This window comes from Anastrepha obliqua, chromosome 3 (assembly GCF_027943255.1).
Source record: "Anastrepha obliqua isolate idAnaObli1 chromosome 3, idAnaObli1_1.0, whole genome shotgun sequence".
Taxonomy (NCBI): domain Eukaryota; kingdom Metazoa; phylum Arthropoda; class Insecta; order Diptera; family Tephritidae; genus Anastrepha; species Anastrepha obliqua.
Genome location: NC_072894.1, coordinates 90063892 through 90335429, shown reverse-complemented (window position 1 = coordinate 90335429; position 271538 = coordinate 90063892). Strand labels below are relative to the sequence as shown.

The following is a 271538-nucleotide window of genomic DNA, read 5'->3' as shown; positions in this document are numbered from 1 at the left end:
CAGGACTCGCACCGTCTCACAAAAATCTAGTGAACCCAGAATGGCTAAAAAACAACGTTCCGAACTTCATAACGTCCACACAATGGTTCTCAAAATCACCAGACGCGAATCCGATGGATTATTCTCTTTAGGCCATTTTGGAGAGCAAAGTCCGAACTAAAAGATTCCCCGGTTTCGAGGCGCTGAAAAAAGCCATTGCCCGCGAGTGTGCCAAAATACCTGCAAGTCACATTCGGGCAACTTGCGATTCGTTTCTGGACCATCTAAAAGCCATAGTCAAGACAAAAGGGGGCCATATCGAGGAAAAGTAAATTGATTCTTAATATTGTATTATTTTCACAATCAAAAATTCATGAACAGTCTGCTCGCCACTGTACATAAAAAGACTTTACGAAATGGAATGATTACCTTCACCGTTATGCTACTACGAGTATTAATTAGGCATGATGCATTAGGTGAATCCCCCGGTCCCATGTTTTTTTACATCAAGAAAGGGATTGAATACTGCTTTCAACTTTATTGGCCCACGACCGATTTCTGAAACTTAAAACGATATTTTTTAAGAATCGATTCTACTGAATTGGTCTAAGATATATACATATGTACTAGTTTGTTGTTGTATAGCAGAAAGCAAATTGAAATATTTTTACAAAAAAACATTATGATCGTACACTTCGCGAGCAATTAGAGAACGTTAGATGTTCTCGACAATATTCCCAGTTATATATAGACAAAATACTAAGCTATTATCGTCGATGATATTACCCGAATCAAGTCATGTCGAGCAAACTACTTCATTTTGCGGAACTTTCATTTCACACCAGCTAAAATGATAATAACGATTCCAGACCGATATCTGTGTTCATTGTTTTTCATTTCATTTTGATTGTTTGCAATACAACAGATGTAGTAATGATCGCCAGTGAAAGATTTCAAAAATTATTCTTCGGAAGAATATTGAATGCATTCTTATCTCTTCCATATGATGCCAGATTTTGAGCGCCATTCATGAAAAAAACACCCTCTTTTAAGCTAGCGACGTCATTAGTTGCATTAAAAATCAAAACCTTAAAGTTTTACTCCCCGATTTTCAGCTAATCTGGAATCAATGAAATTGAATTTTACTATATGCATAACAGGATTAGAGGTTTTTTCATTATTTCCGTCCACTAGAAAAGAAAAACATTTACAACAGAGAAAAAGACAACTCAATGATTGTTGATGACATAACTGATTTCAAAAGAAATACTTTTTAGCTATCATTGATTCGATTATTCCAGAAATTTCTAATCGATTTCGTGCAGTGCCACATGTTAATGATACCTTTTCTTTTTTGTGTCAATTCAAAACAATGGATGAAGGTGAGACTCTGAAGTCTGTAGCAAATTTCATCAAAAACTACGAAAAGAAGAAATAATTTAATATATGTGAAGTAAAAAGCAAACTTTATTTCGAAGTGGATCTACGACAATTTGTTCTACTGAATGCATTTTTTTTTTTTTAATTTAGAGACAATTTTTCCGAACTTTTGCATCATTTTGTGAATATTTTGCGCAATACTTGTTACTGTAGCAAGTGCTCAACGTTCCTCCAGTGTACTTGCTAAAGTACAAAAAATTCATCGCACGTGCGTATTTAAGGGCTAGAGCTACGCTTTGTATCGAAGTGCCTCTAGTAAAGTGACTTTTGATTACTGTATAAAACACGTTGACACGTTAACCTATCTGCGCTCGGAGTCGGCTCAAAACTGTAGGTCCCTCCATATGTGAAGCAACACCAAGACGCACGCCAGAAAAATGGGGTAAGCGCCAATTATAGGGTGAAGTCCAAAATAAACACGACTGGCGTGTGTGTTGGACTGAGTTAGCGCGTTGGAAGGTACATCCTTAGCTGACTTCCAGTGAAAGCTTGGTGACATTCGGTTCAGTGGAAGTGAAGTTATTGCGTCTAAAGTATCAGTATGTTTGCGTCATCGGTAAAAAAATCAGTTTCCAACAAAGAGCTAATATCAAAATTGTCTATCTCGTGCCAGAGTTCATGACTGGTTTACACGTTTCCGAGATGGTTGTGAGGACATAAATGACAAAGACCATACGGCCCTCCCAAAATCAGTAGTCACCGAAAACTCCATCGAAATTGTTCGTAAATTTATCAAAAATGAACTGAAATCATAGTTGAAATTCATGGAAACGGAGTTGATTATCTCCAAAACATCGATTTAGCGTATTTTAACTGATCATTTGCAGAGGTATCTGCACGTTTCATGCTTCATTCCGCACGAAAGACCTCATTAAAGAGGCGAGAAAAGACGATAACTTCCTTTACAACATTGTAACTGTAAGCGTCAAAGTGCCGAATGGAAGCTCGAAGATGAGCCACCACCCAAAAATCGCGTTTGGAGAAGTCAAAAATCAATCATTTGTTTTTATGATTCCAAGGGAATTGTACACAAGGAATTCGTGCAACGGGCCAAACCGTCAATGCAATTTTCTAGCTTGGCGTTTTGACGCGTTTGTTGCATCGCATTCGTCGAATTCGCCCTAAATACCGCGAAGGAGGAAGCCGGCGTTTATTGCATGATAATGCACCATCACATTGATCCACTCTTGGGACTGATTTTTTGACTAGAAATCGCATTTTAACCATCATTCACTCACCGTATTCGCCTGATATGGCTCCCTGTGACTTCTACCTATTCGAAAAATTGCATTTGGCCATGGAAGGAAAACGTTTTGCGCCCGTAGAGGTCATCAAAAAGGCTTGTACCGACATCCTGAAGGACATTCCGGTCAATGACCTGAAACACTCTTTCAAAAAGCTTTTAGATCACGCAAAACAGTGTATTGAGGCCAGAGGGAACTATTTTGCATAAATAAACTCGAAGTTATCAGAACAAAGCTCCTGTCATATCTATGTTAGCTCAGTCTTGTTTATTTCGGACTTCACCTTGTATATATAGTATATACAGGGTTGGCCATATTAAACTGACCCATTGAGTAACCCTATAACTTTTTACTGTAATTTGAAATCTAAGGTTTACGTCAACAAGCCAAAGACACTAGGCGCACTTAAGGCCAATATCCGACGGGAAATAGCCGCCATATCGGCCGAGACGCTGGCCAAAACTATGGAAAACGCCGAAAAACGGCCACATTACGCTATACGAGCTAAGGGCGACCACTTGCGCGATATCATATTCAAAAAGTGATGTAAACGAATCTCCTTGAACTAAATTAAATGTTTTTCACAATGAAACACAAAAAAATGTTTCTTTTTCCATATTTTTTTAATAATCACATGGGTCAGTTTAAGATGGCCAACCCTGTACATATCCAAATACGTGCTAAGGGCGACCACTTGCGCGATATCATATTCAAAAAGTGATGTAAACGAATCTCCTTGAACTAAATTAAATGTTTTTCACAATAAAACACAAAAAAATGTTTCTTTTTCCATATTTTTTTAATAATCACATGGGTCAGTTTAAGATGGCCAACCCTGTATATGTACCCTATCTGCGAATTATGTTTGAATTTAGCAGTCAAAGGGAGATAGTTTAGATACAAATATGTACAATATAAAATATAGTTTACTGTTATAAATCTTATAAATAAAAGTTCTAAATTTTGTAAAAAAATGTAGTAAATTTGAAAGAAAATGTCCGTTAAAATGTTTAACTTTTTATTCAGAATTTTCAGGAATTTTTTAGGTAAGCAGCTTTGTAGCCTATTACAGAGCAATAAATGTGTGCTACAAAACTGCATAGCCAGAAAAGATTTTGATTAAATTGTAATTTTGAGTAAATTGTAATTTTTTGAAATTTGTTAAATTTTTCTGAATTTTGTATAAAGTTTGGAACTCTGATTTATAAGGTTTTCGCTATACAATGAATTATATTATTATAAAAAATTAACGAAAACAACTTAGCATGAAAAATATTGCGAATATTATAAAAAGGTAAAGTGACTTAAATATGAGACCACAAGTGTACACATCAAATGTATGTATCAATAAATTTGATTATAAAACACACTCGTGCAACAACGCACCTCACAAAAATTGAATGCAACGCTTACTTCATTAGACACACCTACATATCGAGGGCTTATGTATAAGTTTCATATATTTAATACCCTCCATCAAAGTTTTCACAATAATGAGTTTCTGATACTAACACTCGCCTCTGACTCACATGGACATGATGTGCATATGTGTTTCGCTTGTAAGTACAAGATGGATATAATTATCAGAGCTTTATTTTTGGGAAAACTGTGGATGGAGGGTATTGAATTCAAAAATCGAAATATACGATTATATGTACGTGCTGAAGGTGAACAAATAAACTTCAATTAACATCAAAGTACATATATTTATGTATTAATATAACTAATTTACCAATAAGATCGAATTTGTGTGAAATACTCATCCAGTTCATTGTTTGAAGCACCTATTATATGTTAACTCGTTAATTTTGTGAATGTTATATTTAAATCAAACTTGTATATATACAACTGAGCTTACATTTACTTCCGGATGTAAATTATGATTTTAAGAGCAATGAACTTGTCAAGATTAAACAGGTATATTAATTTGGTGTCTGACCGAAACTGAACGGCCGGAATCGAATTTATGAATTTTGTTTTTTAGTTTTGGCCGAAATTGAGATTTCACAACCACTAAAAAAGTAGAGCCTGATAAAAAAATGAAATATATTATTTCAAACGTTTAGTGACAAGCGAGTTGTTGGAGCGAAAGATTTGGGTAAAGTTCGCCAGGGTGTTCCTCTAGTTTTGGGACATATATTTGACTTTCAACTACATTGGCAACCGTTGGCACCCGCTTTTGGAGAATTGTGGAAACTGCGATAAGTTTTTGTGAGCACATATAATCGACTTCAAATTGCAATATCATCGCCGAATGTTAAAATTGTAATCTATCTTAAAACTTACAGTGCATATAATGCAGCTTTAGGTGATTGGTTTGAGAACCGCCGGCATTTATTTTGCAATGTCTATAAAAGAAGTACTTTTGCCTCCATATGTACTCCCGATTTAGTTGTGGTTTTTCAATAATAGATTTTTTGAAGTGAAACTTCTTTTGTCTCGAAGGATGAAACGCTGTGAGGAGTAAAACCATAGCGTTTCATCGATATGTGACGCTACGCCAGCGCCATCTGTTAAAAGCGTGGCGTGGATGAAACGCTGTGAGGAGTAAAACTACGCTAAACTACGTAAAACTCACGCTATGCCAGCGCCATCTGTTAAAAGACTGGCGTGGCGTGTCGTCTTATCGAATGTAATTTGTAAATATGACATTTGATTGATGGCCGCCGTAGCCGAGTGGGTTGGTGCGTGATCACCATTCGGAATTCACAGAGAGGTCGTTGGTTCGAATCTCGGTGAAAGCAAAATTAATGAAAACATTTTTCTAATAGCGGTCGCCCCTCGGCAGGCAATGGCAAACCTCCGAGTGTATTTCTGCCATGAAAAAATCTGCTCATAAACATATCATAAAACAAAATGAAATAAATGTATAAAAAAAAAAAAAAAAAAAATTTTCTTGTGATTCGAACCAAGGATTTCGGATCGGAAGCCCACATTGCTAGCCCGCTGGGCTATCGCGCTGTGCTGTCGCCGCAAAATAATGTATCATAAATCTGTTTACCATACCAAAGACCATACACTTTGCGAACGCATTTCGGTGGAAACAGTTGACAGTTATCCCAAACACAATATTATTAGTAACGCGAGACGCGTCATAGAGTGTGTGTGTAGTTTTGAGCAAATCTTACAAACATATTTTGTTTTGTTGATTGATTTCTGTTAAATATGGCATCAAATCAACAAAAACGGAAACCGAAAACAGGTGCTGAACGGCAACGTGAGTATTTGGAGCGTAAAAAATTAAGAGCTACTGTTGAACACCGTGACAGTGAATCCTCCGGTTGTACGATAAGTGATAATTTGTAGTACCAACAACAAGATGCGGAACTACCATTGATGCAGTATTTCATCGATACCTTGATAGATTAGAATGTAGATCATTTTTTACGTATTTCAGTTACCATAAAGCCCTTGTTTCATTTTTGGAAAACGAATCCAATAATGATATTGACAATGCCGAGAACCAAATGTAATTGAGTACAATAAATTCATTTCTTTTTATATTAAAATAAATAAATAATTCTGTTTAATAAAATTCCATTCCATGCTTTCCATGACTTCTGCATGCATTATATTGAAATAATAGTTAAATTATTGATTTGTTGATAAAAGAAGTTTCACTTCAATCGTGCGGGTTCCGTGAACTACCACACACTTTCTTTTTTTTTGTTACTGATCATCCCGGTACTACCGTTAGGTATTTCGTCGAGAGCCGGCTCAAAGCCCGTTACTGTTCTGATGCATTAGTCAGTATTTCCACATACTTATTACCACTCACTATTAAAATCATTTTCAGAGGGAGCCACCCCTGTCAGATTTGTACGCCTCCATCCATCATGCCCCTATCCTTACCATAGAAAAGTTCGTTTCTAAGTCTGGTATCGTCAGTTTACTTGTAGTTTACAAAATTTCCACCCTGATTATTACTACGGCAGCGAACCTTCGACTTTTCTCATCTCGATATTCGTGAGCTGCTTCTTTAACATGTTGTGCAGTGATCACTATTTTGGTATGAGGGTTGGACCGCTTGCTTTACCTTTATTATAAACTATTTATACTACGCACTATTTTATGGGCAGGACCCCATGTGTTATTGTTGATATCGGCGCAAAGTTCTTAAAACATTCTGTCCTTGCCAGTTTAAGCAATTTTCGCTTTTCCTTGAACTTTACCTTTACCTTAAGCTCCACGGCGTTGGCTGCAGTGTTCAGACAATTTTTGTTGGTAATTTTGCATGCAATTTTTCTGCTCCAGTTTCACAGAGCGTAACGAAAATATGCTAAGCACTCTTTGTTCGCGTTAATTTGATTCTGATTTTTTCTCCGAACGACTTGACAAACCCTAATTGTAATCATCTCATTTTCTATAAATTTTTGGTACATTTGCAAGTATAAAAATTTCGTATGTCGGCAACGGTGTCAATGCCTGTTGACTGCAGAAAAAAATTAATGGCACTAATTTCTATCGTTTCTTCGAGGATTTATTGGTTGTTACCAATAACGTCGTATTTTTTTTCTTTTCTTCGGTTTTGATAATAAATAAACTATAAGCTGTCATTCATCACAAAAGTGAAATGGTGCAATTCAACAGGCTTTGCTATTGAATTGAGACAAATTAAATCGTAAGAAATCAATCAGATTTCGTTTCTGATTAAAAATCAGCACGATAATCGGGCAAGCAAATCGTATGTGTGACCCCGATGTAATATTGTAGTACCGAAATTAGGCAGTGTAAATATGTTTCAATTCTGATGCAGTTTTCGTGTGATATCAATGCGATTTTTGTGAATTATTTCTTAAACGAATCCGAAGTCGATTTCAAAGCTGCATTCGACAGTACGAAAAGGAGTTACCTATACAAAAAAGGTCTCAGACAGAGTGACTCTCTTTCGTTTGACTTCTTTAACCTGATGCTGGGAAAGATCGTTCGAGTTGCAGAACTCAATCGCTGATATTGACATCACGGGCTTTATCAACCGGGCTGTTGTTTTTAGCTTTTCCAAACATAAAGAAGCCAAGCGAATGGGTCTGGTGGTGAACGAGGGCAAAAAGAAGAACCTCCTGTCTTCAAACAAACAGTCGGCGCACTCCTGTATTGCCACTCACGTCTCTGTTGACAATTATGATTGCGAGATGGTAGAGATTTCGTTTATCTAGAAACCAGCATTATATATATACATATACATATATAATTGGCGCGTACACCCTTTTTGGGTGTTTGGCCGAGCTCCTCCTCCCATTTGTGGTGTGCGTCTTGATGTTGTTCCACAAATGGAGGGACCTACAGTTTCAAGCCGATTCCGAACGGCAGATAGTTTTATGAGGAGCTTTTTCATGGCAGAAATACACTCGGAGGTTTGCCATTGCCTGCCGAGGGGCGACCGCTATTAGAAAAATGTTTTTCTTAAATTTGGTGTTTCACAGAAATTCGAATCTACGTTCTCTCTGTGAATTCCGAATGGTAGTCACGCACTAACCCAATCGGCTACGGCGGCCGCCAGGAACCAGCATTAACATCGATAATGTCAACCTTGAAATCCAACGCAGAATCTTTCTTGCCAACAAGTGCTACTTTGAAGTAAGTAGGGAATTGAGTAGTAAACTCCTCTCTCGATGAACAAAACTAATACTCCATAAGACTCTCATCATGCCCTCCCTATCGGACGCAGAAACTTGAACAATGAGATCTTATGAAGTGAACTTGCGAGTGTTTGAGAGACAGTTTCTGCGGAAGATTTGTGGCCCTTTGCATGTTAGCAACGGCGAGTATCGCAGGCGATGGAACGATGAGCTGTATGAGCTTTACGACGACGTAGATATAACACAGCGAATACGGATCCAGCGGCTTCGTTGGGTGGATCATGTCCTCCGAATGGATACAAACGCTGGTGGTAGCAGAGGAAGAGGAAGGACTCCTTTACGTTGGAAAGATCAGGTGGAGAAGGACTTGGCTTCGCTTGATGTTACAAAATGGCGCCGGTTATCACGAGAAAGAAACGACTGGTGCGCTTGGTAGACTCGGCCAAAATCACGTAAGCGGTTATCGCGCCAATCAAAAAAAATAAGAGTCCGAAGTCAGCTTATATAAACTTAATGAAAAATAATCCGAAGATTATCAACCATCAGTTACGGGTTAAGTTAACTAAGCGATTTTGGTCGCTGGACAACAATCAAAGAACAAGAAAAGACAACGAAGTGCAGTTCCCGACCTGCTCCGCTAACAACACTTGGTTATATAATTTCAACATACATAAACCAATTGATTCTAATTAGACGAGTTTTGATTGAATTTGCATTTTCTTTTTTCGGAGCTCACCTTTTTTTGCAAATGTGAGTAATTTTGCTTTATATTACATGTAACAGACGATACGTTTTTTCGTTATTTTTTAGTTATTGAAGTGAAGCACCGTAAGCAGTTTTTAGACCAGGTATATAGTCAACTCGGCGGCCGCTGTAGCGGAATGGGTTGATGCGTGACTACCACTCGGATTTCAGAGAGAACGTAATTTCGAATCTCGGTGAAACACCAAAAATTAAGAAAAAGTTTCTTCTAATAGCGGTCGGCCTTCGGTAGGCAATGGCAAACCTCCGAATGTATTTCTGCCATGAAAAATCTCCTCATAAAAAATATCTGCCGTTATGAGTCGTCTGAAATTGTAGGTCCCTCCTTCCATCAAGACGCACGCCACAAACACACAAAAAGGGTGTAAACGCCAATTATATATATGATATATGTACATATATCACGTCTAGCTAAAATTCGAGTGATAAATAACCTATGGAGTATAATTTTTGTAAAATGCTATTTTGGATTGCAATTAGGAGCTTGCAACTAATTGTACTTATAAAATTGCAGACTGAGTCTTGTGATTTGATTTGAGATTTAAATGAATGTAGATACTTATAGCGTCACTAATGAACTAATAATTTATTAAATCAGTCTAGGCAAACTTCCTTAATCGAAAAACTTATAATTTATTGGACGCGCTGATAAAAAAAGAAATATTTGGTATTCCACCATTACCAAATAGGGGTTATTATCATTAAATGGCTTATGGCCGACAAGTCTTGAGGGCGAAATATGTTATTTCCGGCTCGACAGGTTTTGTATATAACAGGTCCAGGTCAAGATTAGAAGACTCCACTTTAGTGCTTTATTGTGGTTTTTTCAAATATGACTTTAGTTATAACCGATTACTTACCTTTGTTTAATGGAGTGGAAATAATATGAGTAAGTTTCGAGGATTTGGTTTTGTTTATTTTTATTTAGCGTGCTTTTTTATATCAACACTACTTTCAAAAGTAGCTTGTATTTACATTCTTATTTGCGATATGTTTAAAACAATTAAAAAAAATTACGAGGATTACTGTAAGATTTGTCTGTGATTAATAAAATCAGTTTATCTTAAATTTTAAATGGTTTAATTTCATGGTAGGTTTAAGTGTTTCCAGTTATTGCATTTTTACTCATATTGAAATAGAAATGTCTCAAAATTAAACCCGGGATCCCGGAATTACTTTAAATATTGGTTAAGTTTCCGTCCTTTCTTAGCCAAAATTAAGAATTATTTAAACAATTAACAAGAACATGTGGCCTCGCGTTGTCATGCAGAGAAATCAGTTTGTCATGTCCCATTGTACCGTCCCATTCCTGCCGCTTTTCTTTGAGAGCTCGATTCAAACGCATTAGCTACAGTCGGAACGATCGCCAGTGATATTTTCAGATGGTTTAAGGAGTTCATAATAGATGACACCCTTCTGATCCCACCAGATGCACAACATAACTTTGAAGCATGACTATTTGTTTTCGCTGTCGATGGACTTGGCAGGGATTCACCTGGCACACTCCAACATTTTCGACGCTTAGGGTTATTATAATAGATCCAGTTTTCATCGTCAGTGACGATGCGATGCAGAAAACCTTTTCTTTTCTGCTGTTCAAGGAGCACCTCACACGTCACCAAACGTCTCTCGATATCCCTCTCCTTCAATTGATGTGGGTCCCAAGTACCTGCTTTCTAGACCATTCCCATCGCGTGCAAACGTTTATCGATGGTTGATCTGTCAACATCCAATTTTTTACACAAGGTAATAATGACGCATGACTTCCCGCAAATGCGGTTTTTTTTGGCACGAACATAGACGGTTTTGACGTCAGATAAAAAAGGATATTTACGCTTCCAACGAATGTCAACTACTGCGATCGAGACCTCACATATACACCTTCAAATCACCAGTATATTACTAGAGCGCACACAAGTACCTATATTACTATCAGCAGCGACACCTCTTTACCTCTAATAATAAATAAATAACTAATATTTTTATATTAAAGAATATATTTTCTAATTAAAGAATAAACAAAAAAATTGAATGATACCAAAAACTATTTTGCAAGTAAAAACTAATTACTAAAACCATAATAATGCCAGCCAAACTTCTTCAATTTTATATTTGATATTTGATTTTAACCCATTATAGCTCTATATGCTGATCACTAAAACAAAAACATATGCATATCCACACATTTAAAAATTAGTTTTTTAATATTTTTTTATTTTGTGTACATAACATATTTTTCTTTTATATTTATTTAATATTCTCTAAGCGGCTTAAATATTTTTTGAACGAGTCATAATGAAAAAATTACTGATAAGGGCAATGTTTGCATACTAAAAAACAATTTGTTGCTAACTGGCACACTTTATATCATTACACCATCACTAAAATCGTTTCGTATAAACTTTAGATGTGGTACGAATGAAGTCACAGTATTGTGAACATTTTTTGTAGCTGCTTAATATTTTGGCCTTAAAAATACAACCAAAATATAATTCAAAATTACCGCCTTTGGCCTTGATGTACTACATTCTCTGTGTTCAAATTAAAAATAAGACAAAAAAAAATGTTATGATGAAAACAAATGAAATCCCAATCACAATGGAGCAAATAAAAACATTTAGTTTCATGAAAATTCAAAACAACAAAAACTATAATACAATTTGAATTCGTCACGTGTTTTCAAAAAAATGTTTCCACAGTGAGAGTTTCAGCCTCTGTAAATATAGTACATATAAAGATGTGCTGCTCACCACTCTTATGACATCGTACTTCTTAAAGACATTCCCTCTCACTTGATTGAGACCAAATATTTTCCTTTTGGTTTTGTGTCGCATTTCTTCTCGCAGTAGTCAAAAAAAATTGATTGGTGATTAAATGATTCTGGACAAATCATGTTCATATAAACTAGCTAAACGGAAGATTTAACCTAACAAGTGAAGACGTTGTGCTGAACCATGAAGAAAACCAAAAGAAGATTAACGTAAAAAAATATATAAGTATGAATTGTTTACGTTTTAATTGTCAAATAAGTGATGAGTGATTTGACTTTGCAATAACACAAGAGCGGTGAGTTCATAGTGTAATTACTCTAGACGTTCTAGGTGGACGAATTCTAATTACGCAAGAGCTTAAAGATGTTTACTCTAGTAGTGAAATTAGCCAAATAAATAAGACCACGTAATTTCTTCATATGTTTTTCGTCTCAGCTTCATTGAGCTCGATAAATACTCCCAACAAAAATAGTCCCTACCTCCTGTAGCTCGATCCTAACACTAAACTTGATCTCCTGTTCTCCCTTAAGGGGTAACACCACTGTAGAAATTTCAAAAAATTGATTTTTTTTTATAAGCTTAAAAAATTCTTTGAACCTTTTAAAATACAGAACAAAAAGTTTTATACGTTACCGAAGTCTATTTCATAAATATTTTAAGCTTTTAACCAAGCGTTAGTGACTGCTACCTAACGACTTCTCCAAATTTCTAAACTTTAAACGCGTTTTTCTCAAAACACGTTTTCTGAAATTGGCACGCAGCATAACTCAAACAATTTTAAATATTTTTAATCAGATTTTTCACTACGTCTGTATAATAACCTTCTTAAGAGAAGAGCGTAGGGGATTTTCGATAGATTAATTTAAACGATTGTTATAATTATTTAAGTGCCGTTTTTTTAGTCCAAAATAGAGTTTTTTACTTCAAATGCTTGCTAATTCCACAAAAATAAATATTTTTTAAATCCCCTACGTGTTTCTCTAGCTATTCTTATCTAGATTAAGAAAAAAAATATTTCTTTGTTCCAGATTAAAATTTGCACCCTCTGTGCTGCGTGCCGTGGAGCTCCTTCAAGAGAAACCACATTACAAAAATGTCTCCAATGCCGCCATTTTGTAAAATTTTTCGATCAAACTTTGTAGTTTTGTATTTTAGTATATAAGTAATAACTTCCCAAATCAGAGTGATTGTTTCCCCTTTCCTTCTATACAAAAAAATTCTTTAAAAATCGTGTTTATTTTACGCGTGTACAGTGGTGTTACCCCTTAACTAAACAATACTTATAAACCTGAGTGGCACTTTTTATTTCTTATACGCTAAAGCCCCTCTTCGTCCATTCGACGGCGCATATTTTAACTTTATGTACAGTCTCTTCCGATGTAAAATAAATTTCGATTTTAACGAATGGTAATACAAAACAGAAATATAGTTGGAATGAATTTTTTTTATTATAATCTGATAGATAATTTCACATTTATTTTTTGAATATGATACATATGTCCCCCCGTTCGGCTAAGAGTTAAGTGGACCATTCGATTAACCCAATTTTTGGCTACTTTTTCAATAAATCTGGCCGTATGGCGTCAATGGTTGCTTGAATATATCGATTATTAAGCGATTATGGTTGCGCCGTCGATATTTAATGTAAAACATACTGCCGAAAATAAAGACAAAACAAGCAAACTATCAAAACATTGTAAACATGTATCGATGTTATATCAAGTCTTGGCTAACAGAGCTTTGAGAAAACTTGGAACAGAAGTAATACAGTCGAACTTCGATAACTCGAACTATGACATGCCACAAAAAAAAAATCGAGCTATCAAGATTTCGAGTTATCAAATATAATATACATACATATGTACATACATACATAAAATCATTGGTTTTTGAATATGACCGCAAAATCTTGAACGAATTTGTAACTACCTCGTTTGAAACTGGTTGCAGCATATCATCTTGCAAATCATCTTCTATATCACTTTCACTATCATGCTCAAATTCAGATTTAGATCCCAATAGCTCCACAATATCTTCACCTGTGGGAAACTCTGAAGTAACAATATCGTCATCCACCTGCATAAAATCATGCATGTTTGATAAACTTTAATCTCTGTTGGATGTCTTTAGGATGGGCTGAGCAGTTGTCAATAAAAATTAGAATATTTCTTCCGGCTTTTCCAAATTGCTTGTCTAAGTTAAGAAGCCATTCTTCAAAAAAGGCTCCCATCATCCACGCCTTTGAATTTGCGCTTTCCTCTATGGCATTTCTGGTGTTATCTGGAAGACATTTAAAGAATAAACCCGTCTCGTCTGCATTGAATACGTCCCGTGCTTGATAACCTTCTAATAAATGAGGTAAAACATCACGTTGCCATCTCATATAGTCTTCTTCGCTTACATCATTACTCTCACCACACGCCTTTTTATGACATATACCAGATCTTAACTTTAGGTGCCAGCTTGCACATTTATTTTATGAATGTACATACCTTCGTTTCCAATTATCGAGCCAACCAGTGCTTGCCTTGAAATTCGGTTGTTCTAATTTTTGACTAAATTCCAATGCTTTTTCTTTAAGTAATCCTCCGGATATAGGCAAATTCCGTGTTCTTGCCGATTTAAACCATTCTACAACTGCTTTGTCCACATATACGTATGTTGGCTTTTTTAGTCTCTTTGAACTCCCACTTGCCCACCACTTTCGATTGCAGTAATAACCGTTTGTTTATTTTTTAAAATAGTTGACACTGTATTTGCCGGAATAGCATACTTTACAGCTACATCTTTTTTTCGCGCACCCATTTCTACTTCCTTTATTAGTTTAAATTTTTCATCAATAGATAAAGTTTTTAAACAACGTTTTTGATGACATGTCAACAGAGTTTATTTTGGCGTAACAACTACTAATAAAATACCTGTGGACTTAAACAGTGCAGCAACCCAACTGCTGACATCTGTTTGCTATAAAATAAGCAACACGTAATAAGGGGATTCCTTCGGAAATTCGACTTATCAAAGCTGGCGCCAAATATTCTGTTCGAGTTAACAAGATATTCGAGTAATAGAAGTCCGAGTTATCAAGTAAAAATTACACACAATATCGAAGTTCGACTTATTGAGGTTCGACTGTATTTCATATATTTGTTACGTAGTTTTGTATGCAACATTGGAATTACATACTTCGTGTACGAAATTATTTATACTTCGTGTGCGAAGCTATTTACGAAATTTCTTTAACTAAATTCATTTTCTTTTTCTATCCATCCCCTCGAATTTCAGATTTTTTTTTCAGTAAATGAGAACGCAACGCTTTAAATTTCTTTGATTCGGATGTAATGCAGCAATCATTTATTTTTAATGTTTTCATAATATTTTTTAATAAAAAGTGTAACGTATTTTTCATTCCACGTCATGTAATTATTTAATTTTATTTAATGATGGGCCAAACGTAATTTGGTTATTGCTAAGTTTACGAAAATAATGAGAATTAAAAAAATTATAACTATTATATTGTATATATGATAATTATGATAATAGTAATTAATGATAATACTTAACTATATTCATACATACAACGATAAGCTTAAGCAACGTTTTCGTTTGATCTTTTTTTACATTTTGTTATCATGCGATTTCTTTTCTACTCGCCGACTTTAGTTTATTTTATATATTCGTGCTATCATTTAATATAATAATCTTTATACATATGTATTTTAATGCAAGAGGTTTTTTTGTTTTTTGCATTTTGCATTTTGCTTTAGTGGTTTCGTAGTTTATTATTTTGCTTTCTAATTTATGTATATACAACAATATTCACAAAATTATATCAAAGTGTAAATTGAACTTTCTAGCGGCTTGGAAAATATTTCAATAACCGATCTCTTAGATATTGTAACTGCAAATAAAATTCCAAAGAAATTATTATTTTTAAATTTTTAACTGAAAAGTGATGCTATATAATCATTATATTTCACACATTAGTTTATGTATCATGTCATATACTAAGCATGTATTTCAGTTGTTTTCAACTACGATGTGTTTAATTTTACGATTTCCCTATTTGGGAGTATAGAGTGAGTTGAAATACTTGCATTTATGTAAATAATTTTTAATACCTACGTAAATATGTATTGTATATGTATATTTAAGTAATACGAATACGTATGTACATAAATTGATGTGGACGTTTATGTATGTGTGATAGACTTCCATCAAACCCAAATAAAAACTGGTTCTTTCGTTTTTTCCATGTATCCACAGCATAGATAGTTTAGGCAATATAATCGATATATAATCGAAATTCTTGTCTGCCCGTCAATTAATGTATACAAAAAAACCAGCAGAATAAAAAAAATCGAAATGCATTCACCATTAAGTATTATAAGCAATCAACTAAACTCTGATATTTCTACCTATCTAACTAATAATTACTTAACTTTATTAAAATGCTAAGAAGTTTTTTTTTATTCAAAGTAAGCTCACTCTAAGCCGATACTGATATTGCCTTTATAAACGTAAAATATTGTAGCATTTTTGTTAATTATTATTTTTTAAAACTTTCTAAGTTTTTAGTAAAACGTCTTTATAATCTGTGATATTTAGTAATAAATTCTGGCACACCGTAGTATGTAGTGGTCTATGTAGTAGCACTTATTCGGTGCCCGCCGCAATTGACGCTGCACAAGAACAAGTTGGTGGAAAACAAGTTGCAATCAATTAATTTCATTTCATCATATCGATTTATTATTGAACATGTCATAATCAATCAATGATTTTTTTTTAATATGTTTTTTTTTTAACTAAATTAATCCGGACAAAATGTGACAATGATGAGTTATGTATACATACAATTGAGTGTGATTATACTCTTATACAATATTTATGTTTTATTACAATAATTTTCCACCTCTATTTGCATTGTATGTTATTGCATATTGCATATTGCATAATAAGCATATTCTTATTTGAATTTAATCACATTTGTGTAGTGAATGAAAACATTTTTGAGGAAAACAGAAGTCTAGGGCCACAAATATTCAGTTCTATTCCTTTAAAACAATTATCTTGTAAATAAAAAACAAGTTCAAATTATGTATTATTTACTTTTTCATATATTGGTTTGAATTTGAAGTTTTTAAAGTGTGTTGCTTTAATTGAATAAACTTTTTAAAAATAATCTTAAAGCATAAGTAATCCAAAGTGCTTTAAAAGGCTCGCATCGTGCTATAAAATTGCTCTCTTTGTATATGCATAAGTATTCACAACTAAATTATTAATATCTTAATGAAATATGTTAAATAATTATTAATATATCTTACTTTCTTTATTTAACAATGAATAATTGAAATAATAGTTTTGTTAAAAAGGGTGAAAACATTCAATGGCTATAAGGTGCCCAAGTCATTTAAGATAAGTTGAATTGCCTAAACGGTGTACTTTCTGTAATATTGCTAGCATACATTCTTTCGCTTTATTTACATATGTATGTGAATGTATTTTTTACCACTGCCGGCTAATTACATAGATCGATTTACATATTCAATTAGTTCCTAAAACACTTTCACTTCCGCCCGATTTATTAATCTTTCTTAGATAAACTTTAATATGAAAGTGTTGAATCCAACTTTTGTATGTATGTACAGATAAGAATTGGAAGGCAGGAAAAATAAGAATGACTTTGAAAGCGCATTTTACGCGCAAGCACAGCAGTGCTACAAATTTTGCGTACGTTAATATTACTTGCGACATAGGACTACGCAATATATTTATATATGTAGGAATGAAATTATCTATGCATAATTGTTTTTAATTATGTTTTTAATAATGACGTAGTTGGTCTCGCCTCGGCCGAACATTCAAATAAATATTCTCTAAGATTTTTTTAATTACAGTTCCTTTTTTAGTTGTTATTTTTTTGCGTTTTCAATTTGTTATATTTTTATACGTATGTAGCAGCTAAATGTACGTAAAGTGTTTAAAACATCTGCTGCGAGTCAACTTATGTGCGGAGTGTATGTGCCAGTCTGCCAAACGAACCATCACTTTTAAAACTGTAAAGGAATACATATTTGCATTTAATAAGAAATATATCTCTAGAGTTTAGTTTAAGGCACATCTAATTTTACATTCAATGAAGATTAGAACTTGGAAAGTAAAATAATAAGATACAGACAATAAACAAATGAAGTAAGATCATTGGTCGCATGAAATGGCGTATGCTTGACATGCAGTTAGCACTTACATTTTCACTTACACTCATTTTTTTGTTATTTTTATGTAGACAAGTGGAGTAAAGAGATACTTTCATGGAGGAAACAAATAAGTAAATAAAGAAATATTTTAATATCTCAATGAAACATAAAGAGATAAATAAAAAATATCGTTATTGAGATAAGGCAAGGAGAGAATAAAATTGAAAACTCTTCTGTGAGTAATTTATTTTCATCTTTTGCACATAGTTTTAGAAAATCAATAGGTACTTTAATTTTTCGAATTAAAGGTATTACTAGGATTTAAATTTATTTAACAAAATTGCTTACAGCTTTTTTATAGCATTGTATTCCAAATTTTATGTGCGACAATAAAAACAAGTGTATTTTCATTAAACCCGGTCATTTAAAAAATTAGAACGAATACAGAAAAAACGTAGGCTTGGAGGTTACGTATGGAACACAAGGTCTGATGTTTTGGGTGGAATTTGTGACATTTTGGCATAGTTTCACCCCAGGGAAAGATGGTTTAACTACGCTGCAGCAAGAAAACCACCCTGGATTTACTAGAAACAGACTAATAACCCTCAGAAGAATGTCGCTGTTTCGTTAAAAAAAAAATGTATGAAGATATACAAGAAAATACCTGGTTCGCCAAAGCTAATAAAACGAGCTGAGGTTCGATAAATTATCGATTGAATAACCGATATGAACTTGGCAGAGACAAATTATGTGTAAAGAGCAAAAACTGTGCGATTAAATACATCCACATAATGGTCATGGTTATGCTTTCCTATTCAAAAAATAAATGGCATTAAAGGTTCTTTGTAACGAATAACGAATTAAATCTATTCAAAATCTTCGCATTCGTTCGAATACTTTGCAAAACTTGGTAAATTAAATGCTTCGAAGATGTACAATCACGCTGGCTATCTATTTTTAGGCAAGCACTTTTCAAAAAGAAACAATTATTTTTCATAACATTTTTTTATTTGTTGAAGATAAGTTTTAAACTTATGCATGGAGCATTATAACTTGCTTCACATAACGGTTGTTTTGTCAAAATGTTCATTCCTCCTAATCAATTACGATAAATCATGCATCATACACATGATAGCTCGAGAAAAATTTTAGATGTCTAAGGAAAACTTGGTACAAATATTAATTGATACAGAAGATAATAGCTGACATATTTCAGTAACTCCACAACTTAACGGAAGAAACCAAAGTAGGTCACAAATCATCCCTTACTCAGAAAATGTGTAATGGAGAGCGACATTGGGACTTAAGAGATTTACGATCCAATACGTTTATGTTCGAAATAACTCATACTATTTTTCGGGTAAAAATGGATGAAGTGTCAAACTATAAGATGCAAAATTTAATATAGGGAAAATATCGATACAATTTCTGAAAATGTAAGTATAGTTTCTTACTTAATATAAACATATTGACATTTTCTCTTTAATCAGCCGACATACGGCGTACGTTTACATGGTAAAAATGCAATCGGAGATTTGCCATTGCCTGCCATTAGCTCATCTATGGGATGGATTTAAATTAAAAATATCACTAATTATATAAAACCACGTATTTATTCTATGTTTTCACTTCATGCACTTATTAAAAAAGAAATACTATTGTAGTATGATCCTTGAAAATTATTGGATTTGGTAACAAATTGCAATACAACCTAACCTATATGGAAACTTTTAGCCCTGTTGCTATAAAAATACAAAGGGACTGCCAAAATGGAATATATGGAAATCATAATGTGCGAAAGGTATAAATTTGTATACAACCTCATAGAAGAGGGCTACCAAAATACCTTAAAAAAGAAGAATTACACAAAAAAACAAAATCGCACTTTTTGTCTGATGAATGCCTTTTGATACTTGATGTTTACTAATTTGACAACGCTGATTCTAAATATACCCTCATTTTTTTGTGACAGCTCTTGTTTACGAGTTATAGCTATCACAAAAAAATCACTATATTTCAGTGTTAATTGACGAATATTTAAACAAATATTAAGTTTTCTTAATATTATTTGTTATGGCATCGTCAAGACGAGTTTCTATAAATGACCGGAATAGTTTTTTTTTATTTGCGGAGAGTATATGTTTCAAGAAAACCGTTTGAATGTGATATCGTTCGTAAATGAGGCGTACAAAAATTACTTCGGTCAACCAATGGAAATGAAAAATAAGCCTTGGATTCCACAAAAGGTATGCAAAACGTTCGTTGAGTTTCTACGTTTGTGGACGAATAAGAAAAGGAATAAATTTAGATACGAAACTGCTATGATCTGGATTGAACCTGTGAACCACTACGACGACTGTAATTTTTGTATGGTAAAAATAACTGGCATTAACCGAAAAAATCGAGGCAAATGGGAATATCCTTCCATACGATCGGCACATAGACGTGTTTTGAGCCCTACGATGCCATCTGAACCTCAACCTGGTGCTTCACAGAAAGAACCTTTACATTTTGAGGCAAAAACAGACAATAGCGATAGTGACTTTGATTGTGACCTGAGAACACCAAAACCATTTAATCAAGATGATTTAAACGACCTCATTAGAGATCTGGGACTGTCAAAGACTGGTTCAGAAATTTTGGCGTCTAGATTAAAAGAAAGAAACTTAGTCACAAAAGAAACTAAAATTTCTTACTATCGCAGAAGAGAACAAACTTTCCTTGAATATTTTGTTGAAGAAGATGACTTTGTATTTTGTAAAAATGTACCTGGTTTATTGGCTACAATGGGATTACAAAATTACGTTTCTGGCGTTTATTTATAGATTCTTCAAAACGGAGTTTAAAATGTGTTCTCTTACACAATGGGAACAAATTGGGCTCATTGCCTATTGCACATTCTACTAAAGTGAAAGAAGAATATACAACTATTGCTCTGGTTTTAGACAAAATTAAATATGCGGAACACAATTGGGTCATATGTGTCGATTTAAAAATGTTAAACTTTCTTTTAGCCCAACAAGGTGGTTACACAAAGTTTCCCTGTTTTCTTTGCTTATGGGATAGTAGAGCTAAAAATCAACATTGGATTAAAAAAGATTGGCCTGCTCGGGAAGCGTTAGTACCAGGACAACAGAACGTGATAAACCCACCTTTAGTATCAAGGGATCGTATAACTTTACCTCCGTTACATATAAAACTGGGGCTTATAAAACAATTTGTTAAAGCTCTTGACAAAAATGGAAATTGTTTTCTTTTTCTGTCTAAAAAGTTTCCAAAATTGAGTGCAGAAAAGATAAAAGCGGGTATTTTTGACGGGCCACAGATAAGGTCGTTAATAAAAGACTCAAATTTATTAGACACTATGACAGTGATTGAGAAAATGGCATGGAATGAGTTTGTTTGGCTTGTTCAAAATTTCTTAGGAAATAAGAAAAGTTCTGACTATTCTCAGCACGTCGAACAACTAATATGAGCATTAAGTTACACTTTCTTCACAACCATCTGGACTATTTTCCAGCCAATCTTGGGGATCTCAGCGAAGAACAGGGCGAGCGATTCCACCAGGACCTTCGTACGATGGAGGAACGCTATCAAGGTTACTGGAACACACACATGATGGCCGACTATTGTTGGAGCATTAACAACAGTTCTATGCCTTCAACTTCAGCAAGGAAATCATATAAAAGATAATTTTTTTAAACTTAAGAAGGCAATAAAATAAAATAATCTTTAAATCTAGTGTTTTATTACAAAAAGTCAAATGTGTCATATAGAGTCACATAGAGCTGATACAGGAATTTCAGTTACAGATTTGAAATTGTCATTAAAAATTGGACTAAAAACATGTATCATAACCCAATCATCAGAAATGCTGTTGTGCAGTGTTATAGAAGTAAATAGGTGTAGTAGGCAACGTCTTTTTTTTATTTTCACTGACCCCATTTCAATAACCCCATAGATTCGGTACTTGAACTCACCAGTGAAATTATTCTCAATGTGCTTACGGCAATGAATACATTGAAATACTACTACTACTCATATTAAAAAATGGCTTCTTAATGGACAGCTTTTTACATTTCAAAACGAGAGTAAAATTTTGAAATCTTCCATTACATGTAGGTGTTTTCATCATAGAAAAAAGTTAAAAAGTAAAAAAAAATTTCAATTGACTGAACGGGATGAGCTATGTATGTATTAGTACAGAGCATCACAACTAGTGATGAAATAAAAGTTATAATAGACTTTTTGGCGAAAAAAAATTTTCATGAAATTCACATAAATGGTATGGTTTGATTATATGGAGATTCGGCTAGACACTGAACATTGAAAAAATTCCTAAATGTTATTCTTCAATATTTAATAATCGTATATTATTTCCCTTTCCGTGTACCATGAGTGTTTACCACAACACATTTTTTAACAAAAGTAAATATACCTAGTAATGAAAGTAAATTTAGTTCCGATATATATGAATTAATTGTTTAAGTTCTTCACGAGATACATTGTGGGAAGCTACTGCTTCGAGATATTAAGTAACTAATTAAAACGCATGAAATAGCGCTCTTAGCATATATTTTTTGTTTTGTTATTATCGTATTGTTATTACCAATTGTTTTATGGTGATTATGTTCATCATCGTTGCGTATAATGTTGCGATTGAGAATATATTGGCCCGTAATCAGTGCTTTTACGAATAGAACCTGCAGATTTGGTGGAAGCAGATGTAGATGTGAAGGAGTCCGTGTTATGAACTCTACTTTTATAACAATCCTTATAATTTTTATGATTAACACTCTTATTATCATCATAGTCGTCGTCATCATCATTCGACTCTCCGAAGAGTTGATTCATATTATTCGATAACAGTTGCATCTGTAAAATTATTTTCAAACGGATTCAAGCCAATGCCATAAGTTTTGATAAAACACGCTTTTAAAGCGTTCATTAAAGCCCATTACCACACAGATTAGTTTGTTTCATCGTGTAGTTAAGATTATACGAATATTTATAGATATTTTAGCTCTGTGTATGACCGTGCTAATGCTCAGATGAAAAAACAGAAAAACCATGCGAAAAAAGTTCGTGTTAGTGAATTATTGAACTATGGAAATTAGTTTCGCCTTTAATTATTAACCTTATTAGGTGTTAGTTTTTGATTGCGCTTAAATTCCTGAGCCCATTTGTCTATATATTTACATATGTGGTGTGAGGTATTAGTTGTTTTCATGTTAAATTAGAAATATGTAAGTTTGGTCTTTTTAATAATCGTGAATGTCCGTAAATAAATTGTGAATGATTTGTGTAGAATTTCGTTTTATGAACGAAATGTGAACTACTCTCAACACCGTTTTACAACTTTTAGTATAAATGCTTACCTTGTTGGGGTTTTGGCTCTTTGATGTTGCAGTTGTTGTGGGTGGCAGATGTGATAACAGCGGCCCACCCGCTCCACCTTGTAATGTTATTGTCGAATGAGTTAACCCACCTCCATTCGACTTCACAAGTTCACTGCCAGTCCGTTTTTTTTCCTTGTCTCGCTCCCGATCTTTGTCACGGTCACGATCCTTTTTTTTTCCACTACCACTACTACTATGAGAGGCCGATGTATTATTAGGCGTCACGAAAGACGAATAAAATCCCGTTGCTGCTTGCGCCAGCGCATGCGCTTGTTGCGAAGACGAATGAGCGGAAGATTCTGTGGCATAATTTTCCAATTTATCTTTGCTAATTTTGATCTTTAATGCTGGTGCGGGATGCGTACCACTGCCGACATCTACACCATTATTAGCGCTTCCAGAACTACTATTCACATCATTTATTATACGATCTTTCGGTATTTTTATTTTTAAGGATTCTGCAGAACCTTCAATTTTATCTTTAGATATTTTAATCTTTACATGCTCCGAACCATATGGTTCACCACGATCGCGTTCCTTATGCTTATCTTTTTCTTTTTTATGCTTCTTTCGCTCTTCACGATCTTTCGACTTATCTTTCTCTTTGTGTTTATGCTTCTCCTTTTTCTTCTTCTTCTCAGCTTTATTACTGCTTGACTCATTCGTTTCCGCAGACAACGGGTCAGTACCACTACTTAAACTTGTCGATTTTAATGAAGTATCAGAAGTCGGAACAGCCATTGTCGAAGTAGCTGTCACAGATGGCTCAAAAAGTTCAGCTGGTGGTTGCAGACTTGGTGCTCCCAACTGTTCTGTTTTCAGGAGAGCGTTGGAAGTGCAAAGACTTTCCTTCAACAAATTTCTTACCAGATCTGGATTGGTTTCTATTCCATTCACCACATGTAGTTTATTAGCATCAGTTGTCTTTAACTCGTTATATGACGACAATGTAGAAGGAGTATCAAGTTTTCGAATCTTATGCTGCTCCTCTTCTTGTTTGTAGGAACCTTCATTGGGACGTTTGATACCACTATTTAAACCTGTGTATACAATTTTTTTTTTAATTTAATACGCATTAAAATGTGGAAAAAATCGAGTATAAAACAAAAAGAAATGATTTCCATTCTTATGCTACAGATATTTATAAAAACGATAAGGTTGCGAAAGAAATTTTTACAGACTAAAGTTGAGTTCCTGCCGGCGGCTGGATTCGAGTGGGTTGGTGCGTGACTACCATTCGGAAATACACTGTTGCGAATTTCCGTAGACGAAACATCAATTGATAGGAAAAGGTTTTTCTAATAGTGGTTGCCAGATATGTCAGATATGATTACTCGCTGGTTACCCATTGCGTCAATTGGTGTCAATTCCGCATCGATTCAACTATGGATTGACGACTTCATGAGGTCTACTCACAGAGGTCGTTGGTTTGAGTTGAACTCGTACAGAGTAGCCAAGTCTCTGTAGCTGTCCTGCATTTGCCAGAATCAGACTTAGGATATGGGGTTGCGATACACTGAGTATGGACAAAGTTCATTCTCTTCCTCTTCCAGGTCTCTTAAAATTCATCAATGAATCCAAGAGATTTGTGGAAGAGTGACCTCAAACTTATCTATCCGTTTTTGCCATCCACCTTCTATCTTTCCTATCTCTATTCTTTCTACTGATTTCTATCCGGGTGTAGTTCAATGGTCTACTGGCTGAGTGCTTGGACTTGTCCAACCCCCCACAAATCAAATCTAATCTAATCTACCCATTGCTTGATGGGTAATAAATAATAACCATAACAGTCGATAGTGGGCAACCGCCGCGTTAACACGTCCCGTTTAACGCGTTCTTTTGCGATTGACTATTTATTTACAGCTACCGCTTCTCTTACAGTTGCAGTTAGTTAAAAGTTCAAACACCTCACAAATAAACTAAGCAAAACAGAACAAAAAAAAAAAAAAACAAAACAAAAAATAAATAATAACCACAAAGACACAAATACAAATAACCAACACATTGCAATAGTGTACATTTGACGCAATGAACGGGGCTGACCCCCCGAAAGCAACAGGTTTCGGTTACTCAATCCTGACCTGCAACGCCCGAAGAAAATACCAAAATTTAACGACTTTGTGCCCCTTCCTGTGGCAAAACAAAACGACGATCACATTCCTCGATTCCTAGTCGCAAGCGCTATCGGGCCACTTGTTGACGATAAAATTCGTCCACTATCATCATATCATCATACCCGCAAGGGCATCTCCCATAAGGAGGTGACGGGTACGACGACCCCGCGGACCCTAGTCAAGATGTCCCCCGTTTCAGCGACTCTGTAAGAGTTAGCTAGAAAGTTAGGAGACAAAATCCAGCACATGTCTGTTCCCATATTGGGCGGTGTGCTGGTCAGTGTCTGTTCACCATGTTAGGTGCGACTGTATAAAAAGCATGACCGGTATGCAACGGGGCGCACTGGGAGTCCCTGGATAGGTCGTTATGGCTTTCCACCTGCGACCTCAAAGGGGTGATGTGAGTTCGCTCTGCCGATGTGTTAGCCTCGTTGTATATCAGTAACCAGCCGCCTTGGACCCTGGTCAGGAAGTGTTCATTGGGCGAAAGAGTAGTAGCTTTCGTTGCTCCGGGCGAGCGCCGGTCCGTCCGTGTTTTCCGGGATCGGTAAAGCGTAGGTCAGGCCTCAGGGAACTGGGGTAGGAGCATTGCCTCCGAGGGTACACCCGCTCTTGACTATTTCGGCCCGCCCCCCTGCACACGATGCGCTGGTTAAATAAAAAAGAATGGAAAAAATTATGGAAAAGAAACAAAAAGAAGAAAAACAGCAGAAGGCCATCACTGATGGAGATATAGAGCAGAGCCCTTTCGTAAGGAAACCTCGATTGCTCCGCTCGCCACCACAAAAAGGGAATTCGCCCCTTACGAGTGGAACATTGCCGACTATAGGGAAATCAAAGACGGTCAATGAAGGAGCTGAAATGACGCCTCAGGATGTAAGAGTAACGTCAAAAGAGGTTAAAAATACTGCAAATGCGCCCAATGCGCCGTCGCATACCCCTGTAACTGCAAAGGATGCAAACACAGAACGGGAAACCACTGCATCTCCGCGACAAGAGTTTATTCTCAAAATGCGAGCTGAAGAAGAGGAAGCCGTAGAGAAATGTTTGAGAGTGCTTAGGAAGATGAAAGCAGTTATATTGAAGAGTAGAAATACTTCCACGGAAATAAAGACCGGAGTCTCAGAGCTTGACGAACTATTTGACGTCATGAAAAACTGCAGAAGAGGTTGGATTCGAGCTGAGAAAGCCGGTAAAAGTCGTCTCTTGCCGGAAACATCCACTAAAGAAGTCGGAGGTGACACCCCCGCAACTGCCCGAAAAACAGGTGTTGCTCAGGAGAGCACTCCTTTAACCGCAAAACGGAATGCACCAAGCCCTGCCGCACCCGACTCTTCGAAGAAACTAAGAGTTCGAGAGCCTGAGAAATGGCAAGTGGTAAGCCGGCAAAAATCTAGGCCCAATACCGTACCAAAAGGAAGTGATGAAGCGCAAAACGATGGCGCAAGGAAGACTAAAGCCAAACAAAAGAAGACTGAACGAATATCAGAACCAAAATCGGAGGCTGTGTTGGTAAAGCCGGTAGAGGGCCACAGTTATGCTGAAATCCTCAAAAACATACGCAAAAATACCATGCCAGACGAAAACACAACGGTGAAAGGCATAAGAAGAACCAAAACTGGCGCTCTTCTACTTGAATTCGAAAAGGGGAAAACAGTTAACGCTGATTTTTTGAAACAACTAGAGGACCAACTTCAACTGTAGAGATCAGAGACTTGGATGCCGTCACGGAGAAGAAGGAAGTTGATGACGCTGTGAGAAAAATGCTAGCTGACACTAATGAAAATATCGATGTTAGGATCACAAAACCTAATCAACGACAACAAGTACGGGCTTATGTTACTCTCGCTATTGAAAGCGCAGAAAAGCTGCTTAAGCAAACTAATATCAAAATCGGATGGGTTAGTGCAAGGATGAGAGCTAGCACATCTCTGAAGCGCTGCTACCGGTGCTTTGGTGTCGGACACCTTCAATCAAACTGTAAAGGACCAGACAGAAGCGGAAAAGGTATATGCATCCGATGTGGAGAAGCTGGGCATAAAATGAAAGAGTGCACCAAAGAACCCAAATGCTGCCTATGCACTGATGCCAATCGCAGCGAGACAAAGCATATGCCAGGCTCGGGCAAATGCCCGATGACAAAAGAACATGCCAAGACAAGATAAAATATGATTATACTTCAAGCAAATATGCACAGAAGTAAAAACGCAGACCTGCTAATGGAGCAGATGGTCTTAGAAAAAGGAGTTCAAGCAGTATTGATAAGCGAACAATACGCTCAATCCGAGAAAGCTTGGATCGAAGACGAGTCGGGAACTGCCGCTATCTGGCTGCCTAGGGGCACCAATTTCGTAATAACCGCGAAAGGATCAGGCGATGGTTTCGTCTACGTTCAAAACAGCCAATTCACAATGATAAGCTGTTATCTCACACCGAACGACAATATAGTTGAATTCACCCGGAAACTGGAAAGTATTGAAGACAAAGCCCTTAGTTTAGAGGGACGGCTAATAATAGCGGGAGACTTCAACTCAAAAGCAACCGAATGGGGCTCGGCGACAACGAACTCAAGAGGTAGACGAGTGCTGGACATGGCAGCCAGACTAGGTTTAGTGGTACTCAACACAGGAACGACTACGTACCGAAAGCCAGGTTGTGAAGGCACAACACCCGACATAACCCTAGCATCGGAAAGCATAGTCACCTTTACTAAAGACTGGAGAGTCCTGGAAGATTACAATGGGAGTGACCATCAATACATCACGTTTTGCATTGAAATGGAAAACCAAAGAGTACGTGAAAATCGAAATAGAAGTACACGCAAATGGAACATTAACAAACTAAACCCAGCAACGCTCCTTGCAACTATTGACGAAAATAAAACGACGATCTGTACGAATAGTACAGCAAAAACACTAGTCAAGACAACAATGCAATGCATTAAGATAGGTTGCAACGCATCTATGCCTAAAATAGATAAGAACAAAAAAAGAAATGCTGTATACTGGTGGACACATGAGATCGCAGAACTTAGAAATATGTGCATCCATAAGCGTAGAAAGTATACTAGAGCCAGAAGATTGGGCCCGGCGATAACAGAATCCGAAGAATATAAAAAGAGCAGAAAAGAATTGAGGAAAGCTATAAACCAAAGCAAAAAAGACAAATGGGAAGAGCTACGAAACGATCTTAACAATAACCCATGGGGGTTGGGCTACAAAATCGTTATGAAAAAGCTAGGGGCCAAATCCCCTGCTGCTGATATGGAAACCGAAACGGTAAGCAAAATAGTCGACACACTCTTCCCAACACACTGTGCCGAGAGGGAGGAACTCGAGTACGAAACAACGGAACCTGTCCCATTCACAGAAAAAGAACTTATGGATGCCGCAAAAGCAATGAAATGCAATAAAGCGCCAGGACCTGATGGCATAGTTGCAGAAATATTGAAACTATTGGCAATCGAACGACCTTTTTTGCTGCTAAACATGTACAACGCATGCCTAAAAGAAGGAATTTTTCCAGAATTATGGAAAAAACAAAAACTAGTACTAATCAGTAAGGGAAAGGGAGACCCAACATTAGCGTCTGCTTATAGACCGTTATGTATGCTGGATAGCGCAGGAAAACTCTTTGAGTAGAGTTCAGAGAACAGCGGCGGCCTCTCCGACAGGCAGCATGGTTTCAGAAGTGGCAGATCTACCTTAGGAGCCATCCAAGATGTAATAACTAGCGTAGAACATGCCCAGGCAGGTAATCGATACTCTAAACGTTTAGTATTACTAGCCACACTGGATATCAGAAATGCTTTCAACAGTTTAAGTTGGGACGACGTAATTAAAGCCTTAAAGGTAAAATTCAAGACCCCGAGTAATCTATTGAAGATTATTCGCAGCTATCTAAGCAATCGCGTGCTCTTATACGAAACGCGAGAAGGGTGTAAGACCAAACAAATAACAGCAGGTGCGGCCCAAGGATCAATACTCGGACCTGAACTTTGGAATATAAGCTACGATGAAATCCTTCGAATAGAGATGCCCGAGGATGTGCATTTGGTGGGATACGCAGATGACATTGCGGCTGTAATAATCGCCCGGAACACTGACGAAGCCAAAAGAAAGTTAAATCAGGTAATGATCCGAGTTCAGACATGGCTAGAAGACCATGGATTAAAGCTGGCCACAGAGAAAACAGAGCTAATCCTTCTAACGAACAGACGTATCCCATTAGAAGTAGACATACAGGTACTCGATGCCACTTTATCGACAAAAAGAGTGGTCAAGTACTTAGGAGTGCAATTAGACACAAGGCTAACCTACTGGGCGCATATAAACCATGCTGCCACAAGAGCTGCCAAAGTAAGTGGCATGTTAAGTAAGCTCATGGCAAACCTTGGAGGTCCAACAAGCGAAAACTTTTAATGGACACGACGAACTCGATTCTCTTATACGGATGCGAAATATGGGCAGATTCGCTAAGGGTGCAATGCCGGCGGAAAACTCTGCAATCTGTGCAACGCACCTGCGCTCTCAGAGTGGCTTCGTCATATAGAACAGTATCTGAAGCAGCGGTGTTAGTTATCAGCGGAACCATCCCTATAGATATTCTAGCACAAGAGCGCAAACGGAGATGGGAGGCAAAAAACGCAGGAACCCCAGTACTACGCCTCTCCGATATTAGAGTCCAAACACTTACACTTTGGCAAGCAAGATGGAACTCTGAACGGTATGGTAGATGGACAGCGAGACTAATACCCGATCTAAAAAAGTGGGTAGAAAGAAAGCACGGTGAGGTTAACTATTACCTCACACAGTTTTTGTCCGGACATGGGTCCTTTCGCAAGTATTTGTGGCGAATGGGTAAAGTGAGCCAACCAAACTGCATATATGGAGATACTGAGTATGATGATGCGGAGCACACCTTCTTTGAATGCGAGAGGTGGAACGTAGAGAGAACAGGTCTACAACGAGCTATTGGTGTATTTACACCTGAAGAAATTATCGACAAAATGATGATAGACGAAGAAAAATGGAATGCCGTCACAAATTTTGTAGAGGATATTATCCGAAAAAAGAAGCGAGAAATGGAAAGTCATGCTGAAGAGCATTGAGCATAGGTTTCTCAAAACAGGCGACCCTGGACGCAGGGTGAGTAAGTAAGTGTCCTTCTTAGGACGCCGTCTTGGCCCTCTACCTCGAAGCAATGCGGAGGCAGTCCCGGGGTGGAGGGAAAACTCCAAGAGAAGAGGGGGGATATTTTTAGTGGATTCACCACACACGTAGTAGCGACGGTTACTATATGGTGCGAAGGCATTTTTAACCCAACCTCACCGCCAAAAAAAAAAAAAAAAAAAAAAAAAAAAAAAAAAAAAAAAAAAAAAAAAAAAAAAAAAAAATATCATCATATAATGTCTTCCAAATAGAAAGAGGCTTAAGAAACATTTCCGCCGAAAACATCGTAGTTACGGAATTAAGATCAGGTGACCTGCTTCTCAAAGTCGAAAATACCAAATCAGCCGAAAAGTTCCTTGAAGGAACCCACATAGGCATCATACCTGTAAAGATTACATCCCACAAAGGTTTAAACACAACGCAAGGCAGAATTTTTTCGAGAAATCTCACCAACCTCTCTGAAAAAGAATTAACTGAAGAATTGATTGACCAAAAAGTGATCGAAGTTAAAAAAATCATGCGTAAAGATGGGGACAAACTTATTTCTACGGGTGCTGCAATTGTGACGTTCGATCTTATCCGGAGACCTGAATTCATTAAATTAGGTTGGGAAAGGGTCCGTGTGCTAGAACACATCCCTAATCCGATGTGATGCAAAACCTGCCAAAGGCTAGGGCACACAAAAAACAGATGTCGCAACATTGAGGTATGTAGCCAGTGCGCCACTCCACCGCCACATTATCCATGCCCAAGAATATGCTGCGTGAATTGTCAAGCAAAGATATATATTTGTCTAACGATCTTTGCTGTCTCACTTTTTTGAAACGCAAGTTCGTTAATAAGATAAAAATAGAGCGGCGATGCACTATTAGAGAAGCATGGAAAATTTATGATAGCAACCCTAACGCATACCAAATTCAAGGAATCGCTATTCTTGTTAAGCGTAACCTACCCCACCACTCACTATCCATAGAACTACAAACTTCTTCCAAATTCATAATAACTTGCGCTTATTCTCCTCCTAGTCAATCAATAACGGCCGCTGATTTTCCAACCTTTTTCCCTCCCCTCCTCAACCCTTTAACCATGCAGGCGATTTTAATGCTTGGAGGCCCTTCTGGGGTTCTACCTCCTCTAATCAGAGAGGGCGCGCTATAGAAGACGCAATCCTTATTTCTGACTGTATTGTACTCAATGACGGCTCTCCCACCCACTTCTCAACTAACTCAACCTTTACCCATATTGACCTTACCCTGTCATCTCCCTCCTTCTCCAACAACTCATCAATTCGAACTTGCTTGCGAGTCCTATTCCAACTCCTTCCCACTGTCTTTCAATATCAACCTAGAAACCTCCAACCTCCATAAAGCGATTCGATACCCCTGACCTCAACAAAACCTGTAAAACCAGCCCCATTATGGTGGAACAAAGAAATTGCCTCCCTTAGGCAAGCCAAGCAACACGCTGGGCACTATTTTAAACGCAATCGATCCACTTCAAACCTCATTCAATACAGAAAATTGAACGCACAATTTCGTCGTGTAATTAAGGATGAAAAGCTGCACTGTTTTCAAAAGTTCACCAGCAGCATTTCTGCGTCATCCGACCCTAAGAGAATATGGGCAGACATAAAAAAACTCACTGGCGTACCTTGCAATTCCCAAATCAACTCCCTTAATTCCTCTCATGGCAATCTTCTATATCTTTGGGATATAATAGGTCTATGAATAAGTTCGTGCGGTTTTTTTTCGAAATTTGAATTTCGGATCATTGCCATGGCTTTTAAACGTTTGGAAATGGTTGATTGATCAACTCCCAAAGTTTTTGCAACCTCTTCTTGCGTTTGAGCCGGATCTTGATGCAATTCCTCCAATTCGGTATCCATGAACTTTGGCGGCGCACCCTCGCGTTCTTCGTCTTCCAAGCCAAAATCACCACTTTTAAAGCGTGCAAACCACTTCTGGCACGTTCGCTCAGCTAGAGCATGCTCACCATAAACTTCCCCCAAGATACGATGACTTTCGGCTGCTTTTTTCTTCATATTAAAATAATGAAGAAGAATTCCCCGCAAAAACACATTATTTGGCACGAAATTCGACATTTTCAAGTGTGGTAAAAATATTGTTGTTTACGCTTCAAATAAAAAACTTATACTGATGTTTGTGCCTTACGACAGTAGCTCTCCAATGAATGTTTGGAAATGTGGATCGATGGAATAATAATCAAGTTACGCCATCTGTTGTAAAACCGCACGAACTTATCCATAGACCTATTAGCTCAAGAATTTGCCAGCCACTTTTCTAATGCCTCTTCAGACCACACTCTTCCTCCCGAATTTATTATCTCTAAACACTCGCTAATTCCCCAAAATCGTACCACTCCTTCTAATCTCTCCTACTCTGCCAGACTCCTAGAAGTCGACATATCTCTCCTTGTTGCCCTGTCCGCAACAAAAGGCCAGACTCCCAGCATCGACAAAATATCCTATCCCATGATTAAGCATCTCCCTCTTTCCCTCCTTCACCGTTTAATCAAGCATTACAATAATATCCTCACCACAGGTCACTACCCACACGTATGGAAAACAAGCGCAGTAATTCCTCTCCTAAAACCCGGAAAATCATCTTGCGACGTCAACAGTTATCGCCCAATTTCACTCTTTTCCTGCCTAGGCAAATTAATGGAGAAGATAATCGCTACCAGACTAACCTGGTATGCACACTCAAACAAACTCATCCACCCAAATCAAGTCGGCTTCAAAAAGGGACAAGGCACAACATATGCCCTATTACATCTTGACCATTTTATTTCAAACACGCTTTCCAGCAAAAACCACATCTCCTTTCTTTCACTCGGCTTTCAAAAAGCATTTGATCAGATTGGAATTCAGGTTGTACTCAGACAACTCCACAAATGGAAGATCGGTCCCAAATTATACAATTTCATAAAATCATTTCTCTCGAACAGAAAATTACGTGACCTTATATCCAACACCCGCTCTCCCATTTTTCCGCTCGATAATGGCACTCCACAGGGATCCCCTTTATCGGTCATTTTGTTCATTATAGACTTTCACGAAATGAGTACCATTTTGAACAAGTTTCCAACAATCCAATACCAAATATACGCAGACGATGTATTTCTATTCTGCAAATCCAAGGATCAGGCGGAAGTAATGCGAACCTTTTCCAAAATCCTACACCTTTTATCCACCTGGTCTCTATCCTCAGGCCCTTCAATTTGTCCTAGTAAAACCAAAATGCTTCATTTATGTAAAAAACGGGAGTGTCCTCCTTCTTCCCTTACCCTCAATGGCGTAAATATTGTAAATACAGATAATCTTAAGTTTCTTGGTATTATATTCGATCCCAAATATTCCTTCCAACAGCACTGTAAATATGTGAGGGAAAAACTACAAGTTAAGTTAAATATTATTAAATACTTATCAAGCAAACGGTCGCTAATTAGCTCAACTCTTCTGATTAACGTGGTAAAAGCCCTTATCCTATCAACCATTAATTACTGTCTAGCTGTTTATGGACTACACGCCAAACAAAATCTAAAACGATTAATATTTTTTAGTCTTACCAGTAAGCTCACCAATGATGCCGGAGTCCATTTTCTTTGGCATGCTTGTCTTTATCGATTGCTGTTGTTGTTGAATCGGTTGGTGGAACTGGGATTGAGCTGCATTAGGTCGAACACCCATCATCACTGAACCAGTTACATCCATAGCCGGATGTACAACTCGATTCCGCTCCTTTTTAAGAGTCGTTGCATTCAGGTCCATGCGATCAGACGTGCTTTTCTCTCGATCTGCCTCCTTATTTGGTGGAAATTTGTAATTAAAAGCATCTCCTCCAGAAACTGCTGGCACATTACTATTAACATAAGTATTTCCAGTCATTAATTGTTGCGATTGCTGTTGTTGTTGCATTTTCCCACCCCAGTCGGGACTAAACATAGAAGTTTTTGATTGATTCACATTCGTTGTTTGTTGTAACATAGCATGGACTGATGAAAGCTGAGTAGAATTAATGTCTTCGTTGTGTAAAGCCTCTGGCTGACGAATGTTCAAATAACCGGCAGTAGGATGAGTTTGTGTATGTGTAGGCGGTTGTTGAGACTCATGCGTTGCAGCGCCATATGATGACTCAGGTGGAATAGACAGCTGCTTACCATGTTGCTGAAGGTGGATGTTTGCGGGTTTTGATAACTCGTGTTTGCTGTTACTACTACTGTTGTTGGTACTCTGACGAGTGTGCTGTGACTGATAACTACCTAATAGTGACCCACTTCCAGAACCATTATTAATCCCATAACCACGTTGACCATGTATTAAGTTGCGTGGCAAATCTTGGCCCATATCCAATTTATTTTGAGGTTGTGAAACGTTACTTCCATACTGTGCCATTGAAGAACTAGGTGGGAAAAGTTTATTACTATTATTGCTGACGCTTTTGCCTGGCTCGGACATTTTTCCCGCAGTTTGCTCTTTCGGAGTCACTCGATTCGAGTCTTGCTTTTGTGAGACTTTGTGTCCAGAAATGGGTTGTGATGGTACGGTGTGTGGGTACGAACTCATAACGTTACTCTTTTCGCGAGATTTGTGATAGTTCACATCTAGTTGGTGATTTTGTGAAGTTTGCCGCGTTTGACCAGGTATGCTACTCAAAGATCGCCCGCTAGGTGTCGAAAGACTTGATCGTGACGGATTGCTTGAAATCAAAGATTGTTGATGCCCCTGAGACGATTGCGAATGATCACGTGGCCGGCTAACAACTCCACTGAACGGCTGCTGTTTGTGATTATTTTTATGATCTAAAAATAATTGATAAATTGAGTTTTGTTATATGCTAGTTGGATTTCATATTAATTCATATATATAAAAACAATATAAAAACAATTAAAATTATTTAATGTGTCGAAATAAATTTTAAGTAGGATTACAAAATTCATATTAAACGAAAAATTCTAAACAATATATTTGTGTTCCGTGGATTAGGACTAGCAAACTGAAGAGAGCTAGGGCAAACCAATAGGACATCCCCATTTCGTTTATAATAAATCGGGACCTCGGTTGAAATAAATTTGGCCAGCGACCGATTGAGCAAGAGCACGAGACTTCTTGCGTTGCGGTGCCAGTAAAAAAGCAATGTATATTAGTATTTGTTTCGAAAAAATGTGGAATATCTTAAGTTACCAGGCGAATTCAAAAATTAAGACAAAAGTTTTGTTCAAAAGGTGTTTGGGAAGGGAAATTGTGTGAATTGTTTTCTGTTTTATATTGTAACTGGTAAATAAGTAAAATAATAAAGAATCTGGAGTATTCCTATAGCACTTTACTTTAGTTTAAACGAAACGTTTCAAAAACGATGGTTTTTAATAATTTTTTCCCTGAGTATAAAATTGAGTTTGCTCGAGAGCACACATCGTGGACTCAAAATCAGTGACGTTATATTTTGGTGAGCGATGAAACGAAAATAAATACAGTTGGCTCAGATAGTAGGAAGTACATGCGGCGGCCAAAACGCACAGCATTCGACCCCAAATTCGTGGCGTTTCCACGACAGTCGGTTCTACGTTATCGAAACGACCCGGATTTATATCCGGCCAAGGACTGTAACTCCAGCAGCATTCCCCGTATGTAAATATGGGAATGTTTATGCTGCTACAACAACAACAACACCCCAAATTCGTCTCACCAATCATAAAGCACGCGGGAGGCTCAATAATGCTGTGGGGCTGCTTTTCGTGAAACAGTGTTAGGTCAATTCATCGTATTGAACATAATATAGATGTGGTCAAGTTCATTCATGTAGTGCTACTTCAAAATGTAATGCTACCTTATGCGGATGAGAATATGCCGGTAATTTGGAAATTCCGAAAAGACAATAATCCGAAGCACACTTTTCGTGTGGAAACCAAGTTTTTCGAAAACAATTTGATCACTTTTCTGGATTAGGCATCTTCGACTGCTGACTTAAATCCAATAGCAAACAGCACAAAAAAGGTACAGTTTTGAGTTAAAAATTATATATTTCCATACTAGGAATCAAATTAAAATAATGTAAATTCTATTCCTGATTTAATTGGGTTTATCAGTGTGGGCTTTTGCAAACGTATGATAAGGTTTAATGTCTATTTTTGCCAAGAGTAGTTTTTCCTTCTAATACGACGAAAGGTGTGAACTTCGATGAATTCTTTTCCTACAGGCTTCCTGGAAACCACCAGATCAAGTTCTTGATTTATTTGCCTTTGCTAACTTAAAAGGATCTGCCTTGCTCTTGAACACTAGTCCAGTCAATCAACGCTAAGATCTGATTTTCTTGGCCTTGTGTTTCTTGCAATTTTTTTTTTGCTTAGGTAAAACGTGCCCTAAATGAAGAGCGTTTTAAACCATTTATTCTAGAACAAAGCATTATTTCTGCTTACCGCCATGGACTTTACCTTTTCCCTCGTACGTTTTCTAATATATGACCTCTATTTTCGGTTATGCAGTGTTGTACCGTTTACCATTCTTACCAAACACCAATCGTTTTAGAATTATTTAGAATAAAAAAGCCAGAAACAAGCCAAAAAAAAAAGCTACATTTCTGCGTCAATGCTGTTTGCTTCAAAAATTTTATAATATTTTCTTCATAAACAAAGGAGCGGATATCAGTTTGTTAGTTATAACATTCTCATTCTCTCACGGACAAGAGTGTACGGGTTATAGGTGAAGAATTACGGTGAAATTAACAACATAGTTTTGAGAATTCATTTTTATTCCAGAAATTTAACTTTTATAAAATGTTATAAAAAAGCAACGGAATTAAAAAGCAAAATCTATTAATTTACTGGTTTTTAAATGCAATGCAATACTAATTGCATGTCCGCCCGTTATGACATCTGCACAATAATAATATGTTACAATTAATGAATATAAGAAAATAACTGTATATTATTTATATATGTTTATATAATTGGCGTGTACACCCTTTTTGGGTGTTTGGGCGAGCTCCTCTTCCTATTTGTGGCATGCGTCTTGATGCTGGCAGATATTTTTTTATTTTTATGCCGAGGGGCGACCGCTATTAGAAAAAAGGTTTCTTCATTTTGGTGTTTCACCGAGATTTGAACCTATGTTCTCTCTGAACTCCGACTGGTAGTCACGCACCAACCCATTCGGCTACGGCGGCCGCCACTGTATATTAAGGCAAATTAAATACGTTCCCACGACAGTCGGTTCGACGTAACCGCAACGAGCATTACCCGTATATGTATAGGGAATGGCAACAACAACAAACAGATAGTAGAGCAAACACAAGAACAATATATCTTGTTTTTGCTTTTGGCCCCTTGAATGGCAAAATCTATAAACAAAGATTGACAGTTTAACTTAAATATGTGTTCGGAAAACGATATACCACTGTAATTGGAATTGGATAGCGTGTTGATGAATGAGAGAACATTTTTTTCCCAGGAGGTAAAGATAATATAAAAATAATACCTGAAACATTTAACCTTTTAGGCAAATAAAATATCCTGAGCCATGCTACCATGTTAGTTTTGAACTGCTTTGTTGGGAAACTAATGTCCACCACCAACGGACCACCTTACTAGACATGTGGAATCTCAAAAGGCATCTCCCTAAAATCACTGTTGATATAAATAATACAACAACCATTGGAACGGAAGGAATTATGACAGTCTATTTGTTAAGAGAAATTCACTACCTTCACCAGATCTCCTCCCAGAGAATGCCGTAACCAGAGACAGATTGTCATCTAATTCTCACGAAGAGCGTCGGTTGCATTTTGATACCCGCGTTATTTTGATTCATTTACATTCCGCAGATTGTAGCAGATTAAATCCTAATTTGATACTAACATACGCGACAAGTCCCATGCTTTTGAAGGAGCCCGACATGAAGATAACCGAATCTTTACAATCAACTTTAAAATAATTCATCTTAAACCCCGTGCCTTTTGGGCTTATCATTAGATCGGCGACAACTAATGGAAAAATATATCGAGTCATGCCTTGCTAATAATAATATTAAATGAACGAAAATAGAAGTCCCGTATATGAGACGTTTTACAGTATTTGTATTTTTATACTCGTAACAGCGAAATCTAAAAAAAAAAATTGTGTAATCAATTTATGCATCTGCAATTGACTTACACTTATTACCCGAAAACATATTGTATTAATATCATTAAGCTGTTTTCTGCCCTACTTACTATTCTTACAGTGCTTTCTTTTCTCTGAAAAATTTCGTCTCCTTATATGGCAACGTTACAAAAATATTACAATCTACCCGCGAAAATGTGACGTATTGTATACGAGTAAAGAACAACAAAAATTCAACCCTTCCACAGATATACATATATTTACATATTTAATGCAATAAATTTTGTGAGAATTAAAGTTTCGCAAAACTTCCATATTTTGACAAGCTGATGTACACAAATAAATTAAATTCAGCTGAACAACACCGACTCCCACTCTTCGTATAGAGTAGAAAATGTTACACATTTGCGTGATCGCAGTATAACAGTTTGAACACGAAAATTTGGCAGCCCTGGCTCAGAGCAGAATAAATGAAATTATTAGGAGAAAAGAAAATGGGATAAAAAAAATGTTTTCTAAATTTCTTGGGTTTTAAACTAAATTAACAATAAAGTTTTTCTTGTCGTACTCAATTTATACATTATTAATTGAAGCGCCTTACCGATAACATCGGATGATGGAAAATTGATTTTCGAATGATGTGAGGAAGAATTATGGTGTGAGCGATGTTGACTGGAATGCAACTCGCTTTTTCGCGGCAACTGAGTCTGTGGAGGAGGAGGCGGCAGTAATGCGGACGACTGCGACTGAGTCTGTTCTACCCCAACCGAAGTTAGAGAGTAAGGATTACTGTTACCACCACTGCTTCCGCTACTACCAGGTGTGTCATGGGCATACATTTTCATCATATCACCCATTTTCCACTCCTCGGGTGGAAGTTTCTTTTCCTTATTGATTACTCGGTTACTAGCATTTTGGGCAAGGGCTTTTATCGAATTCAATTTGGACTTGAGGCGGGATGGACTCTTCTCGTAAATGGCGATGAACTCATCAGTTAATTGTTTTAGTAAATCCATGGTCACAGTTTTATCCACATAGTGAAACCAGTGTTTTCCTTCCGTTGATTGAGGAATCTGTATTTGATTGTAAATACTTTTAATATTTTGGAGTGCGGTGAAAAACATGATCCTACTCTTACCTCCCAACGTGACCACTTGCAAGCCAAGTAGATGCAGAAACAAGCAACTACAGTCGGTTTATATTGCAGGCACATAGATGTCAGATGAAGGCTATAGAAATAGTTTTTTTACATTTTATTTAAAATAAACTAAAATATTGGTTTAAAAAATCTGGTATAAATTTTTAGGTTAAAAATACTAGTAGCAACCATTAATTTTTGATTTTTATAACACATTATTTTTAGAACCGACCTGTTAGAAGCCAGAAAATAAGAAGTTTGTGCTAAATCCTTGCATGCTGAAATAAATGAAATTAATACGAATGCATCAAACGCAAATAAACACGAGGTTTTACCTTTAACCAAATGGCATGTCTTTACGACATGCGTATGCGGATGATCTATTGCGACGTCAAATCCAAGTGTTTGTAATAAAACGTTCTCATTAAACACAAGTTCTTGTGCTTGCTCTATATAATAAGCGTCCGTGGTGGAAGACGTTGGCTGGCTAAGGCACTTATTAGCAGCCTTAATAACATGTTCAAGCTTTCGAGGCTGCTCTTCAACCTTAGCAGCTAGGAACAAGCTCGCTGCCGCAATATTGTTGCGATGGAAATGCGTGAATGAATGGAACGCATAGAAGCGGTGCATATACACAATGGCAGTGTTGATGCAAAGTTGTGAGCTGCAAACGCACAACACAACATACACCAATAATATTTATAAATTTTCGAGAAACAACAGAACTTTTATAATTTTGATATCTTATTAGAGGCTCGCAATATTGTACTCACACTTGTAACCGTTGACCCATTTCTTGAATTAGATATGCAGTCATTTGTCGATACGAGAGCTCCGTGTCTGCATCTATTCCCTGTCGACGACTTGGTGAACTAGTTAGCTGTTCGGCACTAAAATACCAATGCGAGTCCTTATCCTTCTCTCCAGAGCAGGATCCGGATGATGCACCTCCACCACTCATTTTGACGAATTACTATTGGAAGACTTAAATGTAATTGCAAGTCCAATACCTCATCGCCGATAATAAAAAAGTCCCTACCACTAAACTTACCAGATGGAATGCTGCTGCTACTTATGTGAAAACGAAGTCGTGCGTGTATATCAAATATTTCAACACTTCTGGAAGCAGAGTTTACCAGAGCAGAACATCGATATTCCTAATCCTGCATTTCAAAACTGGAGCACACGCTAAGGAGTCCTTGCTTAAACACAATCTCTAGCGATTGGAAAGGGAGTGTAAGTGTGAAGAGAATAATTATGAACAAAGTCGTCACAACTTCCCCGAACAAAATTTAATATAGATCCATTTGAATATGCATTTCTCTCACTATGCTTGTGAATAAACTTTTCAATTGAGGCACTAAAACCTTTTACACGAGAAATATAACGCAATTTCAAAGGAAAAACACTTCACTTCACACTTTTAGCACAATTTCTGAAAAACAGGTACGAAAATTTTTTCACGAAATACGAAAAGAAATTTTTTCACGAAACACAGGGATGCTGAGACATTGTGGTTAAAGATGTTGCCATACTGATTAGTTGCTATAACAAATAGTTATTTCGCCGTTCGAGAGTTCGAAAAAGGTGAAAATACCCATTTCTATGTAAAAAATTAAGAATTGATTATTTTTGAAATGGCTTTGGGGGTGGAATAAGTGGTTTTGTAGCCGAATAATATAATATTTATTAAAATAATTAACAAACATTTGCATATGGCGTCTTCAAAAATAAACACATGTGTTCAGGGTTTCAGTGTATAAAAATACGACGAAAGTTGCCATCATCTAATACAATCGATTTTTTTTTCTTAACAGTGGTTGCCAGTGTTCGCACTGTACTACTTTTGAGCAAGGATGATAGATTTCAAGTTTTGCTCGATAGGTATGGTGAAAACTTGAAGGCGGAACTTTGGATTCCACGTCACTTTGGATGTGTTTAAAAAAATTTAACTTGCGGTACTAAAATACGATAAAAATCAACACAGCCAATGCTCATACCATTGGTTTGTCTACGAATACTGTGAATAAAAATGTGCGGAGTTAGCTAATTTTAAATTAAATTTAGCTATATTTGAAAATCAATTAAAATATTAATTTTAATTAAACGAAACATCATTTCTACCACATATACTATCATAAGCTTAAAATCTACCATATCTTACAATATTCAATATTTTCAAATAAGTAGTACCTGAAATGAGTATATTTATTGGTTTTTGAATGTTTCTAATTAAATACATGTAAAGCATGTACTACAAAAGATACGCATCGTTATTATTTTGTGTTATATAAAAATCACAATTCCTGAAATCGGAATGTTCACCAAGCTACTTAGTGAATAAATTATTCTTCTTTTGTTTGTTTATTCGCTGCACTGACGTCATCGGCTGTCTAAATCGCGAAAACTAAATTAGGGGGTTTCGGGAGGCAGCAACTACTATATTCTGTGCACTATGATGCATATGGATGTTATTTACACATTTTAACAACAAAGAAATGTGCGTTTAGCTTTCTAATGCATAAGTAATAAATTTAACATTATTGCACTTTTAATAAGCTAATAAAGCTGCAATAAGCTTAAAAGTTTACCATTTTACTACCTATATGTAAATCTACCACAATTTTTAAAGCTTAGGTTAGGTTAGGTTGAAGCGGTTGTCCACCGTGGGACAAACTCAGGTTCATAGCCCGTTGTGATGCCGCGTGGGAAACTAGCCCTTATCCCTCCTAAAACCAATGTGTACTTTTCAAAAATTTTGTAAGAGCCAAAATCTTCCAATTCATTAATGGATTGTCTACCCGAAATGGCGAGTCTACGCTTGGATAGAGCAGGACAGTAACACAGAAGGTGCGGGATCGTCTCTTCCTCTTCCTCGTCTAGACAACTTCTGCAGAAGTGATGTGTTTGCACACCCATTCTCTGGGCGTCCCTATCTATTAGGCAGTGCCCCGTAATAACTGAAATCAGTGTATTAAGGCTGTGTTTATCTCTTTTTGGTAGAAGTTCCGTGCGCTTAGCATTGAGAGTCGGTCACAGCTGTCGGGCGATTTTGCAAGTGGCTTCATTCCGCCATCTTTCATTCGAGGATACGTAGTTTGCATGTTTGCAAGTGTATCGTTGTCTATGTACTCATCAGTCAATTTGGTACCGATTTTTGCTAGTTCATCGGCTGTGCAGTTCCCCTCGATGTCACAATGGCCAGGAACCCATGTTATCATTAGGTGAAATGACTCAGCCATCTCGTTAAGAGATGCGCGGCATTTCATGGCTACCTTGGAGGTTGTCGACTGTTTTGTGAGGGATTTTATCGCCGGGTTTACTTCTTGTGTTAGAGTCTGTTGAGATCTCTTTGTTGAAGATCACACAGTGCTGGAAGGTGTTTGCCCGAGATTGCCATAACAGTATCATCGGCATTTGAAATTATCCTACCTCCCATTTTTTCGAGTTTCTGAAAAAAGATTAACGACGGTCAGGTTTCACAGAAGTGGAGAGATTACCTCACCCTGTGGTGTACCCCTGATCGGAAATTTCTTAATGGATGTTTCACTCAAATCTCTCGATTAGCTTTCGTTCAATGAAAGAGACAAGCGCTTTCTTTACTCCCGTTTCCGTAAGCGATTAGGTAATTGCTTCCGGAAAGGTTACCTCACCTAATTTCACATGAGAAGCGTCTGTTCCTGCCAGTTATTTTGGGCCAGGCAGATTTTTGAGAAATTTGAGCGCGAATATATTCATGCGCCACGGTTTTATGCATTTCGAACACATTCCCATAAATAAATTTGTAATCTGCTTCGGAAAAAATACTTTTTATAGCAGAAATACAGCAAGCCCGTTTTCGGGGATGGGAAAGTTTGCACATGCTTCCTATCGAATGTTCCTATGTTTGGAAAATATAAAAATTCAAATATTTTTAATATTTACAGAATGAAAACGCTTTAGCTAGTTGTAAAATGTAATTAGTTTGCAGTCTATAATTGCTAAAAGTTTTCGTTAGTATGTACATATGTAGCAAAGGCAATCAAAACTTTAATTTTGCTTGAATCAAGACATATTAAGCAGGCTCATTAAAATATAATATAAATTAAACATTGCAGCGAGTACAACCACCGCGTGTATTTTGTTGTTGCATGAGATCTACAAAATGTCAAACAATTGCGCGTTTTTACATAACGTTTGGAGACCCATCACGATATGTCATATTAAAGTTTATAGTCGCGCTCGATAGCTCATAATATGAAAATTACCTGGACAGAAGTAAAACTTTCAAGGCAGACAAAGAAAGAGGAAGAGACCCGAGAGAGAATGAGAGAGAGAATATAAATCTAAATGAATTAACAACATTTATAGAGACTAAAAATAGACAAAGTTTATAAAAAACGGAGAAGGGTCGACCGGTGTAGGTAAACGTCGGACACAAACCATGGCAACAACGCGCACTAATACGAGCGTTAATCACCCGCACAAACGCAGCGATTCCAGGACCGCAGCAACGGCACAAATTACCGCAAGGCAATACCAATAAATCCGACGCCGAAATAGATAGAACTTTGTAGTACGCACAAGCACTAGCCAGGAAACGGAAATAAGCTCCAAAAAGTAGGTACAAAAAAAGCGCCAAAAAAATTTCGACAAAAAACGCCCCAACAGTAGGCACCAAGGAAATATAACGCCAAAAAGAGGGCACTAAAAATATATTTCATACAAGTTTGCGCCAACAAACAAGCGCCAAAAAGTAGGCAGTGTTATTTCTCACTAGAAATTAGCAAGCACAAGGAAAAACTCTCTCCTTTTCCTCTATGTTATATCTTTTTTCACTCTCGCGGGACGAAAATGCCCAAAACGTTGCATGGCCTTGAAATTTTACTCGCCATTCTCGCTCGTCCATCGACGCCTAAGAAACTTCACTTCATTATAATAAAAATAAATTTTGTTTGTAAAACCGGCCCACTGATTTTTAAGGCAACTTTTAAGTTGGACATACACCAAAGGGATTACCGTTATAACTATTAAACAATAGGTGGCGCCCTAAAATCAGCATTATCGTAAAACGTAATAGCGTAACATTCTTATTAGACAAATTTGACAGTCTTATTTTTAACAAATAGGTCAAGCCATTTAAAATGACACCTCATTTTTGAAATTCAAACGAACGATGGAGCCTTTCGTTTCTACCAAATTATCGATTAGAATGACGTCCAATCGATTTGATCCAAATTGACGATTGGTCGAGAAAAAATATTTCTGAAAGCACTAATCGACAAAGTGTGGAACAGTAAGAGATATGTAATGGCAATCGTTGCGAAATTGAAGATGCTTCATTCGAAAACCAAAATGTGTACGCAGAAATTTTAATAAGTAACAATTTTTTCAATTTTAAGAACCCACTTCTGTAATTAATTTTTGTACATATTTTCAATTCACATTTAAAATTTAATTGAACACCGTTTTTCGTGGTTTATTTATCTGCTTGTCTGACGGCAAATAATTTCGTTTTAAAATTGGTTGTCACGTCTCATGGGAAAATGCTTGTGATGGATTTGGTGGCACAGTAAAAAGGATCGTTAGACGAGGAAGCCTACGAAGACTCGTAAAGCATTTTCAATTTACTGATATACTATACCGAGCATGCCATACTTACTAGGCGTGTTTGCATTAAGGCGTTATATACAGTTAGAAAGCCGAAAAAAGCGAAATTTCCAGAATTTTTTCAGAGAAAATTTTTAAATTTATTGACCTAAAAATTTCTAAACATATTATGTTATCTTTTAACTCTTCTAAAAAAAGATGTTTTGCGGTGACCACTATAACTCTGAACTGGATCCTCGGAAATTAAAAAATCAAACAGATTTCGTTAAAGTAATGTTAAATTTAGTAATTACTCGAGGGAATGAGCAAAATACATTTTTTTGACAAACTGGCCGTTTCTCAAAAAAAAAAAATGTTTTTTGCCCAAAAGAAAAAATCTTCGATTAATTACTCAAAAATACATTTAAGATTCTCCTGTTAAAATCAGAGACTAATCGGTTTACCCGTTTTCGAGTAATGTTGGTCACCCACTTTGAAAAGACTATTTAGAGAAAAACGCGTTTAAAGTTTTAAAAGTTCTTTACAAGCATTCTGAAACGCCTTTCAAATTTACGTGTAACTTCGAAAATATTCACCGGAACTACATATATTAAATTATCTGTGTGTACATATTCTTAAATATACATATGTATGTACATTAAGAAAAAAATAAAATAAAAATAAAATCTATTTTTTGAAAATTCTAACTGTATATAACTCTTAAACTACGTCGTAGCAGCAATATCAAGCAGCTCTGATCTCGTTGGTGCTCTCTACTTGAACAGATAACTAGCGAAGCCAACGGCCCAAAAGGTGGTAGCAACTGTTTTGCTTCGCTCCTCGCTTTGTTCTATTATTGTTTGTAGCTAAGAGCAATATTTGAAATGTAATCTGCAGTCGGAGGAGTAGCAAAGAGCTAGTAGACGGCCAGAGCATTCCCATTGATATTTTTCATGTGTACTAACGCTATCTCTACTGCTCTCGCTGCTTTTTCTCTGCTATTGCTCCCATAGCTGCTATTTGGGCACCGTTCATTGTGGTTTTATGCGTTCTTGCGACGGGACATAGAATATAAAACCGACAAATTACGTAGTGGTTGTTGTAGGTTTAGTTGAATACAACTTCAAATTATTTTGTTAGAAAAAATTCCATACATGAGGGACTAAATCTGTTGATATTTTGGTTATTTTTTAACGATTCATTTATTTACAAATGTACATATAGCCCAGAAAGTCTGCGTTCAGTTTACAAATATTTTTGGATTTTTCACTTAATTTTTTACATAACGGTAAGTAGTTGTAGCAATATGTAAATATAGCAACCTAAAGTCTGCGTCCACTCTTAAAACACATAGAAAAATCTTTATAAATAATACATAAGTATACAAAACAACGAAAATTAAAATTTTGTTCTATATCCACGATGTTTAAGTCTACTTAACACTGAGTTTCCTATTTGCCTTGCTTCCTCAGTTGTAATATTCGCACAGCCTCCTCACTTGTACATGCTGCCCAATTCATTTTCTATGAATTGAGATTCGCCGACTGTGAGGTGTTTTGAAGTGTTGTAGTAGAGTCAAAGCTTAATGATCTCGGCTGTGCGTTATGGGAACCAAAACGTTCTTGATAAGCCAAGATTATCGGCACACTTTTAAAACGTTGAAATACTCCTATTTATACTAAGTTCCCACTGACCCATACCACTTGCCGCTATGCAATCCCACACCATAACTCCATCATCACCGTGCTTGACTGTACCAACGAGATTTTCTTTCTCAAGAGCAATTCCTGATTTGCGCCAAACAATTTGACGACCTCTAATTCCAAAAATACAAAATTTACTGTAGTCTGAAAAATGATTTGTTTCCAAAACTCTGGAGGCTTATTTGTATAATTATTAGCGTATTCAATGCACTTTCGTTTATTCACAACGGAAGTGAACGACTTTCTTGGAGTGACATTACCTTCACGTAAAACTGTTCTAGCAGTTTCCGCACAAATACACCTAACTCTCTTTTTACACGGCTCACTAATAAACTTTTTTTACCGAAATTTTCTTACACGAATCTCAAAACAAAAACTATTTTTCTAAATAAAAAATAATTCCTAAAAGTATGCCTTGTTAAGTAAAAATAAGAGCAATAAGTACATTTTTGAACTAACCAAGTCCACCTGTTCATTAAAACTTCAATTTAATCTTTAGGTCAAGTGTGGGTGTATAACAAGTATTGTATGCGGTGGCTTAAAGTTTATTATCTAATTTTGTTTTTGAATATTATTTTGTTGAACAAAAAATAATTTTCAGTGATGAAAATCTTTGTCTGACCTTTACGCGCTCCATTGCTTGGTTTTATACTTCAGCTGTCTAGTTCACATGAGTCAAATATGACTGACGTACGACGCCACTTGCGAAAATTATAAATTATCCGATAGTGTGATTAATTTTGCGTCACCATGTATAATACAAACAACTCCAGAAAGCAAAAAAAAAAAACAAAACAGTCGATAATAACAGACTTTGTTACTACGCAAAAACCAACAGAAGTCGTTAATAATTTTAATAAAATCCGACATATCTGCTTAGATGCTGAGATGTTAAATTCCAGGTTTGCTTGTTATTGCTTTGCCAATATTTCGGATACTCTTTCCAGAATTTTATAATTATTTTCTTTTACGATACACTAATTTCTTTGGTTTCCATGTTTTCAAATTATTATTTAGAAATTTGAATATTTTTTTGTTTAATTTTGAGTATAGCTTTTCTGTAGAAGCCAACATGAACCGAGTCATGTAGACAAAAACGCCAACATTAGTATCTCGGGAAATTTAAAATTAATTTTAATATTTGTAGAATTTCTTAAGGACACTAACACTAATAAAAATATGTTTTTACAACTTTTGATTATTCTTCTGGGGCCGAAAAAATTATTTTCCTTTTTTTTTAAATAAGTTCAGCCATTTAAAATAAAAATATTATCTATAGATTTCGAAATAAAAATTCTTGGTAACACGATAATTTAAAAGTTTGATTAGCAATAACTTGCAAAAAGAATTAAAATTTTGCAAAATTTTAAAGCACTTTTAAAACACATCTCAAATATAACTAAATTATTAAGTCAAATTTGGCCGACAGACGGTGTGTGGTAAAAATTGATGGGTCTTCTTCATCTTCATCGTTGGTGCAAGAGATCGCGTCTATCCTTAAATATTAAAAAAATGTTTTCATTTAACATTTTCGAGGCGTCAGTTCATTTTTAGCAAATCCTACACCATTTCAAATGATGTATTACAAAGTGTGACAAAGTTTAAGGATCTTGCAGTATTATTCGATACAAAATTTTCCTTCAGTGGCCACATTAATTTTATTCTTTTAAAATCGTAATCGGTTCTAGGCTTCATCCATCGCAATACAACTGACTTTTCTGACCCGTATACCTATACACTGCTGTTTACGTTTCTTGTTCGTTCTCACCTAGAGTACGCTGTTATCATTTGGAGACCTCACGACCAACTCACGATTAAGGGGACAGATCGGCCATATTTTCCCTGATTTTCATTAAAATTATTTAAAATGAAGAAGTCAATATATTTTTTTCAAAATTGGCATACAGCTTATTTATACATTAAAATAATATAATATAAAAACTTTTTGTTTTCTTTTAATCATTGGCTCAATTCTTCCACGAAGGTCCTATTATTTTTGGTACGAAAAAATTATTTTGTCGAAAAAGTTTCGAAAACTTGTAAATTCATAAGTAATATCATAAAAAAATATGTGCGCAAAATTACAGGGAGATCGGTCAATAACTTTTCGAGTTATTGTGTACGCCAATTCGAAAAATATAGTTTTGAGAAAAACGTGTCTAAAGTTTGAATATATACGTAACTATACCTTTCCCAGCGCTCGAACGCAAAGAATAGAGTCGTCACGATTGACGATCTATAATATAAGAAATACTTAAATTTATGTTCTAAGAATTTTTTGACATATTCTTAAAGGATTATATTAACATTTTATGAAACAAAAATTTTCTTTTTCGAAATTGTACAGGTATCTGTCCGCGTTCAAAAAATTTTCCTTAAGCAAGCATTACGTTCCTTCCGATTTGAGTCGCCTGTTCCATCCTATACGAGTAATTCGCGGCTAAAGCTAATCGAAATTTTTACCCTTTTTGTGGGGAAAACTTTAAGACTAAATTTGCGAGTAATGCACCCATTGCTCACGCACTTCGAGACTTTAATTCAGACTGCTTGATTTTGCATTATACAGATCTAATTTTGTAAAAAATTTAAATTTAGTTACTTAATATTGTATTTATATTGATTGCTAATATTATAGTTGCGAAATTTGGCTTGCTTTTCTTTACATTTGTGTATAGTCAGTAAGGTAATTGGTAATGTAGATTATTAAAATAAATAAATAAATAATTTACCAAGTAGAAATTAAATGTTAAAAAAGTACAATCATCTGATTTCGTGTTGGATAATTCTTTCACTGTCATTTTGCCCTCTAAATATTTTGTTGCTGGCCAATTTTTTTGTGTTAACGTATGCTTGTTTGTGACGATTTCTAACTATTTAACAATGCAAAACGAAGAAAATTTATATTAAGACTATTTGTTTGTTTGCCTGTTTGAATAGGTTAATCTTTGGAACAGGTGAACCGAATATGACACTGATGGGTAAAGAAAATTTCCGTGCATCTTGCTAACTCCAATCATGTTCTGAAAATGGTGCCGCTGTCGAAATAATTCTAAACATCTACTTATCTGGACTATCATACAAGTTGTAGAATCGTAGTGCCTGTATATTGAACATATTATAAAAAATGATTGGGTATTACAAAAACTTGATTGGGTATTACAAAAACCTGATATGATACTTTTATATTAGACCACCATGTAAAAAATCCTTGTAAAAAGCGTAGACCTGGAATCAAGAGCATTATTCTGTATCATTTGTGGTGTAATTTCAGGTTGCACATTAGACACTGAGCGAGGTTTTGTAATGAAATAAAAACTCAATCACTTTTTATAAAATATTTTATTTTTGTTTTATTTTTAAGATGAAACATACAAAAAATTTGCTAAAACGTTGCACATTCATTATTGGAATATTACAATCTCTTATTTATATATATATTATATATATATATATATTTCCTAATATCTATAATAAGAAATGTCGGTTTGATTGCGTTTTACTATAAAATGTATAATGTTATAGTCATTCTATGTGAATTCTCGTGTTTTCACATACATACATACGTATAGTATCAATTTGAAATTTCATTAATTTAACTTATGTAATTGAAATGCACGAGTGTTTTGCCTACAATATATAACATAATTTTATCTATTGCATTCGTGTCATATCTGTTCAATACTTCTTAAGTGAATACATTATTTATTTTTTGTCGTTTTCTATCAGTTTACATAAAATTATATTGTAATTAAATAACTTGTAGTTGTAAAAAAATCTACAGAAAATTTATAGAGTTAATAATCAGTAAAAACTAATTCGGATAAATAGTAAAAAATTTTGAAAATTAATACGAAATGTTTTGAGTTTGCAAGTTTTATAATTTTTTTATAAAGGATTCCAGAGCATTAAACAATTTGCGTTTTCATTAATTTGGACATAATAACTCGAAAAATACCTCCATAGTTTTTTGGGATATCGGAATACTACAAGCCAAATTACAGGCATCTATTTTAGGGTTACATGCTTGAACTGGCCGATGTTTTTCACTAATTGCTTGCAAGTATACGAGTAAGTGGTAATAATGAAATGTTGAATGCTAAATGACGTTGGGTAATGTTACCTGTTTTTAGTAGTATTGCACTTTTATTCAAGTAGGTCTTGATATGGTTTGTCATTGCAGTAAAATGGATGACTAATTTTTATATGTTTATTACATATATTTTCACATTCGGTTAAAATTTTTGATTCCAGCTTATGGAAATATTTTTTGTTTGATTCGATGAATTGAAATCTACATAGAGCGGTTCTAGCTTACGAGTTCTAACGATAACGACGGGTATTGCGCTGCAGGAAAAACATTTCATTCATTATATTCGAAATGCTTTCCTTTTTTCTCGCTCAGTATTCCGATTATATATCATGGGAGTGATCCGAGTAATTTTTATGGGTGTTGGCAGCACTGATATAAAACTTCTGTTTTGGTGTTTGTTGAGTGTTTGGCCGAGCTCCTTCTTTTATTCGCGGTGTGTGTCCTCATATTTTTCCACAAAATGACAGTAATAATAAATATAATTATATGTGGATATGATATGCGGCCGCCGTAGCCGAATGGCTGGTGCGTGACTATCATTCGGAAATGCTGAGGTTCGAATCTCCGCGCATGAAACATCAATCAGTTTTTTCTAGTAGCGGTCGCCTCTCGGTAGGCAATGGCAAACTCTCTAGAGCATTTCCGCTATGAACATCAAGATGCGCACCACAAATTCGAGGAGGAGCTCCACCAAACACTAAATAAAGAGTGTAAACGCCAATTATATATATATGTACATGTATTCTACACACCTAATCAATACAAATGTTAGCAATTTACCGTAATAGTTTATGTCTAATGGCGTAGCAGTAAAACGTTCTGCGAAAAATCTCATTCAACATAATTTTATCTCTCAAATAAAGTTTTTTGTTTTTAATTTACATCATATTTACTTGCCACTTTACTTGGTTAACAAATTACAAAAGGCTGTGCTGCCAAACTAATGACGAAAAACAAAACGAACAGAACGGATCATAAATTTAGCCAGACCTCTATCAGGATCACCTGTCATTTACCATTGGAACACAGCTAGGCAATCGCCAAGTCGATTCAAAGTATTTTTGCTACTTTTGTGGAGGTAATGTGGTACATTCGAGAAAACTGGAAAAATAATTACAAATACGTTCCAAGTGCCTATTTGCAATATTTTGGTTTTAAACGTGGGTGTCTGTAGTTGTTGTAGCATTATAAACATTCTCTATAAATGTTTAGGGAATGCTGTTGGAATGACAGTCCTTGGTCGGCAGAACCACCTGTCGTGGAAACGCGGTCGGATATATGTAAGTCCGCGGGAGCTGAAATTTATTAATACATATTATGGACACTAAATTTGGCCTTCGTGATCGATTAGCAATGGAAAAAATTTCATCGTGGAAGGAAAACGCTTGATTTCGCAAAGTGCAGCGAAACATTGACAGTTAAAAATTATTTTAGCAACAGCAACGTTGGTTGCCTAGGTCCGAAACAATACACATTTGAATTATTATTAATTTCGTTATTATTATTACAAATATTAGTACTATTCTACTATTATCGTTAATGTTATTGTTATTATTACTACTTTTAGTGTTATTGTTATAGTTCTATTGCAACCATTGCATAAAATCAAATGGTACTTTGTGATATTTCTCTAACTAGGCCAGGTATGCATGCATATATCATTTTAATACAGGACTTACACGTTGTTTTATAATCAGCTAACTAATACTAATACTAATGTTACTTTTTATATGAATCATATATACCTACTGTTTTTATAATAAAATGATTAATCAGAAATAAATTCGCTAGCAGAGGACAGTTTACCGGAATAACTCTTGTAACGTAAAGAAGGGCAGATGATCGTGAAGCAGCTCAACTCGAATTGATTTATAAGGAATTATAAGGATCCGTGGATACATAGACGTAATATTGTAAAAGTGGTAGTGAAGTGGAAGTGAATTAACCTAAAAAGCATTTTGTATCCCAATTGGTGGCATGCTCTTGATGTTGCTCTACAATTGGAAGGATTTACACTTTCATACCGCATGTCAAATGGTTTTAAGAAAACTTTTTCCATGACAGAAAACCATGTAACAGATTCAACATTTTGAAATAAACGCGGCCGCTATGATATAATTTATTTCATGCCCTAAGCGGCATGAACGATCCCGGGACCCATTGAATGGTATTCACACACAAACACCCTTGACTCTGGCAACAATAATTATACTTGTTTTATAAGCTCGATTTTATACGAGTCCAAACTTTGCACTTTTTTACTAGAATTTACCTGATTTTAAGGGGTTAGGGGTAGTCAGACGACCGAAAAAATGATGATTTTCAATCTTTTTTTTGCAAGTCAATTGCTATATTTAACAAAAATAAAAGTATAGCATTAATACATCATGTTTCGACTTGATAATTGTAAAAGTTATTGCTGTTTGCGTGGAGCCCGTTCCTCCGGAAGTCCCTTCCGGTGATCATCACAAGCCCTTGAAGATTCATCTAAAATCAAGCGAACAAGAGAAACTAATATAGTTTTATGAATAGATAATCTTGTGCCTCGTCGAAGCTTTTTTTTTTAAATTAACAATATGGCGGCCTCAGGAAATATTTTTCAGATTTTCGTGAAAAAAACCGACAGTTAATTGTTTAAAAAAATCGAAATTAAAAAAAAAAAATCCTTCGATCAGGCACGAATTTTTTATGTTTTTTAAAAGCAGTACACATTTTATTGAAATCTATCAAGCGGTTTTTCAGTTACAGTGATCACCGAGCGCCCTTTGTTAATTGTTGAATAACTCGAAAAGTATTTGTCGGATTCACTTGAAATTTTCACACAACATTTTTAAGATATTATACTTTGAGTAAATACAAAAAAAAAATCCAAATTTTTTTTAATTCTGACTACCCCTAACCCCTTAATACAAAGCGTTTCCGTACTTGAGAGTAAATTATCAGCTTTGGTTCAAAAAATTGTTGCTGGTAAAATCTAGTAAATTTGTCAAACTAACAGCTCCAGTGTGTTGTTAACAATTGTAAACAACCGATTACATTTTCTGATCGCATATGGAAATATATTGAATTATTTGAAAACAATAGCTAGTAGTGAGGGAGTATCTGAATTTGCTGAATTTTGCTTTTTTAAAATGTGCGTTTTATTTTAAAAAATATGGAAACTTTCATGGTAGAGCTGATGGATACGTCAATAGAATCGAATGAACCAAATGACTTAAGCGAATGGGATGCGGATGAAAAATTACCGCAGAAATATATCGCAAACAAAACGAGATTTTAAGCGAATGTAAATGTTTAGCAAACATGCCGGAAATTTGATGGAATGGAAGTCGCCGGCCCAAAATATTCGGAAATTATTTCAAACAAACAAGGCAATTAAGAAAAGTCGTAGAAACAATTAATTTGCATTTGTTTGCCCATTTTATGATATTTACAAATTAAAAATTTATAGTCCTTTACAAGCAGAAGTTGACGTTTATTAGCAGTTACCAGTTTTCACTAGAAAGCAATTCCGTACTTTTTAGTGTAACTGTCACTCGCTGAGCAACCTTTTTTCTTTTGATAGTTTCACTAGTTTTAGTTCGAGAATAAGGGAACACAACTATATTTCGAAACATTAGGAGATCTGCAAACATCGAGAACTGCAAACGTTAACGGCCAGATTGCTCTTATTCCGGCCAAAAAGAAATATAGCGCTATTTTATTAACATAAAAAGTAATAGTAAAATAGAAATTAAAATTTCTATAATATATATGTGAATATACATATATATGAATATTTAGGATCTTTGCTATGCTTTTGAAATATTTAGATGTAATAGTTTCGTTGTTTTTAAATGAATGTACGTAAAATTATCTACTTTTACATTTAAAAATGCTTACACATATTGTATATATGTATATATATACAGGCATGATCAGGCATATGTACAGGCATGATCACTATTCCATACATTATACAATTTAATTTTAAGGTAAGTTCCACTCTATAAGTAATGTTGAACGAGATTTCACTAAACTTTTGTTGTACATTTAATTGTGAAACGTATGTAAGTACTCGTATGCTGCTCCTATGTACTGTGAATAACTTATTTTAGATCCCATGCATGCGCTTGTGTGTTTGTGTACAAATACAATGGTTTCCAGTAATATAATATACATATGGATGCAATTCGTACTGAATGCTATTATGCAATGCGCTTTTTTATCTTTTTCATCCGACTCTAATTGAAATAAAACCTTTGCAACTATGAAACCTCAAAACTGAGGCCTCCTCACCTATTTGCTATTAGATATATGGGACTTTAATTCACTATATTCATTTAATATCTGTATGTACATACAATATATATTTACTTTTTTTATTCTTCTCTCTTCTTATAAAATACTTAGCTAAAACTGTCTTCATGTATGTATATATATTTTTTATTTTTTGCATTAATTCTAAATATTTTTGTTTATTGAAAAACTTGTACATATGTATTGATCGTAGCGTAAATCGGGAGGTATTTTTTTATTTATTTCCTTGACGACAAACTTCATTTTACTTACCGCTCTGACTTCTGGGTTTACTCTTTAAGTGAATAATTAATAACCTAATTAATGTGGGCTTATTCGAGGCATGAAATGAAAGTGGGTTGCACGCTTGCAACCCGGTTGCAAATGCAAAGCAGATAGCGTTCTGATGTTCGGCTTTTATTTTGTATGGATAGGTGAAGGTGAATAAGCAAATAAAAATAATGTAGCTTGCTATAAATATTTTCCTTGATAACTTCATTATTGACGGTAATTTACAATTAAAAATATAAAATTAAATTAAATTAAAAATGGAAATAAAATTTGTATGACGTCGAATTAAAAGAATTTGCACGCAACAACCCGAATTTTCGATTGTTAGAACGCTGTACTGTTGCCGCAGTTTCCAGAATGTCACGTCATGCAACACTGCGGTTGTGATTGCAACTCGGACAAGCCCTGTCTTATGTGTGAACAATTAGATAACTTTTCTTTATTTATTCGCTGCTGTATTAAATGCATTACGAAATCTGTCCTCAAAGTTCTTTCGTTTAAGTGATTTTTGTAAATATTTTTAACTACATTCATACTTTTGTTTTACTAACTTTGCTTCAATGTACATATGCATGTATATATGTATGTCTGCATATTCACTGTTGTATAGGTGTCTTTATATACTCGTACTCATGTGTGCATCTGCAACGTATGAACATATTTATATAAAATACTTTTTCTTTTAAAACGCGCTGTTCTTCAAATGTATTTACATAAATAAAACGCAAATAAATTGAAATAATAATTTTATTTTTAAATAAGAAAAAAGTTGTCACAATAAAAAAACTATATATGTATTCAACTTATTCGTATGCTCACATATTTACTAAAATAAAAAATTTAATTTGAAAAGGAAGTAAAGTAAGAAAAGTCCAGGACTCGTTTTCTCAAAGCCAATAAAATTTAAATAGTTTCAAATACGAATTCAGGTATATGGGCATGTATATATACATATAGGTTTTTGATTTTCTTTTACATTTTACAACTTAAACAATACTTAAACGATACTAACATTATTAAGTTTTTTTTTTAATTTCTTTACTTTAATAAAAAAAAATATAAATTGCACATTTAGGCAGTGGCCACAGGACTCAGTCCTGCACTAGTTTGGAAGTTGTTTTTTATGTTGCTTTAAAATATTACAATTACTGCTATTTTTGCATGCGGCAGTGACATTTGACGGTATTTTTGCGGCAAAAACAAAATACTCGAGTACATTTTGACACGAAACAATGAAATCTTTTGAAGATTTTGAATAACGGGAATAAAAAATATTTCTCGCTATCTTGTGTACAATTTAGATGCTCAAAAACAACAACAACAATTAGTCGGGGCAAGTAGGACATTATCGAAAGTTTATTGAATGTTTCAGTATAGTCAAACGAATAATTATCCAGGTTGATAAATAAATGAGTTATGTTATCAGTTTTATACTTGCAATCACTCCACATACAACTTTTATTTACTACTCAAGCACTCTTTCTTCTTTACATATACAGCCAAGCTAATGCAAATTTCGTTCAGTTCCAATTATTGCCTTAATGTTTTTGTATCTAATTTAAAAAATCCAATATCACGGGTTATCACATTTATCTTTGAATAATTCATATCTTATTTATTTTCATCTTTTTGAATAATCTTTTTTGCCATTCACATTCTGCCCCAGAAAGGGCAAATATGTATGTAGTGGACGAAGTGGAGTCGTAATTTTGCCCTAATAGTTTTCTTGCAATTTGTTTACATTGTCATCTTATATTTGCACATATGTATGATATAATTTTATTTGTACTACTGTCGCTGTTAAAATAAGCTTTTGGGGAAGCGAAAAGAAATGCTCACGGTTTATGTGACAGAAATGATGTAAATCGTATGTACAATACCCATATATGGGTATATATGTATATATGTACATATGTATAATATTTATGTGGTTTTGTAAATGCAAATCCTAGCGTGAGGAGAAGATGTCAATGTTAAGAGTCCACTTCCAGACATAGGCTGCTCTGTTCGTTCCGCCACCAGCCGGCAGATAGCCTCTTAGCCGGATTGAATTGGAAGGTGGTAAGCGGGTTGGGTTTGCCTCAAAAATATAATACATTTTCGAATTTCGGGTTAAAACATGTGTGTATGTATGTTGGCGCGTTGTAACCTACAAATACATTTTTGTATCAATTTGTTTATCTAAATACAAGCATTTTAAATCGATGCTATTTGTGTTTAGCTATGTGTTACACATAGAAAATTATTTCCTAAAGCAATCATAACGAGGTAAAAAAACCTAGTCCATCACATACTTATGTATATTTTTTGACCTAACAACAAGTATGAATAATTCATACGCTTGAGCCTGTTTGGAGCGTAACATGGTTTTCTTAACTGTTAACAGTGAGATTTGTTGTTGTTGTTTTTGCTTTCTAGTTAAAATTTAGAAACATAAAAAGGAAGAAGAAAACAAAGAAAATGTATCTAGGTATATATAGTATTCGGGGACAGTAAAACTAGAGTTAATATATTTCAACATTCATGACTTATGTTACAAAATATTAATCTATATTTATGTGTATCTATACTCTTTAGAGTTTACTATAAAATAAGCAACAAAAACAAATTAATAGTATTCATATGCCTTAGCCAGACATACATATACACATAATTTATGTAAAAGGTTCATACTTGTAAACGCCCCTCTATCATTCATTTTTAATTTTACTAATAATTAATAACAATTTGAAAATATTACAACACTGTGTTTTCAACATATTTCTTATTAAACATAAATATAACTACTGGTTTTTTATTAGATATATTGTATGTTATTGTGTATCTAAAATATACAATTTCTTTTTAGCGAGCCTTACACACAATTATTTCTCTATAACTAATATTAACATAAAAAAGATCTAATAAATACAAATTCTTTACAGTATGCATCCTTCTTTGTATAAAACTGCTGTAATCCGCGAATATTTATATTCCCCGAAATTTGGCTGAGATTTCGAGCGATTTGTATTGCTTTGTACATTCCACAAAATCCACTTAAGTTGTAGGTGATGCGTTAATTCTGAAAATCGGAAAACATTGGTTAACTACGACAGTAATTATAAACAAGGTGGCGCAAAATTAGTCACGCTATCGGAAGATTTATAATTTTTCCAAATGGCGTCGTGCATCAACTATTTTTGACACTTGTGACGCAGTATTCAAACAGACAAACAATTGAGCGCGTAAAGATCAGATAAAGATTTTCATCACTGAAAATTATTTTTTATTCAGTAAAAATTATTCAAAAACAAAATTGATGATTAATTTTGCGCCACTTTGTACTAACTCGACTTGAAAACTCACCTCAATGGAATGTACAGCCCAAAAATCTATGTCGTTTATGCATGTTTTTAGTTGTGCCAACACTGGCCCCAGTATGCTCCCATCACACACATTTACACTCCATTGCAATCGATCTCTACAATATCCTTTGGCACATCCACAAATTGGTAGACCAGCCGTTGCCCATCCACTTTAGCCAGTATGCCACGCTGGTAGTAATATCGAAGGGCTCGTCCCATTGTCTCGTAATTCATATCCGGTTTGTTCTTATGCATTCCCCATAGCCGTGACACTGCCTTCGAGTCGACCAGCTTGAATACACCCTTCTCACGATTTGTCCACTTAATGAAGCGCGGACAGTATTCTCGATCCTGCAGCAACTTCAGAAGGAATTCCCATAGGTATGTTGTAGAACCTTCTCGACTACGTCGCTTAACACCCATTTCTATTTTTGGCTTTCGCGGTTTTTTCACTTTTCGCTGTGGGAAACCGCCAAGCTCCAGCATATAGGAGAGATCATAGTTGACATTGGACGTTGTTGGTTGGATTACACTTGGTTGATGCAGCACACCACCGGCAGCGGTCGCCTGGCTGTTGGCCAGCGAGGAATGCTGATGGTGGTGCAAGTGTTGTTGGTGTGCGTGCAGGGAATGATGTGGAGTGAGGCCGGGATTAGCGCGTGGCGGAGAAGGTGTGGTGAAGTAAGGTGTCGTTGAGTACGCTGTCGCATTAGTGCCATTCAACGTCCCGACTGCACCGCCATTCGCACCACTGCTGCTACTCACAGACGCACCATTGGATGGGTTTGTACCGGTCGCAAGTGGCAAGTAATAACCATCGGTCACTAAAATAGAATTAAGAAAGTTTTACATGTATTATAAATAAATTTAATCGATATGCATTAGAAAAATAAGTACGAAGAACTTTTCACGAGTTCAATTTGAGTTGCATGCAGTTAGTAAATTTGTCGAAGATCTAGTTTTATATGGTTTATGTTTATGTTAATATTTTCAATACTACATTTATTTATGAAATAGTTTGGGCAAGGCACACCATTTCTTGATTATTTAAGAAGCCTAGCTCACATGTTCTTGATTCTCAACAGGTCTATGAAATTATTTATTGAAATAGGCTGTTTTTAAAAACCACAGCAAGATATGGTTTTTACATAGAATGAAATTATTAAATAAAGCTTTCTGTATAAAATAGTTTAAATTTTGAAAATCAATCTTTCCGATCCTCAATTAAAATGATGTGCTCACTCGCATGTTTAATTGCGCTGAGCTTGAAATAGATTTTTCGTATGAAATGGATAATTTCAAATAGGTTGTAACCCAATATCAGAAAAATTACATAAAGAGCGAAGAAATCGTGTTTAGTTCATCATATCCTCTTTTGAAGTCGATTAAAGAATAAAACGATATAACACATGCCGTACCCGAATGGGTTGGTGCGTGACTACCATTCTGATTTCAGAGAGAACGTAGGTTCGAATCTCGGTGAAAGACCAAAATTAAGAAACAAGTTTTTTCTAATAGCGGTCCTCAGCAGGTAATGCCAAATCTCCGAGCTTATTTCTGCCATGAAAAAGTTTCTCATAAAAAAATGTCTGCAGTTCGGAGTCGGCTTAAAACTGTAGGTCTCGCGATTTGAGGAACAACATCAAGACGCCAGCCACAAATAAGAATAGCTCGGCCAAACATCCAAAAATGAAGTAAGCGCCAATTATATATATATATAATATCTATTCATTGGTTCGTGAGTTATTGTGCTAAGAGTGACGCTACTTTTGTTATTTTCAGAACAATTGAAAAAAGGAAATTTCGTGCTACTTCTTGATGGGTAAAAATACCGTTCAAGCGAAGCAATGGCTTGAAAAGTGTTATGGGGACTCCGCTCCATCAGAAACTGCAATAAAACAAGGGTTTGCTGACTTCAAACGTGGTCGTAGAGACACCGATGATGCTCAACGCAGTGAACGCCCAAATGAGGCGGTAACACCAGAAAACATCAAAAAAATCCACAAAATCGTTTGGAATGATCGAAAATTGAATTTGCGTGAGTTAGCTGATATCGCAAAGATAGCAAAAGAACGTGTTGGCTGAATATTGCACGAGCATTTGACTTTGAGAAGCCTTTGATCAAAGTGGGTGCCCTGGTTGCTCACTTCGAATTGCTCCCACATCCACCGCGTTCGCCAGATTTGGCGACTACTGGCTGTTCGGCGGCCTAAAAAAATGGTGGCCGATAAGAAATTTTGCTCGAATGATGATGAAGAGTAATCGGAATCGGGACATACCATTGAGTCACTTTAAGCCCCTCATCCAAAAAAATATTTTTGATATATTGAACGACGGAAATCGAATAATTAATAAAGTGAGTTGAACAGTTAGTCTAACTTTTTCTCATTAGCTCAGAGTTTCCTGCAAGGTACTTACATATTTACACATATGCAGATGTAAGCATAAAAATAATTGCATGCATGTACATACATATAATCGTATACATGTGAATGTGTGCGCCCATAATATTTTTAGTTACTTGGCTTACATCCGGCGTCAAAAATAAAGAGGAATGTTACGAAATGCCTTGGATATAAATAAAAGTGTTTGTGGGGTAGTGTGTGAATTGCTTGTGTAGTTATTTTATTATTTATAAAATTGATCCGTCATGCGTATGTATATATGCATTTATGCATGTTTCGACAAGTTTATTATTTCTACATATACCATATAAAAGGTGAGTTGAAAGGAAGGTACGCAAAGAGGAAATAATGAAAAACTTAAGTTTTATTTCTTATCGGGCAATTCACGATTTGTTGTATTTCTAAGAAAATAATACAATAAATACAATGGTTGACTAACGCATTCAGAAAAAATTTGTCTTGATGCGCACCAGGAGCTTATGCTTGCTTTGATTGGTATTATCCTTTTTCTGGACTGGAATTAGACCTATTCACGGACTTACTAGATGCTAATATCTTAACCAGTTAAGTTAACAATTTCCAATGTGAAAAATAAATTCAAAACTGCTAAACTTATGTTATAAATAATATATTTTCACTATTTTCAATTTGGGGTGAAACTGTTAAGAATTTTATTCAATAATTATACATCGTTTTACTGTAATCGCTCTGGCTTACAATGGATTTCTGGTACTGTAAATTTTTTGTTGTACTTGAAATGCACTTTTTTTTTATATCACCATTACATACAATATTTACAATATCTTAAATTAAGAAGGTTTCGAGAGCTCCGAATGTATTTTAGTAACTTTGTGGGTTTAATAATAGGTATTTGTCAGAGTTATAACAAACATATATACACAAAAATACATATGCTTGTTTATATTTTTATTGCACTGGAAATCTTTACATAAAATTTTTGGAAAAGGTACCACATGCTGGATTATGATTTCATTCAAAAGCGTCCCCAATCTTTATAATATAATTGCGCTTGGGGATTTTTATATGAGTATGGTTTAAAAATTAACCAAATTATACACCAAACATGTTGCAGTCCGCGTAAAATTATTCATGCGTTAACCCGAAAAATAATTCTTCATTATTTTTATATGACTATAGTTATGAGGAAGTGTTTGTCCTTCATGTAGGCGGTCGCTCACGCACAGCAAAATACTGACGTCTTGATTTATTAAAGATTTAAATTTGCAAATACCGTCGAGAAGTGTCCGCAGACGCCTGCTAAAGCTTCATTACGAAGTTGCTGTCCAGCATAAAAACGTATGATATCTGGAAAAACAAATTAAAGCGTTTAACATTTGCTCAATCGCATCTCGATTGGTTAGCGAATGCTTTTCAGCAAGTGGAGTTAGGCCATTATATAAATATTTTAAAGACTGTAATGTTGCTGTAGGCGTAGTGGAAAATGGCGTTGCATTGGATCTACAAACAGGATCAATGACTCAAAGCACACGGCTGAATCTGTTAAGTCATGGTTTAGCGCCAAAAGTGTCAATGAAACGTATTGGCCGCCTCGGTCTCCGCATTTGAATCCGATTGAGGACTTCTAGAAGTTGAATGGACCGATAGACAGGAGTAGCGTAAGCGTAAATATGTGCGCAATGATTAATTTGATTAGAAATCTTACATTGCTTTTTAAAAGAGTATTTTTTTCAAACTGTTCAATAATAATATTAATGAATAATGTTTCATAACATCAGGGATAGTTCGGCAGATATGCACATATCTTTAGAAATAACGCTTTAAAATACTGTAACATGGGGCAACACTTTTCTTTTTAACAACAGTTATTCTCTAACATATCTAATAACTAAAATTGTTTGTTGCCTATTTGTCTCAAAGTGGGTGGAAGTCAATCTAACAGCAACAAAAAATCTAACATATAAAAGGACAACACAACATAATGTAACAGTTATCTTGTGCTTTTTGCAGGCCAAATTGTTTTTTTTCTTAATTGTAATCCACAAACGATGATTAGAAAGCAATTCAGGAATAAATTATTACTGCAACAATAAATAATACATTTATTGCATTAGGGTAAGTTGGCGAGAAAATTGGCAAATACATTTCATGCTAACCACGTGAAAGTGCAAAAGCTTAGAAAAATATATAGCCGAAAATATTCCTGCAATCAAAGGACAGAAACGATGCTGTTTCTCTTGCAGCAGTGCTTATTGTGTTAAATATCAATGTAAGTCGGCGTGTGTATGTATATGGTGATGCAGAAGAAAACAGCAATGTTTACCAAAGATAGATATGTGCGATTAAAGTATAACTTTTTTGTATCGCACGGAAATTGGACTGTTGCGGATGGGAATATATGATATGGCCGAGAACCGAAATACAGCTATGTCATGAATCAGGGTGGGGATTAACGACGAACAAAATCTTTCCTTCCTGTAAGAAAACCTGCCAGACGTAGTGGAAGATGTACATAGGTATTGCTGCCGAAAAGAAGTTTTTAATTAATCCATGGATCCAAAGCCATGAATACTGGAATAAAATTAGGTAATTTGCAATGGGTTTCACAATGCCTACTCAATGAAGGAAATGAGCTGTGAATGTATTTCTCCACAAGTTGAGAGGCCTACAGTTTTATTCCGTCTCCGAACGGAAGGTGGTTTTTATGAGGAGCTTTTTCATGGTGTTTTCATTTGATGTTTTTGCCCGGGGCCTCGAACCGGGGTACTACCGAATGGGAGGCCTGCACCAACCCAGTCCACTATGGCTGCCGCGCATATATCTATTATACATATAAATTATATAAAAAATCTATTATTGTACTAGTTGAAAAATCCGTCTTTCGAGGCAAACAAACCATTTTGAGAAAAAAGTTCCATTAAAAATTATCAAATACATACATACAATAATTCTTATGAAGATATCATATGAAACTCTTAGTAGTGGTGGGAAAATACTTATAGTGAAGTGCACATTATATCGGGTAAGGTCAACGAATTCAAGGTTCTTCTTCAGGATATTATAAATCAATACATCCCATCGCTAAATCTCTACGCTTGTAATTTAAAAATACTAATATTTAATACCTTTATTTCAGGGTTTTCAAAATGCGGGTCAAGGGAAATCAGCTGCATAGCCGCAGTGACACCAAAAATAAGGAAGGGTTTGAAAGCAACCCTCTCGTGATATTTGCGCTTGCGCGCCATCTTTTTGTTAGCAATGCAATCTAACATTCATAATGGTGTCATAGTACGAATTTGCTTATTTGTGCGCTCATAATCGTTTATTTTTAATATTTGCTTTTAATAAGATATACCCTTCAATATTGTGATTGTTAAATAGCGCTAATCTCTTCCTTTGAAACAATACATTATATGTTGATTTGATTTCGTTGACAGCAAAAAACGAGATATTAACAAAAAACAAAAAATACCTTTGGGAAATGTAATAATAAGTAAGATTTAGAAGTATTATTTCAGTAATATAACACATAATAAACAGATGACAGAAAAATGCAAACCTAACAGATCTACATCAAAACTTTTAAGAAATCTGGTAATATATTCGAAATAATTTTATTTTCGACGCAATTTTCAACGCGATGAATGCGTTGAGCCAAAATTTTAATCACCTAAATACACTTGTATGAATGTACATGTTTCCGTTAGTTGGTTTCCTTGGCGGATATTCGCACAATTGGTTTTGTCTCGTTAATCGAAGAGAAATAGAACAAATTCAAAATGTGTTTATCACGTCTTATAAAAGGAAGCTAAATGTACACCGCCGACCACTTCGAGCATCACATATAAAATGCAAAGACACCGTACAACGATCTCCACATCACTCATTTCACGACTTGCTGTGTTTATGCGTTTCACAATGTAAAGGTATCAATCAAATATACAAATGCATACATATGTATGTATATGTGAACGTATGGATGCGATTGTCCATGTGCTTCAACTCAGCAAGAAATCCCTCAACTAGTGAAACGCATTTGAGGTTTGCAACTATTGAAATTTAGGCTGTATGTAAGTAAACAAGTATTTACATACATATGCATATTACAGAGTTAGTACCGTAATTTTTGTATATTTAACCTAAAATGTTTGTATGTGATAAGGGTATCTAGTTTATAACCATCAAATAAAGACTGGAACGAAAAGAAAGGTGAACCAGTTATAGTTCCATGTTCATTAAACGGGAACCAGTCACAACTGACGGATTTTCGCAAACAGAGAACAAATAAAATTTGCTCGAACACTTCATTATCACACTCGTATTCATCCAGTAATAACTATGAGAATTTCCATAAACAAATGAATGCTAGTAAATATGCATATCAAGAGATGCATTGCTGTTTAGGGGGCTAGTCTGGAGCATATCGCCCCCTTGTTGAATGCCATTTACTCACACCTCTCCGCTCTCATTTTGGTTTGGCGCTCACTCGTTTTGCTGTAGTTGTGACCTTCAGAATTTGTGCAAAGGCAATGTGTCGATGACCACGGATTCATTCATACATACAAAAATATAAACAACAAACGACTGCGAGAAAAGGCATACACAGTTCGCACACATATGGATCTGGCGCAAACGAATTGGTCTACAGATGTATAAGTATATATATGCATGTATTTATACATACATTTAGTGTCGTGTAGTTATACGAAACGATGGCGAACGGAGGTGAGGTGACTGTCAGTGGGACTGCATGTCGACGTCAGTTCAGTTAGCTTTGTGTGGCATCACAGCTGACGATGGCAGCAGCAAGTGAGACAAACATTACGTATACGTACATATGTATATACATAGTATGTCATGCAAGTATGAATGTATGCATATGAATATGCACATAGCTATGCTTGTGTATGCAACGAAGCGAAGAGTGAGAGTTTTTCCGATTACGGGAGAGTATGCAGGCATTTATTTAGCAAAATAGGAAGGGTAAGTTTGAATTCGTGGATGTTTGCTTTTGTTTTTGGTTTTGGTATTTCTTTCGAAATGCACTGCGTTCGTCGTTTGAGAGCCACACGCTTACTTATACTCGCAGTCATTGTATGTCGCAAATATTCGTGAGCCCATAAGTTTAATTCGCAAGCATCGAACATTTTGTAAATACATAGTATATGCAAGTACATTCATACACACATATTTGTACGTATGATTGGTATTATTGTACCATTCCGTTAAACAAAATGTGCGAATTTTTACCTCATATTTGCTAGATCCTTCAAACATTTGTGTGGGTTTTTACCACACAACTCTTAGAATATACCTCATTCAAAAAAATAATAATAATTTTTCCGTTAAGCTAACTTCAATCAAATCAATTTTAAACTTTGCCAGCTTTGTCACTTGGACCTCGATTTTATCTGGTCCATCCTCTGGCATTTCTAAGTAGTTTAATTAATTTAATTTCTAATAAGTTTAATTAATTTTAATAGCATAAAAAAAAAAAACAAAGTTTCATAAAACTTTTACCGTGGACTTCTTTTATGTATATATTGGTTTTGTGCTGTCTGTTTACCATACATCGACACAATGTTGCCATTGGTCAGCATACATGCGAGGTGTGCAAAAGACCTTTCGACTATTAAATATCATGGTGTAAATGATCGAATCTGTTATCAAATAAATAAAAATTATTTAGTTTTGTTAATACACTGTGCTCGATCGTAATTTTAATTTTCCATTATTCTAAGAAAATTTTAAATATTTCTTATTTATACTTCATTTGTATTCACTTATATTTAACACGGGTAGAGCTTATAAGCTTAAGCGGTTACTTTTTAATTTGGGTTGAAAACTGAATAGAGTTAAGGTGGAAGCTACTTAGCTATTTTATTTGGCTCCATTTTGTAGGAAACTCCCTTTTGCTATTTGATTATGTTTTTTTGCTTTGAACAGCTGTTTCGCTACTTAACTCAACTCATAAATCGCTTATATAAGTACACGAATTTCAACACGAGTTAAGATTTTTACCGATGAAGAAAATATGTGTCCATTCAACCCGAAGAGGCTTGTTAACTCGGTCTAAAAAAGTGTTTAGACACATGGGTTGAATTCAGCTGAGTTCAATACACATAAGTGATTAGAAATGAAGCATAGTATAGAATATAAGCATAGTATTTGTTTGCGTTTTAGTGATTTCAAAATATGTATACTGGCAATTCTGCCTAGAGATAGAGCAGTAAGCTGACATGAATGTATGAAAACAATCAAAGTCTACCGCAACAGAAACATTATGTGATGGTAGCTTTACATTTCCATGACACTTCCTCACATTTGATCACGTCAGCTGATACGTATATGAATGTCCCATAAATGAATTTAGAAAATTTAAAATTTTTTCCTATTATAATTGAAAATATTGTAGTTTTAGAATCTTGTCATTTATATTAAAGTAAACAACTTATATGTAGTTTCTTTGAATTTCGTTCACATACATATTCCATGCTATTTGGTAATTAATAAAGTATAGGCATATTTGTGCAAAGGCCTGTATGCAAATTGATCAATGAGCATACGATACTCAAGTAAATTAACGGTAAAAATAAATACAACAAGAAAGGCTGTGATACAGTTACGGGTATGCGTTTCGCCGAAGTTGCATTTCTGCGCGCTGTGGGTACAGGTTGCGACAGCGTTCGTCGATAACGGCACTATGGGGACGAGAATGGAAGGCTTTACGTAAAGAAGAGAGTATTTGCAATGAATGATTATTTTGGTAATGTACAACTGATAGCAGTACTATTGTTATGAAAATTATTTACACCGAAAAAGAGCGATAAATAAGCTTATATTTGCTAGAGAAAGGAGAATTTGCTCCTTACATTAGAAATTGTATTTTATCTCCAAGGTCTGTTTTTTCGCTTAAACGTTATCTACGGAATTGAATTATAAATGTTTGCCAATAAAAAAATACATATTTATATAGAATAAAAAAGTGTATTGAAAGAATTGACCAGATTTCTCACAATCGCACCACTTTTATGTCGACTCTACTACACAAAAAATTAAATAAGTCCCATTGTTTAAATTGTTTAGCGTGATTTTCTCAATGTCTGGTTAATATTGTTTTAAAAGAATGTGGCTTGAAATTGCGATTTCACTTTCAAATACATTTCAGCCCTATTAATCAAGATCAATACCAATAATATTTAAATTTCAATATTAATATGTAAGTAGTAATTGCTGACCTAGATTATATTAATTTTATAGTAGGATTAAACTATTTTTTCTTATTAATTAAATCGTCACAAGGTGCGCGAATTTCTATTTTAGCCACTATCGCCTGAATCTCTAGGTACATTTTTGAGCTTCCAAAGGGAAATGGAAATGTCTAAATTTTTGCCGATTCATTTTTACACACGTACATGTTTAACTGGACTAAATTATAAATTGTATTACAAATGTAAGTACCAAAAAAGTACAACCACTCACTTCCAACACTTCGACTCCATATATTTCGTAACGACGCTGTGTTTTGATAGAGGTTGGGATGTAGAAATGTTCCGGATGGTATATGAGACGCATGCGGGTGACAATGTGCAGGTATACCAAGCCTCGCTTTTATCTCATCGCTACATGGCTGTCCTCCAGAGCTAGAACTGTCCACGTCAGACACGCCGCTATCAGCTGGACTGGGGGGAAATGAACCTTTAAGGAAAACAAATTTGAAAGATTATTTTATTAGAAACGTGTACGAGTGTACAATTAATTATATATCTATACATATACACATATATGCTAAATTAATTTTAAAGGCTATTCGTTCCTCCTTAATACCATATGTTAAATTAATTACAAAAGGGTATAAAGGGGTAAAAGCGGCTCTTTGCTCCCCTTAAAACCATTTGAAATAATACTAATGATTTAATTTAAAAAATGTTTATTCCCATGATAATCTGTACAGCTCATTTTATGAGAGAAACTACATTGATTGAGATAAAAATATTGTACTTATTAGAGTATCAAAAGCAGTGCACCGAGTTCACTGAGTGTGTACGAGCGCCTACAAAAACTAATTTAGCGAACGTGTTAAATTTTTTGTTATTGGAATTATCTCATCTCGGTCTAGTAAGTCCCAGTTAGAGATTTCAATTGACAAATTTCTTCTCAATCTTAACTTACAGTAATGGTTGAAGTCGGGGTGAAACTAACTCTTAACCAAAGTCATATAAGAATCATTATCAGGTATTATTCGGGTTCAAGCTTTTAAAGATGATGGAAATCATAATTAGAGAAATTAAAGAAGATAATTGAACTTAAGTTAGACCAAACGTAACATGAGTAACAAATTTCATTGAGATATCTTCAGTATTGTAATACAATAGTTGAATCGCGTCATGTTTTTATTTTGAATACTTTGGCAAACAACGGATCATAAAAAAGGTTTTTAATACCTAGTACTCTGGATATATATAAACAATTTCTGTAAACTATACTCTCTCTAAGGAGTGGAAACTATCTATTTAAATAAAAGAACACATTTTTAGTTTAAAACGATTTTATAATTAGTAAAAATTATAAAATAATTTCTCTTAAGCCTAGAAAGAGTTTTAATTCCATAGAAGTTGTTTGGAAGGTTCGTGACTGAATTTTTAATTACTTTAAAAGTACTCGCAAGACAAAATATTTTATAAAAGTTCTAATTCAAAATAATTATTTTATACTTTTACTCTGGTGTGTGTTAAATTTTTCAATCGATTTCAATCATTTTAGTGAGTTTTCAAATTTGGAGTCTATAGCAAATAATGAAATGAAATAGAGAATTGTCATACTGACATCTGATTAATATGTATAGCAATCTGATTGCAGAGTTATTTCTATTTATGCTAGTACTTAATGTATTTCCCAAACATGAAAATACCTCAACCTCAGTGGCACTTATGGGCTAAGCTAAATATTTCAACTACATGGCTCGTCAGAAAGGTAGTTTAAAATCGATTTTAAAATTTGTATCTAATGGAGAAGAACGAATTCTAATGGAGTATTTAGGCGGCCGCCGTAGCCGAATGGGTTGGTGCGTGATTACCATTCGGAATTCACAGAGAGGTCGTTGGTTCGAATCTCGGTGAAAGCAAAATTAATAAAAAACATTTTTCTAATAGCGGTCGCCCCTCGGCAGGCAATGGCAAACCTCCGAGTGTATTTCTGCCATGAAAAAGCTCCTCATAAAAATATCTGCCGTTCGGAGTCGGCTTGAAACTGTAGGTCCCTCCATTTGTGGAACAACATCAAGACGCACACCACAAATAGGAGGAGGAGCTCGGCCAAACACCTAACAGAAGTGTACGCGCCAATTATTTATTTATTTTTTTATTTTTACTTACGAACTCATTGGTGCTTTTATTAGTCAGCATAGGGAAAAACGGTAATTATCCTGATGTTCCAAGTGAAGAAATTTATTGATAAATAAATATTTCATTATTCGTTTTGACACATTTGTATTTAGAAACAAATACAATTTCAAAAAAAAAATCAGCTGCAACACGTTTGTTTAATACGAGGGTTGTTATTTTTATTTTTAGTGTTCTATGACACCATCGGACGTTTCCATTGGAAAGTTTGATATATTTTACTATAAAATCACTTAGAACGCTTTGATGCGTGAGCCATGTTAGGATTGTTTACAGTGGTTTTAAAAATGTGCAGTGCCAAAAAAAAAAATATTGAGCGTGATCATTTCCGAACGATTATTTTTCACAACTTTCGACGTGAATTTACAAGACAAACATCTTGCTGGGCGCGAAATAATTGAGAAAGATCCTTGGGAATTAGTATGCGGATCATCAATAAGATTTGCATGATCACTCTTTGGTAAAAAAGGTGAACTGTGTCTAACGCAATTAAAAAAAACGCCCTAGAAACGTGACTGGACAAAGGCTTCGAAAATTGGTTCGACCATTGCAAAAGTGTATTGATTGTTTGGCCAATGTTTTGAAAAACGATTTTTAAACCATCAATGTTCATTTTTCTATTGTAAATAGTAACTCTCGTATAAAAGAAAGGTGGATAAAAAGAAGATGCAAATACTGAGTTCAAATATGTATACTGGGGAACTTTATCTATGCATTGAATGTATTGGAAAATATGTAAAAAGTGTTTGAATTCTATGAATGCTCTAAGGTTTAAGTTTTTTGAATAATGTACGCACACACACATAACAATTAGATTTTGTGTTGTTGGCCTACCTGTTGTAGGTGCTCCATAGGTCCTGTGATGTGAATTATGTATTGAGCCGCCACTCAGCAGATTGTGTAGTAATGGTCGATGTGGTATGGCCAGTGGTTGGAGTTGATTATTCGCACCTGACCCTGAGAGTGGGCCGCTATGCTGTGGCAGGCCGTTTACGTGCTGCTGCTGCTGTTGCGCTTGCTGCTGTTGGTGTTGTGGTGAAAGTACAACGTTTTGTTCGGATTTTATGTGTATAACACTTGAAGATCCCGTATAAGTGGTACCCTGTTGTTGGTGGTGCTGTGATGGTTGCTGTTGTTGGTGTGGCTGCTGTTGCTGATGGTGATGATGCTGATGGTTTGTTAACAGTGGGCTTGGACTTGGTGATTGCTTTATGACTGGAATTTCAGTATCTAAATTAAAAGAAATATGAAAATAATTCAAGAAGAATAAGATATGTATTTTTGATATTTTCTGTAAGTTTTCTTATAAAATTACAACTTCATATGTATATGCAAGAATAAATTGAATGCAAAAATGCATAAATTTAAATTTTGGTATCGACTGCATTGACACTCACACAAAGAGCAGGCGATTAGAAATTAATTAATTCAGAAATAGATTTGCTATCTAACCGGTTTGATCGTGCATTTACTAAATAGCAATGGGTGGTGCTCACCTGGGCTGCGCCAACTATTATCGCGGGAGTTTCCCGAGTTGAGAAAAGGTTGAAGTTACGAGGAAATGCAAATTACTATGAGTAAATTGCGGGAAAATGCGACAACAAGAAACCCAGAATTCCATTGAAATTAGTTGCAATTAATATTAATCATTAAATTGAGATAGCTAAAGTGGTTTTAGTTTGGACGTCTCATATTCAGAAAAACTTTTTTTTTTTTTTTTTTTTTTTGTCGGGACAACTAGCAAGTGCAGCACTCAGACATTAATTGAGTCCATTGTACTACACTTGGATTCCCTTTTAATTTTCTTTAAATCTACCCGATCTCCGAAGAAATCTGAGTAGATCTTGTGGTGCCAAGGAGCCAAGATGGTCGCTTCTTAACACATCAGTGCCAAAGACCTCAAACCTGATTCGGGCGAAGGCGGGGCAGACACACAGGAAGTGATCCGCCGTCTCATCCTCCTCTTCACAAGCTGGGCAGAGTACACTGTCTGAGATGCCCAACCTTTCCATGTGCTTTGCCCACAGAAAGTGGCCCGTCATTAGTCCAACCAGCCGTCTGCACTCCCCTCTGCCTAATGACAGAAGGGTTTGCGACAGTCGATCGGACATGACAGGTAACATCAGTTTTGCCCATCTGCAGCCTCTCTCAGCCTGCCAAGCTCGCTTGTGGGTAGTAGTTACCCATTTGCTAACCGTGGCCGTGATGGCCGCAGAGGGGAGTGGCAAAGCGGGCTCTGGGCCAAAGAAATTGGCCTCAGAGCCCATCTTAGCTAAGGAGTCAGAGGTCTCGTTACCCGCGATACCCACGTGTCCCGGGACCCATGTTAGCATCAGGCTGTTATGTCTGCCGACATAGTTCAGCCTGGATTTACAGGACTTCACTACCCCTGATGTGGTTTGAGGGCTGTCTAAGGCCATAAGCGCAGCTTGGCTGTCGCTGCAGACACATATAGATCTGCCTCTCCATCGTTTTTCCACAACAAAGTTCATCGCTTCTTGAACTGCATACACCTCCGCTTGAAACACAGATGCATGCATTCCAAGAGCAAAGTGCAGTTTTGTCCCGCTGGATTCCACGTAGACCCCAGAGCCGGAGCCATGCTCGGTCCTGGAGCCATCCGTAAAAATGCGAAAACAGTGTTTGCCGGGCTCATTTTCTGAGTCTCCCCACAACTGAGCCTCTGGTAGCACTACACTGTATCTCTTTTCAAGTACGACTCTTGATGGCATTGAGTCAAGGGGCATGGAGAGAATCGTTGGATCGATGTCCATACCTTCTCTGTGTTCCAATGCCGGACAAGGGCCGTACCAGTTCCCACTGTGTTTCAGTCTGCAGATGGCCTTCAGGGCCTCTCCTCGGATGAAAGCATCAAGTGGTGGTAAACCAATCAGAGCATCTAGTGCCGGGCCTGAAGTAGTCGGAAAAGCTCCGGTGCAACAGATGGCCACAGTGCGTTGTAGTCTCGATAAGGTCCTCCTGACTTCCACTAGGGATAGTCTACTCATCCAGACCACTGATGCATAGGTGATAATGGGTCTTATCATAGCTGTGTAGATCCATAGGACCTTGCTAGGAGAGAGACCCCACGTTTTCCCAAAGACACCTTTGCACTGCCAGAAAGCTGTCAGCGCTTTGGATGCCTTTGTCTCAACGTGTGATTTCCATAGGAGCTTACTATCGAGGATTACTCCTAGATATTTAATTTCCTTGGATAGCTGGATTGTGACTCCTTTTAGCTTTGGCAGAACGATTCCGTCAAGCTTCCTCCTTCTGGTAAAGAGGACAATACCAGTCTTGGCGGGATTTGCCGACAGCCCGTTCGCACAGCACCAAGTGTCAATCCGATCCAGAGTTTTCTGCACTTTCCTGCAGATGTTCATAAGCGAAGAGCCTGTTACCAAACAAGCAACGTCGTCCGCATATGCTTGTGCGTAGACTCCCGAATCGTTTAAGGTGGTGAGTAGAGGATCGATTACCATGCACCAGAGCAACGGAGACAGCACACCGCCTTGGGGGCAGCCTCTGTTAACCCCAGATGACACCAGCAGATCTTCCTCTGCTCGCACCGAAACGATTCTTTGGGCCAGCATCGAACGAATCCAATTTACTAGCACCCGGTCTACGCCGTGCCTACTAGCAGAGTTACACATACTATCAAAAGTGGCATTATCAAACGCCCCCTCTATGTCTAAAAAGATACCCATAGCGTAGTCCCTCCTGTCGATGGCCAGCTCTATCCTTGCAACAAGGTTTTGCAGTGCCGACTCGCAGGATTTTCCACTCTGATAGGCATGCTGAAATAGAGACAGAGGGTGAGCCTTCAGCGACTTCTGACGTATGCGCAGTTCCACTAGTCGTTCGAGACTTTTCAGCATGAAAGAGGTCATGCTGATTGGTCTAAAGCTTTTGGGGCTGGTGTAGTCGTCTTTTCCAACCTTTGGGATGAAAGCGACCCTCACCATCCTCCAAGAGCGTGGTATGTAAGCCAGTGCCAGGCATGCCGAGAAGATTTTCTTCAGGGCTGCTGTCACGAACTCTGCACCCTCCTTCAGCATGGCAGGAAATATGCCATCTGGTCCGGGCGACTTGTAGTCGCCAAAAGATTTGATGGCAAATCGAATGGCGGCCACATTCACCACAGATCTGGCAACGAACCAGTCATGCCGAGAAGGTGTAGCAGCTCTGACAACTGCCTCTATCAATAAGGGCTGTTGCCGGCTGATGCTTATCTGATTACCAGGAAAGTGAGACTCCATCAGCAAGCTGAGTGTCTCACTTTTCCGCTCCGTGAAGGAGCCATCAGATTTCCTAAGTGACCCCAGCTTTGCCGTTGGGTCCCTTTTCAGGATCCTAACCAACTTCGCCGTGTCACTCAGAGATTCAATACCGCTGCAGAATTCCCTATATGAGGCTTTTTTCGATTCCCGAATAAGCCTCTTGTAGTTCTTCTGAACATCACGGTATCGCTCCCAGTCCTCTGCAAGGTTAGTCTTGAGGGCCCGGTTTAGGAGTTTTCTCGACTCACGCCTCAACATCTGGAGCTCTTGGTTCCACCAAGGAACGGGAGTCCGGCTCGGGAGAGGTCGAGTTGGACAGGCTGACTCAAAACAGTCGGTTAGGGCAGCGTTGAGTTTCTCAACAGCCGCCTCAATGGCCTGTTCTTTTCGAAGTCTTGGTGGCGCAACGTCAAGGTCCCGCAACGCCTCCCTAAACTTCTGCCAGTCTGTTTTTCTTGGGTTTCTAGAGGGCAATGGCATTTGTGCCTCCTCGCCACACTGAAACTCAATGTACCTGTGGTCCGAGCACGAATCTTCGGCAAGGACTCTCCAGTTCTTGATTGACCACCCAAGTTTTGAGTTTGATAGGGTTAGATCAATCACCTCCTGTCTTCTAGACGTTACAAACGTTGGCTGTGAGCCCTTGTTTTGTATGTCTAGGCAGGAGGACGCGATAAATTCGAATAGTCGAGAGCCCCGTCCATTGCACTTGCTGCTGCCCCAGATTGTATGCTGGGCATTAGCATCGCAACATAGGATGAGGCCCAGACTGCGCCGCTCACAGAACCTCACGAGACTAGTGGCCTTCCCGGGTGGTGGCCCTTCCAGAGCATCGTAAGGAAAGTAAGCAGATGCAATCACAAACTTCGACCATCCGCGTCTACCTCTATAACACACCTCAGCCGCTACCAGGTCTTGGCAACAGAATTGCTCAAGACCCGTCACAGTGAGATGGGATGATACTATAAGACCGGTCCTAGGTCTGCTAGAACTCCTGTCATATAGTAACGTGGCCCCTTTCAGCGCACTTAAGCCACAGAGACGGCCCCTAAAGACCCAGGGCTCTTGCACTGCTGTTATGTGGGGTAATGTGTGCAGCTGGGAAAGCCTTCTACTTAGTAGTGCAGTAGCGGCTTTGGAATGCTGCAAGTTAATTTGCGTCACCGTCAAGGGACGATAGCTACAGGAATCGTCCGAGTCAATCATTTGGGAAAGACATGAAAGCTGGCCGTCCCAAGGAAGAGACTCAGACGGTTCCCGTACCGTGAGCCCATGACATCAACACTGGCCTCGTCCACTCGCACCACAAGAGTAGCACCTTCCTTCCCGTCCCGGTTTTTACTCTTGGTGTACGAGACGACTCGCCAAAGCCTCGTGTTGATGCCCGGATTCTGGGCACGTAGACAGGATAGGACATCCGCCGTAGACAGGTCTGGATCCGGAATCCAGCAGATGGCCTTCCTGAGGGGTACACTCTCCTCGCTGTAGACTGCGAAGCGAGTGGTCCCCATGGGGGGCACGTTATTGACCGCGGTCCTGATCCACTCGAAGTTGGCCAGAGACGCGCACGTCACCTTTATGGTGCCGTCCTTTGTCTCATAGCCCTTCGCGTTGGCTTCCGGACCGGAGGCAATAACCCGACGCATCAGCTGGCTTTTGCAGTATTTGATTTCTGCATCCGTCAGCTGATGGTCGGGCCCCAGTTTTCCAACCACAGCCACAGGTCGTGGGCCAGCAGCCTTCTCGCTATAGGATGGCTTGGCCGCACCCTTGGATGTGCTTGGGCGAAGGTCCAGCTCCCGATCCTCCACTGACGAAGATTTCGCCGGGCAGACAGCTGTGCTGGACTTTTTGTCGAGGCGCCGATAGAGACGTGGCTCAGCAGAACCTTTTCCCGCCACATTGACTGGCGCCAAGACCGCGCTCGTACCTTGGGGGGTCGTGGCTCGGTCATTGGCGGCAACCGCAGGGCAGGGAGGTGTGCTGCTTTCAGCCGCCGTCTTTCTCCGCTTGCCTCGAGAGCGAGACAACTTGGGAGTGCCTGTGCCCACCGAAGACTCGGTAGCTTCCGTGGGTGTCACTTCCGCTGACCGAGGTCGTTTGGAAGACACAGACACAGAAGGGCCGGCAGAGCCACATGAGGATTTCTCCCGCATGAGCTCTGCAGAAAAACTTAGTTCACAAATTGTTGGTAGTACGATTTGATACTTGTTAAATTTTAAGGCAATTACCTTTTTCATGTACAACTTACTTTGAAGCACATCAGTTAAAATGAACTCAATTAACTTGTCTATGGTCAAGAAACTTCATGTGCCTTGGCACCTAATAGTGCAATAGAATACCTAAAAGCTACGCTCAGACAAGCCAAGTGGTGGGTCGAAACCAACAGCAATGTACGAGTATCTCCACTGTTGGTAGCGAGTCCACAATGACATTGACCCGGTTTGTTACCAGCCAACCAGCTCAACAACTAGCCAAGCAACTGTCAACTGAGTTTAAATTAGTAATAATAAAAATTTTTATTTTTCCCAAGTTGGCATACATACACATACACAAATTCATGCAAACATGTCAAACTGCACTGAGACCACTTTTTAAATTAAATGTAAATATTCAAGTGACGAAGAAAGGAAAAGCGCACAATGAAATGAAAATGAAATTGAAATTGCAATAATAACAAATAGTGAAAATACTAATGCAAAAGTGACTGCAGAGTACAGTACGAGCACAATTTATCACGGCTGGGGAACGAGTTACGCTTATGTATTTGTTGCTAACGTTTTTGCTTTCCCCAGTACTTGCAAAAAAAACAAATATCAGCATCAATAACTGCAGTAAATTATTATCTCCGCAAAAGCCGCAGCAGCGCACTGAAGTGCAGCGAAAATTAAAAGTAAAAGTGTATTTTCACTAATTTCTATCACTAGACACAGTGATTTAGCAATAATGCCAACAACAGTGAAACAAACTTCCCCCTTTCTTGCCCCACCTTGTCTGCCATCTAAATTCGCTTTCGTATGCAATTGCAATTCATAGCTGCAAACACTAACACACACTCACACACATACCCACAGACACACTCGAAGACCGCTGCATCAAGTGCGGCGTTTTGAATGAGAAGCATTGCACAGTGGGCTAGTGATGGATATTATTATTATTATGATTGGCTGTTAGTGCACTGCGACCTGAAAAGATCTATCGTGCAGTCATGTAGCCTACGCAAACAGCTTTAGGCTCTTAATAAATCCTAACACTGCTGTAGGCTTAATTTCTACCAGGAGCTTTGGATCTATAGCCCCATTTCCCAGGTAATTTAGTCTGCGTCGTGCCACGACTGGGCAGTCGCATAGAACATGTCCTGTCGTCTCTTGTGCCTCTTTGTCTACAACTATACAAGAATCGTTTCATATTGCACCTATCTTTTTCATGTGCTAATTTAGTTTACAATGCCCTCTTAGCAGTTCAGTGTAAAGTTTTATGTCCTTCCTTCTTAGGTTAAGGATTGCTTCTGCCTTTATCCGTTCTGGATTCGTCTGCCGCATGCCCGATAGGGCTCTTCAGTAATAGATTTGGCCTCGTTGTTCCTGCTCACGTAGAAAGGTACTTTTGCAGCTGTATAAGTATATGGATAAATAATTTAAAGTGGCAGATTCACCACAAAAACTGTAAAAGTCGTAGAGGTTCTGAAACGCAAGCGAATACATGTTTGTTTTCCACACGTAATTTAAAAAAAATTCTGAGATAAATTTCCTGTGAAGTCAAGGTGAAGGTATGTGATGTGGGAAGCAAAATTTTAAAGGACTTAATAGTTCTTAATATATTATATCATACTTATGCATACATAACTCCAAACACATATATTTACATCTGAGAACTCTGTTAATAAACATCGCAAAGTTAGTAGTAGTTATATACTTATTTCATATCACATATTTTTTATCTGAGGTATTGAGGCATGTTTTTGCAATGTGGTTTAATTTCTTGGGAATGGCTTGTTAGGGATGCGTTCGTGGAGGCGACACAAATTCATTCTGATTCGATCCACTGTGCAGCAATGCTGCCAATCGAGTTCGCGAATGCATGAAAGTGCAAGCGAACACCCGAGGAAGGAAATGGTTACAGCGAATGTGCAGCTCGGAACGGTTGACTCGTAGGCAGCTTGCAAGTCAACAGTAACATTCTTGCGAGGCAGTAGTGGCGAATATAAATGAATATAATATATATGTAGCTGGCGAGCGTCGCACGAGGATGTTGTGCAGCTGACGAGCCTCTGTCGCTCGTTGCAGCCGCTGCGTTGCATGGCGCTCGCACAAATTTGTAATTCTGCTGCAGTACATACGCATACACTCTCAGAAACTTGGCGCAGCAACGAGTATGTCATACAAAAGTGTGTATGTATGTTTGCCTATGCTTTTATATGCATCAATGATAGGAAAATATACCCCTATATACATACATTCAAACATACGAGTATACTTGTATGTAAAATGTTTATAGTAGGTGCATGCGGTGAACGACGAACGTGTGGCCACGAGAGAGGAAGAGAAATCAGGTCAAGGCTTGTCGGCATATGTAGTAGTCGTCGTTCACAATTTATGCTTTGTTGGTTGCATTATTGCATGTTGTTATTTTGCTTTTGGAAATTGCTACGCTGCTGCCTCTGTGCGTTTATACTATGCTTTTGTTGTTATTATAATTGCTGCTCGCATTGTTGTTCCCTCGTGTTAGCTAGTGTTTTCGACTTAGCTGAGATGGGTTGCTTCATAGGTGTTGTGCCGTTTAGGTGTGCGTATTTGTATATATGTAAGTGCCTACAAATACCTATAGTTTCCACTCCAACTTTACAAACAAAACCCGATAAAGAGCAGGCTGTATATGCTGTGTGTGAGTGTTTGTTGTCTACTAACTTGCGCTATAAGTTGTGCACTATTGCTTTTTAAGTTTTACTGGTTGAAGGCGGACCAGAGGGCAATGCAAATGCGATGCTTACTTATATATATATATAATTGGCGCGTACACCCTTTTTGGGTGTTTGGCCGAGCTCCTCCTCCTATTTGTGGTGTGCGTCTTGATGTTGTTCCCCAAATGGAGGGACCTACTGTTTCAAGCCGACTCCGAACGGCAGATATTTTCATGAGGAGCTTTTTCATGGCAGAAATACACTCGGAGGTTTGCCATTGCCTGCCGAGGCGCGACCGCTATTAGAAAAATGTTTTTCTTAATTTTGGTGTTTCACCGAGATTCGAACCAACGTTCTCTCTGTGAATTCCGAATGGTATCACGCACCAACCCAATTGGCTACGGCGGCCGCGATGTTTACTTACGCATTATACCTATATATATATATATATATTTATTGTTACTATTTACATACGTGCACAGATGTGGATTTAGTAAACTAAAAATTTCTTTTTATTGCTTAGCAGCAATAACGGAAAGCATAATCGGCTGCTATTGAAGTGAGTTACTAGCAAAGACGACGGCCGAGAGCGTTACAAAATTTTGGCGACTTACTGTTGGCATCTTTTCTAAAGTAAAATATGTATGTACATAAGATATCAACGAAATGGAAAGTTCTGTTTTTGCATAAAGTACAGAAAACAAATTCCTACTTTCTGCAAATAACGTACAAAAATTTTAGTAGAGGTGGACACTTTTAGACAACTGAATACAGAAATCGTTTATTGTGATAGCTTTAATAAAAAACTCAATATTGGAAGGGAAGAAAGGATAGATTGCTGAAAAGAAAGTGCTGCATGCTAACTAAGAAAATCCGTAGCTGGTTGATATTCCAACTTGAGAGCTGTTGAGTTTTAATAAAAAAGTAGGTGCCAAAATGTCAAAATCTCTAATCTAGTGAAAAGACGTAGTATATAAGTCGATGCTGGGATACTTCTCCTAAATCATCCTCCATCCAGCTACTGTTTAAGAGGCTTAATGTTGAGTTTCACCGCATGTATTATCATTGAAGGGTGTCCAGTAAGACGCTTCTTACTAACAATTCACCCACGATCAGAACGCCAAGCACGTATTTTCGCTGAACTCTAAGAGCTCATATAAGTTTGGAGTTGATAGCAATAAATCAAAAGAAGCTGCTTCCTATTAATTGTTTTCCCATCACCGTATGCTGGATATTAAAGAAAGCTTTTATTTTATGTATTTAAATTCTTTCTATAGAATTGTTTGGAAATATGAAGTGCACTCAAAAAAATACGGAAAATAATGGCATAAGGAAAGATAGAAAGCTAACCTATAGACATAAATAGAGTCTTCAAAGAAAAGTGATCTTATTTTAGTGTAAAATATATTTCAAATCTATACAAGTGAAATATACAAAACGATGTTTAACCTATTACAGAGGTCTACAAAATTCACTTGTTTTATATGGGACAAGTTTCCCAAGTATTTTTGTGCGGTCATCAAACTTAATACTCTGAGATGTTTGGAGTCGCTAATTACCCTTTGGGGATGAGTGTTCACATATAGCCTCCCAAGCCGATTTATCGTTCCGGACGCATGTCGGTATATATCCGCCCAAATAAGTTCGTAGCTACAAGGCTATCACGAGCCTGTCTGTCGTTCTGAGAGATAAGATACGCATAGATATAGCAAAAGCATCACGTTTTCATTCAAAGACATTAGGGGCTATTAGCGATGAATTCTTATTTTCCTTATAATGTAAACTTTCGTTGTGAGATGACGGTAAAGTCAGAACGAATTTCAGTTCTTCGATTCAGTCTCTCAGTGTCACTGCCAGAGGAAACAGCAGGCTTTTTATATATTTTATATTTTATCCTACGCATGATAGTGACAGTTCGGACGAATATTACTTTGAATCTGATAAAACGGAAGATGATGACATTAGTTCGTGGGAGTGAAATCCGTGCAATAAGGAATCCACTCAGGCATTTCAACATTAGCAGTCATAGCAGTTTGTTTATAATTATTTTTTGATTTTATGATTTTATTTTTCTTCTGTAAAATAAAGCCTTAGTTTTTATAACATTCAACGTATTTATTTTCTTTACTGCGCACTCCAATACCTCTCGTCCTCAGGGATGCTCGCCCATCGAGCGGCTCCGTCCCCAAAGGGTTAATATTCATGCTGTAATTTGAGTATAGATGAAAGTCTCTTGCACCTCAAGTTTTTGAGAAAAAATTGGTAAAAACACAGTAATTCATGTATTTTACCCCCAGAATCGTGTTTAGGATATGCAATTTTGTAGCCCACTCCAATTTGGTATTTTATTTTGCCATTTAAAGTGACTAAAACTTCACGTTTATTTTTGAAACTTTTCTTGTTGACTGTATTATGCATTTTCTTCTTAATAAAAAATGTTTGCAAATCAGCTCGATTAGCAAGCAATCTAATACACCAAAATTTAATGGGCTATGCAACTGTATGCATGAAATTTTTTCAAAGATTGTGATTAAAAGTTTGAAATTTTGTTGAATTTTTTGTTTTTTATATTCTAAAAGTTTGAAACTTTAAGTCATATGACTTTTGTTGTAGTATAAACTATATTCTTATAAGAGAAAAATTAATTTGTACAATTGATTTCTTCAAAAATGTTCCATGACAACCCAATTTTATTGGGGTACACTCTATGCTTTGCAAATCCCTTGTAAGGTGCATCGATTGTAGGAATTGCATAAATGCAACAGCATGAAGAATCAGTGTTTGTTTTTATTCTTTTCTTGTGACTTTGCAAATTTTCGAGACACATTTTGGCATATTTAAAGTTCTTTTCTACTGGTCAGTGATTAAATTCATCTTGACTTTTATTTACCCTGCATTACAAGGTTGGTCTGCTGGATGGTGTCTTTTTACAGACCAAGCAGGTTCTTAACCGTATGAGGTCCAAGCAGCACGAACGCGCTCTTCCCTGAGAATAATAAAATGTTACAAAGTGTAATTATGTGAATAGAAATAGTCCCTACCCGGTATCAAAGTGGGCTTTGTCCATTCACTTACTTGTTTTGTGAATAAGGAAATTTGTCGTTTGAGGAATGTGACAGGTGACTCATCAACTACTGTTGCACACTGAACTGAATTGCTGTATTTTTAGTTTAGTTTGCGGGACAGAGGCATCATTGGATTATACTTTTACTTTTTCGCAACTGCATTGATACGCAATGCAAAAGCAGTCGTTGAAGTGTTAAATGGAATCACATGAATCCGGAACTTTATTGTGAACAAATTATAGCGATCTTCTAGGTCATGTGAATGCTTGGAATACTCGCCGCGTAATCAGCATGATAAGGCCGGTTATGCATGCAAATGGTAATAAGGCAGAAATACCCTATGAACAGGAAGTACCAGGAATGTTTAAATAAAACAAAACAGAGTTAAATTCCTGGCAAATTTATTTTATCTCCTTCAAAATATGACCCGTCTGAAGCAACAAACATGTGCCAACATTTAAGACAGTCCTCCATGCACCACTGGTAGGCCGACGAAGGGGTGGCCTTCAGCTCCTTCGCCGCATTCTCTTTTATCTCCTTTATCGAATGAAATCTCCTTCCACGAAGTGGTAACTTCAACTTGGGAAACAAACAGAAATCGCACGGGGCCATATCAGGGGAATACAGTGCTTGCACGATAGTATTGACTTGGTGTTTGGTCAAATAATCCAGCACAATTTGGGCTCGGTGCGATGGCACGTACATCGTCTCTCAATCGCTTCAAAACGGATAAATAATTTTCTTTATTGACTGTCTGGCCCAATGGAAGGTACTCATGGTGCACTACGCTTTGGCAATCGAAGAAAACAACATGACATTCCCGGTACTTTTTTATCATAGGGTATATATTTTCCTTATTTTCTTCGGTTTTATTTGAAAAAGGTCTATACCTACTGTTCTTTGCGGGGCCATACTTTTTATCAAATTTCTTATCGATTCTGATCAAAACATAAACGGTTAAGGACAATAACAACCTGTTGATACAACTTTTGCAGAGTCATTTTCGTAAGTGTTGTGCAGATATTGATAATTCAACAAAGTTAGTTAACAAATTGGAAAGTCATCCGACAATTTGTTTGAACACTTCAATTATCTAAGGTGATTTGCGGGAAGTTAACTTTATTCCTATTTTTTCCGTTTTGATTTTTGATAATTTTTTTCCCCTGATGGTGTTGTGCATTATCTTCCATAGAAAGGAAGTTATAAAATTGCATACCAAAAATTCTTCTATTTCTAAAAATTTAATTAGATTGAAATTTTGATGAATCTTTGTGGATTTTTTAAATTCTTGTACATGAAATTTGCATTTCTACGATTTTTGTTATAAAGGGGGAATTTTTAGCTATCACCTTTTTAAAAAGTTCTTTAAACAGCTGACGCACGTTTCGTGTTTTGTTTCACTGTCAAACATTTTCAGTTTGGTCTATAATTTAACCATGAATCGTCTTACAAACAAACAACGGTTGCAAATCATTGAATTTTATTATAAAAATGCGTGTTCTGTTAGAAAGTTTAAAGTCGAAAAATTGTGTTCAGCGACGAAGCTCATTTTTGGATCAATGGGTACGTAAATAATCAGAATTGTCGATTTTGGAGTGAAGATCAGCCAGAAGAATTGCAAGAGCTACCAATATATCCAGAAAAGGTCGCAGTTTGGTTTATGGGCTGGAGGTATCATTGGACCGTACTTCTTCAATGATGCTGCGAATCGTAACGTAACTGTGAATGGTGAGCGCTACCCTGAAATGATATCCAACTTTTTTTGCCCAAAATGCAAGAGCTTGACTTGCATGTCATGTGGTTTCAGCAAGACGGTGCCACATGCCACACAGCACGCGTTACAATGGACTTGTTGAGAGGCAAGTTCGGTGAATATTTTCGGGATCTGCCAATTGGCTACCCAGATCGTGCGATATAACGTCTTTAAATTATTTTGTGTGGGGCTATGCTAAAGCTCATGTCTATTTAGACAAGCCTGCTTCAATTAACGCATTGAAAGACAACATTAAAGCATTTATTTGTGAGATACCGGCCGAAACATTGGAAAGAGTATGTCAAAACTGGACTAAGCGGATGGACCATTTGAAGCGCAGTCGCTGTCAACATTTGCATGAAATAATCTTCAAACATTAAATTATATGGACTGTACTATCGATTTAAGTAAAAATTTCATGCATTTTTCTGAATTTTACGTGTGTTTTTTTGGAAAAACTTTCCTATAGCTCTTAAAAAATCACCCTTTATTTTATAAAAAGTAATGAATATTAAATACAAAGAAAAATGAACGAAACAAGTCAAGATGTTGAGGTGCTATTGTTTTGACAAACGCTTTATTTTTTATTATATTATAATTTTTTAAACACGCATTAAAAAAATTAAAACCAATGAAAAAAGCTTAGAATTGGATGAGGAAATAAGTATATTTGTATTTTTATTATTTTTATATTACGTCTTAATATTTTATTTTGTGAGCTCAAGCCCACTATAGGTATGTATTTGTATATTACATATGTGAAAAATTGTCTTGTCCTGTATTTTTAATTCAATTTATGATCATTCCTAAAAACACTCGTCATATATATTCACTATATAAATCCACCAATTTCACAATTTGTGTACGTCTATCTCTAATGAGAATTAGAAAAATGAGAATTAGAAAGTCCATACTGACTTTAATGATTTCGGTGGATGACACAAAATTTTAAAATCGGTCTTGCTTTCGCCGCTATTATATATATTGTCGCAAAAGCAATAACAACAACAACATTTCCAGAGGGTTTGTGTATACCATATTTTTGTGCGGCTCCGTTTGGTATTTGATATATTTTGAGAAACAATAATAAATATTTTCGAATTCGATTGAAAGTTGTCAAATTTTCAAACGTACATATGAAAATACTTGCCACCACGCTCGAGTGAAGACGCTAACAGCACATCCAGAGTTCTGTAGTCTGTTGTCACTAATGAAAACGACCGGAGCGTATACTTGTTGAGGAACTATTTATTGCGCATACGCAACGTTCTCCAATTCGGTATAGCTGCCACCATAAACCGCTTCCTTTTTGCTTTAACCTTTAAATGCCAACAGAGTTGAGCAAGTTTTTGCCAAATAGCTTCCAAACACCACTGAAATTCTCCAAGTGCAAGTGGCACGCTTACTATTTTCTACGTATTATAAATATTTTTACCTGTTCAAGCTTCGTTTCATTTTGCTACTACCAACATGACCCATTTTAACTACCAAGCTCTTCTACCTGTTTCATAGTTTCCTTATCTGATACGATGGACGCTACATACAATTTTTGTTTTTTTACTTGCATTATTGTAGTTATTGCTTTTGTTGCTGCTTTTCGTGTTTGTCTTGCGGGCGTTTAATTTCGCGGCATGAGTTGCCGTTACCCTTTTTTGCGTCTTTCATTTTGTTGTGCTTGGCGCTCTTGAATCAGTTACATCACTTTTCGGATAGTAGGTCAATGAATAAAAAAACCAGCCACAGTAGAAATATATAAAAATAAATTTAACACTAACAATAGCAAAGTTAATGTGTAGAGTAGTGCAAAAATAAAACGGTAAAAATTCCAAAATTATTTACAATGTTTTACATACATTTTTGATTAACTGACTTGGTAATTTATTGAATGACTATCGGTACGGTTGTGGCGGTAGTTTGCACACGCCTTAAAATGTCTATCCACGAGCTATTAGACGAAAAATATCTGAACAGGGGTACTTGTGGTTTGGTCGAAAAAGGAACAATATTTATTTTATCAGAAGTGGCTCTACAATACCCTAAATGTTGTTGGGGCTAAAACTATATTGCTAAATACTACTACATTTTTAGCCCACTTCTTATAGCAACATTTGATACAGATGTCGAAACATTTCTGGAACTCTATTTTCGGCACAGGTCGGCATCATCTGCATATGCCAACAATTGTACTCTCTTGTAATAAATTGTGCCTAAGCGATTAAGTTCTGCGGTTGGTACGCTCTTTTCCAGCATCAGGTTAAAGAAGTCACACGACAGCGAGTCACCCTGCCTGAAAACTCTTTTGGAATCAAACGGTTCGGAGAGGTCCTTCCCAATTCTGATGGCGCTGAAGGTATTGAGCAATGTCATCTTGCATAGCCGTATTAGTTTTGCAGGGATACCAAATTCAAATATCGAGCCATATAGGTAAATCCACTTCGTATTGTCGAATGCAGTTTGTAAATCGACGAAAATATGGTGTGTATCGATTCTTGTGAATGTCTGGTCGATGTGGATTTTCCAGGTTTAAAGCCACACGGATAAGGTACAATCAGTGGGTGGATGGTGGGCTTCAGTCTTTCACAAAATACTCTCGCTAGAACCTTAAAGGCAATATTTAGAAGAGCAATGCCGCGATAATTGGGGCACAGATTGCAGGATGAGATTGGGCAGAGCACACTTAAATTCCAATCGGTAGGCATGCTTTCATCCGACCATATTTAGCATAGGAGCTGATGCATGCACCTTCCCAGCTTCTCGCCGCCGTGTTTCAATAGCTCAGTCGGCAGTCCGTCGGCTCCCACGGCTTTGTTATTCTTTAGCCGCGTTATCGCTATTCTCACCTCGTCATGATCGGGTAGCGGAACGACAGTCCCGTCTTCATCGATTAGGGTATCGGGATTTTAACATTTCTGTAACATGCGCAGCTGTCACTGTTTAACAAGTTCGAGAAGTGTTCCCTCCATAATTCAAGTGCGTTCTGGATGTCAGTCACCACTTCGCCGACCTTGTTCTTACAGGAAAATGCCCCGGTCTTGAAACCCGCTGTAAGCCGCCGAACTTTCTGGTAGAATTTTCCCTTCCAGCTCCCGGTACCGATTCCATATGACTCGCGTTACGCCCGATCACAGCGTGGCCCTATAGGTGCATCCTTTTTCCCGCGGCAGCACGACATTCCTCGTCCTACCAATTGTAGCTATAAATGTATATGTATATATATATATATATAATTGGCGCGTACACCATTTTTGGGTGTTTGGCCGATCTCCTCCTCCTATTTGTGGTGTGCGTCTTGATGTTGTTCCACAAATGGAGAGATCTACAGTTTCAAGCCGACTCCGAACGGCAGATATTTTTATGAGGAGCTTTTTCATGGCAGAAATACACTCGGAGGCTTGCCATTGCCTGCCGAGGGGCGACCGCTATTAGAAAACTGTTTTTCTTAATTTGGTGTTTCACCGAGATTCGAACCTACGTTCTGTCTGTGAATTCCCAATGGTAATCACGCACCAACCCATTCGGCTACGGCGTCCGCCTACATATAATATTATATATGTAAATATTACAGCTGGATAGCGCTGTAGCCAAGAATTCTTGTGCATGTGCAACGACAGTCAGGTCCTGGGTTCAATCCGTCCTATTGGGGTGAACCATCCAATCAATATAAACAGAATAACCAAAACTTCCGAATAGCATGAAGAAATTTCTCAAGACAGTTGTTCGAAAAAATGCGGCTTAAACATTTTTACAATGGAGTTTGATTTCTGACTGGAGTTAAAATAACGTCCAAGCAATCATGACATGTATAAGTATGTGTATGTAAAACAGTGGAAAGTTGGGTAAGTTGACCACTAAAATTTATTAAAGTTATGGATATAGTATTCAGTAAATATTCGTAAACATTTTATAGAGGAGTTCACTAAAAAAATTAGTTTGTATTTTTTCTACTGGTATCGATTTCTCACAGTGAAATGTGCGAGCGAAAGATATTTAAATATTTTTTTTTTTTTGCGTCTCAAATGAAATTTTTGATTCTTGTTTATTGGCGCTTACTTAAAAACCAATTATTTATAAAATGCACCAGTTTCGTATTAATCAAATACGAATAAAGATACTCCAACAAACAACATACGCCAGAGAAAAGATAAAGGGGATAAAATAAACAGGAACAGCGAACAGAATAAGAGGCTCGTACGGGGCGTAAAAAGAAGTATCGAGGTAAAATTGGAGAGGCTAGTTAAGGGCATATTTGTACATTCGGGCTGCCAGTTAACTCATTAGGCAGTGAGTGAGCCAATGTTATAGGCGGACGGTTATAGTCATGATTTTTTATTTGCTTATTAAACGTTGCTTTGTGTCTACTTTGGCAGAAGTTCCTATTCTTTCGATGAGCCATTGCCTCGCAGTAACAATGCCTCTGTTGTTTGCAAATCGCGGGTATTCCTACATACATAGCTGAGTATTATAGACTCTCACATGTATGTACCTATGGATGTGTGCATGAGTATTTACTTGCTTAAATTGGTGTACATACAGATGCACATAGCTTTGTGATGAAAGAGCGCCATCGACCACAAAATAAATTTTTTGTTGGATTCTTCGCTGTGGTGGCGGCGATAGCAGCGGAGTCAACGTCGAATGGTGCTGTTGCTTAACTGCTGCTTTGTTGTGCCGTTCGGTTACCAGCGCGAGTGTGAATGCGCGCTTTTTGGAAATTTAGTCTCAAGTTCAAGGTCTTTCGTATAATACACACACGCACAAATGAACCGTGCGGCCAGAGACTTCGTATTTTTTTTCGAGTAATATTTTTTTCTGTTTTTTATTACTGTGCCTTTTTAAATATTTTTGTTATTGTTACTTTTTGATTATACCCCCGCTGATTACGTTTTGTTGTATTCTGCTTTGCATATGAACATCCATATGTACTATATGTGTGCATTTATAAAGAGTTCTGAGAGGCATATTCTCGGAATTAGAGAAATTTCACTCTCATTTGCCCGTGTTCCCATTTTTCACTAAATAGCACTTGCTTACCCATGTGCACATTTAGTATAAGCAAATAAAGTGGTATTAGTGCGCGTATGTGGATGTGTAAATTTTTCGTAGATAATTTCTTCATAGCTTCCGGATAAAAAGTAAATATTTTTCTTCTATCACTGTAATATACAGTAGGTTCTGTTTTTATGCGGCTTTTTTTTATGCGGTTTTGAAATAGTGCGGTTTTTTTTTAAATTACAAAATGCATGTCGACCTATGGGGAATTGTACATATAAACAAGATTCTAAACCAGCTAAGCAAAAACTCATCACAGATTTCATCAGAAATGCTAACCCTACAAGTATGGAAGATATATAAAGATATAATTTTCAAAGATACAATATTTTGTTTATGCGATTTTATTTAATTATTTCAGATTCATGCGGTCTATGGAACGTATCTATAGTAATAATATGGGACTAGTGCCCTTTTTTATGCGATTATTTCAGATTTATGCGGTTTTAGCATTTGAAACGTATCTATAGTTTTACTATAGAACTAGTAGCTTTTTTTATGCTGTTTTTTCTTTATGCTGTTTCTTGCGGAACGTATCTACCGCATAAAAACAGAACCTACTGTACTCGTACATTTTTCATGGAAGCTTTATTTACTTTTATTCTAATGATATTGGCGTCTTTTGAATGCAAATTAATTTGTCAGGAATTATTTGCATTTGCTACGCTCTTCGCCATAAAATTATATTTTTTGTGTGTATTTTTAATCAAGTTTGCTAACGAAAAACCAGGATGAGATGAGGGAAGTATGTATATAATATTTTTAAATATTTTCAATATAGATATGTACGTCCGAATGAATGTTTCAAATGGCTAAATTATGAAAGATCAGTTTACAAAATAAATAATCAACAGGCAAATTTTTTTTCATATACTTATATTTACATTTGTATGCACAATTTATGTGCATGTATGGATGCACGTATTCAGGAAAATGTGGTATTCCGGAAAAATATTCATATATGTACATACATACATATGTGTATATATATATTTGTATTTAGTTACCATAAAATAAAAGGTCATAATAAAATCTCATTTGCGATTCTTTGCATTGCATGTGCAAAAATTGAAACAACAATAAAACCGGCATCTGCAGCAAATATGTATAAGCAATATGCATACATACGTACGTACGAGTATGTACACATGTATGGTATATACATTTTTAATTCAGAGTTTTGAAAGATACTGTTATGTAGAAAGCTTTGATCGGAGGCGTAAATGCGACTGCATTTGGCAAGAAGTTTTGCCGAACAACTGACAATATTGGAGGAAACAAGATGCGATTTGCTAAATTGAAATTTATAATATTTAGCTTACGAAGTTTTCTACAGTTTCAGTTGCTACAATTTCTACTAAAAAACGAGAATGTTAGAAAATAGTAATATAAGATTCGTACGTTCATATTATAGATACTCCTACTAAAGTACCTACATATATGTGAGAAAGTTTTATTAATTACAATCATGAAGTTGGTATATATTGTAAGCACCATTTATACATACGTACTTACACACATGCAAATAAAATTGGATTGTATTTATTTGACATATAAATAAAATTGGATTGACATTTGACATATATACATATGTAAGCACATACAAATGCAAATATGTTTGATCGCGATGAATTCCAGAGGTCTGCATAAAACTGCTTTAATTAGAAATATATGTATGTACATACGTAGTAACAATTTTATGTTTGCATGTGTTATATCGAAAAAATGCGCAACATCGTCAGGGGGGGAAATTACGGGGGGAAATAACGGGATTTCTAGAAATTTTAATTAAAAACCGAGGAATTTTTGTATAAAATTTTAAATTTAGTTTATAAAGTTTTTGCTAGACAACGAGCTATACTTTTATAACAAATTATAAACATTAAAAAAAAACGGAAAGTAGTCAAAACGGGTCAAATTGTCTGGGTTCTACCGAAATGCGCCCGCTGTAAATTCCAATAATTTAATTGTTCCTTTAATACGATTGAAAATTTGTGTTTGCCATTTTGCCAAGATACTTCCAGCCCTTAATAGGTTGTTAGATAAGTGGGTTCGATACTCGCTTCAAAACGGATAAATAATATTCTTTATTAACTGTCTGGCTCGATGGAAGGTACTCATGGTGCACTACGCCTTGGCAATCGAAGAAAACAGCATGGCCTTCCCGGTACTTTTTGATCATAGGGTATATTATACTTATGGATATGTATATATATATAATATATTTTTGCTCAACAGGGCATCGATAGTAATTGTATTAGTTCTTCTTTTGTTTTTCCTTTTTTTCCAGAAATCAAACATAAATAAATATCTAAAGTATATTAAAAAAAATGTAAACTTTTTCATGATTAAAATTTGCGACCCTCCACTTGTCGACCTCTCGCAGATATAAAATTCGTATACATTTTCTGTGATAGTTGGGTAATTATAACGCCAGCTCTCATTAGTGACGTTGATAAGCAATATGTATAAGCGGTAACAACAACGTTACGTTACCTACTAACCAACCAACGTATAAAATGAAACTACCAACGGTGCTGTTTACGAACACACTATAATCTACTATATGTGTCTAACAACAAATAAATAGTTCGAGCAGAGTCATGCAAGTCAACTAACAGCAGCAATCAATGACTGAATCGAACCACACAAGCAAACGCGTACATAATGCTCCCAACCTACCTCAAGAAATTTTTTGTTATGTTTGAACATTAGTCGACTTGACTTCCAAGCTTTCTGCCTGGCTAGCCAATTTTGTTGTAGTCTGGCCTACTACATGTTGGGGAAATTTTATTTTGGTTTTTTCCCTTAATGTAATATCTTTACATTGTGTGTATGCATGAGCGACAGCTGAGCCGCATCAAGAAGGCAGTGAAACCATTTCTACCCAGCCCTCCAACTAACAACACTACTACATATGTATGTAAATGTGTATATATTGTACAGAAGTGAGGGCACTCAAATATTCGAACATTTACACATACCTACGAACTTATATCCATGCATTCATATATAAATGTGTATGTAAAAGCATTCTTTTATACATTTGTGCAATGGTAGTTATTGCCTATGCTGCTGTTGCTCTTCTTGTAATAAATGCTGTTGTTGACTTGTTGTGGGGCTTTTTCACTTTCTCACGTCGTGTGCGCACAGATATATACTAAACAAATACTGCTAAGCATGATGCCATTTGTTTTTATTGTTTTTTTAGAGGTTTAGTATACACATATATTCATAGGGCGTCAGGCTAATGGGCTGACTGGCGGGCTTGCGGACAGTTGCCTTCTTAGTCTGCTTTTTCGTTTGTTATATAGATCAAGTCCAACATTTACAACAGCGCCGTCAGCGGCGTAGTAATCTTTAATGTATCTAGAAGTTGTTGTAGCCATTGAGCTCATGGTGGTGGTGACGTTGTGCATATTTTGTTGGCAGATTTTGTAAATATGCCTGGTTATATATACAAATATATGTACTATAGACAGTATATGTGAGTAGGCTTACCGTTTCCGTGCACATATTTCCTTTTCATTTTCAACGCACGCACATACATATACACATAATTTTATTTATTTTTCTAAGAGTATGCCAGTGTGTGAATGCGCTTTTTGGCTAATTTCAGGAAGAAGTGTATTGCCTGCGACAGCCAATTGGCAAGTGGGGCACAAACTTTTGCTGCTGACATTTGGCCAGTCTAGATTGTGTACGTGTTTGTATGGTTGAATTTTTGTGATCCGTTGAAAATCTCTGAAGGAAATGCGCACACACATAAATATATGTAAGTATGTTTTTGAATAACGGGTGATGACAAAAAAAAATTTGACTCTTCTTAAAGTCTCTCAATTTAAAAGCGAAACGTTAATTTTTGTCGTTGCCATAGACATTAAATTCACTTCGTTTTTTCATAAATATGCCGTCAAAGCCACATCCCATCGGCGCGCGTATTGTGCAATTTTATAAAAAACATGACAAGCTGAGTAAAATATTTATCGTCAATCACTTTAAAAGCGGGGTTTATATATAAGATGTTCAAATAAATTGGCGAAAAAAGTGGGTCACCAGAATACACCGTCGAACAAATATCTAAAAAGGAAGTCGCATTGTTGATGGATGGGTCGAAATTTCAACAACAAATCATAAATTTTAGATGACAAAAGCTATTTCTCTCACCAAATCTCAAGTGTCTGGAAATGATTAATTTTATACAAATTATACAATTTTAAACCACACATAAAGCAATATTCGAGAAAGAAATTCTTAAACCCTTATTCAAGACAAGTAGTACGAAGAAGTATATCAGTGGGAATATTTGGGAAAAAATTGGATTTTTTATTCCTTTATTTATTTAAGTCAATGGTAACAACCTGACTGACTAGATTTACAAGATAAAATAACAAAAACTTAGGAACTAAAATTAAATAGATAGTTTGTTTGACAAATAGTAAGACTCAATAAGTTACTTAAATAGAAGCCTTGGGGTCGCAAAATCAAAATCAAGACGATTAAAGTCTTCAAGTCCTCTTGTAAGAGGGACGAAATTAATGTAATTAGAACTGAGAACTTCAAAATAAAATTGGTTATAAGAGCGAAATACTCTATTAGGAACATTAAAACTTATTTGGCCGAGTAGATCTGAACAGTCAATGGTACCAGATATTAAATCTTCTTCTTCTTTATATATAAAAATGACATCTGTATATCCTCGATGAACTCAAAAACTACTGGACCGATTATTATAAAAATTGGTATATACCATATATGTATTTTTCCACGGAGAAGGTTTGAATAGAATATGCTCATTGCTGCCACTCGCCACCAGGTGGCGCTGCAGAGTAGCAACTTCTGCCCCATTCAACCGATTTTTTCGAAATAAAGAAAATCAATAAAATTGTTTAGAATGAATTGAATATTTGTTTACTGATTTTTCTTTAAAGTTATTATTCTTAAATTTATTTTAGTTGTTGGCGTAGCAACGCGCGCCGGGTACAGCTAGTCATATACTATATAAACATTAAGCTTTGAATAAGTGTTCAAGTGATAAAACATTGATAAGCATGCATCTAACGCTGTAGGATGTCAAGCGACTATCTAAGTGTAAAGGGCGAAGAGCAAAACGATTTCTGATCTCCTGTCCTGAAAAAGTATCATTCTGATGGTAACCATGGCCTAACAAAGGACATTCTATTACCAAATGATGATAATTTCCGCAAACTAGCCCCAATGTCATGCAATAGAAATAGAGGGTTTTCCAATAAGAGGTGTTATTTCGATATTCAAAGAAAAATAATATTTTTTAACATAAATGATCGGATGTTTATTTCATTATAAAGAGGAAGGTATGCCGTTAATAGTGGAAAATAACATCAGGCAAATGACCACCACGACCACGCTTACAGGACAATATTCTTTTCATGAAATTTTCCATAAACGAATTGCAAATTGACTGCCCTATGTCCTCGATAGCCTCACGAATTCCATCTTTGAGGTCTTGAATCGACCCTGGGCTGTTGGGGTAGACCTTCTCTTTCACGTGGCCGCAAAGAAAAAAGTTACAAGGTGTTAAATCACAAGATCTCGGTGGCCAATTGTGATCACCTCCTCGAGAGATAACACAGTCCGGAAACTTTTCCCGTAGAAGATCAATGGTTTCGTTGCTTGTGTGGCACGTAGCGCCGTCTTGTTGAAAATAAACGTTGTCCATATCAATTCCGGCCATAAAAAATCGTTAATCATCTCTCGTTAGCGCAATCCATTCACCAACAACACCTGTTATTGGAAAACCCTTTACAAGAATAACAAGTGATATCTGTGCATACATATATCCATGAAATAGACAAAAATGTTGTCCAGTGGTCATTCGAAGGTATTCCCCCCAAGGCTGATCGCGAGCAAATTTCTTAATGCACTGCCACTAGCTAATAAAGTTAGTGTAAAATTTTTGCGAAGAAATAAACAACCATTTTTAGTCACATTTTTTGTTATCCCTCATTAAATTACAGCATATCTAAATATGTACGTTTGTAAATCGGGTAGCTTAGCTTCAGAATCGCGAATCTTATTCTCGTATCAGTCTGGAGAACAGATCACTGAATTATTTTCATAGATGCAAAAAAACTTCTAGCCTTAGCTAGTCAGCTAATAGCGGAGCTGATTTAAAATTAAATTTCGCTTGCCTTCTAACGCCTAAGCCAACAAAGATGTATACATGTTCAAGATTATTTAGTATTATTAATTACGTATTTTATAAGAAACAGGGGGAAAAATCTCTTCATGAAAATTGGATAATTTTACATTTCATAAATCTAACCAAACTATTAAAATCTATTTCCAGCAATAATATGTATTTTCTCAATCGAAGAGTATGATTTAAAAGGCTTTACTTCATAGGCATACATCATAATTGTTGAACATTATATGAAAATACAAATATTCTTTAAAAAAAAAAAGCTAAAGAAGAACCGTCAAAGGTGACTGATCCAAGAGGGTCCAGAAGAAATGAAAATTATGCTGGAAACTCGAGATGGAAGATCAAATACCGAATGGAAATTGAAGCCAGGTTGAAAACTAAGATCCAGTTTATGCATAAGCAATCAGTGCCATCTTTTGCACACGACTCTATTCTTTGCGTTCGAGCGCTGGGAGAGGTATAGTTACGTATGTATGTATTAAAACTTTAGACACGTTTTTCTCAAAACTATATTTTTCGAATTGGCGTACACGATAACTCGAAAAGTTATTGACCGAACTACCTGAAATTTGGCATACATCTTTTTTATGATATTACTTTCTATGTGAATTTACAATTTTTCGAAAAAATAATATTTTCGAAGCAAAAATTGTAGGAAAATTCGCCCCAAAATTCATTTTTTTTGAAGCATTTAATTCCGCAATTTTTTTTTCATTTTTGTTCAATTCATATAGAAATTATGACATTAATAAACAAAAACACTTTTGGTTTTTTTGTATTCACGTCACTGACGCCGATGCTACAATGCCCGCCAATTGAGAAGCCTCGTAGCGACCTTCTGGGAAAACATTTTAAATGGTTACAATAAAAAAAAAAATTTTATATTATTTTAATGTACAAATAAACTGTATGCCAATTTTGAAAAAAATATATTGACTTTTTCATTTTAAATAATTTTAATGAAAATCAGGGAAAATATGGCCGTTTACAGTTATCTGCCCCCTTAAAGAGCTCTGTTAACTGGGCACAATGGTTTTGTATATCATAGCGCAAACTAATATAACCTATAACTCGAGTTTACGAAGTCACGAAATAGTTTTTTCTTCTCGATTGGCGCGATAACCGCTTAAAAAATTTAGACCGAGTTTAACAAAACACGCTAGTCGTTCCTTTCTCCCCCTAACCAGTACCAGTTGGACATACAATTTGAATCCAAGTCTTTCTCCACCTGAACTTTTCAACGCATTGTTGGTTTTCCTCTTCTATGTACCACTAACAGGTACCGCACCGAACACTTTCAGAGCTCCAGCCTTTGCATCCGTTTGGACGATATGACCAAGCCAGCGGAGCAGTTGGACCTTTATTCGTTGCACAATGTCTTTTTCCTCTCAATGCTTAAATGGCTCATGTTCCAACGTCTGCGATATTCGCCATCGTCAATACGCAAAGGTCCAAAAATCGTTTAGCGAAATTCTCTCTCGAACACTCCAAGGGGCCCCTCATAGAATGTTGCCGTCATCCAAGCTGCTACGCCTTACAGTAGGACGGGCATCATGAGAAACTTATAGGGTGTGATTTTTGTTCGTCTCAAATTCTAGTCCCAAATCCAAAGTCGAAAGTAGCTCGTGTTAGTTATCCTCCGTTGGATTTCAAGGCTGATATTATTACCGGTGCTAATGCTTGGCGCCCGCCGTAGCCGAAGGGGTTGGTGTGTGATTACCATTCGGAATTCACAGAGAGAACGTTGGTTCGAAGCTCGGTGAAACCAAAATTAATAAAAAACATTTTTCTAATAGCGGTCGCCCCTCGGCAGGCAATGGCAAACCTCCGAGTGTATTTCTGCCATGAAAAAGCTCCTCATAAAAATATCTGACGTTCGGAGTCGGCTTGAAACTGATTTGTGGAACAACATCAAGACGCACACCACAAATAGAAGGAGGAGCTCGGCCAAACACCAAAAAGGGTGTACGCGCCAATTATATGTATATATAATGCTGGTTCCTAAATAATTTAGGGTTGTAAATAATATTCCTTTTTTTTTTCATATATAAACTCCATAATACCTTTTCTTCAATTCGAAGTAGTTACGAAGCATATTTGAGTATTTTAAATAGTATGTAAATAAACCTATTTTTTATGAAATTTAAAAAGGGTACATAATATTTGCTGTACATTTCTACGCTTTTACCTGACCTATTTGAATAAGAAGTAGTAGTAAAGTGGTTGACGATGTTACTAAATTTTAACAAGTATACAAATATGTCTGAATAGAAGGACATTAACGGCTATTTAATTTTATAACACATCTTAATTCTTTTATTTTCTTACAACAAGAGGCCAATTTTTATTTATTTAAGATATTAGTATTTGAAAGTGTGCAGCTTTAGATAGACATATGTAATATATGGATACGAAAGTGTTCAGAACGATGAGAGGAATATATATGGGCATGTCTGTTCGTTCGTCCATCCGTACGCTCGATAACTCGCACGAAAATTAATACATTGTTCATATATACAATAATATAAATACATACAATTAATACATCAAAACAAAAAAAGCAATATCTCTGTTATAAATGAAGCAAAATTACTAAAATTGCTACAAATAATAAGTTCAGGAAAATAAATACGGCGCAAGGACAGTTTTGAAGGATGAGCGGTGTCTCGCGCACTTTTGGGTAAATGTGTCTATGTCAACAGGGAACTCATCTAAATTTGGTACATACATACATTCCTCAGTCTCATTTAGACCCGACACAATCATTATTGAAATCGAGTGAAACTGTGCTAAGATTAAATTTCCGCCCGTTTGCCTGCTGTTACAAGCAGTAACTCTCATTGTCCACGAGTTTTTGTGATTTCAAAAGTTAACAGCCGGCCCAAACTAAATTTTACTAAAACGCGCGCGAGTATATTCGTCCGGACGAAGGGTGACTTCCTTATTTGTTTGAATTCTATTTAACAGATTATATTATGAAAGAACACGTATACGTGCAAATAAGAATGAAAATACAAGGTTCCTTTAAATGTAATAATTTATATAAAAACAACATTAAACAAAAATTAAAAAAAAAACTTATACAAACACAAAATCTCTAATATATAACTAAAGTCTGTGAGGCTGAGAATGAATGTACATTTAAGCCTTCTTCACAAAAAGATTCAGACGGTAATTTAAAAGTACATATACTTTCCAGCTAATTCTTAATTGATCTTTACGCGATCCATATAATGACATGCCTAGTATGTATGTGCATTACTCAAACCCCCTGCTTTAGTTTAGTATTTCAATTTAAGTTTCTATTCGCTATTTTATGTCAGTAGAGAATAATTGCTAAACGGAACCTATTTATGCCATCTTTGCCACATTTATCAAGTATACAGATGTATAGTTTTACACGATAGAACAACTGGTTCTGTCGAGGGTAGAAAACGGATTAGACGTTCTGTTGAGAATATTGCTGCTGTAGCCCAAAGTGTTGATGAACAACCTTCAGCAACGATATTTCAACGTTCTCAACAATTAGGCATTCATGTATCGAGTCTCATACAATGACTACTGAATCAGGATGTCTAGTACACCTCATGGCTTACAATCATGCGACGGAGGTAAAACTGTCCCACTTGTCCGAAGTTACTCAAAATTTAATACAAGTTTGTATGCCATAAAACAATTCACTGAACGTTTTCGGGTTTCTTCAAGGTAAATTAGATGCGCTGTTACCGCGGCTGCCCCCTTCTCCCACCACTTTAGAGAAGTCCTCGACCATCTGTGTGATCCTTCTGATTGAAAAATGTGACACACTGATGGCGCTCCAAGCAGTAAGAAGGCGTTGTTCCTAAGCAACAACAGGTGGGCACTCCCACTACTTAAAACTGATAGCGGCAGGCTAATCACCTACCCTGGCAGAAATCAAATAGATTAACGAAACTAACGCAAGGCAAGTCTTATGCTCCCGAGAGGAGTGAAAAAGGGAAACAAAAAAATGTTGAGGCAGCATGCGATTAAAAGCAATAGACCCGGTGAAGATTTGTCATTTTGGGTTGATGAATCTTCAAAGCAAAGCTCATCTTCCCTTTAAGAAGCTATTCACTGTAACTTGTGTTGGAAAAATCGTCATTCGATGAGGACTCTCTTAGGATGAGATTCGAAAAGCTTTTTAGGAGTTTAATTCCTATAAAGAGAATCGAATGTAGATACTTAATTGATTATTGGAACAGCAAGAAACTATCTTTCCCCTGGCTCGGAAACTGGCTTTTGTTGGCCATTAAATGTCTGCAACTTAAGCCAAAGTTGAACGAGTTTTTTCAGGATTGAAGCTTATTTTAACGAACTTACTTTATAAATGCGGAAAACGTTTACTTTTAAAACTTAGTAATAATAACTCCTCAAAGAAGTGAACATTTAAATGTTTGTTTGCTTATTGGAAGTTTTCAAATGCGATCATTCGGTTTTTGGAAATTTAGGATTGACTTTTTTGGAATGAGCAAACAACTTTTCGTTTCGTTCGTCTTGAGCTGCAAGTTGCAGATGTACCCGATTATCGAGATATTCAGTATGCATTTTTCATATGTATGTATGTTTCAAATGATTCCCAATAATCAGTCTAGCCTTCTCTAAAATTATTATCTCAAAATTATTATTTTTATTTATTTAGCAGCTAAATAAGACCACACTCAAGACTTTTGTTTTCATGTTAAGTTTGAATTTGAAAGCAGTCTTTAAAAAACAGTAATTCAAAGCTTATAACAGTCGAAATCAAATAACTGTAAGATTGACAGAAGGCAATCAAAAGAAATACTTTACGGATTTTCATTAAGAATCGGCATTTACTTCGTTGCCATTCCACTTGTTGAGTCAGAATGACGCCAAATTTACATAAATTGGACTGAAGAACTTTTTAGTATTTAGCCAATCCTTTAAATGAAAGGGAGATTTTAAACGTTATTATTGGATTGAAAAAATAAAAGCGAAAAAATAACTTTTTTCTCGAAACTTGTGTTATGAAAGTCATAACCGTGTGGGTCTCTGATTTACTTGTATCATACATACACATAGGAGATCCATTCCAAAGCAAAATATTAATTTTATACAATTTTTATAATATATATGTATATATAATATATATTTAATACATATATACTATATTCACATAATATTTACAAATTAAGTCGCATAATAAAAGCAGAAAGTGTGCTAGAATGTGCATATGTACATATGTATGTATGTATTTGGTATAAATAATTGAAAAAACTCAGCGGTGAAAGAATAGCGGTAGGGTGCATTCCTTTTTTTTACAGTGCGCCTCCCCAAGGCTCCAAAGTCCTACCGCCTGATGGCCCCACAAAAATGGATTCAAGTAAATAGATGGAAATTACTAAGCAGGCTGGCAACTTTTTGTTTACTGCTTACAATAATCGATAAAATTGTTGAGGTGGGTTAGGAAACTCTTACGCGTATGAAACGAGTCCACACAAACTAATTTATGTATGTACATACGTATACATATGTATGTAAGCATGTGATTATGTATGTGTGCGAATAACGGCAGCATAGCACTACGATGGAGTTTCAGAGAGGCGCATGAGAGGCTCGCTGCTGCTTTCGTTAAATGCGGCTCTGTTGCGAGTGTGACCAAAAGTACAACTGGCAGACGTTTGTATGTAAGCACACGCTCATCTATATACATACTTATGTGCATATATATAAAAGTGTGAGTACGTGTGTGACTACTAAAATGTGGCGGCAAGTCTTAGTTTCACAGCGGAAATTACGATATTTCAAACTACAATTTTGTGTGTTATTTTTACAGATTTGTTTTGTTTTCTTCTTACTATTCGTCGCTTTATTTTACATAAAAAAAAATTGTTGTTGGTTAGTCGGTCGGTTAGCTGGCTGATTGTCTGGATGTCTGTCTGGCCATATACTTATATCTCTATTGGTTTAGTTGGTTGTTGGGTACGGTGATTCGTCGGTCGGTGGTTGGCAAATTCAGTGGTTTCGTCATATTTTCCTGCTTAGCTGGAAAATTTTTGATTTACTTATTTATTTATTTTCCCATTCATTTTGAAGTCACGGTGTTGGATGAATACAATGTTGGAAGTTCAGAAAAAATTTAAGTTAAACTACTATTGCAGTGGTAGAATTTCGAAATGTTAATAGCAATACATTTGTACCTACATACATACATACATACTTACTTACGTACTGTAGGGTAAGCACAGTGAAATGATTAGGAAATGCAGCTTTCCGCTGGAAAAAAATTATCTATGTAAATCGAAATTCATAAACCCCTTTACAACACATACATAAGTATTTAGAATTACCATATTTAACATAAGTAACAATCAACCAGTGGTAATAAACATACTGCTTACGTATATAAGTTTGTTTGGTAGCCGTACTAAGCAATATTTGCCAATATTGAATATTCCTCATCTCATTATGAACAGTAAATTAATACGAGTAATACTTTTATGTTTTATAGAAGTATTTCAATAATTCATGTAATTTTAAGTTTTACACTTACAGTATCTCTTCATTAAATTTTTCTTATACGCTGATCGTTGTTCCGCTTTGAGTTGGGCATGCTCACTTTCCGTCACACCCGAGCCGGAATCTTCCGATTCAGTCTCCGAGTATGTACAATCACGATTGCGGAGCGTTGTTGCACTCACCGATAGATCCAATGGACTATCTGTATCCTCCTCTTCCTCCTCGCTATTGTAGTTCTCCATTGAGGCTATACCATCCTCCTGGATAGCAATATTTTCATCTTCGTCCTCCTCTTTCATTCCCTCAACATTGCCGTTCTGCTGTTCTATGCTTTTCCTTCGATCGGATGTATCACAGCTGCGAGTCGGCAATGATTCTCCGCCACTCTGACTTTTGCTGGTGATCACCGTGCGACGCACCTGTTGACCTAACTCGCCTACCGTTTCACGTTCTTTATGTGTGGTCGTGGTATTCAGGTTGCGGCTTTGATCGTAAGCTGAGGATTTGCGTTCAGTGTTCGTAGTGACATATTTATGTTGCCGCAAATGATTGTAAAGTACCGTGAACTCTTCGCGGCAATTCAATAGCCTATTGGTTTCGGTTTTGGATGCGGCTATAGCCAGTAGAGGGGATGTTTGTGGACTGGACGCTGTTGAAACGTTGCTGTCGTTGTTGTCGTTAATGGCAGGTGAGGTGGGCTCTGGAAGAGAACTTTCTGTTCCTTGCGTTGTGGACTTCTGTGAATCTATGGCACGAATTAATATCTTGTCGTCGCTACTGTTGCTGGGCGAACACCAATTATGCTCATCTCGTTCTAAGTCTTTGTCTTCATTGCCCTGATTTGAAGCTGTAATGGAACAATTCACCGACTTATCACCGTTAGAGCTGCTGCTTGTATTGCCGCTTGTGTTGATAATGGTGGGGGATGCCAGTGGCGAAACACTTTGCTGTGACAATGCCACCGGTGATGGTGAACGCGCAGGGGAAGAGAGTGCATTCGACGCCAACGAAGCTGATGATGACAGGGAGGAGACTGAGGATGACACGTTGTGCGTGGACGGTGGCGACGAAGGTATAGGCGAGGAGGAGCCCGCTGAGGACAAAGCTGCCTGACTGACTAACGTATGCGCAGCATTGGCTGTCACCAGGTGTTGCACCATAATCATTATGAAATTATTATTCAGTTACGTCTAATTCGGTGTAAATTTCGTTGCTTTTTTAGTCCTCTTAGATCGTTTTTCCGAGTTCTGGAGATTTGTATGCCAAGTTTACAGCTGAATTAGGTTTTTAGCAATTAAACTGAACGTCTATTGTTTTTGCTGGCCGCTGCTAATCCGAAAGAGCGATGTACTTTTCCAAGACGAGATCGTTTTGAATTTATTTATCTAAGCTTTTTATATTTGTCGATATTTTCTTATTTACCAAACGTTTTAAGCACCAATTGGTAATTAGGTTTGATATTTTATTTGACTCATTTTGTTTTGAAATTAATGAAAATAGAATTTCAAAGTTGTCCAACATATAAATCTATGTTTAAAATCTCGAATTCTGAACGTGTCCACAATTTCTATTTTTTCCAAAGTTACCTTATTAACATGTTATTAAAACTTGATTTGCTTTTCCTTAAAGCTACAAAGTTTTCAACTATTATTAAGGATATAAAGTTTTTAACATTTTTTCACTTATTTGGATATGAATTTTATCATTTAATGTTTAAGTTTGTTTTGCAATCGTATAATTTTGTAACTCTTGTTGCAGTTGTTGTTTGCTTCAAAATTTTGTACCTGAGCGTCGTAGACAATTTACAATATTTGAGGTATTTTGTTTGTTTTGTACATTTGGATAGGACGTTTGATTATAAAAATATATGTGTTTATTTATGAAAATGCATTGCAACTCCAATAATATTTTCTTATTGAATGCAAAATAAATATAAACCGTGATTTTTAAGCGAAATCTTCACAACATTTTTATAACACTTTCTGTGTATAATTTTTCTTTTTCACTCGAGGCAAGAGAATTAGTTTAGTTTTCCGTTCGGTGTATTCCTCCTGATAGTAGCTGCTGCATTGTCCAGCTGGCGCTGTCTGATCGCCTTGGAATAGAATGCTGAATTTTAGAACACAGTTGAAACACACAAGCACGCGCAAATAAGCGCAGTCACGGGAATCCGAAACTCATACTCAAAAATGAATTGTCTAGAAATTTTATCGAGTATTCAAAAATCTAAGTGTCATCGTAAAGTTTAAACTTAGCTACACCTGTGTGACAAGCCAATTATTACTTAGTTTTTTTGATTGCACCAGCAACAGTACATCCGGGCATTCATCAAATTCACCACCAACAAACAGTCACGATTATTTGAACTTAAAACAATCTCATTTTCATTTCACATATGCACAAATACATCTATAATTATTGAATTTTAATACAAGTGCAATTGCATATCGCAAATTGTTTAGTTCAGTTTGTTAGCTGGCAAGTTAGTTGGGAGGTACCATCCGCGTATTGCAATTTTTCTATTATTATTATGTCGAACGCAAACGTCGGTTATCTCTTACGGTATCAGCGAAACTGAAATTGTAGTTTAAACTCTAAGTCGATTACAGTCGAAGTAACAAAACGCTGTAGCTAGCGAGAAGCAGCCAAGCAGCCAAGCAACTGCTACGATTCACCGACGACGGCAACGAAAAAAGCAACAGAAACAGTAGCAATGGCAACGACAACAGCGCAAAGGAAACACTTCGTACATACACATGTACATAATTGCACACATACCTATTTGCATTTCAGACGACCACTCACTTCAACAACACACATATGATGGGGATGATGACGACAACGACAACGACGACAGCGACGCCGCTGACTACTACGGCAACGCCAACGATGAAGCATTGCCGATTTGAACAGTGTATATATATATATTTATATATACAAAAATATACTTAAGTTCATACATATACATACTTATACAGCATAGACAACGTACTCGTGTTTGCAGCTCAGTCTGCTGACTGACTTTAGCCATATTCGTATCAACACTCCGCTAATCGCATGTGCCAGCATGCATTTTCGTAACATAACAAGTGATGAACGCATCGTGAGAGCAATGATGACGTTGATTCAAACCCCATTCAGTAGCCGCAAACAGTCACTACTGTCAAAGTAAAATCGTATACAAACACGAACACACTGTGTGCAAGTGAGTAAAAGTGGCTAGAAAGTACAGATTCACACAAACATAGTCTATTTTCATATACACCTATTTACAATATGGATTGAAATATTTACCGAGAGCGTGATGAGAGTAAGAGTGATTCTGAATTGGTTATGTTTTGATTGGCGAAAAAGTGGAGAGTACGAGTAAACAAACTAAAGTACAGTGATTTACGCTAGGCAAAATAAAACTCTAATCTGAGAAATTATAAATTTGCTCTAGCCTTAATATAATATGAATAAATCAACTATTGTGGTATTTCGCAAGCGTCAATTTTTTTTCTGTTTTTCGAAAATTTGTCTTAATGTGATTAAATTTCTATTGTTACATTAAAATGCTAGCTGAATAATACACATATGTGTACATACCATACATAGGTGTGCCTTTGATAGTTAAAGTTCTTATCCAAAACGTGGTATCTTCATTCAGTTCCATGCCCTTTTTGATATTATCAGTGGGAGTCAGTATTATTTTAATAATAACATCTATAAAAAAATTTACAAATTTTGAATTGTGAATTGTTCCATTGTTTGCCGCTGCCAGCTGATATGGAGAGCATCGTCAATTAGTTTAGATTGAGCAAGTAAGCACATTTTTCCTCTGAGCGCGGATATTTAAAGTTATACATAGTGTATTCAAAGGGAGATTTGTATACACGAAAATGTATCCATAAATAAATGTGAGAGGAAATCGTGAAATGAAGCAATGAAGAGCGCGACGGGGATCCACACATCCGCTAAACATTCGAGTACAAGTGCAAATTGTGTGTTGAATAGCGCTCTTTTGGCTGTATTTGTATTGTTGTTTTATGTTATAAACTTATTTGAATGCATGCCATATCTGTTACCGTTCGCTGTCGACGCAACTCGGCACAGCTGGCGCACACAACAAAATAAAGAACAATAAACCACTACGATTAAAAAAACAAACCGACAACAAAAAAGAAATCGCAAGCACGAAGCGGCAGTGGCACTAAAGCGACCCAGACCCACTGCGCTGAAGCGACTTTTCGCGAATTGGGTTGTATGTACGTATGCACACTCGAATATGTATACATACAATTTTTACTTAAATGCTTTTGAATATACAAACCAAAGTTTAGGAATATATTTACATACATATATAATATCTATATACATAAGTATATGTGTATATGTATGCTCGAAGGAGTATTTATGCATTGTTGGTTTTATTGCTGCTGAATTTCATCCGATTGCGTTCTAGGTACATATATGTGTATGTGAGAGCAGAGCGCGCAGCTCAAAAGGGGAGACGGAAGAAGCGAGCGAGCACTTAGAGGCAAAGACTCACCAGTTCTTGCAACAATCGCCCACACTTGAGGTGAAGACGGAAGCTTAGTTTGTGCATTCGGAAATACTGCACCGACTTCCCAGTCAAAGGCAGGTATTACAGCGACCATTGCACTAAGGAAATCTGAAGTGGAAAATACAATGAATTTAATTTTTACTTTCCATACATATGTATATGTGTACATTCATACTTATATGTATACCCTGCAGTTAAACCTACCGATTCTGCACTAGCAATCTGAAACTAGAAAATATGTAACTGCAGTTCAACTAATTAATTTTCTACATATTTTCAGTATTAGCTACTGGTACTTTTTAAAATGACGATGTCCGAGAAAACGTCAATATCCTTGCATCAGAATCATGCCACTTTATTAATCAGTCAGTTTATGCATTAGCGTTTTTGTAGATAGTACACACAGTGCGTTTAGGCGAAGCTAGTGGTTGATTGCCTTTGCTTCTCCTTGTTTTTTAAGTTCTAATTACATAATTATTTTTCAGCTATATATTTGTATTAATACAAATAACTATATTTCATGTAAATAAATAAATAAATTCAATTAACATACTCGCGTTCAATTACAAATTACAGTTGAAGTCTAAACTATTCTTATTTTATACAATAATTACTTATATTTACTTTGCATACAAATTTAATTGGTCATGCTGCTACTGATATAATGCCAGTCACTGTAGGCCTGGAATTGGCGCTTACACCCTTTTTGGGTGTTTGGCCGAGCTCATCCTTCTACTTATGGCGTACGACTTCATAGTGTTCCACAAATGGAGGCACCTACAGTTTTAGGTGGATTCCGAACGGTAGATAATTTTTATTAGGAACTTTTTCATGGCAGAAATACTCTCGGAGGTTTGGCATTGCCTGACGAGGGGCGCCCGCTATTAGAAAAAACGTCGGCTTCTAATGCTTCAATCGACGAGAGATAAATTTCTCACCGAAACGACGACGCTAAAATCCATTGTTTCACGGGCTATATGACAAGCAGCGCCGTCTTATTTACGCCGTGTTAAATTTCAGCATCAAAAAGTCGTTTATCATAGTGCGATAGCATTCGCCATGCACTGTTGCATTGGCGCCAGCCTTGTCTTTGAGAAATATAGGCCGATGATTCCTCTAGCCCATATGCTGTTCTTGAATGGTTTCGGGTTGCTCTGCAGCGCACGATTAATATTTTTCACAAAACCTCCATTTTCGTAATACAATTGTACGATTTGTAACCGTTGTTGAAATGTCAATGATAATTGATAAAAATTATGTACTTAGTTTGACAGAAGTCACGCATGATCTGTTAAAAACCCCTCCAATCTGATCCCTCTTTAGAAGTAGACATTTTTTTGTTATACAAATTGTGTATAATTTCGAAGGAGGCTGAAAATTCATATTTTTTTCGAGTTCTTTATATAATATATTATATTTAATGTCTGAACAGTAAGAAAACAGTTTTATGATTGTGTACATAAAAGCGCCCAAGGTAGTTGCATCGTCCATAGACGGCAATTCTTTAGGGCGCCATAATTTTGAAAACAAAAATCAAACCAAATTGAAACTTAGTACAAGTTTCAACAAAAGTAGATCCAATTAGTAGGGTATTTGAGGATAAGAATACAAAACCCTTAAATTTGGTGTGGAGACGTTATAAGGTAAGAGCTTATTAGTAAGGTGAATGATAACGAGTTTACGCAATTTTTTAAATTTATGCAAAGTATTTTTTCATAATGATGCTTTTGACAAACTGCACATTTCAGTTCAAAAACTCTGCCAACAAATTAATGTAACTCTATGTAATGTATAGAAAATATGGTATAGGGCCTGAAATGAAAGTGTTCCACTTTTCTAGAATTCTAATAACTTATTCAAGGTATTTGTACAAAAGCGCATTATAAAAATGGTAGGATATTTTCGACAAATATTAAAATTACATAAAAATTATAAGTAAGCCAGGAACTCACAATTATAAATAATATTATAGAAAAAACAGATATTATTTCAAATCATGGCCGTAAGGCTTTGCACCACTAATGAACATATGAAATGAACTTACTTTTTCAATTATTATTTTTAATTCACTTTTCATTAGTTATTTGCAAAAAGTGTAATAGCGATGCGCTTTCTATTTTCATCAAGTTTACAAGTCAGTCAGTTACCCAGTCAACCGAGACGAAATCGAAAGTGTCTTACCATAACCAGTGCCAGCTGTTAAGCGAGTGACTCAGGACTTCAAATACATAAGTGGTAGTTTATGCCATCAATGTCCCTATATTACACTAGAAGAAATATTATTACATGTATGTAGAGTTGTTCGTAGATACACTATGTAGTTACATCCGAATTTATTGTGAATGATTCTTTGGTGTGGATGTAAGCACTGTTCAACGAAAAACTGCTAAGCTATCGCTAGTTAGTGGCGGAGTTCCCGTACTTATTATCATTGTAATTTTTTTTGTCGTAGTCTGCCAGACGAAGCCTTACAAAACTAAACAGGGGAGGGTCAGAATGAGCAGAATTACCAGTAGAGCTACAATACTTACAACTTACAAAAATATCAATAGTATTGGGGAGCTCAACATTTTTCACAACACAACCATTATTTCTCGCCTGCATATCTTAATGTTATTGGTGTTGTTGCAGTGCCCTCCCACATCTTCTGTGTGGTTGAGTTTGTTGCTGCAGCCACCTTTACTTGCACTACATATATACTGCGGATGCAGGTTTGGGTTAACCAACAAACTTATGTGTATGTATGTGAATATGACTTTGCGACGACGTCCCAAAGCCGCCGGTAGCGTTACCGAAACGTTGGCAGCGCAGTAAAAATTTTCACTTTCCGTTTACGAGTGGCTAGCGCGCGAGTAGAGATTAGTTCGCTGTTCCAACCCGAACCGTTCACTGCTCCTGCACCTTTTTTCGAACTAGTTCTCCTCTACAGAGGCACTTGCAATAGGGCACACATACATGTGAAAACGAATATATACGAGTATGCATACGCATTCGCAACTTGATAGAACTGAGAGATTTTGCACATGTTTGGGCCAATACCGAATTGAGCGCTCTAATGACACTGGAGGTTAGATTGTGGTGGTTTTCTGTTCACTGGTGCAAGGAAAAGTCGGGCAATAAATACATATATACATTTGTATATATGTATTTTCTGGCCAAAGTAAGGAAAGAGGTACTTGACTAATTCTGTTTCCTTTGTCCGTGGACTTATTTTATAGAAAAAAAAGAGCAAATAAGAAAACGGTTGAGTCTAAAGTTCTGAAAACAGGGGTGTAGGAAGTGTGAGATACGAAAGACATTCGTCCGACCGATGCAACCATTAACGATCAGCGACCCCTAAACTTCCCAGTTAAAGAATGGGTAGCTCTGGCAAAGCACAGTGTTTGCAAGTTAGTTGAAAATGAAAATAAAATTCATACTAGTACATATATGTATATACATACATACATATGACCCCCAGAAGTTTCAGATATCCGATTCGATAAACATACAAACATACATACATACATATATCGCACTTGTTACGTTAAAGCGTAACAACTCAAAATTTCCAAATTTTAGTTTTTTGCAAGAAAACAATGTACAATGATCATCTCTACCCACTGTAAAAATCGTTCAGTGGTTTGTCTAGTCTTTGGTTAAAAAAACCGTTATGACTCTTTCTTTGTTTTCAGAATGACTTCTTTTGTCTCAACTATAGAGTTACATTTTTAGTTGTCTCCAAGTGTTTGAACAAATTTGTGTCACATAAAGTGTAACATTTCGAATTGTGCCTGTTTACAACCAAACGGTTTGTTTAAAATATACCATTAAGTGCATAAAAAAATTTCAGGAAAAGAGTAACAACTCAAAAATTTGTTATTTTAGCACAACTACTAAACAAATAAGAATGAAACAACCGTTATATTGTTTTTAATGATATTTTCGTGCAATTACATATTTTTTTCCTTGTAATATATTATTAATATTTACGGAAACAGTTTTTCGTCTCTACTGAAAATGCTCAGATTTTGAGTTGTTACGCTTTAACGTAACAAGTGCGATATGCATGAAGTATTTGTATTTCCGTGTCAATTATATTTGAATTTGAACACTTTCAATTTATTGACGGGATATATGTATCGGGTGTTTTCTAAGATCTTAAGAACTTAAAATTATAATACAAAACAAAAATCTAATTGGAATAATTTGCTTTATTATAATCTGAGAGAAAATTTAGTGGCATTAATTTATTGGATATAATATCCGGCATATGTCCGCCGCGCTAGCAGCAATAGCTTTAAATTTAATTTTAGTTAATTAGTTAAAAAATAGTTGCAGAGTTTCTGGCCAAGCATCTAGAAAACGAAGAATAGCATTAACTTGTTGTTATACATTCACTTGATCGACAGAACAGAAGAGGACAAGGAAGCGGCTTGAATGCTCGCGATTTCATTGAGCAATTAGGTTGTTGCGCTGAATTTCTTGTTATGTTAAATACTTTCATAGTTATGTTATTCTTATTCTTTGGAATAATAAATAGACGAAAAATCACAGACTTAATGATTGGAGATGTAAACCAAAACATTCTTTCTTTTCAATTTACCCTTGACTCGCTTCTACATTTTTGTGGGTCAGTTTTTCTCTATTGGGAATCTAATTTCTTTACGTAATCATGGCTGATTTATCGGGAATTCGGGATATAATTAAAAAATTCTATAGGACATTTTAGAATTTTACCTGCATTCATAGCGCTATAACCAAACGTCATTATTGATCATATTGACTCAATTCACATAGTGAATTTTAACCAGATCGGACCTTGAACGCGACATGTTTTACACCTCGAGCCCACCGCTGGATAGTGTATTCAAATCAATTTATAAACCATCTTCACAACAACATCGTAATCGGATGAACAAATTCCAACGAAACATGCAAATGTAAAAGTAATTAATATGGGTTACGTTTAATATACAAAAAATATATACATATATACTGTTTTTGTGGTGCTCCTATTGTTTTAAGAAAGATTGTTGATTGATTCGATTGCTTCAGTAGTTTTAGACACCACTGATAGGAAGGGAATTTCCAAATTAAAAGTGAAACTAATTCTAATATAAGTTAATAAGCACACTAGTTAACTACCAATTCATTGTTTAAATAAAATAGAATTATATCTTTTAATATTATTTTCATAACTAATATGTATATAAAGTTTTTTCCAAGAAAACTGTTACGATCACCGTATGAGTTGGTGTGACTACTCTTCGGAAGTGCACGGGCTTGAAATCCCGGATACCAAATACCAAATGATAGAAAAAAAGAAACAAAGTCGCCTTATTTATACCTTTTTACTTTGACTATTAGAAGAAAATGTCCACAGTAGGTCTGGAATAAGGATGGACATATACCTCACTAGTTTATGCAGATGGCTTAAGAAATAGTATGGCAAATAGAGCAATAGCAATGATTTCAGAACATTTCGTAAGGAAGGAAGTTACAATAGTTAAAACTGAATACAAAAAGTGGAGGAGAAGTTGAATGGTCCATGATGGGTCAGAATACTCATCAACGTAAAGACAACCAGAAAGTACAAGCAATATAGTCTGTAAATGTGTACATACATACTTGCACTTCTGAATTTTCGCAGATTTACATGTTCTTCGCGCAAAGCAAACTCACAGCAATTCGGGTAACAAACTCCACGTCTTTAGTAAATATGCACCTAAACCTTTTAGAAATGCTTTCGTATACATCTATGCATACAAATAAATGTATGTGTACGACAGTCTGTTTAGATATACATATATACATATGTATGTTACATTGTTCAATTATTGTTGTAGATTTGTTTGCGCTGATGCCCGTAAACAGACATCTCCTACTCGCTCTCTTATTCCTTTCCGGTTGAACGTGTTAGCAATTTTTTTGACTACACTGCGTAAACTTGGCTCGGATACATACATACATATGTGTGTACATATGAACGTACTTGCAAATCTGTAGTAATCATACTCGTTCTTGTACCCCACACCAACTGTGCCGACAATGATTTTGAATCGTATTTTTGGTATTTAGATTTGAGCACAATTTAGTTGAGTCATGAACGAGACGACATCCAGCAGTGAATGACCTGTACATTACGATCTAATACACGCGTTGTTCTCTCCGTTCGATAAAATAAAAATGAAATAAAGATTTATAAAAAATATAAAATATGAAAAGCTTGTGTCTGAAACAACACAACAAAAGAGGGGATGCGTATTGTATAAAAATGAAAATCTATTATGATTTTAAGGACATTTTCCTTTTAAATTCAACTAGACCGAATATACAAAAAATTTGTATTAATTATATCAAAATCGCATGAGCAACATGGCCGTTTCCAAAATAACCACATCAATCAGTATGATAGTAAGTATAGGTTAGGTTATGTTGAGGTTCCAAACATTATTGTGAAAGCACATTTATGACCAGAGAAAAATCTAGAAAATGAGCCGTCGCGTATCTCTGACGAATTTCATATGCCCATCTAAATAATTGCCCACCAACTGATTAGGAATATCTAAAAATTATGCTCCCAGACGCCGAAGCATGGTCTCATATACTTATCTCGCTTTTGCATGTTTACCAACGAAAACTCTTCGGTAAATGCCACAGACAGAGAACAAGGGCCCGCCAGCAGCTTAGATGGATTGACGGTGTAGAAGAAGCCACAGGCTTATTGAGATTTCGGGCATGGAGCACACAGGCACGAAACCGAGACAATTGTAGACATACGCTATAGCAGGCGAAGACCCGACCAGGGTTTCCAGCCAACAATGATGATGATGAGTAAATTCAAATATATTCACACATTCTTGCGTGTGTGGGTACTATTCTATATGCAAGTTCTCACTTAAAATATTTAATTACATACATATGTACATAGGTGTAAAAGCTCCAAGCAATGTTATTGCACTATTCAAAAAAGGTTAATTTTACTGATGAATTTGCATCTTTACAATACAATGCCAATGAAACTCTACTTCACTATTTATGCATTTACCAATGACATTGCCACTGTAAGTTGGTCTAAGCATGGCAATCGCGGCACTGAATACACTAACAAATGCATTTAGCTGACCGCCATCCGGCACTAAATGAAATAAAAAATAAACTATTGCGGAGTGAGTAAACTGGAAAATTTACAAACAGAACTACATACATACATATTATGCATATATATAAGTATGTTTTCATTTGTAGTTATTTTCGATACAGCCATATGCGTTTAAAGCAAATGTACATATGTCTGCACTGCATACAACTGAACCATGCATACTATTTATGTGGAAGTCTAAAAGCAGTTTATATGAGGAGACCTTTGAAATATGATTGTAAGCTCAAATAAACAAAGAAATAGTAGAAAGCGAAAAAATGGAAAAAAATGCAGCACTCAGCATTTATGGAGGAAAGTTTTCATCATATATTAAATAATTACCAAGGACATAACCAAAAATTCTTTAAAATGCTTACCGTATTTACTGTTATACATGCACATCAACGGGAAAATGCTGACAATAGATTTATATTCCCCAGATGGAACTGAATAATCAATAATGATATGTATAACCTACACCCACTGTATTTGTACAAATTCGTATTGATTGGAGAAAAAAACTTATTTAAATTTATCACCACCATTATATTCCATCCTTAATATTACTATGAATGTATGCATATTACATGTTAAAATTGGCGATCGTGTTTTGAAAATGTTCATGTCTATGTATGTAATTAAAAGTTTTAATTCCTTAATTTTTGCACGTGAATTCGTTTTTTAAGAGTTGGGTAATTATATATATACATATATGTATATATATATATATATCTGCCATACATATATATATATATATATCTGCCATATATATATATATATATGTATATACTAGCGAACCCGGCCCCCTTCGCTGGGCACACTAAAATAGAATAGATATGGTTTAGAACAGAAAATATATGATTTTCATATTATTTATTTCTTTATTCTTTATTCAAGCGCTTTGGCATAAACAATATTTTTTGTTTTTCTATTTGTTTTTGAGTAAATATAAAATATAAATTGAAAATCAGGAAAAAAGAAGATTGTTTTTAAATTTCAAATCAACGCATATGAATAAACAATCGTCTTTTTTCCTGATCATCCATGAATTTTTCGTTTCAATTTATATGTTTTATTAAGCATTGGAGCTTTTTTAACCATTATCCATTTATATTAATATAAAAAACGAACACATAATTTCATTCGGATTTCACATTAAATTCTCAAATTTCGTAAGAAATTATTCACTGTTCCAAAATCCACTCCAAAAAAATTCACAAACAATTTTTACATGTTGCACTTACGTTTTTTCCTTATGGCATCCAAATCAGAAAGAAATATTGACACATTGTAACTCACACTGTCAATTTGGCAGTTCAGTTCCGCCCCAAGCGTTAAAAAAGTAAGCGACATTATGGCTGGTTCAAAAGAACGCTGTACCCGTTGCCAGTGCTCCGAATTACAACCAAACTTTACGAAACCCATTTTCAATACTTACTTAACAATGTGCGTAAGTTTGGTTTAATTCGGTGCAAAGACACGGTGGGTCCACGTTTTGGCATATATTTCGAGACCTTAGTCATCAATAGGTATGAAAATTACCCCGTATTAAAGCACTTTCATTTGATACCCATATTGTACATACACGACCAAAGGTTACCCGGGTCCACGTTTTGACCTATATCTCGAGACCCCAGTCACGGAGCGGCATGAAAAATACTCTGTACTAAAGCATTCACCAACAGCTTCAATTTCATATCCATATTGTACAAACACATTCTAGGGTCCACGTTTTGGTCTCTATGTCGAGACCCTAGTCACGGAGCGGCATAAAAAATACTCTGGACTAAAGCATTCACCAACAGCTTCCATTTGATACCCATATTGTATATACACATCCGAACGTTACCCGGGTTCACGTTTTGACCTATATCTCGAGCCCTATTTCCAAAATAAAATATAATCCATGTTACTTGTGGATGATGTAGCTTTCGAATGGTGAAAGAATTTTTAAAATCGGTTCTGTAGTTTTTGAGCCTATTCATTACAAACAAACAAAGTTTTCCTCTTTATAATATTAGTATAGATATGGCCAGATTATATCATATTTTCGTAACTTGATTTAGCATTTTTTTTATTTAGTCTCGGGGTCTTAGTTCTTTCTTCGTGACATTTTTCTAGCCTGTTCTAGCCTCTCGTTACTGCAGTGTAGCCCAGTTTTGGATATAAAAACGCACTAAAATGCCCATTTAAAGAAAATAAAATACCAAATTTTTATTGAATTACTTAAAGAACTATCAGTAAAATACTGAAGAAACCATAACGGCATTTATACAAAAAGAGTACCTCATTTTGTTACATAACCTCAAATATAGGAAAAAAGTAGTTCTCTCAACAAAAGAGTTCCTCTTAATTAAAAACTTATAAATTAAACTGTACATAACCATAGCACATATATTAAAAAAACGCACATTTTAAAGACAATTTGTCACGCATACAAAGTTCTTTAAGTAATTCAATAAAAATTTGGTATTTTATTTTCTTTAAATGGGCATTTTAGTGCGTTTTTATATCCAAAACTGGGCTACACTGTTTGTTTATTTTTACTATGAAAACACCTCTGGATGCCCTATGTCCCACTGAGATTGAGGACCGAAAGAGACAATTACGCTCGCCACAAATAGAAGAAGGAGTTCGATCAAACTCCCAAAACGGGTGTACATGTCAATTATGTATATATATATATATATATAACGGGTTGAGAGAAGATTTAATATTCTTGCATAACCTTAAAACGAGCAAAAAATTAAATTTGCACTTTCAAAATATCAAATTTTATAAGAATCAACAAATTTTAATTAGCACTAAAATCTTCTCAGATTGACCTATTTAACCTACTCCTGTTTAACTTTCACTTTTCTTTAACTTACAGTTTCCGTAGCTTTAAATTAAAAAAATAAACAAACACCAAACATCAAAATTTTCGCATGTTGGGTATAAAAAAGCACTAAATTCATTACGAAAAGCAAATGATTGACAACACTGCACAACTCAACTAATGTGACGTCCCGCACTCTCTGATGGGCGCAACCTTATTTCTATCATTCAAAACTAAAAAAAGAACATAACAAACTTCAACTCATTCGTACATAGAAAATACCAACATAAAAACTTAGCAAAATACATGACAAAAAGGAACTGGGACAATTTATATAAAGTAGAGTTAGGTAAATGATATTTAAGAAAAAACAATATAATTAATATTTAGTCGCGTGTCGGCACCCACGTCACTGTTGACAGTTATAATTTTGAGGTTGTAAAAGACTTCGTGTATTTAGGAACCAGCATTAACACCGATAACAATGTCAGCCTAGAAATCCAACGTAGAATCTCTCTTGCCAACAAGTGCTACTTTGGACTAAGTAGGCAATTGAGCAGTACAGTCCTCTCTCGACGAACAAAACTAACACTCTACAAGACTCTCATCATGCCCGTCCTAATGTATGGCGCAGAAGCTTGGACGATGACAATATCCGATGAAGCGACGCTTGGAGTGTTCGAGAGAAAGATTCTGCGTAAGATTTTTGGACCTTTGCACGTTGGCAATGGCGAATATCGTAGACGATGGAACGATGAGCTGTATGAGCTTTACGACGATATAGACATAGCGCAGCGAATAAAGATCCAGCGGCTTCGTTGGCTGGGTCATGTCGTCCGAATGGATACAAACGCTCCGGCTTTGAAAGTATTCGATGCGGTACCAGCTGGTGGTAGCAGAGGAAGAGGAAGGCCTCCTCTGCGTTGGAAAGATCAGGTGGAGAAGGATTTGGCTTCACTTGGTGTGTCCAATTGGCGCCGGGTAGCACGAGAAAGAAACGACTGGCGCGCTTTGTTAATCTCGGCCAAAATCGCGTAAGCGGTTATCGCGCCAATTAAGAAGAAGAAGAATATTTAGTCGGCAAGCCTTTATATTTGCTCACAGCATTCAGACTTGTTGACATGGATTCGACCAGCTTCTTGCATGTTAAAGGATCTATTTTCCCCAACTCTTCTTTAATATCATCTTTTTGGTCTTTCTTGTTTCTAATAACTTGCTTTTTCAGTTGGTTTTCCAAATAAGCCCACAGATGTTCAGCTACATTGATGTCTGGAGATTGTGGAGGGGTTTCAAGTACAGGGTGGGTCAAATAAGACTTACTAATGTTAAGCACAAATAACTTTTTAATTTTTTGATATAATTACTTTTCTCTTTTTGTAGGTTATAATTGAATTGTTGGAAATTTATTGTGCACTGCTACCACAAGACCACACACAATTAGCCACACAAATTAATTTTTTAAATTATGTTTTGATGTCGGATGAAGGGCATTTCCATTTAAATGGTTATGCCAACAAACAAAACTGTAGATTGTGGGGCTCTGAAAATCCAAGGGCCACATACCAACATCAGTTGCACCCTTCCAAATGTACTGTTTGGTGCGGTGTATGGCCACTAGAGTTATCGGTCCATATTTCTTCGAAAATGAGGATGAAACGCCGGAATCGATTTCAGGAGCTTCTTACAGAACATTGATTGAAGACTTTTTGCGGCCAATGGCGGAGCAGTATCCTAATTTGTGGTTTCAACAAGATGAAGCAACTGCGCATACTGCTAGGAAACTATGGACCTGCTGCGTGAAATTTTTGGCGAACGTCTGATTTCCAAAAATTCAGATTCTTCTTTTTATGGGGATATTTAAAAGACAAAGTGTATCTTAATAAACCAGAGACTATTAGACAGCTGAAGCAAAATATTCGAGACGAAATACTGAGCCTTCAACCAGAAACATTATGTGGTGCAATGGAAAACGCGTTAAAAAGAGCCAAAATTTCCATTAAACATATTCAATGTATAAAAACAATTAACCAAAATAAATGATTATTGCAAAAGTTATTTGTGTTTAAATTTAGTAGGTCTTATTTGGCCCACCCTGTACTTTAGGGCAGTTGTACATAAGCCATAGACAGACATCAAGTACCTTATGCTTGGGATTGTTGTCTTGATAGTACTAGAATTGTCCTTAATTCCCATCTTTTCAGCACTTTGGACCAAATTTTCTTTCATAATTGTTAGGTATTGTTTGTGGCCCATACTGCCGTTAATGAAGCACAAATTTCTAACACCAGCAGTGGACATACAACCACATACCATTACCGACCCACCCCCATTTTTAAGTGTCGGACGTAAGTTTCTTTCCAGCAACTCTTCATTAGGTCTTATCCATACATACGATTGTCCATCTGACCTAAATATGTTAAACTTGCTTTCTTGTTTGCAAATAAAACGTGCTTCCAGAATTCAAAATCCTTATCCCCATAACGCTTTGTGAATTTTATTCTCTTTTTTCATGCAAATCTTCTATTATAATTATTCTTTCGCAACACTATACGTATACTTTCGAGGTTGCAGTTAATATTAAGGTGTTGGGCAACTTCTGTTGCGAGCTTAGGAGCGCTCAAATTTGGATTTTTCTCAATTTGCTGCCTATCCACCGTTCATCTGAATCCGAAAACGGTTTTGGTCGTCCCGATTTCTTCCTATTTTCCACGTATTTTGTTTCTTTCAAACGTTTAATCAGATTGTACGAGTATACAGTCAAACGGGGTCTATCCATTATTTCTGCGATTTCCTGAACGGTTTTACCCTTTCCATGGTTACTAATAATTAAATTTCTGACTTCAATCGAGTTTTGCCCAAGCGTCTACCCATGTTCTTAAGTTAGACTTTTATTCAACAAAACATGACTAAATTTATTACGTTTGGGTCTTTCTTTGCACTGTTCTACCGAGAGCAAATTTATTGTGGGATTTCTCGTTTTAAAATGCCAAACAATCGCAATAATGACAGATATCCGACTACCTTTTTGACACCAATTTTGCGAATGCTGCATGATAAATTTTTTATAGCAAGAAGGTAATGGATTTGTAATATTTTTAAACTCCTATTTGAATAGAAAAATATAAAAATAAAAATATTTAACTTGCATTTCTTAAAAAAAATTTGAATTTGAAGTTGCATGCTATGTATGTCTGAATTCCTTATTGAGCCACTGTCAGTAGCCTTTCAATGCTGGGTTATTTTGCCATCTCTAAAAAGTTCTATTCTCGAATACATATACATATAAGTACATACATACATATGTAGAATGAACGCGACGGTTTTCGATTTTGTCTCAGCCGAACACAAGAAGTAGTTAAAATATTATATTACCTCTTATTTATTATTATTTTATAAAATAAATCTCCAATAATGTAATACCGCATGCCCGCTATGCACAAAATGCTCTGATTTGTATCCGATTTTTGTATTTTGAAGCTAACGTCCCCTGAAATTTTTTTCAACAAAAATTTTCTAAACTTCGAAGTAAGTGTTAAGAAGTGTTAAAAAATCATAACATTTCTTTTTAACTTGCAATAAATTAAAACTGACTCAAGCGCTATAAAACTTTGAACTCTGTATGAATCAAATAATATTAATAGGGTGCTCACAGTTCTAAGTTATCTGATATGTTAATTTTACCACCTGTTGACTTTAATAGATTGTACCATGTGGTAACTTTGTTTTTTTTTCAAATAAATTGCAGATACAACTTTTGGGCAAAATTACTTTACTTTGTCTTATGTTCTTATTTTGTGCTGATCTGGCATCTGATTGGCGTGTGCGAATAAAATGGAAAGCGGCATGGAAAAACTACATTAACATTCATATCTAAGAACATCGTTTTATTTTTGCAGGCTATAAGGAAGCGTGTCCGAACGATTCCTTACAGAAAGTACAGTAATCAAGAAAACGAAGTTTTAATAAACTTTTTGCAGGACAACGCGCTGCGGTGAAAGCAACAGCCCAGCATCACTAAAAAAAATTAGCAGCGAACTGTACTGGAGCAGTACATCAAGGACAAGTCCTGGCAAAATGCCACAGGAACTGGAACTATGGGAAATGGCGAAACAACCAGAGGTATGTTCTACAATATATAGTAAGTTTTAAATGTAAAAGAAATCCATTCTTTTCGGTAATGGCTATAGTGATCGATATCTCGTAAAGTATCAATCAAACATTTTAAAGTTTATGCTCGTTGTCAAGATGACATTTCATACTAAAAAAATGCGAGTCAGGCCACTGAAATTGTACATGGCGTTTATGGTGCCGATACTGTAACAGCTAATTACGTGCAATTTTCGTTTCGTCGATCCCGTTCAGGCATTTTGAATTTAAATGCCAATAATGTCGATAAAATCAAAGAAATAATGGAAGTTGACTGACATGTTAGTAGTCGTAGTATCACCCAGGAGTTAAAGATCAACCATAAAACAATTTTAAGCAATTTGCGGAAAAATTTTACGCAAAAATAATAGATTTATTTTTCCCTATATTAGTATGTATTAATTATTAGACATTTTTTTATAAAAATAAATGCACATCCACAAACCACTATCGTACACTCATATTGTCGGAAATAATGCAAAATATTCGATGTCAGTTTTTCATTGTCTGCAAAGTTACTGGTTATATCTGAATGTATTTAAAACATGAAACCAATGACTGCGCTCTGAATAGACACAATTTTTTATTGTATAATGTTAAATGCAGAATTTTGATTTTGTGTTTTGTATTTGTTTTCTTAGGGACATTTAACACATGGGCTCAAAAGTCTCGGGGGTGACAAAAAAACATGTTTTTGTATTATAGGAGTTAATTTCTACTATGTAAATCAACAACATACATATACAAGCTTATTCAAATAGGTGAAATTTAAAAGCAAACTATAAAGGATCCCATCCAATTCCCGAGCCCGTGGAAACAACTGCTTTTGTCGGACCTGACCAGGTCATCGAAAAGAATAAACCATCACATTTGACAACGTGAGCGCATTTTAGTCTTTATTCAATAGATCAGGCTGACTGCAATCGACTGAAAAATGATGCTCAATAAATTTCTCTCACTGTCCGTTAAAGCATCATTCAGCATATTCAACGGTATATATATATATATATATATATTATATTCGTGTGAGCCTGTTTCCAGCTGCATGCAAGTGTGCGTATAATTACTGGTTATTTTTATAGGTTAACTGTGTTTTCAATTGGTTACTGCACTTGCACTTTCTATTTACATTATGGACTAGAAAACTTTCGTTTTTCTCTGCTGCAGCAGAATTTTCTTCGTTGTTGTGCTGCTGTTGCTGTTGCGGCCGCCGTTGGTGTTTTGCGATTCGAGTCAAATCAACTTTGCAATGAAAACGAAAATGAAAAAGCGCCAATGCAACAATAGTAGCATTGCAACATAAGCAATGGCGGTAAAAGCAAAAATAAAAGTAAAATTGCATGAAAATTAGCTAAGTGACAGCGATAGTGAATTTTTGCTTTCTGCATTTTTTGCTCTGCTGCTGTATAACTACTTTTCATTGCTGGTTGTTGACGGTGTTATTGTTATTGTAACTATTGTTGTTGTTGTGAACCAGTGAACGTGGCATGATGGCATGATGGCATGCTGACTCGAAAACTCACCGACTCATCGTCGACCAGATATGGCAATGGCGCTAGTGATGACTATGCCGAACAAGTGGGCTATTGTAAGCGTCAGAGACATGGTGAACAAGATGAAGGGTAGCGGAACGTTGTTGCAGCTTGCTGAACTGCAAGCCCGGTAACAACAACAACAATAATATACGGATCGCCAAAGTAGAATTGCAACTAGTTGTATCGCATCGCTTCATAATGAAAGTGAAGTGAATTTCGCGCGCACACGCTCGCATACCAAAGTGGAAATGGAAAACATGAACCTGCCAACCAGCCAGCCAGCCATCAGCTAAAACGTAGAAACAACAAACCAGCTAGGTGCAGACAATAGCATTACTAACAACAAAAGCCATAGGAATCGAAATATTCCACATGAAATAGTAAACTTTTCTTTACACCAAATGAACGAAAAAAATTAAAGTCATATGAAAAATTTGCACAAAAAAGTTTGGAAAATGGAAACCTACCAAACTACAACTGCAACTAGCGTTAGAGTGGCTTAGCGGCCTGCTGGCTTAGTCGGCCAGATAGACAGACAGACAGACGCAGCTTTTCTCAAATTCGCAACGGAAACTCTACACATTCAAATTTACTCACAGTCCTACGAACATTCGTACGAAATGTGGATTTGTTTGCTAGTTCAATTGTGTTTGCGTTTTGTTTTACTACACTTGAAAAAAGAAAATCCACTAACCTGATTTATTTTACCATTGGCGCTTTAAGTATGCGAGTTTATGAATTCAAGTATAGGTATACCAATGTACAATATGTTCCAGAAAGTTATATTCCTACTGGAGTTGTACTGTAAGACAACTACATATTTTATCATTTTACAATGAAATGTTATATTATTTTTTCAGCGAACTTCGTTATCAAACGATTAGGCTGTTCTTTTCTGCTTACTTTCCAAAAAGATGAAAACTTTGAAACGCTCCTTATATAGTTGCTAAAATAAGTGTTTGAAAGCTATAAATTTAGGGCATTGTTCCACAGACAAAAAAATAGCATTTAAGGGATTAGAAGACGATTTGTACAAACGCTGAACTTCGCAACAGCGATAGCTAAATTCGGTTTGTGCGTCATTGGTCTCGGTTTCGAAAGTAAATGTGGTAATGAAACTTACTGATGGGAAATTTTATTTCAAATAGCGGCATTGCTGCTTGCTAGAAAAGAGAGATTTGGATGCATTTCTCAGTACCACCACGACCAATGTGGAAAGTCGGGGTAGACCGCCAAAACTATTTGTGCTTTATGCAGTATCGAGGACAGTAACAAAGCGGTAGTTTGAACAATTCCAGCGAAGAATGAATCGATTTTATCTAAATGTACTATATATAAGTGGCGGTCGCCGTAGCCGAATGGATTGGTACGTAATTACCATTCGGAATTTACAGATAGAACATTGGTTCGACTCTCGGTGAAAACACCAAAATTTATTAGAAGGTTGAATTAGTTTTAAAGGTTTTTTTCGAAGATTTGGGGCTTTATTGTGAAAAAACGGTACAAAATATTTTATTCGAAGTATTGGCCATCGCTAGCTACAACTTTCGCCCATCTTTCGGGCAATTTCCGGATGCCGTTTCTCCAAAATTCTGGCCGCTGCTTGGCTATCCATGACTCAACCCATATTTTGGTAGCCTCGTACGAGGAGAACCGCTGGTCCGCCAAATCGAGACTCATATGCCGGAACAAATGATAATCGGAGGGAGCTATGTCTGGACTATACGGCGGGTGGGGTAACACTTCCCAGCCAAGCGTTCCAAGGTATTTTTTGACAGGTTGAGCAACATGCGGCCGAGCGTTGTCATGTTGCAAAATAACCTTGTCGTGCCTTTTTACCGTTTCCGGCCGTTTTTCTTTCAATGCCCGGCTTAAACGCATCAATTGCAGTCGGTAACCATCCCCCGTGATTGTTTCGCCCGGTTGGAGCAGCTCAAAATATACGACGCCGACCTGATCCCACCAAATGCAGAGCATGATTTTCTTGCCGTGAATATTCTGCTTGGCCGTCGACGTTGATGCGTGGCCGGGCAAACCCCATGATTTTTTGCGTTTTGGGTTATCGTAGTGGATCCATTTTTCGTCGCCAGTCACCAGCCGATGCAAAAAACCCTTCCGATTTTGTCGCTCGATCAGCAATTCGCACGTAAATAATCGCCGTTCGACGTCGTGCAGCTTCAACTCGTACGGGACCCAATGTCCTTGCTTTTGGATCATTCCCATCGCTTTTAGACGCTTGCAAACGGTTGATTTATCAACGCCCAATGATTCAGCAAGCTCTTCTTGGGTTTGGCACGAGTCCTGGTTTACCAATTCCCCCAATTCCGCGTCCTCGAACTTTTTGGGCTGGCCAAGACGCTCCTTGTCTTCGGTGTGAAAATCACCACTTTTGAATCGTCGAAACCAGTACTCACATGTTGAAATCGACGGAGTATGGTCTGGGTAGGCCTCCTGCAGCAATTCACGGGCTTGGGCTGTATTTTTTTTCAAATTGAAGCAGAAAAGCAAAGCTTCCCGCAAATTGCGTTTCGACGGCACGAAAGTTGACATACTCGGAGCACGAAAACACTGCGTTGTTTATACTTCAGCGAAATGACAGATACTGATAAACAAAGCCTAGGGATGAGGCTTTGTCATGAATAGATATTCAGTATTGCCAACGCGATGAAGAGATAAATAGCGCCATCTGTGTGTCACCTTTAAAACTAATTCAACCTCCTAATAGAAAAAAAACAACATTTTTCTAATAGCGGTCGCCTCTCGGTAGGCAATGGCAAACCTCCGAGTGTATTTCTGCCATGAAAAAGCTCCTCATAAAAATATCTGCCGATCGGAGTCGGCTTGAAACTTTAGGTCCCTTCATTTGTGGAACAACATCAAGACGCACACCACAAATAGGAGGAGGAGCTCGGCCAAACACCAAAAAAGGGTGTACGCGCCAATTATATATATATATATATATAAGTACATATTAGGTTTCTGAAAATACCAAATCCTAGGCGACGATGTTCTTCAACCACATACTTATAGCTGGCGCGCAATTCACTTTCACTTTAATGCTATACATGATTTATTTATTTTTTTTTTCCAAATATAATATTATTAAACGAAATCACTTTTTTAAATTATTAAGTATATATATATTTATATATATTAAAGTTTTGTGATATTATTTTTATAAGTTGATGATCTTGTATGTATGTGAAAATTTGTTTTCAAGCATACTGCCATGGTGATAGTGTTTGCAATAATGATTAGCTGCAAGTAATTTTCTCCATTAGCTCATTATTATTCACCTGCATTATCAACCACATAAGTGTCTGAATTTTTGTATCTTGAACATGGATTTTTTACATATTTTTATATTACTTATATATTTATATATTATGAGTATGTACGTAGGCCTTTTCGGTATGTGAGGTACCCGTGTGCGTATGAGCAACCTCAAGTGAAATGGTTTTTTTTGTAGAAAAGCAGTGAGAAATTTCACCACCAAACTTCATGCAACAAATGTTGATATAAGTTTTTAGTTACTTGCAGGTATGTATATAAAATAACGACACACCAATAAAGTAAATAAGCGGCAAATGCGCCAACAAGTACAAAATAAAAATGTATCAAACAAAAAACACATTGCAACATTATTGCAGCTGTATTGGCGTGGAGTAGACAGCATCCTCCGCGCCGATTTGATAGAAGGAAAAACTTGCCATCAGCGTCGAACAAATGGAAAGCAACGAGAGGGAAAGTGTACGACACACGGACACACAACAAACCTAGCCAATAAAACAAGCAGTCAAGCAGCAAACCATCAGTCCGAACTACTACTTATCACACTTGCAGAGTTGGAAAGGGAGTGAGGAGGTCGAAAAGGGAGCAGCGTAGCAGAAATTTAACCAGCCAAGTGGTTAGTCAGACATTTATACCGGCTCTTTGCTGTCTAAGCCATCGAATTTATTTTATATATATATACATATATATATGTATATACTCATATACGCATTTGCGTATGTATCTGCTTTTATGTATCATGAATTGTTGAGTTTGTTGGCTGGATTTTCATTTTCAAGGCGCACATATACATTAGAAATAACAAATTGCAATAGCAATAGCAACAGTAATAGCATAACCGCGAATCAATGCATGCATGCACATAAGCAGTACCGCTGCTACCGTTGTGGTTGTTGCTATTGCTGATATTTTTTGTGGCAAACACTCGGTGAAACTACAGCAAATGCGGAGAAGTGGCAAAAATGACACTGAATGTCATGCAGTGACAAACAGCAACAGCAACGATAATAGGCAAATTGCCACAACTGTATATAAGTATCCGAGTATACCATACATATGACTATCTTCACTTTATTTAATGAATAGGAGGGCAGGGCGAGGGGAAGTTGTACGATCAGTCTGTAGAACAGCTAGGAGGGACGTGCGAACGCCGCAGTGAGATCAATTAGTGATCTAACTAGTGAATTCATAAAATGCGACAACAAATTCCAACAAAAACAACTGCAACTATTAACACAACGCAACAAATATTGCCAGCAATAAGTGCAACAACATACAAATAAACACAAATAGGAACAACAATATTCGACAACAACGTCGCTCGAGTGCATGGCAATGGCAGTGCTTTGGGGTATTGGCATTAGACGCGACTATAGCTAGTTGTTGGAGCGCCGCCATCATCGCCACCGCCGCCATAGCCACAGCCACAGCCGGCGGCAGCAACGACATTCAACTGATAGAGTCAAAGTTCTGAGAGAAGGCAACAGATAGCACGTCACTTGACTCAAATGGGGACATGGACAACATGCACTCTGCCTGCACAACCGGCCCCGCTTCGATAACCGACAGTCAGCCAGGCAGTCAGGCAGTCGGGCAGTTAGTGGGGCAGCCAGCCATGTGAAACACTTATGTATGTATGTAGGTTGTCAATGCATGCCAAAGCAGCTAACCAAACGACTAAACGACCCGTATTGGGTGGCCTTACATACTCCCACCCACCCCGTATGCTCATATTCTAACGACGTCCATATGTATTGTGGCTCGTCGACTTGTGCGTTAAGTTTTCTTATTGTTGTCGGTGCCGCTGCTGCCACCTCTGACCGCTAGCGTGCTCCGCTTGCTGCCAGTTGCAATGTTTGTGCATTCTAATGTTACACTCGATAGAAAAACATTTTTCAATTGCACATTTTTGCTCGTTTTTTATTTTCGTTTTTGTTAGCATGTTTGTACATTAACGCTTTAGAATTCATTGTGCGTTTTTGCAGTTCGTTGTTTTGGCGATTTGGTTATTTGTTGCACTCCCGCCGAAGCGAACAGCGCACATCGACGCGCGTTGAGGCGTTGAGGTGTGCATGATAGTATAGCACTTACGTTCCCCCCTCTCATATTCCTTTGCCCGGCAATAACACAGTTCGCATGCTGAAATACCACAAATTGTCGACTCTCATCGCATAGTTGGCATACAGGGTGGATACTGTTGTTGCTTTGTTGCGTATTGGTGCAGCAGCACCACTCGGAAGTTCAAATGAGATCAAGGCTGAACATTTTTAAATAACAAATTCATTGCTGCATTCGCGGTGTAGTTGATTTTTGCATTGCCGTATGCTTGGAGAACGCGTAGTTAGAAAAAAATTTCTTTGGCAAAAAAACAGAGTCCGTTGTTCTGTTTTGTGTGTAAATTAGTTACAAATATTTTTCTAAAAGGAACTAACATAAAAACTCAACTATTTTAAATGGAATGTAGGGGATCAGGTACTATTAAAAAACGTCATTTTCCAAAAAACCAAAATACTAAAAAAATGGCTGTACAGACTTCATTTTAATAATCCCCTCTATATAGAAATACAACTGATTAGTCTGTTCAAACATTTAATAGAAATATTAAGGGTTGATGGAATCTGCGTGAATCTCTGATAATTTACGTATGTCGTGAAACTAGTTTTAAAGCGCTTTTAGACGGGCGCCGTAGCCGAATGACTTTATGCATGACTACCATTAAAAAGAATATTTTCTAATAGCGACCGTCACCGGTGATTAAACAAACAGGCACCCTTGAGTGCCTTTCCTTAGAGGGAAAAAGCCTCCATTTGTAGGACAACATCAAGTCTCACACCACAAACTAGAGGAAGAACCATGACCTAACAAATCTTATAATGGATGAGTGCAACAAATATAAATACATAAATATAATATATAAATACATATAATAGGTGAAGTAAAAATATCCTTATGCTTTTTCACTTTATTTCGACGTTGAAATGAATATAGTTATAATTATTCTCATACAAATGGAATTTACTCGCTTTGACTTCCTGTGCAATGAAATAAGTGTCTATATGGCGTTTTTATCAACATAATCTACGATTGGCTCACCACAAGGGAATCATTGGAAGCTCCCTTTTTCTATTGCATTTGATGCTGTATTAGGTCTATAAACAGCACACATTTTTTTGGCCGCCTGCACCGACTTTTCGCTTTGATCGTAGTGGTACCGAAGAATGCATCAAATACTCTTCTTTTTGGCCTTAATCTTGGGAAGCTATAACACGCAACATCAAAAACAAAGTTTTCAAAGAAAAGGCTTTTTGGTATTCTTTTTTATCGCGATTTGATTAGTTTTTTTAGCACTTGTCATATTACTATTACGCTTTGCATGGCATTGATCACCACAAAAACAATGGAGCTGAAACTGAAGAATAGTGCGACAGCTCCCTCAACTGTTCAACTTTCGAACAAACTCGAAAACCATTTCATAGACCAAGATCCCAATGATTAACTCGCAAAAAACAATTAAATGCTAATGTGAATTACAAATACAAGGTGATGCTTTCCATTTCAATTCAACCGGGCTATTCGGGTCATGTTCTTCGATTTCGATGTAACTCAAATATGTTGCTCTCTGGTCAAAATAATGAGACACGTATTTTTTTGTTCGCCCGAAAAACATTTTTTTCAAGAGTTATCGGCAATTTTGTTTTTCGGCTCAAATTCGATTTTTTTTAATTATGTAAGAAAAATTTTTTTTAAATGCCCATAACTTAGTCAAAAATGAACCGATTTTAATAATTCTGGGTTCAAAATGATCGTAATTACTTACACGAGCGACTTCATGTAGAAACAATTGCAAAAAAGTAGTTGAAAATTTTTTATTTAGCAAAAAAGAAAAAAAATTTAAATTTTTTCGAAATTCAATATTTCAAAAAGTGTATTTTTGTTTTTTTTATAACTTTTTTTAAATCAAAAGGACATCTCAAACTTTAATTGAGCTGAATGCCTAGTAGCTAAAATGCGTTGTTTTTGAGTAATGAATTTTTGAGTAAAAACCCTGTTTCGCACTTTTTGTTTTTTGCAAAATAAAACATTTTCAACTTCTTTATTGCAATTGTTTCAGCATGAAGTCGCTTGTGTAAGTAATTACGATTATTTTGAACCCAGAATCATTCAAATCGGCTTATTTTTGACTAAGTTATGAGTAATTAAAAAAAAATTTCTTATATAGATTCTTTCCATTTCAATTCAAAAGGGCTATTCGGGACATGTTCTTCGATTTCGATGTAACTCAAATATGTTGCTTTCTGGTCAAAATAATGAGACACGTATTTTTTTGTTCGCCCGAAAAATTTTTTTTTCAAGCTTTATCGGCAATTTTGTTTTTCGGCTCAAATTCGATTTTTTTTAATAATATAAGAAATTTTTTTTTTTTAAATGCTCATAACTTAGTCAAAAATTAACCGATTTTAATAATTTTGGGTTCAAAATGATCGTTATTACTTATACGAGCGATTTCATGTAGAAACAGTTGCATAAAGGTAGTTGAAAATTTTTTATTTTGCAAAAAACAAAAAGGGCGAAACAGGTTTTTTACTCAAAAATTCATTACTCAAAAACAACGCATTTTAGCTACTAGGCATTCAGCTCAATTAAAGTTTGAGATGTCCTTTTGATTTAAAAAAAGTTATAAAAAAAACAAAAATACACTTTTTGAAATATTGAATTTCGAAAAAATTTAAATTTTTTTTCTTTTTTGCTAAATAAAAAATTTTCAACTACTTTTTTGCAATTGTTTCTACATGAAGTCGCTCGTGTAAGTAATTACGATCATTTTGAACCCAGAATTATTAAAATCGGTTCATTTTTGACTAAGTTATGGGCATTTAAAAAAAATTTTTCTTACATAATTAAAAAAAATCGAATTTGAGCCGAAAAACAAAATTGCCGATAACTCTTGAAAAAAATGTTTTTCGGGCGAAAAAAAAATACGTGTCTCATTATTTTGACCAGAGAGCAACATATTTGAGTTACATCGAAATCGAAGAACATGCCCCGAATAGCCCGGTTGAATTGAAATGGAAAGCATCAGGTATTAAGAAAATATTGTAAACTATTTAGTGAGGTAATAGTATGGTTTGTGTATAACTACCATTAGGTACTGTGAGGGTTCGAAGCCCATTGGCGATATTGGGTATCTTATCATAGCTGGATATTTTTATCATTTAAATTGAAAGTGTTTTCTTAACCATCCGAAACATAATATCAAATTCAACAATGTGATAGTTCTCGTTTACTAGGGCTAATTATTCTAAGACAGAATTGACTGGCATGCATTTCCGGTTAAAGGCGGGCTAGAATACCGCCGAAGTGTAAGATCTTTATGCTGACGCATATCCAAGACGAAAAATTTCTTCACTTTTTGCTTATTTTGGCCTATATTTTTACTTCCAAAAATAATTTACAGTTTTTTAGTATTTCAGCGTCTACGGACGAATTATTTTAATAAATATAGTAATTCCGAACGTTTTTATTACTCGTATTATCCATTTAAGACAATATGACTTTAATAAGATTTTTAGGTTCCTATTCGGCCACCGGACTACCATTCAATAAGGGTTCAGTATGGGGTCTCGACCATGAATGAAACGGTTTTTTTTAATATCATTCCCCTTCGGCAGACAATGGCAAACCTCGTAGAGCATTTCTGCAATGAAACTATCTGCAGTTCCGAGGCCTGATTGAATTATAGATCCCAACATCTGTGGGAAAACATCAAGACGCACACTACAAATAGAAGGAGGAGCTCGGCTAAACACCCCAACAAATGGAGTAAGCGCCAATTATAAATGTATGGAGAAGTATATATATTATATATATATATAATTGGCGCGTACACCCTTTTTGAGTGTTTGGCCGAGCTCCTCCTCCTATTATTGGTGTACGTCTCGACGTTGTTTCACAAATGGAGGGACCTACAGTTTTAACTCGACTCCGAGCGGCAGATATTTTTATGAGGAGCTTTTTCATGGCAGAAATACACTCGGAGGTTTGCCATTGCCTGCCGAGGGGCGACCGCTATTAGAAAAATGTTTTTATTAATTTTGGTTTCACCGAGATTCGAACCAACGTTCTCTCTGTGAATTCCGAATGGTAATCACGCACCAACCCATTCGGCTACGGCGGCCGCATATATATTACGTAAATAGGAAGTATATATATTACGTAAATGAAAATTAAGATGTTTTTGTACAGATTTTATTTTTGTTTGTTTTTATTTTTTTTCTTGTATTAGAACGAATAAGCAAATTTGTGTTAAAGTGCAGTCGTTTCTACGCATTTCCCTTTAACGCGGAGACTTTTTTGGAATAATTTTTTGAGGGTGCTAGTATTTTTATGATTTATTTAAAGGATGATATTATTGATTCTTCCAAAGCAGTTAACTAATGAATAACTTCGTGAATTTAAAACTGTTCGGTGCAGAGAAAGAGATGTTGTTTAGATAATACTAGTTTTTCTCATTTACATAGTTGATATAACTGGAAAATTAAAAATACCGTATTTATGTAAAAGTATATGAAATATTTCCCAAGGAAAACAAATCATGGGTTCCTTAAATTTTCTAAACTAGCTCGTTGGTTACCTGGCTGGGTAAGTGAATATATAAGAGATTTTCGGTGTAAAAATATCTTATCTTTTTCAGATTTTAATAAATTTCTACAATAATTTAATTTCATTTAATTACAATGTCAAGGAGTCTGAACTTGAACTTGAAATGGACCTAAGGGGTTAATCACATCAGAGGGAGTATCAATTTTGGTATTTCCTTTTGATCATCTGTAAACCTGTACTCACGTTCGTTAGTACTGTGTTGTGGCAAAGAAGATGAAGGTGTATTCGAAAACTTTGTTCTTTTTCCATCACAGGTGTAATGAATCTGACAAATATGTTAATAATGTGAAGGAAGTAAAATGTATATTTAACTGCCAAGAAATATAGAAATATTTGTAAAGGAACAATTATTAAGTCCATTAAAACAAACGAAACTAATGAGCAAACTCACACCCTTTTCAAAAACAAGCTGATAATTCCAAGTTTTATACGAGCTTTTTTCATCAAGCACGTGCAAGAAATGTGTATATTTTCTGGAATACTTTATACAGAAGATGATCGAGAGTTTAAGAAAAAAACAGTTAATAAAAACAAAAAATATATATTTGATCTATGTACATATACATAAAGGTGTGAGATATATAGTTGTTTTTATTTAGAATACCATCTAGAAATCTTAATTACTTTGAGAACAAACAACTTAGTAATTTTGAGCATTCAGTGCAGTTTATCTTATCGTATAAATCAGCACAGGCTACATTAAATATTATATATTACATATAGTGAAAACTATACTAAACAGAATTTCAAAGTGACTATATCCGATAAAGCAGTTGCTATATGCACAATATTTAATTAGGTGTCTACAAATCACTTTCAGTTTCGACTGATATTGTTGTTGTAGGTCGCATCCAGACTTTATCAATTACTCGTTACGAATAGTTGAGGAGAAGCTAGCATTTGCGCACCCTGTGCTGCCCCGTCTAACTGAATAACGAGCGCAGCCAAATTAGCTACATCAGCACCGAAGTTTACAATAAAATACACACACGCAATTGTAATAACAAATGTTAAGCTACACACACCACCCCAAACGTCCGACCAACCAGCAATCACTTGCTCGAGTAATTTTATGTTTGCTTTGGCATATTTTTGATTTGCGAGGAAGGAGAACAAATAATGAATTGCATTACAGTTGCATAGAACCATAGCAACAACCATATAGCCAGTGGTAAAAGCAACAAATGCGACAACGACAGTCTCAATAAGAGTTGAGTTGTTCAGCTACTAAAGCTTTACAGTAACAAAAGCAACAACAGCGGTAGCAGAATTTCCTTTTCTAGGTCTAGGCCAGATACACAATCACATTCTAAAAATTGGATGTATTTTTATATTTTCTTTTTACGCTCCGCTTTTTGTTATATTTTTCTTTTAGTCATAAATTTCGTTGCAGTTTCTGATTTATTTTTGTTGTACGCTTTTTCATCTCGATCGAACAAAAGTAAAGCGATCATTGCATGCAATAAGTGTATTTCTTAAAAAAGCTCCTGTGCAATATTTATTTTACAAAATTTTATTATTTTAATACATCCACAACTCTTTTTGGAAAGTAATGTACTGGATGAAAACAACGTGCATGGGAGTATTCGCTAAGCAAAAGCCTTGAAGGGTTTTAAGCCAAGCCTCTTGTACAATTTGAGTTGTACGTACTGATTTTTTTCAATAAATGCAGGGCCCTACAGTTTTTTTGGCCCCTCCCAATAGCGCATGGTATTTTATGTGAAACGTTTAACTTGTGCACTTCAAGAAGCCTACAGCTTTCAAGAAAAAACGTGTTTCCATACACTGGACATTCGGCGTTTAACATGCATTAAGTTATATTAGTTCTAGATGGTGCAATCACATGAATTAAAGTATTAAATTTTATTGCGCTTTCTTCATTCTTTGTAGTGAATATTATTATATGGAACATATTCAAAATAAGTCAACATCGGATGAGGAAAAAGAACAGGATATATAAATTACTCAAGAAATTTTAGAATGTTAGTCGGGAAATTAGATACTCATCAACATGACGTAGTTTTAATCTTCAACAATGTTTCGCCAATTTTGGTATCAAAGCGTGCATTATTAATCCGAATTAAAAACATAATTACTGTACACGCATCAAATGCTTGAAACCATGGTGTTCGCATGTATACCATCTCCATATTCTATGATTATTGAAGCTAAAAAAAATATTTTGTTTCTTTTTGTATGACTTATGCCGTAAAAGATGGTGAGATAATTTTTTTATACTATTATTTCTTATTTTAAATTTGTTGATCCCGATCATAAGCATTTGTTGTGTTGCTTTTCACTTGGGACTTACTTTAATTCTCATAGTTCTAATCAGCACGAATGTCGTAAAATACATACTTATGTTATTCCCAATTTTATCTTATATCATTCTATACGGAAAAACGATATTTAAAACCGTTTGTTCCCAAAAATATTATATTTTTGAATGACGGTTTCTCAAATAGCGAAAGCATTGGCATCACAAGCACTGATATCACAAGTTAAGTCCAAAACAGGGAAGTATTCGTGTATGAAGTCAAAATATGTATATTTCCAGTAAATAAGACTGATAGTACAGCTTCAATATATAGGGCGATCAATTAAGAGGAGTTTTTTTCATTTGCGTTTTTTTTACAGATCGCGCGCGAGTTTTGGCAAACTGTCATCGTGGATTTGTTGAACAGCGTTTGGCATTTCATCATGGAAAGACTCACACCGCAACAACGTCTACAAATTGTTCAACTGTATTATGAAAATCAGCGTTTGAAGAAGATCCGCTGTTTTCGAGCAAAATTTTGTTCAGCGATGAGGCGCATTTCTGGCTCAATGGTTACGTCAATAAGCAAAATTGCCGTATTTGGGATGAAGAGCAACCAGAACAGGTCCAAGAGCTACCTTTACACCCAGAGAAAACAACGGCTGATAAACCAGCTACGATTGAAGCTCTGGAAGCCAACATTACGCGTGTTATTCACGAAATGCTCGAACGAGTGATTGAAAATTGGACCTTCAGAATGGATCACCTTAAGCGTAGTTGCGGCCAACATTTGAATGAAGTCATATTCAAAAAGTAAATGTCAAAGAATGTCCTTTCAAATGATAAATAAAGGTTTTGAACATAATTTACATTTTTGTTTTTTCTTTAACTATTGAAAAAAGCACCTCATGATTGATCATCCTATATAATAATAGATATATTTCGAAGGATAATTTTAAAGCTGGAAAATAAAAACGAAATTCAAAAACACCAATGAGTCATATTTACTAAAAGAGATACAACTGCAGATTTAATTAGTCCTTTCCAATGAGATTTGGGGTGCTCGCAAAATTTACTTTTAAATAGGATGCTAATGCTATTTTATAAATTTTTCATAAGCAATTGAAACACCATGTATGCTCATATGGTGTATTTGTACATGCCATTAATGCAGCGGTAGATTGCAGCACATCTACGTTGGAAGGACAAAGAATAGCTGCTACGATGGTAAGTGGGTGCTGAGAGGAGTCGCGGAATCCAAGTTGCACCACACTGTCAACGCATGTTTTAGCGCCAACTGCACCAACAATAATCAGAATACTTGCATATGTTTGCAATCGCCTAACTCTGATGCTGCCAACGCAACCGATACAGCCGCTCTGTCACTGCCATTAACAAGCCAGTCAAACTCGATCATACCGAACCCAACGAATCGCAACGAAATAACGCGACGCGGCCCGATTCATTGCTGTGCTGCATGCAGCGCAGCTAACCACATGCGGCGAAAGGTGCGGAAGGTAAAAGGAAAGAAGAGTGAAAAGTATGCGCAATGCAGGCCGGTTGTTATAGAGACGGCCGAGCGGAGTTGGACGAGTCAGCGATTGTATTTATGTGGCTGGTTACCAACCCCGCCGCTCACCCGCGCCTGTTGATCTATCACTTATTCGACGTTTGCTATATATCGTCACGCGAGTGCAGCGAACTAATTCAAGGCTGCGCATACCATACACATTGTTGTTGTCTTTGGTTGGTATGTACATATGTACATATGCATGTGAATTATGTGTAGTGTCTTGAGAGGCAATAGCCAACAACAACCCGAGATGCGCTTGTATGCGTGCGTATTAGTTGTTGGGGCTACCGGGTATATACACATTTATGATTGTGTGTAAGTATGTAAATGTATTTACGCGAATGTGCATAAGCACTAAATTCAGTGTGCGTGTGCATGTAGAAAAGAGTGGAGCAAATGTTTGTATGCACACCGAGGGGACGAGCGTTGAAAACTCGCGCAAATAGACGAACAGTCGATTAGACAGCCGGTAGAGTGCATATTGCGTTACTGGTGAGAGCAACGTGGAGTGGGCACACTCCACTATCTGTGTGTGTGTGAGCAGAACACAAGTTCACCGCGCATAGCCAATATGCTCACGATTAGTTCTATCACAATGTGCCATTCTCATCTCTTTCCGGCTCTCTCTCTTTCTTTTTAGCTTTTTCTATGGTACTCTAATGCAATTTTAACGTTTCCCAAACAGTCGATTGGCATACGCTGCCGCGATATGTGGTAGCTATAGTAATAAGGTAGCAAAGTTGATTGCAACGGCCGAATGCAAAATGAAATACGTTCTACCTGTTCACATGCCTCTCATGTTAGGGTTCAGTTTCACTACCCAGTATCCACACCTTAATGCTAAGTGGTGGGAAAATAATACTCGATTCGCTGGGGATTTTTAAATAATCGAGCTGTATAATGGGAATTGCGTTATTTTTATTATGTAATTCTATGTGGGCTGTGGGCAGTAATAGTTTTCACTTGTGAAATTCAAACATCAATCAGCATCTAACAATATTTTAGTGATGATGACTAAGTAAACTTACGTCAGCATCGGAATTGCCGCTGATGCCACTTAAATGATATTTTTCTGAAGATAGGAAAACTCCTTTAAGCAATTCAATATAGAATTGTTAGTCAGGTTTAGGTATACGCAAGCTGTACGAGTATAGATTTAATTATTTACCACCAGGATTGACTTTCACAGATTCAAATAAGAACTACTGAAGTTAAAATGTTAATTGCTACTTATTGTCTGCTCTGTCTTCACTGACGGCTCCAAGATGGACAGGAGTCGGAGCAGCGGTTTTCTCTAAATCAGCAAATTTATTTATTTCCTTAAAATTGCCGAATACTGTGTGTACTAATGTTTTTCAGGAGGAAGTCTTTGTGATTCTGCAGACATGTAGAATGCTTAGATATCACGGCTCAAGACCCATGGGGCAGATCCAAATTGGTCAACTCCTGTAAGGAGGAGATCAAATCCCATGGGTGCGCTGATAACATTTCTCTGACCTGGGTTTCAGGACATAGGAACATAGAGGGAAATGAAATTTCCGATGAATTTACCAGAAAGGGGTAGACTGAATTGATTTCAGAGGTCTCCCACCGGATGATCGGCATTCACGCAGAATAGCTCGGTTCACCATTTAGTCCCCATTGCAGAAGCTGTATGGACCTTTCAGAAAAGAAGCATTTACTCTGTAAATATCCGCATTTCTTTGACAGCCTGGAACAGTGCTCCAACCTAAATCCCATCAACCTTCTGCGTTACATAACCAGCTCAGGTTGGCTATAGGCATTCACCTGTTGGAGGTTTCAAAATGATATCAAAACAGCGCTTTAATGCTACTTGGGGAGTGCTGGTCTGGTACTTCAATAGCTTTTTGATATATTCACAAAATAATTTTTTCAAATACTCTCTGGTTGATTCAACATCTATTTGTACCAAAATAACATTAAATAGCAACATAAACTTATAAATCGGTTCGCTAAAGTCACATGCTGTTCTATGATATTTTATCTTAAATATAGATCTACCTTTTAGAGGTCTGAGGAGAATATTAAAAGAGATATCTCTTCAGTTCAGTTCAGGTGATTCGACACTATTATCTATAATGTTCTTAAAAAAAGTAATACCATACATTTTTCTTCTGTTTGAAAGGATCGTAGGTTTGAAAGTTCAACAACGGAGTTTATATGTAATCTTGAGAAAACATTCAGCAAAGAGCAAATTTAGTGAACTTTTGTTTGAATATCCTCCAACCGATCGGAATGTGTGTTGAACTCAGGATCTCAAATAAAGCTTCCATGCTCAGGAATAGATTTTAGTAGGCATAAAAATATACTTTTAGTGTCAGCGGGTCAATAAATTCTTGAGAGTTCTGTTTGATAAATTCGAGCTTAGGGTTGGCAGGCTGAAATGGCGTACTCCCCGTGCTATTCAAAACTTATCGATGAGTCGAGATAAACTTGTTGAAGATAGGGCAAGTCTGCAATGATTTTTGACGCTTTAAAGCTATTGGATATGTAACCAAAAGATTCAGCAAATAAGTTGCAACTGTTTGTGGTACTAGTGGCAAAATATCCATATTATTCCACAGTTTTGGTCTTGGGGTTGAAAAATATCAAAAACGATTTTGAATTACACTTTATATTGGCCCTCATCAAGTTTAGGTTTGGGTTGAAAACTTCCTTTGTCTCAAAATTTTCCTCAGCGTGAAGTTAAGTTGGCTTTAATTTACAATTACCATTGAAAGAAGAGGTTGGTTTGCGATTACATTTCTTAAAACATAATTAAATCATTGGAAAAACAATATTTTTAGACAACTCTGGGTGGAAATTTGACACAAAAATAATAGGAAAATATTTGGCCTTAGTCAAGTGAAAGGGTTGTATTAATGAAGTATGATGCCGCAAGGGCCGTTGAATGGGGCAGTACATCTTTATAATTATAGAGACTCAAACTCCCATCGTGGAAACAATTTTTGAAAAACTTGCAACAAGTCGAATTTAAATTATAGTTTTTTTTCATCCGACTAAATTCCTTTATTTGTTGTATTGTGATTTTGGTATAATTTATTTTCATTAAAAATATATATATTTTTTTGTTAACTTTTTTAGAATATTGAGAGAATTTTACAAACACTGCTCAGCTCAAAAGCGATATTCTTAAGAAGTATAATAGGGTTTTGTTTTTTAATTATATTTTGCATTCTTTAGGAGCACTGCTTTAAAAGTTGAATTGCTCACGAGATCTTTGTGCAAAAATCGCATAAGGCTGGCATGGGAAATGTTGAGTTGTTAATATTGCTGGCGAGTCGATGCTACTGGATTGAGTTGAGCATGTTCTCATACACGTACGGGAATATGGGTGTTGAATATAGCACGCGCGGTAGGTGTTTCTTTAAGGTAAAAAATTATTTTTGATAAAAGCACATCAATGACGTTGGCGGCCCGTTTGAAATATTTCCACAAGTTATTCAGGAAATCAAGCGTAAATCGACTCAATTTGTTCTGTGGAGTCATTCCGTCAATATGGAATGATAAAGGCTTTCAGTCCCAAAATAATATATGATTCCAAAATGTACCATCAAATATTTACCAATGTAAGTTATATATTGTACATTTACGGACTTAGTATCCTGCCACAGAACACATACCATATATTTTAGTACAACATATTCAGCTGTATCATATTCCCATAAATATATGTGGCATATGTATACTTATACATATGTATTAATGTATGTAAGTACGTACATATGTGTTTGTAATTACCTAAATCCGTATTTAATTTAAAAGCGAACGTATGCTAAAGCCTTCAACTACAACTTTTACAATGACAAAGTTCAACAACAATCAATTATTGTCGTCCAATTGTTTACTATCTTCGACAGGGGTTTAGTTGAATACTGCGATTAGCTGGCTATTGGGTAGGCTCTACGCGTATTTTCAAGGATATCCTGAAATCTGTTGCCATTTGAATTATGCATGCATATGTGTAAATATATGTACTTAAAAATCGTGAAGTTATAATAAATCGATGCATAAATTCTGAAGCCAGCAATCATGCCGCGCATGCTTTCAAAATAGGCCCAGATTAGTGTTTAATGAAATTCAAAGCGAGACTGCATTCATATGAATAGATCGCATTGCATGTAATTTTTGCTGCAACTTGTACGCATTTTAATTATTTATTCCAATACTTAGAATTTTGCGTATTTTGCCACTTCTGCACACACGCACACTTCTGCAGGTTGTCATGTACATATATAGCATTTTAGTACTTAAATGCTGGGGCTATTGCCGCAGACACTCATAACCATATGGGAGAATGTGTACACACCCCACTCGATATCCCCTGTCTTTAAGAGCATAGCGCATTTTGAACTTACTGAAGTAACTATTAGGGTATTCGATTATCCTACTTATTTATCTCAAACACCTGTTTTCGCTAAAAATAAAAAAAATAATAAAAACAAATAAGCTTGTAATTTTTGTTAGCTGAAAATTAAAGGTCATTGTTGCAATAAATTTAAGAATTTAAGAGTAAGAAGAACATCTCAACCTGTCTATCCCTCGGAGCTCAGTCAGAGCGAGGCACTCTACTATTATAACATTTTTATTTCATTTAAATACTTCTACTCAAAATAGCAAAAATGGATATATAAAATACGCACTTAAATAAAATAAACAGTAAAATATCTCGGTAGATCTAACACAAGTCAACTCAAGCAAATGGACACGGCCATATTTCATATGAAGCGATTTTATTAGTTAGTTAGAAAATAGTGCAGTGAATGTTGAATTGCAGTCAATAATGCATATAGTACATTAATTTCTTTATATTTTAAAGTATTTCTTTATATATATTGCAGTTTTCATTGAAATGGATATTTTGCTCATGCAGTTCGACAATTCGGAACTTAATATGTATATGATTTGATTTTTTAGCTATTATCTTTTTAAACAGTTGGTTTAAACAGCTGATGCACGTTTCGAGTTTTGTTTCACTGCCAAACATCTTCCGTTTGGTCTATAATTTAACCTTACAAACGAACAATGCTTGCAAGTCATAGAGTTTTATTATAAAAATGCGTGTACTGTTAAGAAAGTTTATTGCGCGCTTCTTCCATTTTATGGTCAGTTTAATAGACCCACTGAAGCGGCTATTCGAGCTATTGTGACTAAATTTAGAACCAAATTTACATTATTGGACATCAAATCACCAACACGCTTACGTAGAGTGCGAACTGAAGAAAATATCGCAGCTGCATCGGCCAGTTTTAATGATGACCATCAATTATCGATTCGTCGCCGTTCGCACCAATTGGGCCTCTGTTACTCAACAACGTGGAAAATTTTGGGAAAGGATATAGGTGTGAAGCCTTTCAAAATACAGCTGGTGCAAGAATTGAAGCCAAACGACCTACCGCAATGCAGAATTTTTGGTGAATGGGCTCTTGGAAAGTTGGCCGAAGATCCACTTTTTTGTCGAAAAATTGTGTTCAGCGACGAAGCTCATTTTTGAATCAATGGATACGTAAATCAGCAGAATTGTCGATTTTGGAGTGAAGATCAGCCAGAAGAATTGCAAGAGCTACCAATGTATCCAGAAAAGGTCACAGTTTGGTGCGGTTTATGGGCTGGAGGTATCATTGGACCGTACTTCTTCAAAGATGCTGCGAATCGAAACGTAACTGTGAATGGTGAGCGCTACCCTGAAATGATATCCAACTTTTTTTAGCCCACATGCCACACAGCACGCGTAACATTGGACTTGTTGAGAGGCGAATTCGGTCAACATTTTATTAATTGGCGATATATGTGAAATACCGGCCGAAACATTGGAAGAGTACGCCAAAATTGGACTAAGCGGATAGACCATTTGAAGCGCAGTCGCGGTCAACATTTGCATGAAATAATCTTCAAACATTAAATTATATGGACTGTACTATCGATTTAAATAAAAATTTCATGCATTTTTCTGAATTTTACGTGTGTTTTTTTGAAAAACTTTCCTATAGCTCTTAAAAAATCACCCTTTATAATAATAATAATGGTCGTGCTTAAATTTAATGCCAGATCGAAATTAGAGCTGATGTAAAGACCCGACTAGCTGACTTAAAAATATTAATTACATTGTTAAACTTTGTATTAATAATAACGAAATAAAATTATTATTAATCAAGTATTTCCAGTGGATGCGATACAGTGGGGTCAGGATACTAATCCACAATGGGGCTTAATTACTGGTTTATGGTTAACTACCACGCGGTTGGTCCCAGATACATTCATTCCTCATTAAATTGCTTAAGCAATGGTTTCAACCTACGATATACAGAATGAAAAGATGTGGCTAACAGCAAGCTGTTACTCGGTTCTCAGCGAATTCGAAGGAATCAGCTGATATACTGACGTCATAAAGGAGTTCGTCGCAGCGAACCCGCTTAATGCGGGTTGGTGCGTAACTACCAATCGGAAGTGCGTAGATTTGAATCTCCGTGGATGAAATAACAAAATGATAGCAAAAGTTTTTTCTAATAGCAGACACCTCTCGGCGGGAGAGGACACACCTTCGAGAGTATTTCTGGCTTGAAAAAGCTCCTCATATTATACATATATATTATATAATAAAATATATCAAAGCGGTTTGTTTATGACAAAGGTCGGCATTGTGTTGGTGATATACGAAAAAAACTCAACACAGCCAATGCTTGGGTTATTAAGTTGCTATCTGAATAACGACTGATGGGAAGAGTGTAAGAATACGCGTGAAATGAGAGAGCATAATTCAGCTGGCAAGTTCTCTATGACGCATCAGCCTAAGTTACTGTCATAATTTTGCTTCGAATGGCTAAATCTTGTATTCTATCATTCTTGGTTCCAACCAACCTAATATATATATAAAATCACATAAATAATCGAAGTTGACCGACATGTTAGTAGTCGCAGCAACGCCTGCTTTTAAACAACAGCCATAAACTACAGCCAACTACCGAGAAGATAATGGATTTATTTTTCCCCAAACTAATATGTAATTGAAGCGTGCACCCTTTGTTGGATGTTTGGCCGCGTTCTGCTTCAAATGTTTGCTGTGTAAACCTATGTGATTCTTCAAATGAAGGAACCTATTGTTTTATGCCGTCTGCCATCGGTAGATGGTGTTTTACAAACAAACAAATTTTGTAGCAAAATTGCACTCGTAGGTTTCCCATTGTCTGCCGATGGGTGACTGCTATTCGAAAAAACCTTTTCTATAATTTGATGTTTTCTGCTCCCAGTGAGTTTCGAACCAGGAGACCTACCAAACGGTACCACTAGCCCACCGTATAAAGCGGCCGCTGGCAGGTTTTTAATCACAGGAAAAAGCTGATTTATTGGGAGTAATAATTTAAAATAAAATAATTAAAAATAATTTCTGGCGCATTTAAACAGAAAATATTTTTTCTTGTAATTAATCAAAAGTAAAACGTTAATGGATTTTACTCACCTATACTTCTACCAGAAAAATAGCTTTATATCTGAAAAATCATATTTAAATGGTGGAAAAATAAAAACCGTTAAACCAAAATGCTTAACTGGTGTTCTATTAGGGGATAGAAATATTATTTAAAAGTTCGTATCTAATTGATAACCTCCCTATTATTTAAAGACATTTTGAATCTCCTGTATGTCTGCAACGCACAATTATATACAAATAAGATATAGCCAGCATCTGCACTGAATTCACTTAATGCTGCACTGTCGCCACTTGTGCAATGCTCTGTTTGCGAATTTGTATGCTAACTCACCTATACATTTTGCATACATACATATGCATCTTGCGTGCCTTATAGTTCACTATGTAGTTTTGTATGTATGTTTGTTCTCCAAACCGAACTCAACTCAGTTTTGTGTTTAATAATAATCAAAACGCACTTATAAATTATGCGGTATACCTTGACACCAATCAGTGTTAGAGCCTAAGTTGCTTGTACATACATACTTACAGACATGAATGTGTACAAATTAGATACATACAATATATATTCACAATGTAACAATAACACAAGCAGTGAGAACAAACATACACACATAGCATTTATTGCAAATAAATGCATTCAATAGTTTATCCATTAAATCAGCCAAAATTCTCAGACACCTTTTTTGCTGCAAACGCAACTCACTTTAGAGACCGTTGGCAGCTGCGTAGTTGCGAGTTCAAATACGGATGTTGTGGCATGTAGCATTACTCTTTATCTTTTCGATCCTGAGGTTGGATTTAAAGAAGAAAAACTAGATAAATTTTGGAAATTCCAAACCAATTAACGTTCGAATAATTAGCAATATGGAAAATGAACGAACAATTGAATTTCATGTTAATCAAGCAGCTAATCTTGTTTTATAGACGCCCATATTGCGATGTTTGTAAAACCCAGGAATTCAAGTTTCATACTGCTATAATCATAAATTCAGTAAAATAGCGTAGCTTAATTACAAATATTTAATATTCCACTACATAATCAAATTTTAAAAGAAAAGCTATCCCTCTATAAAACGAAGTGGGTTTTTCCATCAGCCATGCCTTCCTCACCTTATTACATATCATATTACAAATTATTTAATTTTTTTTTTACATCAAAATAATTCAATTAAAGATGTGTGGGAGGTAGAGTGCGCAACACTTTCAAACATCCCCACTATAAAATTTCGTTATATTAACGGGCTTCCGGTTTGTATTTCTCAGTCCTAGTATCTTACGGAGAGTTGGAGAGCCGTGAATAGTGGGAGTACTTGAGCTCTAGGTAAGATTTGTTAAAGCACACAAATGTGGACTAGCAATCACCATTTGGTAATTTATTGAGCCTTGCAGCTCGAGTGACTCTTGGAAAGAGGTGATCTTATTAGAAAGAGCTTGGTGCAATGCATGGTTGTAGTATGCATGCAGTGTACACTTTAGATTCACCATTTCCTAAGTCCTTTGAGAGATGCAGTGATCTGCTCCACAAATGGAATGATAAAGAAAAGTTTAACTTACTACGTAATTACAGCAATGGACCAAAATAGTTTCTACGTGGCTTCGGCCAGTCATTATAATCTAACCTAACCTAACATAAATTACATAATTACAGGCGAGAAGTTTGGCGCAAATCACTTAAACAGATTGTTCTCTTTTCTTCGAAAAGTCAAAACTTGCAAAACTTTTTGCGAAATTTTTCTTTCTACTTCTAAAGACTTAGTGCTAGAGAGCTCAGTTTATAAAATTAGTACAATTTATGAAATTTGTTTCCGAAATCACCGAAAATTAAAGAATCTCACATATTTCTTTTACCGTCCAATACTACTATTGATCGCCTAATATTGTGTTTAAAAACTATAAATGGGCATTTTTATTTCCCTGTAAATTTGAGTACACATAAATGTTTACTATTTACTGAAAAAATTGCAACAACTGTATTGTTACTTGCGAATGATATATCAATACATATTTTACACTCCCTCTACTTTTGAATACAATTTCTCTCTTCGTATTAGATAAAGAATGAGGTGATGATTTACAGTTTTATGGTAATGATTTTATATTCCCAGAACGGCGACCCCCATAGCCGAATAGGTTTGTGCCAATATTATGAAAAAGTTGTTTCTAATAGTGGTCGCTCCTTGGCAGGCAATGGTAAACCTCCAAGCGTGTCTCTGCCATGAAAAATCTCCGCATAAAAAATATATGACGTTTGGAAGCGGCTTAAAAGTGTAGGTCCTTCCATTTGTGGAAAGACATCAAGACGCACACAACAAATAGGGGTATGAGCTGAGCCGAACACCCAAAATACTGTAAACGCCAATATATATATATATTATTAGACTTAAAATATGTATTGGGCCTCTGATTTAACTCCTCTGGTAAGAGTACATTGCTTTTTTAGTGCCAGTAGGAATTATCAGTATTCAGCGAAAATTTTACTGGCAATGTAAATTATCAGTAATTTTTTTATTAGTAACATCAGTAACTGTAACAGTTTACCCATTACTGCATTTTTTTCAGTATTGAGTCTGTATTACTGACTACTATTACATGTAATGCACATATTATTATACAATAATAATATAATATAACTGCAGTTTGTCCATGCATGCTTTTGTCGTCGCTGAATTACTTTTTGCGAGGTTATTTTGAAGTCATTGGTCTAACCATACGAAGCACTAATTATATTGTGCACAAACCCTATATGTTAGCCAAATCATTAATGAAACAAAACTCTTTATTGGCAAATCTGGCAATATCATACGAAATCACTCATACGCCATGGGGGTTCTGTTGGCCCAAGTGTTCCTAATTGCACTTAGTGAAAATATTAACCAAATATTTAGACTTATACATGTACATCCCCCACTCATGTAACAAAAAGGTGAAACAGTAAGGATTATTATTCATATATATATTTCAAGCTTTAATGCTCTACTCTCATATATTGATTTCAATTAAATTGCGTACATATTTGTATTTATGTATGTATGTTTGTATGGTAACTCCGATATGCTAAAATCAGTTCTTAAAAACTTACATAAATGAAATCTGACTCACATACGACTAAGCTTTAAGAAATTTTGAAAATATATTAATCTCGGTTCTGAATTACCGAGCAAATTGAACAAAACTCGGTAATTAAATTCACCTGCCCCTAAATGTGTTTTTACTTCTATGAAAAAATAATTAAATAAATGTGTGTAAATAAGCACCTTTCATATAAAAGAAATTCCAAACTTGTTATCTAACAAAAGTAATCAAATTTAATAAATCTGGGTAATTTTGTATTTATATTAATTCATACTTCTGAAGTCTTCTGGTAAAAGAAACATTTTGTATTGAAAACCACTAGATGTGAGCATCAAATGTTTGTGTGTTCCACATTAACCTTCCAAAGCTCCAATAACCTCAATACTTGTAAGCGTTTCTTAGCTTAATATGGGGATTTAAATAACTTACGCAATGAAAACAACCCACTTGGAAAACATTTCTAACACCGGAAAAAACTGGATAAAATATTTCCGAGTTTAAAATTCCAATTTCTTAATGAATTCAAAATACAACTCCGTATTGATTTCTGAGTTTGTACTAAGCACGAAATCTTGGCAAATTTAAACATACACATTGCATGCATTTGCAATGTAAGTAGTCAAATAGATGCACATACTTCTATTTTATCTAGTTAAGCAGCGAGAAAGTTGAACTAAGCTAAATATCCGAAATCTCGTACACAGTTCTTAAGAAGCGACCCTTACTCAAAACATTAGTTAACAAACATTGGTCTAAAATTTATTAAAACTTTCTCTAATTACTAAGTATTAGTAACTAATGAGAATTTTAGCTCTCTTTATCATAATGAACAGGAAAATTATAAAATCATTACACGCCATCCTTCGAAGTGGAAAATTGTATATTTTCATATATTTATAATTAATGTGCCGGGTTGGCTGGGTCTTATATAAGACTTTTTACGTTTAGGGTTGTCATAATGGAATGGTCATAATTGAAAGGGTTTCAATTTTATACCTTTCTCTTTTAGGCGATTGAACTAGCTCTTCCTGCACTTACAAATACAAATTTTCATCTTCGAACTATTCCGATTGGTTAGGTCATTCGATGTTAAAATTACGACTTTTATAACATCGAAATCCGAAGTCGAATATTTTCACTGGCGGTGAACATACTGTTAACATCCGGCAACATTCGCTGGCATTCACCAGCAATGTTTTGAATTGAAGATGAAAAATAAGGCTTCACCAAACTGAGGTTTGAACCCAAAAAAAAAAAAATTTTTACACTAAGACAATTAATGACTAAACCTATTAGAAGAAGCTTTACTCTGAAGAATGTAGGAGAGCTTCGAGCTGCCTAGTACAATGTACAGGGTTGGCCATATTAAACTGACCCATTGAGTAACCCTATAACTTTTTACTGTAATTTGAAATCTAAGGTTTACGTCAACAAGCCAAAGACACTAGGCGCACTTAAGGCCAATATTCGACGGGAAATAGCCGCCATATCGGCCGAGACGCTGGCCAAAACTATGGAAAACGCCGAAAAACGGGCACATTACGCTATACGAGCTAAGGGCGACCACTTGCGCGATATCATATTCAAAAAGTGATGTAAACGAATCTCCTTGAACTAAATTAAATGTTTTTCACAATGAAACACAAAAAAATGTTTCTTTTCCCATATTTTTGTAATAATCACATGGGTCAGTTTAAGATGGCCAACCCTGTACATCATCTTGCAAATTATACTATACATCCGAATAGCGCAGTGAGAATGTATGTACGCACTGTTAGTATTATAGAATTTAGAATTCTCATAACTCTTTCACTTTTGTTTCTTGGGTAAATCGGTATGAAGTGAGCAACCCGTTACATTGCCATTTGTGCATGCTCAAAGCAGTCATATATATGCATACATACATATATAAGTAACCACATCCGTTATTATGAAGGTATGCAAAGGACCTGCAAAAACCGCAACTAAAACTGCATTTGAGATGCCACCTGTTATACTTATGCACACATTTTTTTATATACATCAACATTTCGACACTGCATTTCCTTCATTGCAACAGCAGATGAGAATTTCGAAAGAAAACTTTTTAAAAATCTATAATTGTTTATAATGCCATATTCGTAATGTAATGTTTGCCTACGAGCCAGGTTTGAGTATCGTATTGTAAATAATATGTTCACTTGCATCTAAACATGCAACCAATATATGTACATACCTAGATACGTGCACATACATATGTATGTTTATGTGTACATACGTATATATATATAAGTATATATGTATATTGAAGAATATATACATACATATGTAGGCATACGAGCATTGATATGCTTTATTTACAACTAAATATAATCAAATTGCCCTTGAAAATATCAACTTTCATAGAATAACATTGCATGAGAGCATTCGCATTTGAAATTCGCCACATTCGCTTTTTCGCCTGTTCGCATTTGCAGTCACTCGGCGACACTCACATTTATCTATTCATGTAGTTATTGTGAGGTTATTAGCCGCTTTCAAGAACTAGCATCAGAATTTTAGATTTTTGCACACATACGCATGCAAGTGTCCTTTGACAATTACTCGCTGAATATATAAAAATATCTATGCGAGTATCTTATCTATCATTCAAATGTGGAATGAATGATTGTATTCTGGATTTGTTAGGGTGCATTATGTGTATGTATGTACATATGTATGTTTTTTCTCGCTTAACTCGATGCCAAGATGGGTAGTGTTAACGAGTTGCGTGAAATATTCGAATTCCGCAAAACTAAGATAATCAAATCATGAATTTATTACAATCATTTTCTGATTTATAACTCCTATAATATATGTTAATAGGTATAGATAGAGGCTAAATATGATTACTACATCTGATGTGAAAATAATATGATAATGATAATGATGTTAGTAGGCGTATACAGCTTTCACAAGCTTTTTAGGGCAAGCTTTTTTTCATTAACAATAATTTTATATTTAATGTATTAATGTAAAGGGTGATCAATTTAAAGTTATCGGATTTTAAATTGAAATAAGACGACGAAAATTCAAAATGATTGGGCATTCTTTATCATTTTTGTGTAGAACCATTCATGGTATTTATTTTTTAAAGATAGTTATTTTCAAGTGTAAACACCAATTTTGAATGATTCGCTGGAGAACTTTGGTCGGTATCTCATGAATAGTTTATGCCAGCGGGACTGCGGAATCTTTATCTATTACCTTTCCTATGGCTAAGTTGTTATATGGCTTATACACTCATCGTTTAAACGTCTTCTATATTCGTTGTCACGAATGCATAAATCCACAAATATTCTGTGAAATCTTTTATTGGTATTTCTGGTTCCCAAGTAGGGATTTTTTTTTTTAATTTCAGAATTTTAACTCTTAGCATTAAAGTAGGAATCGAGATACGAGTACGCTTACTGTTTGTCTGATGATAGGAGATACTTCCTTCGTTCGTTTCCAAGCCCATGGGCTTCACTTCTTAATTCCGTTTAAAAATACTTAAGTAAAAGCATGCGCCCGTTGCCTGAGTGATTGTTCTGCAACTCGAGCTACATTATAATAAAGCAGACGGACGATAGTGAGTTACTACATCTCAAATCTCGTTTAGCATTAAAGGGATAGGATAGCTCCTTTTCTATTTTGAAGGAGCTGGTGATATTGCTTAACGTGATTTTACGGCTTTTAAATCGATAAGGAGATGCCGTATCTCTTTTTTCCCCTCAGATATTTTGCAAAATGAATGGTAAATGTATCGGGTATAAAGCTAAACAATAAGGCCCAAACCACACGAACTTTTTTATAAACTCTAATAAGTTTGGTTAAAAAATAAAAAGTCTGTGCGTGATATTTTGTAAACTTTTGAAAAGTTTTGCACGAAAATTTAAACTTTCATAATTCTTTATTTGACAATATGAAACCTAATTTACTTACTAAAATCTTACCTACGCCCCGATATTAATATATCGGTTTAAAGCTGTTTTTTCTAATATTATCTCGACAGAAATAATGTCTGTACTGCACCCCAGACACACCATAACTATGAGTACAAATAACTTCTTCCCATTTCTCAAATGGCTCCTTATAAAGGCCCACAAATGTTCACCGACATCAACCATCTCTTTTATCCCCTGATGGCAATGGACGCCAGCACGAATGACATTCAAAAAATACATACTTACAAATAACCATAGACTTCTTCGTTGTGTCGCAAAAACAGACACAAACAATTACACAAATTTCTATACACCAGAACTTTTTCATACGTAGGCATCTAGACACACGTTTGCGCAAGGTTCAACATTATTGTTTTTGTATTTTGCTGGCTGAAATTTCAAGTTCAAGGTTAAGCGACGCCCTGCCTACGGAAAACAGTAAAACATCCGTGCAATGATTCCTCATTTTTTTTACGTAGACATTTCTATATATCCTATAAGAAACAGCCCGAAAATCAAACGAACTGTAGCCCAGACAGCCTTTTATAGTTACATATCATATTTAAGCACAAAATATATTTATATGAATATGTACGTAATGTTGCGCTGCCGGTCTTTAATGCCTCCGAACGTCGGCGAACATTGTTGCCGCCGCCCACCGTTGGGTATATAGAAAGGACACAATTTCATGTTTAGGTTCTGCCTGTCTGACACACCCACACCAACAATGGCGGCACACACACTAAGCCATAAAATTTCAACGACAGACGCGTTAAAATCGAAAACAAACATCTAAGTGTGTTGATGTAGGGGTGGTTAAGTGGTATGAATGTATGTACAAAAAGAAAAATAAGCTGTGAACTTAGGGGTAACTTGCTACTTATAAAAGTAAAATAGCTAGATGGATATATATATCTTGCAAGTGTAGACACTGACACAGAAATACTCGTGCATTTCTTACCAGGCCATCAGCAGACGCAGTAAATAGCCCTTAAACTAAATCGGCTTATTAATATTAAAAGTCGTAAAATAAGCAGCAAAGCCTGCCACCCAATATCCCAATTCTTCCTCACGGCTATTTCAGCTGAGACAATCCATTTTATTTAGTTCATTTCAATGAACTCGTTTCTTAAACCCTCAACCAAGTTGGTGCCAATCAAAGCATCGCAGACAGCCCATGTCTGAAAAAATCCTCCCATCAACCAGACTATTTTTTTTTTATTATTCAATCGGTCGTCTGGTGAAAGTAAAATGAGCGCGGAAGAACATCACTTCATCACACTTTTGTACAAATTACGAGCTGTCGTCTCGAAGTTTCGTTCGTTTTACTTCATTCCAGTTATTTTTGTTTGCCCGAAAAAGTCGCACGCCCGTCTAGAGTTTTTCTTTCGGCAATACCATACGCGGAAAGAGGCAATATCCTTTTGACCTTGAACGTTCATTCTCACGCAGAGAATTTATTGACCCGACTTTGCTAGCGTTAGCAGACAAATTCCGAGTAGACATCAATATGAACCAACCACCTTACCAACTAAGCAGCCCATACTTTTTCCCCAAGCCGATAAGGATGTGCGTACATGTGTATGTATGTAAGAGGAAGAACAACACAAATATACAAATACAACAACAGGAATAACAAAAACTGGCGAAAAATGAATACGAGAATACTAACACAAAATGCAACTGGAATTTTCGTGTATGAGTATACGAGTATGTTCTCCTAAATGGACGCAGACATGAATATGTATGCGTGTGCGTCCTCATTCAGTCTCCTTTGTTCTTGTATCGTTTGCTTTAAGTCTGAACTTTGGTTTGCATGCATCTGCACTGGGCTGTGAGGGACAGTTATGAGACTCATGGTATCCGGCTGTCGTCGCTGCTGTTATTGCTATTTGGTAAGATAACCGAAGCATAGGCACCAACACAACCAACATTCATAGCTGTAACACCTACTTTACAGCCTGCGGTATCGGGATCTAGTTGCGTTGCTCTCCTATTTGAGTTTTTTGTTCCCAGTTGTGAAAAGTGTCTGCGTATTGTAGTTGTAATGCAGGGTAGGTGGAATTTAGGGTTTGGTATTAAATTATATTATTATAAGTTCTGGCGGCCGCCGTAATCGAATGGGTTTGGTGCGGGAATATCATTTGATTGATCCCAGGTTCGATGCTTACTGTGACATGAAACAACAAATGATGAGAAATCGGCGGGCAATGGCAATCGTTCAAGTTCATTTCTGTCGTGAAAAAACTTCTCTCAAAAATTATCTGCCGTTCGGAGGTGGCGTTAAACTGTAATGGTTTCCATTTACAGGGCAACATCAAAACTCATCTCAGCCATGCACCTACCAAAGGATGCTCGTCAATTATGTACATATGTATAACATATGTATATGTATTTATACATACTATGAGTTCTGAGCTGTTTTAAGGCTCTTTAGGAGTATCATATAAATACGATATTTATATACACACAAACATATATTTTATTGGCGGCAGTATTTTCACCCAAGAGAAAGTTTCATGAACTTGTATTACACACAGTTTAACAAACTCTGTTCATTTTCAAGGTCATACACAGTCTGATGTTAACTCACAACTAAATTTTGGTAAGGGGAGGTAAATGAGCAACCTTGAAAATTGAATAATGTATTATATAAATCAGCTTTTCGTACCACATCCAAAACGTGGCAATAACTATTTATATGAACAATGAATTTTAATTATACGCATGTGGTTTTATATCCTCAGAAGATCCAACCCTTTCACTGTGGACCAACGTTATCATGCGTCTCCGTTAGGCAGTGTCATGTAATAATACCTACCACTGAATCAAAAGAGACACGGTCAAGTTAGATTAGAGATGTAGCTCCGAAGTTTTCATGAGGGTATAGAACTGTTAACGTTATGGGAAATGTTTATTGACTGCAGGCGGATTGTCTTCTTTGTCATCTAATTCCCAAGTGTATCTATGAAGGTTTCCAGATACTGCTTCGGTGGCACACTTCACATTCAGCCTGTTTAAGGAGTATCCTTTGTTATTTCAGTGAGGGCTCTTCTGAGTAAATTCTGCTAACAACCTTATTGTTTAGCTTTGAGCCATAGGCTAAGATGGCAGTACAGTAGAGTTTTCTCATTCCCTCTTAAGATTGTAATTGCATCTTACATAATTTCGTTGCACTTTGCTAGGGGTTTCCATATAAATTTACCCACAGAATATTTAGTAGACATTCTAAACCCTTATACGTTATAATAAATTAAATGAAATTATGTTGGAACGTTTCTTAGGGACGTTTTGTAATGTAACCAAAAAAGTGATTATTCGGGGAGCTAATAAGGCATTTTAACTCTTCTCGTACTTTCAACTATCTGACAAAGATAAACTTTATAGAGATACACAATTCACAATTTCAAGGCTGGTAATTCTCGTGTTCATGTTTTCCTTCCGATTTACTCCCGATTGTGAAGCCTTAAGCTTCTCATGCGGTGCTGCACCTTTTTTGTGCCACTGTAATACAACAATTCTGGGATTTCTTTCTGTGAACGTTGTCTCAATGGACCGATCGCCTTTAGTTGACTCTCTCTGTACATATAGACAAATTCTAAGTTCCAACAAAAAGGAGCGTGATAATGATGTCTTATTGGGCCAGGTTGAATCGTGAAATGATGGACCTGACTTTATTTCTTAAAGATTGTTCAAATATATAGCAATAATGTGTATAATAATGCCAATGAAGACGATACAAATTTTGCTTGATATTGGAGGCCACCGTAGCCGAATGGGTTGGTACGAGATCACCAAAATAAAGAAAAAGATTTTTCTAGTACCGGTCGCCCCTCGGAAAGCAATGGCAAACCTCCCAGTGTATTTCTGCCATGAAAAAACTTATCATAAAAAATATCTGCCGTTCGGAGTCGGCTTGAAACTGTAAATTTTCGAAGACGCTGAGGCATAATTGAGGTTCTATGCCATTAATGCGCTGAATTATCTCATCCTTTAGCTCTTGAATTGTTGCTGGCTTATCGAAATACACCTTTTCTTTCAAATAACCCCAAGGAGAGAAGTCCAACGGTGTCAAATCACATGATCTTGGTTCGACCATCAAATTTTTCACGTAAAAGAGCCATTGTTTCGTTAGCTGTGTGACAAGTGGCACCGTCCTGTTGAAGCCACACATCGTCCACATCCATATCTTCCAATTCGGGCCATAAAAAGTTCGTTATCATCTGACGATAGCGAACACTATTCACAGTAACTGCCTGACCGGCTTCAATTTGGAAAAAATACAGCCCAATGATGCCGCCGGCCCATAAACCGCGCCAAACAGTCACTCTTTGTGGGTGCATTGGTTTCGGCAATCACTCTTGGATTTGCCCAAATGCGGCAATTCTGCTTATTGACGAATCAGCTGAAGTGAAAATGCTCCTCATCACTGAAGATGATTTTCTTCGAAAATTAGTCATTCACTTTTGCCATTTCCTGCCACCATTCTGACCATTGACGAGGCTTGAAATGGTCAAGAAGCTTTAGTTCTTGACTCAATTGCACCTTGTACGAGTGTAAATGCAAGTCTTTATGCATAATGTTCATCAACGACGAGCGTGAGAAGTGCAATTGTTGGTCACGAGTTGAGGTGGACGGCTCTTTAACCACACTATCGCGAACAGCAGCAATATTTTCTGCAGTACGAGCTGTAAAGAGCATGCACTGGTGTTTTCACATCTCCTAGAAACCCGGGTTGCTCAAACTTTTGCACAATTTTTCCGATTGTACGCACATTTGAACGATTAAATTGACCGAAAAAATCTCGAAGTGCGCGATATGCATTTTGATTTGAACGCCCGTTTTCATAATAAGCCTGAATAACTTTAACGCGTTGCTCGATTGTGTATCTTTCCATGGTTCAAATTGACTTAGTCTAAAATTAAATGTCAAATGAAATGCAGAAAAAAACTTGACGTTTAGGTGTGGTTTACATTCAACATCGGCCCTTAAAATTTAACCACCCTTTACCCTTAACCTCAGCTCGTCATGAACTTCCTTGGGCAAACTGACTATGACGAGTTGCACTCGCCAGCAATTATTGAGGATTGATGCTTTTTATGAGAAAAGTATATCGAATCTACTACTTTGATATATTTGTGTGCATGCTTCTAGGAACCGTTAGAATGTAATTTGTATAAATCTATCCAGCCAGTATCGCGCAAAGTAAATGAACGACACGACATACTAATGAAGTGCAATAGCGGTTATTTTACTAGTGAAATCGGTCTATCGAAGTTATTATATGTTTTCTGAGGGGAGTATAATAAATATACTTATGTATAGATCTGGGGTGTAGGAATATTACCTGATATGTCTAAAGCCGTGGTAGATTTTTTATGCGACAGTGGTAATCATGGTGAACAGATTTTAAGAGGTGTACTACCTAGCAGACCGTTATTCGGCTCTGAGCGACTTTGACGACGTCATTCTATATGTGTTTCACTAGGCTAAGGCTAAAGTTTGTGAAACACAAAACGCTTGACGTAGAATCCAAAGTTCCCCTCAATTTTTGTTTTTATCACCATACCTAACGAGCAACTATTCGAAAACGTGTGCAACGAAAGTATTCAGTTCAGTGAAACCGAACTTGTAGACAATATTCCTAATATAATATATTTTCGGAAGAGTGGAGTTGGGAGGAGAAGGATAATATGCCAAAAATACACAAATTTACAGAATTTCCGGCAGTAAATGCTGCAGTTCTTCAAATAAAGAAATCCTTAATTTATCTTTTATTTTCCTCCACCAACCGAGACTGCTCAAGGTGGGAAGCAAGCGGTTGAAAATATCTGACTTTAAAGTTTTTAAAAATAAATACATACACATACATATATGCTTGTGCGCGTAGGAAATTTTTTAAATTGTGGTCTTTAAACATGCTTTCCAGTATTTATTTAAAGTTTTTATTACTCAAAAATGTTTCTGATTCCGTGCAGAAACATTAATATGTAGACAAATGTCTTTGAAAACATGGTAATCCTATAATTTCTTGTACTTACCATCGAAGTCTGTCGTCTTCGCCGTCGCACTGTTGCTGATATCTGTGTTGAGTATACTTTTAGCGAGTAATTTTTCAGCTAGCAGTGGGTTAGAGGCAATTAAAAAACGTCGTGCATTTGTTTCATGCGCATGCTCCACGCTGTCATTGCTGCTACTTATATAAGAATTACCGCCTCTTACGCCTTCCTCTCGGACAATATTTCCACTCGAGGTTGTTTTTTGACTTTGGTTTATTGGTTTCGCAGTGAGCGATTCGCAGTGTGAGGTTAGTGCTAGCAAGGTGGACTCGGCGGCACCTTCTATCGTTATACCAACGTCCCCACCACCTGCTGATCCATTGGTATTTGCGCAAGCAGGACTAAGTACACCGGAAGCGACAACAGCGGCAGCTTCCAATGGCACAAAGCTATCACTAGTTGTTACGCCCGCCACTTGTTCGCCTATGCTGTTGTTGTTCTCCTCCTTAAGTTAATTTGCAAAGAGATGAAGAGGAATTGAAATAAAAGAGGGATTGGGGGAAAATTATACGTTAAGCTGATTTCAATTAACTAAAATTGCTATTTACTTTAACCTCAACTGTTGCCAGATCAGACAGCAAACTCTCAATCTCGAAGTTGCTTTCAGACAATTGGCGAAATAGTTCGTCGGAAGACTCATTACAAAGCGGTTCTAGGGAATTGAGCTCCGTGTTGCGTTCATCCAGTTGCGTCGACTCGTTTACATTCTCATTGTTGTTACTAGTGGCGGCTTCCTCCTTAAACAGCGGAAGTAACACAAAAAAGTGGAAAAACATAATAATGCAATGCAAAAACCTACGTTATCGACGACTTAAGTGTTGCCTACTTTTAGGCAGCATATACTTACTTGCATGCATGGTGCAATATCTAAGCCACCAACCATACGACCATCATTATCCGGACACCAAAGGAGTGCGTCATCGATAAATGGCATTGCCGATAAGGCAGAGCCACTGCAAACTTCCGCCAGTGCCAGTGTGTGTTTGTGTGGCACTTTCGTTGAAATATTTCCCACTGTGAATAATGCAGTGCTGTAACTGGCTTCACTCAACCGTATTAACGTTAGGGCAGTGCTGGTATATGTCTCGGATAAACGATCTTAGCGGCTTAGAAAGTTACGATATTTTGGTGTACGTTATACTCCTTTCCTCTTATTAATTCTATATTATTCTTTACTAAAGCACTTATTGTTTTTGATGAAATTTCCTTTTTTGTATGTAGAATTTGGAGGCACTTTACTTACGACGGAATTTATTGTATTTATATCAGGCTAATCACTACTTTGTTTGCTTACTTCAATAAAAATTTTTCTTTGTACAAAAAGTCCGTAATGTACATATAACTATTAAAAAATTTTGGACGAATATAGTTTCCGATAAATTGTAAATAGTGTATATAATAGTAAAAATCGAAAATATTTCTAATATCACGGCATTGGGTTTCTTTAAAAATTGTGGTTTTTTCGTCTTTGATTTTATATTTCGAAACTTATCTAATTTACCGAATGCTTATAAGATCAGGTTTTTGGAACAGCAATTGGTGATATAAAACGCCAGATATTCTGAAATGAGATATACAGAAAAAATGCTTAGTGTGGGTATTTAAAAAATAAGTACTAAAATGGAGAATTATAAGCACACAATGTATGAGAAAGAAAAGAACACACTTAATTATTTTACGTGCGGATATGGGTTTCGTTTAAATTTGACGTATTTTTCCTCAATTATGAAAATTGTAGAAAAAGATGTTTTGCTGAAAATTTAAAATGTGGGACTGATGTGGTGAATACAATTACAATGATTGAGGAATATCTTGTCCTGCCACAACACCTAGCATCTCTCTAACATACATATTTTATTTTCAATATGAAACCGTTTGCTAGTTCAGTTAGTATTTTGTAATTTTACTCAAAAATAATAATAATTATTTAATTTTCATTTCTTACTTAAGGGGTAACACCACTGTAGAAATTTCAAAAAATTGATTTTTTTTTATAAGCTTAAAAAATTCGTTGAACCTTTTAAAATACAGAACAAGAAGTTTTATACGTTACCGAAGTCTATTTCATAAATATTTTAAGCTTTTAACCAAGCGTTAGTGACTGCTACCTAACGACTTCTCCAAATTTCAAAACTTTAAACGCGTTTTTCTCAAAACACGTTTTCTGAAATTGGCACGCTGCATAACTCAAACAATTTTAAATATTTTTAATCAGGTTTTTCACTACGTCTGTATAATAACCTTCTTAAGAGAAGAGCGTAGGGGATTTTCGATAGATTAATTTAAACGATTGTTATAATTGTTTAAGTGCCGTTTTTTTAGTCCAAAATATAGTTTTTTCCTTCAAATGCTTGCTAATTCCACAAAAATAAATATTTTTTAAATCCCCTACGTGTTTCTCTAGCTATTCTTATCTAGATTAAGAAAAAAAATGTTTCTTTGTTCCAGATTAAAATTTGCACCCTCTGTGCTGCGTGCCGCGGAGCTCCTTCAAGAGAAACCACATTACAAAAATGAATCCAATGCCGCCATTTTGTAAAATTTTTCGATCAAACTTTGTACTTTTGTATTTTAGTATATAAGTAATAACTTCCCAAATCAGAGTGATTGTTTCCCCTTTCCTTCTATACAAAAAAATTCTTTAAAAATCGTGTTTATTTTACGCGTGTACAGTGGTGTTACCCCTTAAAAATAACTCTTTGCTCAAGTCTAGACAAAACGATTTAAGTTCAAACATTTCAGAAACACAGTAGAAACTCGATACTTGCGACACAATATTTTTTTTTCATTGTGTACTCAGTACTCGCGATATTAGAAACTTTTTCCTCGGTACTTAAAACATTTTTTTTTTGTCTTTCTCTTTTGCTATTTTTACGTTGTAGTTTTGAGAATAAAGCTCGGGGAAGTACCGTCGATGCCTTTCCGACATAAAAAATGTACTATCTGTTGTCTACAAAGGAAATAAAAGTGCTTGAATGGCCTTTGCTTTGTTTGAAGAATAATTTCACAAAACAATTTTTCCAGAGGTTTGTTCATTTTTTGCTCAAATAAACAGATAAAAGAGTTCCTTTTCCTGTAAAAACAAAGACGGCGATCTGGTGACTGACATACAGAGTATACTTAAATTATGGAGGGAACACTTTTCGAACCTGTTAAATAGTGACAGCTGCGCATGTCACAGAGAATGTGAAGAGCCTGATACCCCAATCGTTGACGACGGCATTGTCGTTCCGCTACCCGACCATGACGAGGTGAGAATGGCGATAACGCGGCTAAAGTACAACAAAGCCTTGGGAGCCGACGGACTGCCGGCTGAGCTATTCAAACATGGCGGCGAGGAGCTAGAAGGTGCATGCATCAGCTTCTATGAAAAATATGGTCGGATGCAAGCATGCCTGCCAATTGGAATTTAAGTGTGCTCTGCCCAATCCATAGGTAGGGCGATCCTGCAATCTGTTCCAATTACCGCGGGATTAGTCTTCTAAATATCGCCTATAGGGTTCTATGCCGCGATGTCTCAGTTTGGTATCTCTGAAAAACTAATACGGCTATGCAAAATGACGTTGCTGAATACCAACCCAGCCGTTTGATACCAAAGAGTTTTCAAATAGGGTGACTCGATGTCGTGTGACTTCTTAACCTGCAGAACTTAAGCGTTCAGGCATTAACAACCGCGCTATTAGTTCTGCTTTTTCCAAACTGGATAAAGAGGTAAAGGGTAGGGTGATGAACGAGGACAAAACGAAGCACCTCCTGTCATCAAACAAACAGTCGGCGCACTCGCGTATCGGCACCCACGGCACTGTTGACAGTTATGATTTCAAGGTTGTAAAAGACTTCGTTTATTTAGGAACCAGCACTAATACCTATAACAATGTCAGCCTGGAAATCCAACGTAGATTCTCTCTTGCCAACAAGTGCTACTTTGGACTAAGTAGGCAATTGAGTAGTAAAGTTCTCTCTCATCGAACAAAACTAACACTCTACAAGGCTCTTATCATGCCCGTCCGGACGATGACAATATCCAATGAATCGACACTTGAAGTGTTTGAGAGAAAGATTCTGCGCAAGATTTTTAGACCTTTGCACGTTGGCAACGGCGAATATCGCAAGCGATCGAACGATGAGCTGTATGATCTTTACGACGACATAATCATAGGGCAGCGTATAAAGATCCAGCGGCTATGCTGGCTGGGTCATGTCATTCGAATGGATACAAATGCTCCGGCTCTGAAAGTATTCGATGCCTCCTCTGCGTTGGGAAGATCCAAATCGGCCAAATATTGGTAATGCGCTTTCCATCCATACGCACGGCTCTAATACAGCGCATGGATCAAAACGTTATAAGACTTACTAAAACGGTAAAGGAACTAATGACGTGATGCTAAGTACGAATAAAATTACATCGGAGGAGACAATATAAGCAATTAATATAATAAAAACAAATAAACTTCGATTGCTATAAGTAAAAAAAACTATTTTAATTTGTATGGAGAAAAACTTCAGTAACCTGCATCGAGCCAAGTTTTCATTACGTGCAAGAATCGAGTTTCTACTGTACTTTAAAATACATTTAAAATAAATGAAATTAAGGAAATAATCTTTAGTCACGGACAAAAAAAAACTATTGTAAAATTAAAAAGTAATCAATAGAGTAAAAATCCAAATATAATCACTATTTCCGAAGGATTTGGATGTAACCTGAATCAAATGGCTTCAACGGTTTTTAAATATGCATTTGGAGCCCGCGTGCGCCTGTTTTATAGGAAGCTTCTGCGTGGTGTACAACCTCAACAATGTGCTTCATTTTTAGTTCAAGGAAGAGAAATCATTAAAAACTAAATTATCAGTGGTTGGCATGCAACCAGCTTTATTTGTATCTTTATCCGTCTCTCTCTCTCTATATTTGTCTCTATTTATATCATGTTCTTTATCCTTATCTTCATCTTTCTTCTTATGCCCATCTTAATATATTTCTTTACATGTTTCTCCTCATGACTATTTTTATCTTTAGTCTTTTCCGTATATATCTCTTGGCCTTATTTGTATTAAGTATATTATTTCAATTTGCCTGCTTTTTTTTCATCTACATGTGCATAATATTAAATTTTACCTTCATCCTCGTATTATTTTTAAACAGAACTGGGCGATAGAGACTACGATTACTAAGAAAAAACTTTAACTAAGAAATTCCAATTACAATTAAAGCAATCATTTATCGAACAACTTCGATTACGATTACAGTCATTGTACAATAATTTTGAAAAAGTCGAAAGCTCATCCGATGAAGGATTTCTTTAATTCTTGTCCAATCTTTTTACTTATTACTGTAATCGTTGGAAAGCACTGCTTTTATATTTACTTTATAAAGTAGATTTTACTGACTAAAAATAATTTTTCAGCTCTTTATTTTATATCTAAAATAATTTCATAATTTCATATCTAAAATAAATTATAAAATTTCAATATAGATTTCCAAAGCATTGCCATTACAAAATACAAATTTCCATACAAGTAACAAACACAAAAAATTCGGTTGTCCGGTGGTAAAAACTATTATTAATAATAATAAAATTATAAAAACTTATTATATAAAAACTTAATAATAAATCTGTAGAAAAGTCCGGTGGTAAAAACTATTATTAATAATAAAATTTAAAAAAAACTTATAAAAAATTAATAATAAATCTGCAGAAAAGTTGGGCTCTTCGGGAAATATACCTATTAACAATTTTAACGATTGTAGTAAAAAACTTGTGAGGTTTTCTCAGAAAAATTCATTACAAAAAACTGTAATTGAAAAAATTTAATTTTAAACATCGAAGACTTTAAGCTTACGATTACTATAATTTCAATTCGAATTTTTACAAAAATCAGCTCCACGGTAGCATTAATGATTATCGAGTAGCCAATTCGTCCTCAGAGAGTATGGTGCTGCTGAAAACACCACTTCGGTCAACGGTGAGCGATACAGAGACATGATAAACCATTTTTTCTGGCTGAATATTAAAGACTTGGAGTAAGTCGGTCTTTGGTTTTAGCGATTGGAGTTTAGATTTGACGCCGTTAGACTTCTTTATGTGAGGTGCCTTAGATGACTGATGTTAAGCGAACAATCCATTAACGATTCAGGCTACTAAGGCGAATATCGAGCAAGCCATTTGTGAGCTAGAACCAGAAACCGCCACCAAGCGAACAACATGAATGAAATCGTGTTCTATAAATAACAAACACAGAGTAAACGTAAAAATTGATTTTTGCTGATTTTTTCTAATTAAAAAAAAAAAAAACTAGACTGATTAACTAAATAGGACTACTGTAATTTTACAAAATAGTTAATTAAGCGAGTATAGGTTAATTGGATCTCTAGATAACTAAACGAAAATATTGCAATTTTATATGTTCAATTATTGTAAATATTAGGACGAGTAAAAAGTTCTGACCATTTTCCGCTAGATATCCGTACGTAACGTTTCAAAACAGTTTTGATAGTTTTGTACTTGGTGAAGCCAGTGGTGAACTACAGTGTTCCAAAATGGAGGTAATAAATATTGTATATGTATATTTTTGGGTGTTTGGCCGAGCTCTTTGTCCAATTCGTGGCGTGCGTCTTGATGTTGTTCCATAAACGGAGGGGCCTACAGTTTTAGGTCGACTCCGAATGGCAGATATTTTTTTATGAGGAGCTTTTTAATGGCAAAAATACCCTCGGAGATTTCCTACTGCCTGTCGAGGTTCGACCGCTATTAGAAAAAATGTTTTCCTATCATTTTGGTATTTCATGCGGGAGATTTGAACCTACGCACTCAATAATACCATTATCACGCGTCAAGCTATTCGATTACCGCAAAGGAGATAAACTAAGAGAAAATTCGATAAATTTTTCAGTAAAACAAAAAAAAAACAAAGTTCTAGTCATAAGGACTTCGAAGATGAGGCGCGCTCTTTTAGGCCAACCGTAACGATAACAAGAGCTATCCAGACCGAGCTTTATATACCCGCGAACATTTGAATCAGATTTTATTCAGGGTGGTTGTTAATTTTTGGAATCAAAAAAATTCATACGCAATGTCCATCAGACGGATGGAAATTTAGATTAAACATATAAACAGTCGCGTCGTTTTTATTGGATCTCAGTAATATTATATTTAAGTAAAAAAAACGAGCGTGGCACTGACTAATTTTCAACATTCTGCTTTCGTCGTATTTCTGTTTTTGGGTTTATTATTTCTACCAAATTTCAGTAATTTTGCGTAATTTATAACAGACACAACACGTTTTTGCATTTTAGAAAACTACCAAGGGGCTCAAACATTCCAGAGGGCTTTTGCAGAGAGCCGAGAAGTCGTGGAAGATTTGCCCAGATCTGATCGCCTATCAACGTCTTCAATGGATGAAAACGTCGATAAAATCAAAGAAATGGTGCTGGAAAACCATCATTTACCATAAATTTGAGGGAGGTCGCTCGTGACCTTAGCGTGTTTCACGAATCAATTCGCAACACTTTACACAATCAATTGGGCATGAGACACATGGCTGCTCGACTCGATAAAAGAGAGTTGAATTTCTTTCAAAAAATTCATCGGAAGAAGGTGGCTGAAGATATGCTTGAGTAAATGAATTTTGATCCCGTCTATCCAGCGCATCATAACAGGTGATGAGGCTTTCCACATGAGCCGAAACCCAAAAAACCGCGTCAAAATCGGTCAGAAGTGAAAGACATGCTACTCGTTTTCTTTGATTATCATGGTGTTGTGCACTCAGAATTGAAGAGATTTCTGTAAATTTTGGTAATAAGTTATTTCATTATTTTTATCATCTCACATCCCACTGAGGGGAAATATCAATATTTCCGTTTCATATTTGAAGTGTTCATATTTATTTAAAAACCATTTTAATCAATTTAGTTAATGTGTTAATGTTATTAATGAAGGTAAAATTCGTATAAAAAAACCGAGGCCATTTATTTGATCAACAGTCTGCACATGCCAGCAATACATACTATAGGAGCTTTCATAAATAAACGCGATTTTGAGTAATTGGCATGAAAGCATTTTTTAATATTTAAGCAAAGATGAAATCTAGCGCACCACGATTCAAGACTGTCAATCTCAGCTTAAAGATTCAACATATCATCCGTGGAATTTATCAACGAGTAAGTATTCAAGTCATAACAGAAACTGAGTATTTAAAAATCTCGAAATAATTTTATTAACGAAACGGAGCAATCTAGAATACTGTCCTGAGGGACGATGAACATTGCACGTAAGTGTTCAGATGAAACGCCGTCAATAGAGGCAACACACCACCTATTGCTTAAGTACGACTTCCAATCCACAAAAAAAAAAAAAAATAGAGTGAAACCTAGATAAGCCAGTTTATGAGTCAGTACCTTATGAGAGACTATCGAATGCTCTGTAGAAATCTGTGTAGATGCAGTCAACTTGACATCTAGAAGAGAACGCTGAGATACAGTATTCACTAAAAACTTCAAGGTTCGAAACTGAAGAACACGCCGTGACAAAACCATGTTGGTTAGATGAAATTAAACTTTTAATGGAGAAATAAATCTTAATCTTAACTACGCTTTCGAATAACTTAGAAACATTAGAGAGTTTCGATATAAGCCTGTAATTGCATACGTCACTCTTGTTTCCACATTTGTATGAGTAAATACTCTGTGACATATTGAATAGTATTTCTAGAGGTACAACTAGCGCATGGCAGCATTTTAACAAAACGGCCGATATACCGTCAACGTCTGCCTTAGAGGAGTGTTTTAGTTTAAATATAGCAAAAGAGATATCATCAACTGAAGTGAACATTGACCCAAAAAGAAGCATAGAATTACTATCAGGTGAAGAGTCAAAATGAGGAACATCATCATCACACACAAAATTGCATTTGAAAAGGTCTGCGAACAGATTAGCAGCAGCACTGGATGTGCTTACAAATTCGTTATTGAAAAACGTCTTAGGTTTGGACGTCTTTATACTTGATTCAAAATTAGCGATATAGTTTCCGTAAAAGAACAGTTGAATTCCTTCATATAATGCTGGTATTTATCATATGAGGACTGGCTATTGGTCTGAAAATTTTTTTGCTAAACTTGTTCCGTAGATTTTTAAATTTATTTAATTATCACTCAGGAAATTAAGATCTTATATTTTATCGAGCTTGTTCGCAATATTATTGATTCGTATTAGATTTAAACTTAAGATATTGTCTATAAGATATGCTTCGAAAAACTTAGATAAGTTGGTAGGCATGAGACCCGAGGAACAATAAGCATGAGACCAATTAATATCGCTAAGAGTAAAATCTCCTAGAATACATTTTTGATTTTTATCCATCTTATTAAGTACAAAATATGTACAATAATATTACCAATATGGGATTTATAAAGATTTTCTGAACTATTAGGTATGATAGTATTTACGATGAAATTATAAATAATGATCCGTAATGCGCAGACTCACGTACTCTGTCACGAAACTGGTCAAGTAACTTAAAGTATCATCATTATCGAGCGCTATTAAAGATACATTATTCACGTATTTGCGTTAAACAGCAATAAGTACACCGCCACTTCTCGTATGCCAAGTTTTAATTGCATCGCTGTCCTTGCGAAAAACAACGAGCCGATTCGTGTCAAATAATTCCGCGTCAAAAAAGTTAGAGGTCAACCAAGTTTTGATGATGAAAGAAAATCGTACTCCAGTTTAGAACTCAGGGCTCTTATAGCATTCGATTTTGTCCTAATGCCAGATGAATTTTGAAAATATATTTTAAGTTGGTTATTGACTGATTTCGTATTGCTATTGGCAACTATGGGTCCTATTGTTGTTTGTCGTCTCATATTTATCAATATAACTTGGACAACTTAACTTTTATTGTTAATAATTCTAAGGAATGTGGAATGAAGTGTTAATGATACGCTTTCTTAGAGGTGGGCAATTATATACGCAGTCACTGACACCTATTTGATACAAAAATGATGTTTTGTAAATTCACTCATTTTGTGTATTCCACTCATTTTATTGTAAAGCAAAAAAAATAAAAATAAAAATAAAAAAAACATGCAGAGAATTCACGCCGCAGCTTAAATGTTACAGTTAAAAAAGAGCAACTATACTTTATTTTCATTACAGCTTGAAGTCTACGTGGCATGGAGCCAACCCATTTTTTTTATGTATTCTGGACTAATTTGCTTCCACTCTTCAAGTATGTTTTCTTATATTTATCTTCAAAACCGACCACAAATTTTCGATGACGTTCAAATCCGATGATTGTGCAGGAGTTTCAGCACCGTGGGGCATTTACATATATACAAGGTGGAGTCCAAAATAAACAAGACCTGCGTCATAAAAATGCTTTTGATGGCGTCATCTTTTTAATGAGTTAGTGGGTTGGAAGTTACATCCCTAGCTGACTTCCAGTAAAAGCTTGTTGATATTCGGTTCAGTGGAAGAGAAGTTATTGCGTCTAAAGTGTCACTATGTTTGTGTGATCGGTACAAAAATAAGTTAAATCATTGAATTGTTCGTAAAATCATCGGTGCAAAAATGAGTTTCGAAAAAAGAGCTAATATAAAATTTTGTTTAAAATCGGTAAAACGTTTACCGAAACATTTGAATTAATGAAAAAAGTTTACAGCGGTGATTGTCTATCTCGTGCCAGAGTTCATGACTGGTTTACACATTTCAGAGATGGTTGTGAGGACATAAATGACAATGAACACACGAGCCGCCCAAAATCAGTAGTCACCGAAAACTCCATAGAAATTGTTCGTAAATCTATCAAAAATGAACCAAAATTATTGTTGAAATTCATGGAATTGGAATTGAATATCTGCAAAACATCGATTTATCGTACTTTAACTGATTATTTGGGCTTACGAAAGGTCTCTGCACGTTTCATGTTTCATTCCGCACAAGTTAATTGAGGACCAAAAATTGCACAGAATTCAACATTGGAAAGACCTCATCATTAGTCATGAAAGGACAACGTTTTGCATCCATAGCGGCCATCCAAAAGGCTTGTACCAACATCCTGAAGGACGTTCCGGTCAATGATCTGAAACACTCTTTTTTTTAGATCGCGCAAAACATTGTATCGATGCCAGAGAGGACTATTTTGAATAAATAAACTCGAAGTTATCAGAACAAAGTTCCTGGCGTTTCTACTTTAGCTCACTCTTGTTTATTTTGGGTGAAGTCCAAGTATAAGTATTAACGATGTTTGTATTATTTGTGCTTAGAGTCGTTCTCTTGATAAAAGCGAAAGTTATCTTCAATTTATAATTCTCTAGCGCTTATAACAAAATTTACTTGCAGAAGTTTTAAATAAACATATTTGGTCTTTGTTTCTTCGCTAAAGGTCAAATTTCCAACTCCAAATAAGTTTATGTTTACCTCGTCAGCAAAAAATACGGTCCTTAATATTTCTGGGGTTCTATTTAATACATGGCCTGAAAAATCCCAGGCTTAACATATAGATGCCACTACTTTTATTGCATTCACCTTTTTCCAGTTAATACTAACCTTAAAAAGACAGCTGTTCAAACTTCGTGATATTCTATTCATTTGTTCGTTAATTATTTTAAAAACAATGCATCAAAAAAAATTTTATGTTTTAATTTTACACTGGTTTTTGATGGGAAAAATACCGTTCAAGCACAGCAATGGCTTGAAAAGTGTTATGGGAACTCCGCTCCATTAGAAACAACAATAAAACGTTCAAATGAAGCGGTAACACCAGAAAACATCAAAAAAATTTAAAAACTCGTTTTGAAAAATCGAAAAGGGAAGTTGCGTGAGTTAGGTGATATCGTAAAGATATCAAAAGAACGTGTTGGCCTTATATTGCATACGTAGATATTTGATTATGAGAAAGCTTCTATTCAAAGTGGGTGCCGCATTTGCTCACTGTTGACCAAAAACAATGTATCACAAGTCAATCAAAACAATGGCAAAACTACAAAATGAGCTTCGAATTGCTTCCGCATCCATCGTATTCACCAGATTTGGCTTCCCGTGACTACTGGCTGTTCGTAGGCCTAAAAAATGATCGAATGAAGAGGTTATCGCTGGGACCTATTTTGAGGCAAAAGATAAATCGTTGTACAAAAGTGGTATTGAAATATTAGAGCGTCGCTGGAATGATTGCGTTGTTCTTCATGAAAATTACAGTAATGAATAAAGCTAATTTTGACCAAAAAAGACGTGTTTAGATGGTCACGCGCAAGCTACAATCTCTTACTTCTATTCCTTGTACTTACGAATGTTTTATTACGGGCTAATCTACCATTTAAATTGGCTTCCCTCAGTATTTTTCGCACAGTTTATCAAATAAGATGTGAGTGACTGTATTTATATAATTCGCGCTAACACCCTTGAGATTGTCCTACAAATGGAGAGAGTTTTAAGCTGACTGCCGACTTCCGCAGATATTTTTTTGGGAAAAAGAGTTTGGTTGATGTGTAGTTGGTTTTCGTTTAAATCTGTTAAAATACGACCGAGTCATTAAAACCTTTTGATTTGAATTGCAAATTTTGGAGGGATGTATGTAGATTCATCCGTCTTCACTAACTGATTAAACAAATTTTTTGGAGTTTCATGCAGACGCAATTATTAAGACTTCCTTGTACAAATTTCAAAACAATAAAAGCAATTACTTTAATAATATAATATATACTTGTACATGCACATATAAAATAATAATATTATTAGAGATGCATGTATGCATGCATGTATACAAATGTCTACATATTTATATTTCACTGTTAACTAATTACTGCCAGTACTACAAACATACTCATAAATCCACCTCGTAAATCCATAATTCAATTAATACCTGGAAGTTCTCACAGACAGTGCAAAGAGAGTGCATACCTACATTCAAACATATTTACATATGTACGCACATATGAAAAACTAAATAGAGAAAAGAAGTAAATTGAAATATGACTTAAGTATGTAAGCATATGTTTGAGTGCACAAGAAATCACACCCCTTTCATGGAGAATATTGTCGGCCTGTTGAATCATCGACGACGACCTGTATGAGTAATAGTAATTCCATAAAGACAAAAGTGCCAACAACAACTTTCAATAGGCTTGATGAGAAGTGGTGAAGTCTGATTAGGATGCTGAAACGTGGCAATACGCGAGCCAGTAAGTTTGTCGAAATTGGACATGAATAACAGTATATACAAAAATCAACAAACAATTACGCTTGAAACAACAACAAATTCAAACGCAAATAAAGAAAAGCAATGGGAAAATAGAAGAAAATAAAACAAAATATAGAAAATATAGCTGTGTCGACCAGTGTAATTCGAAGCCCCTTTCTTCCGGAATCTTAGAGTTCAATAACTCCGAAATGAAATTACAACTGCCCTGCATAGATTACATGGCATAAAACCGAGTAGTGCGCAGTGTTGCGCTGGTACAGACGCAAGCGCAGACGTATACGTAGACGCCAACAGCTCACAAACAGCCTTGCCACAGCGACAACTAGCTGCCACTTCTGCAAATGTTGCTAGCAGCGGTGTAGCGTCGTTGAAAGAAAAACTTCAACTGCAACATCGAAAACCAGATAAACCGAGGAAAACACTTTACATAACATGTTATTGAACTATGGAAAATAAAAACAACCAGTCACAATAATAATATTATTGTTGTTGTTGTTGTGGTTGTTTCTGCTGCTGCTGCTGCCGCTGCTATTTCTATTGCTAACTTCATTTAGTCGGCAACACACAATGCAAGTTAATGCGAGGTACGGTGGTGCAATCGTACAGGAGGATATAGAGGGGTTAGGCGATGGAGCCATTGCACAGGCGAATACGGCTGAGCCAAATTCATTATAAGTGAAAGTCGGTTTGTTGCTGCAGTTCGTTAACATTGAACTACGTGAGTTGGTGAGCTGAGCTGAACAGAGCCGAAACGAGTCGAGTGGGCTGCCTCATGAATTGTAGGCAATGAATTGCAACAAAACAAGACAACATTCATAGCAAAACAGCATTAGCAACAACAACGGACTGCAGAGGAAAGCAAAAGGCAAAACTGCATATGCAATAACAAAAACAATTGCAAAAATACAAACAATGCCTGCATTAGGAACAACAACGCACCGAAAGGCACGACAATCGAACGACCAACCATTGACTTCTTTTATTTTTCCACTATTGCTATGTTGTCGGCAATATATAGCGAAATAGCGAAATGCAACGCCCGATGAAGATGCCGCCAACAACGACGGCGTCGTCGACGAAGCCAACGATAGCGAAAAGCGAAATGTGCAACTACTTTCAGCGACCATCATTTGGTCGGGGCCGTTGAGGGGTGTGTGGCGAAGTGGTTTTTCCACAAAACGCATACGTTGCAGCAGGCTCGATGGCAATCGTTGCATTGAAGCGCACTAGTAGTTGTCTAGCAAGTATCTAATGCCACTGCCACCAGCACAGCAAAAAATACTACATATAGAAATACTAATAATTAGCGGCAGCAACAGCAACAGCAAAATCAACAATAACAACAACTACAACAAAGCCGTACCAGTCTTCTTCAGTCTTGCCTACGAATAGGCAACAAACAACCATTACGACAATGTTGCCAACACATTGTGAAATATCTCACATCACTTTTAATGATTACATAATTCTTTAAAAATTAATAATACGCATGGAAACTATCCCGCTTCGTCATATTGCGAATAAAATGTATCTTTTAGATTTAATAACAAAAGGATCGGGACATCGCAATGACTCTATTAATTTAATACATATATAAAATTATTATTTTATTGACAGATTTTAAATATATTGAGGAGAGGGCAAACATTTTTAATAACACGAATTCTGATCACTTTATTATGATTTTAGAAATGAACCACGTTATGAAGATAAATTACACTTAAAGTCGCGTATATAATACGAGTAACTATAAAAGAAAAATTTTAAAAGTAAAAAAAAAAACATAATATTTTTAATAATTTATCTAAACGTATTTTTTTCGTCTTTGGGTTGTTTGTCGGTGAGTGTTGCGTTGTTTGTTACTCAGCATGAGTTTCTGAAAAATAACTTCAACGATCCGTTGTCACGTCTTATGAAACAATTTTATTGTATTTCTAAAGGAATAGGCTCCCTCATTTTCCTTTCGGAATTCATTTCGTTTTCGGGTCAAAGATATCAATTATTACCTTAGTGCAAGGGTTGTTTTAAAAACATTTCATGTTTCTTGAGATAGAACAAGCTTTATCCGATCTTACCTTATATATTGTATATATATCTATATACATGTAATTATATACATATAATTGCCACGTACACCCTTTTTGGGTGTTTGGCCGAGCTCCTCCTTATATTTGTGGCGTGCGTCTTGATGTTGCTCCACAAATGGAGGGACATACAGTTTCAAGTGGACTCCGATCAGCAGCTATTTTTATGAGGAGCTTTTTCATGGCAGAAATATACTCGGAGGTTTGCCATTGCCTGTCGAGGGGCGACCGCTATTAGAAAAAAACTTTTTCTTCATTTTGGTGTTTCACGGAGATTCGAACCTATATTCTTCGAATTCCGAATGGTGATCACGCGCCAAACATTTGGCTACGGCGGCCGATTATATAATTCGATAGTAAATTGTTCTTGTTTCGATAGTAATTGATAGTTTTGCAATAATGGACTGAATGGAAATAAGTAACTGGATAGCAAAATGAAAATCCGGTTCCTCACGAAGTACCTACTAAATTTTTGTAAGTATTGCAATATCCTGGAATACCAAGTTTGTATTTGACAACGTTTTCGGGCAATAGTTTCCATTTAATGAGATTTTGCGTATACTGACGTATATATTTGTGGGTAAGCGTTTTAGATACATGCCACATATAAGCATGGATGAAATTTTGACGGAATAATTCTAGGTAATGTAATGTAGAGTAATTTCGAAAATATATGTAAAACTGAATAAACTTTTAGAACTTTTGAGGAACTTTTAAAATGAAATCTTTGTTATTTTAACGAAAAACTAAATTTACCAAAAATTTCCTCGAAGAAAATAAATATTATAAAAATTTTTGGGATTATAATTTGGACTTTATTCAATGTTTAATCTAAAGAGACGCGTGAACATTTTCATGTGATATTAACACACACAAATTTTGTTAAAGAACGGCACTCCGGACGCCAATCTTCTTAAAAATATTTGAAACCACTGTACTTAGGTACTCAAGGAAAAGATTACGTAAGACAAAGTTGGACAAAGGCTCGATGCCCTCTGTGAACATTAAATAACAATAAACAGGCTTTCCTGATAACTGTCACCCCTGGGCATGTTATTATAAATACCCGAGTATATTTCTGCCTTGAAAAAGTATTTCATTAAGCACCAAATGTAGGTGCGCTTTGTATAATAACATCAGGACGAACACCCCAATTTGAAGGAGAAGATCGACCAAAAACATCTACGCAATAGAGGATGTACGCGCCAATACCATACAAAATATAATATTTACTATACATGCTTAAAATGCTTATATCCACATTCTTAACAACCAAAACGAAATTACATGAGCATACCCTATGATCAGAAAGTATCGGGAATGTTTAATTTAAACGAACCGGGTACGTGGGAAGAGATCCATATTTTTTTCTTATGTTGGTGGGGCTGTAAGACACACCTCTGCCACTTTTTAGCGCCATCGGATCATTAGTGTCTGCCTGGCCGGCCGGAAATGTGGGCAAACAATTCTTGGATTTTTCATGATGATAACGCGCCATCGCACCGAGCCCAAATTGTGCTGGATTATTTGACCAAACACAAAGTATTCACCGTATATACTTGATATGGCCGCGTGCGACTCCTTTTTGCTTCCAAGTCACTTGCCACTTCGTGCAAATAGATTTCTGTCAATAGAGGAGATCAAAGAGAATGCGACGAAGGAGCTGAAGGCCATCCCTTCGTATGGAGGACTGAGTTAAACGTTGGCACATGTATGTTGCTTCAGACGGGTCATATTTTGAAGGAGATAAAATAAATTTGCCTGAAATTTAATTCTGTTTCCGGAACTTTCAGGTCATAGGGTATTCTATTTTAACTATTGGGCGTAGGGCCCGCGTTCGAAAGTCATTGTGGACATGAAGAAACAAATGATATAAAAGTTTTTTTTTAATAGCAGTCACCCCTCGGTAGGCAATGACAAACCTCCGTAAAAGCCACGAAAAATCTCGTTATAAAAAGTATCTGCCGTTCGGAGGCGGCATCAAACTGTAGGCCCCTCCATTTATCCAACATCAAGATGCATACCATAAATTGGAGGAGGAGCACGGCCAAACACCAACAAAAGATGTACGCTCAATCGTATAATATGTATGTATAAATATATTATATATACGTAATAAATATAGGGCGGATTTAAATAGAAAAATTTTCGAGTGATTAAGATGCGATTGATGCGATGATTATTAAAACTTTTTCAGTGAAAACCTATTTCAAATTCAATTAAGGTTGGCAATACTGATTGTCACGAAGTTATGGCACCGACCACTATGACAGTGGCCATATTTATTATTTTTGTTATTGCTGGTTACGTTTTGCAGCCTGTGGTCAATGTGACGCCGGGAACTCGTTTCCATTTTGTTACTCAATCTCTAGTCAAACTCTTGTTTGATTATATACAAAAGTTTTTTTTTACTCTTGTTATATAGTTTGTTCACTTTTATCTTTTTTAATAGCAAAAATTTGAAATTTCCAGCTGAAACATGTTTGCGCCAGTGTTGGAGATTTTCTTTACTTGCACCCAAACTCTCCTGCTCGCTAATAACGCCACTTAACTCACTGTAGCCACACAGTCGGGGAATAAAATATATGTACATGTGTGGCTCACGAGTTATAGCAATGATCGTGAAAATCCGAAAGAAAATGAAAATGTGCATATGGAATAGTGAGGAAACAACAAACAAAAGAGTGTATATTTGGCTAAACCAGACATTTCCCTTTTAACGTCAGTTATAAAGCACATACATACATACACACACAACTACATAAGCAGATAGTAGTAGACTATACGGAGAAGCAAATAGATCCAATGGCGTTGAAATGCTGCAAAATAATATGGATACTGGATTTTCATGCAGTTCTATTCATACATGAAGCTTCGAAATTCACATAAATTATTTAAAATTATGAACATCTAATTTGAAAACGTCATATTTAAAATCATTTTTTGTACATTCAAGGCCAAAGGCTATTCCGTTTTAACCATGGCTTGCACTTGAATATACCCCAATGCGCAAGTCAAGAGTGATGGGGTAGCCTCGAAAAACACGCGCAGCCTTATGTACACACATATTTACGTTAAAGTAGGTGTGCGCCACAATGCGAAGGCCCTGACACTCAGTTGAGCTCAAGAACTATTCAAACCAAATGCGTTTTATATACAAACTTACATACATATCTACATTTTATTACATATAGATAGATGTATGAACGTATATACATACGTACGAGTATATGCAGCGGATAAACATTTGTTAAAATTAATTCCGATTAATTATTCTATCGACCAAAAGAACTAACGTGCGATTTGTGTTCAGTTATCTATATAGAAGATATTCCAATGAATTACAAAAAGATTCAATTTAACTCATTAATTTTACAAGCAAAATGTCGGTATACTCACCTTCTGTTGAATTAAAATTATTGTTATACGCGTTGAAGGTTTTTTTGTTATTGTTTCTTTAAATGAAGGCAGTGTTGGATAATATGTTTTACTAGTCTTTAAACGATATGGTAATTTTATTTTACAATGCTGTTTATTCATTATCAGTTAATCAGTCGTTTAAAAGTGGTTTCCCATTGTATTTTATATTTCTTTTATTACCGTTATTTTTTGTTTTTGTGTGCTTTCCTTTCCTCTTCCGTATTTTATAACTTTAAATCTGCAATCTGCCCTTAACTGCCTGTACATTTCTCATACCTTCCGGAACCACGAAAGCACACAGTCAAAAACTCGATTTTCTCTGTCTCCTTTGAGTTTTGATATCAATTTTCTAGTTTGAAAAATTTAGAGTATTTTTTTGTTTTTAAATTATAGTTATTGGTTCTTTTATTTATTTTTATCACTGCTATGCTGGCCTCTTTATTTTGCATCGAATTCCATGAATATGTAAAGTCTTTCCATTAACATCCACAAACCCCACCTTAGTTCTTCGGGGACGCATTTATAGAAGTTTGTATAACCCAGCATTGAAGCGCGAGCTCATTGGAAACTGTAAAGAAAAGAAAATGTACATATGTAAAATGATGTAAATATTTACAAGTGAGATATAAAATGTGATACATATGTTTTTATAATATTTTTGATTAATGAACTCTACGTACAATTCGTATCGTATCGGAATTCAGACAGCAGTGACTACTAATTACTAAATGTCTACTGATGTTGTCTACTGAAGACTCGCCTAAATACCTGTACGTAGTTAACATTTTTCCAAAATATTCCAAATATACGTACGGACCTACATACATATGTACATACAGTGTCGGGCAAAACATATTGGTCTGACAAATATTATTCTGAATATAATAAATTTATTTAAAAATAGTAGTATAAATAGTTCTTTTAACATAAATAATAGTAGAATTTATGTCACTCCATGTTGATCAAAAAGTTCGCGGAATATATTCAGAAAACTCAATTTACAAGTTTATTTCTTTAAAGTACTCCATCAACTGCAACGCACTTATGCCAGCGTTTGATCCAACTCTCGAAACATTTCTGGAACTCTATTTTCGGTATAACATCAGAACCGTCTTCAATTTTTCCCTTATTTTTGTTTGACTGTTAAAACGTGTGTGCATCGCTTTCTTTTTTGACTGAAAATTTTGACGTAATTTTTATGGTCTTCCTCATTCGGCGCTCTCCACCCACTCGCCTTTTGTCTGGACCGCGTGCCGTGCTCATAAACTCACGTCTCGTTTCCAATAATCCTGTCCCTTTTTTGCTTGATATAACTTTGCAGCAACAAATTTCCCAATTCCCTATTTTTAAAACTGTAAAAAATCGAAAGCACTTGCAAAGGAAGATATACCTAAGACGGTATAACTTTTACGAAGGTCAAGCAATGGCGATACAATTTTGGTAAGAATGTTAATCACAGATGTGGAAACCAAACAAAAAAAAAACCGAACTCAAATCAGTTGACTTAAATCGTCACCTGGCGGTTATCATTCATAATTAATTTTCCAATCGAATTGAATGTTTGTTTATAGCAATAACTGCTTTTTACTAGATTTTTAAGCAAATATTAAAAAAATCGAGCTTCATCAAATAAACTCTTACTAAGAATACTAAAACGCACAAATAACGCTATTTTCGTGGTCTGCTATGATAAATTGCGACGAGTCCAATATGTTTTGTTGTGCAATTTTTCGCAGTTTTGTTTGTTTTAAATTCGTAAAACAAAATATAAAAACTTCATTTCATTTGTTCCTTTGTTTCATTTTATTTGCTATGTTTTTAAATGTATATGGTAATAAAAATATATTAATACTTAGTTCAAATGTTTTGCCCGAAGCTGTGTGTATTTACTTCAACATATTCGGCCTTTTTCTCCATTCATTTTATCGATTGCCACGTATTCAAGGCAAAATATTTACATAGGGGCCCATGTAGCTATCATTATTGGCAGCCTTATAACAACTAATAATACCTAAATGATTTCTGAACATCGGTATATATGTATATATTGGCATCTTGGAGGAATCAAAGCAATTCAAGTAAGTAATATGTGAAATATTCCATGCCATAACCAAGATGAAAACTTACTCTCCGATTACACTGATCCACAAAAATTAACTTTTAATTTGCCCCTCGCACTTTTTTAGTAGTTTTTAATTTATTTTGACTAACTATGGTGACCGCTGTAGGGCTCGGATTCTATTTGCGCACAAAACGTCAAATGGTAGAAAAGGCTTTTCCTAAAGCGGTCTCGCCTCGGTAGGCAATTGCAAACCGCCGAGTGTATTTCGGGTGTAGAAAAAATATAACAAACATATTTTTGTAGTAGCAACTTTGTACTTAAAACAAAAATCTGAGATTTCACTTGAACTAAAACTTAACACTACGTTTTTTAAAATAAATTTATAATTTACCATGCTGAGTTCCGCATTCTGGCCAGCTAATGCGAAGTTTCGCCCTTTTCAAAATATTCAAAAAGAAGATCCTCGTAAGAACAAAGTCTAGTAAAGTAGCCTTATTTAAAGATTTGAAAATTAGTTTTGGAATCCCTAGTAAAGAAGCCTTATTTAAAGATTTGAAAACTTATTTTCAGAATATGATTGGCATTCGCAGTAAGTCTGAAATTCCACGTGCTGAGTGCTCATTGGATCTTTGATGTCATAATTTTTGTTAAAACATGGCTAAGAATGAAGAACTTTTTAATTCAAACCACTACAACATCATTCGTAAAGACCGAATAATAGGTATTTGCGGAAAGTGTTGATTTTCCTCTATCATTCGGAAAAAACGGCGGCTGAAGCGCATCGAGAGCTACAAAAAGTTCATGGTTTAAGTGAAACAACGGGCCGATATTGGTTCCGTCGCTTCAAAGACGGTGATTTTAATGTTGACGAGCGTCCGCATGAAGGAAGGCCAAAAACCCTTGAAGACGCTGAATTGGAGGCATTGCTCAATGAGGATCCGTGTCAAACGCAAGAAGAGCTTGCTTCAGTATTAGGAGCTACCCGCCAATCCATTTCCAAGTGATTGCATGCTTTGGGAATGATTCAGAAACAGGGGACTTGGGTTCCTTATGAGTTAAAACCAAGGGATGTTGCACGTCGTTTTTTCGCCTGTGAACAACTGCTCCAGCGGCAAAAAAGGAAGGGGTTTCATCATCGCGTCGTGACGGGTGGTGAAAAATGGATTCATTACAGCAATCCAAAGAAAAGAAAGTCATGGGGACTGCCCATTGCCCGGCCATGCTTCTACGTCGTCGTCCCGGCCGAATATTCACGCTGCGAATGTTATGCTATGTATTTGGTGGGACTAAGTTCGTGTTATTTATTATAAACTGATACAACCAAGCGAAACCATCACTGGAGATCGATATAGACTTCAATTGATGCGATTGAACCGAGCACTGCGCGAGAAGCGGCCGCAATACGCGGAGAGGCATGAAAAAGTGATTCTACAACATGACAACGCTCGGCCTGACGTTGTCAAACCCGTTAAAACCTACCTGGAAACACTGAAATGGGAAATCCTACCCCACTCGCCATATTCTCTAGATATTGCGCCGTCCGATTATCACCTGTTCCGATCAATGGCACATGGTCTAGCTGACCAGCAGTTCCTATTCATATGAAGACATAAAAAAATGGCTTTATCCGTGGATAGCCTCAAAGATGAACAGTTTTACCTAGACGGTATACGAAATGATTCACTTATAACCATTTTTTCAGAATAAAGTTGTATTTTCATAAAAAAAACAGCAAGAGCTTAGTTGTGCACCTAATATAAGTATACAGTTGTGTATCTACATCAAAAGTTCTTCCGGTTTTGATTCCGTTTTTCTATTCGCCGCATACATTTCGCCAAATAGTAATTTTGAAATCTATAAAGCTCATACTGAATATATGTCTCTCTTGCTCAAAATCGAGTTGATGATAATCATATATTATATGTATGTATTTTTGGGGGATTTTAATCTTCCGAATATTCTACGCTCTTTTTCTGATAATTTTGCCAGGTTTGGTCTAATTCCAACCAATGTTACAACATCCATTGAATCATATTTCATTGGTAATCACTTGAGTTTGGATCTATGTAGTTCCAATTAATTGCTTCGAAAACAAACTGTATAGAATTCTCGATCTGAATTTCGTTACAGGTAGTCTTAATTTTTCTATCTCCCAACGCCATCTTCCTTTCTACCCTCTGAAAGGAGCCATGTTTCAGTGTGAGCTGAAATTTATGAAGTTCAGCAAACCTTTCAATCATAATTATAAGAATAATTATTCTTCGAGCGACTTCTCTGGGCTCGATGATACATAAGGTGTTATTAATTGCTGACTGCATTAGTATTTTAAATCAAGACAGTTGGAAATACGCTTCTCAAATGTACCCTAAATAAAAAAATGGCGCAGAAATTTCCATGATATACACGTAACTTAAAAAACTTAAGAATCTACTTAATAAATTTTACAAAAACTTCAAAAAATTGAGAACCAACATGTTTGCATAAAATATCAGCATTACCAGCATCAAAGAACTCAATTGTCTAAATAAACTTCTTTACCGCAGTTACATACTTCCTGTTGAGAATAATATAATATTATATTAAGACGAGCCAGAAGGCTTGTACCAACTGCGCCAGTGTACCAACTGTTGATCGTTTGGGTGAAACAAGTTGTGAACTCTCCTTTTGAGTTGGCTTATTTATTCGGCCAGTTTTTTCAATCAAACTTTGTCGAAGCAATGGTGAATTTCCCCAATATGGCCAGTTTTCATCTTTAAATTTTGTCTCTCTACTGAGGACATCTTTGATTTAATATTAGCTTTGAAACCCTCACCTCAGACTGATGGAGACAGGCGTTTGGCAATTTTCTTTAAAAAGCACCCAACCATTGTAATTCCACAAAAAAATATCTTTAAAAAACCACTATCAACCGAAATATTCATTGATCATTGCGATGTGCGTACCTATAGACCGATTTCTAAGCTGTTGACTATTTCCTAATTATTCGGGCTGTTACTATATGAAAGCAAGATTATACTTTATATACAGGTAGATTCACAGTTTCCAAGGTGGATATTTTCAGTGAATATTGTATTGAATAATTTTTGTCTGGACTGGAAATAGATTGCACCTATACTGATTTTTTCCAAAGCTTTTAACACAGCGTCGCATAAAATTCACTCGGTTTCCTTGGTTAAAATAACAACAAGTTTCTACCAAATACAAACACAGGGTTTACAGGTTTTAGGTTTGAGAGAATTGCCAACTGTTTCCACTGGTTATTTGATGGAAATTGTGTAAGTACTCATATATTTATATTTTAGTAGCCAATAAATGTCTTGAGACTGACAAGTTACTGGCAAGAGGGGGATCTGCCATGAATAACGCTCTTGCAGAATCGGTACTCACACCATTAGGTGCAGTCAAGAGCACAATTTCCCTAAAATACCTCCGAATCGCAGACTGTAGGTGGAAAGTGCAGACGAAATGCAAAATTAGCAGAACGTTATGGCCCACCTACAATCTCAAGCAATCGTCGGCATTAATAAGAATGAAACGACGGGACGCCTGGAGACTAACGGCAGTCCTAACTGGCTTCTGGTCTATCGGAGAACAAGCAGCCAAAATGGGTATCCCTCACAATACATACTGCCACAGTTGCAAACAACCGGAGAAAAAGGAGACAATCTTCCATTTCCTCTGTGAATGCCCTGCCTTATGGAAGGACAGAATGTTAACTCTGGGCCAACCGCTGTTCGAGAATCTCGAACAACTATCTGGCTTAGACGTTAACAACCTAATAAGGTTCCTTAACCGCACAGACTGGATATAGTTATGCTGTAAATAACCGTTAAACAAGTTGGTAACGAGGATGTGGCAACAAAATGGTGCGGAAGCGCTAGTTGGATTCTGGAAGAATCACCACTTTAACCAACCAACCAACCAACAAGTTAGAAGACATTGTTGCCATATTTCGATACAAATGCCATAACAAAAGAGAAAGAGTCATATTAATGGACACTATTGCCACCATGTGGCCGCCGTAGCCGAATGGGTTGGTGCGTGATCACCATTCGGAACTCACAGAGAAAACGTTGGTTCGAATCTCGGTGAAACCAAAATTAATAAAAAAAACATTTTTCTAATAGCGGTCGCCCCTCGGCAGGGAATGGCAAACCTCCGAGTGTATTTCTGCCATGAAAAAGCTCCTCATAAAAATATTTGCCGTTCGGAGTCGGCTTGAAACTGTAGGTCCCTTCATTTGTGGAACCGCATCAAAACGCCCACCACAAATAGGAGGAGGAGATCGGCCAAACACCCAAAAAGGGTGTACGCGCCAATTATATATATATATATATATTGCCACCATGTAATATTAAAATGCATGCAAATCCGACACAAACGCTCTGCGACAGGTTCTACAATACACCCAACATTTGCAGTTGAGCTCAACCACTCTCACCAGTCATTTCTTTCTTTTCATACTAGCTGATACCAATTGATGGTAAGTCATCTCCACTTCTAGTTTTTGACGCCATTAAGAGCACTCCTCTGTTAACATCAGCAGATACCGCATCGAATAATGTTCGTCGTTGGAGTGTTATCAATTTCAAATAATGAATAGCATCATTTTATATAAAAATAGTTTACCCTACTTCAGGTAGGTTTTCAAGTTGGCACTACTTTTTTCGTAGATGGTCTTTTTGACAGTTGTCACTTGATTTATGCTCAGTTTGGTTTGCCATTTCATAATGAATAAACTTACACGTGAACAACGTTTGCAAATCGTGTAAATTTATTACGAAAGAAAATTTTGTTCAGCGATGAAGCTCACTTTTGGTTGAATGGGTATGTCAATAAGCAAAATTGTCGCATTTGGAGTGAACATAATCCACAAGCCATTGCTGAGACGCCGTTACATCCTCAAAAAGTTACTGTTTGGTGTGCTCTATGGGCAGAGGGAATCATTGGTCCATATTTCTTTAAAAATGAAGCCGGCCAAAATGTTACAGTCAATGGAGAGCGCTATAGAGCCATGATTAATGACTTTTTCGTGCCTGAATTGGACGATGTTGATGTGGACGACCTTTGGTTCCAACAAGACGGCGCTACATGCCATACAGCCAACGCAACAATCGATTTATTGAAGGAAACTTTTGGTGAGCGCATTATCTCGCGCCGTGGACCTGTGGCGTGGCCTCCAAGATCGTGCGATATAACACCGCTGGACTATTTCTTGTGGGGCTATGTGAAGTCGCTTGTCTACGCAGATAAGCCCGAGACGATTGACGTCTTGGAAGAGAATATTCGGCGCGTTATTGCTGACATACGGCCCCAATTGCTGCAAAAAGTGGTCGAAAATTGGGTCTCTCGGCTGGAATTTATTCGAGCCAGCCGCGGCGGCCACTTGCCCGAAATCATTTTTAAACCATAATGGCAAACCCTTATCTTTATAATAAAGCTAAATTCTTGGCCATAACATTAAATTATATACGTTTTATTTCATCTTGAAAACCTAACCTCAATACCAATACCTAATATATCAGACCCATTTTGTGATTTTCTTGTATTTGGAAATCTATTTCCAAAGTGGGTAGATTTTTGCATTATTTAGAAACATGTAACTCTTCAACTTTTCCACCGGGAAGCTGCACTAGGTGGCGCAGGGAACGCAACTTGTATTTCAGAAACCTATTATGTATATAGGAAATATTATTAAATTAAAATTGTTTACGAAAATGATAGGTACGAACATAACATATATAGTATACTTATAGCGAGGTAATATATATTATAACAACTTCATATTTATGGAGCGATCAGCTAAATAAAAGACGCAATAAGACTAAACTAAACATAATTTTTTTCTGTCACGCTGTTTTTGAGACATCGCCAAACGAAACTTTCAGCATAAACGAAAGATAGCAAATCTAATTTCTTTAAATTTGATATATTCTATGTATATATATCTTGTTTAGTCGATTTAAGCATTCTCCAGATACTACAAATTTGTATGATCTTTTGTTTTTTAATTCAAAATCGTTATTTAGTTCATGGTTTGCTTTTGTATTGCTGTAACATAGTTTTATTAACGACATACATATGCACATTAGTACATTATGATATCCTGATAATTTGTGATTGGTTGACTGCTACATTAATGGCTTTAAAGTCAAACAAAGCAAAATATTAAAAAAACAATATAATTTAACCATGCATCACATTCAAATTGCTTTTGGAAACCAAATGATAAAATTGTGGTAAAAGAAAAAATAGGAGTGTACGTAAATTAATAATTTTTTTCCGTTACCTAAGAACAAAACGTCCCGAGAATTCCACTCTACTCAATAGCTAAGTGCAGTCAGTTTAATTATTCTTAGCCTTTTTTATTTTTGCCTTTTATATTTTACACTTCATTCTTTGTTATTGTTTGATCCGAGTGTGCGTTTATGAATAACGTGTCGTCACTTATTTGACAGTACTATATTTTCATTGTTGTTGTCAAGCTCCTCAATAGTAAAAGCTTTGTAGGAATATAAATGCACATATTCTTAGTTATATTCATACATACATAATACTAATATAATGTACATGGATTTGGTCTATCAAATTAAAATATTCAACATGTATATACATCTACATACATATATGTGTATATATAAACATGTATGTATATACAATACATATACATATGTGTATTTACATGTATTTAAATACACGCATACCTATGTGCATAATGCGTCCGCGAACTTTAATGTGTTTCCTTTATTCTCATTAACATACATATGTATATAGTTTAATTGGTTTGCAAAGTATTCTCAACAAAAGTGTTTACTAGCGTTGTGACTTAAAGCTCTTTCGGTACGAATTGAAATTTCTTATGCTTACGCACACCGATTCGGTGTTATTAGTAGGTAGTTTCTAGTACGAAAATACGAAATAATGAATAGGCGCGCATGTTTTGAATGGAAGCTCATTCGATTTCTCATGCGTATACATGTATGTATGTATACCTGTACATATCTATATATAATATAATATATAAAAAAGCTAACTAAGCGGCGGGTTATGGGTAAAGCGAGTAATGCTTCATGCTTGTAATCTGGCAGGCGGTGTAGCGAAAGGTGCAGTGAGAGGCGATAATAATATTTACGTAAATTCGCATGTATCTTCTTGTGTACCCATGCACTTATACGTTCATTTGTATGTGAGTGTGAATGTATGCGTACTGGTGCCCGCATTAGCCGCATGCATTGGGATGACCTTCCCACACTGTCACGGCTATTTAAAAAGCTTCGGATATATCATACGTTGTACATGTTTGTACACACACATACATACCATACTCGCGAGTGTATATGTGCGCCGATATGAGTATAGTTGCGGACAAGAGTAACGTATACAAGCCGGGACCAAAAACCAAGATTTTACTGACGAGAAGGGGGCTGACTCAGGGCCTGACTGACTTACGAAAAGGCTAACTAGCTTGCTGAGGTATACTGTCATGCTCACTTTCAGGCGTGTGCTTACTTATACAACATATTTTAAACTGTTTTTGCCTGTACATATGTTATGTATATGTAGAATTTGGCTAATAAAGAACAGGCTAGCATAAACGTATACAATCATGCGATTATATGAAAATATGCGCTCGTTTATGTGAACAGATTCAATAAATGACATTTGAAACTAAATGCATGTATGTAAGTACGTACATGCATAGAAACGAATAGTGCTGAAATACCCAAGCATTCAACTCAATATGTTGATTGATTACTACAATTGTACTTACGCAGCAAGTAATTTCGCCAAAAAATCAAAAATGCGTGTACATAAGTACATGCATACGCAAAAAACCCGCAAGCTTAACTTATGGAATTTTTTTATTTGTTATATTTTTTGGCTGCAAAGCACCTGCCATCAATGCCACTGCCACTGTCAGTGCCACTGAAAGGTACATTCACTTAGCGAGCGTAAAAAACAGACCCCAAAGGGTTGAAGAAGCAGGGGACCGAAGCATCAGCAGGATGACCGCCACCAACTCGAATCGGCCGTTCAACTCAAGCAGAGCTCAAAGCTTTTATTTATTTTTGACAATTTGACTTGCAATATTGCATACAAACATCCAAAACAGGTAAATACAACAAAAACCACATTTTTGAAGGCGGAAGCAGTTTCAACTGCAATGTGTATCAACTATGATAACGTATACGAGTATGTATGACTTATATTCGTAAATTTTATTGGAACAACTGTAGCCGATTATTTCATCGTGCCTTCAATCGTAGATCCATAATTATTACTCATAAATATATATGTTATACATCGCATTTTATGTTTCTACTATGTATATATATGTAGTCATATGTGACTATTTTTAATAATTTAATGCTTTGGAAGTGCTAACGATATGCGAACAAATTATTTGCTATTTTAGTTTAGTTCAAATAGTAAAAAGAGACTGCGAAATTCAACCTCTATATGAGCTTTGCTTATTTATAACATTTTCAGAACTCGTTTTTAAAATTTTTCTTGAAAACCGTAAATGTTTGGCCGAGCTTACTCCTAAAAGTAATTCCAATATTGAATTGGAAGAGATTAATTTCGAAATTCAAATAATGAATTATATTTATTTTAAGCCCATTTCTATGCCAAAATATTCTAGCATCGTTTGAAACGCACAGCTGCTAAAGGAGAAATAGTTGGTGTTGGGCTTTCATCACCACAAAAGAATTGTCAAAGCCATGTTTGCAAAGAAATAGAATAAGTCAATACGAAAATACGAATTTTTATTAGATTATTATTATTAGAAATACTTCCATCCATTGCGCCGAATTCTTGAACACCACATGGCAAAAAATAGAGTCAAGAATGTCAAGAAAAGTATGAGCTCAGAACTGTTTTGAAAAGTACAGACAAACATCTACTGTTAGTTGTTTTGAACGATTAGTTATTTGTCTAAGATCCTTAACAAATAATGCACCTATGAAAAGATTCCTTCAATATATTCACTTCAATTAATACGAAATAGAATTTTTGCCGCCACTGCTAAAATATTTAAAATTTTCCAAAACGCTGTGGTTGGTCTAATTTGAACTCATAAATAGGAAAATATTCCTCACTTCAGCAAGGAATTCTCCTATTCAATAAATTAGCAATTTATATCCATGCCCGGCGCAGCCCTTTAATTTCTTTTCTTGTAGAGTGATACAAATTTGAAAGATTCTTATGCTTCAAATTTGGCACATTATTAATATCGCTGTAGCTGAACAATTTTAGATTTCGACGCTTAACAGGCTTAAATCGATCGGTATATCAAGCGGACTGCGTCACTCATGCTGCCAGATGAGTGTTAGGAAATTGTTAAAAATATTATTACTATTATACAATGTGTCAGCGGCCTGCTGAGACCAAACATCTACAAGGCTAACTCACTTTTGAGCACACTTCTTAGGTAAATTAAAAAAAATATTCAAAATTTGTAAACGCTACTCAAGTGCAAGTCTATGTATTGTGAAATGTCAAACAACACCGTGCGTGACGAGTTTCAAACTCCGGCCATGAAACATCAAATGATAAATGAAATATTTTCTAATAGCGGTCACCCCTCGGTAGGCAATGGAAAACATTCGAGAGTATTTCTGCGATGAAAAGGCTCCTCATAAACAATCAACTGCCATTCGAAGGTGGCATAAACCGGTAGGTTCCCCCCATTCGTGGAACAGAGACCGCCTCGAACGTGGTGTTGAGTTACTACCATTCGGTAGTGCCTGAGATCGAAACCCGCTATGGGTATGGGCATCAAAATTATAGGAAATTATATAGCGATCACCTCTTGGCAGGCAATGGCTACTTATAAGTTCCTCCATTTGTGCAACAATATCAAGATACACAACAAATCGGAAAAGCGATAAATCTCACGCCACCTACATATTCTTATCCTTTAAATCCTCTCTTGACATTAAGTGCAATTGGCAATATTGACTGAGTGTTTGAAGTTTCATCTTCTCATAACGATCATCTGCTAAGATGTTATATTATATTTTTGTATCTAATAGTTACTTTTGATAAAAAATGTCAACCAACAGTGAACTGGTTAGGAGGAGCCGTAAGTTATTAATTTTTGCACAATCAACCAAACATTATTATGTGGAAGAAATGTTTCTTCGTATTAGGCAACAATATTTTATTTCGCAAAAAGCAAATCGAACATTTCATATGGTACTCCTGGTGCTTGAGGCCAATGCGCTTTAGAACAAAAACATTTGTGTTCACGAGGCAAAACCGCGTACTTTCAGATCCGACAGTAAATGCTAAGATGTAACGAAAAATGTAAAAGGTCGAACAGAGGGGGGTTCGACCAAAAACAAAAAATATTTTTCGAAATTACCTTGCAAAAACACCCCAGGCTCAGGGGTGTACGGTAACCTTTTTTCGGTACGGTTTAATGTACATTGTAAACACGTACAATTATGAGCATTCGGGAGGATCGATTTGTAATGCTTAAAGCATAGTTGTATGTTTTTACAATGCATTAACTTGGGCAAGTGCAAAGGTTTCTTATACACTTATCTTAACTCACACGAGTTTTTCATCTTCGGCGACTCCTGTAAAATTGTCTGCTTGAAATTTTCGTGGAACATTTTAACATTTTACAAAAATAAATCCTCCCTAAATTCTACCTTAGAAGACTGTAGGACAGAAATTATATTTGAATTCGTTTTATAGATAATATTTTCTTTAGAGTATTCGCACTTTCGCCCAAAATTTTAAAACTTTAACCTTCCTTAAAAAAACTCAGACACTCTGTACCGCTCGTGCTGAGTAATCTGCGTTGCACAGTGTAATTATTACGCTATCATTCGAGATGTTATACCCAAAACCGAAATATGCTGCGAATTGTTTAATAATCGGAACGGAAAATTCGGTCGGACAGTAATAATAACCGATTTTAATACAATAGTATCGATTTTAATAAAAAGCGATTTGGTAATATACAAGGTGGTAAAATAATGTTACTGGTTAAAATAAAACCTTAAAAATAACATAAATAAAAATTCAGTTTTAGACCGTATAGCAAAATTTACGGAATTTATCTACAAATTATATTTTTGGGCAGAATTAGGTGCACTTATGCCCGATTATATGAAAAGAACCTTATAAATCAAAGTTCAACTTTGAAAAAATCCACAACAATTTAACAAACTCAAAAAAAGTGTTATAAAAATTTTCATATAAAGTGCATCTGAGGTTTTCTAAAGATTCTGATTAAAAAGTTAATTTTTGTTCATATTTTTATAAACAAATATATATATATTTAACAAACAAAAATTTAGAATTAAAAATAATGCGAATATGGTAGAAAGATCAAGTGACTTAATTATCTGAGCATAAGTGTAGGTACAGTATTAATTTATTTATAAAATTGTATTTTTTGAAAGAAGTGTTTTTATGTTTACAACAAAAAATTTTGGCTACATTTCCGAATTCGAAAGAGTGTTTTCAGTTTCGCTAGTGACTATGCACCTATGTGTATATATTTGTACGTGTCATACAAACGTTTACAATGGGGGAAGAATAAACTCCCAACTACCATAACGACGCACATTTGTTCAACACTTTCTTTGTTCTCTAAAGATTGCAATTGCGACATCTCGTTATTAAAAGATCACACATGAACATACTTATATGAAAATGTTCAAGTAAATACATATGTATGTATGTGTAAACGTAGCTAAATAAATTCACACTATATGCTTTGAGCTGCATTCTTTTTGTTGAGCTAAATATGTATGCATGTACATATATCGATTTTTCAATAGTCCTAAAACGTCTTTGGTAAATACAAATTCATTTGCTTCATTATGCCATGTTTTTGCTAACAAATTTGTCAACATGTCGTTTGAGATTTTGCTTTTTTATTGAAAATTAGCCAAATAACTCTCTGTTTTGAAGACATAGAGTAGTTCTAAAATCTTTATTACTTTATTTAATATAATCCATTATATTTACATTACTTTTGTTATATTGTTATTATTATTGTATGTATGTGTATAGGTGCACTCTGTTTCGAACGTGTGGCTACGCGTAAATGAAGCTAACTGAAACGCAGCTAGACCTCAAGGTCGTTTCGCCTAAAACTTTTTTAGACTTTTTAATAACAACTTAACCAGAAATAGCTGATGGCGACAGCTTGAAAAATATGGCTAGAATGAACGTGAAAACGTATGTAACTATTTGCCTTACTCCTTAGCCAACGAATAAAAAATTGTTAATGGAATAGAATAGAATAAAATAAAATATACCAAAACAAAAAAAATTTTATAAATTAAACAAAAATTAAATTAATTTAAAATAAAAATATATAATAATTTCCACATTTAAATAAAAAAGATAAAAGACACACACATGCATATGTACCTGTGTACATTCAAATAAGTATACATGTATTTACGTTTTTTTGCTTATTGAATACATTCTTGTGAGTGTGTCGGAAATAAAAAAACTATAATAAACTGTAAATTTCAAATAAAACAATAAGTATTATACGCAACCTTCAACAGTCTAATACATTAAAAATCCCCTTACTTTACCCCTTCGAGTAGCACCTGTGCTAAGTAGAAGTAGCATTAGAAAATACAAAGCACGCTTGCGTTCAATATTCAAGCAATAGAGTCAATTCACAGTAGTTGTAGCTATAGTAGTCGCATTCGTGGTCGCAATCGCTGCCGCAGTCGCAGTCACAGTCTCAGTCATAGTTAAATTCACATTCAGTCATATGCGTTTCAGGAAGTAAACATTTCAAGGATTGACTCATTAAAAAGTCGAATGCGAATGTGAAAACAAAAACGTTTCGAACGACGTCGACAACGATGGCCGGCAACAACAACGGCAAACGAATAACAAGCGCTTCGTAGCAGTGACGGTGACGGCCGCCACAATCGACAAATGGCGATGCCAACGAAGGCAGCGAAATAACCGTGCGTTAGAGAGTAAGACGACCCAGTAGAAATTCATTATAACAAGATTCAGTTATTTAAACATAATATTTTCGGAGTATTGACATGTACTCATTTGTACAAAACTTTATCTTATTCTTCAAATACTTGATTCGTCTAGAACCCCATTAAACAATAATAAAAGAATACCGTCTATGATTTGGACCATTAAAAGTTGCACTTTTAAGAAAAAATAAATAACAGATTGCCAATTAATGCATAGTTTATATACATATCCAAAGCTGTAGGTTTATATATATATTTATCTTACCTCATAAACTCGTATTTGTAACAAGTGTAACAAAATAAATAGTTATGGTAAATAGGGTTGGCTTTGACATAGAGACAACCGATTTTGGGTGTAAAGGTGACACCGTTGGAAAGCTGAGTCTTCCCCTCTCCAAATAAGATATATTCACTTTTAGCTACCGGAAGCTTATAGTTTTCGGGTTATTTTAAGTTAAAGTTTTTTAATTTCTTAACCACACAACACCACCTCCCTATTAAGATAATTTATATAATATTATTTAGCTTTAATTACAATATTATTTACAAACTGTTTAATAAAATATGATTATAAACTAACCTTAATTTTTACTTCGCCAAGTAGCACAAATTGTTCGAATTTGGCAGCAAACGAACGCGGGTATATTTCGCGGATAATATACATACATATACATATATATAAAACCATTTGTTGAACAGCATCAAGACGCACATCACAAATTAGAAAAGAAGCTTGCCCAATCTACTAACAAAGCAAAATTTCGATAATCCGAGTTAATGAATGCATTGGTTCACATTAGCAGATAGATTCTAAATATATTAATCCAAAAAATTATACTTCTATATAGAAGTTAGTTAAAAATATTCACTTATTTTGTGAAAATTATCAAATTGTCGCTTCAAAAAAAATTGTTCTGTTCTACACATGTATATCATAACGTAAAATGTCATTCTTTCTTATGTCTACAAGATCATTGGTAATCTGGGCACACAAAAAATAATGACATACATAAAATAGATACAAATTAAAGAGCTGTAAGTGGATTATATAACAAGCCATATATGGTATGTATGTACCATATGCAAGTTGATTTCTGGCACTAGCTAAGTTTCTTTGAGGGTGCCATAGCGGTTAGTAAGTCGGAGGCCGTGGATTCGATTTCAACTTCGGACACGAAACTGAAAATAAAGTTAGGTGCGTTCTAATAACAAGCAATAAAACATTTCATTCTAATGCTCTCCCTTAAGGTTGTATTAAATATTTAATATTGTATTTAATAAATAGTAGTGATTAATACGAATGTATGAAATTTTTACCAGAGATGGTGAAAATGATGTAAATTCTTTCATGTCATGGATACCATGCGAGTTCTAGCTTCGATTCCATAGGAGTGGCAATTTTGACGCCGCGGACAAAGAACAGCCCGGCCAAGCAGAAAAGTTCAAAAGCAAAGTTCAGGAAGCATTACTAGTAACAAATGTAAGAAGAGCTTACAGAATCATCGAAAATAATACAAATGTCTGAGGGCGTAATAGCGTTTCGCGGATGTCGCCACCTTCTGTATACTCTCCACGGTGATGCGTCTAGATACGAGTGCTCGTCCTCACTTTGATGTGCTCTTTCAGGAATATGGTTTATTTCAACTAAAGGCGTAAATATTTTTATGGATATTTTCTTGGTCTTAAAAGAGAAACGGTTTTTTCTTTTTGACAATGAAAATTCAAAATTCAATAGTTATGAATTCCGAATATTTTCAGTGGTGTGTAATTGAAATAAAACCATAATTTTATATTATAAAAAGCCAGGTCCGTAGTTGGCGATACTTCCGATTCACCATTTATTTGCTCGCTAAGGACTCCGCTACTCGCTAAGCGAAAAATTTAATTGTGAAAGCAAAAAGAGTTTATTGATGTTCAAGCGACTTTGTTTTTATCCGCTTAGCTCTCAAGCGATTTGCTTAAGCCAGTGCTTCCAAGTATCCAAGCGGGTATATTTTTTATTATATTTTGCATACTTTAATACGGGATGTTTTCAAAAGCAATGGAATTAAATAACTTTTTGAGCGACATGTGGTAAAGATCAGGGGGCTTGTCTTTTGAACATCCTGCGACTCGATCAAACCCTTTTTGCATAGTTTCAGGCGGAGTGCTTTGAAAAGGAAAGGAATTACATAACATTTTGTATGTACAGTATTGTCAAATCATATGCAATTCTGGTTCAAGGATTTTTTGTTTTACTCACTACGCGCTAGATGGATGGTGAAAGCACCTACTTTAAAAATGCGGCGTACACTTTTTCTATTCAGTTTACTGAATTTATCAAAATTTCGCCGGATGAGTGCATCAACCGAGAAAGTCTAACTCTGTGAAGCGTATGCACTTTGAGCTAAACGATTTTGATTACATTCCTGCTGGGTACTAATATGCAGTTCAAGCTCAGGAAAATCAGAATAACAAGACAGCGAATGATAATAGAAATTTGTTGCTTTTGTACTCGCTACTACTTAGTTAAAATTCTCTTACATACATACCATGTGCCTTGCCACCACATACATAGGTGCATCTGTATGTATGTATATATTTAGGTGCATATGTATGTTATGTGCGTTTAGTATTGCAAAAAGCTCGCACCTCGTCTATATTTACATATATATATGTATATATATATATATATGCATGTATGTTCCAAGAGGCGCACAGTATTTTTCTAAACTTCGACAAAACATTTAACTATGCAGCATATAGCACATACATACATTCCAACTTATATACATATGTATACTCGCTAATACATACTTACACTCTGTTCTGTTCTACAATATTATCTACGCACCACACATGCACTTCAGTTTATTTTTTGTTACACTTAGCTTTAGATTGTTCCACTAATCATTGCGTTCTATTACATGCGACTCAATTTCACAATTCAACTCGTTCCTCCGAAATGCTCACACAAAGTAATTACATAGATATGTATGTGCATACATATGACGGTAGACGGTAGTGCATTAGAATGCATTTGCATGTGCGTGTGTGCCTTCATCACCGCCCCCGAAGCCTATCATATGCCCAAGCACCCTACTACCCCACCACCAATTTAATGGCGAGGTTCTGGCGTTTGCTACCCGCATACTTGAAAATAAGCGCAATGAAAACATTATTGAATTGTATAAATATCTTTCAATGAAACGTTTTATTTGATGTTTTTCAGTTCGCATTGCACTCAGCTATTGTTGTTGTTTTTGTTATGTGCGTTGTATACTGTATGAAAGCGATGTAAATGCATATGTATTTAGAAATAACCTTTTTCATGGCATTTCCTCTTTACAATAGGAACTGCCGCTACCGTCTGGGGTCCATCTGGCAAGTAGTGGTTTCGATTGGCTCGTCGGAAGGCACGGCAGCTAACAGCTTTTGTTATGGATCTGAAAAAATTCATTTTACTTATGCTGAGTGCCCATGCTCATGCTGAGTGAATATGTAATTTCTTTCGAGATCGGAATTTCGGCTAAATCACCGTTAGTTTTGTCAACTCCTCAGTGTAGTAGAACCAAACACACAACTTCCGGTAACAACTTTCTAGTTGCTTCTCGAAATTGTCAAGGTGTTATAATACTAGAAGCATTGTAGGCACTTTACGAATAATAGAAAATCAAGCAATTCACCTTGTAAGCGCTTTCGTCGCCATAATCACGGAATACGCATTCGTATGAAATTTACCTACCTAACCGTTATATTCAAGTATGTGATCTAATCACTCATTCAATTCAGTTCTCCTTTTTTTAAATTTTCAGAAAAAGAAACAAACAAATTCCAAAAACAACAATATCACTGTTTATACATGGTGGGCCATATAGCGTTTGCTTTTTGAACCACCTATTTTTTTGAGAATGGTAACACAAATGACATGTCAAATGTGTTCATAATTTACTTAAAGGTTTGACATTTACGAAATGGGACGTTATCGCTTGAACAAAATTGGGAAATATTGAAAACCTATTTCCAAAGTGGTGAGTATTCTTCTTCTCTTCTGATGAAGCTCATTTTCACATCGGTGGCTATGTCAATAAGCAAAATTGTCGGATTTGGGGCTCAGAAAATCCACACGTTACTGTAGAGAAGCAAATGCATCCACAAAGAGTCACTGTTTGGTGCGGTTTTTGGTCTGGCGGCATCGGGCCATTTTTTTTCGAAAATGAGCGAGGAGCCGCGGTTACAGTGAATGGCGAGCCTTACCGTGACATGCTCAACGAGTTGTTTCCAAAAATTGAAGAGGATGACATGGATGACATTTGGTTTCAATAGGACGGTGCAACTTGTCACACTGCCAAAGTTACACTCGAACTTTTGGTTACCGTTTTTGAATTCCGATATCAATTGGCCGCCTCGGAGCTGTGATTTAAGCCCGTTGGACTATTTTTTGTGGGGAGCCGTTAAGGACAAATGCTATGCGAACCATCCAGAGACGATTGATGCTTTAAAACACGAAATCGAAGTTGCCATTCATGAAATTGGAGCCCAAACAATCGAAAATGTGCTTAAAAATTGGGTTGATCGAATGGCCTACTGTAAAGCCAGTCGTGGCAGTCATTTGAACGATATTATTTTTCATTCATAAATGACAATGTTCAATCTTCAAAATAAAAAAAAAGTTTGAAAAATATTAATTAGTTTTTTTTTATAGCCGATTCAAAAAGCAAATTTTACATGACCCTCCCTATATATCCCTTTCGTAAACCTAAATTGGTTTTGAAGCAATAGCTTCCACACGTAGGCGGGGTATACCCCAAATTATATATAAACTTTATTGTACCAATGTCAACTGATTTTCGTGATTTTGAAGTGTATACAGTAGGTTCTGTTTTTATGCGGTAGATACGTTCCGCAAGAAACAGCATAAAGAAAAAACAGCATAAAAAAAGCTACTAGTTCTATAGTAAAACTATAGATACGTTTCAAATGCTAAAACCGCATAAATCTGAAATAATCGCATAAAAAAGGGCACTAGTCCCATATTATTACTATAGATACGTTCCATAGACCGCATGAATCTGAAATAATTAAATAAAATCGCATAAACAAAATATTGTATCTTTGAAAATTATATCTTTATATATCTTCCATACTTGTAGGGTTAGCATTTCTGATGCAATCTGTGATGAGTTTTTGCTAAGCTGGTTTAGAATCTTGTTTATATGTACAATTCCCCATAGGTCGACATGCATTTTGTAATTTAAAAAAAAAACCGCACTATTTCAAAACCGCATAAAAAAAAGCCGCATAAAAACAGAACCTACTGTAACTTGAAAATAAATAAAATAAGAATGTATAAGATGCGAATAAAGTGACCAGGTTCCAGCTTAATAAATGATTCAAGCAACATAGCTGATGATCAGATGATATTTCCCATTATACTCCCTCTCCTGCTCTCAGAGATTATTTTTTAACAGCACAACATACTCGAGAAGTGGGGCACTTCGTACCGCCTCTGAAAAAATTATTTAGCTTTAGCGAGCTCTAACCTTTTTTAATTTAAGCTCATTTATTGTTAAAAAAATTTGCTTTCAGACTATTTGATAAATTATAAAATAAGTCGAAGAACACGTGGACGGCATTAGAACGAATTTTCATAAGAAGGTACGGACAATCAATGCTACCCGAAATTATATCGAACACAAAACACCTCGACAAGGACAAAATATTCATTAGTAAACATTGGGAATGGTAAGACAGGATAGGCTTTGTAAATTTAGGTGAACGAAAAGCATAGCATACAAAAGCCTTTTGAACATACTCTAATATATTGTCATAAATTCCAAAAAAAGTTCATCCAATAAATACCGCGTACTCCAAGCAGAACCAAATAAGAGACGTGTACAAAAATTTGAAAGTATAAGGTTCAAAAAACGAAAAACAATTACAACGAATAAAGGCCGAAAGGACGAAAAAACATCGCAAATGATTTAGAAATATTAAAACTGAAACTAGTGAGGCTTATCTCAGTGCCCCAACAAATACACAAGATTTAATTTTCCTATATGAGTTCAGGTGGGCATTGGAGACACAGTAAGATGTAGGAACAAGTATAATTTCAAGCTCTTTAAATACATAATAAATCTTCAGGTCATAAGCAAACAGGAGATAATTACACTTAAAAAACAAGATGAAAAGGGACACAAATAATAAAGAACCTGGGATACTATCCTCGGGAGCACATGAGGAAGGGAGAAATGAATGGGGCCATATATTATCGATTACAACAACACAATGCCTATTATATAGGTAAGGTATAATTCACTTCAGCAGGGTATAGTGAAAACCTAAACACGCAAGTTTAGTTATCCATATTCGAACAGATAAAGTATCAAACGTCTTAGAAAAATCTACCAAAATGGTATCTGCCTCGCATAAATTTTGAAAGGTTTCCAAACAGCCTTCAGGGATCCGGGATGCAGGAATATTTGAGCAGCTTTTCTTTCCGTCTGTAGAACACAGAACGCTTACGCGAATTTGTGCCATTTGAGAAGTAAAATCTTCTTATAAATTTTATTCTTCAGATTTATACCACAATCCTTGGCATGTCGATGAACAACATGTTATGTAATGTTTGTCTCTCGTAGAGGCTCTCATATCATATATTCTTGTTTATATTTATAAAATTATATTTAATATCCTATTTGGCTTATACTTATCATTTATATGAAAAGATATATTTTTTACAGTATAAATGACAAAACTCATTGAACCCGAGTAGTGTTTGAAGCAATGTTGCCCCAGTGGTCGGGCAACGTAGAGTCCGGCATGAGTAGCACATGAACCTACTGCGTACTACTCATAAAACTCACCTCCAATGCGACCGATATGATACTTTATGGCTCTTGAAGTTCCACAATCGGAAAACTATACGTTTGAAGATGCTTTTAAACATTTGACTACAATAATACTACTAATACTATAAGAGACATTTACGTACACATGTACGTGATTTTATTATTTAAAAAAAATATCAAAATTGAAAGCGTTGTTTGGATTGTTTGGATTTTCGTTTGTTTCAAATTAGCAATCCGACCTTATATGCATGTACATAAGTATATATAGGCAGCGTTTTTTTACCGGTCTCAGAAACTTGAAGTTTAAATTCTATGTATCATTCCATTATGCGGGGAACTGTAAAGTACGTACCGACTCTAATCTCTTACGAACGTCTTTAAAAAATTATATAATTTCAGAGCCAAACAAATTATCTCGTAGAATAGCAGATAAGATTTTTTATATCAGACACTTTACACAATCGAGTAAAGTATTCTGTAATGTATTCTGTAAAATAATCTGTAATGCAATTAATTGGCAAAAACAAATTCTTAACTTATAATTATAATATTTTTATATTAAACGACCTCCCGATCTATTATAGATAATAACATCTAATTTTATTATGTAAATTAAAAATTTCATGTTTACAGTTTTAAGTGCCATTGCGGACTAAGTCCAGTTAAAACTATAATATTATACGAATAATAATGCCTAAAATAGCAAAGATGAAGTTTATGCTTTGAAGTTGTTATCTAGATTAGATTGATAGCTTCGCTTAATCTTAAAGTAACATAAAATTCAAATTATAGTATGTCCATCCGCTTGTCATCTGTAGACTCGAAAATTGCGGAACCTATTAAGCTTCAATTTATGTCATGTTTGCCTTGGGGCCTATTCTGCACGATAAATATCGCTGGAGTCAAAATATATGTATGTAGTACCGTCTGAATTGGGAAGAACCTCTCCGAGCCGTTTGATACCAAACGAGGTTTCAGACAAGGTGACCCGCTGTAGTGTGACTCCTTTAACCTGATGTTGGAAATGATCGTACGAGCCGCAGAACTTAATCGCTCAGGCACAATATTTTATAAGAGCGTCCAATTCTTGGCGTATGCCGATGATATTGACATCATCGGTCTTAACAACCGCGCTATTAGTTCTGCCTTCTCCAAACTGGATAAAGAGGCAAAGTGAATGGGTCTTGTGGTAAACGAGCACAAAACGAAGTACCTCTTGTCATCAAAGAAGCAGTCGGCGCCCTCGCGTATCGGCACCCACGTCACTGTTGACAGTTATAATTTTGAGGTTGTAAAAGACTTCGTGTATTTAGGAACCAGCATTAACACCAATAACAATGTCAGCCTTGAAATCCATCGTAGAATCTCTCTTGCAAACATGTACTACTTTGGACTAAGTAGGCAACTGAGCAGTAAAGTCCTCTCTCGACAACAAAACTAACATTCTACAAGGCTCTCATCATGACCGTCCTAACTTATGGCGCAGAAGCGTGGACGATGACAATATCCGATGAAGCGACTCTTGGAGTGTTTGAGAGAAAGATTCTGCGCAAGATTTTTGGACTATTGCACGTTGGCAATGGCGAATATCGCAGGCGATGGAACGATGAGCTGTATGAGCTTTACGAGGACATAGACATAGCGCAGGGAATAAAGATCCAGTGGCTATGCTGGCTGGGTCATGTCATTCGAATGGATATAAATGCTCCGGCTCTAAAAGTATTTGATGCGGTACCAGCTGGTGGTAGCAGAGGAAGAGGAAGGCCTCCTCTGTGTTGGAAAGATCAGGTGGAGAAGGACTTGGCTTCACTTGGTGTGTCTAACTGGCGCCGGTTAGCACGAGAAAGAAACGACTGGCGCGCTTTATTAAACTTGGCCAAAATCGCGTAAGTGGTTACCGCGCTAATTAAGAAAAAGAAGAAGTTATTTGCTATATTAATGTGCTTCTTTATAAGAAATTAATAATTATGATAGATATTCATTCCTTTAAACACAATTATGGCCGCTCCCATGAAAAAGCTCCTCACAAAAGTCATTTGCTATTCGGAGTCGGATTAACACTGGAGTACACCACAGGAGGAGGAGCGCGGCCAAATACCAAATATAGGTTGGACTAAAACATGACTGCTACGGATAATATGAATTCACACATTGTTTCTTACTTGGTAATATTTTATCTGACAAAGAGCTAGTCGTATATTGTGAAGCGCCATTAATATTTTCCTGCAATATGATCAAAATTCATATGACAAAACTTGTTTGACCAATAAATATTCCAGAGTGTTCAATAATGGTCATTGTTTTTTCGTATATAAAACACATTAAATCTCGGTACTGAGTGTTCAATCTTGATTCTCTAGTTAAATATCGTATCTACGTCAATTTGAAAGTAATTTTCTAAAGCATTAATATAAATAATGTAAGTGAATTTGGTATTCTCGAAATGTAGTTCGAGCTTGCATCCATTTCAAATTTGAATAACTAAAACAACACACATGCTGTTACGAGTATTTCATCTTATTCTGAATTTTGCAAGCATAAACAAGTGAATCAAGAGGGTCGGATAGTATTTAGTAATGCGTGGAATATATATGGAAATATTTTGTTATAATCATCCAACAGAAACACGAATAAAAAATTTTATCGAAAAATTCGAATGACTCACTACAAGACAGAAAAACATCTGAGAACATTTGCTCCGGCCGGTCCAACGGAAATATCACTTTTGTAAGGGAAAGCCGTAGCCGAATGTGGGAATGCGTGAGTACCAGTCTGGGTTCGAAACTCGTTGTGGGCGTGAATCACTAAATTATAGAAAAGGTTTTTCCTAACCTCCGAGTCATGAAAAATCTGCTTATAAAAGTCATTCCGTCTCCGGAGGCTGTATAGAACCATGAATATGTGAGGCTCAGACTCAGTAGATTAACTAATTATTGTAAATAAATAAATTAATTAAAATTTGTGGACCACCTTCAAAACGGACACCACAAATTGAAGGAGGAGCTCGAAGAAAAACCCACAAAAGGTGTCAATTATATATGCATACATATTTACAATATATATAAGTACAAATATATGAAGGAAAGCGTTGAATAAGATTTAAAATAAAATTTATCAATTGAGAGGCGTTTTTAGAATGTTTAGTTGAAGCAAGAATTGTAGTCATGCGACTATCGACAATTCGTTAATTTTATGAAAAAAAGTGTTTGATTTCGCTGAAAAAGTCATATTCAAAAATAAAGTTTTCAAAATATTTCGCTGTAAAATAAAGTAGTGTTTAAGCGACGCGAGCGGTGGCTACTGATAAAGTTCCAAATACTTAAATAATCTATGAGCCACAGGTAATGCAATCAAAATACGAATGAATCTACTGGCAAGGGTTGAGGTTGTGCTAATTAAAAAAACTATGCTAATGGTCAGATTTAGTGCAAATTCAGAGTAAATGTTAGATATATGAAAGCCTTTAAATATACGTAAGGATATATATAATTTGCGTGAAGATCCTTTATTAGATATTTTGTCGTCTTTCTGAAAAAGCGATATATTCGGAAGTTTGTCGTTGCCTGCAGCTATTAGAATAAACTTTTTCTCTAATTTGATATTTCATATCCACAGTGGGATTCAAAAATGAAATCCACAGAATAGTATTTTATTTATACACGAATTTTAAGTTCCTCAATACTTTAATACAGAAGAATATAAATGTGAAATGGCAAAAGTTCATTTTATGTATTTTTTCTTACAAATTTATTAAATTAGTAACTTAATTGCAGAAAATTAAACCGCAAACTTTTCAAAATATTACTTGTCTCGTAATTATTTTTTTAGGTGTATCATTTCATGTAGGAGATGAATGCAATTATTGACCGATTGCACCTATTTTCAATACCAACCTTGGACTAGGTAGGTAGGTGAAATGGTTAAAGTGCTAGTCTGGCACTCCTCAAGTAGCACTGATGCGCCGTTTTGATACCATTATGAGATCTCCAACAGGCAGATATCTTCAGCCAGCCAGAGATGTTGATATGATGGAGAAAATTGATGGGATTTCGGTTGGCGCACTGTCCCAGGCTGTCGAAGAAAGGAGGAGCGCCCAGTGACCTTAGTCGTCTAGCTGCCAAACCCGAACATTTACAGAGAAAGTGATCAACAGTCTTCTTCTCTGAAAGGTCCCCACAGCTTCTGCAATGGGGGTTAAATGGTAACCCTATCTTTTCCGCGTGTGTGCCTATCATCCAGTGACCGGTAAACACAGCCACGAGTTTGGAAATTGAATGGCGAGGACTCCAAAGAACTTTCTGAGTCCTTCGTATATTGTACTGGGGCCAACGGATTTTTGAAATAGCCCATGAAGAAATGGATCTCCATCTTTTCTGCGCTTTCCTGCGAAATAATTTGTGCTGTTCCCCTTTAACAACAATGAAGGGGATGCTGATGGCCGGATAGGAGATCTCAAATCATAGTTGATGAATAAAATGATTCAATATTTTGGACTCTTTTTTTAATTCGTAAATGGAAATATTAAGAAATCTTTACTATAGGAACAAAGAGTTTACCTATTTTAATCATATTTGCATGTACAAATAGAATAAGTAATAGCAAGTTCCTACTAAGGATATTGAGAGATACCTTACTTAAAATATAAATGCATAGCTCCAGTTAGAACTTTTAGAATAAATGAACAGGCCAGATATTTTTTTCTATTCTGATTCTAAATTTAAGAGTAAACACCGGAAGTTGTACTCATAAAATGCAAAGGCTGCAATAAAATTTTTTTGGACGGTCTCTATTCTTATTCTCTTACAACATAAAGCGAAAAAGTTTTAATTTTTATTTTCATAACTTCTTTCTACTCTGTCTTTTCACAAACGCTTATTTTGTGACTCTGGTTTGTGCTGTGTACAATCTTGCCAGATCTTCGCGACATGAGAAAATGTCCAACTTGGTCTGAAAAAACGTCATTTCCCACCTTTTAATTTACACAAAGAACATGCTAAGTGTGAAGTTTTCTTGTTCTCGTAATTCATAGAATATTTTGTATATTGAGGAAAATCACTAGAAAAATCGCATCAAAACACGTTCAAACGTCATCAGGGTACAGAAATTTCTAAACATGACATTCCGAAACAAATGTTAAAACATTTTGTTTAACTTGGAGTGAAGAATTCGTGGCGAGGAAACACACTAAAACCATTTTTAATGTATTTAACCTCTTTTTGTAAATAATTCAAAAGAAAAAGAGATTTTTGAGAGCCTGAGATGCATATTTCGTGAAGGATAGAATTCGTTTGAAATAATCACCGTAGAACACTTAGTGGAATTATATAGATTACCCAAGCATTGTGCTTGGATTTAATTAATGAAATAACTCCAAGTTTGCCAAATTCACCACTATACTAAGTCATATACTAAAGTGCCCCAAGTCCAATGCGTTTTCCAAAGAAGTGCGGTACAAGATAGTTTGTCTGCTTTATCTCAAACGTCTACAAGCAGATAATTGCAAATGGTTGCTACTGCAGTGAATAACGTAGCACATAAATATGTTAAGTTTATGTTAAGTTAAGTCTAGTGTAAAGTTGCATAAACCTACTGAAATCTAGATTTCGGTGTATGTCAAAGGGAAGAGCTCTGTTTCACACTCTGCAGGCAGGACTTATATTCAACACCTGTTTGGTTCGAGCCATTCGATGAGGCTTATTTAGAGGACTTTGGGGAATTTTAAGTACTTGCCAGTTGCCCTACCGCCATTTGAAGTCGGGATATTTGGACAAAGAAAGAAAGTTTGCAGATAGTGAAGGATTCTTTCACCAATAACGTTGAAATGTAAAGCTTCTTGATTTTCATTTAATTTTTACTATTTGTTTTTAACAAGAAGCAGTTATGCTCAACTAATTAAGCGAACAATATTTTTACCAGTTTTGGCAATTTTTATCTTGTTTATTTATTTTTAACTTTTTTTTATATAGGCCCAAACTTTGTGCAACAGTTATAAAAATTCCACACATTTCACCAAATGTTCAGTGTGCCCCTAAGGCCACTTAAATTCACCTCCAACTGATTCCATTTTAATCGGCAGATGCTACTTATGAGGAGATTTGTCATGGTGATTCCGAGCCCGGGCACTGCCGCATAGTAGTAACGCATCAACCCATTCAGATACGGCGGCCGCTGAATCGTGTATTTTTATACACACATATTCTTAGTGTAAATAAAATATTTATATGTATGCAAATATTTTGACAGTTGTTTTCACGCGTGATTTAAAGCTTTTCGAAAGAGTGTTTCAGTTCATTGACCGGAATGCCCTTCAGGATATCGGTACAAGGTTTTTGGATGACCTCTACGGACCCAAAACGTTTTACTTTCATGGCCAAATGCAATTTTCCGAATAGGAGTGGGGAGCCATATCAGGCGAATACGGTGAGTTATTGATGGCTCACATGCGATTTCTAGTTAAAAAACCAGCCACAAGAGAGGATCGATGAGATGCTGCATTATCAATGCGATGCAAAAAACGCTTCAAAATGCCAAGATAGGACATTGCTTGACGGTTAGGCCCATTGGCACGAACACCTTGTGCGAAATTCCCTTGGAATCATAAAAACAAATGAGATTCGACTTGCTTTTTGACTTCTCCAAACGCGTGTTTTTGGGTGGTGGCTCGTCTGGGGCCTTCCATTCGGCACTTTGACGCTTAGTTCCAGGTTCATGTTGGAAACACCACTTTTCATCACCAGTTACAATGTTGTAAAAGAAGTTCTCGTCTTTTCTCGTATTTTTAATGAGATCTTTCGAATATTGAATTCTGAGCAATTTTTGTGCAATGAATGAAACGTGCACATACCTTTCGTAAGCCCAAATGGTTAGTTAAAATGCGATAAATCGATGTTTTGGAGACATTCAACTCCGACTCCGTGAAATTCAACGACGATTCGGTTCAGTTTTCGGTGATTACTGATTTTGGGCGGACCGTATGTTCATTGTCATTTATGTCCTCACCACCTCTGAAACGTATAAGCCACTCATGAAATCTGGCACGAACGCCATACACTTTTTCAGATAGCGCTAATGATTAAAATTCATTAGTCATTTATGCAGCACGCTTTTCTGTAGAACGTATTCACCGTATAAAACAAGACCTTACAGCACTTATATATATGTATATGAAGGATACTTCTCTGGGGAGCACCTTACATTGCATGAAAAGAGAGAGAGGACGCACTGTCGAGTATCACCGAACAGTACCTATCACTTAAATAAGATTTATTCGAAGCAAGAAAATTATTGTGAAAACTTAAGCAGGTTAAAATTATTTAAAATGCCTCAGTAGTTTGTACCACGTTTCAAATCAGTCTGGGTAAAAATCCTAAGATCAGATGCAATGGATCTCCCATTCGTTTCCCACAAGTTTCAAGCTTTGGGAATTTATCATTCACAAAGGCTTCAAACAATATAGAACCCGTTAACAGCTTAGCTTTAGGTCTATAAGTCTATAATTCGCATAATGAAGGCTTGTCTTAGTAATTCTTAAGATATACGGTAGGCCTAAATTCTTTCTTAGTACAGTTTGGGCGAGTTTTATTAAGTTGCCATCGAGATATATGCATTTATCCAAGAGTGGGTGTGGTATAGCACATTTTCCAAAACTTTTTTTTATCGTATTTTGTTTTTTGGTTTTACTTAATTTAGCAAATTTGAGGACTTTTACTTTATTTATAATAAAGACATTAAGTTTTTTTTGTTATTTTGATTTAGAGTTGCGTTATATGGGATGTGGGCGTGGTTATTTTCCGATCGCTCCCATTTTGAAAGTTTTCTTTTATTCAGGTCAGTGTACCGACTGAGTTTTGGAAAAAATATGTAGAATTTTTTTGGAGTTTTAGCTTTCAACATCAGATCGACGGACGAAATTTAGTATTAACATATTAAAAGTGAGTGTGTTTTTTTCGATCTGAATAATGTGTATTATCTCGCACCTAATTGGAATGAGGATGATTTATTAAATCGAGGTTCACAGCTTTACCCAAAAGTGAGAATTTTTCTTGTCACATTTTTTTTAGGTTCATCATTTGTAGGAAATGGGTGTAATTTTCTTTTACTCGTAACTTTTTTATTTTTTTAACATTATCGTTATTTAAGGTGGTGGTGGAGGTGGAAATGGTTAGTGACTGATTGCGCTTATTTTCTGTACAAAACGATCTTGGATAAAATACATATATGGATTTATGCTCGAGTCATCGTGAGCACGGACGGACGGAGAAACATGGCTAAATCAACTTCTCACATCATTCTGACCTTTTTGGTATAGTCGTATAAATACAAGATTGAGGTAACAGAAGATATGGCCACCCGAAGCAAAATTATGAAAGTAACATAACCTTGGCTGCTACATCTCAGTTTTTGTCGGCCTCTGTTGTAAACGAACTGCTGTCATCTCACTTATCACGTCAGCAAATCACCTGATTCCTTCAAATTCGATGAAAATCGATTAACAGTTTGTTGTTGGCCACATATATATTGGCCACGTCTATAAGTATATCGATCTTTTATTCTGTCACATACAACTGTTATGCGAACCGAACTATAATACCCTTGTGAACAAGTGCACAGTTTTTTACATTCCACGTTTTCTTTATATTCCTTATATAGCTAAACTATATTTCTAAGATATAAAGAGTGCATATCGCATGTATCATTCGAAAGGTATTTTAATGCTTCTTCCTCTCTTCTTCTTAATTGGCGCTATAACCGCTTACGCGATTTTGGCCGAGTTTAACAAAGCGCGTGCTAACCAGCGCCAGTTGGACACACCAAGTGAAGCCAAGTCCTTCTCCACCTGATCTTTCCAACGCAGAGGAGGCCGCCCTCTTCCTCTGCTACCACCAGCTGGTACCGCATCGAATACTTTCAAAGCCGGAGTGTTTATATCCATTCAGACGACATGACCCAGCCAACGTAGCCGCTGGATCTTTATTCGCTGCGCTATGTCTATGTCGTCGTAAAGCTCATACAGTTCGTCATTCCATCATCTGCGATATTCGCTATTGCCAACGTGCAAAAGTCCACAAATCTTGCGCAGAATCTTTCTCTCGAACACTCCAAGCGTCGCTTCATCGGATGTTGTCATCGTCCAAGCTTCTGCGCCATACGTTAGGACGGGCATGATGAGAGTCTTGTAGAGTGTTAGTTTTGTTCGTCGAGAGAGGACTTTACTACTCAGTTGCCTACTTAGTCCAAAGTAGCGCCTGTTGGCAAGAGAGATTCTACGTTTTAATGCTTAGGGGAATTGATTATAAAGCGAAAAAATCAATTCAAAAATTACACTAATAGAAATGCGCCAACACAAATTTTCGAAGTAGATAAGATTCTGATTTTTTATGTAATATGGGAATAAAAGCTTTCGGCTCATTTTAATATTGTCTTTGCATTTTTTAATACACATACTGTTTTCAGAAGACTACGAAATACATCAACGTTAGCGAAAAGCCGTCCCAGTCAAGCTCTAGAAATTCCTCCTCTAAACAGAACAGTTTATCTTGCGGGAGAGATATTAGAGAACTCGTAGAACTTTATATTGAGTACTAATGGAGTATTATGAATGCTAACGGGAGAATTTGGCGAGTAACACTCAAACGCTTAAATTACTTAACTCAAAAATTAAGTCCATCTATGTACTTGTTATACTGTAGGTCCCTCCATTTGTTTAACAACATCAAGACGCACATCACAAATAGGAGGAGGAGTTCAGCCATTCACCTAATAAGGGTGTAAGCACATAAAGTGGTAAATCTTGGTCTATATAGAGCAGCATAGTCGCACAGAAGATGCAAGATTGTATTTCTTCTTCCAGCTTATTCAGAAGTTAAGTAAATATCTGCACTCCTAGTCTGTTGAGCGTGCCTACCTATAAGATGATGCCCTGTTTTAAGGGGTTACATGGGTATCGTTGGTTAAAAAAACGATTTATTTTTTTTGGCTTATTAATTTCTACAATATCTCAGGAATATTATCCAAAATTTTCAAGTCGATCCGAATAATAAATTCGGAGATACAGCCTTTGGAATGTGTGCGCTCCAAGCCACTTTTATTGTTACTCAAAACTTTAAACGCGTTTTTCTCGGAACCGTGTTTTCAAAGTCGGTTGTCAAATGTTCTCGAAAACTATTCAACCGATCTTGATGAAATTTTACACAGGTAATCGAAATACAATTTACTCGTGCTTGAACGAATGATTTTGTTTTTTTTTTCAATTACAACTATTTAAAAAAAAACAAAATGTCAAGCAAATTTGACCGAAATTTTCATTTTTTTGCAAAAATATCTGCCAAAATTCCAATTTGAATTTTTGAAAATTTCAGAAATTATTCTTTAAACATGTATCTATAAGACAGAAAAAAGTTTGAATTAAATAAATAATTTTTTACATAGAAAAAAAAATATTAAAAAATAGGCCTTTTTTTACCCGACGAAACCCATGTAACCCCTTAATAGAAATCAGTGTAGTAAGGCTATGTTTATTTCAGCTTAGCAGAAGCGTTATGCGTATAGCATTGAGAGTCCGCCACAATTGTCGGGCGATTCTGCAGGTGAGCTCGTGAGGGTTTTCTTTACCGCCTGGCTGTCAGTGCAAATAAATATAATATATGTACGAGTATCAATGTATCCCGGCATCGCATGACACTGTAATAGTGTCATGGCGTCTGTCTGTTATCAACTATGCTTCAAAAGAATTATTGAAACTAAAAGGAGTTATCCAAATACGTCCAACTATTTAAAGTTTTTTAAATTATAATAACCAATACACGCAACTGATGATGCCCAATTCTTGAGTGCAGGGAAATCACATTCACTTACTTGAAAATTACTTTTTTTCTTCCACCGCTTGAAGGCAAGTTCAAAGGTCGGATCCGTGAATGGATTAAATACGTATGTATAAACCGTTCGGATTTTGATATTTATTTTTTTTTATTATAATTAAATGCAATCTTCAGCTATTGCACTGACCAGAAAAAGCGGTACACAATTTAAGTATTTCCAAGTCGTTCAAAATTTTTTAAACTTCATTGAGTTTCCTTTTAGTTATTGCCTATGTAATGCCATATTAAAATTAGCTACAATTTTTTACTATGTTTTTATTTAAAAGATTTAAAATTCATGAGCTCCTGAAGTGTTTACAGAACTTTTTTTTTGTTTGAACACCTGGTCAATGTAAAATTATGGTCGTGAAATACTCAGTGAAAATTGCTCAATACCTTCGTATAAAAAAAGGCACATACCTACATATATATTAATATTTGGCGGTTGGTTTTTATAATTTTACTAAATCTAGCTCTATTCTACAACTCCTCTTCGAATGCCTTTTTCATAAGAATAGAATTCAAATTACTCAAATTTTCAAATATGTACATTTGTGCAAAAAATGTTTCCCGAAGTATACATACATAAACATACATATTTATTTGAATTGTATGTATATGACTGCTTTACGTTAAAGAGGCTTTAAATTCTAAATAATAACATAGTTTCTGCTCTTAACATCACATAGTCACAAGCGATGACACTTATTTTCTGTATATGGATGGATTCAGGTATCTAATTTTTTTGTGTACATACAATTTGCGCCTTTCGCGCATCTGCAGCCACTTCTTAAACAACTCCCGCATCCATGCCGTAAACCATCACTCCCCAGCAACCCATTGGCTGCCTTGCCTTTCCAAAATGCATCAAATCGCATAGCAGGCAACTCCAACAGCAAGACAACAAATACAACAACAGAAACAAAATGCAACACCACACACCCCACGTTCTGCACACTTCCCGCTTGTATCGCTCCCGAACCAACCAACCGACAGTGAATGTGATTGTTGTTTGGGGCAATTGAACTTTCTTAAGAAATTGCGACATATACACTTTGAAAAGCTCTGGATTTACAAGCAAATGTACGCCAATGACCGAGTTCGGGTGAAAGACCTTCGATAACCATCATCATCATTATTATCATGGTATTCATTGCACCAACTCACTCACATACTCGCACACTCACTCCGTTCGTCATCAACTTGTAAGCGTGCTCGCTCACAACTAAACAATTCGCTCACAACCCGTCAGGCCAGACGAAATGGCCAAACAGGCAGTCAGCCAGGCAGGCGAATGTTGCATTGCTCACCGGATTGTTGGCCTGTTGTTGCCTAAATGTTTTGCCTCATCACATTGCAAATAGTAGAGTTTCCTCCCGTCCAGCGACACCACCGTCTCCTGTACCTGTCTCCCGCACATACAAAAGTAAGATTCAATGAACTAAATATAAACGAAGGCGCGAACATACCAGTCAGTCGCACTGAGAGTAAGAGTACAAAGAGCTGTTCGTGCATCCATCCATACAATGGCAGTGTTCGCACAGTGGGACGAAAACACATTGACGTAGTAAACGAGTAAACATCACAATCGTTGACGCTGCACGAAATGCCCAAGCTACACATGTGTCCTTCTATCTATATGTTTGAAAAATTCCCTATTCTCCATAGTACACACACAGTAGTTTTGAAATTGGATAAATTTTCATTCAGGCTCGATCTTAAACAAATCTACAAGTAAACCTTACGACTATTGAAGATAAATAAATAATAAGTATTATACTGTGATTTTAAAATAAAATAAAATTGTTCCACAAATGGAGATATCGACAGTTTTAAGCCAACTCCGAACGGAATTAAAGTTAAGTCAAGTTAAAACAAATATAATAAATATTTCAATATTTATTGTTATATCTAACGGTGTACTTTTGTGTCAGAACTGTCTACCATTGTGCACTTTAAACAACAAAAACAAAAGCAAAGTGTCTTTTAATTATAATATTCCTATTTACAGTTATGTAACTAGTGAATAAAGAAACAAATAAATACAACAAATAAATTATGTCAAATATTTTTGAAAATAGTCATACAACTCTATTTTTCATAACTAAATATGAATAATAATATGATAGTTTAAGCGTTGTAATATAAAAAATAAACACTGTACCGTACAATCGGCGTGCATGACAGGCTATGGTAAAAGTAGAGGACAACGGCGAAAAAAGAAAAAATAAAGATAATAAAAAATCAAAATATCGACCACATCATCAACGAGCAGCAGCAACATATTGCTGATAACAACGGCGCAAATTTTATTTTGCTGTTGCTGCTCTCTTTGTTGTTCATAGTTAATGTTTAGAGAGTTTGTGAGCGTAGAGCAACATAATACATATGTACATCAGTTAAACAGAAATTCATATAGAGAGCGCTTAGTAGTAAAGCAAAACTTTCCGTAGTAGTTTTTACACTGTTAAATTAGATATCTCATTGCATTCCACACTGCAATGTTATCAATTGCTATTCTGTCGCTCCGACAACGACACTCTCCTGACTAACAACATGCATTTAATGTTCTGGAATTATAGAATAATTTGTATGGCAGTTAACATTCTGCTTTATCTGTTCTACGTTTTACTCTGATGACGTAGACAACACTCACTGGGAGTACTCTACCCGTTCAAAGGCAATAATTATTTGCGAGGTCTTGGCTAGAGTTTAGTTTTGTTTTTGTGTTTGTTTTAATTTTTCGTTTTATGTTATTGTTTGTTGACTTTGCGCCGTTGATGTGATTGTTGATGTTTTGCCGTTGTCTAGGCACACGTTTTCAACTTAAGGCAGTCCCTGGACGTGAATTAGCGCGAATCAATGCCTTCCTGATCGGCGCAATAGTGTAAGTGATGCAACGAGAATAGTGAATATGCGCTCTCGCAATAAGCTATCGATAGTTTCATTCTTACTGCTGTTGTTATTTTAATGCTTTGTATGCTCTCTTGCGTATTTATTAATTATTATTTATAATTTATTTTTTGTGCGTACATGTAGACTTTACTTATACATTATATTTGCTTGTACATAAAATATCTTTTATAATCGGAAAATTTAAAGTATTCTAAGATTTTTTTAAAACTGCAGCAAATTAAAAAAAAAAATCACTCACATATGAGAAAGTTTTTAGTTGCTTATTCCATATGTTAAATTTAGGTTTTGAGTTTTGACTATTGCAATCGATTTTCAACTAACTTTCGATGGACTACGGGCATGAACTTACATAGCATTTAAGGTACGCCAAAGTTTATATTCAGAATGCAAGTGTATGTGGAAATTTTTGTTCATATGTTTTTATAAAAGTGTCGTGCATTCTACGATAAAAACCATATCAAAGTTCCAAACTTTGTACAAAATTTAAATTTAACAAAATTAAAAAGTTGTCATCAAAACTCTCAACTTTTTAATCAAACAAAGTTCAAGCGGCCCAAGAGAGGATACGATACATACTGAACAAACCTAACCTCAATTAATGGGTCTATTTTGGTTACAAAAATTTAGCATGAGGGCTTATGTATTCAACAGTTATATAATTCAGGTCAGTCTGGCTTATTCTGGAAGATTTTACCAAATATATCTTACGTGTCGTCAGGGAGAACCCTGTTCCAGGTGCCAAAAAATGTTGTATAATCTTATATTATATATGATTCGCTAAGGGTTATAGAGGGGTGGTTAGAGAGAAGTGGTATAAAAGTACAACACAACTTAATGATTGAAAGGTGTTCAGATCGAGCCACTTTTCAACAAGGTGAAAACCAAAACCTACTGCAAGTACATTCCACTACGGCAGATACTGTAAAATACAACAAACATTTAGAGTAGTTAAACAAAGTTATAATTTCCTGAGCGTTTGATTTTTATGCTATAAATATTTCACGCCCTCGTAGATCAAAAAAATAATGTGCAAATTACTACTCATGACTACACTGCACAAGAACCTTGCCTTATACTGTTGGCAAGCCATGAACTTTATTTTCCTGAAAGCCAGTCACTTACTTACCCAAGTCATTCACTGATGTGCGGTTGTTCCCACCAATAACTAAAACAATAACTATGCTGGCATCAACAGCGTCAAAGAGTAACCACCTGAATAGTGGTAAAGGACAGATATTGAGGTAAGTGTACGCATGATATTGCGTGGCCTTTATGATCACAAGTATTGGATGATCCAACACCAGTGCAGCCAATTTTTCGGTTTACACGGTCGTTCATACGACGGTTCAAGGACCTGAATTCGGCAGCATGCACCTACAACACATTGTCATAATCGCAACAACAACAACATTCCCAACAATAACAATCGAAATTCAACACTGAAATGACAGGGAACTGAACCGCTTTTTCACGTTCGAAGTTCGCATTGCCAAAAATATTTCACATTTAAATAAAGCAAAAGCAAAAATTAATGTTCAACTATTAGCATATTGTAAGTAGTATACCTAAAAAAAAGAAGGCAGAAAAGAAAAACAGCAACGCAAACAAAGTAAAGCGGTAGCAAATACACCAACAAAGAAAAAACTCTTAAGGAAGCTCAGAAGTTGGAGAAAAATAGCAAGACACATTAAGTTTAACAAAACTTGGCTTGATTGGCCTCAGTTTATCTAGTATTTTTGTTTTTGTTATTTGTGTACGGGCAAAGCACTTCTGTCAATTCTACGTTCCACTTTACTGCCTAAATTCGTGCATCTCTCACAACGCCATGGATGGCAACAGGCTGTCGTATGTCGTGGAGTCGAAGCCGAAATCGAAAACGGTGCTGAAGCCGAAGCTAAAGCTTTTTCGAGGTCATTAAAGTTTTTGTGAGTTAATATCAAGGTGACTCACCTTGGCCTTATTTTAATTTTCGGTTGTGTAGCGCGAGTACCTACCAAAAATGAAATCGAAAGAGCGAAGGCAAACACAAACACAAAATCAAACGTTTTGCACTTCGTTGCGGCTAAAGCATAAATGAGCTGCTCAAACTACGAAGTTGAATAAAACTTGTGCACGTTGGTTGTCTGGCTGGCATTGTGTAAGGTCATGTTTTTTAAATATCTTAGATCGACGGGAAAACGCAAAAGCACAACGCGTAGCTGTTCGGTTATCTCTTGTAGAGGTTGTGTCGGGACTGTTATAGCTACCGCCTAATTAGTGATTCGAAGAGAAGAAGATACATATGCATGTATGTGTATTTCAAAAAGGGGCACATGTTTAAATTTGTTTAATAGAGCCATACCAACACACAAATGCAAACAAAGTGTGTTTCACATTCCCTCTTGTTAGAAAAAAAATGAATAAATAATAATGAAACAAAAAACATAAAAAGGGACCAATGCATCTGAAGATGACAGTACAATTCTTACTGGTAATTTTTTTAACAAGAATTGTATTTCTTGTGAGCCGTAAATACTGGATATCCTCTGTTTTTGCGTACGAAAAAATAATACTTTATTTCTTTTAAGTATTTTAAGTTAAGACACGTCGTAATTTTTGACTGAAAACAGGAAACCCCACTATGGCCAACAAATACGCTCGATAGCAGACCGAAAATAGATGAAAAAGGATATCGAATTTGAAAAGTTTTCTATTTTAAATTCGTGAAGGTAGTTTACACTTACATACATACATGCCATCAATCAAATCGAATCTATTTTCAATTAACATATTTTCATTTTCGTCGTCACAGTCTTCTGCGTTGACATAATTTGTGGCGAAAGTATGCGTTAAGAAATGTATAAAAAAATGTATGTAAGAAAAAAATTATTTGTATAATAACAAACATTTATTTTTTTGTGAAATAGTTGTTTGGGAGCCAAAAAAAAGAAGTATCTCTCGGAAAAAAGAATAAACGACATGGCTAAGTATACCTTCAAATGGAACCACTTTTTATGGCTTAATACATATTTTACTCGTAACTTTTTTGCTACTGCTTGTGTATTTGTATTATGGTCTCTCACATCCCATTAGCATAATTTTGTGGTCTTCGCTGCCTAATTTTGCCTATTTTTCAGTCTTTTGCTTATCTTTAAATACTTGTACCTATACAATTTGCTGTGCGCCTAGTAAGAACTTACATTTGAGCTTTATGGCGTCGGATTAGAAGCTTGTATCCGCACTCTTTTGAGCCCAAGCAAGTGTATGTATTCGTAGATAGTCAAAAAACAGGTAAAACCAAATTAAGCGCAAAACTCACAATGAAAGGTCAACCATTTCGCATCAATGCCAACGCCACAAATTAGATTAGTTTGTGTTTGAAATATTAGCAGCCAATGCTTGCTTGGCAAGCATGTGTTGTATAATAGCATAAATTCCCCGTATATTGATGCGAACTCATATATACAGATGTGCATTTTAATATCTACGTATTTGGGTCCGATTTTGGAAAATAAAAATACAAACATACATACGCACATTTCAAACCGAACATCCTTTTTAATAATACATACACATCAAAAATATGGATTCAAATTCTTATCAAGGAAATTGATGGACATCCTTATAAACTTATTCGCTCGACAATTTCAATATCTTGTTTATTTACCAATATTGAATACATACATATTGAGATTAGTATTATGTGCCGTAAATAAAAAGCTACTTTTTTATAAATTAATGAGACACCAAATGCTCTTAATAAATAAAAAAATTGTTTTACTATTTGATTATTTTACAAAGTTATGTAAACCATTTTATTGTAACGGATATTTTACTTTTATTTTTATTGTTAGACGAAGAAATTAGGAATTAGTGATATTTGCTGGCTAGTTATTGCGTTTAACTATGAGAGTTCTAACAGCGTTAAACTTCTATGAAAATGTGTTGGCAACTACTTCTATCTACTTGCCAATGAGAACTACACGCTCCTTTCCCGAAGTTTGTGCGCTGTGATAAAGTTGAAAGAAGGAGAAAAAAATTTCATAACTCGATTGAGGAGGAAAATTTTGTAAAAGCACGGTATATTAAAAAAAAATTACTTTCTTCTAAATTGTCTGCATAATGTAATACACACATATATGGCTCCGTAATATGTACTTACACTGTAGAAGTACAGGTCTACTCCGCGGTAAATAACTTTTACATCCGTTTAGTATTCTATTCACTACCTTACAAGAATCGGATGAAGGAAACTTATAAAGGATCTTTCAAAAGTGACGTCTAGATGCCAGTAGTGAATCCGCGGTAAATAACTTTTACATCCGTTTAGTATTCTATTCACTACCTTACAAGAATCGGATGAAGGAAACTTATAAAGGATCTTTCAAAAGTGACGTCTAGATGCCAGTAGTGAATAATTCCTAGACAATACCTTTTTTATGTCATGCTTGGCATCATATAAAGTAAACATATGTACGGTTTTACACGATAGAACAACACGTTATAATTATTGAAACTTTTTAAAAAAATTATCTATTTTTAAAAACGCAAAATTCGTAATTTTTTTGGTGGAAATAATTGTCCGAATGAGTCGACAATTCAAAGGCTGGTGAAAAAATGAAAAAAAAAAATGGTTCTGTCGAAGATGGATGTAGGAGAACGGGCAGACGAAAATCTGGACGTTCTGTTGATATTATTGCTGCTGTAGCGCAAAGTGTTGCTGAACAGCTTTCAGCATCGATATCTCTACGTTCTCAACAATTAGGCATTCATTCATCGACTGTTTGGCGGATTTTGCATAAGGATTTGCATTCGCATCTTTACAAAATTCAATCAACACAAGAATTGAGGCCAACAGATCATTATCAAATTTCGTGAATTGGTTATTTTAACATGATGCTGATTTTCCACGTGAAATCATCTTTATCATGATGGATTTGTCACTGGATGGATCTATCAAAACAAAAAATTACCACATCTGAGGTGAAGAAAACCCTCGAATAATTTCAGAAAAATCATTGCATCCACTAAAATGTACTATTTGGTGTAGCTTTTGGACTGGTGCAGTAATTGGCCCGTTTTTGATAATGAAAATGAATATATGTATATATAGGTATGTATATCTGCAAGGGGCGACTTGGGCGCTATCACCAATTTCACTTGTATAGTTTCTTTTGTACTAGTTTCACATGTATTAGTAAAAAATTGTGTATGTAAAGTACCTTTAAAGAGACGCACCTAGATATTGTTTTAAAATAAAAAAAACTTGAAAACTGTTAATCTTTTGAGGCTATCCACGGATCAAGCCATTTTTTGATGTCTTCATATGAATGGAACTGCTGGTCAGCTAGACCATGTGCCATCGATCGGAACAGGTGATAATCGAACGGCGCAATATCTGGAAAATATGGCGGGTGTGGTAGGATTTCCCATTTCAGTGTTTCCAGGTAAGTTTTAACGGGTTTGGCAACGTGAGGCCGAGCGTTGTCATGTTGTAGAATCACTTTTTCATGTCTCTCCGCGTATTGCGTCCGCTTCTCGCGCAGTGCTCGACTCAATCGCATCAATTGAAGTCGATACCGATCCCCAGTGATGGTTTCGCTTGGTTTTAGCAGTAAATAACACCAACTTGGTCCCACCAAATACATAGCATAACCTTCGCAGCGTGAATCAAACATGAAGTCAATCGGGCAGTCCTTTGGATTGCTGTAATGAATCCATTTTTCATCACCCGTCACGATGCGATGAGGAAACCCCTTCCTTTTTTGCCGCTGGAGCAGTTGTTCACAGGTGAAAACACGACGTTCAACATCCCTTGATTTTAACTCATAAGGAACCAATCTCGGCACGTTGTTTCACTTAAAGCAGCATCTCCATAAACTTTTTGTAGCTCTCGATGCGCCTCAGCTTCCGTTTTTTTTTTTTTTTGAATTAAAGAGGAAAATCAACACTTCCCGCAAATGACGATTATTCGGCTCAAAATCAGACATTTTCAACCAAAAGTAAAGCCAAAAATATATAATACCAAAACTAAATCACTAATGTGTCGAAGTAGTTTGTTTACCATATGTCTAAGCTTGGTTTATGACGTTATATTTTTATGAGGAGCTTTTTCACGGCAAAAATACAGTCGGAGGTTTGCCATTGCCCGCCGAGGGGCGACAGCTATTAGAAAATAAATCGCTACGCACTTAAGCTTTCTGGTTTATTAATATTTGCTCACAATAACAAAAATACTTTTGCTTGATAAAAATCGTGACAATATTTTGTAAAGTGTACAAATGAGTTGTTTTATAAAATGAAATTAAAATAGTGAAAAAGACGGAGTTAGAAGAAGGATACCAAATGTACTTTAAATTTGGCTTTTCATTTATCAAAATTTGGATTCGGCCGCTACAAGCAAAAATTTAAATTGACAACACATTTGAGCTTATAAACAAAACACAAGAAGAGTACAAAATGTAAGAAACTTTTAGTATGACTAATATTTTTAAGTACCAATATATGCATAAAGTAATATCCAGAAATATAATTTGATGGCTTAATAAATGCATTGCCATCCAAATATTACTTAAGGGCAGGAGATTGCACAAATGGATACAAACACACTGGCTCTGAAGGTATTTGATACAATAGCCGAGGATGGTGGCAGAGGAAGACTTGGCTTCACTTGGCATTTCTAATTGACGTCGATTAGCATATGGAATGAACAGCTGGCGCGCTTTGCTAAATTCGGCCTAAATTGCGTAAGCGGTTATCGCACCAATTAAGAAGAATAAGAAGAAGACATCAGCGCTATAGAACCAGCTCTATAACAAATTTAATTTCTTGCAAAAACGTCAAGATAATTTAATTTTCATACCTTTACATTAACATCTCAATTTTGATGCCAAGCCTCCGGCGTAAACTTTATGAAAATATGTACGTATGTATATGCATACATAATTTTGTATAGATTTCTCAATAAGATAGAAAATTGTTGATTGGGTGCTAATAGCTTCTATTGCTCAAACTGACTAATTCATTACTTTTGCATTCGATCTCCTCTTTTTTCGATAGATCATAGGCTACTTCTTAAAAGGCTCAAAAGCAAAAAAACTTTATACGTGCTTGTACTTGGGCGCTTCCAAATAGTTTTTGAGACAAATAATTTAGTACAGTTCTTAAACATGGTACAAATAATTAACTGAAATTAAAACGTTATAAAAGGAAAAATCCATTAAAAATGATAATAAAAGGAAAGGAAAAATTGTTCGATATTAATATACATATAATTTATTTGTTCAAGGAACATGTACACATATCCTAAACTAATCAAATGAACTTCCAATAGACGTTATACCCAACGTATACGTAACTGAAACTGTTAATTTCAATAATTTAAAAAAATGGGTTTTAAAGCTAAAGAGTTGTATTATGCAACCTTTTCGTCGAAAATTGAAAAAAAAAAATTTCTATCCCAAAAAAAATTATCAAAAATGGCTAAAATGGCCATTTTTTGACCTTTTAGGCTTCATTTACCAAAAATCCTGACGTGATGGAGCATTTTGAAGGTCAGATTCGTTTTCAGCGCATAAAAAACTACAAGAAACAAGTACAGCCATTCTAGAAACTGAAAAAAGTTAAATTTCGCAGGCCTGTGTTATCTTTCACGATAACAATTGATTTCAGTGTATCGACTCTTAATTGTGATTTTTCTGCGATCAACGATTGACGTTTGAAAATACCCAATCCATTGAATCACTAGTCCCCGGCAAACACAAAATATATTACACAAACTAGGCTATCACAGTGCAATCACTGTTTTCACCAAAGCCCACACATTATCCCTTGTCAACTTTTTAATTTTCTAGCCGCAGCAGTAATTGAGATAAATTTCGCTTGTAAAATTTAAAGACAGTTTTTTTAAAACCACTTCAGATTTAAGATTTTGATTAATTTCTTCTTGATAACCACAAAAATGAAATGTTATAAAATTAAATAGAGGGTTTGACAATTTAATTGTTAGCAAACTTACTCCAGTCATATCCGTTAAATCACTCTTGATGATTAAATCTAATTTATTTTGATGAGAATTTATTATATTGTTATTATTATATTGACGCATTGGAAATCAAATGGCCAAAGAGCTAAAGATATCTGAGCATAAAATTCGACGAGTTCCAAAAAGCACACGATGTTACACCACAGCAAAAAAAATTGGCCTGGAAAGACCAAATATACCTCGAAATACTCCTCTTACTCTCAAATGAACAGTCCATAAACTCGCAAAATTATCGGCGAAATGTTTTCAAAGCTGCTCTGAAGCCGTGGGTACATAAAAATTTCGATCGTGGACTGCGGACATTTCAACAAAACTCGGCCTCATCTCTCAAAGCACGTACGAATCAAGAATTTCTAAAAAACATTACTCTACACTTAATTTCATTGACAAAATGGATTTAGAACTCCTCAGACGCAAACCTGATGGACTTCCCATTTGGTTTATTTCGGAGAGTATGCACGATTTGGTGTAATATTGCAGAAATGCCAGGGATGGTTTGCAAGTTTATTTGGGCCCATTGAAGTCTAGATATTTGTAAAAACCGTATTTGAAGTTCGATTCCGTTCACATTCAGAATGTAAATTAACATTTTTGCAAAAAATAGATCAACTAGATAGCGCAGGAGTAGGATAGAAAATTGTGTTTATGGTCCGATTAAAATCGGGATTTAATTTTAGTACCTAAGACATAATGTTTTTGCATAATATTACCCTACTTAGTGGCATTGGAGGGTAGATATTAAAATAAATATTTATGGTTCGAAATGAAGCAACTACAAAATTTTATATTTACGTAAATATTAAGTAAATGAGACTATATAGTAGTATTTATTGCATATAAAAGAATTCGGAATTTCACGGAAAACCTTTCCATAATAAGTTTTATGAAAACCCCGCATAATAGAAAGCTTTATTATTTCTTGTACGCAAATTTTTTATATGCAAAAGTACTTTACTTATAAATAACATAAAAATCGATTGATACTTTTATGAATGCGAATGAAATCGTTAGTTATCCTACTGAATTTTTGAATTACTTGGACTTGCCAGGAATGCCACAAACCACAAACTAATTTGTATTATTCAACGGAAATTCTTTTTTTTTCAAGTTTCGTTTGAATTTTAAAAAAGGAAATGCATAAGAATTAACAATTCTACATTTAGCATAACCTATAAAGCTAAAAATCGTGCTACTAGCTCACTCATATTTCCTGCATTCGAGGAAAGTCTTTCGTAGGGGACAGAATACTTCACTCTTCTATTAAATGTTTTAAGGCTTCAAATTTAATGCAATCAACTTTTTCAAGCGTAAAAAGATAAAGGTAAAGAAAAGTAAATTTTGACATGATGGAATGAATTTATGGTGAATGATAGTTATCGTCTTGGCGCATAGCAAATATTGCAGAAAAGTATCGATACCAAGTAGGTACCACTCAAAAGCGCATGGATTAAAAAACGACTTGCTTTGCGAAAGAAGTATCGAGTATTTATTTGCAAGTGCAGGTACCGAGGAATCACTACCAATGGTGCATATGCTTTCACGAAAGTTCGTATCTGTAACCTCAACAGTTTCTTTTACAAATCAAACACCTTCCTGCCCATACATTACGAATTTGATAAAAAATCGCTTCTCCAGATACTTTCCATTAACCAAAATATAAAAAACGTACTAATATGTAATACATATATCTTTTATTTCGATATAGAATTTAGCTCTTCAGCATAATCAAAAATGTGTCCTGCAATTTTCGTATAAATGAATAATGCCTCATATAACCAAAATTTTATAGAGATGCTTATAAGTGAAATAATTCCATTTTGAGCGTTGGCCAATTTTTAAGCCAGCAACTTTAATTTGCCTTTATTTCGAACTCGAAAGTAATTATTTCTATATTTTTAGTAAAATTAAATTTTTAACTCTTTTAACGTTAAACTTTGGCTAGACCACCGAAATTTATATACTAATACATATCCAAATTGACATCCAGACCTTGGCCGATGTAAAGTAAAGTAAATAAACTAATAAAGTTTCCAATTTTTACATATTTAGTCCCATAACAAAAAATAAAGCACACAGTCATTTCAAATAAAACCAACTTAACAGTAAACAAAACCAAAAATAGTATAAAAACGGTATGAATATCTTTCAATGTTTAAGTACATCAAGTTTCATTTCTTAAACCTATAAAATGTAAAGGAAAATCTGTTAGTAGATGATACTCGATTCTAATTGATTAAAAAAATTATAAAGTCGTGTTAAAATCAAATGCTTTTAAATAACAAAGGAAAAATGCTTTCATCTTTAATTTTTATTTTGGACAATATTCAAAAATCCGTAGCAAATTTTGATAAATCGAGAGTTTCTTAGTGTAAACCAACACAACTATTCTAAGGCAGACTATCTACCAAGTATATTGATGACTTTTATAGGCATTGAAGAAGTGCATGCTTTGGTAAAAGATAATTTTTTTCTTCTATTCTAAATACATAAACCTAAAGGAAAATACAAAATTGTACCCAACCACTCAAGTTGTGCAAGTTTTCTACTGAATAAGACCGCGTATGTTTTGATAATCGAAAATAACCAACGATTGAAAATATGGAATTACACCAATATCTCGCTTTGCGTCGTTTCGTTTTGCGTTTTTTCGAAGTTGCGTCGAGATTTCGAGGTTGCGTTATTTGTTTTTTAATTTTCTTTTTTTTTCTAAAAAATGGTCACACTTTTGTTTATAATTGCCCCATACCATCAAAACTCGAAGACTACTTTCTAACCAAAAATCAACGCAATTTTAATACACTACATAGACTTATGGACAAGATACCCCCACCTTGCTAGAGTTTTAAAAAAAGTTCAAGTTTTATGAAAGCCATAGAAATTATTTCCGATTCGTGAGAAGAGGTTAAGCCATGTTGCATGAATGGTGTTTGGCACAAAATATGATCTGAATGTGTTCACCGAATATGCGCTGCAGAAGTTGATGGTACACCAGCTGCTCGTTATGAAGTTTCTAGTTTAGCTAGATAGTCTAATTGTAAAGGTATGGAGGAGACTGACATAAATGAATTGCTAAGCTCGCACAACCAAGAATTCTCTAATGAAGAACTATTGCAACTGGAATTGCAATTTGCTAATGAAGATGATGACAGCGACCCTTCAATAGAAATCTCCAAAGAACAAAATTTAACCTCCAAACAAATTTCTAAAGCAATGTGTTTGATTGACGAAGCTATGCAGATTTAAAGTTTTAAAGTGGCCCAGGCGATAGCTACGAATATTAATTGCTACATGAAAATTTATTTTATGTTGAAAAAAAGCTCTTCAACAATCATGGGACCAATTTTTTGTGAAAGAAAGCCGGCTTACGACAACAGCCACTATGGACTCATCAGACAGTGATTAATTTGAAGTGAACAAGCATTCTTGTATTTATAAGGCTAACACTATTTTACTCGAACTTAAGTTTCTTCATTTTTATTATATATTTTTCCAACTGAAACTCAACCTCAAAGTACTGTTAGCATCTGAGCACTCTTTATTTAGTTCCATTGAAAAGCAGCTATTTACTATTTCAAGGATTCTCGAAGCTCTATTTCTCTGTTTTTGAATGTTTTATTAACAATGTACAGTTCTATAAGCACTTATACAGATAAAACATTGTTCTTGTATGTATGCTACAACATTTTATCTGCATTCAAGCCCATGCACATGCTCATAACTGCATACATACATACTTATATATGTTTATATATGTATGTAGGAAAACTGCTTAGATCTGCTATAATTGCTATTGCTCAACTCACGTTTATCTACGCCACCTCCAAAATGATTTTTTCATTTATTTCCATTTTCTTTTGAGCCAGTTAAGCAAATGCCCAGCCAGTGCCAGCAATATAACGTTTCTCATTGTTAGATTTACATACATAAGCTAAAAATATAGATTTGTTATTAATATTCTTGCTATTATTGTTTAAATTTTTACTTACATATGTATGCATATATTCTACATACAGCTATAATATTTAGTGTAAGTATTTCAATTTTTCAAAGCGTGTTTACAGAACCTTGGAAAGTGAAACATAAGTTAACTGTATTTTAGTTGACATTGTGAAAAAGCACGTAACGATAAACAGTCTAGGCGCTCTAAAGAATTAAGACAAATCTAGCTGGCTAGCGCATTTGTATTGTATTAGCACACATACACTGAAAGCTTGAAGAGTTAAGTTGACAAACAGACGAAACCGGGATCGTGAAATACTCGTGGTGGCCGAAACCGAAGTAAAAAAGAAATAACATTCGAACCGAAGTAAAGTTTATTTTCTCAGACTGCCTGACGTATTAGGAACATATACAGATGCATATACATATGTGTGTATGTATGTATATATTCAGATGCTGTTGAAACGCACATCCACCCCCTTTAGTCGCAGTGTTATCACCTTCTGAAACCGTATCTATCACAAACAGTATTCCACTATACTAAATACAAAGTTTGCATAATATTTTTCGTTTTTGTTACAGTACAATCCAGTTTTAAAGTTGTTGCTGTGGTTAATTTTAATGCTGTTAGTATCGTTTAGTTTAGTTGTTGCATTCACATTATTTTTTGTTTAGAATACGAGGCGTAGCAAGTGCACCAGTCAATGTCTAGGTCATCGCATAGAATGCATACACTTGCACGCATACATAGGAATGTATGTACATGAATATGACTGCGATTATATTAAAATGCATTGAATTTTAGAATGGAATAGAAAAGTGTATTTGCGTAAGTGTGTGGTAGTGTAAACAATGATTATGAAAGTAATCTCGCCACCTCGCTACCAAATATGAAATCAATACATACGACAGAGTACGCTAAGACAGAAACAAAATTAAACAAATTAAAAATAAGCGAAACCATTTTCCGCAATATTTACAAAACATGGTTTAAACATCAAGGGAGTATAATTCAAGCCAAAAACCCAATATTTTTTATCCCATGCTTCTACATAAATTGGCAATGGTAGAGCGTACAGTAATACATAAATGAACAGAACCGAACAGAAACGAGAACATTTCACATTTACTGAGTTTTGATCGATAGTAAGTTTTGGTAACAATTGAGCCTATTTTTAATTTTCCACCAATTTCTCCATAATTTTCTTCAGCATACTTTAACGAACCTGATTTGATATCCTTCCAATAGTTTTTTGACAATTGATCACTAATTTTCAATGTCGAGTCTCTAAATCAATTAACAATTTTTGTCAGACAGACAAATTTTCATGATTTTCAACGTTTAGTCAGGGTCACCAAATAAATATTTTTCTTAAGTAAAGGAGCTAAAACCTACAAAATAGGTTAAATGAGTATGTGCATTGTTCAACCTTCATATAATCTTTGCTCTTCACTCCATCGACTAAGCAACTCCATAATAATGTAATAATAATTTTATCTCAATTCTACTCCACTCTTTCTTTAACATACCTTGGGGTCGAAAGCGGCGACCCCATTTTAGTTCTTCTGGCCAGATTAAAAGTGTCCGTCAGCAGTATAAGAAAGATACATATGTTTGTATGTAGGCATTACTATTTATCCTCATCGAAACCTCCTGGGTATGACTACATACCTATGTATACAGTACCATGCCTATTTTAGAATTACTTAATAGGAAGCGTTTCGAGCCGCATTATCGTCATTTTGAAAGTTCTCCATCTGATTTCGTCTCGATATAGCTTTTGATATGGTAAACCTGATCAGATTTCCTCAGTATTGTTAAATCCTTGTAAGACTCCTAATGTTGAATTTTCTAGGCAAATATTGAATTTTCGTCGAATTTAAAGCCAATTCGTAAACCCAATTTTGGCTGCAGGAAGAGATACTATTCGACGCTACATCTATATTATATGATATTGGTAGCTCTAAATAACTCTTACTGACATCGGGCGAGATCATTAGCTCTGAACTATTCGAAATTAATAGATGTTTTAGATATAACGACTCGCTTTTGAGCTATGTTTTCAATTTCGTGTTAGTAATTGTGGTCCGCAGTGTCAGAGCGAAAATACTACGCTATGCACGCTTTGCTAGCCGAGTTTACATTTTGCCACGCTCCTGCTCCAATTTGTGGGGCACATCTTGTTCTTCCACAAACAGAGGGGCCTACAATTCTTTGAGACCCTCATACTTTTAATGAAATGCTTTGTCTCGCGGGGGCGACCGCTATTAAGAAAAACCTTTTTATCATTGGGTGATTCGTGCAAGAGTCGGTTTCGAACACCCTCTTTACTGAATTGTAGTCACGGTAGGTCAAACCATTTGGGTACGGCGACTGGCGTCCCAATTATTGTAGAAGTAATAAATTCGAAGGGCGGCCGCCGTAGCCGAATGGGTTGGTGCGTGATCACTATTCGGAATTCACAGAGAGGTCGTTGGTTCGAATCTCGGTGAAAGCAAAATTAATAAAAACATTTTTCTAATAGCGGTCGCCCCTCGGCAGGCAATGGCAAACCTCCGAGTGTATTTCTGCCATGAAAAAGCTCCTCATAAAAATATCTGCCGTTCGGAGTCGGCTTGAAACTGTAGGTCCCTCCATTTGTGGAACAACACCAAGACGCACACCACAAATAGGAGGAGGAGCTCGGCCAAACACCTAACAGAAGTGTACGCGCCAATTATTATTTTTTTTTTTAATAAATTCGAAGTTATGTATGTGTTTTCCCACTAGGGAACTATTAAGAATGTCAACGAATATCTGTTTTCGTTGGATGCTACTTTTGGGCTCGAGAGATCTTTCCTTTTTATATAGCACAGAAATACGGACTTCCACATGCGGGCGTGCATCTTGATGTTGTTCCACAAATGAAGGGACCTTCATTTTTAAGCCAACCCATTCGGCTACGGCTTAATGTTAAGTAAATTCTGGATTATAAAGCAAAAATTAATTTTTTTTTATTTAAATTTAATTGAGTTAAATTTCTATAGTACCACAGAATTTAATAACTTTACCTGTAGAAAGCATTAAGTAGACTTTGCTGGTATTGTGTTCAATTGTTGCTCACCATTGCAGGTTGCGTTATTTCCGTTATTGTATTGCCACCAATTTTTGCTACGAGTCAGCACTAAACTATTTATTTTGCTTTTTTATTTGAACTTCTCTCAAGTGGGTCACTAAATTTATTATTAAAAAAGCGAATCCACGCTTTAAACTCATATCGCATATTGGCTACTTGCGATTTTGGGGCGAGTATGAGTATTCACGTTTCGATTGCCAACTGTATTTTTACAATTACACATAACGTATTTGTATGCACATACACGAGCGATTTTTGTTCATCGTGGATTTATTCTAATGATTTGTCAAAGCAAAAAAAAAAAAAACACAACTAAAATACATAATTTTCCCGATCTGCAGGTACAATAGGTAATCTTCACTTAGAAGGCAATAAAGAAACAAGTTTGTTGAAGTTTTTCAGGCGAAGGCACATGAGCTATTGGCGATATAGAATGGTAATGCTTTGGAATATTTTTCAAATACTTTTTGAAAAAAAGACTTGGTTTCATTCGATTTAAGCTTAGTTTTTAAATTAATATTAATTGTAGGAGCAATGCCAAAATTTAGATTCCAATAAAACAAAAATAAATATTATATATGTACTCGTATTGTACGAAAACTGAGTAAAATTATTCACCAAAGTATTTCACTAGCAAGTCAATAAAACTTTAAAATAAGTAGAGCTGATGCCAATTTCCGTAGTTGTAGTTGTATCAATACCTGCTCTAAACTTACCAACCACTTAGCGTGTAATGAACAAAGCTAATTTGAACAAATCCATTCCATTTCCATTGGATCCCACGGAGGATAGAATACAGCACCATGTAGAGAATAGAGTGTTACCAACATCAGACCGTTAACTGGCTCTCAGTGATTTTAAAGAAACCAGCTGATTTGCTAACGCAACCGGTTTTATAACAGCTGTTTTTTTATGAAAAAAATTGAGATTATGTTGGTAATATACGAAAAAAATCAACACAGCCACCAATCATATTAATTTTTTGTCGTCTGAACAACGTCATAGATGACACAACGAGTGATTGGACTAGAGTGAAATGAGCGGGAAAAATTCTGTAGCCGAATCCCCGATGACGTGGCAGCCGAAGTTACTCTCCCAATTTTGCTTCGGATGGCCAAATCTTGTAATCTATCTTCCTTGGAGTACAGAAGGCTTCGCGGACCATCAGTCGCTAACCCACTGTCAGTGAATATGACAGAATCAGCTGATTTGATGACGTGATTTAGGAGTTTTGATTTCATTTTTGTTTACAATTAATTTAATTAATATTACGAATTTCACTGAACTTTTTGCTTCATAATTTGTGGTTTCTACGCTTTTTGTTATGAAAAACTTGTTAAATAGAATTGCGGTGTGTTGAACAGTTGCAATAACAACAATGTAAAATAAGGCAATTGCCAAAAATAGATCTATACTGCAAAAACCAAGCACCTACATATGTATGTCGCGGGAATGAACGTTCTTCGTGGTGGCTCGCAGAGGATTATAGTAATTATTTCGTTGTAAACGAAAAAAAAGAGAACTGTTGCGAACTACAAATGACTTATGAAACACTCGGCAATTGTTAAATTACTCTTATTAAAGTCAATATTAATGATTTTTAATAAAATTATTTCAATTGCACTTTTCTTGCGATAAGAGAAAATCAAACGATACAAACTACATCAAAAATTTATACGAATGGGAAATAAACAATTAAATTTGATGAGAATGAGCTTAATACGTAAAATATCTCCACTTATACTTGGAAGTAATAGTAATTATAAAGATGTCGTTTGTAAGCTAGAAGGCAACCACCAAAGTTGCTTGAGCATCGCTAAGCTGTTGTCGCTTTCACATACTCGTACAAATTTTTCGCTTGGTAGCAAAGACATTTTTCAGCTAGTAAAGGTAAATTGAAAGCAGCTAATAATATTTAAACCCTGCTACAGTGGATGAAGCTGCGAAACATTTGCATTGAGGCCATTAAACGGTAGGCCCACGAGGAAGATCGAAATTAAATGAGCTGGTTAATGCTCCCTTAGGTACAAAGTGAATATATAATTGGTATTACGGTGTCTATTCTCAGGCAGGTAGGAGTTTAATAGCTGTATGGGTTCCCAGATAACGGCGAGAGTTTAGATAAAGGCCTGTCGGTAATTTGTCGGGTCCCATAACTGCCATGCATATTTTTGGACCTCGCCAGTGAGTTCACGTGTGGTCGTAGTACTCTACTATGGTTTTAACATTAGCTTTAATTTGTTTGCTTAGCGAATATAATAAAAACTACAAATGTATTTATGTTTAAGCACATAGATATGTATATATAGATTGCTATGTGTACTGTCAATTCAATGCATAAAATTAAATAATATTTTATCAATCTTCTTCGTAAAACTTAGAAACGTTTTTGGGTTCTGTTAAAAAAATGTATCCCTTAAAAATAGTTAATTTTTCGAATTAAAATTAAGGCTTGTATACAAATTTTTTAATCGTACTCACCTTTTAAAAGGGAAAAGGATTATTCCTGTGCCAAGGCCATATTTAAACTCCAACTAATATTAAAACGTTCATATGTTCATACAACGATCTAGCAATGATGGGCATGCAAACAAGTCAATTAACGCGGTACCCAGAACGTCACTTATTCAATTTAGTGCAATATTTCATTCCTGATCGATATTAAACTGCGTATATATTTTAGTAGAATGAATTCCGTATTATTTCGATGTTTTTAAATTTATTATATCATATTTATTCGTCACACATATGCGATTGTCAGTTGGCAAATTGCAAAAAAAAAATTATCCCAATAACAACCATTTGACAACAACAGTAATGACAACGACCGAACGGTACAGTGGCAGAGGCATAGTCCACAGTAGCGTAGAAACCAAAGGCACTTTCAGTGCATGTCGCAGCAGCAGTACGGCGGCTCTGCGTGACGAATGCAACGACAACTACTACAATAACAACCGTCAAAGCGATAAAACGGCAGTGACAGTCGATTTGACTGTCAGTAGCTGGTCTGCACGGCAGTGGCAGTAGCGGTGGCAGTGGCGTAAAAAGCCGTCCGAGGTCGTACTCTTCCACTCTCACTCACACGGCAGCGTTTAAACAGCAGCACACTCTGTCGTTGACCCCGCGCGATGTGATGTGATGTGATGTATTGATATCGCATGCAATATTAGGTTTATTGCCCTTGGGGTAGATGAGGTTCGCACGAACCGAATTCATTCACTTTGCATACATGCACACATAAATCGATGAGAGTATGCCCCGCTTTTGTATCTTATTACTTTTTTATAAAAACCAATAAATTGCACTAACACACACTCATATAAATATTTTTGAGCTGCATCCAGATTAAAAGTTAATGACAAATTTTCAACGTATTTTTTGAGTTATTCACAATTAAACATTTTATTATTCTTATACATATAATTGCCTAAATTTCCTCGATACATATTGCTGATTTCGCAAACATCCCGAATTGCTGATTAATTTACGCGAAATTATTGTATTTGTTATTATATTGTCTGCTTTTCATTAATGCTAAAATGAAAACAAATAAACACACATTCAAATACATATGTATATTTATGTATGTGTACAAGCTTACAAGTATGCATATGTACACATGCATGTAGATTATAAAAAGCTCGACTAGAGGTAAATGGCAAATGCATTTCACGTTTCCTCTTGCAGTGGCCGTGGCATTCACACAAAACTCAGTGACTAAAACGGCGGTAGCAGCGACGCTGACGCGTTCGAGGCACCGCTCAGGGACTCGTCAATTGTTGGTGCGCGAGCGTGCGACCGAATGACTGCAACGGCATCGACGCCGATGACCAACAAAAACAACGAAATTTTTATTCGTATATTATAAAGTAAAACCCATGTGTTACGCGATTGCCAATGCTGTTATTGCTATAGTTGATACCGATTACGAATAATGATGGTGATGATTGTCATGATGATGATATTGAAGTTGATCGTGCAGCCAACTAGCCGACTCACTGGTCGAATAAAGTCTTTCAGCAGTGCTCACTGGCTTCAATTTGTGTTGTAGCTGTTGCAGCGGGTGTTTTTCTGGCAGAGCGAATGCCGCTCGCTGTTGGCTTGGCGACTGGCTTGATGGTGGGTGTCAGTGACACCTTCGCGCAAGCAATAATATTGCGAAAAGTTCAAAATTCAACGTTACGTAGCCTTTTTTTGTCATAATTGGTTAAAACAAAAAAGGATTTCCAAAAAATTTCCGCGAAAATTACAGATTTTGTGCATCTGGATTTCTTGGACGGTTTGCAAACATTATAATAGGTTTGTAGGTATATATATTTGTTTATCTTGAAAACTTTTAGAACGAGACATTTTTATTAATACCAATTATTTACACAATCTTTTATTATATTTATTACAATTCATAATCATATGTATAGAAAAATTGACAGTCTCCGAAAACGTTTACTGCTAGGTAATTTATTAATTATGAATTTATAAAACTTTAGGAGTAGAAAATTAATTGTAAACAAATAAAAAAATTAAAGAAATTAGTGTTGAAAATACCTTGAGTTTAAATGGGCTTGCACGAAAAATAAAAACCCTTTTTTTCATTCATTCACTCTTATTTTTTATTGCACAGGCATGTACACACATATGCACATAATTAAAATTTTCGAACCTTTTTTTATATGAAGCTTTTAATTTGTAAAAATATGCGTCACAGGAAGGCACAACAAATACTTTTTATTTAAATGTTATTTTACAATTGTTGCTCAATCATTACGATGTTTTTAGTTGTTGTAGTAGTAGAAAATATTTTAACACCAGCAGCTTAAAGATTAGCGAGCATATTTTATCTCACGTGAGACGTCATTGATGGCAATACCAACGACATTATGTCCAACAAATAAACGTCCGATTAACGGTAAGTCGGTACCGCCGTAAAGTTGCAATTGTATTTGCGCGCGAGTGCGGAACAAATGTTTATAATTGCCCCCGAAAATGCAACTTAAAATGCGAAATCGAAAACATAAGCGAAACGATGCGATATCAAATCAGCAAATATACGGCAATGGGCACAGAAATAAAAATAAAAAAAACTAGCCGGAAAACTCGCAAATACCCGTCCGCTAAACTTTTACGCGCTCAACGAATTAATCCACGTTTATTTGCAACAACCGTATTTTGTCGCAGTCATTCGAAGACTGAAGTCTCGCCGAGACCAAGTAAACATTGTCTGTGTTGTGCGCGGTTGGCGAAATCCATAAACAACTACGGCAACAACATGCCAATGCAGCAGCAGTAGCAGCAGCAATGATAACATCGTGAGCGAACATAGCTCTACCAAATCTGCAGTTTGAATATACATACGTATGTATATACATATGTACATATAATATTTTGAGTATTTAGCAAAATACTCGCGCTTGCTCCCAGTGGGGCAATATTTCGTAGAGCGTAGTACTCTTCAGTCGAACTAGTGAAGCAGTCGACGTCGAATTGCGCGCATACACAATCAAGCTTCAAGTTCATCAACTGAACTTCAAAGCTTTACTGCCTGCCTGCCAACCAACCACGTCTATAGCGTTTCGCAGGTACTTGGCGCACACCGTCATCGCCGCCACCTTCAGGTTCAAAAACACTCGAGCGTCTGTATGTTTTAGTCAACATCAACTTGCACTGCATTGAAATACGAGTATACGAGCATATGCTCACTCTCTCGGTTGCAGTTTTCTTCTCATTCATAAACAATATTGAACGTAAGTGAGAAATTCTTATGATGGCCTTTAGCAATTTGGAGTTCCAATAGGGTTTTGCAGCCAGCTGTAAATGAGATATTTGGTATAACGGCCTTGTTACATCAAGATATCGCTCACTAAAACCGACCGAACTTTATATACCGATGCATACTTTAGTAAAATTTAATTTGGAATCAAGCAAACTGATACACAATGAGAGTTGTAAGCCTGTAATATCAGGTGAATGGACAGATGGAAATTTAGACTTTAATATTTGTAAGAGTAGGTGTGATTTTTATCCGATCTCAAAAATGTTTATGTCAGATCTAAATGAGTTGGAGAGTAATATGTCAACCAAATTTAGTCGAGTTTTACTACCTGCTTTATTTATAACAGAGATATGCCATTTCAGATGCAATTTTTTTTGTTTCAGATATCACTTTACTTGAGTGTGGTAATTAACCAATTTCACCCAAATTCAATATAAATTTCATAAAAATGCATATAATATTTTTTGCCCGAGTTATAGTTTCATAACAACTGTTTGTTTACTCGCTTAATTTCGTTTTTTACCATAGCTGAAGGCTAAAACTGGTAATCTATGATCCTTGGTCATAAGCAAACCGCTGTTATAACCCCTATTACGTCAGCAAATTAGGTGATATCTTCAAATTTGCTGAGAGCCGAGTAACGGTTTGAAGTTGGCCATATCTTTGCATAAATGTGAATTTTTTACAACTTTCGTCAGTAATATCACACCGGAAGAAAAGCTATGTGGCTATTAAAAAAGTAGTACTTGGGAATTTTCTGTTTCCATGCCAGTTTTAATTTCAGCTTAATGTGAGTGCTTAAACAATAAAAAAATGCAATTATCTTATATATAGAAACAAAAGCTGATTATAGGATGAAACCTACGAACAGAATAAGAATTTAGAATTGCCTCCCTCTGACTACGCATTGGGATTTCTCTAGTTTTAGAGGTAAGCAGGTTATAAATAGAATATAATAATTTTTGAGTTACATGCACAGTCTTACATATCATGAACCCAAATTTGCAAAATTTCAAAAACAAAACCTTAATTACTTTCTCTTGGGCTCAACTGGGCTCTTTCTTCGAAATCGAAATGAAATTCAAATTTTTGTACCTCTGGACGTTTTAGTTCAGACTATGCCAAAAGCCATGTTATGAAATTATGTCGTTCCAGTATAGAAAGCTTCTCGCCCCTTTAAGATCTCAACCGGGGGGAGTGCTGTTGCGCCATGGTACCGCAAAAGTTCTATTTGTGGTCCTGGTTGGTTGCGTGAGGTAGAGCCGGGGGGCTGAAGGTGCTAGATGGTGGCAGCAACATGTGGCTACATATCGTATGGACCACTGAGTGGGCCTTAACAGGTCTTAAGATGGCACTGGTTGCATTTATCCGATGTTGAGTTTGGATGGAGTCGTATTTGGCAAACGCAGCAGAAATACACTTCGGATCCAGGGTTAAGCTCAATGCCAGCCCTTAGGAGAAGTATTCCAAGCAGTCTTGCTGCAAAGAACTACTCTAATGACTATAGACAACGTAAAATTCAACGCACTAGACAGGGCTAGTTTACTGGGGCGGAAGCCCTTTTTTTGTCGGGACAGACTAGCAAAGCGCTCAGACACAAATAAATCCATTGTACTGCACTCGGATTCCCTTTTTAATTTTCTCTAAATCTACTCGACCTCTGAGTAGATCTTGTGGTGCCAAGGAGCCAAGGTGGTCGCTTCTTAACACATCAGTGCCAAAGACTTCAAACCTGATTCGGGCGAAGGAGGAGCAGACGGACAGAAAGAGGTCCGCGGGAGCCCTTAGTCGGGAAAAGCACAAGCCACTCCGGTACATGGAACCGGCTGCCATGGGAATGTCAGTAATTTTTCGAGACCAAAGCTCATAATATAGGAGGATAATTCAAGGTGTACGCAGGGCTTGCTTTTCAACTTCTACTTCTCGAAGCTGCTCCAACAACCAAAGAAAGTCTCACTGGCCTTCTAAGAAATGTGCTCCGAAGTGAACGTTTATCTCACTAGCCTTTCTCGCTTTTTCACTGCGAATAACTTCCAACTTTCCCCATTACATCTAAGGGGACCCTCTCCACCACCTGGACAAATGGGTTCAAACTACAGCTAAAGGTGAAAGTCGATGATACACCAATACCGACCGTTAACAACCCCAAAACCTTGTCACCGTGTCACGTTTCTTTTTCAGCGCATACAACCACAATTGCCACTAAGGTCCAAAGGGGGGTTAAGTGTGTTTTGGTTCTATTATAGAGGTAGGGCACACAGAGGCGACTGGCAGGAACTGCCTAAAGCCTAAAGACCGACCATTGTGGTAATATTCCACTCCTGCACGAGGTGCCCCTGCTTTCGACCGAAAATGGCGGATCTAGAGAGGCAAACTCGAAAAAACCCGTAATCACAGGTGTTATTCGTACCGTGCCTAAGTGATGAATGGCACTACGTCAGTGTGTCTTTTAACGGTGACCTCCAGATACCGGGCGCCCTCTGGTTGTAATTAGCCTTACCGCAACACCGGGGCACTGTTGCGGCTTGACCTCCATTCCCCTTTACTCGTGGGACTCACTTATGTCTGAAACAAACGATGAAAACAAAAACAAAGAAAAGGCAACAATGCCTTCTACAAACCAGGTCAGCAGTGACCTTTCGGCAGCCACTGTCGAACAACAACAATTGCCGCAGGCAACAAAAGGCAGCGAATGCCCGACCTCTGCCATAGCGCAATTAGAGATGGAAGTAGACGAAATGGACCTAGGGCCCATCGGGAAAACTTCCGCTCTATCACCAGAGGAAGAGGAGAAACTCTTAACTTCTCCCTCAAAAACCACAGGTTCGGCTAAGAATGGAGCGGAAATGGGAGTGAATCTGCGGCTCAGCGGTGCCGCCAGAAAGCGACTCAGGTACCACCTGGGTAAAGGTCACTCCATTGAAGAAGCGCGACAACTAGCACAGCAGCCAATGAACCTAAAGCGTCAGCGCTCCAGCAGCACCACCCCTAAGCAAAGATCTCCCAAAAGAGCTAACTTAGTGGAAAGGACAACTGACCCATCAGAAGCCGAAAGGGCAAAGGCAACAGTGCCTAACCTGGAGGTGAAAGAAGGGACGGCTAAAATGTCCTACAAGGATGCTGCATGTAGCACCAAGCTGGGTATCATACCACCTGATTATCCGGCAACGATATGGCCTACGGATAAACTAAAGGCCATTCAACACGTTATCCTGGACAGCATAAGGAAAAAGCAGACTGGTGGTGCCAAGCCAATCTTTAACAGCTGCACCTTCCGCGCAGGATACATGTGGCAACGATGAAACAACCGACTGGTTAAAGGCAGCAATGCCTAAACTTGAACCATGGAAGGATGCGCAAATCAGGATCGTTCTAGAAAAGGACATACCAAGGCCTTTGATCTTCACATGCCTCTTTCCAGAACTGGACAGCACATCCACAGAGGACATCCTCAGCCTCCTGGATGGGCAAAGCTCTGGCCTGAACGTTCAGGAATGGCGGGTACTACGTAGAGTACAAAAGGGTAAGGTGACGGAGCTAACCATCGCAATCGACCCCATCTCCGCCATTGTGATAAAAAAAAATAACTCCTGGTTGAACTATGGGTTTAGCACAGTTCAACTTAGAACTAAGGCCAAAACCCCGGAGAAGGATGCTGAATCAGAAGCGCCCAAGCCTCCCGCATTGCAGCGGACCGAGGAACAACCCTGCACTTCGACATCGGCGATCGCAGCAACCGCAGTGAGCGTAACGCAAACTGATGAGCAGCCATGTTGCTCTAAAGATGCGCCACACGCCACCAAGCCTGCACCAATGTCAAGTGCTCAAAGGGTAGAGGAAGGCATAAGAATGCGACCCCCGCTTCGTGCCGACAAGAAAAATAATGGTCCAAAGAGGACCAAAAAAGGCGAACGTCACTCTGCTGAGGAAGCGGCCTTGCTGGGTAGCAACAGAGGCAAGAAAAAGGCAGCCAGTGCCAAAAAACAGAGGCGATAATGCCACACGCTACCCTAAGCAACAATAGAAGGCAACTCGGATGCCTTCAATTAAACCTCCACCATGCAAAGGCTGCCTCGGCTGAACTAGCAAGGAGGTTTAACAAACAAAACTTGGATATAGCTCTAATCCAAGAACCGTGGGTACGTGACAGAGTCATTGAGGGACTCCAAGATGTTAATGGTAAGTTAATCTATGCCAACAATGATCGCCCTAGAGCGGCAATCTTAATTAGCAATAACTTAACCTTCATTCCCATTTCGCAGTTCACTACCACCGATCTCGTTGCGATCTGGACCAAGGTGCCAACAGACAAAGGAGAGCACGAGGTAATCATTGCCTCTGCCTACCTTCCAGGAGATGAGGAAACTGCTCCAACAAGGGAACTTGTAGCCCTAGTCAACTACTGCAAGGAGAACCACCTACGCTGGATAATAGGATGTGATGCGAATGCCCATCATACGATATGGGGCAGCACAAACATCAATGCGAGAGGTGAGTGCCTTCTTGAATTCTTACTTAGATATAATGTATCAATAGTAAACCGAGGCAATGAACCAACATTTAGGAATGCAATAAGGGAGGAAGTACTTGATCTTACCCTATGCAGTCCAAATGTACTATCAGAAGTCTCAAATTGGCATGTGTCCGGGGAAGCATCAATGTCGGACCACAGTCTTATCAGGTTTGACTTAGGTGCTACCTTACCGCACATAACAATTTACAGAAATCCAAAGAATATAAATTGGAATGTCTTTCACTTTAACTTAGAACAAAGTGCTAACTACTCTAAGCATCACCTGGTGCTTAAATCAGAGCTTGAGATGGAGGCAAATGAACTCCACTCAAACATTACGTCTGCATTTCATGAGAGCTGTCAGGAAAAAGTGAAAAAACCACGAAGGGATGTCCCCTGGTGGAATAGTACGCTTTCAAGACTACGCCATGAAACCAGAGTATTATGGAATAGAGCTAAACAAACAGGGGACTGGGTCTCCTACTCAAGAGCTCTAACCAACTTTAACAAAGAATTGAGGAAATCTAAGAGAGCTTCCTGGAGGGATCACTGTGATAAGATTTCAAATCTTCCTAATGCTATCCGCCTCCAGAAAGCCTTATCAAAGGATCACTCAAACGGCATATGTACCCTGAAAAAGCCAGATGGTAGCTACACTAAAAACCCAGAAGAAACTAGCCAACTTCTACTGGACACCCATTTCCCGGGATGCCATGCTTCACATGAGTCCACAATGTTGGTAGAACCTACCATTGATGCTGACAGAGAGGACCTAAAGCTGGCAAATAAGCTATTCCATGAAAATCGGGTACAATGGGCTATATCTACATTTAGCCCATACAAATCTCCTGGACCTGATGGGGTATTCCCTTGCCTTCTGCAAAAGGGAAGCCAATACATTGTCCCTACTTTGTCCAGACTATATAAAGCAAGCCTATTGCTAGGTTATATCCCTACGAAATGGGCTGAGGTAAAGGTCGTATTCATTCCAAAGGTAGGGAAAAAACCCGAACAATTGCCTAAGTCATACAGACCGATTAGCCTCAGCTCATTTTTCCTAAAAACAATGGAAAAAATATTGGATCAGCACATTTTTTTTTTTTTTTTTTTTTTTTTTTTGTCGGGACAACTAGCAAGTGCAGCACTCAGACATTAATTGAGTCCATTGTACTACACTTGGATTCCCTTTTAATTTTCTTTAAATCTACCCGATCTCCGAAGAAATCTGAGTAGATCTTGTGGTGCCAAGGAGCCAAGATGGTCGCTTCTTAACACATCAGTGCCAAAGACCTCAAACCTGATTCGGGCGAAGGCGGGGTAGACACACAGGAAGTGATCCGCCGTCTCATCCTCCTCTTCACAAGCTGGGCAGAGTACACTGTCTGAGATGCCCAACCTTTACATGTGCTTTGCCCACAGAAAGTGGCCCGTCATTAGTCCAACCAGCCGTCTGCACTCCCCTCTGCCTAATGACAGAAGGGTTTGCGACAGTCGATCGGACATGACAGGTAACATCAGTTTTGCCCATCTGCAGCCTCTCTCAGCCTGCCAAGCTCGCTTGTGGGTAGTAGTTACCCATTTGCTAACCGTGGCCGTGATGGCCGCAGAGGGGAGTGGCAAAGCGGGCTCTGGGCCAAAGAAATTGGCCTCAGAGCCCATCTTAGCTAAGGAGTCAGAGGTCTCGTTACCCGCGATACCCACGTGTCCCGGGACCCATGTTAGCATCAGGCTGTTATGTCTGCCGACATAGTTCAGCCTGGATTTACAGGACTTCACTACCCCTGATGTGGTTTGAGGGCTGTCTAAGGCCATAAGCGCAGCTTGGCTGTCGCTGCAGACACATATAGATCTGCCTCTCCATCGTTTTTCCACAACAAAGTTCATCGCTTCTTGAACTGCATACACCTCCGCTTGAAACACAGATGCATGCATTCCAAGAGCAAAGTGCAGTTTTGTCCCGCTGGATTCCACGTAGACCCCAGAGCCGGAGCCATGCTCGGTCCTGGAGCCATCCGTAAAAATGCGAAAACAGTGTTTGCCGGGCTCATTTTCTGAGTCTCCCCACAACTGAGCCTCTGGTAGCACTACACTGTATCTCTTTTCAAGTACGACTCTTGATGGCATTGAGTCAAGGGGCATGGAGAGAATCGTTGGATCGATGTCCATACCTTCTCTGTGTTCCAATGCCGGACAAGGGCCGTACCAGTTCCCACTGTGTTTCAGTCTGCAGATGGCCTTCAGGGCCTCTCCTCGGATGAAAGCATCAAGTGGTGGTAAACCAATCAGAGCATCTAGTGCCGGGCCTGAAGTAGTCGGAAAAGCTCCGGTGCAACAGATGGCCACAGTGCGTTGTAGTCTCGATAAGGTCCTCCTGACTTCCACTAGGGATAGTCTACTCATCCAGACCACTGATGCATAGGTGATAATGGGTCTTATCATAGCTGTGTAGATCCATAGGACCTTGCTAGGAGAGAGACCCCACGTTTTCCCAAAGACACCTTTGCACTGCCAGAAAGCTGTCAGCGCTTTGGATGCCTTTGTCTCAACGTGTGATTTCCATAGGAGCTTACTATCGAGGATTACTCCTAGATATTTAATTTCCTTGGATAGCTGGATTGTGACTCCTTTTAGCTTTGGCAGAACGATTCCGTCAAGCTTCCTCCTTCTGGTAAAGAGGACAATACCAGTCTTGGCGGGATTTGCCGACAGCCCGTTCGCACAGCACCAAGTGTCAATCCGATCCAGAGTTTTCTGCACTTTCCTGCAGATGTTCATAAGCGAAGAGCCTGTTACCAAACAAGCAACGTCGTCCGCATATGCTTGTGCGTAGACTCCCGAATCGTTTAAGGTGGTGAGTAGAGGATCGATTACCATGCACCAGAGCAACGGAGACAGCACACCGCCTTGGGGGCAGCCTCTGTTAACCCCAGATGACACCAGCAGATCTTCCTCTGCTCGCACCGAAACGATTCTTTGGGCCAGCATCGAACGAATCCAATTTACTAGCACCCGGTCTACGCCGTGCCTACTAGCAGAGTTACACATACTATCAAAAGTGGCATTATCAAACGCCCCCTCTATGTCTAAAAAGATACCCATAGCGTAGTCCCTCCTGTCGATGGCCAGCTCTATCCTTGCAACAAGGTTTTGCAGTGCCAACTCGCAGGATTTTCCACTCTGATAGGCATGCTGAAATAGAGACAGAGGGTGAGCCTTCAGCGACTTCTGAGGTATGCGCAGTTCCACTAGTCGTTCGAGACTTTTCAGCATGAAAGAGGTCATGCTGATTGGTCTAAAGCTTTTGGGGCTGGTGTAGTCGTCTTTTCCAACCTTTGGGATGAAAGCGACCCTCACCATCCTCCAAGAGCGTGGTATGTAAGCCAGTGCCAGGCATGCCGAGAAGATTTTCTTCAGGGCTGCTGTCACGAACTCTGCACCCTCCTTCAGCATGGCAGGAAATATGCCATCTGGTCCGGGCGACTTGTAGTCGCCAAAAGATTTGATGGCAAATCGAATGGCGGCCACATTCACCACAGATCTGGCAACGAACCAGTCATGCCGAGAAGGTGTAGCAGCTCTGACAACTGCCTCTATCAATAAGGGCTGTTGCCGGCTGATGCTTATCTGATTACCAGGAAAGTGAGACTCCATCAGCAAGCTGAGTGTCTCACTTTTCCGCTCCGTGAAGGAGCCATCAGATTTCCTAAGTGACCCCAGCTTTGCCGTTGGGTCCCTTTTCAGGATCCTAACCAACTTCGCCGTGTCACTCAGAGATTCAATACCGCTGCAGAATTCCCTATATGAGGCTTTTTTCGATTCCCGAATAAGCCTCTTGTAGTTCTTCTGAACATCACGGTATCGCTCCCAGTCCTCTGCAAGGTTAGTCTTGAGGGCCCGGTTTAGGAGTTTTCTCGACTCACGCCTCAACATCTGGAGCTCTTGGTTCCACCAAGGAACGGGAGTCCGGCTCGGGAGAGGTCGAGTTGGACAGGCTGACTCAAAACAGTCGGTTAGGGCAGCGTTGAGTTTCTCAACAGCCGCCTCAATGGCCTGTTCTTTTCGAAGTCTTGGTGGCGCAACGTCAAGGTCCCGCAACGCCTCCCTAAACTTCTGCCAGTCTGTTTTTCTTGGGTTTCTAGAGGGCAAATGGCATTTGTGCCTCCTCGCCATCAGCACATACGGGAGAATAACTTGGTTAATTTCCCACTGCACCAACTTCAATTTGCCTACCAACAAGGTAAATCTACTGAGACTGCAATACACAGTCTGGTAACCATTATTGAAAAAGCTATTGAGTCAAAACAAATCGCACTTTGCGCTTTTATTGACATAACAGGAGCTTTCGATAATACGTCCTATGAGGCAATCAACAATGCCCTATCTCAAAAGGACGTACCTAAACCCATCAGACGATGGACTATATCGATGCTGAAATCCAGAACGATCAGTACAGAATTAGGAGGAAGAATAAAGTCTATCAAGGCCACAAGAGGTTGCCCGCAAGGGGGAGTACTCTCTCCTCTTCTGTGGACACTAGTAATAGATGAACTTCTCCACAAACTGAACAACCTAGGATTCCACACCCAGGGCTATGCTGATGACCTGGTAGTATATATAGTGGGCTGGCATGAAGAGACCATCTCTAACCGCATGCAACAAGCCCTCAACATAATCAACAAATGGTGCACTGACAAAGGGCTCTCTATCAACCCATCTAAAACTGCGCTAGTGCCGTTCACCAGAAAAAGGAATATCAACATCAAATGTCCTGTCCTGAATGAATCGACTCTACAACTCTCCACAGAGGCGAACTACCTTGGTATCAACCTTGACAAAGCGCTTACCTGGAACTCGCATCTTGAGAAAGTTACTGTAAAAGCCACAAGGGCATTCTATGCCTGCACAAGGCTTTTTGGTAAAACATGGGGGCTCAGCCCCAGAATGACCTACTGGACATTCACTACAGTTGTTAAGCCTATAGTCACTTATGCTTCCATAGCATGGTGGCCCAAAGTTAAGCAACGAAAGGCGGCAAGCGATCTTAACAAATTGTACCGCCTCATCTGCATCGGTATAACAGGAGCAATGAAAACATGCCCAACTGACGCTTTGGGCGTGCTCCTAGGTATACCACCGCTTCCCATCTTAATTGAAAAAGAAGCAAGATTGAGTGCCTTAAGACTAAAAGGCAACGCCGATCTTAAAAGTGGAGATATGAGAGGACATCTAAAGATCTTAGAAGACTTTCGACACACTCCTATACTACACAGGGTGGATACAATATCTCCCAAACCCATTCTCTACAGAAACTTCCGAATTATTATTAATGAACGAACAACTTGGAGAACTAATTCTATCAATTTCAAGCCTGGATCTCAATTATGGTTCACTGATGGGTCCAAGCTGGAAGATGGTAGAGCAGGGGCAGGAATCAATGGGCCTAAATTTAAAAAATCGATTCTGATGGGACTCTACCCAACAATATTCCAGGCAGAAATACATGCCATTGAAATATGTGTGAGAGAATGCCTTCGCAGGAAAATGAGAGGTACTCACATCTATATACTCTCTGATAGTCAAGCGGCTCTAAAAGCCCTTCTATCAACAACTATCACCTCTAAATTGGTAAATGATTGCCTAAACCTTCTCAACATGTTAGGAAACCTCAACACAGTAAATCTAGTCTGGATTCCGGGACATGAAGGGCATGAGGGGAATGAAATGGCTGATGACCTCGCAAAACAAGGAGCAAATATGCAACTTACTGGTCCTGAGCCTTTCTGTGGACTCACGAAAAGCCACATTAATGAATTCCTCAGGAAATGGGAAGAAAGGAAATTTGCTGCACACTGGCTAAATTGTGCCGGTCAGCGTCAAGCCAGACAATTTCTTAGTCCCAACAAAGGAATATCAGACAAGCTACTCTCACTAAACAGAGTAGATCTGCGTCTTCTAACAGGATACCTCACAGGTCACTGCAGCCTGAGGTATCATTTAAATAACATTGGTCTATCAGAGACCAATGTCTGCCGCTTTTGCGAAATGGATATAGAAAGCTCAGAACATGTGCTTTGTGAATGTCCTGCGCTGGGCAGACAAAGACTTCACCACCTTGGTGGTATCGTAGTATCTCCATGTAATCTTTGGAACAACAAACCCACAATAGTGCTAAAATTTATAAAAAGCCTTAAACTCTAGGGTTACAAAATAGGTCTTGCACAATAGATCAACTCTGGTCGCAGTGCGTAATGGCCTTCTAATAATAATAATAAGGTCCAAAATTACAACAACACTCTATCCGGTAGGATTTGAGGCAAAGACAAAGAAATGTGGCTGGCGACCTTTAAACCAATTAGTCAGACAGTTCTGAATTATGCTGCCCCCATATGGTCGCCTGGCACCAGTGACGTGCAGTGGCCAAAACTCTAGACCTGTCAAAATACTGCAATCAGGCCGGCCACGAGTGTCTACTGATGTCTCCCTGCAACACCCTCATAACGAAGGTTCCATGCTTCCGGTTAAGGAGCACAGCAAACTGCCCAAGTAGCATTTACTTCCTGGTGCTACCAGGAATTAGTGGACCAGACAGTATATAAACAGACGTTAAACAACGTTCGGCGGCCACCGTAGCCGAATGGTTTGGTGCGTGACTACCGTTCGGAGTGGTAGGTTCGAATCTCCGTAAAACACAAAAATTAAGAAAAAGTACTTTCTAATATCAGTCACCCCTTGACAGGCAATGGCAAACCTCCGAGTGTATTTCTTCCATGAAAAAGTCCCTCATAACAAATATTTGCCGAGCTCGGCCAAACACCCAAAAAGGGTGTAACCGCCAGTTATATGTGCATCTTACCACTTTCCTAAGCTCCCTGCCCCCGAATGCCCATATCGAAGGCCACCCCACCTATTGCAGACGAAAAGCTTCAGCTGCCTGGGTATTCTAGTAGGTTAAATACTATTTATCCTGAATAGACCCCGACATACTCTGGGCTTACCGTTAGGCGATGACCAGGGTATAGTTAACGGCTACAACAACAACAACCGCCAGCAACAAAGCTGACAAGCTTCTTCGAGATATATTCAAGTGATTTATTGTAAAATTCAGATATGTTCAAAAGCATTACTTTACTCAAAAATGCTAAGATATTTAAGGACCAATCAAAAAACAAATAAATAATAATACGGACTATTTGTTGTGGATACTTGAATGCATTTATATAGTCCAACCGGACAATGGTGGTATTGTAGTAGTCCTTAACCCTTCATCACTCTCCTTCCTTTTTAACAGTAAAGCTGCAAGCTCAATCAAAATGACCTACAGTACCTGACCATTGAATTATGACCGATGATAAAAATTACATATTTATTGCTTTGAGAGCGAATAAAAACGGTTTTAAAGCATTTAATAAAATTTACATATTTGTTTTTATTAAAAACTTCTTGACATTTTTGCATTAAAAATATTTATTTTAAACTAATATTTCGTGGTTCCTCCCCTTGCTGTGAAGACGGTCGCAATTCGTTGAGGCATACTGGCTACGCACTGTGTTATCTTCGTCTTAAGATTTTGGTCATTATACCACACATCTTCGATGTTCTCCTTAAGCTGTTGTACTCGTATTGTGGTATTATTCCGCTGGTATACTGCCGATTCGAGGTATGCCCAACAATTTTCGATGGGGTTAAGGTCTGGTGAATTGCCAGGCCATGGCAAAACCATTATTTCCATTGAATTCAGACAATTCATGCTCATGTGGGATGTGTGACATGGAGCTCAATCTTGCATAAAGGTGTATTCGTCTCTCGGACACCTCAGGGTTTCTAAATATGGCATCGAAACGTTTTCCAGCACCTCCACGTACTGGACAGAGCGCATTGTTTCCTCTGAGGTTATACAGCCCCAAACCATAACACTGGGTGATGTTTGACCCTTGGAAGCACACAATCTTCAGAATATGGTTCTCCGGCTCTTCTGCGAACAAAATTTGCTGTTTTTGTGACCAGTGTGAATATTCACATCTTCTTACAACTGCTATTTGATAACATAATGTTATGTTATGTTATCTTACTATATGTTATGTTATGTTATGTTATTGAAGCGCTGTCACATGGAAATAACTATGGAACTGGAGGCGGAACAAAGAAGAGCCAACCGAAACGACCCACGTCACAAGCCTATGGTAGCAGCTAACGGAACGCCACAATCAGCGAAAAGGTCGAGAGGTAAAGCTAGGCCAAAGGACGTTACAAATGGGTCTGGCAGAACGCCCGAGGCAAAGAAACGGAAGGCAACGATCCCAGAGAAAAAGATAACAACACCATACAAGGAGCAGGAATGGACAAAAGTTCAAAACAAAAATGACAAGAATGCACGAAATCACAAGCTAGTGGCCAAAGCAATAAGACCCAGGGCAGATGCTTTGGTAATAGCAAAGAAAGTCGATGGGGTAACCTATGCAGACATACTGAGAAAAGTAAAATCAAATGAAAAACTAAAAGAGCTCAATGAAAATGTCAGAACTATGCGGTCTACGCAAAAAGGTGGTTTGCTGATAGAGCTCAGACGTAAAAAAGACGCCAATACTGCGAAGTTTCAAGCAACTATCGAAAAGGTCTTAGCAAACATGGCAACTGTTGATTTACGTACGCAGATGGTTACCATGCAATGCAGAGATCTCATCACTGACGTGAGCACGGCTGATGGACTAATAGATGCGCTGACCGAACAAGCAAAAATTAAGAGGCCGGAAATAGGCGTTTCCACGACAGTCGGTTCTACGTTACCGAAACGACCCGGATTTATATCCGGCCAAGGACTGTCAACCCAGCAGCATTCCCCGTATGTAAATATGGGGAATGTTTATGCTGCTACAACAATAACAACAAGGCCGGAAATAGGCTCCATAAAAACACACGAGCCACGCACACTGGTATGCATACTGCCTATGTTTCCTTACCGGCAGAGGATGCCAAAAGAGTCCTATCACTTGGCCATATTAGAGTGGGATGGATACGCTGCCGCGTGTCAGAAGTTGTAACCCCAAGGTACTGCTTCCTATGCTGGGGATATGGTCATATGGCCATGGTATGTAAAGAGCCGGATCGAGCAAACCAATGCAGGAGATGTGGAACAACGGGGCACAAAGCCGCGAGCTGTAAGCAGGACGAAAAATGTGCTCTCTGCGCTGGAGCGCATGCAGCAGGAAGCGCTAAATGTCCGCGGTACGCGGATGCAGCACGTCGACGAACATGAAAGTATTGCAGCTTAACATTAAACATAGTAGGATCGCACAAGACTTGATTGATTCTGTCTGAGCCATATAAAGCAGAAGAGTCGTAAAACTGGGTAAGCGATAACCAGAAACTGGCAGCAATCTGCGTGCTTGGGAACAGAACACCGCAATGCAGAATGAGAGTTATGCGTGCAGGCTTTTGAAAAACTCCAAATGCATTTAATATTTTCTTCTTTAACGCCTCGCACTTGTCCGAAGGAGGTTTGCATTGTTTTGTCCCCATTGAAATCAAATAACTTAAAAACTATTTTAATACTTTTCATAAGTGTGGGGTTTTCACTTTTGGAATCTGGTAGACCCCTCTAACCCCCTTATAACTTGTGTTTTTAAACGTGGGGCACTAATGCAATATTTTCTCATAAATTTTAGTAACAACCGAGTAATACTTGATATTACCGTGTCGTGATGTCCGCAAGCATCAACTGCGCCTTCACCTAAGCAAAATACAAACGTTGGTCAACACTTCCAAAATTGTGGTGGTTTAAGAGCGAATCGCCCCATATTTTCAACATCCAAAAATGCGTCCTCTCCTTTAGGGGGCGTCCATAAATTACATGAGGTGTTTTTTTCAATTTTCTGTACCTCCCTCCCCCCTGATGAGATGTCGTGAGATTTTATTCAACCCCCTCCCCCATCCCCCAATCTCACGTGAGATTTTTCAAAATGCGGGTTTCTTATGTAAACGCGTTAGATTGTTATTGTAAAAAGAAAAAAAATGCTTCGTGCTTTTATTTACGACTAGTTAAGACTAGTAATCAATATTGCTAAGAGTTATAAGTGTAATAAAAATTTTACAATACGAGTAGAAGACTTAAATCGTAACTACTACGATTAAAAAAAGAATATCTACTCTAATTCAGTCCATGAAGAATCATCCGTGGTTTCAAGAGAGACTATTGGGACCAACATGTCCATATGATTTTCAGTAAAATCATCTGCTCCTTCAACTTCGTTCTGATCTAGCCACTCTAAGCCGTTGACGCTTGCGCACAGTAACTCATTAGCTCGTCTTGCGACAATCCGTGAGGGTCGCACTTTGCGGTACATACGCGCTTGCTTAGCTGGTGCAATGTGAGCTGCTCGCCTGTGCTCTGCAGCTCTTGTGATAGATGCGAAATAAATACCGCATGTACTGCAGCATATTTTCTCTAAATCATCACGTATACTTGGGCAATAGAGATCATAAGGCGTGCTGATAAAGGCATTCAGCAGTTGAATCGGTAGGCGTATTAGAAATGGAGCAAATGATTGATAATTCCGTCATGTTCTTTAAAGTCCAGAATTATCACACGCCCATCAACCTGAGTGATAGGGTATGGAGGTGGCAGAAAACGGTCGTGAAGAATCATATGCAGATGACTCCGGCGTGGGCTGCAGCAGTTCTGATCATCGCATTTCACAACCTAAAAAAAAAATTAAAAACAATTTCCCTTTGTAACTCTTAATAAAAATTTGTTGACATTCGCGCTCGTTAAAAAACTAAAACAAAAAAAATAGGCACGCATAAAAATTTGATATGAATCAACTGCAATGTACCTGGAGTAAATATTGGCTCTCTCTAAACAAAGAAGGTTGGAACCTGTCCGTGTGTCGCTGCCACTCAGCTCGTACGCTCTTGTTCATCGAGTCGCGCGTTCGGCTGATAGTGGCGCGAAAACAAACGACGGACTACACTGTACCGTAAATTCAGATTAAATTGAGCTATTTGGTATAAAACAAATATGGTGGTTTGACAGCAGTAATGTATAACGTCGAAGTATGAATGAAATTATTTTCTTTCGAACGAATTAGTGAATGAGCTTAATCATACTACGATTACGCTTAAGATTAAATCTTAAGCATGTACAATCTGGATACCTGACCAAAATAGTATAATTTTTTTTTTGTTTCAATCAGAAAAAAAAATTGCGTGATATTTGCCGAGACCGCCCCCTCTCTCCAACGTAAGATTAGATGAGATTTGACTCGACCCTCCCCCGCCCTTAAACATCTCACGTAATTTATGGACACCCCCTTATTGTTCATCTTTATCGGCGGTGTCACTACTTGTGGGAGTTGTATTCTATGTAAAACATTATTTCATGTAATTAATATGGAAGTAACAAATCGAAATGTACGTTAAAATGATTCTTTTTCATAACTTCACTTTGTTGCCGCCTTGCATACGCATTTGTAAAGTTTTATTATAAATAATTCGAAATGAAATAAATTTTTGTAACTACATTACCTTCATTGCCTTTGAATTGAAAGGTACATCACGCAAATAATTGCTAAGTTATATTTAATCTTCCAAATACAATATTTTTTACATTAAATATGTTTGGCAATCGTCATCTTAATTAGTCTAAAATTATACTGCTAACTTCAGTAGCTAACATAAACGAAATATTTTTGTATCTTATAATACGTTCACATATAATATAAGTAGATGATCTACTTTTTCGTGCTTAACTCCAAATCCGTAATTCAAAAGCGAGATTTCCCATACAAAATTTCTCTCCCAAGATCTGAGATTATAAAATAATCCAAGATAATAACCATACTTTTTGGCATACAACCCTTTGTTTTCTGTGTAATAGATCATTATTTTTACGCGTGTAAAGAAAATCGTTAAAGAGAACATTTTTATGGACATAATTCTTAAATAATAAAATCCTTGTTCCTATGCATTCATATAACAGGAAAAAAGCGTGTGTCCATAAAAGTGTGTCCTCTTATTATGTATTATAAAATGCAATATCGAATTTCGAATGCGTATTGCTGACATAATATTTTGGAAACCTCAGTAAACGTCGTTTACGGATTTCTTTCAATTGCTTATTATTAGCAGCCAACTACGCAATTAAATTAACTATTCCTTCTCCTTGTATTTTCTTGATTTCGTTAATAATTATTAAACAAACCACAAACACCGAAGTATTCCAAAATAATTTCTTTCACAACAGTATTGACATCTGATTGTCAATTTTGCAGGTAATCTGCCATATGTGAACAGGTAGATTAATTTTGTGGATTTATTGGTAGTTAATGCATATGCGAACGTACTTTTACATTACTTACGCAACTTAGCTACGGTAGTTTTGTCTTGCGGAGGAGGATTTGACGAGTTATTAAGCAAAGCAGTGAGTGTTGCATGAGATGAACTTAATGTGCTAGGTTTTGAAAATGCGGTTGCATCACTGGAGCTGCTGGAAATATTGCAACTTCCAACAGCGGTAGCATTACTGGTATTGATTTTGTTGAATGGTGTTGCAGTGGCTGTTGCTGAAGAAACTGTACTTATTTCCGTGTCTGAACCGGTTGCTCTAATGCTACCACTGTTAGTGTTTGTAAAATTGTTATTCTGTGAAGCTATCCCTTGGAGCAATGCATTACGTAGGTGACTATTGCCCTGAGCACTGGCTCCAACCGAAAAAGAATTTGTAATTAAACCACGGCTCTTTATATTTAAATCTACAAAGAAAAGCTTCATCTTTTGGATCATAAATTCTGGCACCGTGAACGTATTCATAATATTAAGATCTATATTGGGTTTCACCCGATATGTTTCATGCGTTTGCTTCAATCTACACACTTCATCATGTATCAAAAATAAAAACCGAGAATTACGATTTTGTGCGGCTATGACATTTTGAGAACTTAACCAATCGCGATCTTCATTATCTGGTAAATAACGTATCAATTCTGGGTGTTTACTAGCTAGGCGTTCGTTTCCATCGGTGCCAAAACCAAAAGCTTGATTGGCCTGAACATCTAATACAAATTTCGTTGCTGTTGAGATCTGAGCTGTATTCCAAAATATTTGTCTGCGCGCAGGAGTGGTAGAACCAGCTACGAGACCCGTTTTCTGTTGTTGTTGCGGCAAAGTGAGTGATTGTTGTAATAAAGTTGGGGTTGAATTCAGATTGATTTTTACATTTCCAACACAAGCAGCAATACTGGAGGCAGTACTTGGTACGACAGTATGTATTTGCTGCTGCGTTGATACCGTTAACATCTTTTTGGCGGGCAATTCAGTGAAATCGGCCGGCTTTGGTGGTGGTCGTCTGACCGCAAAACGTAGACTGGTTGACTCTCCAACACCATACTGATGAAGGGTATTGTTGGTATTAACAGATACACAGGCTAGTGATTGCTTCATGCTGCGATAAGGATTATATTGCGCCTTAGCATTCTCCAATAGCGCACAGGACATCTTTCGCAACTAAAATATATATTTGATTTTAGGCAAGTAATTTGATATGTATTGAAGAAATATACTCACAATCTCCTCAGACACAACGTTCTGGCCCAAATTCTCTTTTATATTCTGGAATGCCGGTTTAAAGTAGTTCTGAAAAATTTTACATTTTTAAATTGAGATGTTAAGATGAATTAGTTTTGTACTACTACACACATATTTAATCAACTTTTAGTAGATGCTATCGATTTTGTTGATTTTTTCGTTTGGACTTACCTCCATATACTGCTTTATTATGGCATCAACTTCATGGTCAAAGGACTGTTGAATACTAATACGCAGCAACTCGAGTGAACGCATGGCCGATTCAGCAGTGGTACCTGTGCCGCTTACCTGCACAGGACAGCTTAAACGCTGTCGCAAACGTTGCAGCACTGTCTCGGCCATAAGAGGTGTAGTGACATATTTCTGAAAATTAGTTCCAACTCTTTTAATTTAAAATCTCTTATAAGATTACTATATTTAACATACTATGGTATCAGCTGAAGTGATGGTGGTGGCATTTGCAGGGATAGCACAGTTTGGACTTTGGAAAGTAGAGACAGGCGACTGTTGTACCGATTGAACTTCCAACTTCATTGTCGGGGGACTCGCAATGCTCGTAACCATTGAGTGTGTGGTTTGATTGGAACAATTAGAATCGTCTGAAGATGATTGCAAACCGCTTGGAGATCTATTAGCTTCTGTTGATGAGGCGGAGGTAGAGCCTGCATCACTTAAAATTTTCCAACTACGTTGAATTACCATATTAATATTTGCCACTTGAAATATATTATTAAACTTAAAATGTATAATTTGCAGAAAATCTTTCTTTGAAAAATATCCCGTAACTGTTCTCTGATGTGAGTTAGCTGCAACACTAACCAGGCATGCGAAATATGAAAGTTGTGTATTGATGTACCACTCCGCCTCTTATTTTGCTCTCGTACGCCAGCATTAGGGTTCAGTGCGCAGATGCAAACCAAGCAGCATTTCACCCCTTAAGCAGTAACATAATTCTTTTCTTAGTAATCTACGCGAAGCAATGGTTTGAAATTGCACTATTTCCCTAGTCTATCAGCTTATCATCGCATGTCGAAAATTGTTTATCAAACTCATCAACATCTAATTTTTGTTCAGCCTCAAATCCTGCGTTTGTTTCTTCATCTTCATAATTCCCAATTGATTCCAATGTGTCCATATCTGTTGAGTTAAAATATTTGTTTCCGAGCTTTTTTCTTTTACTAGCTAATTCAGCATCAAATTCGTCCATGTATGCCAGCGGTTCTGTGTAATTGGCGGGTCTTTGGTAGTTTTCGTTAACAGGAATTCCTAGTACATCGGGAATCATGAAAGGAAATAGCCAACCTACTAAGGGCGTAGAACCACAAGTGTAACTAGACTCCTTGTGATAGAACAACCAGCCGTCAAGCGCAGGTTCATTTTCTGGCCAAATTGGAAAGCGCAGCAGTACTTCTGCGACATCAGCTATGTTCTCAAAATCGTACCGTTCCAACAATTTTAATGGCTTCTCATTGCATCGATTACGCTGGTCTATTCCTTCACACTCATCAAATTTTGAACGCAACCAAAAAAATCGGAATTGTGATTCACAATGTACAAATTCTTGATTGCCATAAATTATGACGTCCAATACGTAAAACGTATCTTGATCAGGCGAATAAACACAGTCTATTAAGGTGCGCATTTTACTGCCGCGTAGTTCGTTACCACCGGGCAATAGTGTGTGAAAAGACAAACGTCTACGGCCTTTTTTAGAATACATATAAGTACACCCACCAGTAGCCATCAGAAAGCAACGTTGTCCTTTCGGACACGGTACCATAATCCACTCACTTAAGTTTTCGGGACACTCACGTAGCCATTCAGATAGCTGAAGAGTATAGTCAGCATCATATGCATCTTTTAATGCCCTTGAATTGCCTCTTTTGCCGGCACACGGGTGGTATTTTCCTTCGATCCCATTTTCACTATAATCCACATCACGTTGCAAATCTTGCAATATTAAACGCTTCTGTTTTTGCTCCTCTAGCAATTTCCTTCGTCTTTCCTCCTGCAGATCACGTAGATTCTTACCACATTTTTTATATAAATCTCGAAACATCTTTGATTAATTTTCAGTCTAAACAGTCTAGAATCAAGAAACAAAAATAATGTTAGTAGAATAAATTGAGAATGAAGAGCGTAAATATCATAGATAATGTAAATATATCCGTACAAAATATGCATTAAAAGATTGTATGAAAATATATTGCAAGAAGTCGTGCACAATGGATTTGCGATGCCGGCAGGGTTGCTATCTAAATTGTCTTTTGTTTTAAATATTTTATTTTGCTAAATTTTTCAAAGCACATATGCACGTACATAGAATTCAATAAGTATAAAAAATGTGTTCAATGTTTAAAACATCCAACAAATATACATACATTTATAAATCATTCAAAATATCTAAATAAAATATGTCAAGTAATATTTGTTTACAAAAGGAGACCTCCTTTGCGTCAGAAAGATCAAGTGTAAAAGTATTTTTTAAGGGTCCCTCGGCATAGATAATAAAATGCGAAAAACTCTCTTTTTGTGTGAGAACACGCCCAGGAACTCGTTTCAATACTTGGCAGCACTGCCAATCCCAGGGCGGATGATCAGCTGATGGGCGAAATGGCGGGCTACCAGAAATAAGACACCGAAAATATCTAACAAAAATTGTTCGTTTTCACTCTGATGGAAAAAATTTGGGGATTTACAAATTTCTAATTAATTGTAAAATAAAAAAAATTCAAGTGAAACGAAATTATTTAAATTAAAGTTTCCTTTTAGAGTTTTCACAAAGTCCATTATTTTCTTTTCGGCTTGTACTTTTAAATCATTTTATATATTGTACATATATGCATTATAGAATGTTTCTCACGAGAGTACTGTCAAATTAAATCAAACTTTCCTGAATATACCTATTTTGCATATACATAGGTAATTGTATTGAAAACTGGGTGTTGGCTTATGTACATATTTATATATTTATATATGTAAATATGTGAATATTTTATACTTTGCATTAGACGCATAGATAATTCAATGAATTTGAGCCGTGATCTGAGTTTGTGATATTTTACACATGCAATCACTTTTTTTAGTTATTAAACTCTTTTTAAGTTATTAAAAATTAGAGATTATCTTCGTTAACAGTCATTTTTATTTTGCTTTAACTTATGTTTTTTTTTGTCAACTTCTTATTTTATATTCCAAAATTGCAATATTTTATGTATTTGTTTGTAATTATGTTTTTAGTGTGGCGGCCGCCGTAGCCGAATGGGTTGGTGCGGGATTACCATACGGAATTCATAGAGAGAACATAGGTTCGAATCTCAGTGAAACACCGAAATTAAGAAAAACATTTTTCTAATAGCGGTGGACCCCCGGCAGGCAATGGCAAACCTCCGAGTGTATTTCTGCCATAAAAAAGCTCCTCATAAAAATATCTACCGGTCGGAGTCGGCTTGAAACTGTAGGTCCCTCCATTTGTGGAACAACATCAAGACGCACACCACAAATGGGAGGAGGAGCTCGGCCAAACACCCAAAAAGGGTGTACGCGCCAATTATATATATATGTATATATATGTTTTTAGTGTTCACAAATTTTCACTGGCAGTTTGAGATAATTTCATTTAAACCTTAATTTTTGGATGTTTTGTTTATTTATGTATGTATTTTATACTTATTGTGCACTTAGTACTAACCTCTGTGGTGGTTTCAAAACCCATAATTCTCAATCTTTGTTTAAAAAATACTAAATTTGGCAAATGTTATAAAAAATGTACATTTTGACAGCGCTCTCACGAGAAAAAGAGTTAGCATCTAGTTATTCATGGCATAGATAATAAAGCGTGGCTTCAAACTTAAGTTGCAAACATGCGATTGTGGGGTCATTATTATCCGTTTGAAAACAATGTTAATGTTACGTTTGAGATTATTAAACCTTTTTATTTTGAGGCACGTTGGAAACAATGTTACCTGGTGTATTTTCAAGAATTTTTTTTACGCTCGTTGTAATTATATTCAATCGATTTCTTTTTTGAGGGTTTATATTTGTGGCTTCCCAATTTAAGACACGTCACTTTGTTTTCGTTAATTCTTTTATTTTAAGTCTCACAAATCACAATATTATCGGGAAAATTAAAATAGCGGTTATGTTCAAGCGACACCTAAGGTACCCAATTCGCCTTGAATAGTGACTCCGAAATTCGTTCATTGTGAATGTGTAAAGGTAAATGAAGAAGAACATATTTGCAGACAAGGCGACTTCGCAAAATAAAGTATTTTCTTTTTGATAGGCGTTAGGAAGTGGCAAATCCATAGACGAAGCAACTGGTAGAAATGAGCGTATGTTGGCAACGCGGGACTAGAGCAGCCTTAAATTACATGTGTTCGTTAGATAGTGAGTTATATCCGTTTAACGAAGTATAACCATACTCGCTAGCGCCAAATCTTACTCGATAACTTTGTTGTTGCTTTCACACGCAAATTTTTCGTCAAGTTAATCGACCATAGAGATAGCGAGCGATGAAGTGACGAATAGAAGAGACCTATTGTAACTTGTATTAAGTTTCTCTTATTTACTAGAATCTGATAGGAATCAGTGGTAACCGAATGAGAACTTTGAGATCTAAATATGATCTCAAATATGCATTTCTGGGAGAAGTCAATGTTTTAAAAAATGGTTTAAAGAAAACGCCTTTATCAATTTATCAAACTTTTTTTTTAATTTAATGTGCCTTCCACAAAGCTCAGCTAATGCAGAACCCAAATTTTATGAACTGAGTTAGTTAAAAAAAGTTAAGAAATAAGCTTTGATTTAAAATTTATATAAATAATACAGGGTCCGGCATATAACTTTACGGAATTAAAAATGCTATAAAAAAGAAACTACTCAATATTTTTCCAACCTGTTTTTTTATTTTGAAGTACAATCCTTCCGGTTAATGATGGAATACAACTTCATTCATATGGCTGCCTCGGCTAGCCATGCACCATCCCATACGATCGGTCCAATTTTTCAACACATTTCGATTGTATGCGGCGATTGTATAGCTGAAATCTATGACACCGCGTATGTTGGTCTTCAATGCATCAATTGTTGCTTGTTTGTTGGCATAACACTGGTCTTTGACGGCACCCCAAAGATAATAATCCAACGGAATCAAATCAGTTTCTCTTACTTTTTTCGTAAAGTAGCGCACATACGCTTCATTCGGTGCTTTTCTTCTTCCCATTGCCGTACGTAATTTTCGTACACATTCTGCAACATTACCATGATTTTCAAAGTAATGTCGCAATATTTCCTAGCGTTCTTTGAGTGTATACACAACCATTTTCGTTTAGCGGAAGAATAAAACTAATTTTCTGTCAAATCAGATGACAGCTAAATGTTAGCATTCTTCAAATAATACCTAGTTCAAATCCGTAATGATAGATGGCGGGCCCTATATAAGGAGAGCAAAACAACTGTGCCGTACTACAGAGGCTAGGTACATTTGGACACCAAAAGGCTTTAAGCAAGTATTTATTAAGTACAAATAAGTATTTACTTCGCTATCTGATTTTCTTTTATTTTTTTATGTTCAAATAGTTTTATCTATTTGACAACCAGTACTTATGCTAATCATAGTTACGGACACTCACCGTCAGTCAATTTTTATCCGAGATGTCTGCTCATAGGAACATTGCTCATTTTAGAGCTTTTTAATATTTTAATAAGTTGACTATCATTTCTTATTTGAATAAAAAATATTGATGTTAGGTGCGCAACTAAGTTCTCGCTGTTTTTTGGATGAAAATACAATTTTATTGAAAGTATTTCTACTACTTTTTCCCATCTTTCTGGTAGATCTCGTATACCGTCGCGGTAAAACTGTTCATCTTTTGAGGCTACCCACGGATCAAGCCATTTTTTGACGTCTTCATATGAATGGAACTGCTGGTCAGCTAGACCATGTGCCATCGATCGGAAAAGGTGATAATCGAACGGCGCAATATCTGGAGAACATGGCGGGTGGGGTAGAACTTCTCTTTTCTGTGTTTACAGGCAGGTTTTAACGGGTTAGGCAACGTGAGGCCGAGCGTTGTCATGTTGTAGACTAACTTTTTCATGCCTCTCCGCGTATTGCGGCCGTTTCTCGCGCAGTGCTCGGCTCAATCGCATCAATTGAAGTCGATACCGATCCCCAGTGATGGTTTCGCTTGGTTTTAATAGTTTATAATAAATAACACCACCTTCATCCCACCAAATATCAGGTCAGTCCATAAGTTCGTGCGTATTTTACCCATAATTTCTCGCGGAATATAACGGAAATATTTATATTTTCTTTGATATATTGTGCATTCAACAAGTGATTTTAATCGCGGATAGAATGGAATCTTCGAACGCGTATAAGAGGCATATTTTGTATTTTTTTTATACAAGTGTTAAAAATGCAACAACTGCTGCTGCAGAAATAAACACTGTTCGCGGAGAGGATACCGTTAGTGCAAGGACTGCGCAAAAGTGGTTTTCAAAATTCCGAAGTGGTAACTGCGACGTGGAGGATGCCTCACGCGCTGGTCGTCCTGAAGTCTTTAACTCCGGCGCCTTGCTCGAACTCGTGGAAGCTGAGCCAAATTTGACAGTCGATATGATAGCTCAGAGGTTAAATTCATAGCATGGAACAGTTCACAGACACCTGGTTCAGTTGGGAAAGGTTTCAAAGCTGGGAAAATGGGTTTTGCATAGACTTTCCGTCGCCAACCTTCAGCAGAGAGTGAATGTGTGTTCTCAGCTGCTGGAACAGCTTGAAAATGAAAGTTTTTTTAACCGTGTCGTTACTGGTGATGAAAAATGGGTCCTTTACAATAATCCTGTTTGCAAACGCCAATGGTTAGATAAAGATGAAAAACAAAAATCGATCGGCTTTAGTGATACCACGAGAGTAAATATTCAACAAGGAAAAAAAATTCAATTCAGCATTTGTGGAGAATATAAAGACTGCTTTACGTGAGAAAAAAAAATACAAATGATAAAATTCATGCAAGTTCGTTTTCGTGCGTAGTGCCTCGACTGACAAAAAATTCGATATCTTCAGAACGGTTTGGATGAACAAAGTTTTTTTTTACAGTTATTAAAGGTGAGCATTGTGCGCTTAATCTGACTGTAATATTGTCCATTTAGAGCGTGAAGAACGCAAAAATAATTGCGATTTTTCATAAAAATTATTGTTAAAATTTATTGTTTCAACAAATACACAGTCTTTGAACGTTAATTCGGTAGAGTAAACATTTTTCGGTAACCGAAATAAATTTCATCAAATTATCAATTGTAGTTTCTGAGATATTGATTTTACAAGAATATCATGCAAAAAAATTCAATTGTTAATAACATAAACAAAAATTGAAATAAAAGAAAACTATTCACAGCAATTATTATGTGACAAATTCCCTATCCAAAAATGCATTTGATTTTAAAATCGGGAATTTGATGGAAAATTCGGGGCCCACTTGACGTGGTTTGACTCTATATCATTCAAACAAGAATGTGTATGTATTTTTTCAAAAGTGCATATTTCATTTATGTGCAGTTGCAATGCATGCGTTCGCAATAATAGTAGCGCGACAAAGTACACGATCGAGTTTGTTTATATGGTAAGCAAAAGTTTATCACCGTCAACAAAAGGAAATTCCTAATATAAAACTGCATATACAGAAACATTTTAGCTAAAAAGTTGAAAGGTTTGATGAAATTTTGGAAGAAATTACATTATTTGTTTTGATATTTCGGTGCCGTTTGAGAAATTGCAATTAAAGATTCTTTTCTGATAAATTTTTATTTTTTAGTATCAGGTAGTAATACCCGTATTCGTTGCCGCGGTCCATCTTTTACTGACAAAGCTATCCAATAAACAACTCAGCTATTCACTAATCCGCAAAGCAACCGTCTGTCACACTACAATTTGATTCAGTCAATCTCTCAATCTGTCAATGGTATTCGATAATTATTTTTCCGCGGATTTTATATGTATTAGTTATTGAATAAATCAAAAATGATTATATCCAAGCATTAGAGATTTAAATTGCTACGCTAATGTGCAGTTTCATTTTTATTCTCGGTTTACCTTTTTTTTTACAGCACTCAGACACCATTGAGTCCGTTGGGTTCCTTTTTAATTTTCTTCAAATCTACCCGACCTCCGAAGAAATTTGAGTAAATGAGCTAAGGTGGTCGCTTCTTAACACATCAGTGCCAAAAACCTAAAGCCGGATTCGAGCGAAGGCCGGGCAGACGCACCGGAAGTGGTTCGCCGTCTTCCCCTCCTCTCCACATGCTATGCAGAGTACACTGTCTGAGATGCCTACCTTTTCCATGTGCTTCCAGTCCCTTCTGCTTAATGACAGGAAAATCAGCGACAGTCGGTCGGACCGTTCCCATGACAGTCGGTTCTACATTACCGGAACAACCCGGATTTATATCCGACCAAGGATTGTCGCTTCAGCAGCGTTCCCCATATATGTATGGGGAATGTTTATATAAATCCTACAACAACAACCGCCGGTCGGATGTGACGGGTAACATTTTTTGTCCATCTGCTGCCTCTCTCAGCCTGCCAGGGTCACTTGTGGGTTAAAGTAACCCGTTTGGTAACAGAGGCTTTGATGGCTGCAGAAGGGACTGGCAGAACGGGCTCTGGGGCAAAGAAGTTGGCCTAAAGAGTCAGAGATCTTGTTAACCGAGATACCCACGTGTCCCGCGACCCATGTTAGTATCAGGATATTTTGTCTACCGACATAGTTTAGCCTGGATTTACAGGACTCAACGCATACAGATCTGCCTCTCCATCTGTGTTCCAGAACAAAGTCCATCGCTTCTTGAATAGTATATGTACATCTCCGCTTGAAACGCAGATGCGAGTATTCCAAGAGCTAAGTGTAGGGCAAAAACGTGTTTGCTGGGCTCATTTTTAGACCATTCATTGACCACAATTAAGCCTCTGGCAGCACCACACTGTATCTCTTTTCAAGTATCATACTAATCTTGATAGCATGGAATCAAGGGGCATGGCAAGGATCATTGGATCGAAGTCCATGTCTTCTTTGTTGTCCAATACCAGACAGAAGCGGTACCAATTCACATTGTGTTTCAGCCTGCAGATGGCCTTCAAGGCCTCTCCTTGATGAAAAGAGGTGGTAAACTAACCAGAGCATGTAATGTCGGGCCTAAAGTAGTCGGACAGATGACCACAGTGCGTTGTAGTCTCGATAAGGTCCTTCTGACTCCAACGAGAGAGAGTCTACTCATCCAGTCCACCGAGCCATAGGTGATAATAGGTCTATCATAGTTGTATAGATCCATAGGGTCTTGCTAGGAGAAAGACCCCACATTTTCCCAAAGCCAGAATGCTGTCAGTGCTTTGAATGTCTTTGTTTCAATGTGTGACTTCCAAAGGAGTTTACTTACGATTTCTTTGGATAGTTGGATTGTGGCTCCTTATTTTTTTATTCTTATTCAGTTTCTTACATAGGAATATTTTGATTAATGCTTAAGAAATTTCCTCTAATGGTTTGATATTTTTTTATATTTAAACGATGAAATCGATTTTCTTAAGCCACCATTCGAAAGTTCGTCAACCCAAGTCCACGTAAACCCAAGATGTTCCGCTCCAACTGAATTTAACAAAGTCGCTGTGAGTGTGATCACAATGGTGCAATTAGTAATTGTAAGCATACCAATTTTTCTTGTATTTGAGTAATTTCTTCTTTTTCTTGCGTTCTTGTTCGCGTCTTCTTTTTTCTGCACCACTGAGGGCTCAATCTTGTACGAGTATTCCATCATTCTTGATGCCATTCAGTAGGTTTTTGACCACAGTGATAAAGTGAGCGATCACAAATTGTCGCTATTTCTATATGTAATTATTTCATTTAAAATAAATTCAACACAAACGAAATAAATTCAAGTCCCTTGTTTTTAGAATTTCGGCTTACTTTCTCTTCCGCCTCTTAACTTATAATTAACATTCATATTGATTTAATTATTAAAATACGTATTGGTTTTCTGTTAATATGCAAATACCTATTTTATTCATTTTGAATTGAATTGAAAATGAATTGTCATCTCTTTGTGATATTTTACAAGCATACTTTTCTTCGGTCCTTCTTAATTGTTAATTTAAAAATTGGAACATTTTCTATATTTCTTTATAATTATGTTTTTAGTATATTGTCTTCATCCTTTAATAATATTTCGCAAAAAAATCGTATCTGTATCAAATAAGGTGTGAGTGACTGTATTTCCACCCCGTTGTATAATCATAAACGCATATTAATTTTATCTATACTGACTGTATATACGTATGAGTAACATTTAATTCTATACGACTTTATATCATTGCCTAAGGAAACTTAAAACTTAAACACCTAGAATTAATTTTTCTTTACTCTCTACATATTAAAAATCTGTATGTATACTTAATTCAAATTTAAGAAATTTAAATTTGTGTTTTTTCGTAAAGTTCGTCAGAGCAATGACAAAAAAAAACGTTATTAAAAGGACTCCAAACTGAATTCGCCATGCTAGCAACCAAGCAGGGACAGTTGTTTTGCGAAAATGAATACTGGTTTCAAAACAATTTCAATTTTCATTTAAATTTTCAATATTTTAGTAGTGTCATTGCTGACAGATTTTCTGAGAACGAAATTACGCTGTTTGTGAATTTGATTTGTGCAATTTGAGAAAGCTTCAAATGACAAGTGCCACAAGCAGAATTAAATTAATAAAGTATTTTAATGTATCTATTGCCAACTGTATTTCTAATCAAATTGCAGGATCCAAATTATTATTAAACCAACAAGTTCCAAGTTGTATATAATGTGAGAATTGTAAATACATTTTGATAATCTCTGGCATCTAAACTCAGAAATAATTGCTAATTCAAATTTTCTCGTAAAATTTGTCTTCTTTTAGTCACCTTCCAGACTCAATCGCTTCGCGTCTCTGTCGAATTTAAAAAGGAAAGAACTAAATGCGGATTCACGGATTATGAAGTTTGTTGCGGAGAAACCTAAATAATGCAAATACGCATTTTTGAGAGCATACGCTCTTTTTCTAGCCGCGCCAATATCTGACATTCATTAACAACATACATAGATACTTTTCTACGAAAGGCTTTTTTGGACATTCTTCTTAACCAGCCCCAACCTAACAAACCCTTTAGGGCAAACCTGAACCACAATGAAATTCTGAAGCTGCGTGAATATAAAATAAAAGAAACGCGAACTAAACACGGTTGTCCCGGGCAACGGTTCGGACTTTTGGTCTCCCTGCAGGGTGGTGCACACACCACCTGTTTATTTGGTGTCATTTCTCAAGTTGACAAACAGTATTGACATGCACAAACTTTTCATCTATCGTACTGTACATATATAATTACATTTCTACCGATAGTACGCACTAAACAAACGTTAATGCTCCGTCAAATAGTGGCATTGCTTATAATTTTTTGTTTGAAATGCGAGACAGTTACATTGTAAAAAGGGAATTTTGGGCATCAGCGCGTCTCCCATTTGGCTTTGCAGTTGACCTTCTGATATTTACTGTGTCAGTTAGTATATATGTATAGTATATGTATTTCGCAATTGTTGGATGTATGAGCATACGAAAAAATATGTACGCAAATACGTATATTTATTAGAAGAATAATTATTTACATGTATATTATATAAATAAAATACAAGGTATGAGCGCCTGCAAGCTGATACGTACATATGTATGTAAATTCATATGCATGTATATTTTATAAATGCAGAAAGTAAAAACTGACAATAAGAGAACTCGTGCAACTCACATTATAGACGCTTCCTAGCTCGTCTGTAATCCACTATATGCCAAACGGGCAATCACTACAAGATACATACGGCTATCCACAGAAGAACAGTGTGTAACGCTCTTCTGCTAGCCGCATGCGTTTGTTAGAGTATATGCAAGATATTCTGGCTAGCAATCATGCTGGCCGGCACACATATTCAAGCATACTATATATGTGCGTATGTATATGTTTTACTTTATTCAAGAATTTACAGCGTTTTCCTCCGCAACAACAATAAAAAGCATTGCATATTGAGACTAAATGTGAAAACACTGACAAAACTGGATGTTTATGCCATCGTTGGAAAAGCTCTGTAGGAGTATGTGTAACATACAAGTATATGCATGGCCATGCGCTCTCATGTGTGTGTGTTGCTATCAAATCGGAGTGCTTTTCTCTGATATTTTGGAGCGTGTACCGAGCAATATACCGTCAGTTGGAGGACGAACGTTGAAGCTTCTTGTACACTGCACAACAGAGTGTGCACTTAACGAAATATAATTCGACTCGTTTACAGGAAAATTAATTGAAAATGAATTCCGTGGTGAGTCTGATCATTTTATGTGTATTATATGACATCAATAGTGAGTTTGTGACTCCTTACGAAATGAATAATATATGTACATATGTATGTATGTATGTGTATTTACTGACTGGTGCCTTTTTTTGCAGGATGAGGATCTAACACCTGAGCAAATTGCGGGTAGGTTTTTCTATGTAGATACAGTGATTTCTGGAAGTTATTTTAATATTTTGTAGTGCTGCAGAAAGCTTTTAATAGCTTCGATCACCAGAAAACCGGTAGCATCCCTACGGAAATGGTAGCGGATATTCTGCGGTTGATGGGCCAACCCTTCGATAAGAAAATTTTAGAGGAACTCATCGAAGAAGTGGATGAAGATAGTAAGTAACATGATTTGTTTTAAAAATATGTGCCATTCATTTTAGAAAAAATTATAAACGATGTGTGAAGAAAGAGACAGTTTCCCTCACTCTTGGCAACTTAATGTCCAGGGCTCATACTGGGCTTACAATTTCTGCTACAGATTCCTGCAGGTGTAAGCTGTTTATAAACTGTAAAAGCTGAATAAACATGGCTATGTATTAACAAGAGATGTGAACATTTGAAAAGTTCTCTTAGCAAATATATAATATTTAAAAGGTATCTTCAAAACATTTATTCCTTTTCAAATTTATGAATTAATTAAATAGTCGCATTTACGGATGCTCAAAACTGCTTCTGAATATTTTAATTTGCAATGTTCGAGTGAGCTCATTTAACGTGGCTATTCGTGTTACACAAGAAGTTTTATTTTCTGATAAATCTGATAAATTTCTAATATGCCCACCTTGGTTTATTGAGTTATTCACCATTGCCTTTTGATACTAGAAATATTTGTTTTGATATTATTGATATAAAATATATCCATGTTTCATTCCTGCTGAGGATCTCTTTCAATAAAGGAGTAATACGCAAAAGTTGAAAAGGGATTTCTTTATAAAATGTAGGCATTTCTACGGAGATATATCAGTTAAATATATTTTACTATGAAGAAATACGATTAGTATCGAAAGAACGAAAATAAAATTTACTGAATATCGTTCAGAAACGTCGAGTAGGTTTGTAAAAGTCCATTGTATTTACAGGATCGGTTTTTTTGAATTTATCATTTTATTTTTAGTAGCATTTAACAAAAAATCACCGTCTTGTTAATTGCCTAACTAATCGGCCATAAAATACACGCTATATACATATACATATGTATGTTATAAGTGTATGTGTGCACTTTTTTCTATTTACTTGACTTTTTGCTTAATTTTATCATTTCCAGAATCCGGTCGCCTGGAATTCGAAGAATTCGTACAATTGGCTGCCAAATTTATCGTCGAGGAAGATGCTGAAGCCATGCAAAAGGAGTTGCGCGAAGCATTCCGTTTGTATGATAAGCAAGGCAACGGTTTTATTCCAACAACGTGTCTAAAAGAAATCCTGAAAGAGTTAGACGATCAATTGACGGAAGCTGAGCTCGATATAATGATCGAGGAGATCGATTCGGATGGATCTGGCACGGTGGATTTTGATGGTAAATGATCCTAAAGTTATAAACCTTTGAATGACCGAACATGTGTGTTAGAATGTGATGTTAATTTTAAATGCTCGTCGTTTTTGTGTATTGGTATATTTTGGTCTATAATTAGAAACTTTACGAGCGTCCCACAATTTTGATTGGACGCATCCATCATAAGCAACACCGTTTCATGTCATTGGATGCGTAGGTGTTGTGAGACGATTTATTTTTCAATGCGTTAATTAGCACTGTTTGGCTAATTAAAAACAGTCGACGTGCAGGAAAACAAAAAAGCAAAAAGAAAAAAAAACCAAATAGGCTTGAACAGCCAGTTAATAGTGTTGCATTGTTTTTGTGAGACTTTCTAGCCGTTTGGCTGCGTGATTTTGTAGTGGGTTTTCAAAAAGTTCAGATATCGTCTAAACACAGCCATACATACCGATACAAAATAGAACTTTCATTTATAAATTATCATGGAATATCTGTATGCATGTACAATATGCGTGTGAATACATAAAAGGTGGCGCAAATGGCGTCGTACGGCAATCATATTTGAATTTTGTGAACTAGACAGCAGTACAAGACAGTATACAAACAGACAAGCAATGGAGTGCGTACAGGTGAAAATAAAAATTTCCATCACTCAAAATCTTTGGTTTTTTTTATTCAATAAAAAAGTTATTCAAAAACACGATTAGATGATTAATTTTGCGCCATCTGTTATATTCAAAGCCTTGCAATATATGTACATAAATATGTATTTATACGACAAATTATTATTAATGCTTACACATACACATGCATATATACCGAGTTTACGTACATACATATGTATTTATGAACAATATTTTTTTAATATATTTTCCACAGAGTTCATGGAAATGATGACAGGAGAGTAAAAGAAATATCCGAAATCATCTGAAAAGTCGCCGTCTCTTAGCTGAACGATTGGTCTTTAGAGAACAAACTGATGATGCCGGCAGACAATTTTGTAATCTACTTACTCTGCATGAGTAGGTGTCGTTCACTTACTCCCACGCTTTTACTCCTAACCGCGGTTTCTCACAGAAAAATTATTGCGCTTGCTCTCTGCTCCCCGACTATTTCCTGATACTTTGAGATTACAATTTCATTATTTGCCTATTTTTGCATTAACATTCGGTAATCATACTTCATATGTTTATAAATATTTAATTTATAAGGCTAAGTGACCAAACGTATGTTTGTATTTACACAGTCGTACTTTTAAATATGTGCGCTCTTTGAAACACTTTAAATAAAAATAAAATAAGAGTTAACATTAAAAATTGTAAGCTGAAAATTAGAAATATTCCAAACTTTCACCGGTTTAAATAGAATCAATAGTTTTTAAAAGGGGAATTACCAAAGTGCAATTTTCTCATTAAATATAATAAATTTCACTTTGATGTGGAATTCTTAAGATAAAAACTTTACTATGCTTCCTCTTTATCTTTCGATGGAAAAACACTATCATGCAGTGTTAAAATAATAATGGCGAATACATAAGAAAAGGATAAGCGAAAGGAAATACGACAATATATCGGAATGTGAGGTGTTTGTGGAAATATAGAAAGAGTTTCTATATTCAAGTTGATTTAGTATTTTTAGATAATCGAGTCTGTATACCTCAATCTCTCCGGGAGGTAGTATTCGAATATCTCCATAAATTTAATATGAGCATAGAGAACAAGAAGCAAGAGATAGCCTAGTTCTATGTGTGCAGCATGAACCAAGAGATAGAATCTATGATTACGAAAGCAGCATTTGCCAGAAATCCAAATCTGCCAATATAAAGGAATGACTATTGAATCTCCAATTGCTCCTTATTAGAGACTGGCTATGGACGTTATTGATGTAGCTGAAGAAAACATTTTAACCGCAGGCGACTATTTTTAAAAATATTTAGTTATAATTGATAAAAAAGGTTAGATAAAGCCATATCTGAGAAGCTAGGTAGTCCAGATTTACCACTGGGTCCGTCGAAGAAATTTTACAAATACGACTATCCTCTACGAATTATTATTAGAAGGCCATTACGCACTGCGACCAGAGTTGATCTATTGTGAAGGCCTATTTTGTAACCCTAGAGTTTTAGGCTTTTTAGAAATTTTAGCACAGTTTTGGGTTTGTTGTTCCAAAGATTGCATGGAGATACTACGGTACCACCAAGGTGGTGAAGTCTTTGTCTGCCCAACGCGGGACATTCAGAAAGCACATGTTCTGAGCTTTCTATGTCCATTTCGCAAAAGCGGCAGACATTGGTCTCGGATAGACCAATATTATTTAGATGGTACCTCAGGCTGCAGTGACCTGTAAGGTATCCAGTTAAAAGACGCAGATCTACTCTGTTTAGTGAGAGAAGTTTGTCAGATATTCCTTTGTTGGGACTTAGGAATAGTTTAGCTTGACGCTGACCGGCACAGTTTAGCCAGTGTGCGGCAAGTTTTCTTTCTTCCCATTTCCTAAGGAATTCATTTATGTGGCCTTTTGTTAGTCCACAGAAAGGCTCAGGACCAGTAAGTTGCATATTTGCTCCTTGTTTTGCAAGGTCATCAGCCATTTCATTTCCCACATGTCCTTCATGTCCCGGAATCCAACATAGTGTTACTGTGTTGAGGTTTCCTAACGTATTTAGAAGGTTTAGGCAATCATTTACCAGTTTAGAGGTGATAGTTGTTGATAGAAGGGCTACGAATACGATAGCAATTACTATTATTGAACCATGTGAACCCTGAAAATGTGCTGCTACACTTAAATACAAATGTTAATGAATATTTCTAGATATGATATATGACGCAGGCTTTTGATAAGGTCTGACATGAAGGACTATTATATAATATTATATAAGCGAACCTGTCGAATAGTTATTACATGCCCTAAAATCACATCTTCAGAAGAGGCATTTTTTGTCAAAGTAATCGACAAAGTCACCGACCTCCAATAAAAGCAGGTGTACCACAAGGAAGCGTCCATTTCTGAGTGTTTGGCCGAGCTCCCCATCCTATTTGTGGCATGCGTCTTGATGTGGTTCCATGATTGTATTATAATAATAACTAGAAAAATTGGCAGGAGTTATGTAATACCTGAATTTTATTTTGGAAATTTTCTTCAACAATCGAAACACTGCAATGATTAATGAAAGGAAAGCAAGTAACAAAATATGACCAAATTGTCAATTAGAAATTATTATTTTATTCATATTCACATATACTTATGCATATAGGTACACAAATATTTTCAACCACAAGTTAATCATTTATTTAAACATTTATTTAAGTATGCACAAGTAGTGTATTCAACGAATTTCATCACTAAATATTAGTTGAAGAAAAAACATACATATGTATTGTATATAATATAAATATATATAGTATAATTGGCGCTTACACCCTTTTCTGGGTATTTCGCTGAGCTCCTCTGCCTATTTTTGGTGTGCGTCTTGATGTTGCTCCACAAATCGAAACATACACACATGAATTATTTTATGCATTTCGTAAAAAGAAGTCCAGTCGAAATACGAGTTGGGCTAAGAAAATAATAATAATGAGGTAGAAAATTTTCACAATTTTTGATGAAATAAAAAAATATTGGTTCTTAATTGAAACCATTCACCAAGTCCCATTAAATTGCTTTTAAGAGTTCTGTATTATGTCTTGAAGAGTTTTAATCACCAATTTATTTCGAAGATTGGCCTTAATGTTTGTAAGATCCGATATCTTTCGTTCTGCAAGTATCTATCTGTGGTCGTTAATTTTTGCATATTCAAATATATAATAATTGTCACTTCCGTCAACCATTGGATATAAAATTTGCAATGCCGCCAATACGTACAATCCAATTCACAGTAAAAAAATGTTGCCAAAATGTGAAATGAAAATGTCAAACAATTTCAAAAATGCATAATTTTTATGTACATAGTTTCATCAAAAAGTACAATAGGAATTTTAGAAACCATAATAACCAAATAAGCAACATGCTTGTGAATAAAAATAACTAGTATGTAACCCCCGAAAATCGGGTAGGCTTTTTTCCCACGGAAAGTAAACAGCATATGTGACACTTTTATATATTAAAAGTTATGATGATTAGAAAAGTGTATATTTTTATTCATACGTAATATGTAAGAACTTATGCATATAACATTTTTACAATTTTTTTCAGTTAAATCAGTAATTTTTTTTTTAATTACTTCATTATAAACTACATTCAACGTCAAGTTTTCGTTATTGCCCATTTGAACTCGTATATTTTCCCAGGATCTAACCCGGCTTAACGCAACATAAAGTTGGCCGCGAGCAAAGCAATCCTCCTTTAAATGAAGCCCCACCCTTGATAATGTTTGCCCCTGGGCCTTATTTATTGTTATGGCGAAGGCTATTATAATGGGAAATTGGCGGCGCTTCAACGTAAAGGGAAGTGTGGTTTCGCTCGGCTGCAAATTTATACGAGGCAATAGAAATCGCCTTCCCTGAGCCTCTCCGCATAACACTTCCGCATGCAAACAATTCGGATGCATTTGTTTTATGATAAGTCGTGTGCCATTCACCAATCCTTCTGCTGGGCTTAAATTGCGAATCGACATTATCACTGTTCCAATTTTCAATTGAAGCTTATGCGGCGGAGTTCTACTAAAATTGAGGGAGTGTAAAAATTCCACAGGGAATCTTACCTGATCTTGTGAATCTTGTGAAACAATCAAATCAGCGCTGAGATATGTGCGCTCTTGACCAGGTAGCATATCGACTATACTCGAGTTTATGATGGCACATTGATCATTTTTTGGACATAATATGGCTCGGACTTTTAAATTATCGATTTCTATTATTCCATTATTTGGTTGGAAAACCCAGTCAATGAGGTTTCCGTTTTTTAAAAGAATTTGATCAGGAATTTTTACTCTTGATGCATTGTCTTGCCCTTCGCCGTGTCCTATGCGCAAAAGAAAATTACAATAGTGGGGTTCTTGACTACGCATATTGATTGTGAGCTTAAATGATTTAAAAAATTTCCACAAAGAGCAACGCTTTAAACAATTACCAACTATGCCAGTTCGCGTACTTCTCGGTACCACAGGCAAAACTCGCCTAAAGTCTCCACCCAGAATAATAATTTTCCCACCAAAAGGCGCCTCATTTTGTTGAATATCGCGCAAAAGATTAAAGAGCTCTTTGCCCATACAATGCTGTGCTCATTAGAAAGAGAGCTAAACAAAGCAAACGTACTCATATATATGCGTATATTTGTGTGTCATCCCGCTTTGCATAAACATCGCTGTTATCAATATGAAAATTTTGATAACTTTACACGCAAATATTTCATGAACAAATTAACCAATTTTAATTTTTATAATTTTCCGGAAATATGCTCATCAAAACCTTTCTTTTGATATATATTTCATATCTGTACATATTATAGTTTAGTCAGAATAAGCGCCATGTTTTAAAATAATACTATAGAAGAAGAAGAAGAAGATTAGCAAGCGTCCTGCTCCTCACCACAAGTCGTTCAAACTGTAAGTAATTCCATTGCTTTCCAAAGCATTCCATCTGAAGGTATGTAAGAATAATAAAAAAATGTACCTACTTACCTACTACTGGCCTACGCATGTCACCTGTGAGCAAAGCGACTGAAAGCAAGGACACATGGAAATGCCTGAACTTGTTGCTTTCACATAACATTTTTTGTTTAGCTAGAAGCGGAATTCTTTGGTGAGCAGAGAAGTGGTAAATCGAATGGAGCTAATGTAACTCTGAATACACACTTATCCAAATAAAATTCTCTACCAAATGTATCTATATATTTTGCATTGAGAATCTAAACGCCGAAAGCAATTTTATAATATTCGAAAAATTTGTTTATTCGAACAACATTTTGATCACTTTTGTCACAGTTCACCGTTTTCAAAACTTTTGTCCGAAGTCGAGGTGTTTATTTCCTCTTTTCTTTCAATGCAGTAGTATAGACATTATAACTTAACAATCAGGCAAACTTTACTTGACACATTTCACACTGATTTCAAAATGAAGCCACATACATACATCTCAATATATAGTACTTTAAAGACAAGTGTACTGATCTTCGCCACATATCGCTCAAAATGCTGTGTAATGAAAGACCGCCTGAAAATTTGTAATACACCCTTAAGAATACACTATTGTACACTAATCAGATTAGGAAGCAAGTCAAATATTTGCTTCTCCATTCTGGTATTTTTCTTAAGCTATTACGTGTGGAAAAAAAATTGTTAGTTTAACAATTCCGTAAGGGTGGTCGCATCTACTATTTACGACCTCTATAAAGTAGGTAGTATGGTTAATTCGGTGTAAAACAAGCATATTTTTCGAAATTTTTTTTGTCGACACAGTTGATTTATTCAAAATTTTAAAATTACTTCATTATAAAGTCATATTTAAAGAATATTGTGTGAAATTTTCATTGATTTTTATGAAGAAATGAGTTGGTGGCAGCGAATCTTCGCGGGCGTCTCATAAAAAAGTTTTATTGCGGTGTCCCTCAGAACTCATTATTGGATCAACTAAAATCAAAAAACCAAATTGATTTCATCAGCTAATAAAGTTTCGCAGGTAACAACGTCGAATTTTTTTTTTTTTTTTTTTTTTTTTTTTAATTTTTTAAAGCGCTTTGAAGTCAAAACACCGATTTTTCATAAAAAAAACTTGAAAACTTTGTTGTTTTAAAATATGATAAAATTAAAAAAAAAAAAAAAACTCGACGTCATTACCTCGTGAATAAAGTAAAGAAACAAAAAAACCAAATTTGAAAAGAATCGGTGCAGTAGATATGAATCTACAGTGGACACCGACCGTAAAAAAGGGAAGTGTGAGAAAAACGCGTTTAAAGATTTCGGCAGCGTGAAATCCGGTTGGAGAGGTAGATACTTAATCCTTTGTGTCTTTGTCAATTTTTCTCCAATGCACTTCAAACTTTCACACAATAATCTTAAGATGTTATAGAATAATTTAAAAAAAAAAAAAAATGAAAAAAAAAAAAAATACCATACTACCCCCTTAACACATTTTCTGGCTTCCAGCAGCATCAGCACTATTTATTGGATGTGATTCTTCAATTTTGTTATTTATAAAATTACGCGTAAAGTCTGTAAATCCTGGGAGCGACGGAATCGTCCATAACGTCAC

At 36.3% G+C, this 271538-nt stretch overlaps 5 protein-coding genes across 12 annotated transcripts; 1 reads left to right on the top strand and 4 right to left on the bottom strand.

Moving 5' to 3' along the window:
• Window positions 1-16866: 16866 nt before the first annotated feature.
• Window positions 16867-41510, bottom strand: LOC129240245 (cyclin-T). The gene is made up of 10 exons (XM_054875919.1): window positions 40958-41510; window positions 40680-40879; window positions 40242-40570; window positions 40139-40184; window positions 39907-39997; window positions 39370-39841; window positions 34242-35474; window positions 23348-24408; window positions 22579-22844; window positions 16867-17828 (listed from the first exon to the last, which is right to left on the bottom strand). Exons 2-9 carry the CDS (start codon window positions 40865-40867, stop codon window positions 22605-22607), a joined length of 3660 nt encoding a protein of 1219 aa, XP_054731894.1. The 5' UTR covers window positions 40868-40879; window positions 40958-41510; the 3' UTR covers window positions 16867-17828; window positions 22579-22604.
• Window positions 41511-56656: 15146 nt separating this feature from the next.
• Window positions 56657-231752, bottom strand: LOC129240221 (ecdysone-induced protein 74EF-like). 8 transcript variants are annotated; one of them, XM_054875877.1, is made up of 10 exons: window positions 231252-231752; window positions 229073-230125; window positions 175846-176434; window positions 158016-158729; window positions 157717-157905; window positions 157151-157613; window positions 71800-72195; window positions 69047-69262; window positions 59182-60004; window positions 56657-58897 (listed from the first exon to the last, which is right to left on the bottom strand). In XM_054875877.1, exons 4-9 carry the CDS (start codon window positions 158100-158102, stop codon window positions 59274-59276), a joined length of 2082 nt encoding a protein of 693 aa, XP_054731852.1. In that variant the 5' UTR covers window positions 158103-158729; window positions 175846-176434; window positions 229073-230125; window positions 231252-231752; the 3' UTR covers window positions 56657-58897; window positions 59182-59273. The 8 variants fall into 8 exon arrangements, with proteins under 8 accessions (XP_054731852.1, XP_054731850.1, XP_054731857.1 ...); XM_054875875.1 differs by lacking the exon at window positions 231252-231752 and adding an exon at window positions 230193-230924; XM_054875882.1 differs by lacking the exon at window positions 231252-231752 and adding an exon at window positions 230193-230924 and having other exon boundaries at window positions 157151-157610.
• Window positions 231753-248431: 16679 nt separating this feature from the next.
• On the bottom strand, window positions 248432-251157 carry LOC129240950 (uncharacterized). The gene is made up of 4 exons (XM_054877031.1): window positions 250879-251157; window positions 250624-250815; window positions 250432-250500; window positions 248432-250371 (listed from the first exon to the last, which is right to left on the bottom strand). The coding sequence occupies exons 1-4, from the start codon at window positions 251152-251154 to the stop codon at window positions 249220-249222; spliced, it is 1689 nt and encodes a 562-aa protein (XP_054733006.1). The 5' UTR covers window positions 251155-251157; the 3' UTR covers window positions 248432-249219.
• Window positions 251158-251455: 298 nt separating this feature from the next.
• Window positions 251456-252537, bottom strand: LOC129240951 (snurportin-1). The gene has a single exon (XM_054877032.1). The coding sequence runs from the start codon at window positions 252509-252511 to the stop codon at window positions 251456-251458; it is 1056 nt and encodes a 351-aa protein (XP_054733007.1). The 5' UTR covers window positions 252512-252537.
• A 10160-nt stretch (window positions 252538-262697) lies between these two features.
• LOC129241798 (troponin C) lies at window positions 262698-265667 on the top strand. Its single transcript, XM_054878307.1, has 5 exons — window positions 262698-262835; window positions 262964-262994; window positions 263051-263194; window positions 264124-264375; window positions 265231-265667. Exons 1-5 carry the CDS (start codon window positions 262824-262826, stop codon window positions 265257-265259), a joined length of 468 nt encoding a protein of 155 aa, XP_054734282.1. The 5' UTR covers window positions 262698-262823; the 3' UTR covers window positions 265260-265667.
• The last annotated feature ends 5871 nt before the right edge of the window (window positions 265668-271538 follow it).

Bases quoted from the DNA above. Each gene is read 5' to 3' on its own strand.
- LOC129240245 (XM_054875919.1), bottom strand. From the start codon at position 40,867: ATGAGTGGTGGAGGTGCATCATCCGGATCCTGCTCTGGAGAGAAGGAT. The intron at 35,475-39,369 runs GTAAGGCGCTTC...AATTATTTTTAG, and splicing joins TCCATCATCCGATGTTATCG to ATCATAAAAATAATCACAAA. The intron at 22,845-23,347 runs GTAAGCATTTAT...ATAATTTTACAG, and splicing joins AGAGCCAAAACCCCAACAAG to ATGCAACTGTTATCGAATAA.
- LOC129240221 (XM_054875874.1), bottom strand. From the start codon at position 103,860: ATGATTATGGTGCAACACCTGGTGACAGCCAATGCTGCGCATACGTTA. The intron at 69,263-71,799 runs GTAGGCCAACAA...TTTTCCTTAAAG, and splicing joins CTATGGAGCACCTACAACAG to GTTCATTTCCCCCCAGTCCA. The intron at 60,005-69,046 runs GTGAGTGGTTGT...ATTCTATTTTAG, and splicing joins ATGGAGTCGAAGTGTTGGAA to TGACCGATGGTTATTACTTG.
- LOC129240950 (XM_054877031.1), bottom strand. From the start codon at position 251,154: ATGGTAATTCAACGTAGTTGGAAAATTTTAAGTGATGCAGGCTCTACC. The intron at 250,816-250,878 runs GTATGTTAAATA...ACTAATTTTCAG, and splicing joins TCACTTCAGCTGATACCATA to AAATATGTCACTACACCTCT. The intron at 250,501-250,623 runs GTAAGTCCAAAC...AAAATTTTTCAG, and splicing joins TAATAAAGCAGTATATGGAG to AACTACTTTAAACCGGCATT.
- LOC129240951 (XM_054877032.1), bottom strand. From the start codon at position 252,511: ATGTTTCGAGATTTATATAAAAAATGTGGTAAGAATCTACGTGATCTG.
- LOC129241798 (XM_054878307.1), top strand. The intron at 262,995-263,050 runs GTAGGTTTTTCT...AATATTTTGTAG, and splicing joins AACACCTGAGCAAATTGCGG to TGCTGCAGAAAGCTTTTAAT. The intron at 263,195-264,123 runs GTAAGTAACATG...TATCATTTCCAG, and splicing joins CGAAGAAGTGGATGAAGATA to AATCCGGTCGCCTGGAATTC.